Here is a 281965-nt window from a genome sequence, read left to right as displayed (position 1 = left end):
CACATCAGCTGCCATACAAACCTATTGTTCACATTTAACCACCTGAAGTTCTTCACACTTCCAGAACGAATTCTTGGTTTAACCTGTTGTAGTTCCTCTGCAGTGTTGACTGACACTGGACACTTCACAAGAAGATGTGATCTGAAATATGTAGAACACTTAAATAATATAGCAGAGGAAGGGAAATTGTGGCAAGGCCTGTACAGTTAGATTAGTGTCTGTGAATACAGTGAAGCTGCCTACATGTATAGAGTCAAGTACCCTGCAAAGGTTAAGTATATACAAGTTAAAGTGAAATTCTATATCCGCTAAAATTCAAGGGAACTTTGTTATGGACTGCAATAAAGTGAGTGTTTCCCATAGACAAGACAGAAAAATAATTTAAGAGTATTAAAGGAGAAAAAATAGTATGATTCAGGGTCTTTAGAGGGAAAAAACTTAGAAAATTTCTGTCCTGAGACAGAGTGGAGTAGAGCTCCACAAGCAACAGTAAATGGCTCAAAAAGCTGCTGTTGAAGGGAAGGAAAAGATGCTGGTTCTGACCATATGTTGTCCCAGTCAGTACTAGTTTATGATGTCCAGCTTTGCAGCTGTTCACTTGGAAAACAGCAGCCACAGTACCAGTAGGTGCCTAAGACTTCAGGTAATGACCTTCTTTGGACTCACAAAACAAAAAGCAGAAAAAAGTGGCTATATTGCCTTGCTTACTGGGTACTCTTAGCCTGCATATACTCTTCCTGCATCCTAATTTAATTGTGCTCTGTTGATCACCAGCTCTTAAATTTTTTTTCAATTTTTACTATATGGAAAAAGTGCTATGTCTCATTTTATATCACAAGTCAATTGATAATCTACTAATTCTTATGTTGTAGTAAAACAGAATAATGATTCTCTAATCAGGGTTCCAATAGGTTTTACATGAATTTAGGTCTTCTTTTGTGGAGTCAGGCCCAGAACATAGACATGGACAATTATCTGAATTAGTGAATCATGTAACTAAACCTAGAACCTGTTGGTCTAACTTCACTTTTCAGAGCATGTGCATGTTACTTCTGGAACACTGATGTATTTGGTATCAGGTCCAATAATGCAAATATTTGCACCAAAATACTAAGCACTAGTCGATCAAAAGGCCTATCTACAGCCAGTAAATTATATTTAGAAGAAACTTGCATATTAGCTAACAATTGCGTAACCAAATGTTAGCTTGACCTTGACCTTGTATTTTTCTCTAAACTAAGCAGGTTCTTCAAGCTGTGCTGCCTGATTGGTGGAATATTTAAAGCAATATCTGCATGCAAGGAACAGGGAATCTCCTGAGTTCCTTGAGGACCGTAAAGGGTGGTCATTCTCAAGAACTTGGCTTGCTTTGTTCTGTGGAATTGCAACTCTGATGCCTGAGTGTCACAGAGGCACCATTAGCTGAAGTTCCCTGGAGCATGGGACAATGCCTAATTTTCTTGAAAGGAAACTATGATAAATTACTTGAACAAGACAGAAATATTCAGAAACTTGGGGGGAAAGTACAGTATGGGCTAAACTCCTTGCAGACTCAGGTACTTTGGTGCGGAAAACAGTGAGAAAACATTTAATTCTGACTAAGAGTGACAGGGGAGTGCTAGTTCTGCCAACTGGGATAAAATATTGGCATGTGTTCCCTGGAGAGAGAGTGATGTAGAACAGACACGGGAGAAAGTCTTAGACGTTATCAAACTTCAGAAGAAAAGTTAAAATACAGATCAAAGAATTTGTTGTTTATAACTACCAACCAAAATTACACACAAAGCAGGTAGCACATATGTGTACTTTGCCTAAACCAACATGAGACCTCTTCTAATTACATTGACAGATGTTGTGAATTTCATTCTGATTTATATATATATATATTTTTATATACTTGCAATGCTGCCATGCCTGGGATGTTTAAGAGACATGAGTGTAAGGGCAACTTAGCATTTACTCACACTAGTGACTGCACAGATGTGTTAATTGCTGTTCCAAGCAATGGTTCAAGAGACAAGCTTTTCAATTCAAGTCAATTAGCTGAATGCAGCGTGCTTAATTTAAATTCATGAGAATTTGTTTAATTAAAAATCCACACTACAGTTTTTCTATTATGGGCCATGCATTCAATTATTCTCAGCAATTTAGTGAGAACCTGAAACATTACCTTAGTCAACACTTCATGAATTTAAGTCAAACTGAAATTTGGCTATCAAGCAGAGTTTAAGGTTAAATTTAATTTGTCTGGGGTGCAGGACCAGAGGATCAATTGTTACTAGTTTACCAGTTCTGAAAAAGAAGGAGTAGAAGATAGCAGTTTGATTTAAATCAGTTCTGTCAGTTTATTTTCAAATGTCTGGATTCTGATGATTTTTTTCACCACAATGTAAGTAAATAAATTCAGTCAAGGAAGATTCATTTTAGATGAAAGTACAAAGCCACTCAGATTCACACTGCCTGTGATGCTGAAAGTGTTGATGATCTGGGCACACTGTGTTACAAATGTGATTGTATTAGAAAGCAAATATCCCTTAAATTTCTGCATTCAGACCTCAACACAGCAGGGTTCTTGAAAGTAATCATAAAAGGAACAGAATTTGGGTCAGACAGGAAGACAAATATTTGTGTTTGGGGAACATATAAAGAGGAAAATAATCAGTTAATATACCAAACTATATCCAGGGAAAAAGTTAAATTGCCACAGCTCAGGGATCCCTTAATCATGTATAATAAGCTATAACATTTCCTTTAGAGTGTTTCAGGACAAGTACCAAGAAAATATGAAGTTGTGGAAGTGGTGGATATGGAAGTAATTGCAATTTTTTGGCTAGCATCATAGGCTTAAAACCAAAAAAACCCCAAAACTTTACCTTTAACCAAAATGACTTCTAAATTCCTCACTACAGAAAGACTTGGTTAAAATCTTCTTGCCCCAAAATTTTCTTTTTTCTCTGTTTTTTTCAAAGCATTGCACTGTGGTGTCTCTCACAAATTGTATCATCATTTACTCTTCCTCTTTCTGTCTGCAGGGTATATCTGAAAAAGGTCATGACTCTGTTCACCAACAACACATCTCCCCTTCATTTGGAGGAGACTAAGCTTCAGTCCATTATCCTTCACCCAATAACTCCTTATTTTTCCTGATATTTCTCATAGCACTGGCCAAAGAACAGGCAGTAAAAGATTAAAGTTAGAAGGAAAAGCTAAAAGTTTCCTTTTAAATTGGTGAACAGAGCTTCTTTCTTAAAGATGCGTGTGTGTGTGTGTGTGTGTGTGTGTGTGTGTGTGTGTGTTCACAGAACACTTTGTATTTTACCATTTTGCTGAAGCCTGTGATTCAGCAATTCCAGCATGTCATAAAAAAGAAATTGTGCTTTAAAAAAAAAAAAGATAAATTAAAAAGAGTTCCAAATTACAGACTCCTTCCTAGATTTAGCAGATTGGTTAGTTCAGTTATGCTGTATCTTACACTGATTAATGAAAATCCAGCTGTTGCCTGGAGAGGTAGTAACCCCACCTGATACCTGTCAGCTACTCCATGTAAAAATTCAGACATGCTTTTCTTGCATGGGCATTGTCATCCCAACCTAATTTGGGTTCAATGGAGTTTTGTTCTTGGACCGAAATTCCACAATCAGTTTTTTTGTTCTTAGGTTATAACACAGCATAAACATACAGTGTCTGCTTCCTTCAATCTACTGCCTTGTTTTTAATGGCACTTTTAAATTTTTTTTTTTTAAGTCCAGGGAAACTGTGGTTAGTTCTTCTTAAACGTAGAACTTCCCCTTCTTGAACAGCTGCAGCTGAAGTATTCAAACCATGTGCAGATGGAGGACTGGGCAGCTGCACGTTACAATCCAGAGTGCACTCACCTCTACAGACGGCAACGGCTGCTCGCTGTTAGGAAGTTAGCAATGCATTTTAAGTGGCTTCTGGTGGAAGCTTCCTTGGTTTGTTTCTGACACTGCTAAAAAAGAGCTTTGTTCATGATTGTCCTCTTGGTGCTCCCTTTTTAGCCCACAAGTGTGGTTTACCATTCTGTAGGGCTGTTCTAGAAACAAATCTAGAGGTCTATGATGAGTGCTCACAGTTTGTTGATTACCACTATGAAAAACTTACACAGCTGAGGGGAAATTCTGCCTTAAAAAAACCCAGCCCAAATACATTTATAAGAGTGCCTGGGGCAGAAATGCAAAGGAACAGACTCAGAACTGTGGAATAATATTTGACAAGCAGTAAGAAAGATTCAAATTAAATGATCTGTGTTAATGATGTTCAGTTTCCTCCTTTGGCCCCACTCAGTCATTCATACAAAGCATGTTTGACTAATGTTATGTACTTGTGAATACTCTTGATCACAGAGTTACAGAGTTTTCATCATTTGCAAAAATGTGTACTCAGAGAACTAGTGAAGAGTTCCAGAATTTTAAAGTTATTCTGAATGTTATTTTTATGAACAACTAATATGAAACAGTTTTGGAAACTAAGCCCTTAAAAAACAAAAAAATAAAAAATATTTTACTTTCTCTCAAATGAAAAACATATTTCTGTTCAAACTACTAAACCTTAAAAACATATTTTCAAATCTATTTCCAACATTTCTTGGGGAAATGCATCTTGGGTCACAGACTGCACATGAGAATCAAGAACAAGGGTAGAGTAGTCAGCATCAGGCTTGTAATGAAAAATAATTATTAATCTCCTCCAAGATGATTAATCTCCTCCAAGACTGCAGACTTTTCAGTGTGGCTGTGGACACCATGAAGCTGTGTTTTCCTTCTGGTTTTGTGAATGCCTGGCTTTAATCGTAATTGGTATTTTAAAAAAACAAAGGCAGAACCATAGAGATAGAAGCTGGCAATTAAGAATGGAAGTTCTTTGTTGAGGATTTTCCTGGGTTGTCTAAAGGCTCCTTCTTGATTCCTATTCTGCCACTGAAGTGCAGAGCCAGCACACAGGGACCTGGAGCAGCAGAGAGCTGCCAGAGGCAATGGCCATGGCTGTCACCAGCCTCTCCTTGAAGGATTGTTCAGAGCAGGACAAGCTCTTAAGCTAGGAGGGTTTGCATGGCCAGATTTTGGTAGTGGGGGAGATACAGGGATAATTTCTGTGAGAAGATGCTGGAAGCTTCCTCCACGTTTGGCAGAGCCAGTGCCAGCTGGCTCCGGGATGGACCCGTCACTGGTTAAGGCTCAACCCATCAGCAGTGTGATAAATTCTGTGATAACATATTTAAGAATAAGAAAAATAAAAGTTACTGTGCAGATGTATTGCAGCCAGAGAAGAGAGGGATGAGGGCACATGAGAGGAACTGCTCTGCAGACACCCAGGGCAGGGGAGAAGGAGGGGCAGGGCCGAGATTCCTCCGCAGCCCACGGTAAAGGCTGTGGTGAAACCCCCGTGCCCCTGCAGCCCCTGGAGGAGCCCAGGCCAGGGCAGGGGATGCCTGAGAGAGGGCTACCAACCTGTAGGAAACCTGTGCCAGAGTAGACCCCTGGCAGGGAGCTGCAGACCTGTGGAGAGAGGATTCCATGCTGGAGCAAGGTTTTCTGGTAGGACTTGTGATCCCCACGAGGGACCTAATCTGGAGCAGGCTGTGCCTGAAGGACTGCACCTTGTGGAAGGGTGACCCATGTGGCAGACAATTGCTGCCTGTGGCATGAACTCCTGCTGGACAAATTCATGGAGAGCTGTCTCCTGTGGAAGGAACCTCAGTTTGGTATCTCACCAATGTATATAAACACCTGCAGGGAGGGTGCAAGGATCTTTCCAGTGGCACCTAGTGACAGCACCACAAAGAGTGGGCACAGACAGAATCACAGGAGATTGCACCTGTGCTCCCAACACACCCATGTGTCCTTTTTCTTGGCCTAGAAGAAATTAAGTGCTCATCTGCCTTTGGTCATGTTTTATCTAAGGCAAGAAAGACATCCTTCAAAGCAAATTCCTTGCTCCTGGGGAAAAAAGAAATTAAAAAAATATTTTAAAAAAATTTAAAAGGACATTTAAAAGGCAAGGAAGTTAAAGAAAGAGAGAAAGGAGAAAAAAAAAAAATCAACCAAGCAGCAAAGTGCAATATTTAATTATAGGTTATGGAGGTCTTCAGTAGGTTACTCTTCTTGAATCTATCCAGACTATCATCTGACACAAGGTTAATCACTGTGTGTGAAAGACTTAGTTGATCAGCTTAGTTCATAATTGATATTATTTCACCCAGTGCTTGCACTCAGGGATAACTGGCATTCTCATTTCCTGACACAGTAACAAGGTGGTGGACTAAAAATCACTGCAGATAAATTGAGAATGTCCCTTCAGGTCAGTGCTGTGACATTGTCAGCTGTATGGAGGGACACGTAACCCTGTGCCTTTTGCTTTTGCATTATCTTTCAATATGTATCCTGTCTTGTTCCCCTTTTCTTTTTCACTACATATCATGAAATATTATATTATCACAATAAAGTGATTGGTTTCAAACTCTAAATTAAGCAGAGAATACATACTGTTGTATGTTTTCTAAATAAATGCTTTCTGTAACTGTCCAGATTCTAATGCTTGATTGTGTTGTAAAGGCATATCATACTCTCTTGGCCTGTAAATTGCTAATGGTGAAGTTCAGAATTTGTACTCCCACACAGCAGCAATTTAAAGAGCAAATTAAAGATAGACTGCATAAATTAAAATATCATTTTGTGTGTTTAACAACCATATTAAACATCTTCAGGATGACCAAGAGAAATAGCATGTTAAGTCACAGATTTATAAGGAACATTAAAACTTCAAACCTATTGCAATAGTAAAATTACAATTTATTTCATTTAGATCCCAAATTAAAAATGAGTTGCAATCCGTGTATTTTTTAAGACCAGCTTTAAAGTAATAACAGTATAGTTATTATTATTTCTATGAGAGACAAGTTCTTTTTAGGATTACTCAGAATTTCTGACTAATACTTTTAAAAGTTGCAAAATTGTACTTAAAAACACCAACCAAATAATAAAAAAAAAACCAAATGTCAATTTTTATTTGCAATATTGCACATCTGAAAAAAAAAAAAGAAGTAAAGAATATCTTAATAGTTTTCTTTTTAAAGAAATTAACTGAAATCAGATTTTCCATCTGATTTTTCTCCTTGCAGGTATAAGATAACACATGATATGAGCACACTGTTACCAAAGCACATCAAAGCTCATACAGACTGATTTATCACAGATGCATCCCTCGCATTCCTCATTTAATCTGCATTTAAATATATGGCTGTGAGAAAAGCATTGTGGGGTTTGTCCTACAGGGCTCTTCATTATAGTGACACCCATGATGCAGCTTGATTCAGCATCAGCTAAACTGAAAGCTGGAGCTTTTAATGAAGCCTTTAGCAAAATGGCCTCCAGCAAAACAATTTGAGGTGTCTGCCCCTCCAGCTGCCTGAGAACGGCAGGTGCTCAGCTGCAAATTCACACTGTTCACACATTTGCTTAGCTCAAATTCACACTATGTACAGTGCAAGTCCTGCAACCTGAAAGGTGGAGTGGTATCTCTGTGCCCAGCTAATGAATGGCTCATTATTCTTATCTCAGAGTGGCTTGAAGGATTTTACTACAAGATTAAAAGTACCTTGAATTTGAAGGTAACTGTGGTGGTTCTCAGTACTTCACAGTATTTATGAGCCAAGTGACTGCCTTATCCAGAAAGGGTCACCTTGGTGCATTTCTGCAGCTCTGGCTCATTGAGCTCCAATCTGTTTCACCATTTATTTGGTTTTGAAAAGACCTGAAGGCTTCAGACAGTGTTTACCAGAGCAGTTAACCTCTTGCCTGGAGTGAACTTCTGGCTTTCTCCACTCCTTCAATTTGGTGGTGTGTGTTTCTGCCTCCAAGTTATAACTCACAAGTCCAAGTTTCAACAAGGTCTGACTTTATGCAAGTTTTGATCTCTTCAAAACCCTGCCTTCATGTTTCTTGTCTGTAGAATGATGACCAAGGCATGCTTGTACTCACAAGGACATTGTGTGTCTGCTCATGACAGAATGTTCATGCCCTGAAAACTGCTTTCCTTCGTATTTGTATTGAACCTTCATAACGTGTCCATCAGGGCACGGTGGGAGGCACCTCCAATTAAACATTCATCTTGCCAGCCTGGCAGGGTGAGAGGATGTGTTTGCTGGTAGCAGATGACTCTTTTTCTATCTATGGAATTATGGCAACCTCTCTTACTGTTTTTGTATCTGATCATGTAAATGCCAAATTATTCAGCCTGGGAAGGACATCAGGAGATCTCTATTCCCTTCTTCTGCTGAAAGAATGGTCAGCATCTGAGGTCAGACAGGTTTGCAAAGGGCTTTTTACAGTCAAGGCTTGAAACTCTGCAAAGACAGATGCTACCCAGCCTTTGCATAAGTTCTGCCACTGACTGTCTTCATAGGGAAATTTTTTCTTTCATCCAGTCTGAACCCCACACTTCAACTCATGTCCATTGTCTTTGATCCTCTTCCCATATATCACTAAGTGTGCAGGAACTTCTTATTTGATTGTTTACTCAGCCCTAAGACATCATTTTACATTTTACAATGGGCAAATGAAACCAGCGGTGTTGGAATCATAATTCCAGTGTAGCAGCAGCAGGGGTACTCACACTTCTATCAACTGAAAGATGAAAAAAAATATTTTGTCAAGCAAGATTACAGCATGCCATAAATTTTATCACTCAGTTAATTCTAACTCATGTTATCTGCAAGCTGTGTGATTTGTAGACATTTTTAGTCAACTTGAGGACCTTCAGTTATTTGTGTTGTTCTAAGACTGTGGAGCTCAACAACAAAACCATCGCACTGCAGAAGAGTCTGACTCTGGTTTTAAAGTCAGAAGAGAGAACTGATCTTTCTGGACCTTGTCTAGATGAAGTATAAAAACTCAAATTGTGCTAAATGAGCAACAACAAATAGCTTTGGTCACCTTTAAAAAAGAGGAAGAGAAAGACAACTTTCAGAGCTGTTTGTACAAGGCTAAATATGTTTTTGGAAAAGCTCAGTGTTGTTACTCCAGAGAGTAAGTAGCTACAAGTGGGGCATACATTATGAAGTTACCTACCTGTGCTTTTACAGTTTAGTAGTAACACTAACAATATTTTATCTACATACTCCTGAAAAAAATGTCCTTAATTTCCCACTTTGCCTAACCATGCTGCAGTGCGTCTGAACAGGACAGCTGAGTCTCAGTTCTTTCTGCATATCCAGTTTTGAGATGTGGGCCAAAGCAGCAAGCCTTAGCCAGGTCATTTCCTTGGTAAGGAGCCCAGGAAAACACACCTCACCAGCAGTGCTATGGCAACAGAAGGGCTTCACACATTCAGCCATCTTCTTGCAGAAGTTCTTACAGGAATATTCCTTAGGAACCTGATTTAGGGCATGCTGTCAAAAATGCTGTCTGTGCTAACATCAGATACCCTACTTTCCACACAGCTCACTCTAATCTAATAAAAAGTAATCTCTAATGGAATCTTGGAATCATAAAATTATTAATGTTGGAAAAGCTCTCTAAGATCATCAAGTCAAACCATTAATTTACAAGGCTATTCACCCGAGTCAGCAGCCAAACATTAATGAAGCTAGATATGTGACTGAGAAAATAGTGGGGTTATATCCATTTTTACCAATCAGTATCTTCACTATTTTTGCTAATTTAAAATCTTTTAGCTAGAAAATATTTTTAGGAAATTATGAATAAATGGTCCAGCCCAGTCTGTTTGTCAGTCTGTTCCCTGAAGTTTTCAGATGATTTATAACCCCTGTTATTCGCCTTTTGAAGTGAGCCTTCTAGAATTTGTCAGTCTATTCACCTCCTTTTGAAGTAAACAAACAGCATTGCACTCAAGCAAACACCTCTGCAAGAAAAGTTTAAGACATCTGGGCTTCTGTGTGTATCTTTGCTCACAGAAATCTTTGAGCCCACATTTTCCTATCTTTGAAATAGAGAAAAGTTGCATTCTATGGATGAAAATTTTGGGACTGAGAAAAAAATGTGATAATTTAATATTTGTTTCAGCTTGTTCTATAAGGAAAACATTTTCTCCACATCTTGCAACTCACAGGCTTGTGTACATTAACACATACATTAAAATATATAGCTTAGCTGTATCTAATAGTCTGATATTAAAACTATGCAAAAGGGATAAGGGAAAAAGGACTCATGATTTTGCCATAATACCATCTGAAATGTCACTTCCTTGCTTTATTACCTCTGAGCACAATTCCGTTGCAATATTTTTCAATTAAACATATCCCAAGAACGTCAGAAGAAAATAAAACCATTTTTAAAGAGGAAACATGCCATGTGAGCATTGTTCTTGGCTTCCTCTGCAACAGAAAAGGGTTTATAATGGGCCCCATGCCACCATGCATGGAGCAGGAGGGGGTGTGGGCCATGGAGGGGCTGCAGCAGAGCAGCAGGGCTGTGTCCCACCGTGGCAGGGGCAGCTGGGGAGTGAGAGCTGTCATGATGTGCTGCTGATTTAAGGACATTTCCCTTTCCTCTTGGCAGCCCGCAAATGGAAACAGCAAAAGCTGTGCAGAAGGAGATCTGTGGTGGGGTAACTCAGGTGGTCAGAGTGCTGCAGGGGCTGGCTGCAAACCCTTCAGAGGGGACAGGCAAGGAGCAGAGGCAGTGGGGGGTGCTTTGACTGCCCAGAGCTTTATGGTGGTAATGATTAAGGTAATGAATTCTTATGGGTGAGGATTAGGGGAAAGGCCAAAGCAGATAACGCAGGGGGTCTGTTGTAGACTGCCCAGCCAGGATGAAGAGGTAGATGGAATACTCCACAAGCAGTTGAAGTGCACATGTAGGTGCTGGTCCTGGTTCTCTTTGGAAATAAGAGAGTCCCTGTAATCCAGGAGGAAACAGCCAGTGACCCGCTGCTCCCCTTCAGCACACCCAGTGGTACTGAGGGGTGGAAGTGCCTCTGAGCCACTTTCCAGTATTCTCCAGCAGTCCTGGCTAACCAGAGAAGTCCCTCCCAGGGGGCTGGAAGTGAGCACTGTCTCTGGAAGTGCTCAAGAATGTAGATGTGGTAATTAGAGATATGGTTTAACAGGGGATTTGGAGTGCTGGGTTAATGGTCAGAGCTGATGATCTTCAGTGTCTTTTCCAACCTTAATCACAGAATCACAGAACATTAAGGCTGGAAAAGACCTCCAAGATCATTGTGTCTAACCTCAGACCTAATATCACTATGCCCAGTAAATGAAGTGAGAAGTGGTTTTGACTTTGTGTTATGCAATACCGTGAAAAAGAGAAAGTTTTTTTCCATTGAATCTTTGTAGCAGTGAGAAAAATCTTGTGGTTTCTTCCTTAGCCTGCCTCAGCAATTCCCTGGCAATGCTGCTTCAGGGAGAAACGTTGCAAAGCTAGGAAAAATTGTCTGGGCCCCTCTAACACTGGAAAACTTCCACCTGTTGAGCTAAAACTTCAGTGTGACCTTCAAATGTTAAAGTTAAAGCACTGTAAGTTATAAAGTTATGCTTTATACCAAACAAAAACTGAAATACTGCAAGTGTTTGTGACCTTCATTGCATTCAGGAGCAATTTTGAGGCTACTTCAAAACCCAATTCTTCACTTTCATAATGAATAGAAGAATTAAGTCCTTAAGGAGCACATCACTTCCTGTTTATTAGTCTTTTGCTAATAGGTAGCACAGAGATGTTTTCTCATGCTGCAATTTTACTTATCAAAAATTTAATTTTTAAATTTTACTTTACTGACATTGCCACTGTATTGTGAAGAAAATATGAATCTCCTACCACCTCATTTTCAGCTACAAAACCATATTTGTTCATTGCTATGGCAACGGCTGCCCCAGCCCAGCCTAATAGGGTGCTTGTCTAGACAGCATTAAACATATCTGTGCTTATGTGTGTCTGGTTTTAGCAACCAGGTGTGCAGAAGGCAGGGTGAAATGAAGAGAGGCAAGAGAAAAGAAGTGAGTAAAAGAGTAAAAGCACCTCAGAAAGTTGTCACACTTTTCATGAGAATTCTTAGTTCTGGAGATCCTTCCTGGGACACCGAGTTAAAAAGTGTTCCTCGCTCAGAGCACACACATTTATGGGTGGGCATGAAGGAACTTCAAACTGATTTCTGGTTGAACTGAGTAAGGGGCCAGCACCACCTGTGGGCTGCTCAGGTGCAGAGGGATTTCTCAGGGGCAGAAATCAATGTCACAGTTCCTGTGGAGAACAGTGATGGGTCTGAGGCTGATCCAGGTCAGCAGGTCTTAGCAAGAAGCTGAGGAAGGCCTTAGCTGTGATTCAGACCTGCTGGTTGGATCCCGGGGAAACAGAAGAAAGCACCCCAGCAATGTACACCTCCCTGTCACAGGAGACCCCTTGGAGAGTTACTACAGGGACAGTGGAGCAACTGAGGCTGTGGAGATCAAGAGTGCCACAAGACTTCGTTTGTGCAATAAAAGGAATGAATATTTTCAGCATTTTTTATTCAAACTGGTAAATCCATATTTCACAGTGGAAGAGCATCTAGTCAGGGATCCTTTCCCTTTTTCTGCTCATGATACAAGCAGATACTCCCTAAGCCATTTCAAATTAGCGTTTAGATGTTCTTCTGGAAGAGAGGCATCAGCCTTCTAGCTGGCACTAAGTGACTAAGTAATACAGAGCTGTTCAGAATCAATTCAAGGACAAGGTCTGACGGCAAACAGGCTCCCAGCAGGTGTTGGGAAAAGCCAGAGAAGAGTTTTACAGCTGCTTGTGGTGACAACACTCTGCTTCTGTGTTGTGGGGCGGCCTTGCTGCCAGAACCGCTTGGGAACTGAATGTCTCTCACTGAAGACAGCTCAAATGTTGGTATAAATACATATTCAGCATATTCTCAGTGTCACCTTGTCTAGACGGTGAGTTACTGAATCCATGAGAAAAGACTGTCCCTATGGAAACACTACAGGTAGCTCCCACTGCTGAGTCTGTATTTTCTGTACAGGACAAGAGGTTGCAGTTTGCACTTTCTGACACATGGAGTAGGTTGAGAGCAAAGACTGAAAGGGACAGTTTTTATCAAAAAGTAGTATTAGGTGATCATACATCCACTGCCCATTTTACAGCCATCCCAAACTCATGCTCACAGATTATATATGGTATTCATATGTTGCATCCCAGTATCCCACCCCAGCATCAGCAGAATTATATTCCAAAAAGGGATATTCTTGTAGCACGTCCATTCATCCTATAAATATGAGGAAATGGTAAGCAAAATATATACATATTGTATTTTAGAGTTGAAAACTACAACTACATTCTCTGTAGTCTGGCAAACAATGTCCCAGTTTTCAAGCAGGACAAGAAGAAGGACCCTGGAAAATGCAGGCCTGCTAGCCTCACCTCAGTGCAAAATTATGGAGAATATTTGGGGAGGTATTAAAAAAACACTTGAAGGACAATGCAGACACTGGTCACAGCCAGCTCATCTTCATGACAGGGAATTCCTGCTTATCCAACCTTATTTCTTTTCATAACAAGGTAACCTACCTAGCTGATCAAGAGAAGGCAGTTGATGACATCTTTGTGGATTTCAGTAAAGCTTTTGACCCTGTCTAACAGGATCCTTCTGGACAAAAGGTCCAGCACACAGCTATTTACTTCATATCAACCTTTCCTACCCAGAAGATCCCCATTATTTTAATGCCCCATCAGGGCTATTCCAGTCTAGGTGCCAGTGAGGGTTGCACTTTGACCATCTGTTTGTGGTACTGTACTAATAATTATAATTGATTGGTCTTAGGAACCTCTTTTATATATTCACTACTCTCCCAAAATCTTAAAAGTGTCCACATGATATAAGTCACTCTCATGCAGCCAAACTAATTACTTGTAGCTGTTTGAAAATGCTTGAATTGTCTAAAGCACAGTGTTATTTGGGTTAGCAATTAAGCCCAAGACAAGCTTAATGAGAGCAGTAGCATATACGAGGGAACTGTTGCTAGGCTCCTGCTTAAACTCCTTGAGTTTCCTTTGTTTAAATGCTCTTGGGAGAACAAAATATCTTCCTGAGACATCAAGTGCCTAAGCTGAAGCATTACTTGTAAGAGCTTAATATTTTCCATCAGGAGGCCAGACTGCTGATGAATCCCAATAATTGATATAATGTAGAAGAGATTGTATATGAGTGAGGATTTTATCTCAGTGTTAGTATTGCCCCTAGGAAAATTACCATCTGTGTTCAATAAAGGATGAAACTCTCTGCTTGAATATGATTTTTGTGTTTAATGGTTAGAATCAGCTCTCTTTCTGAGGCAAACAACTATTCAGGAGACTCTTTGGCAAAAAGTCCAGATGAAGAGGCACATTTCAAATACCGGAAGAATGATGTCTGTTATACAGAGAGATGCTCCAGAAAGTTTATTGTTTTTCTAAACAGAAATGATGTCCAGATGTCCAAAGTCTTCTGTCAGCTACTTGTCTCATGAGGCTGCCAGACATGCAGGAGAGCTGCCTGTGGCTGCTGCTGCCTGTGCTCTGATCCTGATGGCACTCTGCACTGGAACTGCTGGATCCAAACTGGATAGAAGCATTTGCCTCAGAATATTAGGAGTACATAATTCTCAACTGGACTGATAAAGGAGTGTTAGAGAGTACTGGTGTTTAACATCAATGAATAAACATTTTTGTTTCATATGACATGAAATGTGAATTGTAATAACTGCTGTTCTCCATGAGTATTAACAGCCGCCACTATTATACATTTGATTGCACAGTAAGGTTGCAGCAATTGCAATCACTGCACTCATTAATGAGGACTTTTTTTTTTTTCTGAAAAGACAAATAGTTTACATATTTCAAATGGGAACATAAGATCATGTTAAAAAATTCTTATTATAAATCAGGGAGATCAAGCACATTGCAGAGGTCTACAGCAACATAGTGGAACTTATATTTTTCTTCAGTTCCCTGTCATAATGCCCAAAAAAAGTCAATGTTTTCAAAGCTTTACAAAAATTTTAAAAACCCCACCATGGTTTTTTTTAAAAAATTAACAGCCACTCTGCTTTAACACTTCTGTTTATAAAAGGTGATAATTTCTACTTCTGCAGAATCATTTTGGTTTCATGTTCCTTGCCTTAGTGGACAAAATTTTGTAATATTTGCAAAGAATTTTCAAGCTAGCATATTGTTTGGCTGCACAGCTTTTCTGGCAAGCTGTTGTACATTTGCTTTTATTATTCTTCTTGATGCACTTACTGCTACTTTCATCTTGCCAGATCTTATCTAGAAAGAATCACTAAAACAGCTGCTAGGTTAAGTGACTTCATGGAAGGAAGAAAGGAGTGTTGCATGCCTTGAAAATTTCTCCAATGTACAGCTTTATCAAGTAAATATTGATAAAGTTGTCTTAATAAAAGTCACAGGTGCTTTTTTATTAGCAAACCAGGAGTTTATTTCAGTGGGACAAGGATTTGACCCACCTGTATATTTTTACTGACAATCCTGAGCATAAAAGCGAAGTATTTAAAGTAATTTTTGGAGACTGACTTCTTTAGTCAAGTTTTTACAGTTTCTTATCTATGCCTCTGCTGTGCTTAGCTTGACAAAACAATTCTCAGTTGTAAACTCAGTAGTGAAAACTGTAAAAACACAACATGTCCTGCTTTTGCCAGCTGAAGTAGCACAACTGCACTTGGTATGAATGCCACTGGATTGTAACTAGCAAGTAACAGAAATAGTGTCTGCTCCTGTTCTAAGGTGGAAAACTTCCACAGAGCAAGTCTTGGGATCAGATTCTGGTTCCAGATACAGCCTGACAAATCCTGGGAAAGAGAGGAAGTTCTGTGCAAGTGCAGTTGAAAGTGGAAACTGGTTTTGTTCAGTATTTAGCTGCAGCTGGCCCTGTAGCATGTTTGGGGTTTTATGGTAAACTTTATCTTACACACATGAACACAGCAGCTGTAGCTGCCTGTACCCAGTCTGAGGGCTGCCACAGCCTGTGACAAACTTAGTTCCAGGCTGCGCTGCAATGCCACAAATGTCACATGCTGGAACTGGAATGTGTGGCATTCTCACCTGCAAGACAAATTCTGACTCAGCCCTAACTGTATTTAAATAAAGCAGATGAAATACATACATAAGAAAACTGCTACCTGAAGGCAAACAGCTACAAAAGCCATCTGCAGCCTCCAGCCCCCATGGTCTGTGGGAAAGACAAAATAGGCCCTCCCATCCTCATGCTGCCACTGCAATATTCTCTGTAGAAGAATGGGCTGAAGTTTAAATATTCCTCCATTGACCCCATAGGCTGAGAAGCCCTTCTGGTGTATTGCTTGCCAGGGCAAACTGAGCACTTGGGGTAGAATCTGGATTTTATACTTCTATTTTAGTTTCAGGAGCAACATTAATAAAGCATGGAAGCTTGTCCTCATTCCAATTCAGTGGCAGCCTTGTTATACAATGTACTTTGATGTACAGTAATCTCTATCTGCTATCAGATTGAGAGCCAAAATCACACTGCAACACAGAATCTGATCATTTATCTCACTCTGACTTAGGAGCATGAAGGTTGAATCTAAAATGTGGTATTTGGTCATTACATAATGGACATTTTACAGGGTTTTTTAAAAATTGCTATTTGAAATCTGTTGTGACAGGTCTTTTTGTGTTTGTATGGATTTGTCTTTGCAGCATTAGCAGCAATTTAGCCTTTTAGCACAGTATTTATGGAAGGAAGCGGGAACTGGCAAAGGGAAGAAACACTGAACCATGAGTAAAACATTAAAACAGGGTAAAATATAGAGTAGTGGCTGGTGGATCTGACTGGGTTTCAGAAATGGAATCATAAGCACTCCCAGTTTCTCCTGGGTCATTATGTTTACTGTCATGGGTTGTTATGGGGTAGGATTTTATTTTTAGTGTTCACAGAAAAATTAAAAACATTCCCCGAGAAAGGTGAAGATTGAGTTCCTGGTTCACTAAGCTAGTTTTTAATGGGGGAAAACTAAGTATGCTTAAAACAAAAAATGATAAAAACATATTCCTGAATAGTAAGATCTAATCAGTAGTGTTATTATGGACCATCAAGTAATTTACTACAAACTGGTTTTACTTTTAAAAGTGAAATATTTCACTCGTTAGTCTTTCTCTCTAGGAAGGGATTTGAATGTCTCTGTCAGATCTGAATCTCCTCAACAGACACAGAATAATGTGTATTAAAATTCAGACAGATTTATCATTTCAAGAGGATCTAAAATAATGTTAATGGGAAGAAATTAAAATAACAGAGACCTTCTTTCTCTACTGTATTAGCAGAATCAGTCAGAGATTAAACCAACAGGATCTCATTGTTCACAAAGGGATTAATACCAGTAGAATTAAACCACCTTCGTAATTGCATGAAAAAAAAAACAAACCAGTGCAGTGAATGCTTTGCCCTAGTATGATGCAAAGAGAGTTCTAAAAATTAAAATGCACTTTTTCTTATTAAGCTGCTCTGAAGGCACAAAGAATGTCATTTACACACTAGTTTTTTTCATGTATTTCTGCCATAGAGTCACAGAGCAGTTTGTGTTGGAAGAAACGTCTAAAGTCTAGTCTAATACCCCTTTCATGGGCAAGGACACCTTCATCCAGACCAGATTGCTTAACAGCCCATTCAGCCTTGCCTCACACTTCCCACGGATGGGGCATCCACAGCTTGTCTGGGAAACCTGTGGCAGTGCCTCATCAACCTCATAGTAAAAAAATTCTTCCTCATATCTAAAATAAATCTACCCTCTTTTAGACTAAAACCATCACCTTTGTCCTGTCCCTATCCCTTGGCACCCTGGTAAAACATTTTTCTGTCTTTCTTATATGCCCCTCAATGTTTACAAAAGGCACATTAGTGTCTTTCCAGCGTGTTCCCTTCTCCTGGCTGAACAAGCCACTGTCACAGCCTGTCTTCAAAGCAGAGTCTTTTCAGAGCTCTGATGATCTCTGTGTCCCTTCTCTGGAGCTGCTCAAACAGGTCTGTGTCCTCCTTGTACCAGGAACTGTGGAGCTGGGTGCAGAGGGGAGAAATGTAACTGAGAGAGGTGCTGCTCTGTAGTACACCCTCAGTACCCTGCACCTCTAATAATTTAATTTCACCAGCACTTAGGTCTGACTGCATGTTAGTATTAACTATTTAATATTTCACTAATATTAGTGAAAGGCACTGGTATTAAAAAAAGCTGAGATTAAACATATAGGGAATCTTGAATATATGAGTGTAGGGAGAGACAGAGAACAGATGACCTAGGAAAGGAGGGTCCTCATGCAAGGCTGATCAAGCAGCATCCTTCTCTTCCAGTCTGTTTTCCCTCTGCTACAAAAACTTCTGTGTATTTGATTTCCAGAAAGGGCACATGCCATATTACACTGACCTTTTTGTTAAAGCAACAGAGCCTTGAATCCAGCACAACAGCATGGCTGTCACGAATCATTGCTGGAGGATACCCTGTTAGGCTTTAAGTTTTCATGCACTGCAGAACTGCCAGCTCTTTCTTACTCAGCTTCAATCATCCCTTACTTTGTATGTGGAACTTTTTAAATCATGAATCTCAGTAAAGAATTTATGAGCAACTCCACACATCCATAAGAACATCCCTTATATTCTCATCTTGAAGCTAATTTTATAACCCTGTGTAAAAGAAGCTGACATCTGTAAGGGAGTTCTGGATCATTTCATTATTACTGGAACACAAACAAGGGAAGAAGAGACCATTTGGAGTATATTTTTGCTAATCTTCCATCATACAGTGACACACAGTTGCTGACATCTACATTCTTGCATAAATTCTGCTATTTCTGTCCTTCTTCTTTCCCTCTATTAAAAGGCATCAAAAATCAGTGTCTGAACTTCCGTGGAACAGTTATATTTAGTGTTAGTTTGTGGTACCATGACTATTGGGGGTTTCTCCCCTTTGAGAAAAATTTTACATAAGAAAAATGTGGCTTTCAGGAGCACAAGACTAGTGAGAAACAGCGAAGATATGAATGCTTGCCTCTTGCTGAATTAAAAAACAGTCTTCACTCCCTCAAACCAGGCCAGAAAGCTAGGCTTATCAGAAGTCATGCATTCTGAACAAAGCTTTTTTATCAATAATTTCACCTAATAAAGATATTTGTAGAGAGAGACTTTGTGCTTTGTTAGTTGGCAAACATAGGTCAGAACAGATCAGTTCAGCCAGTGTTTCAGATGGAGCCTCAGTAATCAAAATGTACATGGTGTTCAAGAAAATGGAGTGACAGGACCATGAAGGTCTCAGCTTGGCGTAAATTTAACAGAACTAGGGGGCAGAGCTAGCCTAAATATCTTGAAGACAGGTAAATGAGTGATTGTGAAATGTGCTGTCTAGCACCTATCCCCTAAGGAGAAGCAGCACACCTTTAAATCCCCAGGAAGAAATAGTTCCCCAGGCAGCAATAAGCTTCAGCTCTCATTTAGCCAAAGCATTCCCAGGTGTTCAGTTTTCTCTGTATTACTACTGATATTGTCAACAAGACTGTCCATTGCTGCTAAATCTTTGTTTAGTGTCAACTGGACTTGTGAGGAACTGGATCCTTACCAGAGGAATCCTAAGTGTGACACGGATACAGGCTTAGGGAACAATTTTGATTCAGCTTTACAGGGAGGGCAATTGCATTCAGGGAATTCAGATGCTGGTAGAAAGTCTTGTTTTGGGTCCTGCCCTAATGCAGATGTCCAAGAACACAACAACTGCAAATAATGAATCACATTTACAGTGACAACCATATGGGGCTTTTTTCACCTCTCAGATTTGTTTTGTTGTGGTTTCACCCCAGCCAGCAGCCAAGCCCCACAGAAATGCTCCCTCATGAGCAGGACTGGGAAGAGAATCAGAAAGGCAAAAGCTACAAAAATCATGGGTTGAGATACAGACAGTTTAATAGGGAAAGCAAAAGCCACACATACAAGCAAAAGAAAACAAGGAATGAATTCACTGCTTCCTGTGGCTGGGCAGTGTTTCAGCCATCCCCAGGAAAGCAGGGCCCCATCATACTTATGTCACTTCAGAAGACAAACCCCATCACTCCAAACGCCCCCCGCCACTTCCTCCTTCTTCTCCCCACTTTATACACTGAGCCTGATGCCACATGGGCTGGAATATCCCTTTGGTCAGTTTAGGGTCAGCTGTTCTGGCTGTGTCCCCTCCCAGGCACCCCCAGCCCTTTCCCCAGCATGGCAGTGTGAAAAGCAGGAAAGGCCTTGGCTCTGTGCAATCCGTGTTCAGCAATAACAAAAACATCTCTGAATCATCAGCCCTGTGTTCAGCACAAACACAAAACACAGCCCCACACCTGCCACTGGGAAGAAAACTAACTCTACACCAGCCAAAGCCATCACAGAACCTCAGAATCAAAGTTGAGAAAACTACAAAGAAAAGATCAAAAAAGAAAAAGCTCTTTCCAAAAGTGCAGCAGCTCAGAGGCCGCTATACAAGATTGCACTACCATGTGATGGCACTGCCATTGCACTGCAGCTGTTCACTGGGAGTAAAGCAGAGGTACAGAATCTAACTATGGGGATCATGGGTCTGTTCTTTCATCTCTGAGATACTCCTCACATTCCCAATTTAATATATGGTGCAATCACTGGTCTCTATCACACTGATTTCCCAGACATGCTTAAGAGATGGGGAATGCCAGATAAAGATAATATCACAGTAAAAGTTAATTGTTCAAACAGGATCAAAGTGAGAAATTTCCTGAGGATCCTTCAGATAGAAAGCATGAACTCATAGGGTATAGCTGTAAAGATTACTCCCTTAGTAAAACAGCCACAGAGTCCAGGCAAAGGTCCCTTAATTTTCTCCCAAAAGATCCAGATAAAAGTATGATGAAAAAAGAGTAATATAAAAGCAGAAAAATGAACTAAATTGAGCAGCCTTGTTCCAGGACTTCTTGTAACTTTTCACCCTAATACTAATGCTCTTGGTTGTCAGGGAGCCGGGGAAAAGCAGCCCTGTAAATGTATTGATTCCTCACAATATTATTACCAGCAGAACAAGCAGTACTAATATTTAGTCTCGCTTCTCTCCTTTCCACCAGAGAAGACAGAACAAGGAAAAACTTGAAAATACATTGCTGCCAGGTACATATCTGGAAAACAGGCATTCTGTCTTGGAGATGGGGGTGCATTCCCCTGGGAGAAAGCTCCAAGTGGTGGCAAACTTGAGGGTGAGCCAGTACATTGTGCTCCCTGACGTCTTGTGGCCTTTGTTGTGGCTATAGCTTTGACACAACTCTCAGTTATGCTCCATGTTTTGTAATCCCCCATGTTATCATCCATGTTACCTTCCATGTATTGTAAAAATTGTATAAGCTTATGCTTCTAAACAAAAAATGAGGGAAGTTTTTGCTGTTATGACCCTTCCTGCTTCTGTCCATAAAATAAAGGTCTCACCAAGGCAAGTTTACAAGGAATTTTCATAGACGTTCCTGTGTATGTCTATGGTACAATAGATGATGTATCCATTATGCAGAAGACCAGTGTGTATGCCCATTATAAAAAAGCTAAGCTTTTCAGGAGAGGAAGCAATGAAAGTATTAGCAAGCTGATACAGTCTGTAACAGTCAGGTAAGATCACACAGTCCCTTCATCAAGCCAGACAGAAGCACCAAGTCCCATGCCAAGCAGATGTTGGAAAAGATACCTGCCTGCACCACTCTCCCTATTGCCACAGGCAGTAATATGTCTTGCACTGGATTGTCAGTTGTTCCAAATAAAAAGTGACGTTTTATATACCACAGTAACTTTTTGGAATAAAGCAGTAGAGAAATTAACTGCATTAAGCATTCTCTTCTATACTGTTAGGAACTTCTAAACACAAAATATCTGAACCACAGACTACATATCAGACCATGGTTCAGTTTTTCCATACACACAACAAATAAAAGCAAATATTTAATTGAGAATAAAACTATGTCTTCAGAAAATGTGATATATTGCAGTGGCCACAGAATATGAGAACATATTCAGCACTTAGAAGGTTCAGTATTAAAAATATTACACCATGATTTTTATGATAAAGGAAGAAATCATTTTTTTTTCAAACTGGAATAAAATTGTACATATGTTTCTAGACTAAAATAACCTTAAACCCCTTAATAAGACAACACCTCATGAAAACACACAGGCATATTCTAGGAATGAATCTGTCTTCTGTCCCTTATAGTAGGCAGTAGAAAACTATGCAAAAGACAATCTCCTACTCAGTCTATCATTTCTAAAACAGGTTTTCAGTACAGATCACATATTCAGGCATCTCAGCCCCACCAACAGCAGATGAAGTGTCTATGCCCCCTTCCTATCCTTACTGAGGAGGCAGGCAGGCAGGCAAGGCATATTGAGGGAGACATGAAAGAACAGGGACAATGTTCTACCTGGAATAACCCTGCCCTGGACGTGCAATCTCCTCAGGTCCTGGGAGTGGTTCTTCACCACAAACCATCTGTAAGCAGCTGCTCTGTGCCTAGAGCAGTGGTTGTGCTTCCAGCTCCTGTTGTAACTTGTGTGAACTCCCCTGCAGAGCTCATTAAGGCACCTGGTCCAGACGGTAAAATGAAAGAAATTTCCATCATTTATTAGAAGATACAATTGTAAAAGTGGTATTAAGGACTTGGAGGGATTATAGAAGATCATCCAGGTGCTTGGAAAAAAAAATGTATTAAACCATTAGGAAGGGCTGGAAAGATTGCTATTTCAGCTAGTTTTCCTATATAACTCATAAAAATTGCCTGTCAAATCCCAAACCCTTTACCCAGACAAACTCCTGCTGAGAAAACGGAATTTTGCCCGAGGAAGGACTGAATAAGGTTTTCTGCAGTTAACTCTGAGCCTGGGACTGAAGGACTCATTGTCATGATAATGCAACCCATTATCACAGAATCTGACAGGATGTTATACATGTTTATGCACTGTCCACGTGTGTTTGTTTAGTCTGGAAATCCATTTGTCACCAAATAGACACAATGCATTGGTTAAATTTATGTTTGTCCCACACACACCTATACTTCATGCATAACTTTTGTGCCAGGTCAGGATACAAGTGCTTTTTTTGTAACTGTCAAGCTTTCATAAATCCGTGGTTCTCCTAAAGACAGAACAATATTCACAATAACTTTACTGTCCTTAACTGTCTTTTATGAATCCCTCAGAGATATTCCTTAAGAGTTGCTGTATCAGAAAGCTGAAAAGCATTGCCATCTGAAACCATTTCCTTTTCGGTACCAATACATATATACTCCACCAGCTAAGTAACTTTTAAAATTTTACAACAAAAGGCAGGATTCTGAGATTTTTACTTGCCCTTTGACAGAAAGATTTTCTGTGGGTCTACTCCTGCAATGAAGTACCATAAGATAAATAAGAGAATTGTCATGCAATTTTAAATTATTGGTCTTTATCAATATTGTGTGCAAAAGTATCTGCTGTAATATTTGAACGTTGCAGGACCTTGAAATTGTCCTGACCTGGATTTCGCTAATACTGGGTAACTTCTCATTATGATTCCTCATAAATGAATTACACAGATTGTGTTTACCCTCTGTTGGAGGCACAGCACTGTGTGTTATTGTTATGTCTAATGTCAGCATTTGCTCAGGGCAGAACCAGACAAAAATAAATTGGCTGAGATTAACCTAACACACTTGAATTTCACAGGCCCACGTGAATGTCAGAGGTAGCAAATTATGAAAGAAAGTAAATCTAAGCGTTTTGTATGCAAAAAGTTCAGCTTAAGTGCTCTGAGAGAACTCAGTTCCTGTTTCACCCATGAGATGTCTCGGTCAGATGCCAACTCAGTGAAATGCATGAAAATCCAATACTTCCATAAGATATGAATGAGCAGATACTACTTGGATGAACTAATATAATTTCATTGGGCTTTATATAAATCCTGAACAGACTGACACCTGAAGCCAAACATCTAGATCATGAGGTCTACTCCACTTTTCTGTGTATTTTGAAGGCACTGGGCTGTTTCCTGCACTGATCTAGCGCACTGAGGACTACAGTAAAACACCTACATCCATTAGAACACGCTCACACTATTCCCTTTCAGTGGCATTTGAAAGGAATTGTGTATATTTCAAAATAGAAGGTCTGAAATCATACTTAGCAACACAAATGGGTGACTTGATTTTCAAACTAATTGGACACTTGAAAGTTTTCATCCAGCTGTTGTAATTAAGCACCCTAGAAAACAAAGCCACTAATTTGTACAAGCTACACACATGACACACAGAGGAGCATGTGTGTGCAAATAGTCATCCTCTTATGTCTGTCATTACCCAGCAAAAGTGATGTGTCAGAGAAGATGCAAGAGAAAGCTTGAACTCAATAAATGGCAGATGGAAGGATGAGCTCCACTGAACACAGAGGACAGTCTGGATCCCTGGATGAGACATTTTATTCAGAGAATCATAGAAAAATCTGAGTTGGAAGGCACACATCAGGATCATTTGGTCCAACTCCTGGCCCCGTACAGGAGACCCCACAAGTCATATGATGTGCCTGAGAATGTTGTCCCAATGCTCCTTGTACTCTCTCAGGCTGGTGCTGTGACCACTACCTTTGAGAGCATGTTCCAGTGCCCAAACTCCCTCTGGGAGAAAAACCTTTTCCTGACACCCAGCCTAAAGCTCCCCTGGCAGTACTTTAAGCCATTCCCTTGGGTCCTGTCACTGATCACCCCAGAGGAGAGATCAGGGCCTGCCCCTCATCTTCCCTTTACAACAGAGAAGTTGCAGACCCCAGTGGGGTCTCCCCTCAGTCTCCTCCAGGCTGAACAGACAAAAAGCCCTCAGTCACTCCTCATATGGCTTCACCTCAAGGCCTTTCACCACCCTCATGGCCTCCTTTGGATACTCTCTGACAGTTTAATGCCTTTTTTATATTGTGGTGCCCAAAACTGCCCCTAAGACTTGAGGTAAGGCCATCCCAGTGCAGTGGACAGATGGACAGTAAAGAACTAAATGTATTCTAGTATGAGGAAATTCCAATGATCTGGCATATATTGCCTGTTCTTCTTTGCAGTGTGCATGACAAGGAGTTTGCAACATGCCTGTAGAAACTGATTTTATAACAGGATCTTCTTACATACACAAGGGTGGGGTTCATGGCTCTGTGTTTAGCCATAATTGATACAGGTCTGTGAGCTGGGTATGCACATACTTGCGCCATTGAGTGAAGTCCTGGTCTGTAGAAAGGCTGTGGAAAGCAATCAATATGACCACAGATGGGTGCTTTAGGATCAGATTAATCAGTTTCACATCTGCACTGCTTAGGCACTGCACACAAGTGCACACAAGGCATGCATCACTTTCAAGGTTTTCCTTGAAAGCTTACAGCCCATCTTCATTTAGTTGTCAGAAATCTTTGTGGAAAGTCAGCCATCTTCTTGAAATCTTGTTTTGTCTCAATGTTTCTTCTCCTATTTCACTTTGTGAGACCCTGATTTTCTTGCAGATCAATCCCCTTGTCTGACCTACATTTCTCACTGTTGGAATCCCATTCTAGTCTCCCTTGTTACCACATTTCTCAGTCGTCGTCTTGCTTGCAAATACAAGCCTGACAATCATCATACAAGTCATAGTGACAGCCCTTTAGTCTGCAGCTGTCTCACTCTGGCCAACCCAAAAGTTCAGAAAGTTTCTCCCAGGGAACATCACTTTCAGTCCAAGCTGTCTCTGGGCCCTCATGTTCGAGTCCTGATGAATGTCAAGGATATTCTTTTTAGAAGTATATAGTATAACTGGACCTGATCCACGACACATGTATCTATCATCATTTTTTACTACATATAGCAGCACACAGTGAGAGCTCAGTCCTAATCTCCATTTTTAAACTAAAGGATAGGCCTACACAAATAACAGAAGGCCGAATTTTCTTATCATGTCTTTTCCAGGAATGAACTTCATAGGGAGAAATGTCACTTTTCCAAATGGTTGCTGGCTACTCTACAGAATAATTATGCAGCCTGCAGAAGGATGCAGAGATTGTAAAAGTCTGCTGCACATACCAGTGCGTTTTTTTCTAAGTCACTTTTTCATTCAACGTTTTTTTGGATATAGACGAGAGAATTCACCCTCATTTTAATGTGGTATGCATCTGGTTTTCTTGTTTCAACAAGAACTTGGAAGATACCCATTTCCACATTATTTCTTGAGGTCTTTAGAAAAAATTGATACATACCCTACCAGATCTGAATATATTCTTCTCGCTGCTATTTCTGACTGAGTTCAGCATATTTTGAGGGATGCTTTAACAACAAAAACAGGTTGCTTTACATTTACAGCTGAGGGTGGAAAATGTGTTAAAATAATTCTTTTGGAATATCCTGTGGCCATTACTCTTAATTCTTCATTATTTATAATATTCTCCTTCTAAAGCCTGTCCTCATCAATAATGCTGTGGTGAAATGGCTATGAGCCAAACCTGGGAAACAGAGCATATTTCTCCAAGCCTTCTCCATTTCCCAGGTTTTATCACAGTGATGTATAACAGTGATGTAGATGATGTAGAACAGTGGTGGATGGGGAGGGGAAACGATTGGATGTGTAGATCTCCTGCTAAAAATATTCCTGTTAATACAGTGGGCAGTAAGAGCAGCTGTATCAGGATATTTTACCAAAGGACATACTGACATATCCATGAGCTCCTTCTCCTGTGGTGTCAGTACTTTAAGAGTGTACTTTCCATAAGTTCTGATGAAATGGTCAGATTTCTGTACAATAATTTATAAAATGTCCTTCCAAACAATATCACCCTCCCACTGGAAATTTTGCTGGAATCCTGTTAGCTTGCTGATTAGTGTGAGTCTTCACAAACATTCTTAACAATGCACCAAATCAAAACATTTGACATGGCAACTTCGCTGTGAAACCCACAGATTCTGCAAGGCTTCTCTCAACTACCCTTAGGACTTGGCATCTTTGTTACACGGTGTTTTTCATCTGTTTCATTGTCCTTGATGCAAAATGGAAAGCAAAGAATTACTGAAAAAGGAAGGTCATTGAAAAAGGTTTTATTATCTCTCTGCTAACAAAAGTCCACATTTTCCATACACCTCTATTACACATTTGTTATGCACACTGCTCTAATCATTGCTTCAGTAATTTACATCATTGTTCTATTACAAGTAAAGCAAATTATTTTTGTAGAAATGTTGTAAACACCTTTATTTTCACCAATGCTTACTTTCACTTCCATCTATTTTCACTTCAGAAATGTTAAATTACAAGACTGAACAGTCAATATGTAAGTTTTAAATATTAGAGAATCTTAATATGTATAATTTAATTAGTAGGTGTTGTGGCAATATTTTCCTTAAGAAATATTCACAAATCTAAAAGGAGATTAATTATTATTATTAATCTAAAAATTAATTCCTGATTTAGCTACTTCTGAGGACAGTAACTTAAACCAGTGAAATTCAATAGATGCAGACGTGGAGGACTCTGAGTGTTGTGGATCAAACTGTGTCCTTGCTCTAGTCTTGATGACTGGGAAAGGACAAATGCTGTCAACAGTGCCTTGCAGTGCCATCAGGCCATCTGCCTGCAAACCTCAGGTGCAGGATGATGCTGCAAGGCATCTCATTTGCTGGGCAGCAAGGTAACATATGGAGCCCTCACATCAACACCTGTCCAATATAAACCTGCAGCCACACCTCCCATGCCACCCAGTGCCTTTCCTACACTTTTTTTGGCAGGTGCAAGTGCAGGCACGGGTTTGAGATGCGCTAAAGCAGGTGCTTTTCAGAGTTCAGACCTCTCTGCATCAGAGAGTTTCTGCCAGGTCAAGTATCATCACCTTGTTGGGCATTCTCTCGCAGTTCCTACCCAGGAGTGTTAGGAACCACTACAGGTGTGGCAGGATCAGCTGCATGCTAAACTGCAATTGTCCACTAGCCTCTTCTCTTGATGACTTTTTGGGGTCAGAAGCCCAGAAAATAAGCCCTTATCTGTGGTGCCTGGCTCTGACACCCAAGAAAGCACCAAGTTTAGCATAACACCATGGAAACAGCTTTTAAACAGAAAAACTGGGAATGTGAGTGTGTAAGTAGATGGAGTGTTCTTAAGTCACTGGGTGAGAGAGTTAGAGTTTAGGGTTTAAGCTATATTAGAGAATGGGTGACAATATGGAGGGTTTAGTGCATGGTCCCTTTCTCCTTCTTCTTCCTTCTTCATCTTCTTCTTCTAAGGATTTTTGGGTAATAATGAGTGATTGGATAAAGAAATCCACAGTGCAGCATACAGGTGTTGGGTCATTGGGTCATTAAGAAAAATAACTTACTTGGAATTTGATTATTGGACAAATAGACATATAAAAGACCTTGGAGAGATTCTTTGTTCTCATTCTGCACCTTTCTATCTTTATATCTGCTAGTGTATGTAGCTCCTTGTGCTCTGTATATGTGTAATACAGATAAGGAAAAAATAAACAACTAAGCCTGAAGATGAGAAAACAGCTTCTCTCTCATCAGTCTCGGTCCTGGGGAAAAGGAGTCCAGCCACCAATGTCTCATCCTGACAATCACTTAGGGATATCATGAGCAAAGAAAGCGGATAGCAGCAATGGGTGCTGGCAGCACTTGGCAGCACTTTCTTAGATTCTCCAGGTCTCTTGTTTCAGTCACTGGACCCTTTGTACCAGGAAGAAACACCAGAGTGTTGTGAGAATACAAGGAGAGACAGGTGGGACAGAGAGTAACCTGCAGGAAAGTCTGATTACAAAATAACTGAAAGTAAATATTGGGTTAATGACTACATAAACATGTGTCTATCTCTTCTTTTCAGAGCCTTGAGGGAGAGACAGGGGAGTATGAAAGCAGTCTCCATGACAGTGCAGCTGTGACGCTGCCCTGGTGTCATTCAAGCCCCTCACTGTTAATCAATAGAAGAGATGGAAATGTTAACAGCAGAGAGACAGAGAAACAGAGCTCGAACCATAAACAGCACCCATTTCCAAGAACTATCTTGTGGCTGCATCTTAAATGTCAGGAAGGGATTGTCTAAATCCATTAAGGCACTTAGCATAAATATGTGTAGCAGACCTGTCATTTTGGGTTAGGGAGAGAAGAGAACAAGACACCCTACACGCTGAGAAAATATATGAAATTACAGAGAGTTGAAGTCAGACTGTGCAGTTCATGGTCTGTCAACTTCTCCATTTGACATCCAATTTCAAGACTCAACTGGTAAATTTGACCTAAGTCTTGCCACAGAAAGTTTTGGAAAAGGGCAGGCAGGCAATCTTCCATTATTCCTTTCTTCACAAGTATTTGAAAACAATTGTGAAGTCATTTTAAACTTCAACAGTGCAAAGGGCCATCTATTTTACAGTGACTGGGTAAGGATTAACAAAGGTAGGATGTGGACAGCAACACGAATACCTACAGCAATGAGGCATAATGAAATGCCAGTAATCATTTAGATTGGAGACTGCAGTTTAACAACCAAAATAAACATCTATATGCTGGAACGGGTAACAGTGAAGACAATAAAAAAGTGAGCATAGATTAAAAATGTCACCTGTTAACAGAGACACTGGTTTGTGGGGGGGTGTGCAGAGGGGGATTTTTTACCCTTAAAACAATTTCACTTTCAGTGCAGGTCTTCAGAAAACGTTGTACCTTGTTCAGGAATTAATTTGGTCACTTGATACACTGCTAAACTTGCTCAGATAAGTTGTTGCCCCTGTGAGTATTTGGGAAGTAATGAAAGCTTGAATTCAGTAAGTTTTGCTGTGCAACTCTGAAACAACTTGAAGTATTTTTTCAGATTGGCGTGCTAAGAATGGAGAAAATCCCTTCATGAATGTGATCAAAAATGGGTAGTATTTTTGCATGTGATCGTGAAAATTTATTAAATTACTATGGGTCATTTCCTGTGCTCTACTGTCACTCTCACATAGGTGACCAGAGATTGGCAATACATGCTCACATGACAGCAGCCAATGTAATACAAACTACCAGGCACAGAGAGAAAATGGAAATGTAATTGCTGTAGAAACATGTTTTCCTTGAAGAACTACTGGTGCATATCTGAGCTTTTGAGTGCTATGCCTGCAGGACCCCTGATTCCTCTGGGCTGAATCTATGAATACTTGATCCTTAAATGGATCCCTTGTGGATCCAGACTTTACACCCAAGGCTCTAACCTGATCTTACCACAGACCCATTTTTAAGGATTGTTTAGGTTGATGGGGATTGTATTTAGGCATAAACACCCAGGCTCTGGCATGGCTCTTTCCCAGGGGCTGCAGGTCAGTGCTGCCTGGTGCTGTTTGCAAGAGCAAAATAAACCCTCAAAAATCATAAAAAGTGTATTATCTGTCAAAGAGTAGTGACAGATAAATAATGCTTCTATTCCTATTGGACATCTTTGGAAACAGAGGTAAAACAACCTCACTGATGCTGCTCAGCTGGAAATAAAAGCCTTTCAAGTTTTAACATTAGGACATAAAACCAACATGGTTCAGAGGATGTGTGATTTAAACCAAAGAGAACATTCTTCATGTGTAAAGCTTGGTAGGAAAAACTGGAAAAGCTTAATGGGAAGTTATTGGTGTTCTAGAATGTAACCTGTACAGCTCCTGCTAGAAAACCAATACAGACTGTTCTCTGATGCACTTTCTGTTTCTTTTTTAGGGTTTGTTAGGGTTTCTCTACCTTCAGAGTTGTAATTCAGTTTTCAAGAGATACCTGTTCTCTCTAGCATATTTTTTTTCCAGTTTTCCTCTATGTTTCTTCAGCAAAGCCCCTGGCCAGCCTAGGGTTTGAATCCTTTCATTCTCTCATTTAGTAAGTCTCTCTTTCCCCCTACAATTCTTCTTTCCTGCTCTCTTTTCCTTCAAGCTATCACAATAGCACTAGTCCACAGACATCCATAGTTCCTATTTCTTGACTCTGTTGCCTCTCAGTCAGAACAGAGTCTCCTGTTCAGTAGAACTGACTTTCTTAGTGTTCCATCATATTTACTGGAATTTTGGCCCTCTCATGGAACTATGACTGGGCCATCCATAATGAACCCTGACAATTGCTGCTCTCTGGGTCTTTAAATAACAGGTCAAGCATTTTTCCTCCTTAGATTATTTGCTTTGAAATGATTTGAAGCCACTGGTGATCCACGAAAGAGGCCCAGCAGGGTGAGGGTGACTGCAGTTCTTCAGCACAGTCATTTGTAGAGTAGATTAAGAGCTGTACTTTATCTGCAGCATGATTAGCAGAATCAAAGGTACTGGCAGATGGCTCTGGAGGTTGACCTTGTATTTTGACAAAAGCTTTTTAGAGACCTGCTATCAAATTATCGCACAAATATGAAGTGGGTGGTACATATATCTACTTTTTTTTTTTTTTTTTTTTTTTGCCTGGTGAGCTGTGTGCAGGCTGAGAGCTTTTTCCTGCAGAGAAAAAATTATGCAGTCATAGAATGGTCTGGGTTGAAGGGACCTTAAGGTCCCTTCCACACCTTCCACTAGAACAGGTTACTCAGAGTTCCATCCAACATGGGCTTGAGCACCTCCAGAGATGGGGAGTTCATGATCTGTCTGAGCAGCCTGTTGCAGTGCCTGAACATCTTTATAGGAAAGAATTACTTTCCAATAATTAATCTAAACATCCAGTGCTCATGTAGTCCCACTTCATGTGCTAGAAGGGACTCTAAGTTCTTCCCAGAGCCTTCTACAGGCTGAACAGCCCCAATTCCCTCAGCCTGCCTTCATAGGAGACATTATAAAGTTGTAAGAAACAAATCACCATTCTCCCCCACAGTATAAGAGTGTCAACAAGTGGAACGATAGTGACACGGTCCCTAAAATACTCCACAACTCTCTGTTGACTACTGTGCTTTATGTTGCCAAAAGAAAAGCTGTTTCACAGTGCTGCCTTCCTATCCACATCTGACTTCTCCCAAGCATTGCTTCTCTGTGTGTCCCTGGTGTCTGGTGTGACATAAGGGGAGTAAATGGGAATGTAAACAAGCAATCTCTCTTTTTTTTCTTTCCTGTTATATGCCATACAGGAGCTGTACTCTGAGGGAAGTGAGTGGGAAGAAGTACACCAAGCCAGAGGGCAGCTGTAGTATGAACTATCACTTTTCCTCATAGAGTTTTTGCTTGGCTTGATCTTCCCAGCAGCAGCTCTTGAAATGCAGCAGCAATCCAATTTTATTATAGCAGAAGATGCTAATACTGTCTTTTTTTTGCAAAGGATAAGAATAACTTTTATTTCTACCTGAGGTCAGACATATTTCTAAACTCTTCAGAATGTTTGCACTAAAATATTTACATAGGTAACAATTATACAACGAAAGCTCATTCTGCTATGGCATATGTACATATACAGAATCAGATTCTTTATATGTATAAAATCACAAAAGCACTCATTTAACTGCTGTAACTGGGTGAAATTACTGCACATAATTTCTCTTTTTTTCCCAACTGTTTAGCTCTCAAAACTCTACCTCTTTATGGGGAAGCTCTGTACAAATTTAACAATTCCATATATGCAGCAGAATTTTTTAAAAAAAAACAACCAAAAAAAAAAAAAAAAACCAACAAAAAAAACAAACAAAAAATCCGAGAGAATTTGAATGCACTGAAAAGAAAAAAAAAGCATTATTTGTGATACATGTTTACTCAGACTGAAGGACTTCACTGCCTTAAGTTACAACGAAACATCCCCAGCACAGGAAGGACGTGGAGCTGCTGGAGAGAGTGCAGAGGAGGGACACCAAGGTGATCAGAGGGAGGGAGCTCCTCTCCTATGGGGAAAGACTGAGAAAATGGGGTTGTTCAGCCTGGAGAAGAGAAAGCTTTTAAGTGACCTAATTGTGGCCTTCCAGTTCTGAAGGGAACTCAGAAGAAAGATGGAGAGAGACTATATACAAGGGCATGGGGTGACAGGGCAAGGGGAAAGGCTTCAAACTGAAAGAGCAGGTTCTGATGAGATATTAGGGGGAGTGTGTTTTCTATGAGGATGGTGATGCACTGGCACAAGTTTCTCAGAGAAGCTGTGGCTGACCCATCCCTGAAAGTGTTCAAGGTCAAGCTGGATGGGACTTGGAGCAATCTGGGCTAGTGGAAGTTGTCCATGACAGGAGGGGTTGGATCCCCAGATGATCTTTCAGGTCCCTTCAACCCAGACCATTCTGTAACTCTGATTCTTTGGGAACTTCATGCCATAATGGACTGTACCAGGAGCTCAGCACTAGATTAGGGAAGCATCAGAATCATGGTTCTTAGCCAAAAACATCACCCCAGCATTGCACTGAGCTCGTGTACACACCAAGCAGCCACCTGAAACTGGGCTCAAACAGGCCAGAACTGGTGCTGGCATGAAGAGATGTCAGGGAGCTAATTAGGAAACAGAACGTGCTTTTTTTCCCATTAATGGGCCAATAGGGAGCATTTGTACGTCAGGCCAGCTAATGCACAGGAGCACATCAATAGGAACAGTGGCAAGAAATGCCTCCCTCCATCTTCAAGCCAAAAAATCTGTGTCATTTCCTCTTGGACCAGAGCCTTGCTACCATGATTCATGCTCTGCTTGGTCACCACAATCCACTGCATCTGGAGCTGCACAGATGCAGAATAAAAAGTCACAAAACCAGACACGCTCATGAGAATCCTGACTGAGAAATAACTTCCTCTACAAGACTGAGGTGAGATATCCTGGTACATTGAAAATGTAGTTCCAAATAAACCCTTGTCCACAGTCCAACCATTTTTTCTTGAGCAGATCATAAAGGAACCATGAAGAAGTAAGGGGGAAGGCTTTTATGTCAGCAGAAAAATCATTAACAGAATGGATGAACATATTTAATATTACTTTCATGTTTACCTCCACTGTCTAGATATACCAGTGAGAAAAGTGCAGGCATATGGAAAACAGAAATCTGTTTCTCTCATGCAAGGGAGTTTGCATTGCTTACACAGCCTCTTGAGCTTAAGGTGTACTTTTTCCCCATAAGCAATAAATTCAGTTAAGAAATAACATTTTGGACACAAGTGTCTGACTCATGTAGTGGATCTGAGTCCAGCTGGATTTTTTTGCAGACAGGGGAAATCTGAATATTCTCAGCTTCATGAATCACTACCAGCTTTCCTCGACTCCAGAGTCACCCAGTTTCCATTCTTTGGACATGAACCCATTCAGAAACAATGTGAAATAATGGGTGGAGGGTCCTTCTTATGCAGTGTCTGGCTGTGAAGAAGAGTTGGTCATATAGAACCTTACGAGAGAGCTGATGTCCAGTTATTCTGAGTACAGCATGTTCCAAGCCAAGCAGTGTCCAGGCAAACTGATCCCACTTCCTGTCAATTTTATATTGTAGCTACAATACCTTGAAAACACTTACGGCTTGAAGCTACACAAACCAGATATAAATGAACAAATTACCTTGGCAAATGGAAAAATAGCTACAGATGATGATGATGTAAAGTGGATGTATTTGTATGTACATAAGAAGTTCAACTTAGTAGCTTTTAAATATATGTTAGCATTCTGACAGGGTTTTGCCTAATGTTCTTATGCTAATATCAGGCCAGGCAGAACCATGCTGTAGAATGTTATTCATCAGTGTCAGTCAAACCAGTCATAATCAGAGTTTAGCATTTTCTTTAAAATATATTTTGCTGTTATCAAGCTCAAGCCTAATCAAATAGAATGAAACATCAGTCCCCAAACACTGCCACTGCACATTTAGGTGAGGTTTAACAAAGGATAGCCATTAAAATGAAGCAATTTGGTTTAATTTTCTCTAGTCATTCGACATGGAAAGCCTTATCAAAACATCTGACAGTGACTATCTTAATTTATTTCCTCAGTTTTGATATGATTCACACTACAACCAAAGTTGATTTTGTCAACTCTACTACACTACTAATGGGAGGAAAGGTAAAGAGTGAGAGAAAAAAAATAAAATTATTTTTATATATTTATATTTATGTTTTATTTTCCTGGGGTGACTTTATGATGCTTGTATCCCCAGTCACCTTGTTTATGTGACACATTAAGTTCTGCACCTCTAAGACCAGCTCTGAGAGTGAAAGGGGGAAGAAGAAGCCACAGTTTGTGTTCAGAAAGAGCCCTCACTGTCCCCCATCCTGCTCCTGGGCTGTGGTGTCTGCAGCATGGACAGACAGCAGGACAGAGCTCTCCTCTGCTCTTCGTTAGTTTTTAGCTCGCTGAGACAGGGAAGTTCCCTGGACTGGTTTTTTTTCCTTTTTCCTTGGATGTGTTCAAACCTGCTCTGGACTGAACACCCAGCCAAACCCCAGGAGCTCACGCCTGTGGCCCACCGGGGCCTGGGCCTCGGCACTTTCCAGCACCGGAGGGACTGATAAGAACCTGAGTGAGCCCAGCTACACCCCATGGAAAGGACTTTTCTGGATTTGCCATCTCATCAAACAGTGAGAGGTTTTACCGTTTAATATTATCCAGTTTCTGTTAAATAAGCAGGTTTTTTCCACTTTTCTCTAATGAAATATTCTCCTGAACCGGCTGGGCTGCTTGAATTTGCTTTCTGGAGGGACCCCATTTGGAGGTTCTCTCCCAGATTTCCCCTAAACCAGGACAAATACAGTTATTGGCATCCAATGTGGGGCCATGCACAGCATCTGCATATGCTCAGAGCTTCTTCACCATATCAAGAACAGTCTCCTCCCTGTCATTTTGCTTTATCTTTGCTAAAGCAGAAGCGTATTCTTGTGGCCCAAGTAATACAAGTTTTCTCCAGATCACGGATGTACACAGTACCAAGTCTGGATTTCTAGTGTTTAGGTCATCCACGAAGACAATCTCTACCACTGCCATTTCTCTCAAGCGTTGAATCCCTTGTTCAGTGGTTTTCCAACGAGTTTGCTGTACATAGAGATCGTCTGCACACAGATATCTTTGTGCTACACTTCTTAGGACCCGTTCCCAGAGACTATAAGGGTCAGCCCCCCTCATCATCTCCTGGTCAATAACTGGATCGTGTGACAGGGATCTCAGATGCCTCGCTTCAGTGCCATCCAGAACTGTAGCCTCACCTGCAACATCCCACAGACGGACTAACCAACTAATTATAGATTCATCAGGTCATCGAGTGTAATCTTTTCTCAGGCCACGAAGGTCCTTCAGGGAGAAAGGTTCACCAGTGCCTTCTGATTTTGTGTCAGTTGCTGGTCTTGAGGGTCTTTCCCCCACATCACCATTATCATCATCTACTGGCCGATCGGTTTTGGTTTTGAATTTCATGCCTCTTGTGGCAGGAGCAACAGACACTGGCTTAGGCTCACTGTCTGGTTTGGTGGCTGGCTTGGCTGCAGCCTGAGTGACTGGGGAGTGGCACTGCTGATTTGTCTCCCTGCCCTACAGTATCTAGCACTGTGTGATAAACATACACCAGGGTCCAGCATATTGCAATGATCTTTTTCTCCTTAGAATCATCATGGCACTTCTCTTTCAGGTATTTCCCCACCTCAGCTGAGTTCTGAATTTGTTCCTGAGGAAAGTCCCAGGGTAGGATCAGAAAATTCCTTCAGGGTCTGGCCCATTCTCTCCCATTCTCCACACCACTCAGGATTTTCCATACCTGGAAAATTTCCTGGGTCAGGGGTCTCATCAGCTCATCTAGATATCTCAGCCCTCACTCTAAAAGAGCTGCTGCAGACCACATAGATGAAGCTCAACAGAAGAAATACCAGGAAAGTGGTATCCTAAACTTTGCTCTTCTTGATGGCAAAACCAGCTTCCAGCAGAATCTGGATTATTTTCTTTCCTTTCTCAAAGACCTCTGCAGCTGTATTCCTTCACACAATGATGTCATCAATGTACTGCAGATGTTCTGGAGCCTCACCCTTTTCCAGGGCAGCCTGGATCAGTCCATGGCAGATGGTGGGGCTGTGCTTCCACCCCTGGGGCAGTCGGTTCCAGGTGTACTGCACTCCCCTCCAGGTGAAGGCAAACTGAGGCCTGCATTCTGCTGCCAGGGGAATGGAGAAAAATGCATTGGCAATGTCAATAGTGGCGTACCACTTCGCTGCCTTGGACTCCAGCTCGTCCTGGAGCTCCAGCATGTCTGGCATGGCAGTGCTCAGCAGTGGAGTCACTTCATTCAATGCACGATAGTCCACAGTCAGTCTCCATTCTCTGTCAGACTTGTGCACAAGCCAGATGGGGCTGTTGAAAGGTGAGTGAGTTTTGCTGACTACTCCTTGGCTCTCCAGTTCTCGGATCATCTTGTGGATGGGGATCACAGCATCTCGATTTGTCCTATACTGCCGGCGGTGCACTGTCGCGGTGGCAATTGGTACTCGCTGTTTTTCCACTTTCAGGAGTCTTACTACAGATGGGTTCTCTGACAGTTCAGGCAAAGTGTTCAATTGCTTAATGTCCTCTGCCTCCACAGCAGCTATTCCAAAAGCCCACCTGAATCCCTTTGGGTCCTTAAAATACCCGCTTTGGAGGAAGTCTATGCCCAAAATGCATGGGGCCTCTGGGCCTGTCACAATAGGATATTTCTTCCACTCGTTTCCAGTCAGGCTCACATCAGCTTCCACTAAAAAAAAGTCCTGTGATCCCCCCATCACTCCAGCAATAGAAACAGATTCTGTCCCCACATGTCTTGGTGGGATTAATGTGCACTGTGCACCAGTGTCAACCAAGGCCTCATATTTTCGTGGTTCTGATGTGCCAGGCCAACAAATCCACACAGTCCAAAAGACACGGTTTTCCCTAGCCTCTACCTGGCTAGAGGCAGGGCCCCTCTAAGCCTGGTTTTCTTTCCTTCCCTGGGTATATGTCTTGGAGGCTCCTTCAAGGGGATCAGACGTGGTGTCATCACCATCATCATATCTGGCAGTTTGGCTACAGGCTACTGGAGCTGCTTTCTTTTTGGTGGAACTTCCTCTCTGAGTCCTGCTGTCTTCCAATTCAAGCACCCGTTTTTCCAGAGCAGCAGCAGATTTCCCATCCCATCTCCTCATGTTTTCTTCACAGTCACTCAGGAAGAACCACAGCTCAGCTCATGGGGATGGCAGAAGAAATGGAAAAAGGCCAATTGGCAGAGCAGAGGAAAACCAATCTGGGCTGCTGATGAGTGGAAAGACATCGCCACCAGGGTAGAGAAACTGTCTGTGAGAGTCCGTCATGTAGATGCCCATGTCCCCAAGAGTAGGGCTAATGAAGAGCACCTAAACAATGAGCAGGTGGATCAGGCTGCAAAGATAGAGGTGTCAAAAATAGACTTAGATTGACAACACAAGAGAGAGTTGTTCCTAGCTCGATAAGCCCATGATGCCTCAGGCCATCAGGGTAGAGATGCCACCTATAAGTGAGCACAAGACCGAGGGGTAGACCTAACCATAGACAGTATTTCCCAAGTTATCCATGACTGTGAGACGTGTGCCACGATCAAGCAGGCCAAGCGGTTGAAGCCGCTATGGTACGGTGGGCGTTAGTCCAAATATAGATATGGGGAAGCCTGGCAGATTGACTACATCACACTGCCCCAAACCCGCCAAGGCAAGCGCTACGTGCTCACAATAGTAGAAGCCACCACTGGATGGTTGGAAACCTACCCTGTGCCTCATGCTACAGCCCGTAACACCATCCTGGGACTTGAAAAGCAAGTCCTCTGGAGGCATGGCACCCCTGAGAAGACTGAGTCAGACAATGGGACTCATTTCAAGAACAGCCTTATAAACACCTGGGTTAGGGAACATGGCATTGAGTGGGTGTACCATATCCCTTACCATGCACCTGCTGTGGGAAAAGTTGAACGGTGCAATGGCCTGCTTAAAACCAGCTTGAAGGCACTGGGTGGGGGAACTTTCAAGAACTGGGAGCAGCATCTAGCAAAGGCCACCTGGATAGTCAACACCTGAGGTTCCACCAACCAAGCAGGTCCTGCCCAGTCTGTCTTTGCATGTAGTAGACGGAGACAAAGTCCCAGTGGTAAATGTCAGAGGTCTGCTAGGGAAGATGGTTTGGATCAATTCTACCTTGAGTACAGACAAACCCATTTGTGGGGTTGTCTTTGCTCAAGGACCAGGTTGCACATGGTGGATAATGCAGAGAGATGGAACAACATGATGTGTACCTCAGGGAGACCTGATTGTTGGGTGAGAACCATGAGCAAATATCACTGTTTGCTGAATACCACTGCCCTTGTCTGTACATCTGTCTATATATGTGTATGTATATAATGTATGTGTTTGTAGAGTTAGACTGTGTAATAAAGAATTGGGTAAATAAAAATTCGGAATAAGAAGTTTAAATAAAGTATGTATAATTATAACTAAATGTAAGTATGGAATAAGGAATTCTCCTCCCGGTCGAGATAGAATTCCTTTTCCAAAAAAACCACGAATTGCAAAAGAACCCCCCCCCAGATAACAGGTTTCAGCAGACTCATCAACTCGGAGGAAAAGACAGGACACAGGCCATCACAGAAACAAAAGAACCAGCCTAAAAGTCTACCTCCAGAGAAAGGCAACGCCCGGCCGATTTCGGCCGGAGACCATCAAGCAAGACAAAAGGGACGGTCGTTGCCAGAATCGAACACCACACCTGCCAAACCCATACTACAGAAACTCAATCAAGAAAGACAAAGAAGAGACTACTCCTCTGAGATATCCATCGGCACCAGCCCGGATCTCTCAATCCCGCTGTGATGAAATATGTTAAAATACATACAGACTCACTTTACATTTGAGGAGACTCTGCCCGGATACTTACTGACTCAATGTTCTAGGCCAGGAAATCCATTCACCCGACAATCAGGGACATTTGGTGAATGGAAACTGGTTGGAATTCTAGCCTGGGGACATAAAATCCCTATAAAAACCCAGGCCAGGGGACCCTCAGACGTGGATTTGGGAACACCTATACCTTGCGTATAGACCCTGTCCACCCAGCGCTGCGCTGTCCATTTATTGTGGTTTTTTCCTCACTGTTTGTTGCTTTATTAATTTATAATAAATTAATCTTTGTTAATCTTTAATTTGCCGTTGCATTTATAACAGATTGGTGCCGTGACTCGGATCGGAAGAAACTGTGGGAGAATCTCGCTGTCCAGGGGGGTACCCCCGCTGATTTCAGCGGCCTGGGGAGCAGAGACCCTCCGCAGTTCGCTCCGATTGCCGAACCAAATTTAGGCTGAGGAAAAACCATAATAAAGAGGAACGGATCCAGAGAGCTCGGGAAGGCAGGAGCCTTCGGGAAAGCCGCGGCTTGGTAGCTCATAAAAAGTCATACGTGCACGAAGACGCCCTCGCAGGAAAATTGCTGTAAGTACTGTGAGGTTGAGCGGGTGATCGGGCGAGTTTGTGAGAGACGTGACCTGGTCATGAAGCGAGTGTGGACTTCAAGGCCGCGTTTCCATCCTCCCGCGAGGGAATTGGCCGGCCGCGAAGGAAGCGATTCTGTGTGAAAAAAGGGTCTCTCTTTCCTTACTCGTAAAGCCTGAGGCTAAAGGGAGTCTCAGGGGACCGATCAAAGGGGGCTGAGAGAGGAAGGGACGTCCAGTCGAGCTCTGGAACTGGTAAACTCTCTCAGCCAAAAGATTTAGAAAGTCGGAACATCGAGAAAACCCCGGTACAGCTAACCGAGAGGTAAGTATTGGTGCGATCTAGGACTTTCAGACGAAGAAAAAGACGAACACAACGCAGAGCAGGTAAGAATCGTAAGAAAATGGGACAGAGAAAAAGTAAAACGCAGAAACTAGATAACGAGAAAAGTCCATCAGAAGAATCAAAGCAAATGCTAGACATCCCACCAGAGAGTCCTTTAGGGTGGATGTTGAGAAATTGGGAAATTTGTCCCGAGAGACGAGAAAAATCAAAGGCAAAAATGATTTACTACTGTGCCGAGATCTGGGGAGGACAAGAATTGAGAAAATGTCTCACTTGGCCAGTATTGGGAACATTTGATAAATGGACGTGCAGGGAATTACTCGCACACGTAGAGAAAAAGGTCTCGCCAGACGGCGAGGAGAAAGAGTATGCCAAACTCTGGTTAAATACCAGAGTGCGGCTGTTTCCAGTGAAACAGAAAAACGAACATAAGACAGAGACCTGGGAACCCCTGGATCACTTACCCCCTCCGTACCGCGGGCCAGTAGAGCCTCCGGTGATGGACCAAGTAGTACCATCAGCACCCGAGGGTTCCATGGGGCAACTAGCAGAGGCACGCTCCCCTCAACCACCGGGAGTAGTGCCAGAAACCCTCACTACCCCCCCACCTGCAGAAAACCCAGCCACCGCACCCTCTTTGGAGTCGGTGTTGACGCAAGGATGGGGCTTACCCCCTCCACAAATCCCGGTCCGGCCACCACAGCTGGGACCACCGAAAGTATCCGAAGGGAACCCTCTGAGTCATTTAGCTGCGGCAGACATCCCGCCAGCAATAAGGGGAAACCCTCCCGCAAACTCCAGTTCCCCTCCTGCAAGCAGGACTCGGTGGAAATCAAAAATAGGGAATGGAGAATGGGGAGAGACAGAAAGTGGGCACCGAATGTTCCCTCTCAGGGAAGTGCCAACCGCCCCCGGAGTAATTGGATTTGTAAACGTGCCCCTTAACTCAGGGGATGTACGAGCATTCAAAAAAGAAATGGGGCGACTGCTAGATGACCCATTTGGAGTGGCCGAAAGATTAGACGATTTTCTAGGGAGTAGTATTTACACCTATGAAGATCTCATGGCCATCCTGAGATCCCTGTTTAGCCAGGAAGAGAGAGAGATGATTAAACAGGCGGGCATCAGGGATTGGGAAAGGCGGCACCCGCAGGGAACACCCGGTGACCAAAAGTGGCCGAGCGTAAGCCCGAGTTGGAGCGCCCAGACCGAAGAAGGGAGAAGAAGCATGATGGATTTGAGGAATATCATCGTGCAAGGAATAAGAGAGGCGGTCCCCAGAGGACAGAACATTAGCAAAGTATTTGGGGAATGTCAGGGAAAAGAGGAATCCCCTACCGAATGGGTAGAAAGGCTGCGGAGAAGTCTGCAAATTTATTCCGGGACTGATCCCAGTTCTCCGGTGGGGGAGGTCCTGCTGAAAACGCAGTTTGTGGCTAAATCATGGGAGGACATTAGGAAGAAATTGGAGAAAATTGATGGATGGCAGGAGAAGAGTCTCCAAGAGCTTCTAAGGGAAGCTCAGAAGGTTTATATGAGGAGAGAAGACGAAAAACAGAAACTTCAAGCCAAAATATTAGTGGCTGCAGTAAAAGAAGTTCAAAAACACGAACAGAAACAGGGAAAGCCGATACCTAAAAAACAAAAAGGATCCCAAAAGGAGGAAACTCCTCCTCGAAAGGATCCTCCTGAGTGCTTCTACTGTAAGAAAGTAGGACACATAAAAAAGGATTGCAGGAAACGAATAAAAGATGAACAAATATTTAAAGAAGATTAGGGGGGTCTTGGGCTCTTCCAAATGGGGACAGTAACAGCAAAGGAGCCCTTGATAAAATTGAAGGTAGGTCCCCACCGCCAGGAAATGAGTTTCCTGGTTGATACCGGGGCTGAGAGAAGCACCCTGCAGAAATTGCCTATAGGGTGTGAAACGAGTAAAGAAAAAGTAATTGTAATTGGCGCAAAAGGAGATCCATTCAAAGTCTCGGTAATCAAGGAGGTGGAAATCGAGTCAGAAAATAAGATATGTTTAGGAAATTTGTTGCTTGTAGAAGAAGCCGACTACAACCTATTGGGAAGAGATATGATTATAGCTTTAGGAATAAATATCATTGTGAAAAATTCAGAATTAGTAGTGAAGGTGTTGCATTTAACTTCAAAAGATGAAAAGGAAATTGACCCCCGAGTATGGCACTCAAAGGGGGAAGTGGGAAAATTAGATATTGCTCCCATCAAAATTGAAATTGAGAATCCAGAGAATCCGATAAGGATCCGACAATACCCCATCCCCGCCGAAGGGAGGAAGGGTTTGAAATTAATAATTGACGAGCTGCTTAAAGGAGGCACGCTCGAGCCCTGCATGTCCCCACATAACACCCCCATCCTGGCAGTAAAGAAAGCCGATGGGAACTTCCGATTGGTTCAGGACTTGAGAGCTGTAAATGCTAGAACCCGAACCAGGTTTCCGGTAGTAGCAAATCCTTACACTTTACTAAACAGACTCTCACCAGAGGATGTATGGTATAGTGTAATTGATTTAAAAGATGCTTTCTGGACATGTCCTCTAGATGAAGGGAGTAGGGATTTTTTCGCTTTCCAGTGGGAGGACCCAGATACCAATCGAAATCAGCAATTGCGGTGGACGGTCCTTCCACAAGGATTCGTTGAATCTCCGAACTTGTTCGGACAAGCCTTAGAGCAGCTACTCACCCAATTCACTCCAGAGGAAGGGACAAAACTGTTACAATATGTAGACGATTTGCTAATCGCCGGGATCACGGAAGAGCAGGTGAAGAAATGTACCATTTCCCTGCTGAATTTTCTGGGACAAAAGGGGTTGAAAGTGTCTAAATCCAAGCTGCAATTCACTGAGCCCGAAGTAAAATATCTTGGACATTGGATATCACAAGGGAAAAAGAAATTAGATCCCGAAAGGGTGATGGGAATCCTTGAACTTCCTGCCCCACAAACCAAGAGACAAATTAGGCAAGTTTTAGGGCTCATGGGATATTGCAGACAGTGGATTGAGGGATACAGTGAAAAGGTGAAATTTCTGTATGAAAGGCTAAATACAGATCGATTAAAATGGACAGGGCAAGACGAAATTAAATTTCAAGAACTAAAGAATGCCCTTGTCACTGCTCCAGTTTTAACATTACCAGACATCAGAAAAGAGTTTCAACTGTTTGTCGACATAAGTGGACAAACAGCACAAGGAGTTTTAACCCAGGAATGGGCAGAAAAGAAGAAACCTATAGGGTTTTTGTCCAAAATCCTAGATCCAGTCAGTCGGGGCTGGCCCACGTGTCTGCAAGCAATTGTGGCAGTAGCACTGTTGGTTGGGGAAGCCAAAAAGGTAACGTTTGGAGCTCCCCTGATAGTTTATACTCCACATGATGTAAGAAATATCTTACAACAAAAAGCGGAGAAATGGTTGACCGATTCAAGGCTTCTGAAATATGAAGCCATGTTAATCAGTTCGCCAGGATTGGAATTAAGGACAACCTCTGCACAAAACCCTGCGCAATTTTTGTACGGGGAACCAACGGGAAAGCTACTACATAATTGTATTGAAACAGTGGAATTACAAACTAAAGTAAGACCCGATCTGGAGGATCAGGAATTGGAAGGAGGAGAAAAATGGTTTATCGATGGTTCCTCGAGAATGATGGAGGGAAAACGTAAATCGGGTTATGCCATCATAAATGGTATAACAGGACAGACTGTAGAATCGGGTCCCCTAAAAGCAAATTGGTCAGCACAGGCTTGTGAACTTTTTGCTCTCCTAAAAGCCCTCAAAGGCTTGAAGGGAAAAAGGGGAACCATCTATACCGATTCAAGATATGCATTTGGGATAGTACATACCTTCGGGAAAATTTGGGAAGAAAGGGGTCTGATCAACACTAAAGGAAAAGGATTGGTACATGAGGAAATAATTAGACAAATTTTAGAAGCAGTCAGGGAGCCACTGGAGATATCTGTGGTTCATGTAAAAGGACACCAGACCGGACGACAATTCCATACAAGGGGAAACAATTTAGCGGATAAAGAGGCGAAAAGAGCGGCATTGTTAACCGTAAGTATTTCTGAGCTAGTCCCAAGGGAACCCCCAGAGGTTTCAGTGCTTCCTTCAGAAAAGGAGCAGGAAGACTTCAAAAAGGTAGGGGGACATTTCAAAGAGGGTAAATGGTGGTTACCTGACGGGAGGGAGTTGGTCCCGAAGGGAATAGCAAAAGGGATACTCAAAAGACTACATGCACAAACCCATTGGGGAACCAGGGCATTGGCTGAACAATTTTTAAAATTCTTCGGGTGTAAGGGAATCTTCGAGCTTGCAAAACAAGAGGTACAGGGATGTGTGATATGCCAGAAGGTAAACAGAGCGAATTTTCGGCAAACCAATTGGGGAGGTCGGCCAATCTCATATCGACCATTCGAAAGAATCCAAGTGGATTTCACGGAATTACCGAAAATTGGCAGAAATAAATATTTATTGGTTATAGTAGATAAATTGACACATTGGGTAGAGGCCTTTCCCAGAGCTAAGGCCACGGCTCAAACAGTGTCTAAAATTCTACTGGAGGAAATAATTCCTAGGTATGGTATTGTAGACCATATTGATTCGGATCAGGGTACACATTTCACCTCGAAAATTATCAAACAGTTGTCCGATGCGTTAGGGATCAGATGGCAATATCATACTCCTTGGCACCCTCAGAGCTCGGGGCAAGTGGAAAGAATGAATCAGACATTGAAGTCACAAATATCCAAATTGACAATTGAAACAAAAATGTCCTGGGTCAAATGTCTCCCCTTGGCATTGTTGAATATAAGAACCATGCCGAACTCAGAAACAGGACTATCCCCCTTTGAAATGTTGTATGGAATGCCGTACAAGCATGGTATGCCGGTTGAACATCCTCAAACAGAGGATGTTCAACTCCAACCTTATCTCATTTCTATAAATAAAAACTTACAGGAGTTAAGGAGAAGAGGATTGATTCCTCAAAGCAGCACGTTGGGATTTCCGATCCACCAAATTCAACCAGGGGACAAGGTACTGATCAAAGTGTGGAAAGAGCAACCCCTCAGTCCCCACTGGGAAGGACCATTCCTCGTCCTCCTGACTACAGACACCGCGGTTCGTACGGCTGAAAAGGGCTGGACACACTCTTCCCGAGTGAAGAAAGTTTCGGTTCGCGACTCCCCCGAGTGGAAAATTGTAACCCCTCCGGGAGATTTGAAAATCAGGCTTCAGCGGAACAACCAATGAGCAACGAAGACAGGATAAGTTGCACCAATTTTGAATGTTATTGTTTTCCTTTTGTACATTTTAAGTGTGCATATTGTAAACAAACGTGGGTGACTCATTGTTTGGGAGGGCAAAAACCGAAAGGGTTGTGTGCCGCGTGTTACAAAGAGGAATTAGAACAGACCAACCTTTTTCTAGCACTTGCTACCCGGGTGGGTATCTTGGAACTCGACTCTCCTGAGTGGTTCCGATTTTTTCAAAAAGGATTACGAGGCCATTTGGACTGTAAGGCGGAACCTCTAATAATAGAGTGCCGCCGGAACGTAAAAGTACCGTGCAGGAGCGGCACGATCAAGGCATCTCGGTGGGCAACCTTTAAAAGGAGGTTTGCCATCAGAACGTCAAGGGCCCCTGAAGACAGTCCTTGCTGCCGAGAAGATGGTTATCCCCGCCGTATGTTCCTATACGGGCGGAGGGAATGGCAGAGGGATGCGATTGTGGGGAATCCTGACGATCCTGAACCTAGCCATGTGCTGGACCGAGAGAACGGGCCCCGAGGCGTCTCCGGGGACGACCTCCCTGGGGAAGTGTGAGCAGTGCCCAACTGTCTCGCGAACCGAGCCATGGATTGCCTGCCCTCCGGAGTTGCACGCAGGAGAATGTTGGGCAAACGGTACCCAAATGGACCTGTGTAAGCGGGAAGGAAAAATTTGGTGCTCCACCCCGGGGATAGGTACTGGAAAAAGGCAACCCCATAACACAGGGGAAAAAGAGGTCCAAGCGACCCACCTACGAAATAAGAGAGATATAGGAGGGATTTCCCCAATCTCGGTCTGCGGGCAGTGTAATAAAACTGTCTGGATTGGAGGAAAGAAACAGTCAACGTTCATTGCGTACCACAGAGTCAACCCCTTGTGTTACAATAAAGCAAACTTAAAATATTGTGCCATGGGGGGGAAATTGTACTGGGAAGGGAAGAACCTGAAACATGAAACAAAAGTGTCATTCAGTAATGAACCGATAGTTTTAGATTTACTGAAAAATGACGATGATAGAGTGTGTCTGCAGTTTGATCAGGTGATCTGTTTCGCAAAAGACGAGGATGGTTCAGACCCCGAAAATAAAATAAAACAATTAACTCTTGAACTAAAAAGGCAGGAAATGGAAAATAAGAAAAAAAGACTCGAACAGGAGAGGTTAAACTCTCTCAGTGAACAATACGAACAACTAGAAAAACAATACGATAATTGGAAGCTACCTAGCCCTAATCAGAATCTATTCATAGATCTGATGCAGGAAATAGCTACCGAATTGGGATTGACTAACTGTTGGATATGTGGTGGCCTGAAATCAGCCGAAAGATGGCCATGGAAGGGAGAAGGATTAACCCCAGAACAATTACTTAAGTGGACAGGATTAAAATTATCCAAAACAACCCGGCGACCAGAGGGGTGGGTAATTGACAAGAGGATCATTGGAACTTTTTGTGTCAGTCGGGAAGGAAGGGAATTCACCGAGCTAGTTGGTTACACCCCGTGTGTAAAAACTCTCTCGGTAAATTCAGATAAAAAGACAAAAATTTGGCAGCCGGAATCACCCGAGGGCTATTGGAGCCAATCTCGGGAAAATAATTGCGAATGGATAGATCTAATTGGTCTATGTTGGAACAAACAGGACGGGGCAAATCCCTTCCATGCCTTTCTTGGCCTGAGGGAATATTGGGAGGACCCGGCAAAACTTAACAGAGATTGGAAGGCACCGGATGGGATTTACTGGATATGCGGGAAAAAAGCATACAGTGAATTGCCCAGAAATTGGAAAGGGTCATGCACACTCGGAATAATTCGGCCTTTCTTCTTTACACTACCTAAAGATGAAAGCAGGTCTTTAGGTGCTCCCCTCTTTGAAACCCTAGCCCGACAAAAGAGGGAATTGAAACGAGAACTACCAATAGCCGGAGGTAACCACCAGTGGAAGGGGGAGGAATGGCCCGCCGAAAGAATCATACAATATTATGGACCGGCAACATGGGCAAATGATGGCAGCTGGGGATACAGGACCCCAATCTACCTCCTTAATCGGCTCATTCGGTTACAGGCTGTGGTAGAAGTTGTTTCAAATCACACTTCAGAAGCCCTGGAACTCCTAGCAAAACAACATTCTCAGATGAGAGCTTTTGTCTACCAAAACAGACTCGCTCTCGACTATTTGCTAGCTGAGGAGGGAGGAGTGTGTGGCAGATATAACGAGTCAGAGTGTTGCATGGAGATAGATGACTTCGGAGAAACTATAAAGGGTCTAGCCGCTGAAATAAAGAAAGTAGCCCATGTACCCGTCCAGAAGTGGAATTCGATTCTCCAAGCCTCTTGGTGGGATCAAATTTTTGGGCAAGGGGCATGGTGGAAAAAGCTAGTATTCTTTATAGGATGTTCTATTGCCGGAGTCATCTTCCTACCCTGCCTAATTCCTTGTCTGATCAGACTGATACATTCTGTCGTTCAAGGAATGCAGATTGCCTCTCTCCCAATAGACCCAGAAAAGGCACAGGGAAACACTACCCTTCTTTCAAAAATCATGAAGTTAGAGGAAGAAAAAGAGAATAGAAATGCGGTTAAGGCATTGAGGGAATTTGAAAATAAACATATGTTGTCCACAGAAAATATAGAAGAATTAGACCAAGAGGAAAACGACATTATTTAACCTGATATTCCTCTGAAAAAAGTATGAAAACACGAATTTTTAATGTGTTCAAATTATTAGGTGGGGGACTGTAATAAAGAATTGGGTAAATAAAAATTCGGAATAAGAAGTTTAAATAAAGTATGTATAATTATAACTAAATGTAAGTATGGAATAAGGAATTCTCCTCCCGGTCGAGATAGAATTCCTTTTCCAAAAAAACCACGAATTGCAAAAGAACCCCCCCCCAGATAACAGGTTTCAGCAGACTCATCAACTCGGAGGAAAAGACAGGACACAGGCCATCACAGAAACAAAAGAACCAGCCTAAAAGTCTACCTCCAGAGAAAGGCAACGCCCGGCCGATTTCGGCCGGAGACCATCAAGCAAGACAAAAGGGACGGTCGTTGCCAGAATCGAACACCACACCTGCCAAACCCATACTACAGAAACTCAATCAAGAAAGACAAAGAAGAGACTACTCCTCTGAGATATCCATCGGCACCAGCCCGGATCTCTCAATCCCGCTGTGATGAAATATGTTAAAATACATACCGACTCACTTTACATTTGAGGAGACTCTGCCCGGACACTTACTGACTCAATGTTCTAGGCCAGGAAATCCATTCACCCGACAATCAGGGACATTTGGTGAATGGAAACTGGTTGGAATTCTAGCCTGGGGACATAAAATCCCTATAAAAACCCAGGCCAGGGGACCCTCAGACGTGGATTTGGGAACACCTATACCTTGCGTATAGACCCTGTCCACCCAGCGCTGCGCTGTCCATTTATTGTGGTTTTTTCCTCACTGTTTGTTGCTTTATTAATTTATAATAAATTAATCTTTGTTAATCTTTAATTTGCCGTTGCATTTATAACAGACTGCATGTCAGTTTTGGTAATAAGTTGATGATATGTGCATAAGGGGTGGATTTTTATTTTTTTTTAAATAAATTGGTGCAAATGCATGGCTCGAGAAAGTGGGTAACTGTATTTGTCCTGGTTTAGGGGAAATCTGGGAGAGAACCTTCAAATGGGGTCCCTCCAGAAAGCAAATTCAAGCAGCCTCTCCCCCAGCTGGTTTGGGAAAAGATTTCCGTGGAGAAAAGTGGGAAAAAACCTGCTTATTTAACAGAAACTGGATAATATTAAACAGTAAAACCTCTCGCTGTTTGATGAGATGGCAAATCCAGAAAAGTCCTTTTCATGGGGTGTAGCTGGGCTCACTCAGGTTCTCATCAGTCCCTCTGGTGCTGGAAAGTGCCGAGGCCCAGGCCCCGGTGGGCCACAGGCGTGAGCTCCTGGGGTTTGGCTGGGTGTTCAGTCCAGAGCAGGTTTGCACAGATCCAAGGAAAAAGGAAAAAAAAAACAGTCCAGGGAACTTCCCTGCCTCAGCAAGCTAAAAACTAACGAAGAGCAGAGGAGAGCTTTGTCCTGCTGTCTGTCCATGCTGCAGACACCACAGCCCAGGAGCAGGATGGGGGACAGTGAGGGCTCTTTCTGAACACAAACTGCGGCTTCTTCTTCCCCCTTTCACTCTCAGAGCTGGTCTTAGAGGTGCAGAACTTAATATGTCACATAAACAAGGTGACTGGGGATACAAGCTTCCCACAGAGCCACTCCAGGACATACATATATACACATATTTATGCATATAAATATATATCAACAGTCAAGGAATTTTTAATTAACTAAATATGTGCACAAACCATACTACTGGCAGAGTATAAAATCTTCAGAAATGTTGAAACGTCTTGATTCCCAAATGCCTAGGCATTCCTGTTTGGGAAAAAAACAGAATGTAGTCTCCCAGCTCACTTCACCAAGTGCCTTATACTTAATTTGTGTGTACTCTCCTTCCCACTCAACTCCCTGGCCACAGGGTAAATGACTTGAGAGAAATTCACAAAAGGATGAAGCATCCAATCTCAAACCTCTAATCACCGCTTTCTAATTTAAAGCAAAACACTGTGTATCTTTCAAAGTTCTCACTATTACTTATGCAGAAAGATATCTAAATACTAAGATACCTGCGTCGTGGTGTCTCTGGTAAGGTTTAAGCAAGAAGCAGCATCATCAGTGCAGCTCAGGGACAAGATCTAACAAGGTTTTTCTTTCCTCTGATTTCCCCGTTTTCTACTCCCATTCCTGTATCTGAGCACTCTCACAAAATTTTCAAACACCTAATCCTGAAACAAACTTCAGGTCAGAAGCTCCAGCACTGCTCTCTGACAGCCAGAGTCTGTCAGAGAGCAACTGCACTGCTGTTGGAATAAACTTTATGAAGGAAATCAATCTCCTTTAAATGGAGAAGAGCCATGACTCCTATACCTTCAGATCTTGCACTTCTTGTTTTTCTCTGGGCTAACCTGAATCCAGGGCTTCACTGTGTTTACTCCCCTGTTCCTACTGGCCAATGAGAAGGGGTAACATCAGCCACAAAAAAACAGAAAACCCTGTGATTGTGGCAAAACCTGGTGACACATGTCTATTGCTACGGTGAATTTCTCAGTTTTTAAAGATGAGTGTGTGGTAGTGGTTATGAACAAGCCAAGCACAGTGAGTATGAGATGACCACTTAGGCTATGTACAGTAAGCACCTTCACTTGCATACATTGAACAATGGCTACTGTACAAATTAATTAGCTGGTTGCTGCCCTGAAGCTGAGAATTCCTTCAGACTGGCTAGTTCTCATTCTGCAAAAAAAATGGTTTTAATCGGCACTTTCTTGATTCTCCAAGGAGTGTCCAGACAACAACATTAAAGCAAAGTGTCAACCAGTGACAATTTTTGGTGCAGTTGGTACTCCATTGCTCACCTTGCCAAACAAACCTGCCCAGAGTACTCATTTATCAACTGTCTGAACCTTATTTAACATCCAAAGGGGTCTAACACTGTGAATGAAACATGATGGAGGCAACACCTGGACAAAATCCAAACCTCCCCCCTGCCCCTGGCAGGCTGGAGAGCAGAGAGCTCTGTATACCATTGTTTGAGATTCACAATCTCAGTCTAAGGATGAAAACAATCCTATCAATCTAAATACAAAATTCATATTTAGAGAGGTTATCAGCTCTTGGCAGGTTGTACAGATGTATGTATGGTAGGTTTTCCCAGGGAATGATCTCTAAAAGCTACACCCCTGAAAAATTACTGTAAGAATTTTGCTTCCTTACCTTTATTTGTTCTCTCCAAAATCCAACTTTTACACAACTTCAGAGTTTTACATTTCGTGAAGAGAAGGTGTATCTCCCACAGACAGACTTTGGCATCCTTCTGAAAGCAAGCATGTGCCTTAGGAAAACCTTTGTCCAAATTCTCTGGTGCCTGTGGCTTATTTAGCTTTTTCTTTGCAGATTAAGAAAATAGGAACCAAAGATTTACATTAAATAGACACTAAATAAAAGGTTTACAAATTACAGTACATAACAACTATATATCTGGAAGAAATACTGATATTCCTTCTTTTTTTTATTCTTTCCCCTTCAATTTGCTCAAAAAGCTCCTCAAAAGCAGGGCTAGTCAAAGCATACAGTGATGGGAGCAGGGGGGTAGTCATTATTTCTTGAAGTTCTTTATTCCACTGAAACTATGGAGAATGAAAAAATTTGCTCAGGTTTTATGTGTTGAAAACTGGCTTTGTTCATTTCACTTTTTATGTTTAAATTATAAAACAGAAACCTTTCAGCAGAAAATATCTTGCCAAGAGCAAAATATTTTTGTGGAAAGTCAGTTTCCACAAGAGAATGACTGGCCATTTTTATCACTGATCTTTCTCTAACAGTGTGGAACATAATGTCAGTGAATTATTACATAGAAGAAAATTATTTTATTTTCTCACTGTAGTAATCGCTAGTCTAGCTTGTCTCCAACCATAGGAGTGACACCATTTGATTTAGACCTCAATTGGCTTAGTCCACCGACAGGGTAATGAATAAACTCTTGACAATTGGAACACTGAAACTGACCTAAAACTAAAGAACTTAACATACACTGAAAAAATTCAAGTCTGGAAATGTTGGACATTCAAGTTTGAGGAGGTTGTATGAATGTAGTTATGGTCATCTACTTAAAATCTGATTCAAAAGCTCATAATTAAAAGGAATTAGCACAATACTGATCATTTAGTCCCTTCAGCAAAACTCATTTTACCACTCCATGGCTCTGACAGGTTATGTCCCAGCCCTCTCACTTCAGGTCTTTCCAGTTAAATTAATATTTTATTGCTTATTAGAAGTGTCATTGACCCACCAATAGCACACACCTAAGGACCAGTCAGACCGTGCACACAATTAACTAATTAAACACAACAGGACTGCTTGCCAACAGAAGAAAAGAGCCACATTTAAACCCTTGAATAGCCAGGTTTAATAGATCTGAAAATAAATGCAAAATCTGAAAACAAAAGCCTACTTATCACTTATATTCCCCACTGAGGCAGTTGTGTAAGGTCAGAATGAAACCTTGGCTCTGCCTTCCCCACACACTGAGCAGTCCAACTGAACAGTCACAGTTGGGGTTTTTCTGCTGAGTTGCTGCAAAAACTCTCTCCTGTTGGATTGCAGCATGAAGGAATCTGACTCATATTCACAATGCTCCTGAGGTTCTCTGGGGTGATGGTCGTAATGTGACTCTGCTTCAAACACTCAAGAGAGGCAGAAGAAAAACACCACACTATGGTATGTGTGGTCATAAGCATTCTACAGCCACGGATAGACTGGAAACAAACAACAGAAAAATTGTGTCCATGTGTTATTTAGGTAAGAGGCAGTGAAGACTTGATGCTCACCTGCGTGCCTGTGACAGGCGATGGGCTCAGAGCCAGACATGCACACATCTGCCTTCCCTGCCTGAAAAACATGCCTGGTTAGTGGCTAGCTGCTAATCTCTTCAGCAGCATATTTACAGTCCTACTGTAGGCCTGGAAGAGTAGCTATGGAAGATTTTTAACAAATCTTCCTCATGTTTGCAATGAGGAGGTTAATGTATACATTTTACAATGATCTGAAGTTTCTACTCTGCACAAAACTTCTGTTTTTCTGAGCATCCTAACACCTTTTTTTAATACTAGAGAAAGAAAACAGAAATCACCTCTACTGACAGGCAATGTGAACCTTTGATTCCAGCAAAATTCACATTGAAGACAGGAGAAATTAGCCACAGGGGAACCACAAAACTTCAATTATCCATTCAAAGTATTAAAATATCAGGGGCAACACCAGCAGAGAGGCTACAGACCCATTGTAGACCAAAATGCTGGCCACAGAGCAGTCACTGAGTGACCCTCTGCTTTAACAAAGAGGGCTGGATATGTCACTTCAGCAGACATTCCACATTCTGCTTACCCACAGGCCCATCCCTCAGGCATGGTGTGGGAGAAGCTGATTTCCCCTGTACAAGGATGCCTGTCTTCACCTCAGCCACAGACTGGATGATCATTCCCTCTCAGTGTTATTCAACTATCTTGGCCCTCGTGTGCTACTTGGAAAAAAAAAAAGTCCTGCCTGGGGATAGGTCTAACATGAGAAAATACATCTGAGCATGGAAAAAGGTAAAGTAGCTGTCGTGCGATAATCAGCTAAATTTGTTGTTATTCTAAACTGTGTTTTTAATGGCTCAGAGTGGCAGAAAAAATGAGATCAAAAAAACATGTTTTACTTCTCTGGTAACAATCTGCACCTTAATTATAACATTCTGTTGTTAGCACCTTTTAATAAGGCTTAAATTCAAAAGGAAAGGATAATAAAAGAGATGAATGCAGAAGATACATCTGTGAAAGTTCATAGCGGAGGAAACTTTGGAAAAGTAAATGGATATGATGCTGATGGCTGAAGTAGGCTATGCCTGATGCAAGAAAACATACTTATAAAACTTAACTCCTAGCATTTATACTGAGAAAGAAAATGCACAAGGGGTTGCAGAAAAACCTCTGTCAAGCAGTGAGTGCTGCTTGGCAAGAAATAGTTTGAAGTTTAAAGCACATTCCTGAGAAAGGCAAAGCAGTAGGAGCTAAAGAATAGAAAGGGGCTTCCTGACTGCCTGCTCCCGTATCAGAAGACAGCCGAGGGTTGATTTTTTTCTGGACACACTGCAGTTTGATTTTTCTGACCTACTTTGGTGGAACAATTTTCCAAGAAGACTCTGTCTAACAAGCCATCATCTGTATCATGCGATGTAGCCAAACAAACCTTCAATTTTGCCAGAAGCAAGACTGATTCAGTAGCAGGGGACTTAGCACAAGCAGTCTGGGGTGGTGCTCTGATTCATCCACAACACTGGCTGGGACAGGGTGACTCTTCACTACTGTCTGAAAGAAGGCAAGGAACAAGTCTCATTAGTCTTGGCCACCATCCTAGGAGGCAAAGTGCTGCAAAACCTTAAAAATCATACAAATCCAGGAAAACAGGACCAAGAGGCACCTCAAGAAGCCATTTAATTCACATCCTACCATTAGCACTGCACTTCTTGCTGCCACCAGAAATGTGGCTGTGAAGAACTATTCACAGAAGAGAAAAATGTGGACCCAAGTCCATACATAGCCACCCACAGCAATGCTGAAGGAATGGGAAACTGAAACTCATTTACTACGTATTCATTTTTGCCTTAGACTCTGTAGCTTTTGTAAGTCCAGTCTAAAAATAAAGTCAGAATGTTGGCTGATATTACAAAGAACTTGATGAAAGTACTACAGAGCTCTTGAAGAAAGAGTGATAAAATTATCCTTTTTTCCCCCACTGAGATTTTCACTCTATTTTTAACTCAGTTTGTTTCCCCCCTCTGAAATGTTATAATTACTGGAGAAGCAGAACAAACTTTTGAAGGAGAAGCTGAAAATTTCATACCAAAAATTTCAAATTGTACTTCTGGCTTCTGGGCAGTTTCCTTTATCTCTGGGTATAGAAAAAACACAGATTGTTGTTGTTGTTGCTGTGAGGGACCACAGCAAAGGTTCCTCAGAAAATTAATACCTATTTTTGGTATTGTTTTTTTTTCTTTTTTTGTCCTCTCTTTTCAAAAGTACATGTTTCAAATACAACGTTGTAAATTCTTAACAGTATTCTCTTTCAATATCGCAGTACTTTCATGAACATCTTCAGCCTGAAAAAAAAGAAAGGATTGTTAGGAAGCTAAGACAGACTGTAGCAGAAGCCAGAAACAAATCTGGTTTGGGTAATCTTCAGTTACTAAAGGAAGCTCTGTTCATTTGCATCGTTTTTCTGGTGCTTGGGTCAAAGCCATGGCTGCATTTTTGTATTTGAAGAAGTTTCTTAGTGGTTGCATCTAGAGCAATGTGCTGGAGTAGCTGGAGGGTTTTCTAATATATTTGTTTTATTTATGAAATAGATACCTGCTGTTTACTTGAGGTTTCCCTGGAAGCCTTTCTAAGATTAAATAAGGCAGTATCATGTCATATATCTTCAAGATCTTTTTCCCTGGCTGTGTAGAACTGGGCTACTTGAAATACAAAACTTTTTCATTTGTGAGGAATTTGCTGCTAAAGCTCTCTCAGTTTTTCTCTGAAAGTAGATTTTCCAGAGCTGAGTCACAGATCATGCTCTGATGTAAACAGGGGACAGGCAGCACAGGCCAGCACACAGGGTTGCAAAAGAATAAAATGTTGCAGCAACACAGCATCAAAAAGATGCTCACAGTACAGCTCACAGAGTCACAAAGCTTTCAGGATTACTCCTTTATGTGACATCCAGCCACACAGAGCAGTCACAGTTCTGGCACATTCAGTCTGTCTCTGCAGGAGATGGTACCTCTATCATCTCAGGGCTATTTCACATGGCTCATGGGTGCTCCAGCAGCCAGAAGACTTAGATATTTTTTTCAGAAACAAGTGAGAAAATATTAGCCTTTTCATCAATGATCTCAAGATGCCTTCAGTGAAGAAAACTTTGTAGGAAAGTGGGTGTTTTTCAACTTAAGACCAATGATGGCTTAGTGTTTTATAGCTGCTGCCCAACCCATCTCACTTTGGAATCCAAACTGTGTTGCATTAGTCATTGGTTGCATCAGTCAGCTTCTTCTTATAAAGGGCACCCTTATCACCTTCTCTAAAGGCATGACTGCAGAGCAGAGGGGATCTGGGCTCCCACACATGGCCTGACCATCCACTGCCCCCTCAGACACAAGGGCTGGACACAGGACAAGGCAGCCACACGCTGTGTCCCCAGGTGCACAGCGCTGCCAAGCCCTCATTTCACAGGCACAAGCATTATTGTAGCCAATGTAGCCAGTCCCCTGGAGGCAGAGTGAGGAGGAGATCATACTCTCTCGGATCTGAATCTGGGAAGAATAGCTGAAAAACTTACGTACTAAAAACTCATTCTGGTGTTTAAGTGCTAAGATGAGCAAAGAAGGGAAGTGACTCCTTCAGAAATGGTTTGTTTCTGCTTTCCAAAGCCGGGCAGCCCAAATAAGTGCATGCCTTTTGCTTTGAAATGTCAACTGCTAGTGCTAGCAGTGTTCTACTCAACAATGGTGAGCATTAATAACCACTAATTAGTAACTATTAATGTTTGAGATGGAAAATGGCTCAAGACAATGGCTCTTTCAGGCAGCTGTGGACCACTGGGGGCATCAATGGTCATACCTGTATTCTCCTTGTCACAAGAAATGCAGGAACCACAAGGGAAACAAGTCCAAAATCCTTGATTACAGAGCCAGACAAATAAATGCAGGTACCAAAGTATCAAGATGGGATACACATTTTCCATTTACCTCTTTAGAGAGGCAGAGCTTTTATTTACTTAAGACATTTTCCACTTTAATACCTGCCCTCTCCTACTTTTTAGAAAACCTCATTTACCTTTTAATAATAGATTATTTTACCAACAAATAAGACTACCTGGCAGAAGTGTAATAGCATGGTTAGGACTGGCAGGCTGGCTGCTAGACTTGAACTTGTAGGCTGAAGAACAGTGCTTTTCTTCTATGAAATGAATGTATTTACTTACTAAGTGCCAGAGTGACCAAAAGCAGGGTGGCACAACCATATAAAAAAAAGATAAGGGTTTCCATTCCCACGGTGTCCATATATTGTCCTACAAAGGCTATTCAAGAAAGTTTGCTTCTTTTCTGATCCTTTTTTCATTCCAAATGCCTGTGCTGACATACAGGCTGATTGAACTACCACAGTTATTATAAAATAATCAGGGGAATTTTGGAAAGCAATGTTATTGCTTTCAGTGTTCAATGTACCAGCTGCCTCTGCACAAATAATCCTTGCAAATATAAAAGGAGAAAATGCATGTCAAACTTTGCCATAGGCCAAAGGACAAGTTGAAGAACCATCCATGGCTGCGCAGTTGTGCACAACATCAGGAAGGTTTGACAGTCCTGTGTTCTTTCAGAAGACCTCTTGTCCCAGCTCTACATCACATGAATTATTACAATTATCATGAGACACTTGACAGGCTATCAAGGTAATTCATGACATTAAGCCCTTCTTTAGTCAACTCTGTCACCAAGGAAACAGAAGTGCACTGTCAAAGTGACATATTCCATGTTCAGGTGTTAGCCATCCTAAATGTGATCTTGTCAGGAGTGGATGAACTGAGATGATTAAACTTTTGGGTGAGTGTGATTAACTGATTAATCTACAATCTAAACAGTTGTTTTCAAAATTAGACTCCAAGTCTTTAAGGGGACAAAAAACATATCGCTTGAATTATGAGGTATGCATTTCTTCTCACCGTGAATTGGTTTTTTTATGAATTTTCATCAAAGCCCCATTAGTATGGTGCTCAATGAAATTTAGAAGCCAGCAATTTCAGATATATTATCAGAATATAGGAAAAGGACTCACAGAGAGATTTTCATAAGGTTGTCTTGAAGTTATAAAAAGAAAAAATATCATACCAAGCTTCTTCTGATTTGTGGTTATGAGTGCTTAGTCATGTATGTATGTATAGCTTTAGCACCATGTGGCTATGAGTGCAGAAAATGGCATTTACATTGATATCACTGGTTAAGAAAATCAAGTCCACAATTAAGACAGAAATAGATTTTAATTACAAATGAAGGTTATGTAAGTGTAAGTGCAGATGGAATAATTAGAGCCTTTATGGTGAAATTCTGAATCCTTGTTCATGAAGCCATAAGAAGTTATAGCAACATCTGGTTCAGTAAGAGAATAGAATACTCTTTTAATTTTTTAAGTACCTGCTAATGTGAAAAGAAAATGTCTCTGAACTGAAACACATGCAAAGTGCACACACTGCACTTTGAAAGACATAGTGGCACGTTGTTTATTGATGCATGTTGTATGTTTCAAAGTAAGGCATGACAAGCAGTGCATAAAGAAGTAAATCAACTAATTTAATCTTTTCCACTGTGACTCATGTTATTCAAGCTGCACAGTGGAAAACAAAGTGGCATCTTGCTGAAAACCAGCAGACAGCACAAACATAGAGACCACCACTTAACATAAACTTCACTGAAGGATGTCCTTTACAAGCTGGGGGTTTTTGCAGTCTTTGACAACATTGTACTGAGATTAACTGTAATCCTTTTTAGTCTCTGTTTATGACTACAGCAATCTGCCCAAATTGTTTTTTAAATAAAAAAGGGCACATCACTTCAGATCACAGTTTACTGTGATGCTTCGATTACAAGACAAAATCCTGATGCTTCACAGTTTTCACAGTCCATGACTGTGAAATAAATTCATGTGGCTTTTGCTGTTAGATGAAGAAATGCCCTGAAACAGAAAAACAGTAGCACTTAGGGCATCATTACACTGTCATCAGTTGGGAATACCCCCAAGGATGACTGTGCCTCAGCAGTGCTCACTAAATATCTCACAGAAGAAATAAGGAAATACAAACTGAAATGAAATTCCTCTATACAGATCTTTCGGTGGTAAAAGTAATTTGGCATGTGGTTGCACTTCCTGTGTGAATAAAATTTTCACAGGAAGTCTAGGAAGTTAAGATGTCTTTGGAGCCTACTTCAGTAAAAAGAACTCAAAGGAAAAGTGTTTTCCATTACTCCCTCTAGCTGACACTTTCTAAGTGGTTCCCTAAATACAGATGGCAAAGCTTTATCTTGAAAAAATAAAAAATAAATGCTTTATCTCAGTTTTGACTTGTAATCTGAAGACTTGGATTCCCTGAGAACATAAAATCCTATTGTGCAGAATGATTTTTCTTTTCAGGCTGCAAAGGTATTAGCTGACAATTCCTAAACCTCACATACACGCTTCATTCATGCACCTTCTACACCTACTTCCTTAAAAAAAGCCTTATGAAAAAAAGTGTTGCACTGACTTCAGCAACTTGCTCCATAAGAAAAATATGATGCAAGACTAATGTTTAAAATCACAAGAGACAGCAAGAAGCAACACTTTCTTTCTGGAATACTACCATTCCAAACAAAGGCCTTTTTAATAATGATTTTATCTTCTTTAGTTTTTTGGTGTTTTTTTATTCTCGCATTTTTTTCTACTTCTAAAGTAATTTGAGAGCTATTACTTAATAACTGAATATACTTCTTACCGCTCTTTTTCTGTAACTCAGAGACCTTGAGGTTTTCTGCAGGTGGAAGTGATGCCACCTAAAGACAGATACAGATATTTAGTACTTCGTTCTACCTCAGCTTCGTTAAGGGAGAGCAGATAGATCCTCCTATATCTCCTGTGCTCTTGTACACAAATTCTGACTTGCATAAAAACAAAGCCACCATAAAACCTCTCAACAAGGAAGATAAAACCGAATTTTTCCAACTCAGTGTGGGGCAAAGCAGGGCTGTGTCCCACCCCAGACACAGAGTGGGGGTGGGAGAGCCAAGCACTGTCTGATTGCTTTGTCTCACAGAGGATGGGTATGGGGTTATCACAGGGGCCTCAGCATCACTGCTGCACTTCAGACAGTCTAGCAAGGCTCTGAGGTTTCAGCTTCCCCACACAAACTTTCCCTTTTCCTGCATGTGCCTGTAGCAGGCTCTGAAACAGCAATTCCTATGTAAGCACAGCATATCCCTAGGCATGGCACTCTGTGGATTGATCTGCTAGATTTAAATCCAGAACCTGCTCTAAGTCACAGGCAAAATGCATTTCAGACAAAATGGTCCCAGTGCCACCGTAAAAAGATGATGAGGAATTTGTGAATGGGCGAGGTTTAGGATACAATCTTCAGACAGAATAATTTTATTTTGTTGTTCTGGGGCAGGGGGTATTATTTTCTTCTGAGCAGCAGGTTATCTGCATTTGGGATCCACTTGGAAACATCAGAATAGAGAAAAGCATCCACTTTTCCTTCACACTGGAACTTCATTATCTAAATATTGTTTTCATGAGTTGCATGTTCAAATATAATAGCAAGAAAGAGTGAACTGAGGTATGATTAATTTAGTCTGATACTTGGTAAGTTTGTTTCAGTGAAGAAAAACAGTCCCAGCTTTGAATATAGGATTCCTTGTTCCCTTTAATTAATTATTAAAGGGCAGTAATTATTAACTTTTATACAGACATACGTTAACTTCATGCACATGCACACAAAAAATCCAACAGCAACAATGAAAAAAAGGAAAAAGCACAAAGAAGTCTTAGAAGTTTTTGCAGAAGAGACTAAGAAATACTTAAAAAATTTAATCTAACCAAGTCCAACTGAAGTAGTTGCATTCTGTGGCATACCTGATCTGAAAGGGTTTCATTCATTTTAGTGACTAACAATGTGTTTATTATTTTGCACTATGTAATAACAGATTGACAGTGGTATCTCTGAAGTATTAAAAATGTGAATTACCAAAACAGTTTCTGTCTCAGTCTCTCTCCTGTTTTTCTTGGGCTGACTAAGGACTAGCTTCACTATTTAACTCCATGCTAAGCATATAGTCTGTGCTTATCTATTCTGGTTATGAATCTGAAAAGTTATTTTGAGGAAAAGGTAAATAAATACTTTAGCATTGATCTGTATGAGAAAACCTGAGCAATTTTTGCTTCAGAATTAAATTATTTAGTACCTGTTCAGCTGCTAGGAAAGTTCTGCCTTTGTCTCTTTTAAGCCTACTCCTGTTTTATTGATTAAACATATTGAAGTTTTAAAACCTCTTTATCAAGGTCTACTTCTGATTACTAATCCTATGAAACAGGCAGAAACACTACTATACAGAACTCTTGTTTTCAAAGGGAAGTGAGCAGAAGATAACCATCAGAAAACAAAATAACCAGTTAGTGTTAAAATAATCATAGTGATTTTTGCTGAAAAAAAAAGTGGCTGATTTCATCCATTTCATCCTTGATGGATCTTTATCAATGTCTATAACATTTTTTTTACTGGAAATTATGGCTAACTGGCTTGTCTCTTTCACCAGTTTTGCATTTTTTTGCATTATGTCTATTGGAATATGCCTGCAATTCACTGTGGTCTGGGCCCACAGCCATGGTCAATGAGTGCCCTAGAGATAACAAACACATCCTGTGATAACAAGTCTGCCTCTGAGTGAATAGAAGCTGGGCCTTGTTTTCTTTTTGTCAAGTAACCAGAGGGTATATATGACTGATAATGTGAGAAATTACTGGTGCCACAAGTTCAAAAGTACCTTCTGACACCAGTGCCTTTGTCTGGACTGAGCTGAAAGAACCTTGCTAGGGCCACATATTCCTTTATGAACCTCTCAGTCATATAGAGAATCTCCTGACACAAAAATAGTGACCATGGTTTTTGTGACAGAGAAGACTGAGTGGCAGAGGACTCAGCTTTCACAGCTGGAGGGAATTAGCCAGTTTTGCATGGCTGTTCGTGGTTTCCCCCACTTTGAGTGCAAAGACCTGTGCTATCCTAGCATTTCCACTGTGTCCCACAGTTTGTTGTAACTGGAAAAGAACGGATGAAAAGGTTCGCCATTGTAAGGGAGGCACTTACAGACAAAGAACGAACACAGTTCCTTACTTTTTTTCTTTTTTTTTAATCAAAATGGCAAAATTATCTATAAGGGATGTTTATAGCTGTTTCTGTCTTTGTCTTGTTTGTAATCTGGATGCTGGCAACCCAAAATGTAAGCAGCTCTGCAGTAGTACCAGACTGCTCTTCTTAGCCTCTCCTTATCTTGCTTACAAAACTCAAAATTGGAGCACTTGTATCCAGTGTTATTTTAAGAGAAAAGATAAATCCTCTTCATGACAATGGATTTCTAGTTTCCACATGAATACTAGATGACAACTGCTTTTCTTAATAATCTGTAAAGGAAAGTATTTGGGAGTGAAAATAGTTCCCCTGTTGCTATCAGGATGTTTGTTCTGTCTAGGCCTGCTTCTTGGAGATGAATATTTAACCTCTGGATTTCAGTTTTCTGATTGTATCAGTGGTACACAGTGCTATTTTGCAGCTGAAACTATTCCACCACAGATTCTCAAATCGATTTATGTTTATGGAAAAAAAATCTTATTTGGAGAAGTTAAAAAGGAAGGTGAACAGTTACTGACAATGTAACCCCCACTCACTTCAAACAGTTCATCCCAGTGCTATGCTAAAATAAGACTAGATTTGCTTGCAGATAAGCCTCTTGTGTGTTGATCAAAGACTTATAGAACAAACTAAATGGTATTATTTTAATTTGTTGTGATTACTTCTACTGTCTCCAATCTTGATAATGCTGACCATGAACACACTACATATGTCAAACTTTAGTACCATTTTGACAGCATTGTGCCATCTTTCTCTGGAAGGATTATTGCATTTTTGCTCAAAACACAAGGCTGACAATATGGGTTTAATTTTCCAAAAAGAACTCCCTTTACTCATACTAGAAACTTATTCTGGAGCTGTCGAAAGAAAATTTTCTGTTCACCCACTCCACAGATAGTGAATACTTACAGAAAAGAGAAGTTGTAACTGAGATTTCAAAAGTCTTCTGAAGTCCCCAAAATGGATTGAATCTTCCACAATCCACATATCAGGGATGGCACAGAGATCTGTGGGCTCTATTTAATCCCATAGAAAAAGCATGTAAGCTTTGAACATTTACTTTCAAAAAAACATTGCAATATTTTTTCTTTCAGAACCATGAGAGGTTTTCATAATCATAGATAGGTGGAAAAGAAAGAAAGTCAAATAGCAAAACACATGTCAAATAGCAATGTGTTAGAGAGAATTAATTGCTCTGGCAAATCAACTACAAAAGGGATGGTTTTTTGATCAGTAAGAATGCAAATCTATGCAGTGAAAACTCAGAAATTAAATATGAATTTTAAAGGGACAAGCTGATGGTCATTAATAGAGTTTTCATACTACATCTCCTCCCTCAAAGAAGTTGGTTGGCAAAATCAAAAGAATATTAGATACATTTGTAAGACAACTGATCCTTGGAGAAATGAGGCTTGATAAACAGAAATTAAAATAGAAGATTTAATGAAAATGCCGCTATAGCAAAATAACTCTTCCGGCTGCTATGAGATAGATACTCATGAAAGCTGTAATGAGTTGGATGAGTAACTTGCTTTTAATCAGCCAGCTTTTGCATGATGACTTTTTAAAATATGCAGTATGGTAATAACACAAGAAAATTCTTGAAGTAGCAGCTGGAGAATATGGCAGGAAACCTGAGGTAACAACGACTAAAAAAAATACTACTTCTTTACTTATTAGTCAGTGATTAGGTGGTTTGGTTTATCCATATCTTGATTACAAATTAGTCGATTTGTTAAACACCACATTTTTTTTGAGATCAAAAGTTGATGAGCATTTTTCAAATAATACAGGACTTTAAAGTAAACAAACAAAACAGCCTAACAGCCTGCTAGGATGCAGTTCCTCCTGCATCCAGAGGTCCAGTACTCATGACATTGAATATCTTCCCAATCCATTCTTCCTTTGCTGTTCGAGACATCAGAATCAAAACTAATGTTCTTATGCAGTCTTTCCATGCAGAGTGGCCAATTTCTCATCAGTGCATGAAGCATCTCAGTCAAGAAGTGTCCATGTCTGTCTCTGTCAGCACTGAATTTCTGGCTGGCTCTGGTTTGAAACAGGACAGTTCTCATGTGTGTGGCCATCTGTGGTAAAGAGCTTTGGGCAGTGATCTGTGCAGAAATTGTGTTCAGGTATCTCTGGGACCACGATCTCAGGAGGTTTAGGCATACTGGTTCATTCAAAAATCTAAACCAGAGCTATACATGAGTAGGTATGAGCTGGGCATCGAGCTCCTCTGCCATGAAAATCTAGGGTTCCTGTGTATCTGTAAAGAGGCAAACTCTTAGAGGAGGAGAACAAGAAAGAGACCAACGAGGAGGGTGTATAGGAGTGTGGTTTTGAATGTGGCTACCACCAACTTCCTACAGCTGCACTACAGTCATCTTAACCTTTGCAAGAGTTTCAGACTGAAGAATCACATTCAAATGTTCATTACAAGTTCTGGATGAGCAAAGGAACTGAACAGTCACCTTATGTTCCATCTGTTCCTCCCACCAAGAATATCTATCAAGCAGCTCTTCTGGTCCCAAACCTAAGGCTCAGAAGCAGCCCTCAACCTTCCTTAGTCTGACCAGTTCCTTATTCAACCACTCTTGCCTCTTCTGAGAGTGTTTTATAATGTCCTTCTACGTTCCTCTCTCCAGTCTTGGCTTCTAGACTGACCAGCCTATCCCCTCTGACAGGTGATATCTAACCTGATACATCTCTCTTAAGATGAACTCTGGAAATCCAGATTTGGAGACTTAGTCATGTTCACTGCAGCCAGCCCAAGGCTGTGCTGTCTTTCCAAAGGAATGAGAGACCACCAGAGCTGAAAAGGCATGATGGAATTCCTGCTTAACCCTTAAATTGCACAAGTGCTTTTCCTGCTGGTTTCTCCCTCCTGCTCAAGAAGAAAGATGTAGTGATAAAATAAGTTCATTCTGGACTTGTCCTAATGTTTTAGAGGAAATAAAATACAAGCTATAAAGGCATATACAAATCACCAGAGATATTTGCAGGTGTCTATTAATCCCTGACCAGTCCCTTAGCCAAATCATACTTTCCAATGGAGCTGTTAATTACTTTACTAGCTCCTAACCCAGACAACATGTTCTGAAGTCTTATGCAGTCGTGTTGACAGTGGCATATCCTTTTGACAGATTTCTTACATGGAAGATCCCTCCTTTGTAATTAGTGCTCTCTTTTTAGTTTACTAGTAGCATCACAGTGCTTACCAGCCTCCCAAATGAAGACTGAATCATATTGCTTTAGTTAATGAAATAGCCAGAGCAGACAGTCTTGCCCAGAGGTACTTGTTATATACTTCAAACAAGTCACAAGCAGGAAGAACAGGGAGGGAATACAGGTGGGTAGGATGGTGCAGATGCAGTGACTCAACCTGTGCAATTAGCATTAGATGGTGGCTTTTATGTCATTATTCTGTGCAAGGTGAAATGCAGTTTACCTCAAGATGCTACAGTCTTCCAAGGGAATCTTTGTGCCCCTGGTAATGAGTAATTCACTCATGCACTGTGTCCACTTCATTCCTCAACACACAGCTTTCAGAACCCTTCCCACAGTAAGGCCTCAAAACAAGGAGGGCTGGCATTCCTGCACTACAGAGATTGCTGGGCTGCATGAGGAGGAAAGAATTGCCATTCTAAATTCTGGCTAGAAATCTATTTTTTATATATACAATTTAATTGCTTCAGTAAACGAATGGGTAAATGTGTGTTGGTGTGTATGTGATAATTACAATGCAATACTTCCTTCAAGGGTAAATAGAGGTGAAAGGAGTTTATCTCTTTGTAATTTCAGCAAAAAACAAGTTTATTTTGTTCTTATAAGTATAAAAAATTCATTAGTCCCATTTTTGTAATTTATTAAAATTTTCAACACCGATATAATGGTAGCTACATAAATCTAGCACAATAACAAAATAAATTCACAAAGACATCTGGCAGTATAACCAAATTTTTGGCAAATGTGGTTTTGAAAGTTCAATATAAAAATATATTCTTTTCCAACAAACTCTAAAAAGAAACCTATTGCTTTGTCAATAACAATTTGCTTAATATTATCTTACTCTGAGTAGATCTTAAACAGAATTCTTTCCAATATTTTAAAGAATTTAAGTTACTCTTTAACACCAGATCACTATGTAGGGCTTCTTTTTGTAACCTTGTATTTGACAGAATCACAAATAGCTAGTAAGTGATAAGTCAAAATAAATCCTGGCCCTTTAAATCCTGAGACACATCTGGTTAAATACAACGTTTTCTGCAAAGAAGAGGTGTTCATTCACGAACAAGACAACAAATCCAGTTTGCATTCAGAAACCTAAGTAAATCCTACTAAAGAAGATACAATATTTGGTAATATTTGGATTTGGTAAGTGGGTAACCAGCAGTAACTGGTTCATCTTTACTTTCCATAGTGATGTTAGCAATATTTGTTCTTTGAAATGACTGCATGAAAAGGAATCAAAGAATACAAGTATTAGAAAAAAATCAAACAGTAGAATAATTTCATACATTAGGAATTAAATGATAAACCATTAAGAGTTCCAAAAGCACCGAGTACGCTTCCCTACATGCCATCTCTACTGGAGTAGCATAAACATCCCTAGTTCAGTAATAAAAGGTTTCTTTATGACACCATAGATGATTTTCCAGTGACCTCAGTTCTTAAGCCATGATCTTAAAGAGCAGCTTTGATACTGACAGCAAGGAGCCTAATAAATGCAAATGCATATTGCTTTATGACTGGCCTAGGAAGGTTCAATGCAGTGAAAGTTACTTCAATATTGTAATTCACAACGTTGTCCATAATAGCTGGCAGCCTTTTAGCCTCTTACTGGAGGAAAATCCCTGGAGGCAAAACTAGCTTTCTCTTTTAAAGCAAAAAGTAATGTTTGTATTTCCTTCATCTCACCTAGGTCAAGAGAATATTTGTTTATGTAGTTTGATAAAATCTTGATTTTTATCAAAACCTAGAATTACTATTAAATATAATACTGAAATGGCCATTAATACGAGAAGGGTTAGATGGTATTTTTTTGTTGACATTCCTCATGCTGTGTTCACAGTTAGTGAAATGACAGCAGACATGATTCCTATTACTATATACAAATCAGTCATCCTGAATACCTCACTGTACTTCATAGTTCCTAATAAAAGAACACAGACCTAAATTTGTTAACATATACTATTGGCTGCTGTGGAAAGGAAGTGGAGGACAAACTGGGAAGATGTGCATCTAGGAGATGGGTAAGACAGGGAGCTGCCTGTGGGTAGAAAGGTGTTCAGGAGAGCATGGGACAGGAGGTGACAAATGGGAATTGAGCTGCTTTAGGGTCCAGTCCGGCAAAAAAAGGTCTGTAAAAGTAGGACTGAAAAGCCACGTGCTTATATCCATAGGATACAGAAATACATGCCTTTCTACCCCTTATCATACACCCAGTTCTGCAGGGACCACACAACAGGTGTTGTAGTATGTTTATTCAGTTCTGTGAAAATTGTTGGTGTTTTGTCTGTTTGGTATGTTCCTGGTTTCCCCCCATTTACTGCTTTGGTTGGTTCCAGTTGTCATGTAAACCCCTCCCAGTTTTCTTGACTGTTCCTCGTCAATCACCTTTACCCTGCCCCATCTCCGCATCCATCATTGTAAACCCCACCTCTCCTTCCAGCTCCTTCCATGTATATCATCCCTTCCTTGACATGTTATTGGTTGTTATGTTATGTTCCCGCCTTCTTTGTATCCCCATTGATCCCTGACATTGTAAACTCCTCCCCTTACCCCTCCCTCTGCGAGCTCCCATTCGACCCTGGGCTGTGCCCGCCCCTGAGATAAAACCCTCTGCACAGAGGTGCTTGGGGCTCTCTTTGGTCCTGATTTCTCCCAGCCCAAACCTTTGTGCTCATCCCCTCTCCCGAATAAACCTGTTCCTGGGAAGTACAGCTGAGTGAGTCTCCTCCTTCCTTTTGCCATCACCCATGACACCTGATCTGGCAGAGCCCAGCAGGATTTGGTGCTCTGAAGGTTCTGCAGTGGGATCGCCTTTCCCCTGCAGTTCCCCACTCCCGGCGACTGCCCGTGCCAGAGTGGCACCGTAGAGCGAGCCCGGAGCTCCGGTGCGGCCAAGAGCAGCGTCAGACAGGGAGTCTTGTACTCCTTCCTATGCCTCGTGTTCTACTGTTCTCCTGGACTGCTCTCACCTCTTCTCCCTGGTTTGGACATACCCTTCTTCCTCTTTTTGGCTCTATTTTTATACTTCTTTCCTCTCCTGCTTCCCTGGTGTTGGCTTTGTGCCAGCACCAGGAAGGGTGCCCCATGTCCTCAGGGAAGCGGGGCTCTGCCTTTTGGGGGCTTCTCAGCCCAGTACCAGGGCAGAGAGCTGGCACAGTCACAATCCCCTCATCCCACAGCAGCCACAGCTGGACAGAGCACAAAAGCCAGCAGCCAGGCTCTGACAAATTCCCACCACACTCCTGAGAGATGACTTCTTTTTTTGAGCTCATCATTTGTTTGAAATACGTTTTTCAGTGATGTCAAGAGACTAATTTTGGTTGCAAGCAGCCACCATTCCTACCAAATCTCCCAACCCTGCTTCAAAACATGGGCGTGCAGAGCTTCAAGTGAATGACTATATTGCTTATATTAACAAGGAAGGGAGAATGGGTATTTTTGCCTCATACAGTCTCCAGATACAGCTGAACTTTCCAAAATATTTAAGTCTGAAGGTTAAATTACACATTAATGTACAGAGGGTTTTATAAGGCAACTTTCCAGGCAAAAATAAAGATAGGCTTCAACAACTTGCCCTGTTTAAAATGCCATGATCTGATAGGAGCAAAGATATAGATGAAGAACTCAAATATGAAAAATGAGAGGAAGTGTTTAGACAAGATAAGTAAGTGTAAAAAATAAAAATTAACAATTTTAAAATCTATTGCAGAAAAAGAATCTTCCCAGCATTGAAATTTGTTTAGACATAGAATACTGGTCCTTTGGGGATGCTGTAAACCCCACGATTCATCACCCAGCCTATAAAAACAGGTTGGACAAAATATTAAAAACATATGTCCTGCTGAATTACCCTGTGCTCTGAGATGGATGAACCAGATGACTGAATATGACTTCTCCAAGTGTACCATCCATGAATCAATGAGAATTTCTGCATCATTCTGTGGATGAACAAACCAGAAATATCACTGAAAGACCTAGCCCTGTCATCAATGCCCCTGCCAATTAGCACCTGGCTCCACAGCAGCTCTCTCTCCACTAAATTCCACTCAAAATTATATTCCAAGGGCAAAAGCTGAAAGAAGAGAAAAAAATAAATATGCAAGTCCTTGCATAGCAATCCAGGAAATGTCAGAATTTCTTCCCCGAACAAAGGGGATGGAAACGTAGAAAATGGAGGAAAGGAGAAAGCACAGGATTTGCTAGGAATGTGATCTGAAAATTATGTCAAATCACCAAGGTCAACACCTCATCCTGCAACACTGCTTCTCCTTCCCATGAGCAGCATGAGTGCCTCAGAGACTTTATCATTCTGCTTACTCACTAACAAATGTACACCCCCTCTCTCATCAGTGCAGGAATCTTTGTGAGGTGCTTTAGTGATGATTCAAGAAGCAAAATTAATTTACAGCTTGAACAGCCAGACAAAGTGCCATCCACAGAAGAATCCCTAGTTGGCATGGGTAACCTGTGCTGTAAGGTCAAAGACACAGCTGACACAAGGGAGCTCCTTGCAGCAGGAGCAGGCTGCTCAGCAAGACAAGAAGAAAACAGGCAAAACAGAGAGTGAAAACAATTTTCAGATTCAGTTATAAAATTGCAAATTCTTCACTTCCTCCAAAGAGAGCCACATGTTTAACTGCAATAGAACTGAAAGGGGAGAAGTTTGAAGCCATAATCTGCATGGCATTCAATAAAAAGAGTGCAAAAATTTCTGTTGCTTGAAAGCTGGAATGCAGTTTAACAGTTAATAGAATTATGGAATAATAGAAAAAGCTGAGTTTAAAGGGACCCACCAGCATCATTGAGTCCAAATCCTGGCCCTGTGCAGGACACCCTCAGTGGTGCTGTGACCATTGTCCTGCTCCAATGCTGCTACTCTTAAGCAGCTGTAGAACTGATCAATTGAAACAAATCATGCAGCTGACCTCTAACACTTAACAGGAAAAAATAGCTACTTTACCTGCCTTCTAAGGGTGGTTATTTTGGATTACCTGGTGTAAAATTTAGAACCAGAATTATGAGAACTGACACCTGGAATTATCATTTTGAAGTTGCTTTCAAATCACAGTGACTGTGTGAAACTCTGGGCCTTTGGGTTTCATCAAACCAGACATTATTTCTGAATCACCAATTTCTGTCTGGCTTAGTACACAACCTCTTTTCATCCAGATTAAATGAGGACAAAGTAATATTCTGTCACTGGGAGCTATGACTGGCTGTCAGATTCTGAGTATCAATGAGCATCCCCAAAAATCTGGACTTCTTTTTTGGTAGTTAAAGGGCAGAAACTGGAAATTCCTGAAAACTGTAGACTTTCCTGCTCATTCTCTTCTAAGTCTTGATGTTTTGATGGTTACATGTGTTTGTGTTTGACAGCATTTAGATATTGCTGATGACAAAACCTGCTGTTTCTCAAAAAGTCTTTCTAATTCCAATGGTAATTTCCTGAGTAGAGGAACATTTCCCTAGCAGGGGAGTTGCATTAATCAGTACTACTACCTCTGGATCTTTCTGAATCCATCCTTCTCCTTTTGTTCCCCTACAATACAGCATTGAAGCAGATGCTAGTAACTGACTTTTCCATATAATCCCATACACTTGCTTTTAATTTTGCAAAGATTGCCAACAAATGATACAGCTTGAGTTTCCATAGTTAACACCAACAAATTTCCCATTTAATGCAGGAATGTAGCCGCTTTTGTTATGCAGGAGGAAAGAAACCTAAGTTTCATTACTGCGACATTCATCCTCCATTTTATGAAGTTGGGTTTGTGTGGTCATGTTTTGGTAGTGCTGGGTTATTGGGTGCTTTCTGTGAGAAGCTGCATGCAGAAGGTCCCTGCATGGCCAGCACAGCCAGTGCCAGCTGGCTCCAGGACAGATCCACCACTGGCCAAGGCTGATCAGCAATGGTAGTAACACCTCTGTGATAACCAAGATAAGAAGGAGGAAGAGTTAACTGTGCTCAGAGAAGAGAGGGATGAGAATGTGAGAAGAACAGCTCTGCAGACACCTGGACCAGTGGAGAAGGAGGGGCAGGAGGTGCTCCAGGTGCTAGAGCTGAGATTTCCCTGCAGCCCATGGTGCAGCATGTGATGAAGCCCCTGTGCCCCTGCAGCCCATGGAGATCCCCCTGCAGTCTGTGCAGGACCCCGACTGGAGCAGGACAATGCCCAAGAAAGCTGTGATGCCGTGGGAGGCCCATGCTGGAAGAAGCTTCTGGCAGGACCTGAGGCCTGTGGAGAGAGGGGCCCACACTGGAGCAGGTTTCCTGGAAGGACTTGTGGCTGTGGGGAACCCAAACTGGAGCAGGCTGTTCCTGAAGCACTGCACCCTGTGCTGGAGCAGTTCATGAAGCACTGGAGCCTATGGGAAGGACTCGTGCTGGAGAGGTTCATGGGGGACTGTGTCTTTTGAGAGGGAATCCACACTGGAGAGGGGATGAACTCCTCTCCATGAGCTGCACCAGGAACAAAGTGCGATGAACTGACCATAACCTCCATTCCCAGTCTCCATGGGCCTCTAGGAGAGAAGGCAGAGTACAGAAAGGGGGCAAGGGTGGCGGGAAGCTGTTCTAAATTTTTCTTTACTTCTTATTATCCTGCTTTGATTTTTGTTGGTAATAAATTCAACTAATTTCCCCAAGTCAGGTCTGTTTTGCCTCTGATGGTAATCTTTGAGTGATCTCTCCCTGTTGTAATCTCAACTCAAAAGCCTTTCATGATATTTTCTCTCCCCTGTCCAGCTGTGGAGGGGAGTGACAGAGTGGCTTTGATGGGTGCCTGGCATCCAATCTCAGGGTCAACCCACCACACTAGTAAAGCAAAGACCATAACACACAAGTTGAGAGATACTGTTCTTTTTTAAGGCCAGTGAAATGGAAAATGTTGTCAGTGATAAAGCACAGAGAGAGGCAGCTGGAAATTACTGAAGGCTTGGCATGACATAAATGAGAAGGTGCAAAGGCAGAGGAGTGTCTCTCTGCAGAGGACTACCTGGCACAAACAGTTGTTGGGGAAGGTTTGGCCTGACAAAGGCAACAAATGATGAGACCTCAGACTTACATGCAGCTGTAGAGAATAACAGAGTTTGACAGAGATTCATCATTGTGGTGGAGCAGAAATAGGTAGGTAACCCAAGACTGAGAGGTACCTCAGAGAGAAAAGTAGAATACCCTGGTTTAGATGGGTTGCATGTGGAAGAATATTATGACAGAAGGAGGAAGAAAGCTCCTAGAGCAAAGATTTCCAAGGGAGGGTATGGTTGCACTAAGAGAAAACGTAAAATAAGAACTATGAAACAGCTCTTCCCAAAAAAGGGTGGAGAAGAAGAAATAACAAAAATAGAAGGTGGAATAAGGATGATAGAGAGAATAAATATGAAAACAGGTCAAATCATAGAACGATAGGCAGACAGGAGAAAAATGCAGGATAGAAATTCCATATGAACAGCAAAAGAGGTGGATTTGCATGACTCCTTTAGAAGAATTTTATGGGCCATTCACAGAATGGGAGAGTGGGCTGCCTGCCAGGATGAAAAATGTAGGCATGTGTCTGAAGGGATCATCACAGGAGTGGAGAATAGGGCAACAGGCTGCATGATACAGCCAGAGTCCAACTGGGATGACTCAAAGACACTTATGTGCAGCTGGAGAGGACAGGGAGAAAGATGGAGGGACTTAGTCTCCAGTGCAGTGTTTCTAGTATGAGAAGAGAATAAAACATGGACAAGATGTCAAAAAAAGAGAAACAAACTTCTAAGAAGGAATGCTACTTAATGGAAGAAATTTTACAGAAAATTCTTTACAGAATTTTTTACAGAAATTTTCCTGTTTCTTCTGTGTCCAGACATATAAAATATTAACATCTTGTTCTAATTTAAAAAAAATTATGCAGCTCACCCTCTTGCTCCCAGTAGTCCTCAGGATTCCACACACCAGCTCAACACCTGGGCTGAAAACAGCAAACTATCACTAGCTATGGAGACTCCTCAAAAGTGCTTTACTCCTCCTGGGCAGTTCTCACAGATTAATGCTGCCATGAGTGCAAATGAAATAATGGCTGGTGACAAAACACAGGCTTTTCAGATCACTCTCCTAAGCCTCTTTATTGAGACAGCCATTCTTCTCAAATATGCTGCATTTTGGTGTTCTTCAAAGTAGATGATAAAAGTACTGTATTTAAAAGATGGATGGATGGATGGATGGATGGATGGATGGATGGATGGATGGATGGAAGGGATCATTGTGTGCTTCTCTATTGTGTTTTCCAGGTTCCTTCTTCATCTTTAGAAAATGCAAGATCTATTCTAAATTTTCAGAACAGAGGAATTAGTATAATGTGTCTGATTAACACTTCTGGTTAATTTCTAATTGGCTAATTTCATCTTGTGATAAATTTAAACACTTACCATTTTCAATCAGTATTAAATGCTACCACCAGGCACTAAACTGACCTTACCTGAGGGGAATACAAGCTTTTTTTTTGAAATTCAAAGTATTTTTATGTGATCCTACATAAAATATATTCGATTTGGCAGTGGGATAAAGGGATTATTTGCAATGCTAAGGATAAATTGAAAAAGACAGCTAATTTATAAAAGCAGTATATTTTGTGTTGTTGAAATAGAAGTAATCTTCTCCAATAATCTAATAATCAATACCCTTTCAACCTTTGAAAGCTCTCCTGTCTGCAATAGACATCAAGAGTAAATCTACTTATTTTAATGTGTATATTTTCCAGCATTCACTTCCCCTGATCCTGTTATTGTGGCCCACATTTTGTAAAACCTAGGTTTTCATGGAAAAATGAGAAGCTTTTGTCCACAGGTCAAGTCATGTTCCTCTATGGATAGCAAAACAAAAACGATAAGGAACTTTTCTTTTGACTATCATACACATTCATAGGCCCTTAGTATTTACTCCAGTCAGGCACAAAAAGATTGTTAATCTTTTCAAGATTACAAACTTTTATCTAATTAAGCCAACTATTAACTTTCCTTGGAATGACAAGATATGTTTGTATGTTGTTAATATTACGTATGCAGAGCAGGAGACACACAGAGATTTCCATTCTGAAATGTTTAGCCTCAGATACCAACATCTGTTACCATGATGTTCTAGGTCTTACTAATTTAAAACAGAAGTGCAATGTGTGAAAAAAAATCACTTCAGATGTTCCCTCTTTGACTGTTTCAGTCCATCTGTAATTGCTGGTTTCCAACATCCAAGAAAATATCTGGCCAAAACACAGGAACCACTGGGAAAACATCCTAATATCCTGCTAATTCAAGTATGTACTTTCCTTGGAGACTGTATTTTTAAACCATATTATTTTTTGTTTATAAATGTCAGTCATGCTCTTGTCAGACATTTTTAGTTTCCTGGGATAAAGAATTAAGGATTTACAGAAGAATTTAGAGTGTAAACCAAGTCAAAATGTTAATTTCAATTTCAGAATCATAAAATCAATTTAGTTGGGAGATTAATTATTTCAGTGTTTTTCCTTCAATCCTTTGTGACCTCCATGAACACAATTACATAATCAAGGAATGAAAATGTCAGCTTTTCTGAGATGCATCTCATGTTTTTACAAATTTAAAAAAAAAAAAATTTACAAAAAAGATCTATTTACATGGAATTTTTCGTTTTGACATTCATATTCTACAGCAATTCCTTTTTCATGAAAAATTACTGCAAACTCTTAGAATATTGCAGTGTTGAGATATAGTCTTGTAACCCCAATAAAAGCAGCAGGTACTGGAGATCACTGACAGGAATACCATTAGGAGCTACCACATGTAAAAGTGCAAAGTGAGTCATGTATATCAAAATTTCTTCTCAGCATCACTGTTTACCTCTCACTGCTGGAGGTTTTCATGGGATGGTTACACTGCTAACAAAATCCATGCCATTAAATGGGATGAAACTATGTCATCCTTTGCATTGCTCTCTTTGCTTCTTTCTACTAGAATGTAGCAGTGAATTCCCCTTGGTGTGACCACTCACTCCCTTCCTCTCTTGCCTGTATTTCCCCCTTCTTCCATCTTTCTGCCAGACTAAAATAACCTTTAGAAAAGCATAAGGCTGTCACAACCTTCCTCAGTAAATAGTGAATCAAGGAGGTAAGTCCAGATATGACAAATAGCCTTTCCTTTCTGTTGCTTTTCTTTCGAAGAGTGAGTACAGAGCTATGTAAGAAAAACAGATTCCCAAATTCTTCACATGCTAGTGGTTCAACACACGGCATTCATTCCAGCCATGTATTTTCCATAGGGAAACCACACAACACAGTATGTAATAAGATGCCTTGCAGGCAGACTGCCTTGGCTTCCTGTAGGTTTTGCAAAGAAAATGCTGAACAAAGCAGACAGTTCCTAGACCTGCCCCATTCCTGCCCGAATATGGAGATCTTGCTGAGCTCCACCAGAGTGAAAAATGGAGCTGGAAATAGAAAAAAGGTGCACAGTCATTTTCTACAGCATAGTATTAGCTTAAAATAATAATTCAGTCTCTTCAAAGAGGCGACAACACTACCGGAGCAATGGAACTGTATTTGCCTTATAGAAATATTCAATATGTGCCATTCAGAGTCACAGGCTGAATTAAGATCAGCTTGTATGAGCTAGAGACAGCACAAGCTAAGCTGAATTCTTCTGAGCTCTGATTTTGTCATCCATTCTATTGCAGAAGCTGTAGGAAAACCACAGCCACTGTGGGCAGTTGTACTGTTGGAGATACCTCACTCCCAACCCTCATCCTGGGAACAACTAGACTAAACTAGAGTAGCCATGTACAGAGAATATTCATCACTAAAATAGAAAGGATTATAAGAAATATAAAGACAGACTTTCCTCTGATGCACAGTGAGGAGAAAAGATCCAGCTGTCCCAGCTTGCAGAAAAACCAATTCTGACTAGATTTCTGGAGAAAATGTTTTCTGTGGGAGAGGTTAAGCACCAGCATAGGTGCCCCAAGAAGGTACTCCATCCTTGGAGGAGATCTCCTCAGCCAGATCAGGCCCTGAGAGACCTGATCCAGCTTGGGTATGAGATGGGACTAGATGATCTCCAGGGAACCTGCCAAAATGGACTTTTAAATTTTTTTATTATTTTATTTTTAAATGATGTTAGCATTTTCTACACAAATATCCTCCAACCATGTTTAAACTGACTTTTCCACATAATTTTTCCTTGTAATACCTGTCTTCACCAAAATGCTGCCAGAAAGCACAAGTAAATCTGTTGATAAACTTCCTCAGGTCTGCACTACCCTCCAGGCCCAGCCTCTCTCCTGACCAAAGCCTGTTCACATGCTTTTTTAGCAGATTAGGCAAAACAAAATTTTTTGCAGACCAGCTCAGCATTGCAGAGCTCATAATTCAGGCCAGGAGAACCAGGAGCAGACAGCTGATTTGGCTACCTCCACCCAAAACATGCTGCACACAGCTGCTCAGCGAGTTGCGTGGCATGTTCTAGCAGCACGTGTATCCAGGATGTCATCACTGAACAAAAAGTGGGAGGCCCAAGTGCCATTTTGACCAGGGCCTGCTCTACCAGCACAGCCACGCTGGGCCTGCAAGTGAGCCAACACAAATGCCTTCCTCAGGAGAGAGGAAACACTGCTAGCAATCAGAACCAAGGCAATGAAAATCTGTGCTCCTGTCTTGCCTAGGCAGTCCTCAGAACCTTTATACTGCGGAACAAATTAATACAGAGCTCTTCATCTACCTCTATCTACATCTACTTCTCCTCCTCCTCCTCCTCACCTTTAAAAGGCCACGCTGTGCACTTGGAATAATTCCTAGACTTACAAACTGCTTCCAGAACTTGTCAAGGAAAGCCAGTGTTTACCAAAGTTCTGTTGAGGAGTCTTCTAAAAGGCTGCATGGGGAACTTCAGCTTGAGACAAAAAAAATGGGCTGGTTCAGAACCTGAAAATGAGCCTTGTGTGTGATGTGCTTGGCAAAAACTTCTCACTCCAATCATTCTTCAGAAGTTTATCAAAGGGTTTTATTCCATCTCCCACCATGGATTTCCATGCTATGGTGCTGACCTCAGCACACAGACAAAGTGCCATGGCTAGCAAGCGATGAGACAGACTATTGGAAACAGACAAGAATTCATTCTAGCAGGCAATTGTATAGCAACCAGTGTGATATCAAGCAAATTATGAGTCATATTATATTAATAAAATATTTTAGGCAGGTTTTCTTCACAATATGATATTATCTGTGGCAGGATAGAAAATTTGTAATTGACTAGATGAAGAGGCTAAGGAGAGGAATCAGTTTGAATAAAACATTTCAGCAGGCAGTTTGAGCCAAAAGGTCATGCTGAGTATTTGCTAGGAAACTAGGAGGAAGAACATCTCAGATGTCGAGGAATATATTTAGTGCAGGTAGCTCCCTGTGAAGATTGAGGTCTGGGTGGCAGAGCCCGAGGCAAGTGTCCATGAACTGCCAACCTTTTGCATAACAAATGCCTCTGGCAAAGGAGCACTCAGCAGGGAGATCCCAGAGGTCCCCGTGTTGACTGTCAAGAGTATAAAAACCAAGGTGTCCTTTTTTGGGGGCCCCAACTCCTCCTTGGCACCAGCTTGAGCTGTTATTCTGTTGTTGCACATTATTTCAGGACCCAGAGGTCTGAGACTCTGCTGTGGGAAACCTGAAGTCAAGGCAGTAAGGAAAGTGGTCTGACTGTGTGGGGTGTGCAGGGAGCCAAGCAGGGCATCCATCACTTCCCTGGGGCTGCCACTGCAGAGCAGCTTCAGACCCAAGCAGGTGGTGCCAGGGTGGCTGACAGAGCAGCTCCTGGATGTCAGACAGCAAAGTTTCCTTAATGCACTCAAATCTGACACAATAAAATTGACTCAAGTGCAGGCATTACAAATAAAAACACAGTGCTCATCCAGGTTTACTCTACAAGGAATTTGTTTGAGAGGACTGTGAATCTAAGAGGAATATGGAGCCCAACACAGCTGTACTGACAAAAGACCTTACTGGAAAAACAACATTTTTTCTGAATAATAGCTTGTTTCCCTCGGGGGCAGGTGAGTGGGAGGCCACAGTGGCTTTGCTATATGTGTAACCTGCAAATCTTTGCCTTCATAGCTCTACTGCTAATATACAACATCTAGGTATCTACATTCCAGGAAAGTGCTCCATATGTAAACAAACACAGGTTAAAGTTCAACCTTTTCTTGATAAATTCCCTAGACTTCTGTGTTTTGAAAGTCACCTTTCAGACAAAATTGGATAGACTCTGTGCATTTCTGAAGTTGTCATCCAGGCAAAATTCTTTTGGCATGGCCAGAGCATTACCTTTTGAAGGCAGTACTTTAGAAAAAGCATATTCAAATGTGAATAGGATATGTATTAATTACTGCATGGAAAATACATAAGCAACCTGAGCATGCTGTTGATTCAGATTTTTAAGCTTCAGAGTAGAAAGCTTATAATAAATCAAAACAATAAGCTTACAATAAATCAAAACTATAAGAAAGCAATTGACTATGTTCTCTGATAGTTAACAAGACTGATTCACATCTCTTGGAGAAGTTTGATAGCTTCCATACATCTGTCTCTAAAAATAGTGCCAGTGCTGGAATACACAATGCTGGCAATGCCTGCAACTGCTGCTTCAGCATTTTCCTCCTCTGGTAAGCATGCTAGCCTACCTGCATGAGCTTGCCATTTGGCCTTAAACAAATTACTCCCCAGATTTTCTTGGCTGGGGTAGTTTGAGTGTGTTATTTAAAATGTAAAAAGCTTTTTTTTTTTTTTTTCCCCAACTGACTTACCAAAAATGTTCCACATAAAAGATTGGGCTTAATGGGAACACAATTTATTCTGGCCACGTTCTTGTCTTGACATCATGCAAAAGGCTGGGTAGCTATTGGTCTTCTAGGCCCCCAGAGTGGTGACCAAATTAATTTAGAAATCGTCCTCAGTCTTGTGCCAAACATGAAAGCAGGCAAAAATGTCTTCACAGTCTTGAAACAAAACCATAGTGGGGGAGTGTTGAAGGAGGACTGCAATGAGGAAGCAATTAGTCAGAACTGCAAGGATTGTGCATTTCAGCCAGGCATGTGTTCTTTTATTTATCTGGGTTTATAAGTGAAGCCTACAAGGGAAGCCAAATTTTAAAGAACAAATTGTACATCTTTAGTACTTAAGTTCCATAAATATGTAAATCTTCATGTCCTAAAAACACTGATCCTGGGCCAAGATAAAGTGTTAAGAACACTATAACAAAAAAGGAAAAAACCAAAAAGAAGTAAAAATAGTGTCTTTTCATACCACAAAAGATCTGTAGATCATCTTAAGCAAAAAAATCTTGTGGGCTTTTCATATTAAATTCTGATTTCTTCCACCATATTACTTATGGAACAGAAAAAATTGGTACAGGATTTTAAGTATCCTTCACAAAGAATATGCTAGTCTCAAATGAAAATATTTATACATGGGATTATTTATTTATACATTTTTATAAAATGCAGCTGTCCAAAGTGCAGACCTCTGCTGCTCTGTGGCAATAGCCCTTATCTTCCCCCTGCTGGCCCAAAAGTTATATACCCTGCATATGTAAGAGGTAACGCAAGGCAAGGTTCAAGATCAAATGCACAATTCATACAGACAGAAAGTACAGCCAGAGGCCACTTTATGAAACACACCACATGCCCAGGTGTGTCCAAAACCTTGGCTGGTTGCTGGAGACCTTAACACGCACCTTAGAGCTGGCAGGCTCCCTGTGGCCTGCCTGTGGGCAGTCAGTACAGCACTGGTGTGGATTAGGAAGAGAAGTCAATCCTAATGCTGCTCACAGTTTTTCCTGGCACCACTCACAAAGCATGACATAGATAAAGCCAGAGGATCCAAGCTGCATGTGACTGCAATTCCACTGAGCAAGGAAGACCAAAGTGTAGAAAGCTCCACCTTTTCTTCTGCTTCAGCCCTTTCCACCCAAAGCTCACTAGCTCAGGGCCATGAGCTACACAAAGAGTGGGTCTTGAAGACCACCACAGAGATGAAGGGAAGCTGCTGGGTTGTGCTCACAAGTGTGATCACAGGCAGAATACTGCAGACATGCCAAATGCCACTGCTGTAGGAGACAGTGAATAATGAAGCCTTGTCTTCCTGACCAACCCCGAGGATCTTGCAAACATCCTGTCTTATACAGACTGTACAAGATTTGTGTACAAGAGCTTTCCCTCTTTCTCCTGTTTCATTCTATCACATGTTTTTCACAAAATGAGAAACATGTTGTAGTCTGACCTTCAGCCCTCTGGTTAGGTGTTTGGTTTTACATAGCAATTAAAAAAGAGCACGTATTTATGAAGTGTGTTTATTATGTGCGTTTGTTCTTGTGCATATTTCCTCATATTTGCTTAATTAGGTTCTGCATTATCACTTTTCCTGTTATTACTTGCTCAAAGACCACTGAAGCCATCTAGCTTGGCTAGTGCCTTTTCTTATTTTAAGATTGGTGTTGATAAGAATTAAATTTGCATTCCCAGTACCATACTAAGATCAGTAACTCGTGAATACCATGTATTCATTTAGTATAAGCTTGTGAGTAAATGTTACTGATTAAACTAAGTGTGGATGACAAGTCCCTCACTAATTTCTCAGTATTTGTTGTCTGGAAGGTATAAAATGTTTGCCTTTCTTTACATGATTATTTACTTTGTTTATACCCATGGCATTTAATTCATTCTCTGATTCACTTGAAATAGCTTTCTTTCCTTGTGTAACACAGGAGAGATGTTGGTCTTAGCTCACACGAGAAAATGAGTAATACCATTGCTGTTTCTCAGTGAGCTCCCAATCCCCGTGGGTGAAATTCATCCTCATGGATGGGGAAGGGGGGGAGGAGGATCTGCTCCTGTGCAACATTTTAGTCGACAGAACAGGGAGTTAACACTAAGCTGATATTTAACCCTTCCCATCAGGGAGTGACAAGCCATGAATCTGACAATGAGCATCAGAACCTTGTCCCCATAAAGACATAGCAGTCTTCTCTCAGCTTTCATGTTAAAGATCCAAGCTTATTATTCACACCCATGAAAGGATTTAGATCTCTGAAATAAATCACCAGTAGGACTTCAGTCAAAACATTCAAGCCTTGTGACTTCAGTCTAACCACAGTGCTGAGTAAATCTTGGAGACACCTCAGGTCTGAGGCAGGCAGTTTGATGGGAGCATCTTGTCCAGCTGTGCAGATGTGACTTGGAAAAGCCTGTGCTGAATTCACTACCAGTGAGTAGTATCAAGGCCCATGGATGCTTTCCACCTCAGTCCCCAGGAGCTGAGTGTAGAAAGCATCCACAAATCACCCCCAACATACCCCAGCCCCTCATTGAAAACTGTGGCCAGCCAAGAGAAAGCTGATAACAGCATGTGTACCTAACAGCAGCACACCCAGTAGATGTCTACTGGCATGTACCAAGATTAGAATACACAGGTCCTAAAATAAGTAGTTTTCAACAATCTTTCATGATACACTAAATATTTCTTTTGGCTCCAGAAAGGATAAAAAGCACCATACTAGCACCATGAGGTCTGGACAGAAGTTTTGTCTTTCAAAATTAAATCCTGAAAGAAATGACAGATCTGGATCTCCAAAAATGAAAACTTGGTTTTCCAATGTGTATTACAACTATTTCCAATGGCTATTACAACTATCCACCAATTGAATTCTTACTCCCTGTTTCTCAAATTTACTTCAATCATTGGAGCTTTTTATGGAAAAATCATGTCTTCCCTCAGCTCTGCCAACAAATCACACACATAAATAAGTGAACTAAAAAAAAGAGCTGAGGAATATTCACTGATCATCAGTGACAGTAATGACTTACAAATATTTCAAGACTCTGCCATGAAGAGGATCAGAAAATATCAGGCTGTGACATATTTACATCACACAGCATTCAATACCATCATACAGATTGTACGTGAAATCATCCACATTTCATGGCAATGATGAATAGTGAGATCAGCATTTCAAATATCACACAAATCATCCCTGTAATTAGTCACTAAGGAATGACTATTACACATAACAGAGTATGCTGAATAAATAAAGTTCTATAGTGCTAATGAAAAGCAAATCTATAGTTGTCTTATTACTAATACAATAATTAATTCAGACATAGATCTTTCACTTACTCTAAAACTGGGACTTGAAATCAGAAACTAAAGGTAAGTTCTGCTCTCCATCAGAGAACATCAGCTGCTCTGAGGAGCTGTACAATTATAATCAGGAAATGCATAATTATAACTCATGGGATCATTTAACCCAATGAATCAAAATATTTTTTGTATTCAATTAATTTGTATGCTACCAAGAAAAAAATAAAACATGAGGTCATTTACCTGCTATTAGTCCTTTCCAAGAACTCCAGTAGGTTTATGTACCAACCTAGGACCCCAGCTTAGTCACTCATTTAATATACTGTGAGACCTGTATCTTTGCAAAACTATTTTTTTTCTTGGTTTCAGAATATCACAATAACATTCCTACATCACAATCACATTTTAATGGCTATATCATCTGGATTGTAATTTTTTTTAAAATTATTAGTACAACTAGTACAATTTAGAATTGTTTAACTCTTTAATGAAATTGGCCCAGATTGTTTCAATATTTTGCCATTTCATGAGCATTGTGTACATTTCTTGCCTTATTAACGGGTAGATATTTTCAAATTTGACTACATTTTTTGCATATCAGTTTAGATGCATTAAGAAGACTTCACTGTCTAAAAATTTCTCTTTAAAATTATCAAGAGTAAGGGACGCGAGGTTTGAACCCACAACTCAGATTCACCAGTTTCTTTTGGAAATCAAATAAACTTCTTTTTATAACCATGTTCAATAACATCAAATAAATCAAATGATGTTTCTTAAAATCAAATTGTCTCTCACCAGTTTTCCACGTGAAGACATGAACAGGCTGTGCAGCACTGAGGAGGATGAGGGTGACAGTGGTGGCATCTTCTCAAGAGACCCTGCAGGCTCACGTGTCTCATCCCACCGAGGGCAGCAGAGGCACCTGTGGACTCTGCCATTTCAATCAGTAAGTCAAGAGTCTGTTGAATTTGAAGGCTGGAAGCAGGTCACTGCCCACTTGAGAAACAGAGCTCCTGCTCCTGCTGAGGACGAGCAGTTAGCAGATAGATCTGGTGCCTCACACAATGAGTGTGAGGGTCTGGAACTGGGTGGAGTGATCATAAATTCATAGAATGGTTTGGGTTGAAAGGGATCTTAAAGATCTTCCAGTTCCAACCCCTCCTGCCAACAACAGCAATACCTTCCACAAGACCAGTTTGCTCAGGGCCCCTTCCAACCCAGACCTGAGCACCTCCAGAGATGGGGCAGCCACAATATCTCTGGGCAACCTGTGCCAGTTCCTCACCACTCTCACAGCAAAGAGCTTCCTCCTAATATATGATCTAAACCTACTCTCAGTTTGAAGCCATTCCCCCCTTGTCCTGTCACTCCATGCACTTGTAAATACTCTCCATCCTTTTTGTAGGTTCTCCTCAGGTGCTGGAAGGCTGGAGCATTCTCTTCTCCAGGCTGAACAATCCCAGTTCCATCAGCCTTTTCTCACAGGAGAGGTGTTCCCTTCCTCTGATCACCTTGGTGGTCTCCTTATGACTTGCCTATATTTTTAAAGAAATATGTGGCTCTTTTATTACTCCATGCTCAATCATGAGATAAGTTTAACAACTGAAAAAATGGACAGACTTTCAGACTTTCAAAACTTTTTAGTTTCTATAAATGAGGCCAGATTTTCAGAACAGACAGATATACCAAGCACAAAGTTCTCGGGTGTCCAGTCAGTAGGGTTACAATGGGAAATGCTAAACAATGTGCATTAAAAAAAAGGCCCTAAACTGGTAATTGTAAAGAGAATTTAAAGCATTTAGTATTGCACACTTTTCACTTCTTCAAAAGATTAAGCACACAATACTCAGTAGCCAGTTGTTTCTCTTGTTTTAGCAAGGCTCACAATCCCATGATTCACAGTTCTTCATGTTACAAATCAGGAATCGGGTGGAAATGAATTAGTATTAAATTTCAAGGATCAGGATGATGTGTGAATCACTTCCCCAAATCTTTAGTGTTCAGATGATGGATGGTGTGGAGAAGAGTATATTTCTCATCAATTCTATTATATATTTGCTTCATGTCCATTAATTCCACATTTATTCTACTTAAACAAGTCCACAGATGCAGCTACACTGTAAATTATTAGTTTGATTAAAAATTGTACTTAAAACTGTTATTTTAAAACTGTTTTTCCTCTAAAACTTCCCAGTGGTCTCTGAGAACTGCTATATACAGTTCTGGCAAGCACTGACTTCACAGCTGCTATGAGTTAGTTATTTATTTATGCACCATCCTACTACCTACGGAGCAAAATAGGTTTGATTTTGTTAAAGGCTGAGTGAATGGATACAAATCAGAATTTTCAAATTAACTCCTGGCTATCAACTGTTAATGTTAGAGGTTGAGAGTCATTGTTCAGACATCTTTCATCCTCCAGAAGTGTGAAAGCCACAGAGGTTGTTCAGCTTTCCTCTCTCAAGTGTAACTTGGCCCTCAAGCTGAAAGGAAAATCTCTGTCATCACAGGCTCTGGGCCCATGCATACCTGACTGGAAAAAAAAAACCTCACAGAAATTACCTGAGTGGGAATTTTGGATTATGAAACATTTTCAGAGCCCATGCCTTAACTGATTTCTCATCTACCATTTCCAAGCAGGCAGCTGAAAAAGCACTATGGGTGAATCATACTGCATGAAAACACTTCTCACTTGGAAGGTGCTGAAATTCAGTTTTCTCCAGGTCACCCAGCAGCTGCCAGATTCTGTGAGGCTTTCTGTCACCAGTGATGAAGCCAGAATTTCAAAACAGCGAGGTCCTGGGATGTGCTGGGGAGGATGTGGTGTCCTTCAGTGGTCAGTGACAGGGGAGATGCATGAAGCCCTGGCATGCCATGTCAGTAGAACATCCCAAAAGTGCCTGACATGGCATTGTGACACCACCCTGTGCTTTGCATCCATCAGCAGACTGGGACTCAGGAGTCACTATCAGAAAAATTTACCCAGTGGATGATATCCCTTTGCAGCCCATCTTGATGGCAAATCCAGACTGTGCCTGAGGGCTCTTGGGGTGAGTGCCTGGAAGGGGAGGCAGGACATTTCCTGCTGGAACTAGCTTTTCCTGTGAAAAGCAGTATGAAATATCCTTGCATGCATGCTGTAATCTATCTGGCATGTTGTCCAACACTGATCATCACTATAGTTACAGGGCTTGATTTATTTTGGGTCCAAAATGACAAAGAAATGTAGAGTATCATCCACTCGTAGGCTGGCGAGATACTACAGTCATGCAAGCATTAAAAATATGTGTGGTAAATCAAGTAACTAAGCAGAGGTAGGCAAACAGAAATGTGGATTTTGAGATGCAAAACATTATGCCTATATCTGTTTTGGTGAAATTACACATCCTTCACCCATGTGTTTCTGTAGTACTGTGTAAGTAATATACTTCAGGCAATAACCACTGAAACAAGTGAAAGAAAAATAACAAGAATTATAGTACAAGTACAATCTTACTCTTTTTCTTAAAAAAAAAAATTAAACCTGGGAACTAGAATATCTTGGGTAAATTGTAGAATGACACCTCTGTTTTTGTTGGTTACCAATAAGCACCATACTACAGTAAACTGTTCAGAGTTCTTAACAAATGCACTCATTTGATCACATTAAATGGGAAGGTTCCTGTAAAAACTGTTTTGCCTGTGAAGTGGAAAATTATGTTTTTAATAATTTAAACATCATCTACCAACTGTCCCAATGAAGAATTCTGAAGTATATTAGGTTGATGTTATGACAGTTCAAATCTAATGTTTGCATTTTTCAGTCACCCTTTCTAATCAAGTCTCCATAAATAATCTGATTAAGATATACTAATCCCTGATTTGATGCCTTGTGCTGATAAGCAAGTGCAGATAGTGTGCAGGCTAGTTTAAAGTCGGGGCTATGTCTAAACAACCACTGCTTCAGTCAAATCTTTTGAATCAGTTCCTCACATTACACTGCTACTGAAAGCTAAACCACTTTTGTACCAGAAAATGTGGTATCCACCTTGGGCTCTTCATTTTCAACTTTAGAGACTTGGTAAAGGATTAAAAGAGAGCATAACTGGATGCTGATATCTTCTAGGGATTTTGAATAGCAGAATAGTGCTCTGCTACCTACCTACCTACCTACCCCACACACCAGGAACTTCTATGGTTCCATGGAATCAGGTGAAAAGACAGTTCTGCATTCTTCTTCACTGGTTTTCCCCGGAGTGTGGATAAGCCCAGACTCCTGGCCCACACATAACCCATCCCTAACATCAAAATCAGATCAGTTTAGCCCTCTCCCTTTAAAGTATTTACACACAGCTGCATTCCGTCCTTGTTCATACAAGCATGGATGAGAGGTTTGCCAATAGCCCACTTCAGACTCACAGGGTCAGCCACAGGCACAGCAGCCAGCAATTCTTCTACTCTAAATTGTTCATGGACCTGACGCTTAGTACCTCACTGGCTCACTCAAGAGCTGTATGCCCAGGCATACTTTTGGCAGGCAGTTCACCTCTTGTTTTCAGTGGTTACTCTCTGTGCTATTTTCTTCTTCTCCAAATGATTCAATGCTTGTTGGGCACCACTTCACTGTTCCACCATGCTTTCTCAACTTTGCCTCTTCCTTCTTCTTCCTAGTGGCTTGCACTATCTCTTGCCTTCTTTATTGTATCTTCTGTCTCCTCACCTCATGCCTGTTAGAGTTCCTTGTTCTCTTTCTCACAGCACTGTTCCCACCATCCTCCTGCTCTTTCTGTCTATTCCAAGCAAGATTTTATTTCCTCCTGGCCACCTGTCTTACTCAACCTTTGGCACACTTTCCTGCCTTATTCTGTTCCTTATTCCATGTTCTTCCATACCTCTGTTCCTCCATGGTTTGCTGCTTGATCCTTTCTTCTGTACTCATGCTTCTCCTCCTTCTCCACATCTTCACACATTCCCAGAAGTCACCTACAGTATCTGGCTGTCCTGCTTGGTGTAGACCCCTGCAATTAACACAACCCCATTTCTGTGTTGGCCTTTCCTCTTCTTCTTCATGCTGACTGTTAACATGCCTAGGAAAAAGTAGCTGGAAAATCAGATTTCTCTTTTCCTGTTCAGCTCACTTCAGAGTATCTCTTCATGCTATTATACATCATATGTGAGTCATTTTCTCCTCAAATCTGGCTCCTCTAAGTCAAAAACTTTTCGCTGTGTTTCTCAAAGTTATTAAAACATTTCTACTGTGAATACTTTCCCTGTTCCCTCGAACATTATTTTTCCTTTTTGGATGTGTCTGATGTAAGTTTGCTTTTAAAGTCCTGAGGGATGTTCCTGACATGCTCTAGGTTTATTTACTGGCTTGTGTACTTAGGTTGCAGTACTGCTTGGGACTTATTTGCACTCCCAAATCACAAATACAGCTGATAAAATTCAGGTCCACTGCAATCTGCAACAATATTTCTGGTTTTTATAATGCTGATTAGCAACTAAAAGTGAAATTTAATTGCAGATAGCCCTCTTCTACTCTCTCTCTGTCATTCTAAATTCCTCTTGCAATAGTGAGCCTGAGAAATGCCAAAACCAGGATAACAGGAAGAATGCAAAGAGAGAGGTGGGGAATCCTAAAGGAAAAAGTTAACAAACTAAAAAACAAAAACCAAAAAACAAATAAAACCCAGCCAAACAACAACAAAAACAAACCAAATCAAACCAAACCAAACAAAAACCCCAAAAACATAACAAACAAAACAAATAAACCAAACAAAAATCCCCAAATCAATCAATCAATCAAACAAAAGACAACAACAAATAAACAAACAAAATAAAGACAAAAAAATCCCAAACTCAGAAAAGAAAGCTTACACTCAGCAATTGCTGTCTACATCTAAGATCTAAAACCCAGGCTTATTGCATTTTCTGAAGCTCAAAGCAAAACCCTGGGCCTATTATGTAGGCCCAGGTGTTGACATGTTACCTGATTTTTGAAAATTCGTCCTCTCTGTCAAAGTGAAAATATTTGACTCAGTGAGGCTCGTAGAAGCCTCTTTTCTAGTTAAAGTACAAAAACACTTACATAAGTCACCCTTATGGCAATATACTTCTATCCATCTCCTCAGACTTTGACACAAATTTAAAAAAAACCAAAAAAAACAAAACACCAAGGACTGTTTCTCCTAAGTTTTTTTGAATTATAAAACTGTATCTTATTTTTTTTCCCTATTATGTGTTAGCTGAATCTGGGGTAAGAGTATCATGTTTGCGAGAGCACTTAATTTGGAAAAAAGGGAGCATATATTTGAAAAAATGTTCTAAAAAATTAGAGCAGTACCTGCAAATTTTATTTAACAAGGTTTCCTAAAAGCTGTGGGTCATAGATCTCCTCCTCATCTGCTTTTTTTCTGATTTGCAACCCACAAATGTACTGAGGACAGAGCATGAGATGCTGTTATGATGTGTACTGCCTGTCTTTGAACCTTATGGCACATAGCAAATCTACAGCTGTGTCAGGTGACCTTGATGGAGGATAATAATTTAAATAGCCAGAATAGAAAGGAACAAAATTTAATCTAGGGTGGAAATTATTGTCAGGGAAGGACATGAAGATTTCCTTTCCTTACTTATCCTGGCAGCCAATATATATTGGAATGTGTCTGGGTGGTTTGAACCTTAGTGTGGCCCCACCTGCATACTCAGCGAGCTTCAATCTCAGGCCATGGGAAACAGAATGTTAGGATGGGAAACATCTGTTTAAATTATGGTGAGAAAAAAGTGTTTACAGGTGTGGCTCTGCAAATGCTATGTTTATGTTACTAGAATGTTCCCCAGTTCTTTCCCCCTCATTGGTTGCACTTTGCTGCAGTAATTTACATACTCTTAATCCCAGTTTATGGTTGGACCCTTACCCTCAAACTCCACTCCATACCTAACCTATATATTTTCCAGGTCTTGGAGGCTTTCTCCTATACAATGCATGTGTTCTGCCCCATTGATCTTTTCTTCATTATTAAAGTTCTTTGTTTTTCAGAGATCCTCATCATTCCTGTCCCTACTTTACTTGGCCACATCCCAGATTGATCCAGTTCCAGGCTCGCAGACGCCGAACCGCAACAAATATAAAATCATTGGTTTCTACCTTACTATTTGTGGCTTTTCTGATGCCACCTAGATTGTCAGAGGTATTGCTTCAACAGAGTCTCTGATCTGCATCTGCATTATTCATTTGTTCTTGTTGACTTACAGAATTTTATTTCACATATACTTTTAAAAGTGTGCCTGCATTACAATTGTAATATCGATTGAAAGGCATTTTAAGAACCACTCAGCAGGTACTCCACTAAGTTGGAGAGCAGCAATCTCTACACAAAATGCCTCTTGCAGCCTAATTTCAACAATCCCACTCATAGCAACAGCTTTCCTAGTGGGTTGCAAACATCTGTAGATGTATTTGAGTACCTCCTATACAACTGTAACCACAGGCTTGAATAAATCTGTCTTTCTTCCTCTTACAAAGGTAGCCAATAGTGATTACTACTTATGGCAAATTGCTACACTTAAATTTTACTCTATTTTTATGACATGCTGCTACAATCCTTGCCACAGTCTGAGTGTAAAAACAGGGGAATGACTGTGTTTGTGTCTGCCACAGAAGTATCAGGACGGCCCACATATTGGCCCCAGGACAATCCCACCTGCAGCTTTCTATAATGCACAAAGATTTTACTAGGCCACCAATAAGAAAATTAATTTTGAATTTTTCTCTCTCTTCATTGCATCTCAGTTCTTTTTGTCTGTGTTTTGTGTGCAGTATGTACAATGCCACATACAAAGAGGAAAGTTATTTACCGTCAGGTAAGGAAATGTTTGTGTGTTTTGGGCACATTGAAGTATGTGGTTAGGTGCAAAGGAGGTATGTATGCTTCAGTGTTGCTTGAGATGGAAGCAGGTAGAATTACAGGAAGTACAGGGCAAAAAGGCTGGTGTGACCTTTTGAGAACCATGTGTAATGTTACACTATCAGACAGGAATATAATGTGAACAGACAAATGGAAGAAGAATTTTAACATGTCCTGTTCCTGAGACAGTTGCCAAACAGGCTGAGTAAAATCTGCCCACAAAAAAAAGCATGAGAAAATGCAGCCACAAGTTAGCCTGGATGACTGTATCACAATTAAATCATAATTATTTGAGAAGCATTATAGCAAAAGCAATATACCAAGATCTGTCTCAGTACAGCATGAGCTTCTTGCTAATACAGATCACATTCCAAATCCACTTCAGTCTGTGGCACACAGCCAAGTGGAAGAGTATCTGCTATGAGCTCATCGTCCTGGGGGAAAGGGGATGGGCTTCTGGAAGCCACCTACACTGAACAGCCAGTGCTGGCTGGGTGAGCCTCCTCACTCAGCCAGTGGCTCCCAGCAGCTTAAGGCCAGCTGCCATCTCTACACAGAGATGATTGTACAAAGGGGTGTTAATCAAAGGGTTTGCAACCACTTTCTGCCTCCAGCCTTCCTTGTCTCTTTTTCTTTTTGGAATTAACTCACCTGAGGCTACTTAAGTCACCCTTCACCCTACTCTTCTGCAATGGTAATGATTATGGATTGTTTATTACTCTCAAAATTTCTAGAAGTGCTTCTAGAAATTAGGGGCACTTAATTCTTAACTTCCCAAGGTTTTCCTCTTTCCATGTTTCTCAGTGCCTTCTGAACCTGAGAAATATATATCCCTCTACATCTCAGCACATAAACTGCATTGAGAAAAATGAGATACCTATTTTTTTATCCTAGCTGCAAAGGAGTCTGTGGTTCAGTTTTCAGGGAGTAGCAAATGAGGAAGCCTTGCCATTTGTACAGTTGTCTACCGTTTTCTTCCACTTTCAACTCATCTGTCACTGACTATGTAGGTAAACATAACTAATTTCTTCCAGTTTACAGTGAAATCCATTTCAAAGCCTGGTTGTTTTTTTTTTGTTTGTGATGTGCTGCAGAATATTGCACCATCACATACTGCAGTATTAATAATTCTTGTCCCCAGGCAGCATATCCTGAAAGATCTCTCCCACACCACATGGTTGCTGAGGCAATTGCAGTTATTTCAATGTGCAAAGCCTGTCATTTGGGTCCAGGAGCCTAATAATCAGAGGGTTAGCTCCTGCTGAATCCCCTGTGAGTCTTGAATAAACCTTGAATAAATCTTTTAAGAGTTCAGACTATGGAATCAGTGAGTTGATACCTTGTGATTAGCTGAAAAATACTTGTACCACCTGAAATTTAGACAAATTCTCACACAAGACCTGTGAGTTTACATTTCATGGTTTTCACTAAAATTTTTTAATTTGGACAAGTTCTTACTTTGTCTGGTTTTATGACACTGATTGTGCTTTCAGCTCCTGTCTGAACCTGTGTGAGTGACACCCTGTTTTATCAACCGGAAAAATTCCTCCTTTGCTGTGGCATTTTTTGCTGTTAGGTCCTTATGTGAAACACCTGCATGTGTCACCCTGCTTCTCCCACTCATGCACAGATCTGTGATAAAAGGAGCAGCTAAAAACACCACGGCCTCACATTTCTTGCTAGGGTATAAAAGCTGGTTTAATCACTAGATACCAAAAAGATGTAACTATAATCCTCAAACAGCTCCTGTTGTTTCTGGATCCTTGGGATTACTCGTGTTCTTTATCTCACAGAACTTGAGCTAGAGGGGTGTCAGCCAGCCCTGGAGCCATTCTAGCTCTTTGCCCAAGGTGGATCAGTGTTACTGCTGATGCTAAATTATACTGAGTTTCAACAGCTGCTGTGCAGCTCTCCAAGCAGCAGGGAGCTGCTGTAATGCTGCAGTCTTTTCCCATGATATGCCTTCCATCCAGAAGCAGTGGAGAGAAAAGACCCAGGTGAAATTACCTGTTACCAGCCATGCAGCAACCTGAGTACTCAGGGACAGGACTGGTACCTGAAATTTAGTTTGTACAGTACTACCTACAAAAAATTTCTGGTCTATTAAGCTATATCATTTCCTGAGCTCTGCCACCATTACTCACAAGTGACCTCACTGACCATCTGGGTGAGATGTAATTCTGTCCTATTATTATATTTTATGCATCATTACTTTCTCTTGGTTTTGTAATGTTGGTTGGAGATTTTTTACCAACATGAATCCCCATGAGAAGCAGCAAAAAGAAAGACAATACCAAACTGTGTTAGGGCAGATCTTGTCAACATCATAATCCATTCCTGAGAAGTGCAACACCCGCCTGCAGCACAGCACAGAAATACTTTTCTTTCATTATAGCTGACTGTGTTTGCTCAATTAAATTAATGCGCACAATAGTTCTGTCTAAATCAGAGCTTTCAGCTTTGTTTGCACAGGCAAAAGGAAACCTCAGCCCTTTCAACACATCCAAAAACTACCCATTCAAGCAGAATGTCCCAAAAGCAAACATTCTCAAAGGGGAAACCAGAATTTAAAACCTGTTAAAAACTTCAAGTTTCAATGCAATCTGTTTTGTGATCCCATTGTTTCAGCAGAAATTGCTCCAATATGCAGTCTAGATCATAGCCTTGAGAGATTTATCTTTTATTCATGGAAGAAACTGAGAGAGAAGGAAAAAGAGATGATCTGGCTGTTGCAGATTTCATTGTACACCTACTCACTCCTTGCTGCTGTTTCACTGACATAAGTGTGTTTTGTCCTTTTGCATCCATCACCATATGTCCTCTGTTCACAAACATGATCCTCAGGGAATCAAACAGCAAAGTACTCTAAATATCAGATATCCAGATTTGCAAGTGATCTGTCCCTTGCAGCATACACACACTCACTGTGTGCATGGCCCCACCACTGGCCAGAAGCAGGTTTTCATTCAAGCTCTAGACCTCTTTTCCACAGACCATGGGGATATAGGGCTTTAGATCAGTCTACCTTTGTTTAATTTGAGCATTATGATGTCAGTCCTGCTCAGTGCTGATGCAGGCAGCACCCAGACTGCACAAAGCCTTCCACAGCTCTCACCTGATTGCAAGGGTGAGAAGGGGAGCATCTTTTGTGCCCTACCGACCACAAGAGGAAACTGAGGCCAAGCCATGTGCCCCAAAATCCTTCTGTCCTCTCCTTCACTCCTCCACTGGCCAAGGACTAACTTCTCTGCAGAGGAAAGCTGAGGAGCAGCAAGGATTTGGTCTGAGCTGAGCAGGGGGAATACACCTTGGCAATGCACCAGCAGCCTGCAGTTGTCTGAGTGCCACATCCCCCTATTTACTGCAAGCCACCCTTGAACAGAGCAGGAGGAATGGAGGAAAAGCATAGAGATGCATTCTTCTGTGACTGTGGGCACCCTTTCTACCTTAACAGGGTAGGAAGCTTGGAGCTGTTTCAAGCTTCCCTTGCTTTAACTGGATGCATCATGTACCCAGAACCTTCTCATTGGTCTGGTTCCTAGGCTTAAAAAATCCCAGCCCTGCTGGGCAGCCCTGACTTCTAGCAGAGAAGTGATATTTTTGAAACAGAAGGCAAGGAGATTCCAAGGGAAAAACAGGATGCCTGATTGTGCACCTCAGGGAGAGACTGAGTAATGCCCAGTGGCAGTAAACCTCCGCTCACTGCTGAGAGAGACAACTGTGGACAAGGGAGGAAGGTAGAGAAATGACTGGAAACATCAAAGACAGTGGAAAATAAATAATTTTGTATTCTTCCACTGTATGCCACGCTAGAAAATTATTTTCCAGTTGCTACGTTCACTGGCATTAGACAATGAGTAAATTCAACCTTCTCTCCCTTTTAACATCTTACACTTTTGGCAGCTCACAGCAGTTCATTTGGCAGGCGTGTGCACCAAATGTGCCTTTCAGTCTTGTAACAGATGGAGTACATTACACACAGGACTGCATGCCTCACGTACAATATCTAACACTTAAACCAGGAAAGGACATCCAACAGATCCCACTGACCACAAAATTACTTCCATATTGCTGAAGGGAAGAATTTTATAAATGAGTTAGAAGCAAATATTCTCTCTCCTCATGGTAAAGAAGTGTGTTTTGCCTGACTCCAAAGCCTTTGTTTTCAAAGATGCAAACAATTTATTCTTGCACTCACATTTTACTTTGGATATGTCCTACCTGAAATCTAAACCTAAATAATTAAATATCCTGTGATCTGTTTACATTTGTGGTATCATTCTTTCAGAAAGAATGAGTTCAGGAAGAACAATAATTTTACTAGCTGTTTGGTTTTAGTGGCTTCTTTGCTATATGTTTATAAATCCCAGAATAAAATATTATCCACACAGAGTAGTCAGGGACCATAGGCTTTTGATTGATTTACAGAGTAAAATGTTTTACTCAATTCATATGTCAAATCTAAAGGTACTTAAGGTAATTTCAAGTACAACTTGCAGAAGATTTTCAAAAATACTCAGAAATTTGTTTCCTAAGTGCCCACAGCAGATAGGTTGATGAACCTAAAGAAGGCACCTTTTAAAACATGGCAGATACCAGGTGCACTTAAAGAACAGAGTGCAGAATAGAAAAATAACTGAAGGACAAAATATTAAAATATAAGCACTGATGGGTTTACTATTTGTATATTCAGAAACTGAAGGAGGCCTGAAATACAGTTGTGAATCACACAGCAAGTTAGAAACCACCACTGAATGTTTTATATATACTAAATGCATATGCTAAATTATACGGAACATTATATAGCATATATTATACACTCATGGGTGCTTTCTAACTTGCAGTGTGACTTGAGGTAAGATAGTCACTCCCTTCTTTGATTTCAGAATCTGTCAGGTGAGCATAAAAATATTTGTTGATATCAGTGGTCTAGCCTGAGGACATCCTGGTATTTGAACAGCAGTCATTCATGAGTCCAGTGTTACAGCTTTTATCACTGAATTATAGATAGTGCTGTCAGTACTTCAGCAACTCAAACACCAACATAAACCATGGACAAAATCCTGTTCTTTTCTCTGCAGAGCTGTAGTTAAGAAAGAGATTGGGGACCCATTTTCTCATCTGTGATCAATATTGTCTCATCTAGGGCAGGGTCAACTGTACAGACAAAGAAATTAAGTGTACAATGGATGCTGCGAGACTTCATCCCCTTGTAAATGTGGGAAAGTATTTAATTTCTGCCATTTTTATACATGTATATGTGACATGGGTCACATATACAAATACCATCTTTATTGGTATACATCCTGATATGAAATAAGTTTGGTATAAAGCAAAACATAACACTTCATTTGTGGATGTAGAAATGCATAGTTTGATCTGTCTGAAACCAGCTATCTGGTGGACAACTGCATATCTGATTAGACAGTAACTATACATACATGAACAGAATTGCAGTACAGAAAGGTTCAACAAAACATATTTGTTCTCATTTTATGGAAGATAACAATAGATCTTCAAGAAAACCTCCAGAGCCAAATACTATTCATCAAAAAATTCATTTCCTGCTGTCACAGAAACAGTCTTAAACTGAGCAAAGCAGAGGAACAAAGTTAATGTTGACTGAATTTTTACATTCCAAAAACTTACCCAGACCATGGAGACAAGATAAGAGACAGAGGTAAAGAACAACTCTTAATTCATGGAAAGAGAGTAAGAACTTAAAAGGAGGAATAGTCCTGTGTTCAGCCAAGCCTTATCTCTTTGCTCCAAGTACAGATGGATTTTATTATGCCAGAGACTAGAGCCAATAAAACAAGTTCACAAATTTCTGTACGACACAAAACAATGCTGTTTACAACAGCAGTATGCAGATGCATTACTTCAGTATAAATGTATAACAAACAATTTCAGGCATAAAAATTCAATCTTGCTTGAGAATTCAGTTGCACCTGTAAAACAAGTTAAATCAGAGAGGCAAATAAGAGTAGAGAGCACATCAGACGGGCTGTGATGAGTCCAAGCCTTCTCTCACACATGTGAATCTTCTTGGTTCTGCTGTGCTGTTGAATCTAGACAAGGAAATATTGCACCCCACAGACCCAGACTGCCTTCCAGGGGAGGGCTCTTGACTGTAGAGTGGCATTGGTAAGCTACTGAGGACTGGGGTGTTGTGGGGCTTTTCTAATGTTGATAATGTATATTGTTAATGTACAGTGTTAATAATGATTAATAATAATGTTAATAATTGTATGGACAAAGGGAATGATGACAACCCACTCAGCAGAGACAGAGCTGTGCTACTAGCAAAAATACTGCTCTAGATAAATTAGCAAGCCTGGGTTGCCTCAGATGTTTGCTTCAACAGGGGCATTGCATTCATGCATTAGGTTTATCTGACTTTCATTCACTATTAACACACAAGCCATCAGTCAGTTTAAGCAATGCCCCTCTGTGCTCTGAGGTGAGCTAAGCATACTGATTTCTTTATATCTAATTCCAGAAATAAAAGGATAAATATGTGCAATATCTAGAAAGGGGTGTAGGACTTGTGTGCATAGTTCAGGACTTGCTCTGCCTACCACCATGACTTGCCAAGCCACAGGGCAGGCCCTCTCAAGAGCCCATGGACTCTGTGTTGTGCATGTGCTACACTAAACACTCTGACCCATGGATATTGTCAGTGTTAGATGGAAAATGTCACAGTTTAAAAGCTGATGACTCTGCTGTCACCAAGCAATAGTGGCAAAAAAGGCAGCACATCCTCCCGTTTAGCAACAGCAGTTCACAACAAGAACTTTGATTTGATCTAGTAAGAATTTGGAGTATTAACAGCTGGGGTACAGGACAATCTCTTAAAAGATTTCTGATGAAAACTGCTGTATCTAGACCACCTAAAACCAAAAGGGAGCCTGAGTAAGAGCTCAGATAGCCATATTCCTACTGTTGGACCTATCTTGGAATACTGCAGGGGCCAGTTTGCAGGGAAATAGCTAAATATCCCCTTAAATTATCTCAAATAAATGTACACATAATAAAGGACACCTTTCCAACATCTGTGCTCTTGACTTTAGTTTCTAGTACACTGAACACAAACCTACAGTGTGGATTTGCTATGGGATTATTACTGGGATATAGACTGAAATATGACACCTTAAACAGAAAGCATCTTTAAAAAAACCCCACCATACCAAAATCAAATCAAAACAACAACAGCACAATCAAACATAACATCAACAAAACAGCATTGGTTTTAGTCAATTTTTATTCATAGTCACCAAAGCACTGTAAAAATAGTAATTACATAGCTATACAGCAGGCACGAGCACAGTAAAAATATTTTGGTTTATGTATTCTGAGGGTCTTAACCATCACCCAGAAAGAAGATTATTAAGACTTATTATTAAGCCTTAAGTCTTAAATTAAGACTATTATTAATAAAAATATCTCAGCATTTGGGTTTGTATTAATCCTGAAGGCCTCTGCTAAAGCTTTGTACAGGAGTGAAGCAACTACAAGCTTGAACTAGATCATATCAAATTACACTTGCTTTCTTTACAATCTATATTTCATTAATTTTTCTCTCCCTTCAATTTGATTTAAAGCACGTTTTTTAATACAGGCTCCATCAGTGCCACACTCTCAAAGAACATTTCCCATGATATAGAAGGTTTCCACATAGATGAGGGCAATGAAAAAAACATCTATTTCCAGTTTTGGTGAAATTCACTGTGTAGTAGTTACGCAGGTTTGTAAAAACAAATCATTTGAATTCTCCAGGCCCTAGACAGGTTACATTTTAGCAGGCTTCCATTTCATCTTTCCAGATATTTGACAGAATTCATATGACTTTCTGACAGCTAAACTCAGTGTTGTTTTGAACTATTATTCCATTGCAACCCTGCCTCATCCTCCTCTATCTGCTTAGCCATCCTCCATCTGGTGTGGGTAGGGATTTCAAGACCAAGTGCAGCTGCTTCAAAGGGTGATCACTGCAGCTGACAAACTGGAATAGGAGCTGGATGTGGACCGAGTTTTATATTGTTGCTGTGATGGGCTGCAAACAGCAGTGGCTAAAGTGGCTTCACTGGTCCTCATCCAGATGTTTGCCATAAAGTTGGTGATCTCCAGGAGGGGAAAGCTGGGAGAAAGGGGTTGACAATATGACTTCAACACTGAGACTCACACTTGCTGCTCCAGCCCTGTTATATAAAACTTACCTATTCAATTCAATTCCACTCCCACTTAATAATGTCTTCTCACATTTTTATCCTTCTTTATCATGTTAAAAATACCTTTGGACACAGATTTTAAGAGTTTAGATCTCTCTGTTGTTATTCACACCTTACTCACCTTATTGTACTGCAGTGTGATCTTAATGAGTTTCCTCTTCCAGACTTGAAAAGGTGATGATGGATTTGATTTTCAATCATACCACTTCCTGAGAGTGTGTGGTTACTAACAGTCTTTGACCTTAATGAGTTGTCTGTTGGATTCCAGGTGGCATTTAACAGCATAAACTCTGATCTGAATAGTGTGAAAGCTGTCCATTTGGAAAAATTACTCTTTCCTTATGGGATAGTGTTAATGCATCTGCCAAAGGTTCTGGTCCTTCTGGAACTCTGAAAAAATAAAAGAAAGGGAGTGATGGCAGGTATTTTCTTCTGTGGCCTAGCTCCAGGACTTCTTCATCTTTCAATAAAACCTGTCTGGAATTTCTTAGACCAGTACAATGGGTATTGTTAGACACTGAATTAAATCTCATTGAACCTAGTTCAGACATCTCCCCTCGCTGAACGGGCAAAGGAATTTTGTTGCTATAGGTGAAAGGGTTTTTTCTTATGCTTTTAATTGAAGTTTGAATGGATGCTGGGTGTGGAAAGTCTCTGGGTTCTTTTCCTCAAGAGTGGGATTAATGAGCAGAAGAGAGATGGTTTTGGTGTTCAGACTCAGTTGTTTATTTTCTCTTATCTATATTACATTCTCACAGAATTCATTCTCAATCTCACAGAGAGTGAGTTCACCTGCACACTATGCTAACAGCCTAGACCATGGAACCCTAGGTATCTCTTCCTAAGGCTTTTTAAGTGTCAGCTACCCAATGCCAACTAATTTATTTTTACTTTTAACCTAATAACCAAACACCCGTGTTCCACATTGCAGATTTTTCTATCCAATCACACAATATTACTAAAATCCATGAAGGAGAAGGAGAAAGAGCAAGGCAAGTTAACACTGTAAAACCTCCCTCTTGTTGCATACATATTACTATATTCTAAAACCTTAAAGTCTAAATTTTCCTCCAAATGATATGACACACTTCTATTCAAATGACACACTCGTGGTTTCATTGATAGCAATTTTGGAAGCTTTTTCCATGGCCTCATGTCAAACACAGTGTTCTCTTGTGGTTCTGTGCCTCTCAGCATAGAAAGCATGAAATTCTCTGTGCCCAGGGTTCCAACAGCTGGACACTCAAGTCAGAAAAAAAAGGATATGGAATAGAACAAAATAGCACAAAAAAAATCACATTGTCTTGGGCATAGAAAGAGGTACAAAACCAGGGTTGGTCCTAACCTAAAAGATTATGAAGAGGATATTATTTGATTATTCTTCTGCTTAAAAAAAAAAAAAAAAATCAAAAAAAAAATCAAAATCCAGATTTTCTGTATTACTGCAAACAAACCAGAACAAAGTAACTCAGCTCACTGCTTGGTCTCTTTCCCTCCCTGGAATATCCTTAAAAGCCCCAAATGTTTTCTAGTCACTTGGACCAAAAGGAAGGCAATTATGTGTGCTACGTCTTTTGGGAAGAGAGAGAATTTGTGTGGGTAGATCTATTCCCTGCTGTTCTACATTTGTTCGTGTTTCTGATGGGTGTATTATGGTTAATTAAGCTTTACATAATTTGTTATTTAAATAATTGCTAAATTATTTAATTGTCATGTAATTGTAGGGTCTAGATCTGGAAACGGATGGAAAAAGAAACAGAACAGTTGCTCATGGAACAATTTTAGTCAGGTGTTTTATTTTTCTCCCATTTTCTTTCTCTTTTTTCCCCACTTCTCAGGACATGGGTGACATTCCATAACGTGACCCCGACTATACCTTTTCTTGAATTATGTGAGTTTTCCATCTCTCTTACTACAACCAACACCTAATTATTACTTGGAAACAGCTGGAAGCCTTTTACAAAAGAAAAGCAGGGAGGAAATGAACAAGACAGCATGTTTTATACTCCACCCAAAAGACCAAAAGCTTTCTCTCTTCAACACACCTGCACATGAGCCTCTGTTGTAAATAAATTCATGGTCCAAATTCAAAGAAAAAATAAATCAAACATAATTAAAAGAACTTTACAGATAAAGCTTGAAAGTTATTTTAGCTTTCTACATTTCCCGTTATTGACTCCTACCTGACCTGTTTGAAACTAAACATCTTTATTTAAAAATAAATACAATTGTCATTATCAAAATGATACTTTGATTCCCCTCCATGGATCTTATCTCCACACATGGTGGCTTGGACACCTGTTTAGTGTCAGCAAAAGAGCCTCTTCCTTTCTAAAAAGAGGGGAGAGCCAAGGATATAATTACTATAAATGTTGCATGGAACACAATTGTCTTACACTTTCCAGCTTTTATTTTTCATGATAAACTTTCTTCTCTGTATCTTACTCGTCTGGGTAATTTCATGGTTTCTACACTTGAAGGGGGAAATGAAACTAGAATTCCGTCACAGGTGTTGACTGATAAAGATAGAAATAAAGTCTATTTTTAGACCTAGCTAACTAATAAGTTTAATTATCACTAATGTTCTCAGACTCAGATGTTGTGATAATTGCAATGGATGGTCTGAAATGCAATAAACAGATGACAAGACATAAAATGTTACATTGATGTACTCAAAGTTTTACTTCAATATATTCTATCAACTTACAGGAAAAAAAGAGAAAACTTCAAATCTCACAAATTAAGCTTTTTGAAGAAAATTGATGGAATTAGGTTTTATCCAAACTACCACTTGAATCACTTGATCTTTTACACTAACAAATACAAGAAAAGGACTTTAATAACACAAAACCCATAGAAAGTGATTAGCACTTGGGATATTTTTGATATGTCCAGCTTCTCATCTTGTTCACATTTATCCTTTCTTCAAGTGGAAATCACTGAAGTTGTCCCTGCATATGGTTTAGTCCAAGCTCTTACCCAAAGCAAGTCTCCAGAGAGCCTCCAAGTTGGATTAGGTTGTTTAAAGTCTGGCCTACAGTGAGAAATCTCTAGGGATCAACATTAAACATCTTCATAAGACACCTTTGCTAGTGTTTAATCACTCCCACAATTAACAGTTTTTGCCTTACACCTACTTAGACTTTTTCTGAAAGCTAGGCCTGTCGTCTTTTTGTCCTTCAAGCTCAGACCCCTGGGAGCAGTGGGGTTTCATCCTGTAAACAGCCCTCATTCTGCAGCTGAAGAATCAAGTCTTTTGAAAATTGAGCCAAACAAACCGACTACCCTCAGTTTGAGAACATGTTATGTTCTCAAAGCACCTGCTGCTGACCTTACATGAGTTCTGGCAAGAACTTTCCTGTACTGGGGTCCCAAAATGCGATATACTACTCCAGTTGTGGCCTCATAAGTGTATAAAGTGAATACTCACTTTATGAAGGCAAATGAATTCTGGCTAATGAAGCCCATCTTTCATACACAATGTTCATCTTACCATGCTGCTTGTACTTAATATTTGTCACTACAGGCACACAGGTTCCAAACAGGCCAAAACCTTGGTTTTGTGTACAGCCCAGCTGAAATAAAACCTATGCTATCACTCCTTTAAAAATATTATTAAACAAATGTTAAATATAATACCTCTACAGAGGTCATCTGATGAGCAGAATAAATGCAGATGTCCAAATCTAATATCACAAACACTTAAGCCATGAAAGTATTGTTATTTCAAAAGGCTGTTCTAACCTGAAACCTCCAACCCCTCATAGCACACATAAAAGAATGGTTATTTCCAAAATAGCCTCAAGTTAGAAACTAGATCAAGCATTGGACTTTAAACTAGTTTAAGGATGATGTTTTACTACCATTAGTCTGAAATGCTACTTTTCTCTGAACAAACACAAGTAAATTGGACACTGCTTTTTGCTAGCAGTTTGAAAGGTGTAGTACACCATGGAACATTTATTTTGGTCTGCTCAGGTAATTGTAGATAGCTCACTATGGTAATTTATTTTTATTATATGAAAAGCTAGTGTCTTATTGAGTACAACTTCCATCTACACAAAATTTGTTTCAAGGTATTTCAAAAAGTTGTTCTCTTCTCTTCAAATTCTTCCTTTCTTCCTTACAAGTGCACTGTATTCTTCTTACTAAACAGAGTTTTTATGTGATCTATTTAAACATGTTGTTGCTAGTCTTCTAAACAACTAAAGCAAAGCCTCTGGAGAAGACAATTTTCTTTAACTCCCTTTACACTATCTTTTCTTAAGCATAAGCTACTTGTCTTCTGAGCAAGGTCTCTCAAACACCAAGTTCTGAAAAAGGAAAATTGTTTATTTTGTTTGTGCTATGACCATTTTCAGGATCTGCAGTGCTGTCTGTATGAGATCTCTTTCAGACAATGTTTTTTCAAAGTCTGTTTAAGAACAAACAATGATTTTGAGAAAGGTTACAGTAAGGTAGGGATTGAACTAGTAGTTTGACAGATCACCTGCCAAAAGATTACAGAGAATCAATAAGTGATTACTTGTATGATTCTGAAGTCAAGCCACATCTTGCTGTGGTAAGAGAGCACAGCCACAAAATGAAAGATAGACAAGATTTTTACATAAGGCAAGTTCTGTTCATGCTTACATCAGCTGAAGCTGCACAGTTTTTTGTCTCAATCTAGGAGCAGGAAAAAAAAGTGAGCAAACAGTGGTTCATCTATGCAGAAAAAGCCTGCATCACTGAGAAAGGCACATCAGGGAGGGAAAAGACAATCCTTGTCATTAATTTTTGCTTATCAATCAGCATCTTAATTTCCATCTCTTGAAGTTCAGCTCTTCAAGCCTGTTGCTGTTAGCCCTGCAACTACATGTCCAGAAAGGCTGGTCAGTGTCATAGAGTCAAAAATTGTTAGAGACATTCTCCATCGAGGGAAAAAACAAAAAAAAACCAAAACATCAACAAAATCACAAGGCTTTTTCCCTGTACATTAATAAATTTGCATATAAAGTTGCAGCTATGTTAGGAAAACCTTTTGACTCAGCTAAACTCATTAACATTATACTGGCAAAATCTTTCTATTGGTCCTATTTATAGAATAGCTCATACAGGAATGGGAGCTAGTAAAACAAACTCATCTTCCAGGAGTTTGAAAGGTGGCTTTTCAGAGCCACCAGCTACTCATCAGCCACACTTCAGCAGGGCAACATTAATTTACACCACACCTAACACCAGTGACTTGGTACACCCAATCTCACCAGCAAGGAACAGCCCTAGTGGAAAAACACTTCAAAAATTCAGGTAAATTAGAACAACAGATATGGGGGAAGAAAAAGCAGCATGAATAGGGGGGTAAATGATCACAAAGTCACAAGAGAAATCAGAGACAAAAGGTTTTTTTCCAGTTTTTTGTCAGACAAAAGGCATTTTTCACTCTTAAATGAAACTTGTTCAGGTAACTTGCCCATGAGAACCGTTCAGTTTGAAGAAATTCACTTGGAGAAGTGAATCTGCATTCTAGATTAAAACTGTGAATTCACAGAAAATTTACCTTCCGTGACTTCAGTCCAGTATATTTAATACTTACTAACTCTTAAGAAAAAAAAATGTTGACAATTTTTAATATAATATGAAGCAAATTACTATGGTCCTCATGAAAACAGACTACAAAACCAAGCAGCCTGAATTATTCACATTTCATCAATTTATTTAAAATACCTGGCTGTATTTCATCTTCAGTCTTAATAGAAGCAGCCATTTATATACTAACTTGTTCATAGATCAATTTTTACACCTATCTGAAAACAAAAAAGATAAACAAAATATACTGTAAAAATTTCTTACAATTTTTAAATTGACTAGAGAAAAAATAAACCCTAACTTAATGACTATTCCCAAATGTACCATATTCTACTCATGACAGAAAAGTATTTCACTGCATAGATCATGTTTGAAGCATTAAGGTCATATATTGTCAGATAAACTGCTTCCTAATTATGCCCAAGTGACTAATTCAGTCCTTTTGTTTTTTATATTCAACAACTATTATAATAAATGGATGCACAGACAGGAATGTCTCCCTGAAGATGGTCTGTTAAGTGAACATCCAAAAATTAGAAGTATTCAGATCAAAAACATGAACTTAAGAAAAAAAGGGTATTTTTTAAGAGAAACCTACCTGATGCATAGGGAAAAGCAACACACCCTTTCATGTGACTACTTTCCTCAGCCAAAATTAATAAACCTTTTCATTGCCATATATTAAATATGTGAAGGACTCAGAAATTCCATTAATAGAAATTGCTCACCAACTTATTTCAAATAATAGAAAAATACAAGGAAACCATAAGTAATTCACACTTTATTACAGCAAGAGAACATATGCATTGGATAAAGAATTTGAATAGAATTATTGTCTTGCATCTCACAGTTCAAGTTTCCATGACAACTTTTCTTTACTCATGAATAGCAGGTTTGAAGTAGTACCAAAGTATGATTAAAATGTACTCTACATTTTATTTGAGCTTATCAAGAAAGATCCCTAGTAAAGAGAAGAGAAAATACATGCTTATTACATTCATTTTACAAAATACCTGAGTGTGCACTACAAAAGACTCCACAAGGGTGATGTGATGGTAATTATTTCAATTTAAACTCCTGACTGCTAGCAGTAGTGGCACATACTAAAAACCTATGCCTACAAAACATTTAATTACCATAACTGAGGCTAGTCAAATTTATTTCAAATATGACAAGATTTTCTTGCAACTGCAGTGTCTCCACATTTACCAGGTTTAATCATGAAAACTGCACAGGAACTCACACTCCTGGTAACTTCAAATAGCCAGCAGTAGAAACAGCAAGTTTCTCATGTGAGTGGAGTGCTAAATGGAAGGAAAAAAATGACAGTGAAGTATCTTTTGGTGACTGTGATGTCACTGATGATTAAACTAGTTCAAAAAATATTATGGTTTCGGGGAACCTTTGTATTCAAAAATGCCCCAGCTTTTGAGGATGACAAGATTAAAAGAAATGAAGCAAGGAGCATTACCACATAAATAAATGAGTTGGACTTCTTTTTCAGGATAAATTCTTCTTACACAAGCCCCGTTCTCTGGGTTCACCAATTTCAAAACCTCCTATTAGAATTAATAGGGCAGGTTTAAAAGACAGAATTTGCAATTATCGCAAAAGAAATATTCAGCTTTTCCCAGAGGATACATATCCTTTTCTACAACCTTAAGGAGCCCTGGAGACAGGTGCAAAGACACATGAGCTTTCTCAGCACAGCGTATTAACTCAGGCTCAGAGTCATGGTAATGAAGCCATATGATCTGCAGGCCAAAGCTGGCCCAGTTCCAGGCAACTTTAAGTGTCCTCATGGAAAATGTATTCACCTTTTGTGTCTGTCCATAAAAATGGCACTCACAGACAGTATTTCAGCTTCAGGTGTTCGTTCTGCTCATCACAAATTTTTGAAGCTCAGCATGAACTTCAGAGCTGCCCACATTTAAGCATCAGCTACATCGAATCGTGGGAGCAGAGCTCTTCATCCGAGTTTGCTGAGTTCACATTTGAAAAGACTGGCCACGGTCACTGGTTTTCAATCTGAGGTTTGCACTATTTCTAACTATGAAAACCAGACCTAGACTCAACAGGCCAAGGCTGAGAATAAAAGGCATGTCTACCAGAGTGCTTTTTAGAGGATCTGCAAGGTGGAGAACACTGGCAACTCTTCCCAGAAAAGTACTCTGTTCACTGCCCTGGAGCATCACTCCACATCTCCCACCAGCTGTACTGAGACTTCTCATTCCACTAAGTTACTGAAAATACAGCTCGTGTGCAAATATTTCTGCCCTCTATTTGTCAGTAACATCTTCCTCTGTGACAAAGATCTTGTGCATAGCCCTGCTCCTTTGCTTTCTGTACCTGCATAGGCAAGGTGTTCTCTGTCACCTCGTGCTAATAATATTTACTCACAAAAGATTGTCACCAGGAACTACTTCAATCTGTTGCAAGAAATGCTAATTTCGAGTGTTTCAGAGTGTTTGCCTGAGGAATACATTTGACCAGTGCATGTCACTTACTTGTGAAAGAACACATCTTTAAGTGCACTTAACCACCTTCTGTTGTTATCTTTTGTCCTTCTCCCAGAGACATTAAGATGCTAAAATCTAAGATAAAAAGTATGTTTGTCACATCACATTTGTACCACAAAAGGACTGTGCTTGACAGTCTGTGTACAGGATTCCTCAAGTGATGTTTAGAATGGCTGATTCACTCACATGAGTCAAAGTCACAAGAGTGAGATGAAATCCCAATTCAGAACTGTGTTGACTGATGTCAACAAAAGAAAACAGTATGAACAAAACACAGAGCACAGTTGAGTCCTGAATAGCCAGCTCTAGTATTTTAAAGACAAGCTCAGTTGTCAGTTGTTCTTCTATCACATACACAGTTGTATCAATGGTAATTTCTGGGGAAAAAAAAAAAAGAAAAGAAAAACAGTATTAATAAATTTTAGTATTACTAAAAACCAGCCAAGGTCTTATGTAATTCCTCATGTCATCTTACTTCTATATACTACACACACCATATGTATAAAAATAGGATTTGTGAGCACTAAAATATGACAATGTTTCATAGCATCTGCAATTCTTTCCTCTTACAGTGTTTTTTCTTGTGTATCTTGTGTTCAAATTACTGTACTAGAGAAATTTTTAAGTCATCAATAAGTTATACAAGCTACCTTTTCTAAAAAAGTTATGGATTTGATGTTTTCAGTCTTTTAAAATATTAGAGTTGTCAAAAATACTAAACATTGCAATTTTAGGGCAAATATTTGCTTAAAGAATCCAAAGCTAGAGCAAATACTGGATTAAATTACTTTAATAATGGCTCATGAACATAGACTATTTTTGAGAAAAAAGATTTCTGTATAACTAATTTTTAGAAAAGTGAAGAAAATGTTTTCTTGTCATGCTCTCTTCTTCCTGTAATCATTTGTTGTGTTTAGAGATTTCAAAATTTTGAGTAAACCTCATAGGTGATAAATTAATAGAAACTGCACATTATCACGATCACAGTCACTGGATAAATTGTAGGGGGTCAGACAGATTACTAATCTTGTATTCATATTTTTATGTATGTAGAAGGCATAGAATGGATCATGGGCCAGTCTCTCTGTTTAGGTTTTACCTGAAAAATACTTCAGTACTGCAGCACCATACAAGAATGACTGGTCTAAACAGGAATTATATTCTTTTTTCCACAACATAATTTGTATTTTATGGAATTACACATCTTTATAAAACAAAATTCCAAGGGTGTGCTTATCAATATTAAAAATCCAGAGAGTTACATTTGTAATATTCATTACCTGTATGTGCCACCTTTTCAAACAGACCTAAACATACTTCCTGCAAGTGACCTTTTCTATCAAGACTTTAGTGAGATAAACACATGGTGACTATCTTCCTTTAAACAAAGGCTTGATTTTGGTGTCTTATCTGTACAGGAAAGCACACAAACAAATAAACTTCAGTCAACAGTCCCACTAACTCCATTTTGTGAAAATAATTCCACGAATCATAATGTACTGTTGCAAAAAAGTCAGTAAACCTTGGCATCATTACTGTTTGGAAATCCTGTCTAAATAGAGGCTGTCTTCAGCATGGAAGTGAAGAGATCTGGCTCTGCATGTTTTTAATTTTATTTTCTTCCACACTGAATACAGTAAATCTTGCATTAAAACAAAACAAAATAAAACCATTTTACAAGCTCCTTTAAAATTATATTCAAAGCTGTACGTATTTGCTTAGAGATAAAAACAAAAAGAATGAAGAATCTGTTTTAAGGATTCCACCACTTATGGGAAAAACTCCATTACTCCATCACTCCCCCACACTATGAACCTTCCCAAATATATATTTGTATTTAAATTTATATTTAGATTTTTTTTTTATTTATTTTACTTATTTATTAATACCAAGCCCTACATATCATCTTCAGCATCTCCACCATCTGTTAGCATATATCACCAAGAAGGTACTTGTCCAGTAAAATTAATTTCAGGGAGTTGTGTCTTTTCCTTCTTCTCAGCTCACAGTTCCATTTGTGAAGTTGTGCAGTGCTTCACTTAAATCAAAACACACCATGATGGAATGATGTTGCATAAAAAGGCGCATCCAAGGACACCATTTTATGATGCAAAAATACAGTTTGGTTTATGATACAGCATAGCAAGTGTTTCTGAAGTTCTCCCAGATAATTTCAGAGCAAGCAAAAAGGTGTGTCCAAATTTTCAATTCACTTAAACCAATACATAAAGGTCCTTCTCATATATTCATTCTCATCTTATTATGGTATATATGAGCTTCTGTTTAGTATTACAATCAAGATGATTTTCCATTCTGATGTAGTATGCTACTGCCAAGAATGAGTCATCTTAATCACATGGAATTTTAAGTGGCTAGTCCTTGCTTTTTGGGCTGAATAAATTAAGTTTTCTGCAATCCTCACCTGCCATGACCCCTATTTAGCATAACTGTTTATCTTTCTAGTCTCAGATAATTATAATAAACAAATGCACAGTTTCTGATGTGACTTAACATTTATGCAAATCTGCAGTTTGAAACTGAGTTCAGTAAAGTAATCCCATAGGCAGAGTGACATAAGTTTAAAAATATTCCCTGACTAGAAACAGTGCTTTCTCTGACTTTATTTTAACTTAATCCTAAAATAATACAGCTATCCCTCTAAAACTCCTTGAGTTAGGGTTTCAGTGTTAGCTCTGATGCATTGTTCTACATAAACAAACCAAACCAACCAAAGCAATAAAAACAACACTCAGAGAGAGAGGGGAAAGATGCTTAAGAACTAATAGAATGATGCCCTGTCCCTATCTGTTTTCAAGTGCATTTTTTCTGGAGATGGTCAGAAAACAGCATTTTTGCCTGCATTATGAAATCTTTCTAGCAGTCACATAGCTTATATTGCTCCTTTAGAAGCTACTTTATTCTCTACTTTAAAACCCATATTTGAGCATTTAGTTTTTCTTTCAGTAACAAGCTTGTCTTCTGTCTAAGTGCTTTTCACTCCCAGGCAAACTGAAATCTGCTTTTGCTTTCAATTTTTAAACATATATGTAACAATATACAAAAGCAAGTATGTAACTATGTAACAAAAGCAATTTAAAGGATGCAAAAGTATGTGGACATGTTTTCAGTTTACCTTTAAATGCAGAATTAATTGTATCTCTCTATTTTCAAATTGCTTACTTTCTTAGGCACAGATCTTGCATTTATATGCATTTAACCTTTAGCATATAATTAATGGCACTGTTGCCCTGCAGGAATTCAGGTAATCTGATAACATTGTTTTCACTAACTCTTCACTAACTCTTCACTACAGATCAGGTTTTCAGAAAACAATATCTCAAAGTTGGAAATGATAATTTTAAGGATTTTATTCACATCTAGGACAGTAGGGCTACATTTTTTTCTGTGTCTACTGAGTGGTCTTCTGAGCACTACTGGAAACAAAGAGGTATATCTGGGATATGTGAAAAAAGCCCAGACTTAACAAGTAACTGTAATTTGGACCCTGCATGTTACTTGGCTTATCTGTAAACAATGAAAAAGGAGTTTAGATTCAAAAATAGGAAAGCCTTTCCATGAGCAATTTAGGATTTGGAAAAGCATCTCCAGCATGAGCATTAGGCTGTGCCAGAGAACATGTTTGGCTAGGCTTCAGCATCGACGCTTATCAATTTGCAGGGCTCACTCTGATGCTGCCATTTCAAGGGCAAGTGAATTACCTAATAACCATGTTTGGGGCTGTGTGCAGTGGGCACTGGCATCTCTACCCTGCTGTAAAAGTTCTCCTGGAGATGACCAAGGCAAGCTTTGCAGGGGTAAATACAATTGCAGCAGCATGGGGTTCTGCTCAATCTGCCCCACAAATAAACCCTTGTGGAGCTGTGTTCTGCAGTGCTGCATGCTGCTAAAGCTACCTCATTCCTCCATAGCAGTAAAGAATGTTTTAGTTTGTTATGATTGAATATCATTAACTCTTCTGTCTTAATGTTCTCTAATGTTCCCCATGTAGATCTGACCAGTCCCATAAGCCAGCAGTTCTGAGGAAAGATCCTGTTTTACATTTCTCATTGGATCAATTTCTGTTTTGAAAATACTGATTTTCTCATTACCTGAAAGTGCAACTATTACAAGGTGTTCTGTGGGTAGCAAAACTAAGAAGCAGGCTTCTTAGGGTTATGTCCTTTATTCTCAACCTTCAGACAACACCCTCACAAAGGCAAGAAATAGAGCATGGAGCAGCTAACATCCAGCTGCCAGCTGGTTAATGTGCTGCCAAACACAACATCTAACACCTGAGTTGTCTGTATTATTTCTTTCAGTGACACCTTTTGCTTGTAAAAAGTCAGCTGTTTTCTATAGGAGAAAATCTATAGGAGAAAAGTTTCTTTAAAACAATTATTTTAAGTGTAAAATCTGCAATACAAACCAGGAATGAAGAAAACATTCTGCTACAGACACTATAATATCCATTCTCTGTTAGCTATGCCTGTGTTCCAGCTGTTTGATTGCTCAAGCACCAGTTACCTATTGTCTGCTTCTGGGTTGTAGACACTTCCTGGAATACATTTCTACTAGCTAGTGTTTACCACATATTAGCACACACAGAGATTTCAAGCCTTGCTGCCCTTAGATCTCTTCTTCACATAAACAGAGAAAACCTGAAATTTTTTTGTTATCTTCAAACATTCTGCTTTCTGTTCATTAGAGAGAGGAACACAGCACATTATATTTGATAATTTGTGGGGTTTTTAAGTAATTAAGTAATAACAGACTATCTGACTTATAGCCAAACACCGAGGAAGCTCCCTATGAAGAGCTACAGCGATAGCTTTCTGAGAGCCAGACCATTACACATTTGAGAGGTACACAGATCTATTCTCCTGGCTACTTATGTTCCTGCCCATCTGTTGCAGTGGCAAGGTGCCTGCTTATAGGCAGACATGTCCATTTCAATAAAGCAAAAATAACAATTGTCAAGAACAAAAGAGCTTCCAGGTGACGTAAAACTTCCAGCACTTGTACTTCCACAAGGAATCCCTCCTCAGTTGCAGCAAAACCATATGCTCCTCTCACACCACTCCCAGTGTGCCAAACTCTGTTGGTAGGAAGAAAGGACACCATGAGTTCACAATTGCCAGGATGACAGACTGAATACAGCAGGAGGAACCTGAGAAGTACGCTAAGACAACATGTGCTGTTCAAACACGCCACAAAGAAGCACAACTGCCATCTGTGGCTCGTAAAAGCATTCACAGCTGAAGTGTCTCAGTTGTAACTAAGACACTCCAGTTGATATTCTCTACCTTCACATTCAAACAAAAACTTTTTCTTTTTTTTTTCTTTTAGTGATATACTGATGTCTCTTAGGCAGGTCTTTTGGGCATTCTGCATGTATCATTCTTCTGGAACCATCATATCATTACGTTCTAATTAAAATGAAGTAATTTCTGACAAGCCCAAATTTAGCATGGGATTTGAAAGTCAAGATGAGTTAATTTCTGTTTGCATATGATCGTGAGAACATTCAGCAGGAACAGGGAAACCCATTGTTTTTAAAGGACATACAAAAGCTGGCATTCAGTAAGCAACTTCATAAAGAGAATATGCAAAAAAAAGGACTTAGTGTATTCCCTTTAGATGAGTGAACACTGAAGGTTAAGAGGAGGAAAAGCTGGTTAATGCTAGTTTATCCTGTCCTCCTGAGTCTAATGATCTGTAGAGAAATAAAAGCCTTTCCTGTAGTCACTTCCTGACACAGACCAGTTTTTAAGTTATAAGTAAATGAAATTTTAGACAAAATTGTATCTAGTTGCCAGTCCAAAGGCAAACTTGCGGAGAAGCTGCATGTATTCTGGATTTTAACTAGTTGAGATGTTAAAGCCTAGGGAATTACATGTTGAATTTGAGAATCTGCATTTATTCCAGGCACCTAAATGACAAATTTGAACTTGTCCAGGTAGCAGCAGGGTTATCCATTTAGAGGTCTGAGTGAAACAGCCAGCACTACACAGCTATAAACAGACAATTAGCACAGCGAAATAGTGACATCTATGTTTGAAAACTGTTTTCAAAAGGATACCAGGGTGCTCTGAAAGGCTTCCACCTCCATGCCCATATTGACTCATATGTACAGGTGTATTGCAGTGCAGAACCAGGACTTGGCTGTTCTGGGATCAGATCCATAGCATAATCCTGAGTGTACTGTGGTGATCACATGTTGCCTTGGCTTTGAAATCTATCTCTCTCTACTCTGCACAGGGAGGGTTCAGTATTTCAGAACTAGCATGAGAAAAAACCCAGTATTTTGAGCAAGTGCTACCTATAAGGGTCAATAGAAAGCCTGCTACCAAAACCTTCCTCTGTCCTTTCCAGAGCAATTTCCAAAGCAGTTTGGCAATTTGGCATTGCATTAACCCCAGCAAGCAGGTAAATCTGCAAGAAGGAACAGGTACATGAGGTATCCAGTGCCTCAGCTGGCTCAGCCTGGTCTACAATCAATGTGCATCCCTGCCATTGCAGCTGGGTATGTCTTCAGTGGGCACAAACTTCTCCTATGGAATGGACACTTGTGACCAGCAGCTGTTCTAGACTAAGTTAAAGCCAATAGCTCTTGAGGAGAATTGAAAACTTGTATCCCATTTCCATATTGAATAAAGCTATGGGGGTTTTCTTATGCATGGGATAAGAATTGCAATCCTATTCTTGTTGCAGCAAAAATGAATACCACAGTGTATAATCTATCATTTATAGTTCATCACTCATAATTGCTCATAGTGAATGGGACAAATATTGCAGATTAATACTGATATTTTTCATATTGCAGCCTGAAAGGATCTTCTACTCTGCAATTTCCTAATTAAAGAGGATGTGTGCAATCACAGAGTGAAAGAAAAACTCCGATTATCTTAGCCTATGTCAAACACATTGTCCAGTGAAACTACAATGTTGAGGGTTAATGAGGAGCATCAGTGCAAAATAACATTAATTCTGCATATTAGCACCAGCAGATAGCATTAGTTCTCAACTATGAGCAAGTTTCACAACTGAGTACTCATTCTCTGAATCACACTGTGCTGTCATTTCAAAAGAAAAATCTCCTGGAATTTTATGTCCTACTCTGAAAGGATATATTAAAATACACTGAACCACACAGAAGAATAATGGTCATCATATAATAATATAGAGGTGCATGCCAGAAGAAGCAGATGGGGAAAGAAGGCACAAAAGTGCATGGATTGAACTGACTTCCACCTCTGGTCAGTTTGCAGCAAGCCAAGGCAATTTTTCCAGCCTGCAGTTTCCTTCCAGATGCCCTTTTTTCCTGAGGACTATGTGGAAACAAGTCATAAGGTGCACAGATTGCCACATCATCTTCAACTAGCTTGCACCTAGCTGCCTCCCTTCAAAGGATCCCTGATCCTTTGATTTGTCACTGATTATTCCATGTTTCTAGGAAGCCTCAGGTTTACCATTTAAGCAAAAGAGAACTGTACTATATTAATAACTTCTTTTCTGGTTAGGGCATAAGTGGGGCCCACAGCCACAATTAGATGAAACAACACTGCTCACTGACTAAAAAGACTGGTCAACAGGCAAACATAGATATGTGTCAAAATGCTCTGGATTTAACAGGGCACCACTTTTTCTTTGTTAGTCCAAATTATGTAATTCCTAAGCACATCAGGACTAGAACTTCTAGCAGGGACACAGAAATATCAAAACAATACAGAAAAGGCCAGATGAAAGATGTCAGTTGTTAACTTTTTCAAAGGTGGTAATTTTTAAACACTCACCAGAAACTCTGTGTGTTTTGTCAGCATATCTCTCTCTCCTTCCAGTTCCCCTGTCTCCCACTGACCCAGAGACATGGTGATTTTCAACATACATCATTTGTATACAGACAGCAGCACTTAGAGCAACGATATGCCAGCACCCTTTTCAGAGTGAGAAATTCTGCAAACAGTCAGTGCACAGGGAATTGTTACAACTTCTTAAACCTATACAGAACCAAAAGCCAGAACAGTGATGCATCACTCCACAACACAGACATTGGCGCCACTCTTACAAAGCCAGAGGAGTTGCAGCTACAGAACATTTTGCAAAGAAAATGTTCTGGTAATTTGAGTACCTAGGTGACAGCTCCTGAGTATCTGGACAAGAATAAACAAGTCCTTTTCTGTACAACAAATATTGTTGAATCTCTTCCACTCCTTTCCACTAGAATTTAAAGAAGAGGGAACAAGGAGAGAGTCTGGAACCTATCCAAGGGACTCAGCAAAGAGAACACACCCTGAAGAAAAGCAAGGATACTGTAATCTTTCTCACTCTTGTTGTGCCCATTTCCACAGGACTAAGAGAACCTTGCTCCGAGAAACTGAAAAAATGATTCAAACTGAACTTAGAAGCCATACTCAAAAGTGCCCAGTGTCAAATTAACTGGACACACTACTCCTGGCTAATGTGCAGAGTGCCATAGTAAAACTGAACTTCTAGTGGAAAGGAGAAAACTGCTTTCACAAAACATCCTAAAAAACTACCAGCACTACCACTACTACATGATGGTGATTTAGACAAACAAGTAGTCACTGTTTTTATTCCGTGACTGCTTTGACTGAGCTTCTCAACAGCAAATAAACAGTTCAAAGCCTTAACAATGACAGTAAGAAGGGAGGGGCGGTGTTTGGTATGTTTACATTAAGTAATGTTTTGAAAAGAAAAGCTATAGAAATTCTCACAATCTGAATCTGGGGCAAGTTCATCCACCATCCTCACAGAGCAGCTGAGCAGCTCATACCTGCTGAGCAGAACTGTGGACACTAGGCCAAGGACCAATGTGTCATTTTCCTGTACCAGTTTCAAGTTTTCTTCTTAATTCAAGAGTAAACAGATACATGCTGCTGGGCAGATCTCTGCACCAAGCAATTCCCATACTGATTTTCTGTGGCTTTTTCAATAACCGTGAGAATTATTTATACAATAATGGAAATACATTATCCTAAAAGTATATGTAAGGGAGCAGTCTGTTATTTGCCACTGATGTCTAGATCCACACATTAGTAAATGAGTCCTCTTTTGGGGATGCTCAGGTGCATGAAAATCTGCTTTACTAACTGATTTACCTGAGCCTGAGTATTTATTCCTACCAAATACTTAGCCCTAGAACTACCACAAAATAAAGAGTCAATTGCTGGATTCATATCACAGGGAGAAAAGACACTTGCCCAGAACATTTTTTATGTCCAGGATAGCCTAGCTTATTGTCTTGTTAGTAGTGATAAAAATCACAGAACAGGTAGGAAAAGCCCTTCACTCTGGCAAACCAGCTTCAAATGCAGTGCACTGGATGAAGAGACCCATGATACAGAGTGGTTATAAAAAAATTCTTGAATCGAAAAAATTCTTACACATTTATCAAAATTCCTAGTGTGCCAGTATTTTACTGGGTTCTGTAATTTAACACACTTAGCAAGTGAGGCTACCAACAGAAGCTGAGAGGAACTTGCAAATGGCCTGCACAAATCAGCTGATTAGGGAAATACAGCGGCAAACAGTCAGTAACAACAAATAAAAGTAAAGGAGAAAAAAAAATTGCACTAGGAGTCCCAAAATGTTTCCCATTAATATTATAACTTTTATAGGAAACTGACATGCCATTGTAGTCCAGTGAGGAGCTTTATTCAATGAGCAAGTGTTGCTAGAAAATGAAGGGAATGAGCCGTTGCCACAAGAGCTTAGTAAGATTAGGCCATTCTTTGGCTCTCCAGAATACCTGAAAAGCTGCTATTTGACATTAATTATTAACTATTAACTGCTATTATCTTTGAAAGATATAGCCAGCTTCATGCTTCTGGAGGCTTGTCAGCCTCTGACAAGCTCACCATCTGCAGGTGACTTGACGCTGCCAGCTTCATACCCTTTCCCTAGCTCAGCTTGTGCTGACAAAAGGAAAAGTCCGCTGTTGACATTGGCTGTGCTCCTACAAACCCAGCGAACCGCAGGAACTTGGCACTGCTGTCCTGGGATTCTCTCCATTCTCGGGATTACACTGACCTCTGGTGGGCTGCAGGAAAACAAGACACCGAGAAATAAAGCGGATAAAAAGGAAATGGTATCCTGCAGCTTCGCTGGGAGCTCAGCGAGGGCACGCAGGGAAGTCTGACTCTGGAAGTGCCTCAAGACAGGAACAAAGCCACACTGATGCCCCCCTGCTCACAAATCGCTTTAGAGATATTTCAGCTTTTACTGATGCTCTCTCCAAATACTCTACTGTCTTGTGTTGGGATTGCCACTAAAACACAGCAGCCCCTTAATCTTTATGAAGCCAAGGAAGACAAGAACAGGTGGATCTGCAAGCTTTCTTTGCAACATACATCTCAAACTGAAGTGCGTATGTTCAACCTTTCTTGACTCTTCTCAGGCTGTATTTAACTATTTTTGTTTATTTTATTATCTTCTGTTGCACATTTTAGTGTGCCTGAAGGCAAACTGCTTGTTTTTAGGAATCTGACCATTTCAGTGACCGGTTTTGTGGCATGCCGCCACAAATACCAGCACTGACAAACCTCATGGAGCAGTTAATTGATGTTGGGAACAGAAATGAGGCCACAAGGCAGGAAGGGCAGGAACTGGTTTTCTTGCTGAAGAAAGCACAACAGGGAATTTTAGCCTTAAAAGTGAGTGTTAGAATTCACTCAGGAAAACTAAGGACACACCCAGAGAGAGCGGAGCAAAACAATATGTTTATTGCAGATTCAGATTTTAAATTTTGCTTATTAGTGTTCACAGGAAATCAGTGACTACTGAAAAGGATGAAGAACCAGAACTGTCCTTACTGCACTTGTAGAGTAAGACTGAATATTCACTATCCCTTGCACATAGTGATAAATTTATAAAATACTAACTTAGTTTGACATTTTATTTTCTGGAGAGTGGTGGTGCAGGGAGCCACCTTCTCACTATGTCAATTGCCAGCTGTTGAAATCTACTTTGAAAATAAGAAGTAAGAGTGAATGAAGAGATAATTTTTGATATACAGTACTTTTTAGTACTAAAGTTAATGTCATTTAAATCCTAAATAGCTTCTTTCAGTGCTAACTTGTCAGAAATATTCTCAGGTCTGACAAAATACATTAGTGATAAGAAAAGGCCTTTTGTGCATGCTCAGGAAGTGCCCAAGAATATATTAACAGGAAGAAAAAAAAACCTCAGTTTATGTAGCTGTTAATAGCAGACTCACTTCCGTGCTGAGTTTGAAGCAGCTCAGTGGAGCTTGAAAACACAAATTCTGTCCACAAGCACTCAAAGACACAGAACCATGTTGCTGGAAGACTGTAGTGCCACTTGCAAGGTGGTTTAATAGATTGAAAAGAAAATTGTGGAAAAGAAGGTGTACATTAGCAAGTGTAGACATTATCACTGCTCCCTCCCATGCTTTCTCCATTTGGCAGAATGACAAGAAGTGCACACAGCACTTCCAGCCAGCCAAATGACAACTTTTCAGAAAACCTTTAAAGAAAAACTTTAGACCTTTTAAAATTTGACTTTAAAAATATTTCCAGCTGACACTGAAATAATTCCAGTGATTAAACAATTGATCACGTTTTTAGGAAACAAAAGTGAAAGTAGTATCTCACCATTAACTTCAAAGACAAAAACGCTGAGTATATTATGCCTTTCACTTGGTAGGTTCAGCTTTTCTTCCTTAATCACTGCAGGGTCAAAGTTGTCCTGTGGCTGAGCTGACAAACTGGAATGCATCAACCAGTGCATGCCACTGGACAGTGGTTTAGCTTGGGAGTCCCCATAAGAGGCCACAAACCAACAACAGGGCTTTGTATCAGAACAGCTAATTCACAGCTGCTAACCATGCAAAATATACAGTAAATAGCCTGAAGAACACAGCCAGCTGCTGGGACAGAAGTGTCCTGGCCTGGCAAAGCAGGACTCACACTTCAACCTTGTTAAACCTCCCCCATATTTAAGTGTGGTATCTGTTTCCACCTCAAGAGTTTTGCCTGATCTACTAGATAACTAAGAATTATTGTTAGTTATGCCTTCAATTTATCATGTCCTCGTTTTGTGGGACATATAAAATGATAGCAGATTCAGAGATTAGGAATTCAGATTCACTGTGGTCATCTAGAAGAGATATCACATTAAGCCATTCCAATTATGTTGCCACTTTCCAGAAAATTCTAACCCTGATAGGACTAAATGAATCAGTTTGATAAAAATAAATAAATCCAGCTGTGCAGTATCATCTCCATCCCTTGTAAACTGTGCCACTGGTTATTTTTTACTGTCTGGAAAGTCGTTTAGTAAGCAAAGAAATACAGGATGTGCAACCAATGTCCCTAACCTATGCTTATGATCTGAAAAGCTTTGATTACTGTTTTCTCATGTGGTGCAGCATTAGTTTGCTTTACAGAAATTAATATTTTATATTTTATAATAATATAAATAATTTACATATATATAAAATTTCTTTTAATTTTACATTGCTTCAGCAAGTTTTCAGATGACACCAAACTGAAAGGCTTGAGAGAAGGGATTGTCTTCGAAGAGACCTCAATGGGCTTGATGGGTGGGTTCACAAGACTTGAATTTGTTCAGCCAGGACAAGAGAAGGCTACAGGCAGACGTTAAAGCAGCCTTTCAATACTTACAGGGGTCTCATAAGAAAGATATAGACAGGCTTTTTACCTGGGTCTATAGTGACAGAACAATGAACAACAGACTGAAACTGAAAGAGGATAGATTTAGATTGGACATGAGGACAAGATTTGACAATTCTTTACTCTGAGGATGGTGACACTCTGAGTTGCCCAGAGAAGCTGTGGGTGCCCCCATTACTGGAAGTCTTCAAAGCCAGGTTGGTGGGGTAGCTTTGTGCAGCCTGGTCTAGTGAAAGATGCCCTCGCCAATGGCAGAGAGTTTGGACTAGCAGGTCCCTTCTAACCCAGACCATTCTGTGAATCTGTGACTCAGCAACAACTTCTGGGTCACCTTAAGTGACCACGTTTTTCATACACTCCATTAGTGTTCCATAGATGGAATATTTTCTCATTCATCTCATTCAAGTTCTCCTGTATCCTTTAAATGTCACAGACATTTAAAGCTTTTTCTTCACTATACTGTTCACTTAGATAGTCAAAATCTAGTTACATTTCACTTAAACTTCTGTCCAGGCAGCAGTCCCTGAGCTGCAAATCAACACAGTCAAGCGTATGTATCAGCAGCACAGAGTAACAGATCTCCACTGATTTAATAGCTTGGCTGTCAGCAACAATCTCATCAGTGTCCCTCCAAGACCACTATTTGTGAATTATAAGTATCACTTTACTCAACATCCTGACCTTTATGCATGCATAAATTTGGCTTGAAGCAATGACTAAGACAATCTTCCTCATGCGGAAAACGGAGCTTCAAATGACAAACCAAAGCTATTGCAGGTGAATCTGATTAAAATTAATGTTGATGCTATTTTAGTTTGTGCTATAAATGGAACAGTAATATACCCCATCCATTTTAGACATGTCTAAAAGCATAATGACACAAAAAATAATTTCTGTAAAGCAAACTAATGCTGCACCCTTGTAAGTATGCAGACTTTCCCAGAAGCTCTAAGTGGTGACACCTGCTTGCCCCTTAATTTTTTGTTATATTTACCTTTATTCCTCCTGTCTTGGCTGCAACGAATCATGCCTCTTTGCCTGGGCAGTAGGCAGCCTTTTCATTATCTCCTGTGATGTAGCCAAGACATCACGCTCCAGGCTGTTCTGCAGAAGTGACTAGGCAACTCTGCCTTCCAGACACTGCATAAGTGCTTCCTCTGAAATTCCCAGCTAAGGAGGAGCAAAAAGTAACAAGCTGACCACAGCAGCCCCAAGCAGAGCAAGGTGGGTAGGAGAGCTGTACAGGTTTCTCTACAGCTGGCACCAGCCTCATCCTGCTCTTCCCTAGACTAGACACCGCTTTATCCTCCAGGTGTTCCTGCCTGCTCACAGGATTTCAAATGTGTGAACGTCACCACTTGTAGGGTCAGGAAATATGGAAACTGCACTCATAGCTGGGCCTCTGCCAGCGTACAAGCCTTAAATATCAAGGCTTAAATATCAAGGACTATCACAACTTTCAGTGTGAACTAAGGCCAGTTCCTCTCTCCATGTGCTCCCAGGGAAGCAAACAGCCAGACAATGCTGGGATGGGTGTGGCCCATTTTGGCTCTCACAGATACAGAGAGAGATTTAGAAAAGAAACATTGCTTATTCTGCAAGAGAGCAAAATGGAGGTTTCCACAAATCAAGTACACCAAAGGGCAAAAGGTCACAGCTTTTACATAACAAAATATTCTTGGCCCACCTAATGCATGTTTGTATCTGTGATGTAACCTTGTACAATTCTTGAAACACGGCCCTTTTCTTTATTAAGCAACTTCTACTGTGTAAATTATCTGACAGCACTGGTTATGCCAGCAAAAGGCGAGGGGAATTCAGCCCTGGGAACAGACAATTCAACCTGAAGGCATCGCGACCATGAGCGAGCGGTACACACGAGATGGACGTGTTTATGTGCAGTCACCTCACCATCACCTGCCCCCATAAAGACAAAGGGAACCCCAGGGACTTGCCCGCTGCAGCATCCCCTCCACAAGGGCACAGCGAGCACCAGGAACCCCCACATAAACCTGGGGAACACCAGAAGCTTCCACAAGGAGCAGGAAACATCAGCCACTTCCTCTCTACAGCCCTCACACACCTCGGTGGGCGCAGCACTGCGCATGCACACCTAGCGGGATGTGACACCTTGTCTGCCTCTCTGAGGTGCCTGCATCACCGTGTTGGGAAAGGGGTGAGAGCCTGTCAGGGTCAGAGATGCACGATATATGCCTTATATATCTGTGATGCCTGACTCTGACACCCAAGAGAGCACTGAATTCCACAGTCCATGGAGACAGCTGTTAAGTAGAGAAACTGGGAATGTGAGTGTGTAGGTTAGATAGAATTTTCTTAAGTCACTGGGTGGAAAAGTTAAAGTTTAAGGTTTAAGCTAGTTTAGAAAATAAAAGGCAAGATGGAAGTCTAAGGGCGTTGTCCCTTTCTCTTTCTTCTACCTTCATCTTCTAGAGGTTTTTGGGTAGTAGTAGGTGATTGGATAAAAGATGCCGCAGTGCATCACACAGGTGTTGGGTCATTGGGTCACTAAGAAAAATAATTTACTTGGCATTTGTTAATTGGATACATATAAAAGACCTTGAAGAGATTCTCTGTTAACTATTTTGCACCTCTCTATCTTAGTGTATGTAGCTCCTTGTACCCTGTCTACACATAATACAGATAAGAGAAGAATAAACAACCAAGAGAAAACAAGAGAAAACTGCCTCTCTCTCAAACTCAGTCCAAGGGAAAAGAACCCAGCCACCAGTGTCACATCCCGACACTGAGCCGATGTTGGTCTGCAGCCCAGCACCTCTCCCAGGCGGAGTTGCCTGCACAGGACTCCTCTACGTGGATGACCACGTCTGTAGCCTCACATCTGCAGCAGACTCAGTTCGCGGCCGCTGTGCCACGGGAGGAGGAGGTGGCACATGGCCTCCCTTTCGGGAGGGATGTTTCACCTCGTGGGAGGCATGCCAGGAGGAGTGGGGTGGCTGGGGCTGGACAGGGAGCTGTGGTGTGAGGTTGTGGTGATTGGGGCTGCCTGTCCTCAAAACTGAGCACTTACCTTTAGGATGTCTTCTTAGACTCTTTGTACTGCTTGTGTGTCTCTGTCACTCTTCCAGATGTGTCTTCTCCCTTTTTTTTTAACAGATGAAAACTGATTAAATTGGTCTGCAGCCAGAGCATGCACCAACATGACCAAAAGATGTCCCAGGAGCGTGATATTCTTGGCTTTTCTTACTAAAACTGATTATTTCTCTTTTTCATAAACTGTGAATTTAATTTTTCATAGGTAAAGAGTTCCCGTACTTAAGTTTTGGCCTCTGTGTTGCCCATTCATTCCTGTCCAGAACTGATGTGGTATCAAAAAAGGCAAACAGGAATTCTTGCTCAAACTGGTTTAAGAAGCTGGTTATGTACCTTCCCCCTCTGTTTTCGAAAGGACAAAAAACCCAAACAACCTGTAGAATCAGTACATTTGAGCAGCTACATCGTAGACTTTATTCTTCAGTCTTTTAATATGGGGAATCTGACAGTTACTAAAAGAGGAAAAGCTAAAGTTATAATTGGCTCTTTTAGCATTGTTTAGCTGTCCTGTCTATCATGATCTTTACATCTGCAAGTAATTAGTACATAACCTTCTGGGTTTTCACCTGTGGTCTGTAGTTTTTTGTATTGTAAAAATATATTTACAGCATAATACTCCCATATAGAAAAGAGTAAAATCATCTTAAAAGGGAAAAATGTTTTGTTTTTGTAGATTTGTAGATCTGTTACTCAGTATTGAATAATACGTTGTCTACTCTTTTGCTGGACTTTCCTTGATCCCTTTTTGAAAGTGTAAAATGTACTTTGATATTGTCAGATTCCTGACAGTATGCTTAATGCTAGGAATGGCTTACAGGTTTCTAGTGTGTTTTGCTGGAAGTTTAGGATCTCCCAGAGATAGCTCTGTGTGGTGAAAGCCTCTGAGCATGAGAAGGGCATGTGAGAAGAAGCCACCAAGTGCTGATGGCACAGCTGTGTGTAACAACACTTCCTTGCACAGCTCTGTCCTGTAGCTTGCTCTTAGAATGAAGCATGCTTTCTGCTGCGAAGGAGCTTTGGCACAATGACTTCAGAGCAGAAATTAGAACTGAAACAGTGAGAGTGAGATCAGCCTGATGGCTGTATTCTTATCAACAAGAGCAAAGTGGAAGCTATAAAATAAAAAGTTTGGTGTGGACAGCCTATTAAATCAGTATGTGGCTATGGAGGCTCCAGAGCCAAGGGCAGTAATGGTGCAGAAAGAGGTCTCTAATGTGTGAAATTAAAGCATAAAGAGATGGTTTTCCCCCATATAAGAATAGAAAATCTCTTCCCATAGTTCTTTGCAGCACAATGTCACTGCACCCCAGTTATATGTACCCAGTGGGCCTCTGGGCTGTCCCTCTCCTTTTTACCTTATGTCCTTTCCCCTAGAAAGTTCTCCCTTCCCTGTTTCCCCATTGGCCCCAGTTTGCTGCAATCCTCCACCCCTGTTATCCCATTGGCTCTCCCTCTCCCTGACCCTGTCCATGTACCACTTTACCCTGTTCCTATTGGATCCTGACCCCTGGATCCACCCCCTCAAACCCATATATATCCCTGGACCCACCAGTGTTCCTTGTCTTTGTTCCTGGGCCCCTTCAGTGTGTGGCTGCAATAAACCCTGCTGGAACTCCATACTAAGACCCTTCCTGGCTCTCCACCGTTGATCATCATCCCTGGCATGTTTGTGAGTGTGAGTGTGATTGCAGCCTGCCCAGACACCTTCCTCCCTGGGGGTGCTTTTGGGAAGGTAGCGTCACCTGACCATCGCACCTGATACTACATGAGGCTGAGTGTGTCCAAGACAAGGACATGCTTTCTCATATTTGTTTTTAGGGGTATGATATTGTTGAGTAGTTCAGAATGCAAGTATTGAAAATGTTAGAGAGACTGGAAAAACCTGAAAGGTTGGAATCTCATATGCCAGATACTGCTTCACTGTAAAGTCTTGGAAAAGCCAGCAGTATTGAAAAGCTGGGTATTGCAAGTTAGCCCATTAATACGAACAAGGTATTAATAAAAGTTGCATGCACTATCAAATCTTTCTTTGTTGCTGATACTGTGATTTGTGTAACCTACATACCCAAGGCTGTGACAAGTAATCCAAGTCTCTCCAGACAGGAACTTCAAGGTCAAGATTGGAAATCTGGTGTAAGAATGATCCAGTACTACATCACTGTGATTTTTGTTTGGGTATTTTTATTTTTTTTTCAGGAGAAAATACAACTAATCTTCAGTGAAGTGATAAAACTCCTTCAGGTTGGCCATAATGCTCTTGAAAACAGCATCATAAAGTTTCATCGCTGAAATGTGAAAATCTGCTTCAGCAACACAGATGTACTGAATTCTTTACTACTGCTGTTGGTAGGAAATGAGCCTGTGAAATCCATCCCCACCTTTTGCACCACAGTCACTGGAGACACTTGCAGGGCTGAAGAGTAAGGTGGGCACTCTTAGTATGAACCGGTTGGACACTGGGAAGAGAAATATTTGTGTAATCCGTTTTTAGAAACGTGTCCAGTAACAGGGCTGCTGCTTGTTCCCCAACATAAAACTATTAAATCATGTGTATTACTGGTTTACTGTTCCCAGAGTGTTTTCTAATGCAGTCATATGCATGAGTTAGTACTGCAGAAATTTCTGTTGATTCCTACTAGCCAGAAAGTGTTATTACTGCCGCCAGCTTGTAGTTACCATCTGCATTCTTGCTTAGGTGGACAAAAGGCCTCTCTTTCAGGCAGGCTCCTTAAAAATTAGATTTGCAAATTTTACCTTTTTTCTTTTTTCACAAGGGATAAAAGGTGAAGCTCAGCTTTGTAGTTTTGTATTAGGGTTGGGGATTTAAAGGATGTTACTGAAAAAAGCTGTGTGCTACATGTGTCCAGTCTCACACTGTGTGTTCATTTCTTTCCTTAGAAAGAATTGTTAGAACCAGGCTGAGAGCAGTGCCTGTCTATGCAAACATTCCTCCCTAAGAAACAAAGAACTGTTTAAAAGATGGACTATTAGGCTTCCATGTAAGACAAACTGCATTTAAACACATTGTGGCAGTGTCTAGTAATGTTTATATAGACAAAAAATAAAGTGTGTCCTCAGAATTTCTGAGAATTTCTGTCTTTCCCAAGCTGTTTCAGAGTTTGGACTTCCTGTGTGTTATTGTTGGGATACCAGTGCACCCCTTTGGACGAAACAAAGCCTAGGAGCTGCTGAGTGGTTGGGGTGTGATGACTTAAATGTCTCCTGCAGTATTTGCAGATAAAGTTGGCTGAGATTTGTATTGAGGTGAGAAAAAGTTGAAATTTAAAAAGGAAAAATTCAGCAAACCTGGGTTTAAAAATAGCAAGAAAGGTTTATCCAACATGGAGAACAGCAAGCTTGGTATATTATCACCTTGACCAGCTACATCATGTGGTATTTCAGCATAACGCAGAATGAAATACTCTTGAGATAATTTGGATTGCTGCTGATTGCTGCTTATTTTTCTAGGAAGACTTAACATGATTTATCAGAAGAACAAATGCTTAAATTGTGTATTTTGCAATGTCTGATTTTTCAGTACTGAATATAAGCATGTATTGGAATGGGTCTGGTTGGGTTGGACACCAAAGTGGCTCCAACTGCGTATGCAGACAGGATCAGTCTCTGGTCTTGGGAAACACTGTGCTAGGAGGGAGAATATCTTGTTAGGTTAGGGCAAGAGCAGAGAAAGAGAAGTTTCCTCATGGAGTTAGTATGTTAATCAGTTTTTTACAAATACAGTTATGTTTCTCATCCTTGTTACTGATTGGATCCTGCACCCTTAACCCCATATATATAACCTACATATAACCTACATACTGTTCTACCCTCCTTATTCCCAGGTCTTTGAGGATTGATCTCTGAGGTTGCCTTTGAGGTTTCAACCTTTGTACTGTGCATGGTTTCTTCCTTTTTTATTTTAACCATGACTAAAGTTCCTTTGTTTCCCGCATCATTCTTCTTGTTCCTGACCCTCTATTTTCGCCACGCTGCTCCCCAGCTGGACCAGACTTGGTGTCACATTGCCGCCTGCTGTGACAAGCATCACTAATTCTTCGTTCTTCATTTGTCAAAAGAGAAGGAGGTTTAGACAAGAGCACGGGAAATAAAACAGCACAGTGGAACTGATAAAGGAGCTTAGGATCTTAGGGCTAATCAAACAGAAACCATGGCAGAGGCAGACACAGGTAACTACTCCTGGGGGTAGAAGTGACCAAGAGATATGTTGTGAAACTTTGTAATGATTACCAGGTAACTGATGTCATGATCAATGTGTAGCCAATGGGAATCTGTCACTGAAAATAGAATCCTCTAAAAACGCCCTGCAAGTAAAACCCTATATAAACACCTTGTATACTCAATAAAATTGGCTTCTGATCTCAATTCTGACGTCTCCATCTGTCAATCACTGATACAAGAGTAATTAATTTTTAGTGATCCAGCATGTAATTATGGGATATACTTGAAAGTTTAGGATATTTATTAGGGATTACATTCCCTGAAGATACCATCTGTTCAGGATTTCTGCTCATGGGCCTTCATTCTTGAAGTGAAAAACCAACAGGAGTAGCTTTTTAAAACTTTGGAAAAAATCTCAAGAGCAACAGCTACTGCCAGGATTTGATGATTAGTATCTAAAATATTAATTAAATTTTGTCTAGAAAAAATTTAGAACCCCAAGCTTTAATGTGTAATACATGTGTTATAGTGGGGTAGAATAAGGGAAAAGTGAGGTAGAGTGAGCAATAGGTGGGTGCAAGGGTCACAGATTACTTAAATAATAATGCTGGTAAATGTGAAGGACAATGTTAAACATTAGGACTGCCTATTACTTTGTATGACTGAATTGCACCCTTGGAAAAAAAACAGACTATAAGAATCTGCTCTGCTTCAGCTTATAAAAACTGAAGAAAAAGGCTAAGGAATTCGCATTCTGGAACCTACTGCATGTACTGAGGCCCTACTTTGCAGCAACTGGGGGGACACCAGGTGCTCCTGGGAAGTAGAAGAGTAAATATTTTGGAATTTGGATTTTTTTGCTTTTGCTTCTGCTTTATTAAACTCTTTTATCTTGACCTACAAGGATTTGTTCCATTTAATTCCCTCCCCCATCCTGTTAAGGAGGGGAGTGATAGAACAGCTTGGTGGGCACCTGGTGTCCAGCCAAGGTCAACACACCACAGCTCTAACTCAGGAAAACAAACACAGGAATAAAAACAGACACATTGAGGAGAGAGTGTCTGCCACACTGGCTCTGTGTTTGTGTGTTTGGTTTGACAGCTTACATAGTCTATGTTGCTCTCTGGTGATTTTTAGGTAAGAAAGGAAACTGGCATAGATGTACGCTGGAAATGTAAAGCTTACACTGACAACTTCCTGCTACAAGATAAAATACTTAATCTGGAGAAGCTGTATCCTCAAGTGGATTTTAATTGGTACTACACCTGTTTTTACCAGATGGTGGTGTCAAATGAATTTGTGTTTCTGAGGGCTTTGCTCTTCTGTGTAATGTAAATAAGACACAGGCAACCATGCAACACCCTAAAAATTCAAATTTTACTTGACTTTTAAATAACCTGGACACAAGTATTGACACAGCCATCTATCAATCTCATTTTAAAATAGACCACACAGTTGTTTCATGAATACCTAAAGCACATGGAACAAATATATCACATTGGTATGTTCATGTATGTTGTCTTCAAACACCTTTCTAGGCAATTTTGAAGTAAACAAATCTTCCCAAAAGAAAACATGCTATCTCTTCAATTCAATATCCACCTATATAAAGGGAATGAATTTGGCAACTTAAGTGGTAATGACTTTTCAACAAACACCATCAGTATCATGAGCTTGATTAGAATACAAGTTGCAGTGCTAGTGATACTGGCAAGAGACGCAGTGTAGAAAACAGCAGGTCAAGGCTAGTCCCTAATGAAAGAAACCAGACAACTAAGCAAGGGAACTAGTACAGGATATACAAGAATGTGTTTGTGCTATGGTTAGTAAGCCCTCTTGATTGTACAAAATACATGTCTTGCAAAAGGTTGTACAACTCTGTTGTAATTGTTGCTAATTAGTGAGAGTTCTAGAACTTACCAATGCTTAGCACTTGTGGAAGTCTCAGAAGAGGTAAAGGCAGAGGCACAAAGTCAAAATCATTGGCCTGAGATCAATTCCGGAGAATTATGATGAGGATGCCTCAAATACCAGTCCTTTGTCCAAGTGAGCACCAGTCTGTATGGCATTCAGCCCCAGGGTAAACTTCCTGACACTCTTATGCATCTCATGTCTTTTGCCTGACTCATTAGGATGTACAGGTATTTTAGACTGACATCCAGACTCCAGATCTGAAAATGCAACTGCCTCTAGGCAGTGAATGCCCCAGGAGAGCTGGAGAAGGGTAGCAACAGTGGAGAGGGCAAGCTGTAGCTCAGACTGTAAGAGGCGGGTCACTTAGACATGTAGGGCTGGTTTAGGTCTAGAAGGCATAGCTGTGACACAGTAAGTGCTTTCAGTGATTAATCACTTGTGTGTATCTCTTACAAAAATAAAAAGTTCATAAAAAAATGTGCTTTTCCTCAAATGATTGAGGAGAAGAAGCTTGAAGGGAAAGTAGTATCACATATATGAAAGGAATTTGCTTTTCTGTACTATTAGCTGACAGTGACATCCTTGTTGCCCGTTTTGCCTTGTTTGGCACAGCAAAACATTTGGAAAATTTGTAATGGAGGCATTATATCTTTAGCCTTTTGTGGACACAAAACTGGATTGCAGTGGCCCAGGCTAACACCAGACTTGCTAAAATCCTGCTTCCTGCATAGACCCATCAAGGAGAAGACCACTAACTCAAATCTAGGGCTTGCTCCATAAATTTCTCATTTAAATGCAAAAAAGTTGGCTAAATTATGAAACAACTTGCCAGTGACTTGAGAATTGAAACGTTTCACTATTAGACTAGGCAGAAGCCTATTTTCTGATGTAGTGCAATAAGTAAAATACCACACACTTGGTTGATGGTATCCAGCAATAACACACAAAGGCCACAGGAAGATGAAAGCATACAGGATAGCATGAGGCCGGATATAAACCTTCTTGATCAATATTTAAAGATTGGCAAGATAGGTATACTATGTACAGATAATTCTCAAATAATAACACAAATCCTCCTGTAATAGTAGATTTGTGCTACTTACCTGTGCCTGGGTAAGGATAGCAAACTAATGGTAATGATTTAGAAAGCAGCAAACCACCAGCAAGTGTGTAATACTCCAAGTTGGAACACCTCAAAGGAACAAGGAGTAGCTTTCATTGCAGACACTGTAACCAGTTCTGTACTATAACCACTGTACAGTTTGGCATTTTTCAAATGTCTTCCAAAAGATTGTGATGCTCTCCATTAAGCCATTTTGCCACAGGAGATTTTTTTTCTTCCTAGGGGTTAGTTGGGTTTTTTTGCTGTACTTTGGGTTTGGATTTTTTTTGTTTTTGGCTTTTTCTTTGGCTTTTTAAAATGTTGTTTATGACAGAACTACACGAGGTCATAGATAGATCCTAAAGAATCACTTTAAATTGGAGTAATCACAATGAAACCATTTAACAAACTTACAAAATCGAGCAAATACTTTAAGCCAAGCCCAACAATGTCCTAGGAAAAAATCCATAGTAAATTCAAAAAATTCTGAAGAACCTCCATGAAAATTGAATTTTTACTACAGAGGGGTTCTTACTCTTTCCTTCCCTTAGATTTGTTCACTGAAACTGTAGAAGCAGAGCTGTCCTAAGTAAATGACCAAAGAAAAGTATTTTGTAAGTGAATCTGCCTTCCCTGGAAGGATGCAGCACTTCCCAACCTAGAGACCACGCCATACTGTGATATACAAACCATACAAACTGTATGGCTGCTGCCCTGGCTAAAACATCCACCTGACCAACTCAGATCATGAAGCAATGAAGAATCAAAAAATTAAGTGGAAAATAAAACACATCATACAACATTTCGCTTACCAGTTTAGTCAGTTAAAATGTGTATTGGTAATCCCATGCCTCCTGTAAAGTGTAACTTAGACACCTTATGCTAACTGCAGTTCTCAAGCAGCGTTTCTTTTCTGACAAGGCTGCAGTTCCCTGGTGCTGCTCGGACAGGATCACTGCAAATCTCTGTGGGTTGTGGGGGTTGAGTGTTGAGGGGATAGATGTAGAAAGGCACATGAGCTGCTACAGGTGTTTACTACACTGTTTGACAAATCCAATATTTAGTTAAATGATTACACTTAGCAAAAATTACTTCCACAACACAAAGACTTTGCTGAGCTCCCTAGCGAGTCAACAACACTTGAAGGCTCATCCATGTGCTGCCTGTGGACAAATGGGAGGCAGAGAAGTGACTTTCAGATATTTGTAGGTGATAGGAGAGCAAGGCATTACTTCAGATATATATTAGAAGATAACCCACTCAATGTGCAGCATCATTGAAACTTAGTATTCCTACCATGACAATAAAAAGAAATTATAGTTACCATTCCTGAAATACTGCCTTTGTCATTTTAACATACTAAAAATGGCTCAGAGAAAAGTGTCAGATTATTTTATATGAGATACTAAGACTGATTTTGCTAATCTAGTTTAAAAAATAATAATAATAAAAAGCTATTTTCTAGCTGTCTTAAATACTACTCCACAAGTTTCATTTAACCAGCACTGATGTGCCTTGCTAAGCAGTCTTAACACAGTGGGTTAAGTGGATTAACTTAAGTAATGTAAGACTCAGTAGGCCTTAACACAGTGGGTTCCCCAGTCTCCAGTGTGTTTTACTACAGCTTGGTAAATGTGTTTCTGTGATATGGAATGTTCATTTAAATAGTCCCTCTACATAAAAGGACATTCAAAATTTAGAGCACTTAAACCTGCCTAAGGCAAAGTAAGTCTGTATCACCTCTGGAACTCACTGCTACAGTATGTTATGGAGTCTATTATTTTTGAGCTAAAGTGGGTTGAGTCAGAATTTGTATAAACAACACCAGTGTGTGTTATTGTGCTAGGCTAAAATAACCCTTGTAAGAGCTATCTGTCCTTATGTCTCAGGACATAAGTTGATCCCCATATAAATTGTAAAGATAATTTCCCCATGTCACACTGTATTGCACAATTGACAAAAAATATGACTATTTTACTTATCTCAAAGCATCTGGTCCTGATCATGTCAGTTAACAGTCACTTCTGGGAAGAAGGCTATTCAGTTACAGGGTAGACCATGAAGCCTGTTTTGTTTCAGCGATTTTTTTTTTTTTTTGGTCATTGTTTTTGGAAATGTAACTGCTGATCTTTCAGTTTTGCAAAGACTTTTGTTTTTGGTTGTCTATCAGGCAGCTTGTCCTTAATCAGTCACACCACTAGTGGTGATAAAACCATTGCTTGGTCTTCCCAGCAAGCAGGCTGCACTGCCAGGTGTCCTGAAGGAAAGACCACCATGTCGACTTCAGTTCCTTCCCCTGCACACACAAACAAATTCTCACTTTCCAAAGACCAAAATCCATTCACCACCTTCAATTCATCATTCAAGTCTCCACCTTGAAGCATGACACCTGTACAGTTTTTACAATCTTAGTGGCGGATTTTCCATCAACATTATTAGTGGATAGCAGAGATGATTCTTCTATTAGGCTGTCTTTAGATCCATTCTGCCTCTGAAGAGAATAAATTAAACATATTGTTAAAAAGATACAGCAGAATTTAAACACTGAATTTTGCTAACTATTACTATGAAAGCCATAGGCTATGGGTATGGAAATTTATGTATACATATATATATATGTGTGTGTATATATATATATATGTATATATATATATGCCCCTTTATGCTATTGTCTATTCAGGAAATGTCATGATTAACTATTTAATATTTAGCAAAACACTGCAAGCAAACACTCACAAGGAATTAATGGCCACTGTTGTGAGGGAGCCTGGGGCAGAAGGAAAAGAGAGGTGTTTGTAGACACTGAACATTTTTACATGACTGGTATGGTAAGTTAGGTATCTGGAATTCTCCCTTCTATGTTTTGGCTCTCCTTTTGTGTGTTTGTACAAAAGACCTGTGAGTGCTTTTGAATAGAATTTGCTTCTCAAATTTTGAGTTCAATAAAACTGTAGAAATGGAGAGATATGGTAGTATATCATGAAAGACAGTGATTCAGTTAGATTAGCAAAAGGCAAGTTCTGTCCTTTTTAGATGTCAATAGCCTAAAAAAATATTCAGTATTTGTGGGGGGAAAAATAAAAGAAAAAGGAAAATATAAGAAGCACTGTTTCAAGCGCAAGCAACAAACCCCTTCAGACTATCTCTAAAAGAGGTGAATAAATGATATGATTGCAGCTGCATCACAACCACATCTGTATAATTCAAGAAGTTGTAAAAGTCAGTTTGCTTTCCATGAGGAGCAGAGATGCATCTTAGGGATGCATCAGATTGGGAAAGAGTTCTCAAGCAGCAGAAGCAGATGTTCAGAGGGGCATATGCTACAGAACCACATGTATTTTGGAATACAAAGTTTAAGTGTAAGTAAAATACAAAAATTCAATTCACACTGCTGCTGAAAATTTTTTTTTTTTTTTCTCCAGTAAAAAGGAAAATTGCAAAGGATGTACAATCACTAACCTGTTGAGTCAGCTGGATGCTGGGACCTTTCCCATCTGAAGATCGTGTAACAGGCAGTGGAGGGACCAGATCAGTTTTGACACTGGAATTATAATATCAAAAAATGGATATGGCTTTAATGAGATAAACTATAACTGTGCAGAGGAAGAACAATGAAAAACAATGAGACTGTCACAGACTGCTCTATAGATATGACAAGCTTTTATCACCTTACTTGGGATATCTGAAAGCTGTCATGATGATCCTCTGTGGGCACCTTCAGGGCATTGACTTCAGGGCAGCCCTGTCTTTTCCTGGTCTTTGGAAGCAGCCCAAATTGATACAACATCACTGAAGCACAGAATGGTTTTGGTTTGGGAGGGACCTTAAAGATCATCCAGTTCCACCTCTTGCCATGGGCAGGGACACCTTCCACTATCCCAGATTGCTCAGAGCACAATCCAGCCTGGCCTTGAACTCTTCTAGGGATGGGGCAACCACAACTTCCCTGGGAAGCTTCTGCTGGGGCCCTGCCACTCTCATGGCAAAGACAAGTCTCACCTGAAATCACTGGTGTGCCAAACCTCCTTCAGGATGCTATCCAGCTAAAACTAGTCTTCCAGGTGGGGACTGCTTTTCATATTTTATGGCCTTGCTGCAACTGAGAATGGGGCTGTTGCTTTTCCATGCCTGAGTACTCTTCAGTCTTCTAGGAAAGACTGATCCACCCATTGAAGAGGGATGTACTAGAGTTCTCATGAAACAAAATACAGAGCTAACACAGATAACATCTTAAATCTGTGAAGGATGAAGTTACTTGGAAAGCAACTCATGATTTCTCATCCCCTAAGCAACTTTATGGCCTGTCACTGAAGACCAGTACAGGTTTGTTTCAGCCTTTTCAGTTTTTTCTCCTTCCAAATGGATCAAGAAAGCCACTGTGGCTGAGAACAGACTATAAAGGGTTTTGGAGTTGTTTCATTCATGTTTAGCTCTGAAGACATAATATTTAGGGGATTGCCTGAATCCTGAACAAGCCACATTTACACTGTTTCTTACCACCATGATCTCTAAACAGCTTTTGGGCTGCACTAGACTAGTTAAATGCTAATAACCATGTTCACATACTTCACTTCAGACAGGACAGATCTCTCCCCATCGGAGCACTGGGACCGCCGGTACTGCCGGTAGCTACGAGGGGAGTGCGAGTGCCGGATGCGGATGGGGTCACCTTGAGTCCTAAGAGAGACACAGAATTCACAACAGGAGGTTGGTAAACCAGTTCTTTGGCACAAAATATAAATTCAGCTGCAGACAGAGAGGTCCTCCCATTTCTTAATAAAGTGTAACAGATGGCTTTTTGCACTGGCTGAATTTAAAGGGCTGATACTTCTTTTTAGATGTCTGTACTTAGAATTCAATGCTTTAGGAGAGCAGAGGTCACAAACTGGCATACTTATATTTGAGAATGAAACTTTAATAAACAATGCATTAATTTATACCTCCTTAACATCAGCCTTTTCTGCCTAGTGGTGTTTGGAAGCACATTATGCAACCCAGGATCCCATCTGTGCCACATTCAGCTGCTTGCACTGACACATGGAATCCCAAATGGGCAATTATCGCAGTGAAATGGATGTTGGTTCTTAAGAAAATAGCTATACCCTGCCAGCTGCCCATGACTAGCCAGGGAAAGGATTGCAGAGGTCAAAGAGTGCCTTGGATGATCAGAATATTAAAAAAAAAAAATAAAATGTTAAGAAAAAATTTCTTGTTTGCATTCACTTCTTTCTGATTCTGTAGTTTATAACATAAGAAAGATTCTTGGCTAGCATAGGGAGGAATACAGAACACACAGACAGGTTCATAAGAGTGTGGGAGAGATTAGGACAGATTAAGATGATTTTTCTTCTTATTTTGTAAAGGGAAAATACTCGATTTTAAGATTATTAAGTATCCCCACCCAGTCCATCCTAGGGGAATATTTGGAACAGATATGAGTTTATAGATTATGTGTAAACCCATTCCTTTTTCAGTAGGACAGAGTTCACAGTAAAGTAAGAAAAGTGGACTTTTGTATTCCCAAAAAAAAGTCTGACATAAACTCACTCTACTTTAGTGTATGGAATTTCTTTCAGTTGCTCCTCAGACAGGCCAGATGGATCCACAAGCTCCTTCCTATAAAGGATTAGGAAAAGTACAAAAATGTAACAGTAATTGTGAAATGCAAAAATTTTTATTATATTGGACTAAAAAGTTTTACTAAAACAAGCTGTTTTCAGCTTTGAAGCTTTCTTGACGTGAAAATAGGACACCTATTTTGAAATAAGTGTAACTTCACCTTGATCACTTCAACTGCATGTCACATCCCGTTCCACCTTCCTCTCACCTCCCTGCAAATCTGATCTTGTTGCTTCACAATATCATGAACATGATGTGTGCTTTGGAATTGCTAAATATCTTCCTAAGGGGTAATGGTGTGTCATGCTAAAAGTATTAATATTGACATTCTGGAAGCTACAGAGGAATAAACCTCTAAAATGATGTACTGTTCTTTAATAATTAATTTATACACAATGGTCATCTTTACTCAGTGCACTCAGTGACCTGCAGTATCTTCTACACACAGGAGGTCATTAACATGTACATAATTTACTGAAACTAAATCAGTGTAGTGCCACACTGGAGGGGATTTTATAACTACATTAAAGGCAAACCAAGCATCTCTCAGACCCTACAAAGATCATACTTACTGGATATGTTTCCATAGTTCTTCTTTAGCTTGTACATCTGGGCTTCTCCTATAAATAGCAACAAAGACAGTAAAGGCTCAGCTGTGAAAGCCATCATCTGACATGTTGCTGTTCAAATAACTTTTAACACACAGACCCTGCACAGGAATCTTGATAAATGTAATCCAACAGTGACTTCAATTTTAAGGTTTGTTATCTCAGAAAATGCATTAAACCTCATCGCTTCATTTCAACTGAAAATTCATTTCTTGAACGACAGGCTCTCAATCACAATTCCAGTTCCACCAGCCTTCAGCAAGACTCTGCATAAAATATAAACAACAGCTGAATTCCCCAAGCCAAATCACTGCCCAGTTGCTGCCAACACTTATCCCTGCAAGGACAACACATTTTGGAATAACACTTGAAAAAGGCCCTCAGGAATGTCCTGTGGCCCATAGAGCTCTTGGTGGGCAGAAGGAGGGACAGCCCACAGGCCACTGATCAGTAATCCCAGCTATTCCCAGTGGACTCCAGTAAAGACCTGTGGCTCCACTGCAAGCGCAGTGCAGCCTCTCTCCTTCTGGTCATCTCCAAAAAGGGTTTCTGCTCAATTTATTTCTTTTTGGTGTGCAGCACAAAACAAAAAAAAACAAAAAAACAAAAAAAAGCCACCAACAAATTAATCAAACCAGCACCTACGCCTAATTATGTACCTAAACATTTTAGCAAGTATTTAATTCACGTGCAAAGAATGTACCAAAAGTTGTAACCTCCCTCTTGCAGACACAGAGATGCAGCAAAACAAGCCTGAGGGGCAGCTCTCACCTTTTCTACTGAACCATAGAATAGATATTTCTAAGTGGAACCCCTTTATTTTTACTTTTCCTTCTCTATTGCAAGGTTAGTGCAAAACTGCCACTGTTGTTTAAGCTGCACCTGGACTTCAGCCAAACCCATTCAGAGTAATAGACAAGTAAAGATTTTAGACAGTGTCACAGACTACATTTGCATGGAGAGATTAGGTAACACTTTTTATTGTCATTATATAAGGTCAGTGTCAACAGCTAGACTGTTCCACACCATCTAATATGCAAGGGATGCAACTTTAGACACATACAGCACACATAAATACACCCAAAGTTTCTCAAAGTCTTACACTTTAGGTCATACAGCCTGATCTTTTTTTTCTCTTAGACAAAAAGGCCAGTCATATTCAAAGATGCTTTAGGAGAGATATAATCCAAATATAGCTGCAGATGAAGGACAGCAGAGATCTGCATTTTCGCACCTCTAAATCTCTGTCCAGAGACAGAGATGTATCAGAAATAATTCCAAACTGCTCTCTATCATTAACAGTTTAACTGTTTTCTTACTTCACCATTACCATGTCTGGCTTATTTCCAGACTTCACCCTAGGAATAACGTTCAGAGAAATCTATATTGCAGTAAACACTATACAGCTGATGTAAAGGCAGAATATTTTGGGATGGTAATGTTTTGGGGTGCTTTTTAGACTTTCGTTGGAGCAGAAATACTAGGAGATACTATTTGACTACTTTATAAAACATCAGAGAAAGACTAAAGGGTGAAAAACAACCTAGCATTTGTGCTTTCCTAGTAGGGCTAAAATTAATTACTCCATAACCACCTCAGGCTCCAATGCCTTCCAGGTAGTAAGATTCCCATCCTTGACAAACTGCTGTCCTTCCAGCTCCTCAGGTTCCCATGATGGCTACAGCACAGGTGCTTTACAGTCCATTTGTTCTCTGTGTTCAGAGCTTTTTAAAGCCGAATGTGTTTATTGTAATGCATTTAGTTTTCTCTGCTTTTCACTTCTATCTGTGCCTCCTGCTCTCTGTGACCAGCTCCAGGTATTTTGCTCTGTGATCTCTGCCTCTTTCCATCCCTGCAATGACACTAATAACAAAGATTTTGCTGTACAATACCAATTTAGCAGTATGGCACCCCATGGAGTAAAAAAAAAAAAAAGAGAGAGAGAGGGAGAGAGAGAGAAAAAGGGCTAAATGCAATCCTCCTAACACTCCTCCCTTCTTGCATTTACTTCTCTCTATTACATCTGTCCATGCTGCTTTTAACTACCTGATGCAGTAAATGCAGTGGCATTGAACAGCCTTTTTCACCCCTCAGTTTTGAACTGATTTCTGCCCCCATGAAGCTTCCTGCTCACAAAATAGCAGCTGCAAGCCCTGCATTCACCCTGGGGCTGGAAAGATAGGCATCCTCTTCTGAGGCTGAATAATCAGACAGTGGGGGATGTGAAAGACATCATAAAAAGCTGGAAAATGCCAGCTTCTTCAGGGAGGCTTTGTCATGCTTACAAGCCTCAGTTTGTCTGAGGAGGCAAAGGCCCAAGATCATTCCCCAAACCAAGACCCACACAAAGCAGGGTACAGTGCACACCACTGACCCATTAGATCATGGCTTTTACTTGTTCATGAAAATACAGCAGTTCATAACCTGGCCTTAAGTCTCAAGTATCACAGAGCATCCTGTGAAGCCTCACCGAGAGTAAGAAATATTCATTTGTGGGGCAGCATGGAAATACAGTGGTTAAATACGAAGACATCTTAATTTCTCCACTTTCTAGGAACTGTGCCTCCTGCTTTCTGTGACCAGTTCCAGGTATTTTGCTCTGTGGTCTCTGCCATTTTCTTTCCATCCCTGCAATTACACTAATAATAAAGACTTCACTGTACAATACCAATTTAGCAGTATGGCATCCCATGTGGAAAAAAAGAAAGAAAAAAGAAAAAAAGAAAAAAGGGCAAAATACAATGATTCCTCAGAGCAAATAGACTTCACATCCTGCAATTAGTTATTTTCCATCTGTTTAAGAAGTATTACCATACTGAGATAACCTTACAGCATTTATTCAGGTTAGCTCCCTGTCAAAGAATTTAAATAAATATGAAGCAGATAAAGTAACTTAATTAAGGCATTTTCTTTCCAAAGGCCTGTTCCTGCTTCCTTTGAAAGCAAAATGATGGAAAGCTTACAAAAATGAAAGTGAAATGTAATACTGAATGTAGGTATTGCATATACTGCATAAGAAATTAATGTTTGTATGGTTCTTAAGAGCCTGCAACAAAGCAATTCTTCTGTTAAATCTTTAAAGCCAGATCACAATACCCCTTTTACTTTTTTTTTATTTTTTTACTGTGAATTTTTTTAGAACTCACAGTTTTGATATATAGGACTCAGTTTGTCCTGTCTCAGTATCTGAATCAGTACCTTCTGGACAATTTGCATGCTAATCAGTTTCTCTAATGTACAGGAAATCTAATGGGAATTCCCAGTAAGTGATGAATCTCACTGGGGTTTATTTTTTATTTTGTTTGCACAAGATGGAACAGCTCTACACATTAATAAGGTCTACATTATTTTTTGTGCCTGCATCTGCACCCTTATTAATATTTCAGTTTGAGTCACAAATGGTAAATTAAATAGCCATGGAATTTTATGGCTATTCTTCTTAATTAGAAAAAGCCCTTTGGCTACACAGATGTTTTACTTGAGCTCTTGAAAATAAACCCTGTGGAACTAGAACTGGGAGCTCTCTGCATTTGCTGATACCTTGAGGAGAAAGAAAAAGGTCAAATTCCTGTCAAATACTTTTATTCTCAAGACCAAGGAGACACCACTTGCCACCACAAATGATTAATATTACTCATTATCAAACAAATAAAATGCACTGTGCCAGGCGCAGTAAGAAACATTTCAGCCACTGCTTCACAAATCCAAAGGGAAGCTCTAGTTACAAATGCAATAATGGCCTTACTGTGAAAGAATTACCTGTTCTACTAAATTTAAGATTTTGTACCAATTTTTAAATGGGCAAGTTGAAATGACCATTTGACAACATTTAAAACCAAAACAACCATAACCTACAGAATTATGTTTCCTTTTCTTCTTTTCTTCTTCTTTCCTTTTTTCTTGACCTGTATCCAGTCAAGTAAACCAACAGCTGAGCCAAACTAAATGAAATACATTCTCTTATAATGTACAACATGTTAACAGTTAAATACCTTTTACTAATTTTTTTCAAAAATTAATTTGGTCTTATTTCATTGTGGGTTTGCTTGTTTTTGTGTTGTTTTTTTTTTTTTTTAACTGGGGAGCTTATTATAAAGAAGAAACACATGAATAACTAAAAGAATAGCAAAAGGAAATGAGAAGTCTTTCAAAATCTTCAGGACATCCTCATTTCTTTGCTTCCTCTAGGACCTTTGCTTTTTAAGTTAGATGCCTAACATCTATGGTTTTTTGCTAAAACTAGTTTAAATGAAATATAACTCAGGATGTCACTGTGCTGGAAAATCAAAGTTACGTTTTAACATTTTATAAGTTACATTAACCACAAGAGGGAACCCGTGCTGTCCAAACAAAGATTTACCTGGCCCGTGGGTAAAAAAGAAAAGTTGGCTACAGATTAAATCTAACTATTACTGACTGAGTACATTTCCTAGTTTACAGTTTATTGTGTACTTTCTGTATATAATTAAACAAACAGTAATCAAATTTAATCAGCTGTATTTTCTGGATTCCATGCAAGTGAGCTTTAATATTCCTAATTTTTATTAATATATCATTGCACAGTAATACCTAATAACACATGACTTTTGTGCAGCTGAAAGTGAACAAGTCTGTACAAAGCCTGTTAAAGTAAAAACTCCAATATTTAGACTCTTAAGGTAAATTGTATTCCTCATAAAGAAATAAAACTCTGCACTATAAAACTGGAGACAGCAATGAGTTCCAGCAACACAGACAACAGAAAACAGATCCTCAAGTGGATTTTAATGCTGGAAACTTCAATGCTGACTATGGTTTCAGTGATACCAAATACTGTGTCTATGCCCCAAAACCAGGCCATTTTAGAAGGGAAACATAATTTAAAGGGAACCAGTATTTCCATTAGCTTGAGAAAATTAATTTCAAAAGCCGGTGACTTCACCGTGTCAGAACAGGCTCATGTAAGCAGGAACAGCAGTGCCTGGCAGTATGATTCCATCATGGAAATCCTGACATCAGGATGCAATATATCCCTGACTGCTGCTTGTCAGGGATAATTTGACATGGAAACATGAGCAGCTGCTTTCATCTGGAACACCACTGCAGGTATTATATGATTAAACAGGTGCACATTATTTCTTAAAAATGTTCACAGCTATCAAGTAAGCTTCCACAGCCTTGCTGCCCAGAAAAGAGAAATCACTGTACTAATTAGAGAGCTATTGTTGAATGAGCCACAGAACCATCCAGGACTTCTTCCCAGGTGATGGACAGAGTTTCTCAGCAGCTTCATTACCCTCTCTGCATTATTTTTGCCCTGTAATTCAAATCAATAAAAAAGGCAGTTTGACCACAAGACAAATCTGCTAATGTGGGAGTATGCCATGTGAAAATCTCTGCTCCTCAGCAGCTGAGAGCCACCACCGCACTGAAGATACTCCTCCTGCTCTTTAACATGATTCAACAGCCTTAATTTACACATCAAAGGGTGCAAGGGTTACATACGATCGAGATCTGTGCCTGGATCGCCGGTGGTTTGGATCCGCCTGGGTTTTCCCCTTCTGCCGCCGCAGCACAGCTTCCCACTGAGGAGCCGAGTCAACCATGTCATTCTCCTGCCGTAATCTGAGAAAGACGTACCCAGAGTTTAGTCTGAGGGTGCTGAGGGCAGGATGCTCTGAGAAGCAATGGGGTATTCCCCTGACCACAAATAAATAAATAATCTAGCTCCTGCAATGCTGTACTTTACCTATCATCTTGTTAAATTTTAACTAATGCTCCCAAAAACTACATTAAATTGTAAGAACCATATAAAAGAAAACTTGCTTGTTGCAATCCTCACTGGCTGATTTGTTATTTAGAAACAGCATGAGCCAAAAATGTAACAATCCATGCTTTTTAAGGACAAACCCACAACTTGAATTCTTTTCCCAGCCCAAGTCAGGGAATTTTTTCCCTGCTTACATCTTCCACTGTAACTCATCTGCACCAAATGGGAGACCCATATCGTGATGGGTTCTACTATTACAACTTTCAAAAGTACTTCACTGCAGTATGCACTTTCCTAGGATCCAGGGAAAGATCCCCTTGGTAAATCCCTGCTCAGAAGAATCATCCTTTCATCTTAATCTGCAACAAAGCTCAGGATGCATGCAGATCTCCATGGCACTCCTTCTGCACTGTCCCCTGAGGCTTTGGTCCCTGTCATGGCTGATGTGGATATAAATGACATGCTACGCCTTTTATTTCTACTTTTTTTAATTTGGTTCTTTAAAATCCATGAATTCATTAACTGTAGGTATTACAGACTGAGACAAATATCAAATTCTGTCAGTTCAGTGCATTGGTAAGCAGGCTGCAGCAATTCCACAATGCCACAGCCCTCCAGGCAGCCAGGCAGTGTTTGACCAAAGTTCCACAGATGCTTCCCATGGTTTCAAGGTTGCACATATGAGTGCTAAGGTGGTGGAGCAAATGGACATGCTTGGTCAGAGCAGTGAATTTAAAATTCAGCAGGGATTTCAAAACACCCCTGGAAAATATCACCCAAATGTGGATTGTCTGATCGGATGGTAGGACTGGCATACTGGAGAAACCAAAGGGGAAGACTGACAGGTAAAACAAACAAAGAAGCCAACAGAGATTAAAGGATTACACAGGAGATGTAGGCAATGCAAAGTATGTTGTTGCTGTTCTTCACTTCAGATGTTCTTTTCTCTTTGAGTTTTGAATTGTATCAGGCTAAACCAGCTACGCAGGCTTCTGCTTTTCCTTTAATCAGATCTTCTCTCACATGCATAGTGAATTTTGAGCTCAATCCCCAACTACTGTAAACAGCCACAACTCTACCAAACGCTATGAAGCATCTGGAGAAGAATGCAACCTCTAGTTTTGATTTCTAAGAAAATCTTTTTAAATCTATAATCTGCTGACAGGCATTAACATAAACTTCTACCTAAGGATTTAGAAGAAGTACTCACACAGCAAGAAGTAATGAGTTGTGATTTTCATCCCAAATAATCCAATTTGGGCAAACAGCAATCATCCCATATTGTACAGACACCACCAACTGCCTCCCACACACGGCAGTCACTTGCACACAAATACCAAAAATCTAAATATATAGTTTGCATCACAGCAAACAAGCCGTGTCAGCACTCAAAGTACTGTCACACCACAGCAGAACTCTACTAGATGGAGACATGAAGAAGCAAAACATACATTTTGCAGCTGCAAAGAAAGGTAGTATGCTGACACTTAACAAGGTTAAAGATGGCCAAGGTACCACAATCTCTACATGAAATACATTATTTGAATCCAATGTTCAAATTCAAATAATTTTGGGTCAATTTTTTTAGCTTTTTGGTGACAGAAATGACAAAATAATAATAATTTTAAAAAAGCTGCAAGAAGTTTAGCTCAAATCCTGAATTTCTATTTAAAGATACTTTTGAATAAAAACTTGCCCTGGTACTGAAAGCTCATTATAGCTTTCCTTTCATTCTTTTCACTGAGCTGCCGAGAGAGGTGGTGGCAGTGTCTCCATCCTTGGAGATACTGAAAAGCTGCATGGGAATAGTCCTGGACACCTGGACCTTGGTGGCCCTGCTGGAGCAGTGGCTGGACCAGGTGGCACCCAGAAGTCCCTGCCAGCCTCTTCAGTCCTTCTCTGATTCTAATCAGATGCATCTTCCAAGTGTAGTCAGGAAGGAAATTATGCCTCAGTACACATTGTCTACTCCTTTAATATATGTTTATCTACACAATAAATTTTGGCCACAGGATTGAAAATGCAAATGCATTTCTGTGATTGAAATATGCTCATCACAGTTCTTCTTCATTTTCATATGAACATCTGCCTTGGAAAAGACATTCATATAATGGAGTGAAACCTCAAAGATCGAAATCAGGTAAACAGGTTTTCCCTAAGATTTTTCTAGTGTTCTACCTTCAGAAGCTCTCATCTACATTTCTGGTTTTCTCTGATAATTTGTTTTCTTCTAGAAAATAGTTCATAGTGATCTCTTGTCATGTGAACAATATATTCTACTCTACTATGACCAGAAACAGGTTTCTTTGGTTAATGTGAATATTCACATATTTTATTTCAATAAAATAAAACAATTTTGTTTCTGCTTGTGTCAAGTATCTAATTATTGTACTGAAAAATAAGTTGTATTAGTCTATGCAACAGCAACAACTTGAGTAATAGCAGTTGCAAGCCTCATTATAATGTCCTATTTAATCCTGCTAGGGCTGGCTCATCTCTGAAAACAGGAAAGCTGCTCAGTGCCTCTCACCTTTCAGCTTGTTATGTTCCTGCTGTGGCTGCTAACAAAATGCAGAAATTCATTATGACTGGTTGTTTTCCTTCACCTGCTCACAAAGAACAAGTCTTAGACTTCCAGCATATTTATTTTTTGTTTAATCTAACTGGTAATGTTTTTTTATCTGGTTAGATTTCAAGTGATCACCCAAGAACAAGAGATACTGAAACATTAACATTTTTGCTGTATCTTATATTTCTGAAAACATGGGAAAACTTAGAAACAGCCCCCCAGAATTGTTTTTTTTTTACTTTTATCTTTAATTTTTTTTCACATGAAGTCAGGAAGGGTTGGTAATGGCCCTCTCATTCTTCAAAAAATGATAAGCAGTACTTAATCCTTCTTACAATTCAGTCTCTATATTGCCAGGAGTTCTTAAAAACATTCTTGTGGTCAGTCTCTAATTTCTTTCACTTGCTTGTGGAGCTCCCTGCACAAGGAGTTTCAGAGGCAGAAAAGAACCTGGCAAGAGTGTTCTGGGAGAAAGGGATACAAAATACCATTTACTGTTGATCACTGAAACTACACTCAGCATGTCATTTAAACTTCAGCTGGAAAACAAGCCTTCCATGCACACTAGGTTATTGTTAGCCAAGTACCTTACAAGACTGTGCTTTAATTTAGGTAAGCTTCAAAGAAATCTTATGTCTCAGATGTGCTTTATGCCATCCCATGTGGCACAATGACTTTTTAACATTTCTTTAACTAATGCAAGTCATGCTGAAAATGTAATTATACTGCATACTCCTGCAGCACTATCTAGCATGCAATTATTTCTAAGAGCTTCCAGAGATCTGGAAATCATTTTTCACTGCCTATAAGACATGACGAAATGATGCAGCTCATTCAGACAGTAACTTAGAAACTTTGCCTTTAAACAGTTCCTCTTTTATCTAGTTACATTTCTCTTGCACCGTGTTTATGCAATATGAGAAAATTCTATGTGCTTTTAAAAAGCGTATTTTCAGAAATACCTCTAGGATGTTGTTATCCCTAGAGAAACATAAAATAAAGAGCTTTGAAGGGAATTTATAGGAAATCAGTAGTTATGCTATCTTTTTCATACCTGCAATAAGAAAGATATAATATATAATACAGAACTCGTTAGCATCACTTGGTATGAACTATTGCTGTCCTATTAAAACTTGATGCTGTACATATTTTGGGTTTGGGCCCATGCCTGATATTTTGGAAAACAAAATCTTTGTACAGTTCAATACATTATTTTTAAAACAACATTGAGATTCATATCCAATAAAAATATTTTCACTTCTCAACAGCTTATTTTCTGCTTGAAAAAATCTGTACTTTGTGAGGTAAAAGTATATGCTGGGAATATCATTATCAAGATATTATCCACTTTATTTGCATTTATACTGCAAGTCTTTTGTAAGTGTGCCCTGTACTTGATCTTGTAGCTCATTGCTGAGCTCTTCCCAAGCAACAGGAGGGCAGGCATTCATTGCATCCAACTATAATGATGTATTCTGGCAATTACCTCTTCTTATTCAGAAAAGGGTCTTAAGCTGCCTCAGGAGGACTCTACACACATAAAATATGTTAGATCCCTTTATGGATGCTGAAAGCAGGCAAGAGGCACAATGACTGTGTGAAACTAAGTCACTCTGGCCTGAGAAAGCACAAGGAGGATTGCAAACAATCCTTGGAGAAGGAAAACCTTTTGCAGGTGTTGTTTAAATCCCTGTTTTTTACGTGCAAGAAGCAGTCAAGGGGTGGTGTTCCAGTTGACCAATGATGGTGATGTGTTGGTTTAATGACCAATAAGAGTTTTACCTCTCAGGCCTTTTCAGACCTGTCTATAAAAGAGATCTGGAATAATAAACCTCGCTCTCTTGTACAGCACACAAGAGAGTCTGTGTTGTACTTCTTGCCATTCCTAATATAGTGATACATCCCTTCTTACTAGGTTCATCTGAAAAATCTCCATCTCCATTTGTCTGTGTTTCATGTTCCCCTGTCTAAAATATGTAATTTATTGTCACCTGTTTCTCTTCTTCCGATGCTCTCTGTGGGAATTTTCGGATTCGCTGCCACTGCTGGTGTTACAGCGGGACCGTGACCTGGAAAAGAGAAAAGCCACATCTCTGGACAAATTTATCTACTAACACCAAAATTATTTCAGTGTTAAATGAGGAAAGAACAACACTGCAAAGACATTACCTGGAAAATCAAAATTAAAAAACTTTGGAGAGCTTGTCTCCACCTGCAACTTATATTAACTTTTTCTCATTAATTGATTGGAAGAACTGCTTCAAAAGTAGTGCACCCAGAGTGTAGTATCAAGTGCTATTTTCATTTTGAATAATTGACATTTGTTTCTTTTATTTTTTAAATATGTATTATTGTATCATTCAGCATTCTTTTTGTATATGCCACATCAATGTATTTCTTGGAGGTGTGAAATGTTTCATCTCTATCTGTGTGGCTCTTTTGTTCTTGAACACTGTGGTACATTTAACAGAAATGATACAGAATTCTGGGTTTGCAGTCAAAACAAAATGCTCAGAGATCTATGTTTTCTATTCCTCTCAACTTCTATCCTGTAAGTTCCTCAATCTATGGAGTCTGTTCTCCTCTCTCTCCTAAATTAGAAGGTCATTAGTTCAAATATCTCCCACTCAAACAAAAATGTGTTAGAAGAATAGGGCAGTGAAAGCCTAGGAAAATCAGCTCAACCCAGCTTGTCTGAAGGGAATGTTAGGCAGCATGGAAGAGACACCAGTAACACTAGGATTCTGCTGCTCTTTATGGAAAAAAGAAAGCTACACTTCCTACAGGCAAACTTCTCTTAAATCCATGACTGACTTTTGGAGCAGACAGACTAACTGTCAGGACTTTGGTCCTAGAAACCAGGACTCCGCCACTGTACCACTGGCTAGGTTCTAAGGACTAGCACTCTCAACAAAATCCAGTTTGGACCATTCATTCTTTAGTGTGAGGATGGTCTTAGAATGGCTGGATTTGATGATCTGAAAAAGGTCCTTCCCAACATGAACATTTTTGTGATTCTATTAATGGCCCAAAGACAGTTATGTTTTTCTGCTATACTGACAGCCCAGATGATTAATGAGGAAAGCTGACTGATATTAGCAGGAGCTGGTCTACAAGGATTTAGACTGTCTGGAGTTGGAATTTGTGATGGTTTTGCTGCAATGGAGAACAGAATTTTTCTTCTGAGGTATCTGGCCACGAAATAGGAGGTATAAGGAGATAACTCCTGATGATGCTGGTAGAGATACGTATTTTCTTATGCCTCCTGGCTTTTCTTTTGCTCTTTGATAGCTGACATTTGTAAGAGGACAGGTTTGTTAAACTTCACCTCAAACAAGCCAAGGAGAGAAAGCAGTTCCTTAGGTGTAAATAAAAGATAAGGGGGAGCATTTCATGACAAGGTAGGAAGCTTCTGCTCACTGCTTGTTCTAATGGTTTAGGAAGAAGAGCCCAAACAGGGTGAGAGATTATTCCCAGGGAACAGCAGAGATGCAGCATGGAGCTGTTCTCAGGCACACACCACTCTGCTTTCTAGAGGACTAGGACTAAATAACCAGGACACTGTTACAGATGTCATTCTGACACACCTGAGAGCCCCATGAAATTCACCATAATACCAGTGATTTATGGTTGCCTTCATCACATTGCTGAGCCTTTAAATGCCTTGGTCTTTGGAATTTGTTCTCCCCTCTCACCTAAATCAGGAAATCATTAGTTGAAATAGCTCCCATTCAAACAAAAATGTCTTACAATAATGTGACAGCTAAAGTCTAGGAAAATCATCTCAACCCAGCTTGGCTGATGGGAATAAATTTGGCAAAGAGAAATTTCTCCCAGAGGAGAAGTTTCTCCCTGTTGGAAAAGATACTAAGCTGAATTTCTATTTTATTTGATAGCTTTAGTCAGGTTTGTTCGCCTTTGCCCCAGGGGAAGGGAACTGAAGTTTTTTTCAGGACATTGGTCCCTTAGGCAAGGCCTGATGAACTTGACATCTCAACAGACTGGGAGTAGTACAGAAGATACACAATGACCATTAAAAATCAGCCCTTACAGGATCAGACACACCTAGTCTGGGAAAGAAGATACAAGAATGAGGACAAATCGGAGGTGAACAAATTCATACCCAATGGAAAATCAAGTATTAATTCCAAGTACATAACTTGGAACCAAAGAACATTGAACCAATTAATCTCTATGGGTTTTGACTGTATAAAGTTAGTGAAAAATCTGGTAAAAAGTGTCATGGAATTATTTCCTCTGCATGGCCAGGCTACATATGGATGAAATTATTTCTGTTGCATATCCTGGTCAGAACAACATCCTGGCCAGAATAAAGTAATGCCTTGATTCTCTAATACTAAAAATGTTGTTGGTGTGTTTTTGCTTTTCCCACAGTTTCAGTGACATCCCCCTCCCCCAACCTCATGTTCATAATTTAAAGCCAGGTTATCCATGTTGCCAGCTAAAAATACACTTTTCTGGGTGAAGCTCAAAGTGGAGATAAAACATACGTGTGTTGCTATAGAAAATTGCAACTCCAAAGGAAGAAGGAAGATTAAAAGATGGTGTCAAAAGGAGTCACTCAAGCACAATGGAAGAGTTAAGAGCAATAAATGTTCTAGAACTGCAGCAGACCTTACACAGCCAAAAGTATACCTTTCCCTAACCCTCATCAGATGTTAATAAATAATAATAAATACACCAGTAACATCAACATTAATATGTCATTTGAGCAACACTGTTCTTTCACCCTTCCAGGTCATTAGCATGACTCTTCTAAATTTTTAAGTATGACAAGAAGTAACTTGATTTACTGTGATTTAAGTCATTTATCTCATGAGGTACCAAAACAGCCAAAAATCACAGCATGGCAGGCAAAGTACAAGATAAAATATCCAATTTGAACAAGTCAAGGTAAGCCTTTCTCTAACTTTTCAGGAATGGAAATGCAATCCACCTTTGGATATTGCACATTGAATTAACTTGTGTTCCCTGTCAGGAAAGTACTTGTGGGCTTCTGTGAACACAGAAGGGTTCCTGAGCTGTCAGCTGAGTGGCAGCTGCTCATGCTTGTTGCCAGGATATTATCTTTTACTGAATATTAAGTATCATCTTTTACTGAGCAAAATACCAAAAATGGGTGGAAAAAAAGATAGTTTCCTAAATCAGGTGCAAGAACACATGAGATTATCCTGATCTCTGACAATTTTAAGGTACCTTTTGTCCTTTATTTCCCTGTTCTCCTTGTTATGCAATATATTTCATATCTTGTAGGTAGAATACCTATATACCCTATCATAAGAAGCAGGAAAAAAGTCATAGTCTGTTTTACAAGAGACACAACAAATACTGCCTAGAAGAGGGCTTGGAGGGTTGGGGAAAGCTCACATTCTGGCAGAGTCTTTTTTCTAATTAAAATGAGAGAATAGCCAAATTGTGAGGAAGTGGAGGTCTTTTGCAATGTACAATAACAAATCTGTGGGAAGAGTTGTTCTGAGCACTGAGGCTTTCCATCTGATATGCTTAACTAAATTTTCTCAGTTTTGTGTGCCGGATATCTACCACAAGACTACCACCAGCAGCTTGTAATGGCAACATCCTTCCAAAAAACATTCTGTTATCTTATAGTAAGTAGGAAGTAGGTGAGCGCTTTCTCTGGCTTCCTGTGATTGTCCCGAGATGTTTGTATCTCTGCCAGAGCTCCTTCCCCGTGCTGCAGCAATGATTCAGATCCTGGGAGTGCCTCCTCTCCTTCCCAAGCTCCAGGAGCCTCTGACATCGAAAAGCCCTCCACTGTCTCCTTATTCCAGCAGTGCAAACAGGAGCACAGATGTGAGAAGCAATACACAGAGTCATGACAAGCAGATGTGGCAAAAATCTGTAGATTCACAACGTAGCTGAAGTTGTTGAAGGGCATACCCAAATTCACACCTGCATTTTATTTGAAATGTGTCAACTAGTCAAGTCTGAAATAGGAGATGGGGGCAGGGACAAGAAGCATTTTCAAAAAATGTGCAAGACAGCAAGAGGACCATCAGGAGTTATATATGCCTTTGCACTTACCTCTGTCAGGACAATTCATCTCAGATGATGGCACATTTGTTTGCAAAACAGATTAATTAGAAGTGGGTAGGGAGGCTGGAGAAGTAAAAACAAATCTGCAGATTCAAACTCCAAAAGCTGAAACTTCTGGAACTGACTTTCAAGTTGCAGATAAGCCCTCAGGAAACTTTCACAAGCTGCTTATAACATGGAATAGCAGCAATGTGCTGAAAGACTGCTTTGATGAGGCCATGCACCAGAGCATTTTAGTAAAAGACAAGAAATAAAAAATTGAAAGGTCATAACACAACAATCCTTTTATACATTTAGGAAGATGAGGGAGAAGGAAGGAAAGAAGCGTATGCAGTGAAACAAAATACAACCCATACCTTCACTATCATTTCATAGCTGCTATAGATCATGTATTTACCTTCTCCTTTGCTTTAAATCTGAATCTTCACCACTATTATGATTTTTCCTGTGACATTAAGGAAGTTTTAATGAAATGTCATAGAGTTACTTAATATAAATACACAAAACTACCAATAAAAAAAAAACAACAAAGTGTTTTGGTTTTTTGATGGATTTTTTTTTTTCCCCAGTATGATGTCAGGTAGAGAAAATAGGGCATGTGCTTGTTTTAAACCTTTCAGGACACCTTTACAATAAGTTTTGAAGGCATGATTCCCTTCAAGCTCTCATTGCAAGCCCCTGACTTGCAAAATTAAGCAGAGCATGCTGGCCTTTAGAGTCTACTACTGTTTCCAGCATAGCAGAACCTGTTGGTTTCCTCTTAACTCCACTAAAGAGTGTATAAACAGCACAGCTACTAACAGCTGGAAAAGGAAAGTGCATGAATAAAACCAAGCTCAAGAAGGCATAAATGAGTTAAAATCTACCTACTACTGTCAGTATTTACAGTCTCACATATGAGAAAATACTTTTAAAAACATTTTGTTCATGTGGCTGCCCAAGAGAAAACTTGCTATTGGCATGACTGTCCATCTGATTACTAGATCAGCCCAATGCAAATCCCCAGTGATAAAAACAATTTCATGCTGCACAGTGCAGAAGCACTCTTCCTGATATAAGAGAGCTTTGCATTGCTTAATCTCTACTCTTTTGCTTTTAAAAAGCCAAATGAATCTTTCTGACAACTAGCAATGCATCAGAAAACCTGTGCTGGTTTTATCTGCAGTATTTTTCCTCACAGTGGGGCTGTGTTTTGGGGTTGTGCTGAACACAGGATTGATAATAAAGACATGCTTTCATTATTGCTGAGCAGAGATTGCACAGAGCCAAGGCTACACTGCGGGGGAGACCAGGGGTACGTGGGATCCTGGGAGAGGACGCAGCCAGGACACAGAAGTGACCGAAACTGACCAAAGGGATAGTCCAGCCCATGTGGCATTACAGTCAGTGTATAAAGTGGGGGGAAGAGGAAGGAAGGAGGGGATGTTTGGACTGATGATCTTGTCCTCCCAAGTCACCATTAGTGGATGGGGCCCTGCTCTGCCAGAAATGGCTGAACACCTGCTCAGCCACTGGAAGAAGGGAATTCATTCCCTGGTTTGCTTTGCTTGTGTGCACAGCTTTTGCTTACCCTATTAAACTGCTTCTCAACTGACAAGGTTTCTAACTCCTACCCTTCTGATTCTCTCCATAATCCTGCTGGTGGGGGAGTGAGTGAGGGGCTGCCTGGGGCCTGGCTGAAGTTAAAACATGAAAAAACCCATTCAGGAAACACATTGTTGTTAACACCTACAAGGGCACTATCCAACAGAGCAAATAAACATAACTCTATTGCTGAAGAGTTACACTTCACATTTATTTGAGGTCACTAAGCATGCACTATTAGGTGAGTTTCTTCTCTCCTGTCCCAGACAGCGAGTGGCAGGTAAAAGGTCTGAAACAGTTCAGAAACCTGACACAGATAAAAGCTCCACATCAAATTAGATTTCCTCATCAATATGCTGCCATTTCAAAGACCCCAGAGCTCTGGCTTTGAAGGCCAAGCAGGTACTGATTTCAGAGCTGTCAAGAAAGAGATGTAACTCTCATGTGCTAGCTCCCATGGCATAGAAGACTGAAGTGAATATGGCACAGTATCTGTGTTCGTTTATACTTCATAACAGATCACCAGGCAGGGTTCACTAGTGATAAAGGCAGCTTCTCAGCAGGACAAATCATCCCAGGTAACACACATCTCTCAATACTCCATTGCTTCAGAACTGCCCCTGTAATTTGCTTTTTGGACATGTTTGAGGACACACAGCACAGAATCTCCATCCATTCTATTTTACTCCTCTAAGTCATTCAATTCAGCTTGTACCAATTGAAAGTGTCACACAGTTGTATTTTTGCTGGTGTCCTCTCTAATGCAAAGTGGTTCATGTATGGGACTGCTGAAGACAGCTTTATGGCTCATTTGTGTAATCCTTCAGGCAGTTAAAGTAAAGAAATGCTATAACACTGCTTTGGAAGCTGTCAAGCAAACAAATCCATCAGTTCTTAATCATTCACCAGGCAATAAGTGCTCCAGTATCTAAAGGAATCTTGCACGTGTCAATACTGCAACTTTCCACATTTTTAACATCATTTTCCCACAACAGCACACAGGCAAACAACCAGACCAAAGCTTCCGTTACAAAAACAGCTGTGGTATTTCTTACTTGGGTTGTTTTTTTTGACTAACAATTGGCCCCTGGAATATCCCCTTTCCCAGGGCCCAGCTGTGCCTACACGAGCTGAACACCAGCCTCAAGTTTCTACACAGAGAAGCTGACAGTAATTAATCCTGAGGCTCTTACCTCCTCCGAACTGGCTGCCCAGATTCATTCTCACTGCCACCAGATGGGTTCCTTCGGCGAGAGTAAGGAAACTTTGGTGATTTATTGCGATCACTGGCAGAATTATACAGTCCACTAAGGTTAAAAAGAGAGAGAAAATACTCAGCTTTAACATTTCCCGGGCAGTTAGGCCAGCTAACTGAGATTCAGCTTACAAAAATTAAAATATTCATGCACGCACAGGGGAGTATTTGGCTATACATGCTTTTCTGGGTGTTAGTGTGATTTCTATGTAAATGCAGATAGTACTGCTTTCTAGCAATACATTTTTCGCAGTAAACCTTGAAATGTAGGAGAGAGACCTCTTATCATTGCCGAGTCATCAACTCTAAGCCTACAAAATATAGATTTTTAGTCTATTAGTATTCTTTTACCATACTAAAATTTCTGTGCTTTAGTATCGCATGTCCAACCCAGAGCTAGGCATTCTTCTTGTTTTCCATGGATGTAAGTATGAAAACTTGCCATGTTCTATCATGGCATACATCTTTATCACAGAGCTGATGTTTGGGAACATGAAACAATTACATTCCCATTTCTCTTCTGTTCACCCACAAACAAACCTCTTCCATTGGTGTGGAGGTGTTCCAACCTCCAGATTTCTTTCTGCTTTCCTAAAAGCCTCTGCCTTTCAAACTGAATCCTTTCTTTGTCATCTGCTTCTGCAGACAGCTGTTTACAGCACTGCTCTGCACAGGTGAAAAGTTCCCACAGCTCATCTCAATGAGAATTATTATTAAGAGCTGTGAAAGCTGCTGTGCAACATCCAGCCTGCTTATGTGTCTAAACCTGCACAGTGCTTTAGAATTAACAGATTTGCAAAAACTCAATTCTAGCATTGTTTGGCTCCTGCAAGATCAAACCTCCTGCTGTCCTGAAAGCAACTGAAACACTGGAGACATAAAGTGACAAGATGACATTACTTTTCTAAAAACAACTAAAGAAAGGCCTGTCCTAGCAAAAGACTATTTGCTTGCTGCTTTGTTCCTTACTCTACAATCTACTGCTGATTACAGGAGCACAAGGGGTGCATCAGGTATAGATCTGAATTGTCACAGAAAAGCAGGACCATTCTGGATTACACTTTACATCCTGTCTGGTTTAGTAGCCTGTTTCCAACAGCAGCTGTAAACAGCCATCTCCAGGCAGCAGAAGCCTGAAGACAGCTTCCCCAGTGCTCCCTGCATCCCACACCATTCCCAGTCCAGGGGACTTACTGAGCCAGCTGCTGCTTCTCTGTCTTCAGAAGCACTTCAGGATTTTGTTCCATGACTCACCCAGCTCCCCCAGGAATTCACCTCCTTGCAAAGGAGGACCACAGATCTCCCACTTACGGTGAGTCACTACTGACTGCCTTTATCAACACTTTTATACCACCTTCAATAGCTTCACCTGAAGATCCTTAGTTCTTTTGCTGGAAAAAAAGTCCTGATCACTTTCTCTTTTCTCAGTCCAACTTGTGATTTTCTAGATGTTATCCCCTGAAATTGCCTCTTTTGCAGGAAGATTCCTGTCTGCCTCTGCCTTTGCTCCTTGTACAGATTTACTGCAGAGCCTTTCACATTTTTGATCCCCTTTGCTGCCCCACTCAAAGCCTATTCTTTTTCCTGAGATAAGGATATCAGAACTGCTTCCAAAATTCACTGAGTACATATGTGATCCACCAATTTATATAATGGCATAAAGCTGCTCTCTTGATTTACTAATAATTGCTAATTGTTTTTCTAACTGCTACACAGCTGATGTTTTCTTTGTTATCCATCATAATTCCACATAATTCCACAGCACTTCATATTAAACAGAAATCTAGGATTATTTTTTTTTTGTCCTCACACACCTCTCTTTACATTTTTGACTCAACAGAATCTATCCATCAGTCACACTTCAGGAGCCTTTCTGCCACTCTCCACAGACAAGTTTCTCACTATCCTAAACAATTTCATATCATCACCAAAGTTTATTTTTCAAGTTCTTTGACAAATATACTAAACATCAGAGGTCCATGAACAGATCTCTAAAGAAAGCCACTGCTGACATTTATTCACTGGCTACCTCCTCCCACACATACTTTCCTAATTTTTAACTATTTATTTATCCATGAAAGAACCTATCTGCTTACATGCAATACACATCTATTATGAATCAAATAACACATTAATATATTGTATTAATAACCTTCAACTTTCTGCTGTTGTATGATATTTACCATTGCACAATACCTAAGTCATCAAATCTTGTCTTACCTCTGTGGGCCATTTTCCTCCCATGGAGCACTTGTTTTACTTCTTTGTGTTTCTGGGCTGTTTTCATTTTTCATCTTCTTAAAGCTAAACAAAAGTACAGGTATATATATATGTATATGTTTATTTTTTAAAAAAACAAACAACATTGTACACAGATCACATTTTCTTTTGTGCTGACCACTTAAAATTTAATTTTAAAGGCATACACTCATTAAAGAGACCCACCCTGGCATATAGTTACTTATTTGTTATGTGAAAGGGGCAAAGAGTTGCTACGTTGAAAAATCTCTCCTAAAAAGAGGAATTATAAAGGGAAGGAGAAAGAAGGGGGGAAAAAAAAAGAAGGAAAAAAAAAATCTCTGAAAGCTCATAATTGTGGGAGCACTGAGTCAGAAAAACAGGCAATCCTGTCTCCAAATAAACAAGAACAAATACCTGGGCAAGAAGTCTAACAGTAGGGCAAACATACAATATGATCTCATAGCCTTCCATAATATACAGTTAAGAGATTATTGAATCAGAGGCTTTACCTTCTTTTTTATTTTACAAAGCTCTTAATGAAACTTTTTTCCATGGATTTACTTAAATACCTTTCAAATATTTTTTTTTTAATTTTTGTCATAAATAGTGTCTGGTAGGAGTATGTGCCAGTATCTGTCTATGACATAAACAATTATTTAACATTATTTCAAAACTTCTACCTGGTTCAAAACTTCCATCTCTTGTTCCTGACTGTTTCTGTGTTTATAGAAAGAAATGAAGAAAAACAAACAGCTATGAACGATGGCTGCCTAATCAAAAACTCCACCCCTTGATGTTTTTTTTACACATTTTTAACTGTCTTATCTCTTTTCCTAGTGAAAGAACCACAGACTACTTAACCTCTCCCAGTACAGGAGTCACCACATACCTCAGATTACCCTTATCATATTTCTCTACCATTTTTCCAGGTGCACAGTACCTACTTTAAAATGGGAGCAACAAAGGCAGGGGTGATGAAAACTATTCAAAGCATGACAGATCACAGGTTCATAGGTTCGCAGGGCAGCATATCCTTCTCATACCCTCCCCAGCAAAGCCTTGGGTTTTGTTTTTGCCAGAAAGATGTTTTTGTGGAAGAGCTGACTTCACTGACTGCTGCAAGACAAGGTACCAGGACTGTCACCTGGCTTGAGAGATACATTAGCATTTGTAACCAGCTTCTGACAGCTGGTTACAGATATATCAGCATTGTTACAGCTTCTGACCCATTAAAACTCTCAGATAATTGCCACTTCAAATACTGGGAAGTGGCTTTTAGCTGAAGCATGCCCCTGTCCTTGCCAATGGCTCAGCAGAGCTTTTCCATCTCTAGAGCTCTTTTCCTGTATGGACAAGCAGTTTACCTGAGACAGAAAGAGGCAGCCACATTGATTTCCACCAAGGTCATCAAGAAATATTACTGAGAGCAACTCCATACAATCATCATATAGTTATAAAATGCAACTCAAGCAGAAAAAATAAAAGCTTTACTGTTGCTTACAGAGAGGAGGATATAAGCTGGGAGTTCTTTCCCCAGAGCAGGAAATGACAGACTCAGCTTTATGAAGGAATCGTGGCTACTTAACTCACTAATCCACTTCTAACCCCAGCCTTTGGTTACTACAGGTCAGAGTTAATCATTTAATTCTCACAGAGTGAACAAAATACAAAGCTACAGTAAGTCAGCAGGAAAAGAAATTAAATTACACCTTATCAGGTAAATCATTTTCTTAATACTGCACCCATTAATTATTGACTCATAGGTGCATGCAATCTATTCCCAGGCTTAAAAATATGTTCTTACTGCATACTGAGCAAGTAATCCAGATAAATACATTTCTAACCCATACTGCAAAAAGGAATTCATTTGCACAGCATGAACTACTGAACAGTACCTAGGTTGAACTTAAACAATGGTGAATACTGTTTTCAAGTCTTAAAAAGAGAAGGAAAAAGTACCTGGGAGGTAAATTTACTGCATTAAATTCCCAAGTCATTATTCATTTGAAGCAGTCACACACTTTACAGACAGAAAATTAGAGCATGGCAGCTCTTCAAATACCAGCAGTATCTCCAGGAATGCAGTTGCAAAAGGTAGTGAGTTCATTCAAAGTATCTGAAAGATACCTTCAGATACTTTTCATATTCAAAGATCTGAATTTCATGTGAGATTTCATTGGGGGGTTTTTATTATTTGAGTTGATACCACTTACATAGAAGTGATTAACTATAGATATCAACAGTGAATAAGATGTTAAATATGAAAACTCAGCTTCTGAACACTACTGAAAGATGTTCTGCAAACATCACTGACAACTAGTGCAAGAATTACACAGCATGGAGCAAACTTCCAAACTCTAAGTGCTACACAATTTTTGTGTGCTGCCTCCCACATATGTGAAGCCAGGCAGACACAAAAGGTTTTCTTCATGTGCAGAGACACAGAGAAAAACAAAACAAATCCTAAACAGAAAAATAACTTCCAAAACCATTTTTTTTCTGGAAGTGACTAACGCTGTCTAAAATATGACTCACTAAGAATCTGCCTGTGAGATGCTTTTAAACTGTCAAGATAAGAAATTAAACTCAGAAACCTTGAAGCTGTCATATTGAGAGCCACTTATTCTGGCTCTTCCTCTAAAACCTGCCTATCAATTTTTTTTTAACAGCTCATTGTTACAAATTCTGTAGTGAAGGAGTCCCATGCCTCCCAAAAAAAAAAAATCTCTGCACTAAGGGATAATGGTACCTTTTGCTTTCTATCTTTCTTTCTCCTAACAAATCACAGAACAACACAATAGTGGGCTAGTCAGGTTCTTCTGGATGTCATCTGGTCCAGCTGCCTGCTCCAGCAGGATGATCCAGATTCAGTTGCCCAGAACTATTCCCAGACAACTGTGGAATTATCTCCAAGGATGGAGACTCCACCACTTTCCTGGACAACCTTTGCCAGTACTCAGTCATCTGCACAGGGAAAAATTGTATCCTGACTTTCAGAGGGAATCTCCTGTCTTTCAGTGTGTTTCCACCTAGACCTGTCACTGGGCACCACTAGAAAGAGCTTGGATCCATCCTCTTTGTGCCTTCCCTCCATGTATTTTTTTACCTCTGTATTGTTTTCCACTTAATGGTTTAGCTTTAGAGTGACCAAGTGGCAAAATCATAAACTTTCTTTTAACACACAATTAGCATTGTTTTCTAAGGGCTAGAATAGTGGATTTGATTTCCCTCAAAATGAGAAAGCAATTTAACTCAGCTTTTCTTTTGGAGGTCAACTGTTCTAAATATTAGGCAATAGAGAACACTATCCACTAAGTACTTCCAGCAAATCAGTAAATCTTTTAGATCCTTTTTTAGAGGTCTGTCCAGACACCTAGCTTGTGAAGCCAACAGCTTCAATGCACAGGTAAGCCCAGTTAAGGGTTACTCACTCAAGAAGAAACACAACTGTCAGGATTGCCAAGCATGCAGAGACAGATATCCAGGCAACTAAACAAAAGTTAAGTGCTGTGTTTTTTGACTCATTCTTTTGTCAGACAATTTTTTTTTTTTTTTTCTGATTCAGGCACATAAATTCCTCCTAAAATTAGGGGTGGGGATATAAACCCATTTCTGAATCTGTGTCTTACTTCTTCCTTTCAAATATACTTAAAAACCAGAGAGGTGCACTTCAGCACTGATAAATGAGACACACAAGTCCAGAGGAGCCCTGGCAGTTCACTACTCGTACAGATCAGGAACATTCCTGATTTTTATTACAATTTCAACAGTGTAATGGGCAATCACTGCAAGATTAACAAACCTGTTGGGAGAAAGCCCGTGCCCAGCTCCTCCCTGCCCACACACCCCTAGCTTGCCCTGTTGAGAGACAGAAGGCCCATGCCCTGAGGGCTCTGACAGCCAGCCCACAGCTTCCAGGGGAGAGACTAACAGGACTTCACAGGACTATCCTGACCAGTGCCCTTTGGGTCATTATCCAAATTTTCCTATTTAAACCTGAGACTATACGCCTTCCCATTAACTTGTGCTCATTTATGGGTTTTCAAACCATGTGTCACCTGAAATCCCTATTCTGCATTGATTGCAAGATCAGGATTTTATAAAATTAGTTACTTGGCAACACTCTCTGACCTTTGTCAGCAGATGATCAGATGGTCCTGAACTCAAGTGCAGGATAAACATGTTCCTCTATCCAATGTGTTATACAACCTATTTAAAGCTGTATGGAAACTTAAGGTCTACATACCCTTTCACTGGAGAAGGTGCAATAATTTTAGTAGTTCCTTCATTTTCTCCATTTGTTGTAATCTGGCTCGTGTTCTTAGAACCTAGAAAACAAAACAAAACAAAACAGGTAAGTCCTGTAGCATTAATGTTTGCACACCTATTCAGCATAATCACCTATAGGGCAGCATGAGAGATAAAATGACACACAAGATACCTGGTGCGTGCTCCTCTTGTTAAAGGTGTGTAAGAATCACATCTTTGTGTCTTATCCTTATTTCTAGTTGCACCAGAGCTCAATAAAGTTTAACATTAAGCACATTCATTACTCTTCCACATAAGACAGGGAATTCTGAACCTGTTGTTCTCAAAGGGATACCCTACCACTGTCAACAGAAGAAAATTCCCTGCTCAGTCAACAATGAGAATAAAGGTGTAAGGAGAATATACTTTGGTTGCTGCTGGTGCTACGATTTCAGTTTTCCTTTAGTTTACACATGTAAATTTTCCTTTAGTTTTCTAATTTTCCTGTAATTTTCCTTTAGTTTACACATTCTGTTTCTACCTAATTGGCAAATTCAGACATTTCTTACAAAACAGTTATTATCTATAGATGTCAAGTAGAACAACAAAACAGTATCATCATTGATGTAGACCTCCTCTGGAGAGAATTCTAAGCATGTCCATTGAAGATAATAAAGTAGATTGAGATTATAATACAGGATCTTCTGGACACGAGCAACAGCATCACAGTGTTGTTAATACAGCGGTACAAACCCCAAGTCATTTTGACTGGATAAAACAAAAATATGACATCTTAATTTAAGCTGGGAAAAGATTTTGCATGGTAAGTTTTCTCCTCAGCCTCAGAGAAAGGATTTCTTCACAATCTCCTTCAACTTCCCATACCACCCCTTTGGCAAACAGAGTCTCTGGACCCTACTTCAACACAAATACTTGAGATTTTCTAAGGCATTTTGTGGGCTCATTAATTGGTTCTCTTACAGGTGAGATCTGCCAGTCTTCTGCAGAAATCAGCAAATATATAACTTTTCAAACAAAGGAACTGATCTCAGTACTTCACATATTCCTCTGTGAGGAAATTTTCAGTTAAGTCACAGAACATCCTTTTATTACTTAAAGGAGTAACAAAAACTTGTTCTCCAAAATGTATCATAGCAGTGAAACAACTGCCAGAAAAACAGCCAAGGGTCAGATGATAAGGTAATAGACACCTCCAGAAGTGCTGGTTTGATATGTGTGGCAACATCCTTACCATTCTGCAGGCACCCACTCACCTCTGGGTGTCAGGTCATGGTGGGTAATCAGAAGCTGTAATGATTGTCTCCAAGTGTGTTCCACCTGGTGTATCTTTTACTGACTACACTGCTGTTCTACCAGCTTATACCTCTGTATGATATAATCACCTAATATAAAAGAGCAGTCTGCAAAAACACTGTCCAAACACTAAGCCCATTGCAAAAATGTAGGTGTATCACTGTTTCTTGCTTGCTGAGGCAATAGGCCTCTCAAAAATACCTTCAGCAGAAATCTTGAATATCTCATTAGCGGATGGTTTCCCTGGTTGTTTAAATATAAATATAAATATAAATATAAATATAAATATAAATATAAATATAAATATAAATATAAATATAAATATTTATAATAAATTACTTTTAAATTACTTTTTTATTTATATTATTTACTTTATTTATAATAATAAAGAGTACTTTATCCTTCCTTACCTGGATAAGGTACTCTCAGGATTGACTGCACTGCACTGAATTTTTCCAGTGAGGTAAATGCACACACTTAATTCCCTTTTACAGCCATCTTGACGCTGATTTGTCCATTCAATTCATGCCAACTATTACATTTTTAAAAACGCAAGTGTCCAAAACCTACATCAGCCAACCAGGTATTTGTCCAAAGTATCAGCCTGGTACTTTGCTTGTCATGCCTGTTTCTTATCAGGTGAAGCCACTTATCTGACATTATCTGGAAGTAGTGTTTGTGTTTAAACCAAGTCATGAGAGCAGCAGATAGTGTGACCAAATGGAAAGCATGCAGTAAGTGCTCATGCTTTGCACCCTGAGCCCAAAAAACCGAATGGACTTCCATATGCCTACACCAGCACAGCCTACTCTGGCATAATGGCTTTTTTTATTATTAGTTTCTAAGCCTGTAGCCTTAAGAGTTTGTTCATCTCATGTTCCATGACTGCAATGCAGAAGCAGTCACATCCATCCTTTTACCAGACACTGGATTTTAAGTAAACTTGAAAATATAAAGCTCTAAGTATATAAATTAGGAAATAGCTAAAATCACCCCAAGATCTATTTTCTCAAACATCTAACTTTCAAACCCAATCTTACAATTTTCTGGGAAAACACTTTGACTGGGCCAGACCAACAGTTCTACCTACCATGGCTACTAATACGGCAGTAACAGGGATCTGTGGCAAAATGTGATTGCTTAAGGATTTTCACAATACAGACAGTACTGTAATTGTAACACCTACACCTAGCTCTCCACCTGGCTTCTAAATCAGAATGGCAGCACTTATTTTACACTGGTTTACACAACTACCCCGCATACAAAGGCAGGAACAAACCAAGTCCTCAGCTACCAAACAATAACAAACCCTAAGCAATGTGTTTTCCACCACTGAATAAACTCAGACCCACAGCAACAGGTCTGGTCACATCAATGTTTGTCCTGAGAGGATGTTCCCAAGGAGCTTTTCATGTTCAGCATTCAGCCAAAAGAATAACACTTCCACTCTACATCATAAAAGCTTAGCATTATCAGCCTGGCCCTAAGACAGCAAGACAGAGAAGCAAGAGATCCTGTTCCATGTTTGAGTTCATTATTTGCAAGCAGAGCAAAATGCAACTGTAATTCTCTCTCAGCTGAAAGGGGAAAAATAAGCAAATTAAAAAAGTTGCGCTTATCTCACTCATAAGGCTTGACAGAACAAAACAAAAACCTCTTTCTCTAAATGAACACCAACTTGAATACCAGCCTAAACATACAGTAAAAAAAACCCTCATGCACTAATATAAAAACACAGTCTAAATCTAATATAAAATCATAGCCATTAAAGTTTCCTGATACCATTTTTCAACTACCCCTAGACCAACTGAGATATGAAATGTATTAAACAAGTGACAAAATGGAGGTTACTGCATTTTAAACCACTGGAATCTGTATTCTAGGAAAATAATCTGCCATGCTAACGCCAAAAGGTCTGCACTGTTCATCCTATCAGGGGAAGCAATCAATGGCAGTGGCTTTTATACACAAAAGATAGTTTCTCTCTGTTGACAGTATCATCTCGTTCAATCTCACTATTAAACCACAAATATTTTTACTGAAAACAGAAATAATATTTTCTGTCATTGTTTTGGCTGGCACCTGCTCCAGCTCTTAACCAAGACTTCATCAAGTGTCTGCAGTCCTACCTCAGTGTACTTTAGTGGACCAATGAGACAAAGAAACATTATTGTTCATCTCTGATAGAGATAACTAATTTCTACCTTCAGGTAACAGAAAAAAATATAAAAAGCACATACTGTGTTTATAACACCAGAACATGTACACAAAAAGAAGCAATAAGGGAAAGGGTTTTAATTAGATGTCAGAGGTTAGAGGTTTTAGCACTTCACAGACGTTTATCTGATGGAGGCAATGCCAATTTTATATGCTTCAGTCATGCTCTTGTTCTAACTGTCCCCAAAACCACTGCTGTGGCACCATCAGTGGTGCCAATAGATTAAAAAAAAAGAAAGATTAAACAAAATCAAAATGGCTAACTGCACTGGCTGCAAAAAATGAAGCCTAGAACACATTTCATTTTGCAGTTTAGAAAAAGATAAAAAGGGACAGAAGAGATGAGGAAACATGCTGAATTCAGAGTAGGTAGAAGGAAGTTATTTCATATGGGTTATTTGTGAGCTGCTGTTGGATTTGGGGAAGTAAATGGAAACCTGACTTTCATTCCAAAAAATTAAATTATGAGACTTTTTCCAGCTGCATCCTAACTAAAGTGGTATTTGACAGGAAATACTGTAAGGTAGATTTAATACATACAAACTAATATCACTCTGTTTAAAATGTTGGGTAAGTCATATTTAACTTCAATACACCATAGTACAAATAGAAAATAAAGAACAAAGGACTAGCCATCAATGATGACTATCTGCATAATGTCATTGTGCAAAAGGAATGTAGTCAGGGAAACTTTTACATAACTCGTAAAACTTATTAGACTACCAGGTTAATTTCCAGGATGAAAAATAGTCTACAAAATAAAATCTACATTGTGATAACATATTTAAGCAAATGATGCTTAAAATGTGCCAAATAGTCTTGATTTATTGTGTAAAATGGACTTCGTTATATCTAAGAACAACTTTAGGTGAAAAGAGGTAGATTTATTTTATGCAATAGGTCACGTATCTGACACAGTGAGGAGAAGCAGCATTAGCATTCATTCAGCTTCTGAAAGCCTGTTTAAATGGAGGAAGAGTATTCAATGTTTATCACTGTGAATGACAAAGACAAAATTCATTATTTTTTTTTTAGAAAGGATATGCTTATTCATAGGGAAAGATGGCATTTGAAAGACATAGCTCTCTTCCCTCAGCTCATATTTTGAGCGGGAAATGAAACAAATTCATTTAGTATTAATATAATCTAAGTTAATACATTTTCCCCAGTGGAATATGACTTGGAATACATGGGTAATCAATTAAAGCTTTAACTTAAAAAGAAAACAGATGGAGGACAGAGATTGCACAATGATATGCAAGCAAAATAGTGAAAAAGCAGACATTTTATTTTTAAGTGTGAGAAAGTGTTTAAAGCCACCAAAATAGCAAACACATGTTGCCCAGAGAATTCTGCATCACATTACATCAGCAGAAGAGGCTACAGGAAGGTTTCAGGTTTTCCTCACATTTCCAGCCAAAGAGACCAAAAACAAAATGAACAGAACACATGCACAGCCTTGCAGCAGCGCAGACCCACCTTCACTGCCTGCACTAAGGCAAACATTATTTTAAAACAAGAGCTGAGTTTTAGCTGACAAAAAGCCACGCAAATTTCCTGAAACAGAACCAGGGACTAACGAGGTAGGAAATGCTGTTTGGCTTGAACTACTGCCCTAAGAACAGGAGAGTCCAGCTGAACAATAAGTTTAAGTCATTAGGTTCAAGGGTGAACAGCTTCTTGTCCTCTCAGACATGCAGTTAAAACTGTACACAATGAAACATCACAATCAGAAAGCAAAGTAATTCTTCTCTTTTTACACTAAGTAAAATAAAATAAAATAATAAAATAAAATAATTAAAATTTTAAAAAATGTTATAAACTGGCTCTATTTTCTAAGGCTATTCTTTCACCTATGTTACATTTCAAGAGCAATCTCAGCTAAAAGGTAGAGCACACCAGTTTTGTTTCTAAATCAAAAGACAAAAGACTGCACTCTGGAGGTTTCCAGAGGTATGTATCTGCTCTCTTTTTAAAAACAGGTTCTCAAATTCTATACTGGCATATTAAACTACAATAAAAAAGAGATACTGTTTTTTCTCAAATAGCAAACACATAGGTGCTTAATTCCATGCACAAGTTTGACTGAACTGTGTGTGCCTTCTGTCATAGATGAAGCTAAGCAAAATCCATGTAATCATATGTGCACCAGGAGTTTGACGTCTCTATTACCGAATTTCAGGAAGCATCCGTTATTTAGGGCATGACGTCTGTGATCCAAACTTAATCCTATCTCCTCTGTAAAAAATTCCAGCTTGCTATGACAGCTTCCACATACAGAACAGATTTCCAGCTCACACACCTGAAGCATGTTAAAATCGCATGGCACTAACTTCTTTTCCACTTAAATTCAAAATAAAGGGATACTGTCCTTGACATGGGAAGAGGATGCACAAAAGTGGTACCTTGGGTCAAACAGGCCAAACAATGGGATACAAACTAAGACACATGGGTGTAAAACTTATTTGCGAGAGACAGGACTCCTGAGAAAAAAACATGTTCTCACTGCCTGTTTTCAAACCTCCCTCTCAACCTTTACATTAGACCTATTCACATGGGGTTTTATCCACTCTAATCCACAGCAACTCTTATTTTATATGGAAAACTGGAGGTTTCATATCCTGTTAAGCTTAGATACAAATACTGACCTAAGGCAAAACACAAAATCCATTCCAAGAGGTCCTCCAGGACACTGCAGCAGTTCTGAGTCACCTCATGATGACAAAATGAACCAAAAAAAGAAGGCATCTGCCCCTAGACTGACCCACCTGTCTGTTGTGTTCTTTTGGGGTAAGTCTTGCTGCGACTTCTTTCAATGCTCTGGTCAGGCCGCGGTAGCTGCACAGAAGGGTCTCTGGTCATCCGCAATGATGTTTTGCCACTTCAAAACACAATAAAATCATGAGAAAGCACTTGAAAAAGTTATCAAAGAGGATCCTTAGACTGAAAAAAAAAAAGTTATTAAATTGTCATCTTATCTCTGGTTCTCCTGTTGAGTAGCACTACCCTGAATTTCGTTTTGAATCAGTCACTGGCAAAATCATCGACAGATTGTGCCAACCACTCCTATACTTGTGATTTTCAAGTGGAGATAATCCACTAAAACAAAATATTGTTTTTTTAGGAATGGCTTAAACTAGCACAATGATATATATGGATACACAACACTGTCACTGCTTTTGGTGCAACAATAGGGACCAAACACAAAAAGGGAAGACAACCAAAGTTGTCAGTTCATGACTGTCACCCAACATGGTAAACCAAATCACAGATCATCCATGACATTTATTAAAACAGGAAGATGAACCGAACTGCACCACCAACAGCAATAGCTCAAACTTTAGTTAACTGCTTCATGGCATGTTGTTTTTTTAATTGATTAGAAAATTCTTGCCCATACAAAGCTTTCTCCTCCCCAGCACCAGTGCCCTGCCCCAATCTGCTGAAGTGGTCCAACAGAAAAAAACTCATCTGCAGTACTCTGGCAGGAATCCAGTAAACTCCCACCCATTATCCTGGATGGGGTAATGCAGGCCAGGATCCACTACAAACACAGAAGCAGGACAATCATTGCCCTGTTATCCACAGCAAGGAGAATCTGGATAATGCCAGAGAATGATAACTCACATAATCTGGATTATGAAGTAGGCAAAATGACAAAGATTTGCCTAACTAACAATTATCAACTTTACTCATTATGATCCATTTATATCTTGCAAGACAGTGAAAAGAGTGCTCCTTATCCACCTTTAATTTCAAGTTCACAGCATCTTTCAAGGTTTAGAGCCTTGAACATTCATCCAGTGTTGTCACCTATTCAAGTCAGAAAAGATATAGCCTCATTTTGGTATTCTCCAGTTGTCAGAAAAACCTCTCTAGGACATTAAAGTAATTTCAGAACTTATAAGGAGATAAGGATTTAAAGAACTGTCAAATCTGCTCCCACTTTACCTATAGAATATAGCAGGCCTCAACCTATTCTGGGGATCTGGAGAAGAAACTTTTATTTGTCTCAAAACTGCTAGACTCCCAAGGAGAATCTGTTAAAATGGTCCTGATTCATCCTTTGTCTTCAGAACGATACTGGGTCGTATTCTGGTTGGGGGTTTTCTCTCATTGGAAGAGGAGAAAAGAAATGAAGAAGGAGCAAACTGAAGTTTAAACAATCAAAAAAATTCACCAGTACCGATGTTTATAACCTATGGATCCAAACTTGCTGACTTTTCTTGACAGAGAGTTTGATTCATTCTCTGGCACCCTGTGTAGTTTGAAAAACAAAATAACAGAGTAAGTTGCAGAGATAGGTCTGAATTACACTCCCCATCCCAATTCAAGAATATAAATCTGGGCTCAAAACAATTTTTTTTCTTCAACCTCCTCTTCATCCCTACCTCTAGATAGGCTCTTATGGGGTTGAAAGTCTCCCTTTTGTCCCCTCTTTTGTCCCTGTTTGTCCCCCCCAATTTTGACTACACAGCTCTTTATTTCAGAGTCAAGTGTAAATTGATAGCACCAGCAGACTTTCACCTAATTTTGGGAGAAGGCAAACCCACCCTGCCGGAGTAGTGAGACTACAGGAGGGATTCTCAGTTCACTCATTTACAGGACTGTTAAAGGCAGCCCAGAAGATTCTATCTACCAGTTCCCAATTAGACATCTTAGCAAATTTCTCTTGGTGTTTTTTGCAACTGTAAAATCAGTTGCTTTGAAATGTGCAGTATTTTGAAATATATTGAAATTCAGTGAATTTCTATTAAATTAAATTTCTATTAAATTAAAATTTCTATTAAAACATACATATATATATATCTTTATTTGTGCACTTTAGAAAATATTCATGTCTGAATTCCAAAAGCCTCCCTCAAGCCAATGCTGCTATAGAAAATCTGATGGTCAAATACATCAAAATCTACATGGCAACTTAAATCCTGCCATATACATTTGTGAATATTTCTGATAAAGCCTACTATATGCAACCTGAAGCACTGTTTAGAAAAGAATGCTAAGACAAAAGAAACCATCAAACTACCCAATTTTAAAAACACTGCTTCACATCACTGTAAACAAAAGGTGTAGGCTTTTAAAAGCATTCTATAACCAAGAGGACAAATGTGTTTCCAGGCAGGAAACCTCTGTAACACCACTCTGCATGTATAACACAAGGTTCCCACTCAGTGTAGGCTCTATGGAAAACACAACCTAACTTCTGTATCACTCACCTGAAAAATGTGTGATGCTCTACACAGCATTTCCAGAGATGTTTGCATGTGACCTTGTTACGAGCTTCAAAAAAGAAGGAAGTTTCATTGCACTGAAGATAAAACAAAACAAATTAATTTTCTTAGGGGGGATCCTGCCATTGAAGTGAATCTCATTTATTGAACACAAAATCCAACCATCGCATGTCTGTCCATGCAAGAAAAGAAATCAGCATGAAGAAAAGCAGGTTCTACAATTTTGTAGAATTCTTCATTTAAAAGCAGTTTTCTTTTTGAAAATCAGAGAAAAGAAATTATTGAAACACTTCTGTTCCTTCATTCTTGTTCATACACATCAACTTTTTTCCTAAATAAAACACACAAGTGTTTTTTTTCAAAAATTATCTTTCTGATATTTTCTGAAACTGCAGGTCAGAAATATTCTGGTTAACAGCATAAAAAAGGACAAGAATAAGTTAAAGAAAGGAACTCAAGACCTGTTATAAACTAATATGAAGCAATGTCACAGGAAACACACAAAACATACATGTAGAAAAGGACCAAGGTAAACCTGAGGGAAAAAAACCCCAAAAAACAGAAGAAGGGAAGAGTTTTCTTTTTTAAAAAAGCTAACTTCAGAATAAAACACTCAGATGTGTTCACAAAAAATACCCTCCCATCTGTTTTTCACTTGGTGAATTCAAGTGCTTGGTGTTTCAGCTAAGATTTGCACAAAGAATAAACAGTCCCAGAGATGTCAGTGTGAGAGCTCAGCATATCACAGCCCCTGTAGCAAAACTGAGTCTAAAACCATTTCACCAAGGTGAGGGTTGCAAAGGAGGTGTGATTCACACCACCCTCAGCAGCTGATTTTGGACAATCTATGCCCTTGCCTTAGTTACATTCTGCAGTCCCATCCACACACAAGTAAAGAGCTTGGCCAAGTTTCCACCCCTCCTCATTTATTATTGTTTATTATTATCTGCAAGCACCTTGCAAACTGTCAATTAATTATGTTCTCTAGAATTCAAAATTTCACCTATAACAAAAAAAGCAGTTATATCTCTATTAATAGTTGTCAAGCAGCTTCACAAAACCACAAATTACCTCCTCAAGCAGCTTTCCCTTCACCTTGAAACAAGTAACAGTAAAAATTACAGAATTTTGCACCTGTGGTTAGAAGAATAGAGATTTCATTCCCTGACAAGAAAAAAATAATTATACTGAAAATACACACATGAGCTTATTTTCTCCCATGTCTTATTTTAGTTATATATCTGGTTGGAACAGCCCCATGGAATAGGCAAGGAATTAAAATAATTCTCTGGTCTTCCATCAAAAACACATTTTACTCTCTATCACAAGAAAGAATACAGGTAGTACAGTAAGACAAAAACCACCAAGGATGCTGAAACTTAGAATTCATCTGATACTGCTGGGGATATTGTAGAATGACTTTGGTGTACATTGGTCCCATAAATATATTCCCAAAGTCCCTTAGGTTTGATAGGGATCACCATCTCTCTGCAGGATTCACAAGCAAAAATAAGTTTAATTCATGAAAAGTAAAGGCTTCCTCAAAAATCTTGAAAATAGTCAAGGAGAAAAATCAATTTATCTTGGAGTCTTCCAGAGTAATAACATTGCTCTTTCTCCTCTGATGGCTAGAAACAAGAGTCTATACCCACTTAGAAATCATAATGCCTTTTTACATTTTAAAACTTTTAAAGAAAATATGTAAAGTGGTACTTTGCATTTGCTTATTTTGCACATAGCAGAAAAGCAGCTTTGGATTTCATTATTTGATTTAAATTACAATTTCTATATCAGACTATCATCTAATGATTTCATATAAACCTACACAACTATACTCATCTTCAAAAGGTTAATATCTGACTGGACTTTAGTATTGCAAGTTTGACGCAATATGATGAGTCAGCTTAGCTTCTGTTAGGAAAAAACTCAGTGATTCACTTTTAATATGCAGGGTCTTCCTTCTTTGTTCACTCCTACTTTTGGCAAAGAATCCTCTGTTGCACTTAAATTTATTTAAATATGTAATCACAAAGGAAGGAGTTCCTGGGATGTGGGAAGGGAGGGGCAGAAAGAAGCCAGGTATGATTTTTTTTTTTTTTTATTTTAAGAAAATCTTTAAAATAAGGTGTTTCTGCCATATTTTACTGTTAGACTAGTTTGAATGCCACTGGCATTCAGTGACAGATTTCTGTTGGGAAAAAAGTTCTATCTGTCCATTTTGCCTTCTTTAAGTTACAGTTTTAGAGCTTTCCCATACACAGAGCAAAAAGCATGAAAACACATGAAAATCAGTGAGTGACAATAAAGGGAGCACATAGTTACACTGTCATATCATAGAAAGATATGACCAGCAAAAATTACTGATTCCATCATATGAAGGCATAATTTTCTAACACAGAAGAAAGTTTGCCTTAGCTGGTAAGAAAAATGTTGATGACGCTGAAAACATCTAAACTTAGTATTCAGCAATCAAGGGCACTCAGGCAGGGTAAAAAAAAGGGGGGTCAGGGAGTGAATAACCTTATAGATCCAATTTACCAAAACGTTATGGAACTCAGATCTGGGAAGTGAAACAATTGCCTAAAAATCATGGGACAGACGAATAAGCCTTCTGATAACACACCCAGGCTAATTTATTTGAATTTGAAAAAAAAACATGTCTGAAAACTAATGGCCTTAAAACTGATGCTTGCAATAACTCAATAACACAATTAAATTTTATTAGAGAGGAAAAAAGGCTTAAAACACTCATTACAAGGGAAACAATCTATAATTTTTTTCACCATTTCTTAGCTTATGTAGGAAGGATTCTGTACCTTACTGCAACCAAGTCCAGTGTGACACTGCTTACAGCACAGACAGGTTTAGGACTTCCTCCATCCTTTTAGGACTATTTAAAGCTTGTAAGAGTAGGGATTACCCTGGCAATTTATAAATGCTTATATAAAAAGTAAGCAGTACTGAGAACAGCAATGCCTTTCTGGTTTAACATTTCTCCCCCAAGGGAATGAATTGATTTATATAGGTAAAGTAAGGATGGCCTTACCTGTTAAAACCATGAGCTTTTCTTTCCAATAGAAGACAACGTTTTTAGCATTTTGAACACTGCAATTTCCTACATGTAGTTACACCAGTGTTACCTGGGTGTTTTGCTTATTATTCTCATATAGCTGAACCAAACAAAACAAAGACCAATTGTAATTTTACTAATGATTTATAGGGAATGTCACTTCCAAAGTCATTCAGTGCTGTTTGGTGCCTCACAAGCTTCTCCTGGCTACTCATCCTTCTGCTTTCAGAGTGCCCAGTGTACTAAAGATGAGGCACTGTAAATCATGAACTGTTTCCAGAGCAGTCCTGGCTGTCTGCTCATTTTAGAGATCTCTCTCCTTTGAACCATCTTGGTGCTTGTCTATTCTTTCAGGAAGCCCATTTTGCTAATCAAACAAGTAGAAAACCACTAATTTTTGTATGGTTATTTTCAATCCTGTCTGTGAATTGCAGGAGCAAGGGAGGGCTGGGATGGTGAGACTGGAGGCTGTGAAAGGACCCTTGCAGCAAAAACCCAGCTGTGGGACTGCCTCCTCCTAACCCTGACAAAGGCACACACTGAAAAACAACGTGAGGATGAGCATTACATACCCCTCTCCTTTTAGGTGCTCTGAAAACCCGCAGTCTCCAAAACATGCTACAGCTCATACTGATAGAGCCTCACCACCATTCTTACCCACAGGAGGAGAGAGACTAGCACAGTGCATGCAGATAGCTGCCTACACTACAAGCTTACACACTGATAGACACTGAAGTCCTTCCCTGTTTTATGCTGGCTTCCAGACCAGCCAGAAGACTGATCTGGCAGGGCCTTTAAGACCTCCACTAGAAAGCTGGGATTCAGAACAGCACTACACCCTGAGACCCACACCTCTCAAGTGAAAGATTTGAAAGCATGTTACTAAATCCTTCCAAGGAGGAACGTCAGAAGCCACATTGCTCTACCTAGGCACAGAGCACCCCTGGAACAGCACACAAGTTCAAGAGTGCTTGGCAAACAGCTTCCTGCTTGCTTTGCCACACCAGCCTGATTACACAGCTTTCAGACTGAGAGCTGCTTTGTGCCCAGCTAGCTCAGTTCCCAGGCAGGGCAAGCTCAGCTCCACCTGGAAGTCACACACTAAATGAGAGCTATTCCATTTGGGAACAAGAAGACCCCCTGTTCTTGGAGTTCATGGATTATTCCCAGGATAAGAGGCACTGTCAGTAGATTTACACCCATTCCAGGGAGCACTGAACCCATGCACACAGCAAAAATTATTTGAGAACCGCTGATCCAGAGCAGGCTTTGCTACCCTAATTTACGAGACATTTATGGGCTCCCAGCAATGCAGGCACAGAAAATGAAGAAGAATACCCCAAAACCACAGTAGGAACTGTGCCAGCACACACCCCACTCCTCCCAGTCACAATGGGTGCTAATGGTACGTAAGGAGGGACCTTGCTCCATTGCAGGGAGCAAGGTCCCTCTGCATGTACATTATGCTGCATGTACACATGCTACACCTGCACATGTAAGAATTATTAACACTGGCTCTAAAGCTAGTGCTTCAGAACATTATTCTTTGCCAGGTTAGGCACATACCTGGGTACCATCAGCTGGTAATTCCAATAGAAAGTATTCTGTCTTTAGATACTGACATATGCAGACAAATCACAATTTGTATAACAAGCAATGTACTATTACCGGTTACTCAAGGTCAATCTTTAGGAACATTATACCAAGCTGGGAATTAAAATTGATAAAGCTGCACTGGTTGCGTGTCAACATTGAAACAAACATATCTCAGCTGTATATTACAGCAATTCAAAAATACTAAAGAAAAATTAGAAAACAAGAAAGCTGAAGTATCACCTTAGTGTCAGTGAATTTCATTTTATGCCGGCCTTAAACCAGTCTTACAGTCCTTCTATGATGGCTCAGGAAGTGAGTAAGAAAAGACAAAAAAACCCCCAAGCAACCAAAACAAGCAAAAACTGTTTAATATGACATATTAATATCACCGTGCTTGCTCACCTCCACCCTTTACTATCACTGAGTTAAGTGGGTGCAAATGCAAATGATACAAAAGTCATTAGTAATTCTTAAACCCTAAGAAAAATCAAAATGCTATTTTTGTCTGGAAACTACTCATAAAACACATTGGACCTAAGACTGAGAGTAATATATCTTCAATTCCTGTTCAGTCATCCCAAGAAACTACAGGAACAATAAATCAAATTAGAAGTTCCTGGCTGGAACTTGTAACTCAGGATGGAATACAGCATTTGATAGGAAAAGAAGGGGTACAGCTGAACCACCTTAGTAACATAATTTATTTTTCAGACTTATCACACTTATGAAAAGCAGACTAAAAAGACAACGCACATTTATAGTGTTTTCTAGACTATTTAAAAGAACCAAAAAAAAATTGTATTTAGACAAGTTTCAACCACACAAAATGGGGAGGATTATGTACTTCAGAATTGCATCAGTGGTTGGTACTGCTCCTGAAGAGTCATTACTAATTTCTCCTTGTGCATTCAGCTGAGGGAGGCCTCTTCATCTGAATATGGAAGACTGCAGAGGAAAAATGTGTAAATAATTTTTAACTGCACAGATTGGGAGACTGTTCTGACTTGAAAATACCGAAATTTCAAGATGTCTTGAAATAAAAATTTCAGAACTCAAAAGGACCTTTCTCTTACAGCAAAAACGATGAAAGCAAGTGTTTTGCACATTGAATTCTTCCTGTTTTGTGAAACAGGAGAAGTAAGAACAGAAGTTTTGCATAAACCCTGCTAAGGAGTGAAATCATTCATGTGCATGTTCAGACACAGAGCAGCTAAAGTAAAAGGTGCAGTTACACAGAAGGGCACTGGGGTGCAGGGAACAGAACAAAAGTAGTTGGTACCTACAGGCAAAAAGGCTCCACATCTCTCATTCCTGCCTATTATTACATTTACATTCCCAGCCTACACAGTCTATCAAAGCATGTTTTTTTCTGTTTCCTTTCATGTCTCTAGCTGAGAGAGAAAACTAGAGATCAGGCCATGCTTCTCACATGGGGAAACACAGGAGCTATACTGGGCACCCCTTCCACTACTCACTCCCACATAGAGCATCCATTGTGATCAAGTTCTGTTTTGCTGGTGGAGAGGAAAAAGCTTTGGCAGCCACCTGTGTTTCTGGATTGTTTCCAGCAAGGTCGCTCAACAGACATGCTGCCAGAAACTGTGCACATGCATTAGATGAATTTCTCAGTTTTCTGAGAAAGAAACTTCCTTAATCTTCAAAAATTCTTGGCAATTTTTTGTCACGTTCAGGGAATGTGAACATGAGCGGTCCTTGGAGGAGAAGGGTTCCTAATTTCATGCTGGTACTTAGAGGTGCCAGGGAAGACCTAACACATTTATAGCTCTGAATTCATAGCATGGGTTAATGCAGGGGACAAATGAAATACTGATTCAATGATTAACACATGATTAAAAAAGCTTCAGTCTCACATGTCCATGGATGGCCAAATATTAAAGGCAGTATTTTGTTTATGGAGGGGCAACAGCAATGGCCTTGGAGAGAAAACATGTAATACAAGCAAAGTAGTGAAACATAGAACCAGAATACTGAAGGCCATGCTTGTACACAGTAGCAACTGGTGTGCAGGAAAAAAACATGAGGTAGCTAAATATACAGAAATTATTCCCATGGAAGAGACATGAAGGAGTACAAAAGGTTACACTGCAAAACAGAAAAGCCAAAGCAACTTACTTATTTATAAGACACTAAGCAATAACAACTTCTGCTCAGTAAACATCAAGTTCATGAAAAGTGAAGTAATGTAACAAGAAAACGAGCAGTCACAGTCACATCTGGTTGACACAGACACCCAAGAGTGTGGAGTTGAGGTAGTCTGAAGACATGGAGTTGTACATTTAGACAGTTGTCTGTCAAGATCAGGATGTCCATTTCCACCCCTCTAGTGGGAAATACACAGATCCTTCTGGCATGGCTGAAAAATTTCACACCAATCTCAGCGAGCAACAATAAAGTTATCACAAGTAACTCTGTTGAGAGGAAGAGCAACACTTTGCTGGTACTAAAGGCACCAACAGGTTCCCCTTCATGTGCAGTGAAAGGTGACAGTGTGAATAAGGGCAGCTGGTATGTGTGGGAACATGGATCAAAACCCACCCTGCAGAGAGTTTTTACAACGTATGGAAAACATGATTCACACAAAGCACTTGGTTCACTCAGAAATAATCTGCCCCATTAAATGGTGTTAGCTCCTTCACTTTATGCCATAAAGTTTAATTTAAAAACTTGGAAAGTCCCTGTTATTTCTACTCCTCCTGAATCTCTTCTGGAGCTCTCTACAACCAACCAGCAACACACAAAACATTCCAGAGTTGGTATACCACATCTGATACAAGGAAAGTATTAATTCCCTGAGCTGTGAAGTGATATTCCAGGAGGCAGGATGGAGTGAAAATGGCGTATTTACTCTCCTATAATATATTCATGTGTCATATGAGAGGAAAAAGTGATAGCACTTATTCAAAAAGAACAAGAGGAATAAAATTTGTGAATCAGATTTTTTAAGATTATTGGAACATATATTCATACAAATGCACTGATGAACTTTTCCTCCTCTGCATAGAACAGTATAAATTTTTATGATAACTCTAATCCAGAGACTGGGGTTACAGTCTGCTTATTTCAATATATAGTTTTGTCCAAAGCACCCTCAGACTGTTAAAAAAGGGAAAAAGAAGATTTTTCTGGGCCATTTTGGCCTCTCCTGATCTTGTTAGGATACAAAGTGCTGTGGAAATACTTCAGATTAGTATTAGTTGCAAAGGCAAATTTAATGAAGGTACACACCCCTGTACTTACTGTTCTCTTCAACAATTTCCTAGAAATACCTGTTGAGGCTTGAAACTACCAAGTTCTTTAAAAATGTCTGCCTTATGATCACAATGGTAAGAGTTCACCAGTCATCAATATTCACAGCCTCAATTTTTCCAAAACCTTCCAGGTTTTCTACTCAGCATGTTAAACCTTTGCAATTCCACACGTTTGAAACAAAAACTGTGGAAATGTGGCATCAAACAGAAGCTACAGCATCACTCCAAGTCGAGCTTGGACTTGCTTATACTGATATATGTATCAATGAACTATCACTGACCCTTTACATGAAACACCATGAGAAGTTTTCCTGATCTTCCCCCAGCCTTTAAACAACTCTCCTATTTCAACTAACACACCTTCAGAAATAAAATTCCCATAGATTGCCACACCAAATATAAATAAGCCATTTGGGATTAACAAAAGCAGGATTTGTCAAGACATCTGCAAAGACACAAGAAATGCTGTCCACAACAGGAGCAAGACAAATGTCCTCATGGAAGAACCATGGATGAGACTGACAACCATTACAAAGATGAACAAAGACACAAAGATAAACAGTACAGGGTATGTTTGCCAACAGGTTAATACTATTTAAAACTATAAACTTTCATGTTCCAAAAAGGCATACAAAATATTTTTAAAAAATAATTCAACCAACTAAACTTATAATTAAACCAGACAGCAAAAACCACAAACTGACTCCAACTATGTTTATTATTACATTTTATTATTTTTTCCTACATTCTCAACAGTCTCCTCCTGACCCTACTCCACATGCTTTATAGGGGATAATTTATAGAGATTTTTTTAAATTTTTTTTTTTTTAAATTTACTGTATCTTAAAACCTCCTCTCTTGCTGACAATCTGCTGTCCTTGCCCCACTGGAACCAACATTACTTTCTCTCAAATGATCTAAGAGCAAACCGATGTTAAACTCTGACAAATGGGTTTCATGCTATATAATGTGGCTGCCTGACAGCTTTGTGAGAGTCCCTTCGCCTACATTTGGTTTCATACAGTAAATTTCAATAAAGTAAATTAGACTTTGACAGACACACTAAATTTCCACCTTCATTAGACCTAAAATTGTTTTTTGATCTTTTCAGGCCTAAATAAAAACTTACATCTTTTCCCAGGACTCGAAGTTCAAACTGTGTTTCCTTGAAGTGAACTTTTGTAATTCTAGGCCTGTAATATTGAGAAAAAAAGACAGCCAGAACTCCATGAGCTTTTCATTTCATGCATAATAAAATAAAAAGCTGTATGCATTTCCATACAAAGACAAAAAAAAAATCACAGGTAGATTTATTTTTCAGTTATGCCCCAGATGCCAGCAGACAATTAATGATATGTAAACATTTCAGCATGAGTATGGTAAAGGTGATCTACTGTTTTCAATACCTGGATTATCAAAGAATTAGAAATCTACATAATCCAGAGAAATATTAAGAATTCTGTGTATACTTTTTTCATATTGCTATGATTAACCTTTCAAGTAGATACCACGAATCACAGACTTCCATGCAACATTGTCATTGTTTGAGTGCAGACTACACATTTAAATAATACATACCAGAAATACTTTCCTACTTGTTTTTTATTCTTGTAGACAACAACTCCTATGGGTGTTAATCCTAGAAAGTATTCAGATTTGTTTTCACCCTAGGAAATAAAAATCTATGTCATTCATGCAGTTGTAAGCAGAATAACAGTATTAGTACAATGCAGTGATAAATTTATCCTGGTGACTTGAATATACTCCTGTAGATCACTTGAATATCACTCTGTAGAAATGGGGAAATTGTACTTGATGTACTGATGAAAACTGCTATATGAAAATTTGTAGTTCTGAGGGAAAAGAGGCGAGAAAGTATGGCAGTGAGGGAAAGAATGGGAATTTCATGCCATGCTGAAAAAAAAACCCAACAAACCTTTGTTTTGTTGGTTTCCTACTGAATTAAATTTTGCTATTGGCAAAGGGCCAAAACTCACAAACTGAACTCCTTATTCAGGCATGAATGACACAGATATCACAACTTTCAGCTGCAAGTAAATAGTGATTTTCTGACTTATACAACCACGCAGCTGCCTTCCCACTCCTAAAATAGTGTCAGCTGCTGCTGCCGCCAAGTGAACTAGCTCCTTTGGGAGAGCCAAGCTTCTTTTTTGTTGTTCAGAAAGAGCAATGGCATGCAGGGAACAGCCATATTCATCAGCTCCCCCAAAGGAAAGGACGTCAGGATTCCTGAAGTCTGGATACAAATCTCAAATTGCACTGGGAGAGAACAGGGTGAAAGTCCTGCTGCTGAGTGGAAGAAGGTACCTACCTCCCCAGTTTACAGTCAATAACCAAAACCAGAAGCAGCTCACAGCTGAAGGAGTGAAAACCCTAGTGCAGGAGGTTAAAAGAAAGTCAGCTTGAAAAGAAAGTGAACTTTCAAATTCATCTGCCTACTTGAGGCAGCGAGGAAGAGCAAATGAGCAAAAGAGGAAAATAACTGCATCTTGTCAAGTGTGCAGCTTCAGTCTCAAATGAGGGCTTCTGCAGCTGCTGTAATGCAAGTAGGAACAACGAGGTTCACAGGTTACCCAGGCAGGGATTTCATTGCACAACAAAAACAAGTTATGAGGCAAAAAAAATTCCAGACTGTACTAATATAACATGGTTTTGTTGGTTCATGTTGGATCTTGTTGCAGTAACTCCCCAGCTTTCTGTGGGTGGGAGGGGAACAAAGCCTGGGATATGAACACAATTAAGCCATAGGGTGCGTTAAAAGGTACTTTATATTGCAGGCTATACATTTTTCAGAGGAAATACATATTTAATCTTCAGTAGTATCTTGATTTCTTTCTTTTCTTTCAAGTACTTTTACAAAGTACTGACATCTAACTCAGTGAGCTATCTATACTACACTCCCCATTTGAACTCCTGATCTTCTTTTATTAAAAAAAAAACCCGCCACAAGCAGAATAATTCAAACAAGATAGAATGATGTTTCCTCCAGGAGTACATAGCCTCCAGGTGATGACTTGGATCTAATCCCAACATACATGCTGACAGACAAAAGAAATGGAGGGGTTTTCTGAGGCAATACAGACAACTTGCAATGCTGCATGATACAGCATAGAAAAAATTGGAAACATACTCTGGATCTTTAGTAAAACCTTGATAACAAATATTTTAAAAAGCCAGACATGTTACTGCTACTTCACCCTAATTTTTTCAATGGTATTGAAAAAGTTTCAGGACACACTTGTTCTTATTTAAACGAAAATAATGTGCAAATTCTTGTGTCAAATACAAAGGTGATAACCCTCACTCATGCCTCCTGACACTTGCACAAATTATTTCCTTTCTATCTGAATTGATTTTCCAGAGTACAACTGATTGTTTTTTATAGGCATAACACAATCACAGCATTTAATGTGAAAATCATTAGGCTTTTGTATGTATGAATAACTGAATCCTCTCCATCTGTACTATATGTGCTGTTTTGCATTTCTTGAGTAGCATTCTATGTTCTTTCCAGTTATCCTGTGGCAACAAAACCATGGTAAGTACTGTTTCACACATTAGTGCAGTAATTATTTTTCACAGTTAACACTTACATAAACAGGATGGAGATCCACTCCATACATTTCCAGAGACTTGGCCACACCTAAGTAGTTCACTTCTGCCTCAGCAGGAACTTGACCCCTGTAGACACAATTACTTGTAAGCCTCTTGCAATTCCAATCAATATATCAAAATAGATCATATTAATAAATATAGTTTTCTGGACATATATGCAGACCTTCTTACCAGTTTTTTAGACTGTCATCTTCTTTTCAACACTGAGGTTCTTACTCCAAGTAAGACTAGATCTCTGGTGGTCTCCTACCACAGACATAAATGCTATCTATACATACAGAGTTTGCTTAGTGCAGTAATAACCTTTTCCTTGCTATCACAGACACACTTCACACATTTCATTTTTAGGCTTCAATATGCAAAATAATTGTTTTTTCCCAAAAACTGCATTATTATTAATAAAGCAGAAATAGTATGACTATTACTCTTACTATAGTACTTGGGGTACTATTTCTCCATAGCAGTATTGAAGCTCCTGAAAGCAAGGTTCACAACTTCAGATAAATTATTACTTTCTCCATAAAAACTTACCTATTGTAAGTCACACCTGCTGGTAGTACCCAGGTCTGCTACACTGAAAACAAGATTTGGAGTCTGCCTCATGAGATTAGCCATTTCAAAGATCCTGCCTGCCTTTGTAGCTACAGATATCAATCCATCAGTTTAAAAGTACCACTAGCAGGAAGCAACTGGGAAAACTGGTGAGGGAAAACTCCTGGCTAGTAGGAACATATTTGACATTGCTGACAATGGATTTCTTTTCAAAAAGAACAAAACAACTAAATAAATTCAAAGCCTTGTCCTCAGACTTTAATTTGCTCCTCCCTTAATATCTGTCATAGACAAAAGAACAAAATTCCCTTTTGTAAGCTTGAAATAGTTGAAGCCATATTTTAATTTTCACTTCTTTTCAATAATTCTCTGAAAGCAACTGGACTGTTATTGGGAAACTACAGCACATCTTTTAAAAATATCAGCTCAAAAAGATGGATATCCTGCTTCATCCTGTTCATTTCCTTGGGAAAATACTTTACTGGATTTGCTACCTTTCAAACTCAAGGTGTGAAGTAGAGCATTCTACATTCAACAACTTGACCAAAGATCTGGAGAAGTCCTGCAATATACACGTTCTTGCTTCTTGTGTCACCATTCTCTCTAGCCTAGAAGCTACCATCCAAGTTTTCTCAACTTTGTGTTACGGCTGATAAAGAAAAGAGAACTTCCAAGGTCAAAGAAGTGAAACTGCAGTGCTGGCATGAGTGCAATGGATATTTAAAGGTATTCAGAGGCATTTAAAATTCCTTCTTTGTATCTGCTCGATGGACTGCTTCAGCTCATCTTATCCGTGTAGCAGCACTGCCACTTTTCCAGGTGCTCTTCTCTCCAAGGACTCCTGGAAAAGCAGCAGACCTGAAGCTTGTAAGAGAAATCCCTTTCTTCAAATGATGTGTCATTCATTATCTGCATTCAGAACATGCAGAAAACTGGATATTTGACACATCAGTAATGTCACATCTTTTATATATTTTTACTGTAAAAATTTACTCTGCAGCTTGCTTTTTTAATTCAAAGTCTTGCAAGTAGCTCTCAGAAATGTAAGTGAAATGTTCACAGGGGCTGTACTGTTTCATTAAGTTTACAAGCAGGCTAAATATCAGTCCTGAGCAAAGTGGATTACCCTATTACTGAATTAGTGCTAGAATACAACACCAATTTAAATCCTGCTGTTAATCTTCCCTTACTGACCAGGCTTAGAAAAATGCTGATGAACTTACTTCTCTATTCTCACCTGCTTCTGAAAGCCCCAAAAGGCTCAAATGTCAAATAAATGTTTGAGTATGTTTTTATAAATACTTTCACAGTAATGCATCATGTATTAAAAACTGCATTTGCAAAAATACTGAAAGAAGCAAAGATGTGAGCTAGAGCTTCTGAAGGAAGCAGATGGAAGCCAGAGGTAGAAGTCCTCCCAAAAACAGATGGAGAAGCCAGAACATGAAGGGATGAAGGACTGTCAGGAATGGAAAGAAATTCTGTTAGCACAAAGGGTGTTTCACTTTTATCATGTCTGAAAACACAAACTCTCCTCAGCATCACACATCTCAAAACTAAATCAGTCTTTGCCAGTGGGAATGACAGAGCTGGCAAAGTGACAGCACACACTCCTTAGAATGGACAAAGGGCACCTGCGTGCCACTTGAGGCCCTAAACAACATCAAAAGCTACTTCTAAAGCTAAATATCAGGGCATTTTTGCTATGCTTGTGCCCCACTGGCAGCATGAAATGTTGATTCAAAACACAGCAGCAGCTGACTTGCCAAGCACCAGTGAGTGAAAGATCTTCCACAGTCTGAAATGAGCACTGTCAGCAGTGCAACACCAGCTCTCCTGTCCACATTGAGGGATTCTCCCTCTCCTCCAGCACCAAGTGTTTGCTCCCTCATGTGTGAGCCCCAAAGTCACTGCTTGATCTTCCAGATGTGCCTGACAATATCATGTCACCTCACACTGCTCTCTGACCTTGGAGCTGTCATGCTGGTTTATGGATGGAGCACACTAGGCAGTATGCAGAGCCAGAAACATCCTCTGACTTCTTTCTTCACCTTCCTTGCTTTAGAAACTTTCTCAAAAAACTGCATCCTTACCAAATCTCCAAATAGCTGTTGTGCTGTGCAAAAAAAAAAAAAACAAACCAACAAAAAACCAAAAACTGAGAGGAAACATGCAACCAAAACTAGCTTTTCTCTATACAACCAAGAGAAGGAAGGCATATGCAGTGCCACAGCAATGCTGAAGAACAAAAAAACAGAAAAAAACAGCAACAACAAAAACACACACATATCAAAAAAAAGCTCCCATGTCTCCAAACTGGGATCCAGAAAGAGTACAGTTCTTCAATACCATATCACAAACCTGTCCCTAAAATGTCTCTGAGACAATTTGGGATTCCCTCAGCCATTGCAGCTTCTAATTTCTTAGCTGTGTCACCAGTGCAGATGGTAAGAATTGGGCTGAAGTAGCAATGAGTACACCTTGACTTTCCTCTCTTCTGATGCTGCTAAATCCCTGACACCCAACTGCAGCCAAGCAGCAGAACAGTACCAGAGCTCCAGACCAGTAAGTGCTATTACAGTGATCACTTCCCTTCACAGCCACTGGCATCTCAACATAATGACTACAGAAACTTATGAGAGGGAAATGGAGGCTGCTTAGTTCACAGTAATTCATCTCAAGTCTCATTTATCACAAACCACTTCTGTGGTGTTGAACTGAACAAACTAGCTGTGACTCAGTTTCCTGTCTCTGTAACAGAACACTCACAGAACTACATGTAGTAAGTTCTCTGAAATGTAACAATTAGTATAAGGCTGTCATGTGACCACACAGAAATAATTACTGACAACAGACTCTCTTCCCTGGAAGAGAAAGCTCAGGTCAACATGGCAACTGGCTCAGACCCCAGTTACTAGAAAACTTTTCAGAGAACAGCTGTGACCCTGAGTTAATACCTATTCTCATTAAACAAGATACATATAACATTAACACACAATGCTACAGGCAAAAATTACTCAACCTTTACCCAGACTGTGGTTTCATTATAGCACGAAAATCAAGAAATTTAGATCTACCACAAGATGGGTAACTGATTCTCTTTGCATTACTTCAACAAAGGCTATGATGAACACCATCATGAAAGGGTCCTTACGGCTCTCACCTTCATAAATGGTTTTATCTCAATTGCACCCAACATGGATTTCTTAGAACAAGCTTCTCTACACTTACCAGGGACATGAACTTGGAGATAAGCAAGTGAATGTTTATTTTGGCTCTACGTATGGTTGAATTTCTGGCATATGTTTTATTAAAACTGCTGGCTCTGAAACACCCATACCTACGTCTGACACACCTCACATTTCCAGTTATTGTCCTACTCAGTTCCTAAAAGAACAGCTTCAATATGTAAAATCTTTTCTGCTTCTGAGAGGTATAATTGGATTCCCTGTGTCCTTTCCTCAAGCCTAGAAACCTTCACTCTGCACACAGGCTATTCCTCCCCACCTACCTAGCATCCCTGAGACTGCTGTTACCTGCCAAGCTCCCAACAGAATTGAATTCTTACATCAGAGTCTTGTGTATCCGCTCTATGGCATCCTCCAGCTCTTCCTTCTGGTCAGGAACGAAGCGGTACTCGGAAACGTAACCTGCCGTGTGCTTGTATGGGTCATAGTCCCCCAGCTCAGCTACAGGACACAAGGAGAAAACAAAGGTCACCTGTGCTGTTTCTCAGACAAAAAATATGTTATATAATCCACCTACTGGTGCCCAGCCACCCCTTTCCAGCTGATGACCAATTTAGTGAGCAGTCAGATAAGGAAAAAAGGAAAGGAAGAGAATACAGAACTATTCACATCAGCACACATAAAACCAAGAGAAAATTGTCTTCACTCATTTTAAAAGATACATAGAAGGTTAGAGCAAGAAAGAGGTAGAAGCCTTGACTGGAAACCTACTGCTTCTATAGGCCAGACAAAATTCTGACCAAGCCAGAAAAGTTTAAATTCCATGACATTACTTGGCAGCATATGCAAAACAAGTGTAGAAGAAAAGTCTAGTTTTGTAGTATCTTGCTTTCATGATAAACTGCAATATTACTGGCAGAACCAATCCATATTATTGCTGGGACTTTAACTTAAGCTGGGGATACAAATGGAGGTAAATATCCTGAGAGTTCTAGAGGGAAGGACTTCTGATGGTAACTGCTTCTTGTGAAGAAACACAAACTTTCCTTTTTCAATAAAATATCAGTGTGTTTCCTGGATATCAAATTCACTTTTAAAATAAAAATAGCTTTCAAAGGACTTCTCCTAAAGAAAAATTATGACAAATAGACAATTTTCTGAAATTTTCTTTAAAGCAACCCTGAATTTGTACACATTAGTCATGTCTGTTCATATGTAGTAATACAATTATAAAACAAATATGCACCTTGGCCAGAACTCGCATCTAATGATCTTAACTATAATTGCATCTATCTGAGAAACTCTCCAGAAGTTAGTATTTAAATTTTTTTATAGCCCTGGGTAATATCGCTCCACTGGGCTTCCCTGAGAAAGACTTCACAGGAGCTTTCTATCCAATGCCCACTATGCCAAAAACATAGTAAAAATGAGGCTTCAAGAGTCAAGGTGTAAAGGACTTACCTAATTACTGCTATTTCTTTCCAAAATGTTGAAATTACATTGCTAGAAACAGACAGTGATCTGCACTGTGATCAGTAATCAGGGATGTTGAAAGTCTCACTGGAAAATCTCCCTTAAAATTATGTGTTCATTGTCTGAGGCAGACATTTCTCAGGTGTCTTTACATATTTGGAATAACTGCAAGCCCTAAATATAAATTTTTTATAGAGCCCATGGGAATGCATGCCTCCTAGTGCCTGGACTAACTTTAACTTACTGTATGTAACCTTGGCCATGCTTTAACTCTTCTTTCTCCCATAAACTTCCTCATTGTTTTCCAACAGAATATATGAGATTAGAAATAGAGGAACAGGACACTCTAACAAAACAACAGCCCTCACCACCTTACAAAATTACTAAAGGGCATGAATTTACTCTTTTTACTCATTTCTCATAATAAAATGAAGATGCTAAATGAAGATGCATCATTGCATCTGTTCCTGCTTCACACTTGCAGTATTTTTTCTGGGAATGTATGTCTGCCAGTAAAATGAAACATGCATTACAAACAATTTTTCAGAGGACAACATGTCATGTTTCTTAGATGGCAAAATTAAGTCAAAAATAACTGTACACAAATAAATACTGCCTGAAATTTTAGCTTTTCAGATACACATATAATCCACCATGACATCCTAAATTATGCCCATTCCCATTTCACACACATTGTGAATTGTGTGCCTTGTCATTCTAAAAGGGATATAAAAGGAGGACTATTTTTTATGTTATATTAAATAATAATATTATAATTAATATTATAATATTTATATAATACATAAAATTTTTATATATATGTTGCTGAGTCACACTTGTAACACCAATAATACAAACAATCTTTCCTTAATACATATCACTTTGGACAAATCTAAATTTAACACAGGAGGAATTACAGATAGAGGTTCCAGCATGGTTCTTCACACAGTTTTTGGTCACTGATTGTGTTTGAATATAGATCTTGAGCTTTAATAGAAAAAGAATAGCAGCTCCAGTAGACAGACAGCTCCTTTCTAATTGATTACTAGTTCTATTAAGCATGCAGGATGTAACATCCACTTTTGAAAAGATCTCTGCTGATGGATGAATGTAGATAAATACTAAATAAAATGAAAATTCTTCACCTCAGGTTGAATCATATCCTCCCTGTAAGTAAACACGCATTCATATTGACATCATGTATTTTTGAGATAATATTTTATTTCCCAAATTTTGTGATTTGAGGCTGCCAGTAGCCTTTGAAATCTGTAAATCTCCTGATGAAGGTTTTGTCATACTCTACATGTAATCCAAAATCATGAAGTCTTGAGTACTTGATGAAATACTCCCCAGCAAAGAAAATGTTTAGCAGTCTTCAGACTGACTTTAAAGTTTCTTCTTTACATTAACTTCCATATTGCTCATGCATTATCGATTCAGAATGGTCATTTATTTACAGCTCTTGAAGTGAAATCAGTCATGCTATTTCTGTTTGGAAATGAATCCATAAAGTGTTAATGATGTCTTCAGTCATCACTTAAAATTAATCACAATGCAGGATTGAAAGAAAGAAGCTCTCAGTGGGCCAGGAAAACTTACACTGAATTATATACGCTCCCAGCTGTGCTGCAGTGTTGATTGGACAAGGCAAACGGCCCTGTAGAACATCTTGCTTTACCTGCAAGAAAAACTGATACCTAAAACACAGAGACAGAACAAAGTTGTTACTTCAAGTCCAATTAATATTTCAAAATTACGATGCACATAGCATGTACCATAATTATGTGACAGTAAATGCCTGAATTCATCTCTAAATGATTTCCCCTATTGACCATGAAGTAACAGATAAGATTAATCCAGTGAAAGAGCAGAGGAAAGGGAGCATTCCCCTACTTTTCTAATATGCTTATGTTGTGCAGATGAAATTAATTATCTCCCTAGAATGTCATTTCCCTCTTTTGACTTTCACAGAGCAGTCAGGAAGCGGGAAAGAGGACAAGAATCAGAAAAATTGAACAAGAAACCTATCAAAGGGCAAAAGTATAACCTCATCACTGGATCAGTGCAAAATAGGACTGGGTATTGGATCCTTCCTTACTCAAATATTTCCTCCCCACATACCAGAGTATCAACTACAATGCAGCAGGTAGGTTTGATGGAGCCCATGAAAAAGACAGATGGGTGTGCCATCAGCAACTAACTGAATCTGTCATAGCACAGGGTACTCTCCTGCCTGGAATAGGGATAGCAGGGGTAAAAATGTAATTTTCAAAGTCATCACCTGTTTCTACACTTAATAAAGCTGAGACCACTTAGAATGAATCAATATGCACAAAGCAGATGGAACAGACAACATAGCAAGGCATTATACAATGGCAGTTGCAATTTTGCAACTTCCCATAATGATTTATAAGAAATCCTTGAAACGCTATTTGGATATTTTCTGGTTCTATTAAAACAGATTCATGCAGTGTTTCACATCATTGTAAATTTCTTGAACTGATTTCCTACAACATGTAAAAATACAATTAAGGTAATTTTTTACAGAAAAAAAAAGGTCTTCCATACAACCACATAGCTTTTCCATTATTCACTGGTTCAATGTTATCTACATAGAGCTATTCAGCTACTCTGCAAATAATTTATGCTGTGTTAGTACAAGTAATTTATGAAAGCACCTTGGAATGATCTGTAAGTTCAAAGTGCATCTACACTGATTTCAGGAAGTTTAAAAACTGCAGGTTACATGATAGCTGACTCAGAAAACTTAACGTCCAACCAAATTTTCTAGACTTTATTAGATGAGCCTCTGAATAAAGACATCCATGTCTTTCTGATTAATGATTTCCCCCAGAATGTGTGCTGTGACAGATGTTATAGTAGGAATGTCCATCCTCTAAAAAATGGTTAATGTTCTCTACCTTAGAGGAGCAGGGCATTTGCATAAGAATTTCCTGGGAATATCACTGGGCAACACAAAGCACAGACACTCAGTGTGTCCTCACTCTAAGCAATACCTCAGTTCTGCTTCTAGTTTATGCTCACAGTCCTACCTAGACAAATCTTCCCTGTATGAACTATGATAATGACCAAGATGATTTGACATCCTCCATGGAATACACATCATCATCTTTCCAACACAAAATGCATTTCTGATGCATACCCATATTCTGTTAGCATTTCTCCACCTCTACAAAGCAGAGCTTGGCAGGAGAGTATGCTAGAAATATATTTTCCTTGGAGCAGGTACCTATATTTCTGCAGTCGCAAACTAAAGTAGCATCAGAACCTTCAAAATGCACCTGCATCCTGCACCGCTAATTGCTTAAGTGACTCCTGTAAGGTGAACAATCTCAATTCCCACTGAAGCCGCTGAGCTCCTCACAAAAACAGGCCTTTTGTCCATACCTACAGCTAAAGCAGTCTCATCTTGTATGCTGTCATGTTTGTCATGCATATATTAGAGTGCCTAATTGCAAGTTTTCTCTAACAAGCACATCCAGCAAACACCGCAGTGTTAGCTTTTGCCAACAAGCCAGATTCTCCTGCAAAGCCATTACAAATTTGACAGGTTATCATTATTTGCAGAGAGTAATGATGTAATGACACAGATCATCAGAATTTAATAACAACAGAGTTAGTTCTCACAGCCATTAAAGTAATAAATACGTGCTCCAAAGAAACACATTGATTAACACAAAGCACTTAACACATCACTGGAATTACACAGTTAGGCAGAACATTATTGTTATAAGGAAAAGAGGGCCTTTAATGACTCTTAAGTGGAAGCACCTTTAAAAGTCCCTTCCAACCCAAATTATTCTAAGGAGACAGTGGTGGTGGTGGTGGTGGTGGTGGTGGTGGTGGTGGTGGTATTATTATTACTACCACTACTACTACTACTGTTACTACTACTACTGTTATTTTTCTGAACCAAAAAAAACCAGCCTTCCTTCCAAGATTTACGAGCCAATGGTAATAAGTGTTCACAGATGTTGAAGGCAGCTAACTATTCAATATGTTTCACAGAAGACTAACAATACCATCAAATCATTTTCCTAGGCTGTCCCTCTGTACCACCCAAGGTGCCAGTTCTGCATGGCCATCCACTGTCAAGTCATGACCAGAGGCTTCCTAATGCCACTGCAACCTTTCTTGACAGGATTTGCATGCCTAATCAGCAGTGCAGATCACTGGCTGGCCTTGCTACAGGGCAAAGGATGAACTTGTGAAAATTTAGCCCCCTGCCTGCACTCTGCTTCCAAAGAGGGAACCATGATAGGTTTTGTGGTCAAAGTTCCCTTTCCCAGGGACACTTGTGGGCAGGATTTAAAGCTCTGCTGGGAAAGTACAAGAAAACAGTAGCAAATTTCCATAGTACAGGGGCATCCCATTTCTGCCAGCTTATGCTTTTTTACCTGTCAAGTTACAGTATTTGTTATTTTTACCGGGCCAGCCCAGGTCTTGTTATGCCGGACATTTCTATTCCTGTTGTGCCAATATGGAAACAAAAGAATTTCGTCACCCTGGAATAAGAAAAATATTCTACCTGTGCTGCAGGTATTCTACCTGTGAGTTAGGAAAATTGAAAACCCTGAATGCACTCTAATGAATCTGCATGTGTCACATTCTTAGGACATCAAAAATATTTTGACATTTATTAGTGCAAGCCAGCATGCTAAGTTTGTCCACCTACCTACCCAAATTCTCAAATTTCCTTTAGAACCCAAAACTAATTGTCCAAGACATTAAATATATAAAACAAACAGAAAACCCCAAAACTGTGAGAGAGTTCAGATAATGATATGTGTGTCTGTGTGCAAGCATATGCACATGTTACTGTGTGCATCCTCATACCTTGCAGAGGACAAGCTTAGGTAAAAGAATCAGAAGCATGCAACTCCTCAATTTCCTTCACATATTTTTAGTAAGACCAAAAGAAATCCCCTTGAAAAACAGTTCTGGAATTTAAGCTATGACCAATAAAGAAGAAAATTCCCTGTATTTATATCTGATATCCAAGGAAACTCTAAACTCGGTTATAGCATAGTATAAATACAGCTGTAGCAATGCATTACTGAAAATAAGAAAAAAAACAAATACTCCAAAAAACACAGATCAAGGCACTTTGATTTTTCATGTGCCATAGAACATCTTTTCTTCTTGGGCTAACAGTTGTCACTATGAACCACTGTGAAGTTAATGACAATTTTCTTCCTGCACACCAATGTTCAAGCAAAAACATTCAGATGTTCAAGCAAAATAACAACCCAGGCACGCCACAACAATATGCACCTGGCTGAAATATATTCCTAGCCTGAGATCAACAAACTATGCTTTTATTAAATACTGTACCTTGTTATTTCTTCCTTTAGTTTACATGGATCCTCTGCATAAAATTTAATGCCAAAATACAGAGTGTATGGTGGTCCAGCTGCAGGAAAAAAAATTTAGTGTAAAAGTGAGTTGTCATGAATTGCTAATTGGTATGAATTTGTTGACTACAAAACAGCTACTAAGAAGCCTATCTTAACATTTTATGAAACTTGAAATTTTCAAAAAAAATGTTGCATTTACACAGCAAATCCATACATCTATACTCATTGCACATGAGGGGGTAAAAAAGGATTTTATTATTTTTTTTTAATCTTTTAATTATTCACATCTTGTCTATCTACTTGAAATTCTTGCTTATTTTAAATACTTCAATTTAGCTTTCATTGCTAAATTACTATTTCTCCAAGATATTTTTTGCTGCTTGATTTTGATGTTTAAGTATTTTTCTCCACTGAAGCTTTTTGGAAAATGTAATCATGCATGAAATGCGACTCCCTTTAATAACTAATAATGCTGAATACTAATCCCTTCCACACTTCCAAGTATCTCATGGAGCATTTTTAATTATGCACCAATTAGATTTGGAAATATTTAGAAAAATTTCTTCTAATGTATCTTTTAAAAACATTACTCTCCAGTTATTCAGGTAACTCAGTAGCAAAATTTTTACAGCTATATTTATTTCATGCATTCTCCACATCTACATCTTTTTTTTTAAATGTCTCTAAATACCATTCTTTAATTGTAATAAATATAACAGATCTACCATCTGCAAAATCTGAAGACTGACAGTAATAGAAGAAAATCTATTATCTAATCTATTATTAGTAGAAGGTACCACTTTTACTTTAAGAAGCAGAAGGGAATCTAAATTGATTATGGTATGCTAAGCATGATAGAGGCATCACAGCTACTATAAAATTAATTATACAAATTAAGAATAACACCACTTCTTAGCCTAAAACAAAATTTAAGCACACAGAAGTCTCTGGACAATAATGACACTGTTAAACAATACCATGTGCCATCCATGTGTGAAATTTTGATACAGAAAAGAACTGCAATAACAAACTTGTTAAGAACTATAAATCTGTTGTGCCTAGAATAGAGATATTGTGCAGACTCAGTAGATGGAACACTTCATCCTTGCCCTTTAAGTTCAAATTAAATACATACTGTTTATCAATTCTTTATGTTCAGCGAGGGTCTTTGCAGGATCCAGCCAGTACTGCGAGACACATAATTATGGAAATTAGTTACTTAACTTTGAAAGGTAACACAGAACAATTGGTTATTCATATCACTTAACCTTTTCTTCTCCTTTCCTCATACTGAGCTGACTGGAGGAACTGCACTCTTATCCCTGGAAGAGAGAGCGCTGCTACTTGTGCTTGTGAAAATGAGTATCAGCTGGCATGAGAAAATACATTTTTCTGTTAGTTCTGTGAGTACCACAGGTCTTGAGATCAGCACAAGTGAGATTAAACACTTCAGTGTGGGGGAGAAGAGACAAGAATCTCATCTGCCTTTTCATTTCTCCAGTATTTAGCACTGTGGCCATGGCAAAAACTCACGCTTAAAATCACCGCACAGCTATTTATTATTTCAAAGGCTGCCAAAATTTTCCTGAGGAATGCAAGTGGTGGGGGTGGGGAGTGGGATATTTCTAACATTTTATTTGCAAGCCAAAGATGAGTGGAATTTAATGGGTAACGCTAAAGCATTTTTCAAGCCGAAGTCAGACAGTAAAGATGAGATCATTTAGAGATCCAAGAACGCCGACACCGTGGCCCTGTGAGCACACCTGGGCACAGCCACACAGAAATGTGTGTGAGACACTTGTTAAATGCTTGTACAGATGGATAAACAGTGTCAGGTAGAGTTACACTACCGAAGCTGACAGGCTGAAGTGCCAAGAGAAATGGAACAAAAAACCAGTGTCTCATTAATCCAATGCACTTGCACAGCACAGTTGCTGACAACAAACCCCAGAGTGGTGAACGCCCAGACAGCTCCAGCACGCTGCCCTCACCCTTTTCATCTCCTGGCAAACAGTGTGACACTGCCCAGCACTCTCCCACTTCTGCCCCCCTGGCACAGGCTTGCAAACAGCTCACCACTGCTGCAGAGAGCTGGAGGACCCAGCACCTCCCCACCCAACTGCAAGAGACCAGTGCTGTGAATCTAAAAGATGTATTTAACATTTACAGAAGAAATAATAATTTTTAATAGTCCTAACCAATCCAGTTACTAAAGGGGCTAGTTTACCAATTGTTCTTTACAAACACATATAGTAATTTTTTTAATATTTTTTTTTATTTAATAAGACTGATTAAAAGGGTACAATGTTAGTGAAGAAAATAACTCCCTTTTAAATTTTAGGTAGAAATTACACACAAAAAAAAAGTTGAAAAAAAGAAGTTTTAAAGTACAGCATAAAGAATAAATGGGATCTTTTGTCTTTTGTAATTTACAAGTCTGGCTCCCATTCAAGCCAGATATTTAAGTAGCATCCATCCATGTTCCATGCAGTATTTAATACTTAGCCCTTTTAAGTGCCTGCAAGAACTTTACCACAAATCTGGGATCTTAATTTTTTTGTATCTGCCTAGGGTTAAACTTGGGTCAAATTCCATGAACCTGCTTGAAACAAAATATTAACTAGGTTGAAATGTTTGCTGTAGTATCAATCAATGAAGTGCCTGGTGCAGAAAGATCTATCAGCTTCAAACTAAACGCTGGACCATCTTAATTAGATTCTTACAAATCTTTACATGTCCTGCCACACATGTCAGTTTTTGAACACATTTACAACAGGAAGAAACACAATTTGGAAAAAAAAATATGTCACTTTTCAATTATAATATGAAATTATGGAGATTTTCCCACAACCTAAGACAACACTGAGAACTGGAATTGCTATGTCAGATTTTTTCCTGCAAATGTTCAGCGCAAAGAACCTGTCTGCTGGGTACAGCATGTCCTTATTATATGAGGAATGTAACAATTTTCAGGCATTTCCTAAATACAAATATGTATTTAATGCCACTATTTTCTTTTTTAGAATCTGAATTATATAGATCACAGTTAGCATCATATTATCAGTGAACTGATCCTGCTGCACTTTCAAAGTTTATTCTTACTACCTGTAATGCACCTGACCATCAGCTTTGTGTTTGTTTTAATCCATTAATATTCTTCTAAAATGTCTTGCTTCTACTGAACATTATCAGGCTCCATTTTCTTTCCACTGGTTATGACATCTAACTTAACACACACAACAAGTCTCTTTCCTCCTAGATAATTTAGTATACCATGCTTGGGAATAAGTGTAAAAATCCATAAAAAGAAAAAAATCTGTTTAACAAAATACAAGCTAAGTACAGTTTGACATTTTTACTAAGATTGTAAGGACAAAATATGATCTACATTATATGATATTAATTCCCTGTATTGCCATGGGTTGCCTCCTACCTGCTCTGCTCTTGGGGTTGTATGCTCAAACAGAGCTTCCTCCTAGCAGGGGAGAAAAACATACCTACATTACAGGGTGGGGGCATGGTGCAATATGAATTAATATCATGATGTCTTTCTTGTATTTCTCCTCTTAGAGCCCTAGGACGGTATCAGTATGTGGTACATTCTGATTATAACAGCCCAGATTCACAATATCGGGTAAGAGAATAAGAATATTTACATCACAGCCTATTTTTTGTATTTTTGTATTTTGTGTATGTAGCATGATTCTTTTGGCATTTTACAAGCGAACTTCAGAAGTACCCTTTCCCTCATCAAATTCTGCTCAGATTTTCCTGACCTATCATGTATTTAAATTGCTATCTCTGCTCTTTCTGTACCTTGAGAAAACACTGACTCTTCCAGACCAGTAACCAGCTTGGCTATCCTACACACCCCTAGCAAAGCCATAAAGGCAGTAGCAAAGGGACCGTAGTGAGTGTGGCCGGCAAGCTGAGGGAGCTGATCCTGCTCAGCCCTAGTGAGGCCCCATCTGGAAAACTTTGTCCAGTTCTGGACTCCTTAGTGCAAGAGAGACAAGGAGCTACTGGATAGGGTCACAGAGATGATGAGGGGTCTGGAGCATTTCTTTCATGAGGATGGTGAGAGCTGGACCTGTTAAGTCTGGAGAAGAGAAGACTGAGAGATGATCTCATTAATGCAAATAAATATCTCCAAGGTAGGTGCCAAGAGGATGGTGCCAGACTGTTTTTAGTGATGCAAAGTGACAGGACAATGAGCAATGGCCATAAACTAAAATACAAGAAGTTTCACCTCAATTTGAGTAAGAACTTCTTTCCATAGAGGGTGGTAGAGCACGGGAACAGCTGGCCAGGGAGAGAGTGCAGTTTCCCACTCTGGAGGCATCCCAAGCCCACCTGGATGTGTTTCTGTGTCACTTGCTCCAGGTGACTCTGCCTTGGCAGGGGGGTTGCCCTGGGTGATTTCCAGAGATCCCTTACAACCCTAATGAGTCTGTGATTCTGGACAGAGTTTCCTACGTCACCCTCAGCTTCTGCTACACATATTCTGGTGATTGTGTCTCACCTGAAAATAGTAGATGGGGGGCAAAGTCCTGGGAGATGAGACAGAAGACACAAATACCCTCTCCAGGAAGACCCAGCTGTCTATCCAACATTGAGAACCATGAGGACAGTATCTGCTATCAATTTACACTGTGCCAGCACTCCCTGCAGTAATGCAAAAGGCTCAGGTGAAGGTTACATGATGAAGAACAGTATGGGATTTGAGGACACTCAAATAAAATTGGTCTTTCTTTTAAAGAATTTGTACCACAAAGAAAGGTACTCAAAGACCACATGAGAAGAAGCACCATGTAGTTTGTCAACAGAGGCACCAAGGGAGAGATTAGGAAGCACTCCTGACAACACACTGCATTAGCTGAACTCATCTGTTCACTGGGGTGTGGTTTTATATCTTGGAATTTTTAATTCATTATTGAATCTTGTATTTTAACTAATTATTAGAAGATTAATTTTGTTGCTCCTTTGGAGACCTGCCTTGCTCAGAGCACTAAGTAGATATAAGTAATGCTACTCTGACAACAACTTGTAATCTTCCAGAGCTTGGTTTTTCCATTTGAATAGTGTTCTTTTCCTGTGTAGAGTTTAGGGAAAGCTACAATGTCAGTAAAGCAAAATCCGTGTAATGTGACCAAATTACCACTCTAGAGACAGGGTCATCCAATTTATGCTTTATCCTGCTGCTCATGTCCCTGCCAGTGCTACTCAGTTCTGTCAATCTGTTTGCTGCATCCTGCGCTTCTCACAGGCTAATTAATTTCCTGGCTGTTCAGGAAGAGACCATTTTAATGCTACACATTCATATACACTACATAGCACAGTGAAACCTTGTTTACTCATTAGAGCCCTCCTAGCAGTACTAAAATAATTATGATACCACCCACATAAGAGGTAGCTTACCAACACAACCCTTAAAAGACCACCTGGAAGTGCTGAGGCATGCAAGAGTGATGGGAAAAATAAATAAATAAGCCCTTTCAAACCCTTAATAAGAAAAATGTTTCTTTTGTGACTGGTTTAAGTTCTTTAAAATATATTGCCTTGTCTACTTTGCTACTTTATTCATCATTCAGTTAAATATACAGTGTGACAAAAAGACCCTGACAGTACAAAAAATAAAACTTTCCCCACAACAAGCAATATATTAATAGGTAGCCCAACCCCCAAAACCACTTTTCTCCTTCTGAGACTAACTCAGGACCATGATTTTAAAACTAGTAGCAAGGTAACTTTTTTTCCTCTTCCCTTAGGAAATCTACTGTGGTCGACCCAAAAAATATCCAATCCAAAATTCAGATCTAGGCTTCTTGCCAGCCATTACAGGACTAATTCCCACAACAGCCCAGAGAGTTTTAGCCACAGACAGCCTGCAACTAAATATATGCTTACAGCTAAAACACAAGGTGTTTGTTGTGTGAAAACTTTCCATTATACTGACCATTCTTAAGAGCTTACAAAATTTCACTAAAAATAGCAAGCTAGCAGCATAAAACCACACATCATAAAACACACAAAACTACACACAGTAGCACTGTTTGGCTCATTTATGAACTTTCTAGGTAAAGGAACTTCAACTTTTCATTATCTTTACACAGACAAACAACGCAAGCAGGCTTTTTCACAATTGTTTGTCACAAAAGGGCCCAGGTGCAAAGGCAGCAGCACACACGAGGCCAGTCACTGTGGCAGCACCTACATGGCAGGGCAGGAGCACCTCATGGGCTTGCACACAGCTGAGGTCCCATACCCACCTGACAAAGGCCAGTGCTGGTGCAAAGCAGGCAAATGGCAGAAGTGGGATAAACACCTTCCTAATCCATGGGAAAATCAAGAATCACGGTGGCTTCCTGACATTGGGCTGGCCAGAGGATAAAGCCTAAAGCCATCATTAAACTTGCACCACTGGAGCATGACATGAGAGAAAAAGCAGAACAAAAGGATATGCCCTAAAAAGTGCTTTTATGTGTCCCTTTCACAATAGAGGTGCAATCGCCTTTAATATTAATATTTTCATATACACCACTAAATATACCCTGTGAAATATTCCCAGGAATAGCCATTTCTATTTTATTTGCAACCACAGCAAAAAAGAAAACTCTTCTGAGAGCAAAAAATACCTACCTGCTCTTCATTCACACCTCAAATTCCTCAGGGAATCAAAACAACTGTTTTTAATAGTCTACCTTTAGTTCACAGCTGAATCTGGCTTTCATCTTCATGGAATTAAATGGTTAGAAGCTTATCAAGAAACTAAATTCATCAATTTCTGGACTACAGCACAGAAGTTAAAATACAGGGAATGGGGCAGTCTGTAGCTCTCAGTAGCAATCAGTAATCTTCTGCTTAATACAGGTCTAAATTCAGTCTTTATACGATCAACTACTGGTTAACAGAAGAAATTGGCAAATATTTAGCCAATTCAGTATGTTATTTCTATATATAAATGAAACAGGATCTACATTATCATCACAAACACTGGCTTCCAAACTGTAATGGTTTGACTTAATTTAACCATAGGCAAGGCACTATTCCCTTCATAATTTCAAGGTAGTATGAAGACCATCCTGTCAATACAGCACTGGTTCCTGTTGCTGGGCACTCCCTGCTCCTCACCTCTGCCTGCAGCAATCCTGCACCAGCCTTTGACGGGGCAGACAGTGCTGCTCCAAGACACTGCCTGCTTTGGCTGAAACATCTCAGCCTGGCTGAAACATCTCCTTATCTGCTTAAGACAGTAATGTCCCAGCAGAAAAAGCCTCAGATGTGGGGTGAGTCCCTGTCAAGGAGGCTCTGGAGACCATGGGCCCGGGGGCACAGAGATGGTTCAGGCAGAGTGAAAATGGCACTGCCCAACACACCCTGAGACAAGTGTTCAGCCAGCGTGGCAGTAAGTGAGGCAGGCTTTGATGCACCCAGGGATGCTGCTTCCCAGGCACTGAAGGGCCAAGTGAGGCTGAGCAGCACAGAGCACCAGGCACTGGCTTCAGGGCACAGTGTTAAAGAGGAAAAAAAAATATCAGTCCTACTATCATAAGGTAAGTGTTTACTATTTGTACTTTCTTGATTTAGTTTCCAACATCATTCAACATTTGATTCCATTCCTATCTAAGATGTGAACGGCTATTCCAAGACTTTATTGCAAACAAAAGAAATTATTACTGGAAACTTGAGCCAGGAAACAGTGAAAGTTAGGGGAAGTATGACAATCTAATGCTTTACAGGCAAACAGCACAACAGGGTAAAATTTATACGTGGCAAATCCAATCTGCTGTGTTTTTACTCACCGTTTGATGACTTCGGTCACAGTAACGCAGTCCAAAGTAATCTATTTCCACCAGGTTTAAGTGGCGAAATACGTAGCCCAGGACAACCGACCCTTTCGTTGACTTCTGTGGGAAAGAATTTACAGAGCCTATTCACAAAGATGCTCTGCTTTTGTCAGCTATGTGCAGTGGCATTCATGCATTCAACCAGCTTTGTCTATTAAAAAAAAAAAGAAATTGGGCAGTTCCCAGTGCCTTTTAACAAAAATTTCAGCAGTACAGATGAAAATATTTTACATGTTTAAGAAATAACTGTGTGAAATACTGTTAGGAAGGTAGTAGTTACACAATACCAAAAGAAAAACAAACAAAAAACCCCCCACAGTTCTGGTGAACACAGCATTTTTCAAATCCCATTCACCCTTCCAGGACAGACCTGTCACTCAAACTCTGACAATGGAGATCAAGAAGCAAAACTGCCCTTAAGACCTAAATTGTACATCATTAACTTCTCTGTTACTAATCTTTGTAAAGAAGGTTAGGTTTTATTTGTTTTCTTGTAAAAAAATTTTTGATAGCAGAAGGGGGAGCAGTCCAACACCCTGAATTTAAATAGCACTTCATTAAGTGTGTACAGCAGTATATGCAAACAATGCTGGGGACAATATTGCAACAACATTGTGCTGTTGAGAATGGTCTATAAAAAGCTCACTTCTACCTGAATGCCTTGTATTTGTTGGTTTGCCTGGCAGCCAACAACAAACGAGGAAGATGGAGAATAATTTACACAGAATGATCCCCCAGCTCAGAATCAATTAGAGCCTTTGATGATTACAGTCCTAAATTCCATAAGAAAATATGGTCATATGTCATAATTAGGTTTTGCTTAACTGCTTCATATTTTATAAACTACTAGAATGTAGTAAAATCACCACAGAGAAAAGAAACAGAAAGTAGAAGCTGTGAGATATTGTTTGTGGAATTTCACTTTCTAACCTATGAACAGATAATTTCAAAATTAAAATAATACTGATTAAAAAGTTCTTTAACTTAGTTCTGCTAGTGTAGTATCAATCACACCACAACAGTTAAGATCTATTTTTTTCAGCAGGTGCATTTGATCAGGATTAATATCTAATCCCATGAGCAGAGGCAATACAACAATTTCAGGAGGCCACTCACACGCTAAGCAAGCCATGACAAGGTAAACATCTCTGGTAGGTTGGAAATTGCATATCCATGCTATTCACCAGATTTACTATATATTTGCTTAAAGCAGGAGATGTACTTGAAAGGTTCTCTTTTGTCTAAATCCATCAGGCTGGTTGTTTACATCAAGCAACTTCAATTACATACTCCTTCAATGTGTACAGTGAGCCTTAATGATCAGCCACAAAACAGAGGGAAATCTGGGGACAAACATAATTAAGGTAGGCAGAAATTCACTGAATCTCAATTCATCAAGTTGGATAAACCAGAGCAATACAGTGATTTTATCATCTGTTTCATCAACAAGAAGCTGAACTCAGGTTGTGAGAACAAAGCAAGACAAGCTGTAGAGTGACTACCAGGAGCAGTGCAGAAAAAAGATGGAACAAAACAAAACACACCTTAAGAAAATACTAAAAATAAAGGTTTGAATACTAGACAATAGGGGTTTAAGACTGAAGTAGTAATTGTCCTTATTAGTTTTATTTTTAAATCAGTTGTCATCCAAAAGAAGCACAGGAGACATCCCACTAAAATGGACATTGTTATCTCATCATTCATATACTGGACTCAGTGACCCTGATGAGCCCCTTCTAACTGGAATGTTGAATGATTCTGTGTCATATAAGGAAAATTACCTTCAGCATTGTTAGCTATTTCCATCATCATTTAAACAGTACAAAAATGTCTTGGGAACCTAGGACTGGACAAGCATTTCTAGAAACAGACACAAGAAAAGTTCAAAATAAACAAGCAGCCCTGACTGGCCCATGCAGATAAATTATTGCAACACTTCCAGCTGTGCACTAAACATTCAGAGAACAGTTCAGACTAAAGGATTTGCCACTCAGAGTCGATGGTTTTTGACACCGTTAACCACAGTGGGGTCAGTAAACCCTTGCAGAAGGTATAAAGAGGGTTGCCTGCACCATGGCTCACAGGACACATCGAGTGGTGCTCACCCAAGCCTTGCTCAATTTCTATGATTGTGTGAAGTTCAAATCTGTTTGCTTTCAGTGAGCTTTCCACTCCCTGTCTGATCAGCACCATTATTCACAGCATCGGCTGGTTTTCTAAGCAGCACTGAGAAATACTGATTGAGGCTCCAAGATGAAGCTGTCAGTTTCCCATTTCACCTTACAATAATAGAACACAACCCTGGGAGTAATCAAAGAAGCTTAAGCCTTACTGAAGCTCAACTTAGATGACTCTGCACCAGTTTAGAATACAACTGCCCTTCTTGGCTGTAAGTCTGCTTCATTCAGTTGAGGACTGCACATGGAGTTTTTGGGACAGCTTTCCTTCCATGGACCCTAAAGCTGGCACGCTACCCCCAGGAAACACACAGATTTCAGACATGGTTTGCTTAAAATTAAAGCCTCTTTCCTTTCAGAGATAAAATGCTTTTTAACTGTGTTTTACTTAGAGAAAACATAAATGCCTGTTAATTTTTTCTCTTTTGATGCACCTCTATTAAAACTTCAGTAATTGCAGGTCCTGCAGAAACAGGTGGTCTGGCTGTGAGGAAAGGTTGAGCAAACCCATCCAGCTTACAATGGCTGGGGGCTCTCCACCTCTACAGCAGCTCAGTGCTTTGGTCACCCTCAATCAAAACAGACTGCACATTGTAGTCTCCACAGCCCTCTTTGCCAGTTCTTTTCACATCTTTCAGCAAAGCCTGCCCAAAACAAAGAAGTGCTTTGCAAGGGAACAGCCAGGATGTGCGCCAGGACCTATCCTCACACACTTCAAACCTCACCTTCCTTAACCTCGTATTTTCCCAGCACTGGTGAGTACTGTCCAGGTAAAACACTGACCCTTGGAGAAACCACTGCAGACTCATTTTCAATTGAGGTTCTCATTTTTAGCCACATGATTTCAGGGTTTTATGCAAGTAATTTACATCTTCAAGTCGAGTCAAGAAAGTAGTTTTGCTGATGAATCCCTTAGTAAGTACTTCTCAGTCCTGAAAGATATTTTTACCTCATTTGCTCAAAGTTTTGCAAACTAAGATAAACCAGCTTATTTCCCCTGATAAAATTACAGCAAAATTCAGCAAAGCTGGAAACCAAAACTATCAAAGACATTAACAGGATTACATTCACATCACATGGCATTGCAAAAATTACATAATCTGCCTTGCATTAAGCTCAGACTTGCAAAAGGCTTGCATTCTTAGGGGTAAACCCAAGTACATTTGAAAATACCATCAGCAACTCTTTCAAGAGAGAACAAAGAATTGTTTCAATGAGTCATAACATCTTGCTTTACATGTTAGCACTGTGGCTTCATAAACCAGAAAGGCAGGTTTATACTGGCTGAAGAAAATGACAGCCAGAACATTCAGGAGAAGGCTGATTTAAGTGTAGTTTTCTTAATCAAATTGAAATTATTCTTTTAAAAGCAGTACATACAGTACTGTGTTTTAATATATTCCTATTACTTTATATTTAGACACTAAAAATTCCTATCTTTCACACAACTCACTGCTTTTTAGCTCCAGTGAAGTTTTTCTTGTTGGGTATTTTTTAATCTTCTCTCTCATGTTGTACAGAGCAGTGGAGGCCATATGAAAATTATTACTGTCATTAACTGAATTTAAAGACAAAATCTCTGCCCCAGTAGGATCCTAGTCCCTCTATTGAAAGAAAAGAGCTATAGGTAGTGAAGCCTCTTGTTATTAAGATAGAGTAAAACACTGTCTCTTTTAGACCAAGCAGACATTATCACGCTTTTCTCCTGAAAACAATGCAATCCACACACTCTACCTCTCACAACCCAAAAAAAGCTAAGAAAGCTGCAGAAGAATCCATGAGACTTTGCTCAGAAAAAGGGCTTAGAACTTAGGTTAAACATAACCTTTGCCTTTTGAGATGCCCATCAGAGAATCCTCCCTTATGCAGCACACTTGGAGACCAAATTGCAGTATTTGCCCTGGGTAAAGGTTACTAAGGAGAGACCAGAATTATGCATAGACAGCATATAAACATGCGTGAGGGTGAGCAGACACAGAGTAGAAACAGGTGTCTACAAACAGCATTTTCTCACTTTTCTTTCTGGCCTATTGTTCCTCCTTACCTCAAGTTCAGAAAAGACTAGACACCACTGCAGTTTTCCATCCCCTTCCCCTGACAAAAGCAGCAAGGCATGAAGCTCTGAAATCAAATTCTTGGTTTTTAATAGTGAAGACTAAGGACCCCTTTTCCCCAAGGCAGTGTGCCACCCAAGCTTCAATTTGCACACCACATGTTCAAGCAGAGAAAAGTGTTTAAATTAAAAACGTTTACCATTTACAAATATTCACCCAGACAAAACAGTTTAATCTTAATTTCCAGAATGCATGTCCAAACAGAGAAGAATATACATTAGTGTTACTTTATATGTGCAAGGCATTCCCCAGCACAATCACGTAACAGAAGTAAATACTTTCAGAAACTGAGAATTTAACAAATACAAATGAAACATCACAGGCTGCCCTAAGTATATATCATTAAAATGAACCATCCAAAATGTACTAATCCATCCCTGCCTGTCTGCCTGTATTTCACTGGCAGCAGACATGCCAACATGTTTTCAGATGTTTCTGTTTGAGAACTCCTTGGATTTATGGACACAGGGACTCCCTACCACTGTTCCCAAGAACTTGACACAGTGTCTGACCTGCCTGGATGTAACAGATGACGCTGAATTCTCAGTGCTGTATATTAAGATACTTGTAGACCAATTTAGCTCTCACTATGGTCAATCCATTAGAAAAACTATCTGAAGATGCACCATGTTTTTCTTGGTTTGCAATTATTGTATCTGTCACAAATTTATCTGCTCAGGGGCAAACTCCTTGAAAGAGGGATACATTCCTAGGAGCATGGGCTCCAGCCAGTTAAACATCCCCCCTTGTAACTACTGCAGTACACTTTGAGGCACAGTCACAGATAGATGTAAATTAATTTACTTGACTCTAAAACACAGAAGAAAAAAAGTTAAAGCAATGATACTTTAAAAATGTTTGGCTTATGGGAAATTACTTCAGTTCAGTGGCGTCCTTATTGAGAAAAAGATGTAAGCAAGTATATTTATATTTATATACATGTATTTATATACCTGGTATAGTAATGCAATTTAGACCTGCACACACATTAAAAGGAATGCTCCAAGCAAGCAGCAAAGCCCAATGAAAAAAAAAAGACAAGTAGACAAAGCAAATAAGTAATGAGAAGACTACTAAATTTTGGAAACTTAACTAACCATTTACTAGTACTTTAAAATTGATCTCTCTTCTGCAATGAATGATATTTTAAAAAATGGCAGCAGCTGGTTCTGTTTAGGGGAATTCTAGACATATAAAGTGTATTTTAAAATCTATTCACTAATCTATCCCCTGATATTAACATTATCCAGTTCATTAGCATCTACATTCACCATATGACAGCTGAATTAAGCTACCAACAATAATGCATTTCAAGTTCTCACAGAAAAGAGCTTTTCTGAAGAACTGAATACCAATGAACATTTCCGTCATCCTCATATACTCTGAATAATTCTACACCTAAGAGAGGAACTATGACAATAATAATGAAATTTAAAAATAGAGAATGCAACCATTCATTGGGAATGGTGAACATGTAGGTTACTATTTTTTTTTATTTTTTTTTTACTTTTTGAAACTGCTTTTCACTCACAGCTGTGTGACCTGGTGTACCTTCTTGTCAGGTGAGGACCATTTACTCTGGGAAGTGAGCAGCTCCAGAGTACAGCAGTTGGTGGAAGCGTTACCCTGGCAGAGAAAGGATGCTGTACTTACTCTCAACACATTCATTCTAAATAAAGTAGGCATCCCCTATTTTCTAGATGATTTTCATTACATGGTTTCTGCATTTTTTTTCCATTGAAGTATTTCTTAAAACCTTTTTCATATAAACTTGTTGCAATTTTAAAAGTCTGGTTTTGCTGCTGCTTATTTTGGCATTCTTGATTTGCATTTTGTCCTCTTTTCAGTTATTTTGCCTTATTTCTTTTTTCTTTCATCTCCCTTTACTTCTTATTTTTTATTATGGCAATATTTCTCATGTTAGTTCTGTCAATGCACATAAAAAATATCAATTAAGGAATAAATGCATAGGTATAATCTTATTTGTATCAGTTATTCTAGTCCTAGTATGTTTGGTTCTATTCCTCCTATTTGTGATTTTGTGATTTCTGCCTTTATGCCAAATGGAGGCATTTGAGGTACCAAAGCCTCACCCTGTTTTCTTTTCCTATGGTCATCCACTTAAACACCTATTTTAAATTAGTTGTTGCATACATTTTCATGGAGCATATTAAACTGATTATGCACAGCAGTTTCAGAGCACAGGCACTTAAAATTTAAATATGTCACTTGCTTTGCTTAACTGCTTTAAGTGCAAGACTGACAAGGGAGAGTGTCAGTAAAGAGTTGAACTCTAAAAGGCTTTCAGAAAGAGAAATATAAAAATTAAAGATTAGACACTCTGTCAAACTGCTCAGGGATTTTACTATAACTTCAACTGTTAAAGAAGTAAGAAAGTTATATTCTTGTTATAAGAAGTTAGCTCAAACTATTAACTGGCAGAATGGTTAGAAGGTTTTTGGTGTTAGTTTGGGAAGTTTTTTAGGAGCAAGAAGAATGGTAAGGAGAAAAGGTCAGTGTACATCTTGCCGATCCTTTATTCTGCTATTTTTTCATTCAGAATTAATAACTGTACTCTCAGAGCTGAGCATACCTGCAGAAGCTTTTTTATACAGAGCTCCACTAGACTGAGCAAAAAAACTGTCACGGTATTGTGACAGTACAGCTGGCCTGGACTGGAAAGGTAAATCTGACCACAACACAAATCCAACTCAGCTAGCCTAGTTCATGTCTGAAAATGTCCCCAAATAAATTACAGGGGAGCCCCAACCATCCCTATTCCAGATTAGCAGGAAGTACATCACTGGCCAGAGATCTGGGCAGAAAGAGATGCCAACCAATTAACTAAGCCCGGGAATTTCCAATCGAGTACATAAATGAGCTCTGAACAGTAAATGAGGATGTTTTGTCTGACGAGCATCTGGATCTTCAGTCGTGGATTTCATCTCCCCACCCATGGGGAGCACATAACACAAAACAAACGACCTTCTCATGCTTTCTCTCCCTCAACAAAGCCCAAATTTGGTGCCCTGCTTACCACCTGCTCTCAGGCTTGCTAACCTCTTTGCCTTCAAGTCGCCTCTGTTCTTAGGATAATTATTTCTGCTGCTCTCTGACTTTTACCTGTCATCCCCCCGTTTTTCTTCCCCCTCCTTTAGTCTCTATTTCTCGAAGTCTTGTTAATGCTCTGCTCATGAAGCCAGCAACTTATGACAGTAATTCCCAAGTAAATTCTCCTGGTTTTTTTAAACCCTTTCTTTCTGAATCCCCATGTTCAAGAGTAAGGGCTACAACATACAGCACATATAGGGGCTTAAATCTTCAAGTCAATTCACAGCTTAGAAACTTCTATCAAGCTCAGTTATTTTTTTTAATAATTTCTTATATTCTCCTTCTTCCAAAACAATGGTGCTAGCATGTTTTTATCATCTGATTCCATTAATTGAACTGTGTCGTGATCAGTCAAGAAATATTACAAGAGAAAAAGTTACAAGAAAAACAGTGGAACCTCCTCAGATTCAAAACTAATGGAAAAGACAAAGAGGATGTAATTCTTGAAAGGACAGAGACACCTTTTCTCTGGCATGGGTGAGTCAGGGAAGAAAGAGAGGGAGAAGTACAAAACAAAAATAGTATCTTTCTCAATTCAACAAGCCTTTCAAAGCACACAGATGTTTGGAACTTTCCTCTTCCACCCCAAACCCCAGGGAGTCCTACCCCACCAGAGAGCTGCTCACATCCCAAAAAGCTTTTCCCAAACACCTCATAATTTTTAATATTTAGAAGTTTTATTTCCAGTTTGATGAAGGTCAATTTCTCATTTGGACTGACACCACCAAGTTACTTACTTCTGCAGTGGTGACAGACAGTAGGTAAAGGCATACGTATATTATCCTGGAAAATGTACATACAGTTTCTGTGCATCTTTGATAATTTCATTGCCATGGTGCTTCTGAGAAAACTGATTTCATTCTACTGGAAACTTAATTCTCATTTATATTTCTCATAATAAAACTCTCAACTTTCATATTTTTTAAAAAATTGAAGATTGACATTTTTTAAAACGCATTCATTTTTTGTTTAATAGACATTTCTTATTAGAGCAATGGAGGCTACACTATAAGTATTTTTGTTCTAAAAATAGTTTTCCAGATATTCTCATTAACAAACACACACACAAAAAGAGCAGTCAACATGTTTGCACCAGGACAAGAATAAGTTACCCATTAGCAGGCCATAATGGCTGTTAATGGGGAACTCTATACACCTGCATTCTCTCCTTCCCCTTCTAGAATTTCTGTCTGTCCTGAAGAGATGCTATCCTGTGCCACACACTGCATGGGCTCATGTTACCATTTTACTGGTGCTGGGCTGCATTCAACTTCTCCGGGCTTGACTGGGGAAAAAAAAAAACCAACAAAACAAAACCAACATAAAAGCCCCTGCATGGGAAAGGAAGGACACTCACGGAGCCGCGGCAGCAGAGGGACATGAAAAGGAGGTATCCATCACAGCTCCCAGCTCTTGTATCCCTCTGCTAGTGCTGCCTGGCCCCTCACACCCACACTCACGGTCAGACTGCCTCATTCAGCTGCCAATCAATTCCCGAATCGCTGCAGATTCCAGCCCTGCATATTCAGCAGATACAACAAAATAACAAAATCCAAACCAGCTTTTCTTTTTTTTTTTTTTTTTTGGCTTTTTTTTTTTTTCTCTTGTAGAATGATACACCTGCACATAAATAAACACAGAACGCAAGTGTTAAGTTGAAATAGCAACACACATAGTAATTTAAATTTAAGGCATCGACAGAAGCTGCAAACCATTAATTCACTCTTTTGTGCGTGTGTGGCCGTGTCACCAGCAGTTGTTTCCCCTCCCCCCGCAGCTCACACAGGACTATCGCTGTCTCCTGCCTGGCATCACTGCTCATCCCTGCCTGCCACTGCTCTGCTCCTTAATTAGATATACCCATGGCGTAACCTAGGGGCTTTTGTGTGCTTTCCCGAGCCACTTCCCAGCTCCCTGCCCTTTCCCACACGCTGCCTCATTCCACAGAGCATCCTCTGACAGCATCCTCCATGCTCACACCCCCTTGTCACAGACACTGCTGCTTCCCCCAGCCATACATCCTAAGTGTCTCCTGTGAACTGCACTCAATCCTCCCTCCACTACCCTGACCCACCTCCAATCTGTTTCTTCATTCTCCCCTGCCGACTTTGCCCTTGTTCCCAAGTGAATCAAGACAGGAAATTTCTCCATACTCCCGTGTTGTGGGACAGGTAAAAGCAGAGACACCTTTGACAGCTCCAAATGCAAGAAAATTGTTTTCGGTTTTGGTGTCCAGACTCAGGCATCAGAAACACGGGACCTGATAGGGCCAGTGTGAGACAGCGTTCTAACAGGACTTCACTGATAAAGTCTAAGGAAATCTCTCATCAGAGAGAGATCCCAGCATCTTAAATGGTCTTATATTAGGCATATCTTAAAAAACCCCTGAGAACAACATATTTCTGGCATGGTGACCATGCTGACAGCAACAGTAGTCTTTGCTCCAAGAGTTTCTCAGGAAGAAGTTCCCTCATTTTCTTTTTATTTGACAGCTGTTTTTTCCTTGTTTTACTCTTGGAAATAGCTACACTGATTTTAACAAAACTTTGTGAAATAATTCATTGTAGAGTTTGAAAGCTGGTGAGTAGAAAACCTACAAAGAGAACAACCAACTCCAGTAGGGCTAACAAACCTCTCCTTTGCACCTTCCCATCGGGAAAGTCCTACAAGCTTCTCACACTGAATTTACACCTATTTACTCAGAGACTTCATTAAAAGGTCAGTATTACTCTGAACAAATTCTTGGGTAAGGAACTGTAGTAATAACACATCTATCTCCCGATAAAAAGGTAATGCACAAAATATTCTGTGTGGTTCTAAGGGAAACTGTGACATATTTTAGTGAGATATTCTTTTTCTGTGACCTCCATTCTTTTTCCCTTTTAGTAATTAAACCTCTCAAGTAGTGACTTGACGTTAATTACAGCCATTCAGGCAAAGTCCCTGCTTTATCACTGCTTAGTCTTCACTGGATCCTTAAAATGGGTAGTATATTTTGAAGTGCGTTTATATGATATGGGAAAACTGCACAAACCAGCAAACACAATCTGCATGTTCACGTACTCATCAATAAGATTGCCACAATCTCTTTATTTTTGAGACGTGTTTAACATACCAAATTTGTTGGGGAAAGATGTTTTTAACATGAGGCTACAAACCAATTAACTGCTATACCTTGATTTGAACGCTATTCCTGCAGAAGGTTTTTATTCTTTGATATGGAACATTCAAGAAACTGAAGATCTTATACATGGTATAATATGATATGTTATACATGGTATAATATGATATGTATGATATATACTTATATATTTGAGAGTTGTATTTTTACACATGGTGGCAGCTTACCTATGTAAGTTAAAAAGAATATTCCATACAATGAGAAAAACAAACAAACAAAAATAAAAAGACAACCTAACCTTAATTAGCATCTCTACAATACATCTCCATGAAGGAGAATATAAAACAATTATATACATGTGCAAATCTAGATTAATTTCTTTATTGCCAGCTGATAGGCAGATTAGTGATAAGCATAGCATAAAGATCCGTACACAAACAAGACACACAGACTTTTTCAGAACCAGATCCTTCTTTCTTTACATTTAGAACAAAACTAACAAATATGTCTGTGCATTAATAAAAGTTGCAGAAATGTAAGCAGTTAACCCCTTAATGCTCACAGTCTCATTATTGTGACTCCACTGAAAAAAGGCATCCTTGCAGCATCTCCATCATCAGACTCAAGAGGTTAGTTAATGAAATGCCCCAGGCATACCGCCCTTTCCTATCTGTTATATTCTATGAGTCCACTTATACATCTCAAGCAAGAATTGAAACAGTTTTTTAAACAGCTTGCTGACTATAGACATGAAATCTCAAACATATTTCACATTAGGAAAAAAAGGAGTTGATTATTACCAGAAGACAACAAAAATCTGTTCAGATTTTTCACTGGTGATGTGAAAATAACTCGCTCAGATTTAAGTAAACATGAAACTCATTACTGACTTTTAAGGCAGAGAATTTTAGATTAATGTTTGAAATAAGATTTTAAGCCTTCAGCCTAAAATTTGCTCACAGTGGAGCTACCAGGCTCATGAGCTTAATCACCTTTCTTTGGACCCAAACAGCACCCAGCTACCTCCGAATAATTGGAGTAAAAAATTGATAACTGCAATAAAAGCAAAATAAACCATGAAACTGAAGGCTGATTGTAAAAACTCTTCTGTTTAAATCCCAAGATTGAAGGGAAGCCACTGGTGTATTGTCAAGAGTCTCCAGCAGAGAATCTCCAGTTCTGTTACAGCTGTACCCTGTCACAGAGCATTAGATGAACCTCAAACAATCATGTTTTAAAGGAATTATTTTAAATACTGCATATGCCCAACAAAATTCTTTCACTGCAGGCAAGTTATGACATGTTCTTCAGACCAGACCATTACATTTCAAATAGAAGATCACTACTTTCATTTTTAACTTGCTCAAAATGTACTTGGTTATGTCCAAATCTTAAAGGTAAAATTACTCATCTCTGATCTGTATTGAATACAAGACTTCTGGCAGCATTACTTTTGTTTACAGTAAATTTAACTTACGGGGTGATTTAGACAAAATCCTATTCACACTGAAATCCAAAGGTAAAAAAGAAAACAAACATAAAAACCCCCACACAACCTTTTACTTAAAGACAGGAGGTTCACACCCTTCAGTTCTGATTGCTTGAGGATAAAATAATGTGCTTTGCTTAGAGTAAAACCAGCAGCATATTAGCAGAACTAAATAAAGTAATAGCCTCTAGGCTTCCACTAGTATTTTAGTTAAGAGGCACCATTTCTGTAAATTTTTAAGGTCTAGCACTTAATGTGGTCCTCAGCCATGCCCATACTCATCCCTTTGTTAGTGAGCTGCTAAATGAGATATACCAAAGTTGTGCTTCTTGAAGTTCTACTGCAAAGTCAGTGACTCTCATTTTCCAGAATCAATTGTGACTAAACACCCTTCCTTGTAAAATATAATATTTTAATTTTTGCATCTTTTTTCTTTCTGGTGATATGAACTCCTGCCAACAAAAGTTCTCTGCTGACAATAACCACATCTGGACTGTTACATAAGACAACACCCAAAACCATATTAGAACCTAAAGCTCTTTCTATGTACATATTTGTAAAATTATTTTAAAATAACTGAAGAAGTGGAGGAGGCTGTTTTATTTTTTAGGACACCCCCCAAAATACTGATGTTTCCCAGCCAAAGTGAGATTTGAAACTTCATCCCATGTAACTAATAAAAGGAAGACAGACACTAAAATTGCAAGATTTTCTCGTTCCACTGAAAGGTGCAGTTCTGTATGAGTCAAAGTAGGTTTCAGTAAATCTTTTCCAGTGTAAAAGTCTAAACCAAACACCATGTTAAAGATTCATCCCAGCACTATTTCTCCCAAGCTCTGCTCCTCAGACACCACATTGTACTACGATGTCTCAGCCATGACTAAGGATCAATTTCATTCATTTATTTATTTCATTCATTTGTTTTCCCTATTAGCTCTAGCTGAACTACCCACATAACAAATGTTCTCAATGACAGTCTCATCCAACTTCCCAGTTGTAACAAATCTAGCAGCTCTCACCAAGATGCCAAAGGTGCTTGACATCCCCATCCCTCTGCTAAATAGAGTGGATGCCAGCCCACACAGCTGCTCCTGGGAGCATAACTCATCTGGTTTCAATGAAAATGAACCAGGATAGCAGCGATCTCTCAGTTAAACTTCACAAATCTAATGGATTTTGACTTGCCATAGCCTGCTGATGTCTCAGTCAGAAACCTGCTGGGAATTTTAGGCAGGTATCCAATCAGCATGAAAATGAACAAGTCCCCCAGGTTGCAGAAGTTGCACTGGAGTAGTGATCAATTATCCCAGCCACAGCACAGAGCTAAAGGTCATTTGGTATATCCAGTTATGCAAAATGTATGACATTTTAGCTGGAAATTGGCCATCTCCCAGGCAGAGTTATGCTGTCGAAATACACAACTTACATCTAGATTGGGCCTGGGAGGACGACAGCACTATACCAGTGACGTACGTAGCATTCATACAGCTAATGAAGGAGGTGTATTGCCAGCGGCTTTACACCCGAGGCCCAGCCTGGACCTGCTGCCATGCAGCACTCCACCAAAGTCAGTGACTCAGGTCATTCATGGATGAGTGGGCAGCACTACCCCAGTATCTTCCCTACATTCTAATATAAATTTTAATAAAAAGTAAAACCACAGAACAGGCAAAAAAATTCTCACTGATAGAAGGATGATCACAGATTATCCCGGCTAACTAAGAAAATATGGAAAATACTGAATTTGAACGCTGAAAGTTTGCCTGGTCCCACACACCCTCACTTCCTCCCAGAGTAAAGTAGTTCTCACTTCTTTGCAGTCAAACAGTTCACTCTTTTACAGTTGTCTGACAGCTTCTATAAACTCAGCTATTACCTAGCTGTCCCTCCCTGCTCCACGAGCAAAAACTTCTGGGAGCACTGAGAAGAAAGGTGACACTGACTCCATTAGAGAATCATAGAAAAGTCAAGCTGGAAAAGCCCTTTAGGATCATTGAGACCTATCACTGACCCAGCACTGCCAGATCTGTAACACTAAACCATGTCCCCAAGTGCCACATGACCTCATCTTTTAGATATTTCCAGGGTGGTGACTTACCCACTTCCCTGGGCAGCCTGTTCCAGTATTTGATAATCCCTCCATAGAGAATGTTTTCCTATTATCCAATATAAAATTCCCCAGCACTACTTGAGGCCATTTCTTCTTGTCCTATCACCTGTTCATGGGACAAGTAACCAAGATTCTCCTTCCAGGTGGTTGTAGAACAATAACGTCTTCCTTGAAACTCCTTTTACCCAGACTAAACAACCCCTCTCATCAAACAAATATTCCAGACCCTTTCCCAGCTCCCAGAGAAGTTTCCCTTCTCTGGACATGCTCCAGCATCTCACTGACATTCTTGTTGTGAGAGACTCAAAGCTGAACACAGGATTTGAGTATTATCATAGTCTGAAATAAGCTGCTGACGTTTCCTCAGGAAAGGCAGTTGATGGATTTGAGGATGTCACATTTTGACACAGAAGCAGCACAGTATGAAAATCAAGTGCAAGCAAGTTAAATAAAATTTACTGAAGACAAGTTAAGTAAGAGAAACCATCACCCCCACTTGCAAAGCTAGATTGAGAATGGCCCATGAAGGCTGCCAAGAAACACATTTTGCTCAGTTCAGAGCTGTTGGTTGAAGCAGAAATAACATTACTGTTTTGCTAAATGAGGGGAACCCATCTGTTATCCCATTCAGAGCTGTAATAACCCAAACAACACTGGAACTTCCATCTTGGGTAGGGGACAGTTATCACTTAGGCCAAATTATTTGGATAATAACTTTTGGAGAGGAGAGGGGCAGTTTCTTATTACTGTAGCCCTGAGGTAATGCTTCATGTATGTCCTCTGTATCACTCTATTTTAGTCCATCATTACAGGTTTAAATCTTGGTTTAAAGAAAGACCTAGCAATTAGCAAGAACAAAATCAGTGCATGTTTTTACAGAAACTAGACTACACCTAGCACTAAATGTAAGAAGATAAAAGTATGTTAATATTCAAGAACTGAGATGTTTGCACATTTGTATTGACTTAGTTTTGTCCACAAGTATCATAAGTACTATTAAAGCTCTTCCTGTTCTGATAGGAAAGGAAAGTCTTCTCTGTACCTATTCCCCCAGTAAGAATCTATTTTTTTCCATTTTTCACCTTCACATTTGCAAGCATGCTCATGCATCCTTTCTGTAACAAGAAACTAAATGCTACTTAATGCTTATTTGCATATTTATCTGCCTCTTCTTACTTTTTTGTATAAATCTGCCAAAATCAATACAGCTGAGATATGGCCAAGGAAACTTCAGTGTTTTATTCCTAAACCTAATATCATCACACAATACCAAGTTCCAAGCAGCTAAAACAGGTTAATTACCAAAATCCTGTTGAAGAAGCCTACACTTCAAATATACACCAGTGAACTTTACATTCATTGGGCAACTCCTTCTTTCAAATTAGAAGAAAAAAAAATTACAATCCTAGTAATGAAACCCAGTTTTAAGTTCTTTCTCTGGAGATTATAAATGCATTGCACAATTGACAATGACAAAAAAAAATTAGATCTCCATCTGGTTAATTTTATGAGTGCAACGAGTCTTAGAGACTCAAGACTTTTCAGGATTTCCAGCTGATACAAGTAGAAGAGCCTCAGCTGGGTTCACAGGGCAAAGACCTCTAAACGCACGGTGTTCAAACAGCTGTTACAAAGCAGATGGCTGCACTGTTCCTGGTGACAAAACTGAAGAAAATGTTTGAATAAGTTAGATGCACAGCTGTTGAAAGTCAAAGACATTGTTGGTTCACCAAACAGCAGAATATTGTAGGCCTTACTACATTCCTCTATACAATGTTTGCTCTCAGATCTGTCACAAAGGAGCAAAGGTGTGCAACTCTATGGTCAAAACCAAGTGGCACAAGTAGGCTCCAAATACTTTAGTGTTTGAACAGTCAGCCAGAGACATGGTTGTTTTGACAGCACTCAACTCATTGTGCCCTGATCCTGCATTCACTGTATAAGCAAGATACTATTCAGGAAAACTGTATTTCGTAGAAGGACTTATATACATAACATTTACCAAAATAAGCAAACATTTAAGACCTAGCAAACAAACTGGGAAGTTTAAGACTTCTATTTTATGGAAAAGGCAATATTTGGAGTCCAATCTTTTAGTAGCTTACTTGAGAAATAGATGCTCACTTAAAATAGCAAGAAGAATACATTGCCACTAAGACTATGAAGAGGGAAAATATTTCCTTTTAAGTCATTTTATAGACATTATAATATCTATTTTTGCCTGCTTTCAGAAGCCATACCCAAAGAAGCTAAGATCAGTTGCAGTTAATCTGGTATATTCACACTCCTACCATCCTGGGAAGGTTCTGGGTTAATTAGGATCAGAAGTTACACATCAAAAGTCTTGGTAATTTATAGTCACCGTATCTAGACAGGGATGAAGTACAACTTTTTTTTATATTGTTTATGGACCAACATGAGAAAATTCATGTTTATTCCTCACTCTCTCCTGGTTGCTTGACTTACATCACATTGATTAAGCCTCCTTTCTGTAGAAATGTGAGTTTATCCAAGTCCTACACAAAGATAAACCAGGATAAAGTTCTGCAGATGGCCACACAGGTGGCTAGTGGGTTGGAGCACACGGACATAACACACTGGGAGAACTTAACTACATTGTAGAGAATTCAAGGGAGGATGTAGTTACAGCAAGAAACAACAGACTCTCATCACAGATGCAGAGTAAGAAAATAAAATGATCACAAGATGTAGCAAAGGAAATCCCACACTGGAGAGGAAGTGCAAAAACAGGCTGCCCACAGTCACAGGTTACAGAGCTTCTGCCATTAGAGAGACTAAAAACTTACCTGGGAAAGTCCCTGCTCTAACTTGGAAGGAAGATTAACTCCATGACCTCGTTCCAGCTTTATATGATCCTATCACACAACTTAACACAGCCCTCAAAAGAGAGACAATTAATGCTGTATCATTTTATCTGCATTTGTGTGAAATTAGACTAGTATGTGAATAAGTGGAAATAGTAGTCTGGGGTAAGGATGCCCGTATCCCCGGCTGCCAAGGATGTAAGAAACCTTTCTCATACAGACTTTTTTAAAATAAATGTATATAATTGATAGAACTATAAAAATAGGGTGGAAAATGGGAGGTAGTCTGTAAAACTCTCCACTCCTAACAGAGCTTGTACAGACCTCTAGTAAACAAACATTATCCGTACTTTTCTATTGAAATGGTTATGAACAGTACACTTACTGTTCCAAGACATCAGAGTATTGTTTTGCCAAATTCTGCTCACTTTAACTTTGAAAATATTTTGAAAATATAAATACACAAACTGAAAAATATTTTTATGCAATTGTGACAGCATATGATTAACTCGTAGTGGACACTCATAGTGACTATTCCTACAAAAATACTTTATGTTCCTTTTTATACTGTTTATATTTATACAAAAGGAAAGCAGGAGTTAAAATAAGTTACACAAATCTCTTAGATGTTAACTACAACTCTTAATTGCAGTGAGATATTCCAATGCTAACCATCAAGTCAGCTTAACATTAAAAGTAAACCCACCAGAAGATAGGTTATACACCAAGTCAATTACACAACTCAGCTCTGTTTACCTATAGCAAAATTTCCAGAAATGCTGCCTCTGAGGAATTTCTAAAGAGAACTGTTAGAAACTCGAGGTCAGCAGCACTTGTCATGTGTTCTTTTCAGTAATTATTAACAGAAGACTCTTAGTTCAAGCAGACTATTTTCAATAAATTACTGTGCTGCTAACAGAGCCACTTTGAAAAAATGTCACAAGCATCTCAGTGACCCACTTAAAGCTATTTCAATCACAGCATGATCTGATAACTTAGTATTAATTATAACATAAGATGACTGACTTTGCAATTCTTACATTTACTTTTGTCTTTCATAGCTCTATTCAACCAACTTAGCTCTATGTACTAGTATGAGTTATTACTGTTGAAAAGAGAAAATTATGGACAGCTTAAACAGGGTCAGCTATAATCGCCTCTACTGTAACAGGAAAATGCTTTGACTTTCCTCTAGGAAATGCAATACCAAACTGAATTTGCTTACATTTATCAACTAGATGAGGAAAGAAGCCCAGTCCCAACAGAAAATGGAAATCAATCTTTCACTCTTCAGTAATTACTGCTGGCAAAAATGAAAACAGAGCTTTGCCATTACATAGAGCTGATTATCTCAGAACTTAGCACCAAACTTATGGATGTAATTTCTGCCATCTATGTCACAGAGTGAAAACTGCTATGTTTTTGAAACATTACGTTGAGAGAGAAAAACATTTCTAATGCACAACTTATAATTGAAAGACATAGACAGTTTTCTTACTAGAGCTTTGTAACTCAAGCAGTTCACAGCAAAATCTGTAGCTACAATTTGTTTCTCTTAAAGATTAAACTTCATTCTTCATTTATATATGGAAATGAGAAAGACAGTGTCTGAAAAAATGCAGCATTGAATACCAAATTCCAAGGATCTTCATCTGAATTTTTTTCTATTCCTTTTCTTCTATCATGGAAGAAACAAATTCTGCCTATAAAACTCAGGCAGACTATGTAGTACCTCACAGTTCAAAGTTATCTCCAAAACAACAGTTGCAAGTAATTTAATGATTAAAAAAAATAAAGAACAAATTCATTAAAAGCTGCTTGTTCCAAAGGCAAGATGTTTTTTAGTTGCAATGAGCAAAGCCCTGGCTCATAATGGGCTAGGCACCATCAGAACTGTGTAAGTTTAGCATTTAAAAGCAAAGTTCCTTTCCTGCCAGCATACTCCTTAAAACTTTATACTGAAATACCTTTCAGGGAACATTTCTTACACTTCTTTTGCTGTTTTATACAGAAAAATGAAAAAAAACATTCTGAGCTTATTTCATTAGTCAAGACACTAAGATAGTCTCCCAGGGCAAAATTATTAGCCTATTTCATAACCTCCACTATATAGGCAGCTAGATAACTGATGGCTTCTTCAGATTACACCTGTATACTGGTTTAAATAGGTGCAATCAATTAGCATGCAAGACATTTGTGTTAGTAATTCACAAGTGAAGATATTTATCCTACTGGTCCCTCATTTTCATATCTTTATAAAGCTGTTGGAAAGAAAATAAATGAATTCAAAATTTCACCCCAAATCTGTGGTACTGAAGCCCCAGGCTCTGTTTTGGAAAGGAATATTGTGATTTTTTGGACCCCACACAGATATGCCAGAAAATCTTGATTTAAAGCTTTTGCATTAGGAATTGGTCCAATTCCTCTGTAAAACAGGAGAACTGAATCAGGTCTCAAACAAGAAATTATGCTGTGGATGAGAAGGTCACCTGTTAGTTACACCATTTTCCATAGGCAGGTTCCACAAGAGCAACACATTTTAAATACAAAACCTTATTTCCAAGTGTTTCAAACAAACTCAGTTGAAGAATACAGAAGACTGTCATTAACATGGATTATTAACATTGCTGGTTTATTCTTCCATGTGGTGACACAATGCTACTGTCTACTTCAGACCTCCCAAACTCTTTGGAATCCAGTCCACATGGTCTTATCTCAGTGGCACCTCAGGATGCGGCAGTCCCCCATGTCCTCACATCCAGATCCTGCAGTATCACAGAGCTACCCTGAGGCTGAGGAATTTGCAGCAACCTGCTGCCAGCTTGAGAAGGCCGTGGCCATGCACCTGTGCCTGCCAGTAGCTTCTGGCATGGAAAGTTCTGAGGCATCCCAGCAGACAAGTTTGTTGCAAGCACAGAAGAAATTCTAAATGTATTCTAATGCATTAATATGCAACATCTGGTTTAATATCAGCCAGTACTCACATTATCCACCCAGAAAGACAGGTGAATTGATCCATTTAATTCCTTTGAAATTAAAAAAACCAAAACACTACTGAGGTTCCAGGATCCAGTAATGTGTTTTTCCATTAAAAACATTCCGTTTCTTAGAGAAATAAGTAAACATTATGTAAAAGCCAATTTAATTCCTAACTTGCTGGCCTTCAACCAGCACAACAGTACTGTGTTGGTTGGTGTTATCATAAAATTGGTGTATTTTCTTGCTATAAATGATCTTGACCTTTGCAGCTGTTAGAATGCACATTCTCAGAGAGCCTGTCTTACCTAGAGGCTCAGGTTATTTTCACAACATTGGGGTGCAGCACATGCACATAAATACCTGGGAGAACTTAACTACACTGCAGAGAATTCAAGGGAGGACGTAGTTAAAGCAAGATACAACAGAGACGGACTCTCATCACAGATACACAGTAAGAAAATAAAACGATCACAAGATGTAGCAAAGGAAATCCCACACTGGAGAGGAAGTGCATTTTCATTACAGGAAGAATAGTATTAATACGCACCAGTAGTAAAAACCATTAAAAAGTAGGTGTTTTACACCAAGGCTAAAGTGCCTTATAAATCCTAAAAACTTAAATTATCAAAAGTGTCAAAAATCTACTCCTTCTAAAGCCAAACTAACATGACATGTATTTGAAAAATCATTAAAAGCCACAAAACAAATTAAAACTAAAACAAGCATAAATAGCTTTTATAACTAGTACCTTTTTAAAATACAGCTAAATATTTTTGAACTACATTAAGTGGTAGAATAGAACTGAATACATCAACTCAGTGCTAACACTGGGGAGGGAGAGCAATCATCCACCATGACTATGGCCAAACACATGTATAACTTAGTATTTTCTTAATATTTCAATTTATCCAGTACCCTTCTTCATTAACATAAGCAGCATTATAATAACCCTTTACAATAATATATTCTTGTTCTAATTCAAGGAAACCAGGCTGCTAACATTTTGTGTCCAAAATCTTTATGGTTATCAGGACTAGACTTGGCTGGCTTCCAGATGCCCACCCAGTTACCCCCTCACTTCCCCACCTCAGCTGGACAAAGGTAGAAAACAAAAGCTCATGGGTCACGATATGGACAGAGAAATTGCTTCATCAATTACTGTCACAGGCAAAACAGACTCAGCTTAGGAAAAGGTGATTTAATTTGCTGACAATTACAAGGATGGTGAGAAACAGCAGCAAAATTTAAAATGCTTTTCATTTCTTCTTCCCAGGCTCAATTATACTTAATTTCTGAGTCCTGCTTCCCTTCCCCAGGCAGTGCAGAGGGATGGGAACGGGGGTTTTGCTCAATCCACGACTGCCCCTCACTGCCACTCCATCCTTTCTACTTCTCTCCTGTTCCCCTCAAAGAGACCACCCCTGCAGACCCCACCACAAAAACCTCGCCATGTAACATAATGCAATTGTGTAAACAGACTGCAGAATAAGCCTCTGAGAGCCTGATTATAGTGTTCCATAATTATGTTATTTCAGAGGGTGGGAAAAGCTCTGTTTATACGTTTCATAACATTTCAGCTTCAGCACCAGAAATATCATATGCAAAAATTTCCTTACCCAAAATAATTAACCACAGTCAAGGAAAAAAAAATAAAATAAAATCAACAATTCCCTTTGTGTAAAATAAATGTGTATTATGACAGGGGTCTGTTTTTCACACACACACACACACACACAAATTTTGGAGCCTGCTATAGCTGCAACACTTTACTGGAGATGTCTGGCAGTTATAAGTAAATCTACCCTAAATAATGTTTAAAAGTAATAATATAAAAATACCAGTGAACCATTAATTAAATTAAATAAACGTGGTGAGTTATAGATCCTAAAATACAATTTTTAGTAGAGAAATGTCTTCCAAGTTCAAAGGAAGGTTTTGCAGAAGTTTTTCTATGACCTGCAATATAAGACCACCCCCCTTAGAAAAATCACAAAAATGACAAGTAATGTGATGAAAATAACCTGAGCCCCTAGGTAAGACAAGCCCTCTGAAAACATGCATTCTAACAACTGCAAAGAGCAAGATCACCCATAGCAAGAAAATACATCAATTTTATGAAGCAAGGTTTGTGTCCTGCCAAGCTGTAGCTCTGAATGGAATTTGGGCATCACCAGGAATAAACAAGTGAAGCTCAGATCACAGTGATGAAGTCATTAAGCAATGGCAGGGAGAGAATACAACAACCCCATGAACTTCTGTTCAGGCACCCGTGTAAGAAAGTGGCAATACTTTCACATAATTGAAGAAATGTAACTAGTTCTTTGGTTCTGTACTTCAAGAAAGAAAAACTCATTCATATGGGGATTTTTAAAAAATTAACAGATAAAATCTGGAAATCATGTCATTTGGGAGGGGTCTAAGAAATATTCCATGTATCAGAAAGAGATTAAAGGTGATTTGGTTTGTGCCTCCCAGTATCAACACAAGGAGGGCCTCTGACAGAGGGTTTTTAAGAACAAAAGACAGAGTAAGCTGAAATGGATGAAAGATATCTACACAAATTCACGTTAAACATTAAAAAAATTAACAATGACAATAACAAAAATAATACATAATGCAACCTAACAAGTGATACAGTAACACCTCATTTTAAACTTTCCATTCTCATCATTGCCTTTTAAAAAATAGAGCACAAATTTCTGGAGAAGCAATACTGAATACATCTAAATTATCATCAGCTAAGGAAGACAGACTGATTTCTGCATCACTGCATACACTGACCAATCACAGCTCCAGTGAAGGATGTGTGGCTGTCTCTGAACAGATCAGAAGAATGTGTATTTCAAAGCCTGAACACTTGACTCACATGTTCATCTTTCCAGTTCAGTGCACTGCTAGCAGTGCCATTGAAGGTCTTTATAATTCTCCTTTAAGAACAGCCATGCTAAGGATCCAAATTACCATGTTGGAGGGGGATGGCTCAGGGCAGTGCAATTCTGAAGCCAAATATATCCTCCTGTGGTGGAGGAGTTTGTTGATGTTTTTGTTTTTAGTTTCTTTTCAGTGGGGTGAAAAGACACTACTGGTTGGTAAACCCGACTCTCCCTGAATTCAACTATTGCCTCTGGTGGCACTCAGATTTTCTTATTGTATCAGGCAGCAGAAAAACCTACAGAAACCTCCATGGTTCTTTCGTGAGAAAGCTACGTTTTACATGAAACATGTAATACCTGTTGGGCTGTATCTTACGGTATACTGCATAATAACAGACAAAATAGGGATGATTACACAGTAAATACACTAGGCCCCTTTTTCCCCCTCTGCCACTTCAATACCAGATACTATTCTCTATTTCCAAGAAGACACATCCCTTCATTAGTCTTTTTGTTTACATCAAGAAAGCAGGACTGTATTCAAACACTGATGGATAAGAAGTGCTCTCAAACAAGCAAGTACAATGTGAAAGGATTGGAAAAATTACTTCTATATTCAACTGCAATCTCTGTGTCAATAGCAGTCCTGAAGCTCTGGGATTCATTAAGTGAAGGGCAAAATAATAGAACAAACAAGACAGCAGCTCAAAAAAGCAGTAATTTCATTTCAGGTATAAAGGAATATTCTAACGTATTTTGTCTAAAAGAAGATGAATGCAAATTTTTAAGCACTTAGCTTTCTTGCTGTGCTTTTGCCAGACAGCCTGCTCTGTCATATCTGTCTCTGCAGGTTTATGAAACTGTATAAGCCAGTAAAAATGAGCTAAAGTATGGGCAGTTTTACATAATGATTGTTCCAAATTTGAAACTGCATTGAAATTAGCACTTGTATTAGAAACAAAATCCTTTTCCTTCACAGATGATGGGTAGGTTTTGCTTCAATTGGCACAATCTGCCAAAAAAAGGCAGTGCCTTTTCTTCTTATGGATGCTGCTTTTTAAAGGATAAAAAGAAATTACTGAATTACCTAGATGAAATAAGCAGGTGTAATTTCTGAACTGATATTCTCAGCCTTTATCCTCTCTGACAAGATTTAGTGTCTGTGTTGCACTTGTCTGTATACAACCTGAAATCAAAAATTCCTTGTTTATGGTAATTTTTGTAAGTCAGACACAAAGCACTCAGATCTCCATTGTCACACTTTGACTTCCATATGCAAGCCACATATGCAACTGAATTTGTCACAGCTGATATGATATATACCAGAAATAGATAATGAGTACTTAAAAACTTGTTTCAGTTCTTCCTTTCAAGAAGCAAGAGAAAGAACTCCCAGGAAGAGAATGAATTTTGTTTAAAGCTGGATGAAAACCAACTGTACTCTAGTACAAATTACTATCTCGATTCATTTGCGGGGGTAACTTTGTCAACAGTCATCAGCTCTAAATTTGCTTCCAAATTTTGAAATTACTCAGATGAAGAATGCCCTTCTTCTGGATCTCTCTGACTGAGTGAGAGAGAAAATGAGCTCTTGCTTCAAAGGCATGTGCCTGAGACCAAAACATCCCTAGCTGTACTGAAAGCAGTTGTGCATTAGGCTTCATGTACTGATAAGCAACATAAGACACAACAGTAAAGGTCTGCTTTCAACACAGTTGAGCAACAAAACAAACAAATTTCAATCCTATTGTCTGCTTTCTTAAAGTAAGCCTTTTTTTTTTTTCCTGCTGCAAAACAGAAAGAAGGTAGGTAGCAAATGGAAGGATGTTCCTGCAGTTCCAATCAGGAAGGAGACAGCCAAAAATGTATTAAATGGAGGCATAGCAAAAGAGCAGAAATAGGTAATAAGAGAGAGAATGCACAGCTCCTTTCTTCCTTGCACTGCCAACACTGTGCCCTGTGTGAAGGAAACCCTCTCCAGCTCTGCCTTCTCCTGCCTAACAGGGAGGGCAGTACAAACATCTGCCTTCAGGGAACAGCACGTGAGCTTTTCATGTCCCCTGTGCCCCGTCCACCCCTCTCAACCTCCTGTGAGAGCCCAGTTGTGATCTGTTGGTTCTGCAGAACCATCACCTGATCATGCACGACGTGGTGACAAAGAGCCTGCCTAACAAGCTGTCTCAGTTTTGGAAGACAGGTGTCTGCTAGGGAGGGCAGGAGCCTCCACTGGAATGAAAAAATGTAAAGCCCCTCCCTCTGAATTATTATAAATTTGAAATCAAGAGGCTCTCAGGCAGAGATCTGGGGATAGGAATAACAGTTCTTTACTAGTATTTATAACAAGGCAAACAAACAACAATAACTACAGCATTAGCAAGAAAACAGAACCAGGGGCCCCGTGACAGCTTTCTCGGCTGAGACAGGAAGAGATGGAGGAGAGGCTTTGTTTCACAAACCCCTTGGGCAGTCAGTCCCGGTGCTCCTGCAGGGCTCTGAGGAACAGTCGCTGGAACAGCAGGGATGAGCTGAGATCCTGGGCCGGTGGCTGAGGTGGATCAGCAGCTTTGTGGTGGTGCCTGGCACTGCAGGATGTCCCAGCAGGACAGGGGGTACCAGGCCCACAGATAAAAAGGGAAGAAGGAGAAGAAGAAGCAGCAGCTCCATCTGAGTGATGGTGAATTCCCTTCCCCAAACCGGAACAACTCCCAGCAAAGTGTCCTTCTCTGAAGCCGAAGAAACCAGCAAAACTGCCCTTGCCCTCCCTTTTTCCTGCCTCCCTTCCACCCCGGGCTCAGTTGAACACTTTGTGTTTCACAACCGCCCACTCAGTACCAGCAGTCAGGTTTCTGTGCAACAAATGGGTAAAAATTCCATAGGTGAGCCAGAACTAAAGGAAGGACACCTAACCCCCAAAACAAGACTGTACAAGCAACCACAGAGAGAGGACAAAAAAAAAAGCAACCTACACTCACAACACCTCATAAAAACAGAATAAAAGAGAAAAGGTAAAAAGAGAGCAAGGATGAAATAGCAACCAAAAGGCAATCAAAGCATGCTGGTAAAAAGCTCAGAGAATTGCCTGTCAGGCATCAATTTATTGTGCAGGTTTATCCATATCTGGTTTTAAAATGTAATTTTTACCTCCCCTTGCGTACTGTGTGTAAGGCTAATTACATAACACTCACAGGCAGGTGAAGTATACAGAACACAGCCTGGATTTGCTTTATATTCCCATCATACTATTTATCACCTACAAGGCAAAAATCCCATGCCTTCTGCAGTCCCTGCCTACTCCAAGGCTTTCTGCTGTTACACAGGTGAAAGGATAAGATGTCTTAGTATTTCACAAACAGAATACAGGGCAGAGTAATTTGTGGGAAGTGATTTAGAAGCAGAGGCATTTCAGCAGTCCCAGTTGACCCAAGCAGGGAAAAAGGAAACAATTTAATTGCTCTGCCAAAAAGTTACTAACATGCTGGTAACCACACATAACGTCCCAAATTCTCTGAAACAGACCCAGGCCCAGACATGCTGTTGAGATTTGTTGTTTATTCACTTCTAAAAACTAGCTAATGCTGTGTTCATTTGTGGCACTGTGAGAAGCATACCTGGCTTTTTGAGACCATGACTGGCACCCCACAGTCATGTCAAGACAGATTATTTCCACAGGGATGCTCCACAAAATCTGTCATGAACCAGAACTGTAATACTGCTATTTTCTTCACAAGCCCACAAGCTACTTAGAAGTCCAGACAACAGCTATAAACCCACTTCTAAACACAGTACTAGTGGAAACTTTGGGAATATTCAGATCATTCAAAGATTTGCTAGTCTGGCCTCAATTCAGCTCAGAACACAGCACCATACACAAATAAAGCATAAAGCCACACCTAGCCTACTCAGACAATGCACTGCAAACATCCTTATGAAAACCAAAATAAAACGAGCTCTTTGCTTCCAGGGAGATTTCCTACCCCCTGATATTGTGACACTGGGACAACCAACTCCGTCTCCTCTGACCTGACTTCCCTGATACTTTGCTGTCTATCCTGAGATGACTTTATGATGCTTGTATCCCCAGTCACCTTGTTTATGTGACACATTAAGTTCTGCACCTCTAAGACCAGCTCTGAGAGTGAAGGGGGGAAGAAGAAGCCACAGTTTGTGTTCAGAAAGAGCCCTCACTGTCCCCCATCCTGCTCCTGGGCTGTGGTGTCTGCAGCATGGACAGACAGCAGGACAGAGCTCTCCTCTGCTCGTAGTTTTTAGCTTGCTGAGGCAGGGAAGTTCCCTGGACTGATTTTTTTTTCCTTTTTTCTTGGATGTGTTCAAACCTGCTCTGGACTGAACACCCAGCCAAACCCCAGGAGCTCACGCCTGTGGCCCACCGGGGCCTGGGCCTCGGCACTTTCCAGCACCGGAGGGACTGATGAGAACCTGAGAGAGCCCAGCTACACCCCATGGAAAGGACTTTTCTGGATTTGCCATCTCATCGAACAGCGAGAGGTTTTATTGTTTAACTGTTCATTTTTTTATGCTTGTTGCTTGCTTATTTGATTGTTAAACATTTTTTTCCACTTTTCTCCAAGGAAATCTTTTTCCCGAACCAATTGGGGGAGGGGCCGCTTGAATTTGTTTTCAAGGGACTCCATTTGGAGGTTTTCTCCCAAATTTGCCCTAAACAGGACACTGTCCCATATTACAGGCAGAAACCCCTGGAAATGCAGGTGAACATTAACAATGCACAGCTGGGATCACAAAATCACAAAAGGGTGAGGTTGGAAGGAGCCACTGTGGGGCCATCTGGGCCAGCTGCCCTGTTCAAACAGGGTCATTCCAGGATTGTGCCCAGGCTCTGGAATATCCACGGTGAGGCAGACTCCACAGCCTCTCCGGGCATTCTGTTCAGTGCTTGGCCACTGCACAGGGAAGTTCTTCCTCATGTTCAGGTGAAACTTCCTAGAACAAACTCCCTAAGTCTAATACACAGCCAATGGAAACCTAAAAAGCCGTGTAAAATAGGAAATACGCCACCAGGAAACCATACCTGAAAATCCTGGCCTTACATTTTCAGGAAAATATACCTGAAAATCTGAAAAAATATACTGCTTATAGGATTTTAAAATGTAGGCTAAAAATGTGAGTTCATATGATCACGTAATATATTAAATTGTGGGATTTTATGTTACTACTGTCTTTACATGTTAAATTAGTCTCTTGAAGAAAATTATTAAGACATGAAGCAAACATTATGGTATCTGTGTGTGCAAAATATCCCGTAAAATGAAAATATTCCACTGCACACCGATGTTTTGTAAACTTTATCACCAATTCCAGTTTTGCTAGAACATTCATGTTGTTTTTTAAATTGTCAAAATATCTTGACAAAATTACACACACACACACATGTTTTTTCCAGGCCCTTGTCAAGGTCTTTTTCAACAGAAGAGAAAGTAATAAAAGCTGACCTTTAGTCTTCTTAAATCAGTGGAAAATGTGACATTTAACTAAGCTGTGTGCACAAAGATTCAATTCTAATTCTTTAAATTTGCATCATCTCGGTTAGCAGAGGTGACTGATATTGCACATCACATGGATAACACATCCTTAAATTTCTTCCCATTACCAACCAACTCACAAAAATTCTGAGCACCTTCTGCTCTTTCACAAGGGGTTCAAAACCCTCTTGCAGACTTTTATGAATGGCAACTCAGTAGTTCTTCAGCACACTCGCACTTTTCAGCTACCAATCTCCTGGAAAAAGGCTCTGATCTTTCAATTACTTTTTTAGGTAGACAGATAGAGCGATTCCAGCATAAATTATGTTTATATTTTTATGTACTGTATACTCTTTTATATAAAGGACATAAAATTTTTTTGAAAGGCATTTTTACACCATGTATTTTTTTTATTCTATTTAAAACTAATCTTTTCAGTAACTACTCAGTAAAACCATATAGTTACAAAACTATTCAGATGATTTGCACAGAATATATCCACATGCTTAAAAATACTGAAATTTCATTTTCACAATCAATATTTACTCAAGGTTTTAGATTTCCAGTTACACAATTTAATACATTATACACTAGTTCACTATAGTCTCAAACCTGCTCAGGTTCCGTAAAACAGAGAGATAATGAATTTTTTCTTGCAGCTAATTAGTCTGCTGAACTTTAAAGTGAAACTTGTTCCTCCTGACTACAGGCCACTGCAACATGAAGGTGAAGTTAAAGGTTAATATGGGAAAAAGAAAAAAACAAACTTTCTTCTACTGTCTAACATCATTATGTCAAAACAATATTACACATTTTAGGATGCATCTTCTATGATAGATGATAAGCCTATACAGAAGGCTGCAGAGAATAATTCCCCATGTAATAAAAAACAGTGCTCTTAAACAAACACAGTGCATTGGAGCAACACTTTTTATTTGTAAACATTTGCAATGACATCCCAGTTCCTAATGTAAGTGTGGTTGCATTAAATCTGCCATCAACAAAGATGAAAATCAGGCCTGATCAGTAGAGCCTGATTATAAATCACAAAGTTAAATAAATGCATGAAGCAGGCCAGTAACACTAGAAATGTATTGGTGATAGCAGATAATCCATGGATGCACCTTTTTATTTAAAGAAACAACATCTCTACTGTGAACAAGGAATCAATTCCTACACTTTAGCACAAACATTTTTAGTAAGAACTGACAAAACATGGCTTATATTAAGGGAGTGAGGCAAGAAGGGTAGATTTAAAAGCAATTATTAAAGTATTTCTGATGCAGAGGAGTGGGAAAAGAAAAAATTAACAAGTTGAATGAATTATGACCTCAATTTATCATGTTACACTGTATTCTGTAATTATTTATTGCATTTACTATTCATATACATTCTGTTAAGTGAAACAGGATGATAAAATCCTTTCCAGCAAGATGAAAAATAAACTCATCTTTCCTAAATTAACCGAAGGCAACTAAATTGTCTTTGAAATATTCCTATTTTGCTCATCCAAGTAATGTTTTTGCAAAAGATGCAGAGACATTAGTATCTCTGACTAACAAACTGCAGAGTTGTTCTGAGAGGGCTTTTAGAGAAGATCCTTGATAAAACCCACTGACTTCAGCCAGAGGCCCTTGTGCCTGTCTTTCAAATTACAGGGCATTGCATTGCAGCATTCAAACTTGTTGCTGCGGGGATGAGGAAGGAAGTCAGCAGGTTCATTCCTTCTCTGCACCCCACACAGCTTGAACAGGAAAGTCAGCAACTTCCCCACTTAGAGGGGGCTCCTCACTTGGAAGGAACCTAGTGGGCTTTGATCCAAGAGAACCTGCTCCCACATCCTCCTGCCCACAGAACCTTGGCAGAGCAGGGAAAGGGAGTGGCTGGGACCAGCCCTGTTCTAGCCACGGGCAGGTGGCACACAACTCCTCAGGGACCACTGCCAACTGGTGTAAACTAAAATAGACCTCAGGCTACCTTACATAGGGCTGGGACAAGTCAGGAGAGAAGAAACATGCAGCTGTAATCAGCAAATCAGACTTCAAGAAGCACTCTCTTATTCAAGGACATTTTTCCTCTTAATTTTGTTGACCATTAAGAATTTTACAAAGGCCTGCTTAGCCTATCTCTGTCCTACCTGTCTCCACAGCCACACTTAAAAATGCCAACAATTCTAGGCTGGAAGAAGCATGAATGGGAAAGGGACATCAGCTTTGCTGTATCATTCCTGTTTCTACTGTACTCAGGATTTCTGTATTTTAAGAAAAGGTGCCAGGGTTAAAAATTCAACTGCAATACCAGTGCTGCTATCGCATTCCTCCAGCCCAGAAGGTGCATCAGGTGTGTAACTCAAAACGGGCTGTTCCTCACACCATGAATCTCAGCAAGCTGAGTGCCAAATTGGAGACAAACACCAACTGCTACCTTGAAGTTCTACAGGGCTTCAGTTAAACTGAGCTCAGAAACAGTGGAAAATATTGATTCAATGCATTTTTTCTGTTTCTGTGATTTTACTGCCTGCATAGCAGTTGGCAAGAGAGCAGGTTAATACCATTTACAATTTCAGTCTCATGCTTCATTGTCAGAAGGACAACATGACCATGAAGACTCCGGAGCACTTTTCAAATATGAAAGATCGGAACTATTCTAATAAGAAGCCATTATAAATGGTTTCTTTAAACCCTGAGACCAGAATGCGAATAGCAATGAGTTCATGTCAATGAACTTCTCAGAACCACAGAATCTTTTAGGCTGGAAAAGATCTCCAAGATTATCAAGTCCAAACTCCGACCAATCTAGATCATATCACTTAGTTCCCTGTCCATTCTTTTCTTGAACACCTCCAGGGATGGTAACTCCACCACATCCCTGGACAGTCCATTCCAATGCTTGAACAGCATTTCCATGAAGAAATTCTTCCTCATGCCCAGCCCTGAGACAGCTTGAGGCTATGTCGTCTTGTCCTGCTTCTAGACGCCTGGAAGCAGAGGGCTCTTGCAGAAACCATGAGTTTTCTAAAATTTTTCAAAAATTGTGGGGTTTGCCTCTGGGAAGTAAATGCATAAACATTTAAAATGGGAAGGGACATTGGATGCAACAGTGAAGTGGAAATTATACATATTGGATGCATAAGCCATCAATGATATATTTCAAAATTAATTCTGCAGAGACAAATCTGCTCACAGCTGTAGGCATTTTTTAAGCGGAGAGGGACAAGAAGTTGGCAGAACTGGAGGGTGAGGTTTTTTGCATATTTTTTTGCCCTGCTACTGTTTTGTGCATTTAAGTCAAATCTTTTTCTTTCCATTTAAATAAAATTCCAGATTTTGGCTTCAACAGATTTCCAGTCTTCAGGGTCCTCTCAGATCTTCTAACAAAGAACTTTATGAGAACTTGTATCTGGTAGAAGGACCTATATCTGGTAAGATCAATTTTAATTAAAATATGTATTTCACACTGCAATGCTTATATCCCCTCATGTCACCAAGCTTTATTACTGTCACCATGATTTAGAGATGAAGCACAAAAAGGAATGATAAAATACTGTATTTCCCTGTGGCATGGATTGTAAAAAATAAAATCCCTGACTAATCCCTGACTCCCAAAACATGAAGTCAAAATGATGGAACAACCCAACCAAAAAAAAAACTATTTCCCCATTCCCACTTTTTAAAATGCAGAGATATGAAGCCCAGATTCCTCCAAGAACTGGTAGAAACAAGAACTGCACTCTGTTCATTTACATGCCATCTCAAGCCTTTGGCCAGCAGACCAATGCTACCAGCAAGGAAATAATAGAACAAGAAGAACTATTCAAGAAAGGCAAGAGAAAACTGCAAAACAGTGAGGACATACTGCAGGAACAACAATGAAGGCTCCTAGCGGTACTCAGAAACACTGAGCATAAGAGAAACAGCTGAAGTAAAACCAACCCAAATCCTGATATTTTCCTTAGGTACATGCGTAGGAGAAGTGGAGATGGAAGAGGACTGCGCAAAACTTAATGCCCCATATTCAGGTAACGTCCCGCATCCTGGCTTGTCAGACAATTACCTGGGTGCTGCCTCTGCTCAAAGTCAAACCTTCCAGCACCAGTCTCCTAACATTTTATAAAAAAGCATGTGAAAAAAGGTTAAGGACCAAATGTACTCTGTGCACAGACCCACCAAAGTTAGGAGAACATGAAAGTAGCTTAACTGAAGAAAAACGTGACCCTGGCGAGATGTCAGGGAAAGCTTTCTTCTACAAGAGTAACAAAGGACTGCTCCTGAGCTCCTGGGAGCCTCCTTTAGGTGGGGTTTTCAAACAGAAATTACACTGAAAGAACCTATAAAGAATGAGCCACATACTTGTGACTATGCCCTCGTGTACTGTAATTCACTTTACACTGACTATATGTCCTACTCATCTAATTCCCTCCTTTCCCCACTGTTCTGCAGAAGCAATCCTGGCCATTGAGAAATGACAACTTTACCTTCAAGGGAAAAAAAAAACCAAAAACACAGCACTTGCTTTAGTTCCAAACTTCCTTACAGAAATATGCAGGCTTACTGGTTTTAGGAGTCAGCAGGGTTCATGCTTTTGAGTTCCTCTCTGCAACCATGACAACAGAAAGTTTATTTCAAATGAAAGCAAGAGAGAAATTCAAGACTTTGCATTGACAAAAACACCAAAGTGAAATTTACTATGAGAATCAGACTGAAGTGTTGCAGATTTGAACCTCAGAGAGAAATCAGAGCCCTTCAAAATACGAAAGCTGAACCATCACCACCACAATAAGTGAAGGCTCTTAGCCAACAACAAATAAAAGGTAATGCAACTGAATCCTTATTGCAATCTAAAATAAACTGATTTACTAAATAGTTGTATATATATACTAAATATATATACATATATTCATGTATATGGACAGCTACCTGACTGAACATTTACCAGCTTGATCACATGTCCAAACTTTTCCACAGAAACTTGTAAGGATCAGCATGGCCAGAAATACTACACACAAGCAAAATGTTTAGATACTGTAGCCCCTCTGGAAAACTGAAGTTCAGATAGGGTAACACACTGACCTGAATCACAGAATTTTCAGTTCAATGTCAACACCTAAATGGTTCTATGACAGCTAAACCTTCCTTTTGAAATACAGTTAATATCTTCCTGTGTGAAGAATTGCTACAGGACAAGCATTTCTTCATCTCAGCAGCAACTGTTCCTTAAAACTGTTAAGTCCACAGGCTCAACCGCATAAAATTCTCTATCTTCTGTTTCTAGCATTGAGTAAGAAAATGCCAGCTCATAAGGCTGAGATGCTGCTTTCCAATCTCAGCTCCTGAGTCAAGCTCTCATACACCAGGTACCTCAATGTAAGTGATACTGTTGTCCTGATATTTACTCTGTAACTGGTAATTCAGTCTTAAGTGGTTTTCAGACTTGCCTGACTGCCCAGTAAAACCTTTAGAAAATACTTTAGAACAACTTTTACTCAAGCACCTTAACAGTTCTGAAAATAAGTTCCAATGCCTGTGTCTTCTGTGCACAATTGCATTCCTGCCTATGATTGTGTGACATATGATTATTCCAACTGAAACTGACAGGCTTCTCTTTACCAAGGTCAGATCCTTCCAATTTCTTCATTTTATTATGCATAATTTTCTTCTGTTTGATCTGCACTTTATTTGCACTGATATATTATTATTTAAATGAAATTTGAGATGATTCAACACAGGAGAGTATTCTTTCCTCCTCTTGTAGCAGAACATGTGTGAGATGACTAAACTCCAGCAACTGACTTATTTTGGCCTAAACAAATGCCATTAGAAGATATAATTCCCCCTTGAAACAAGAGCCAAAAACCAAAACAGATCCTTGTTTAAAATAACATGTCCTTTTAAGCAGATCCAGCCTTCTATCTAAATGAGGTAGATCACTGAAAAAAAAATCACAACAACCATGTTATGACATGGTTCAATAAGTCTGTTATTTCACCAAAATACTTTTTCTGCTAATTTTTAGCATAATTATATATATATATATATATATATATATATATATATAAATATATTTAAAAGTGTTTTAACCTTCTCCAACATATTCCTTTGTCCACAAGTGAATAATCTATGTTACATGAGCACTATCATAACGCATACTCAAACAGACTACAAGTGGATTGTATTTTATTTTTCCCCATGAAAGCAGATCCAGTTAGTCAGAAATACCATTTCTGCATGCAGAGAAAGTCTTTTGAGGTTTGGGGACCCAACAGTCTGGCAGGGGTGATGGGATGACCAAAAGGGTTCAATAGATTTTGGGTAGATTTTGATAAGGTCAATACCTACTGTGAGATTACCTGTTAGGCCTTTGTCAGATGAGCTACCCTTGCAACTTTGAGTTAGAGATGCTTAAAATTTTCAGGCCTAGAAACCTATTTCCATTCAGTCTGCTCCTGGAATCACAGTATACCTCCCTCCCAAATGTTATGCAGGTGGAAACAGCTGTACATTTGAAAAATAACCTAAAACTATATATATACTAAGAATGCTGGAGTATAAACTAATTGAGTCAAAGGCATTGTTTAATTAAATGTTCAGTTCCTCCTTCCAGACTGAAAATGGTGCAAGGCTTCCTTTGTGTATACTTACAACAACCACATTGCAATTTCCTTTAAATTGTACTTCTGGTTCTCCCCTCCTGCTTCAGACTTTAAACAGACGTGCAAACAAAACCCAGCTTTTCCCTGCATTATTATATTTTCCCCCTTTTTTTCAATCCTGTACAGAATAGAAAAAGCCTGTATTAGGCCAGTCACATTTCCTGTTCCTCTGTAACTGTTCCTAACCAACTTCAAAATCTGAGCACATTTGTATGCACAGTGAACTCCACAGAAAACACCTGCTTCTTAAAGGCACTGTACACTGTCTACCTCCTGTAATTTGCTGCTCGAGCATATTATTTACTTAATTTTCTGTTTACTCAAAAATCAATGTTCAAAATTCAATTACATTGCAATTTCTTCAGTTCAAATGATTTTTCTTACCCCATATTCCTTCTGTATGCAAGAAAAGGAACATGAATCACAGCAAGCTTGAAACAAAATAAGCAGCATCCTGTTAGATACTCTTCATCTTATAGATAATAATACCAAGTCCATCTTCTCTGTGTGGTTAGATTATGTAGGAAAAATGCATATTAAGATGAATAACCTTTAATCCACTGTAGGCAAAGAAACTCCACCACTTCCAATAGGATTGCATGAATCAACTGGTGGATTAGATACAAACACAGTATAATCACCTCAAGCTGGATATGGAGATGGGAAGAGCACACATTGGTGTAACTTTCAAAGAGAGGTGAACGCTGTAATGAACACTGACTTGCACTTTTGTAACTTTTCAAGTGAATGCTTATACCTTAGTACAGCAGGCACACAAAAATCTGTCTGGTTTGAATTATCTTCGAGGTAAGACACACTGTAGGATTAACTAATACTGAAGAAAAATTACTTACACGTTCAATTTTGAAGTTTTTTGGCTATAAACTATTAGTTTATGAAAAGTAGTGGGTTAATATTCTTGGAGGGAGGGTTCTATAAGCACACTATATGTCTGTGTCCCACAAAGCAGAAGAAATATTTCTGTATGCTGCTGTACTGCAAATCTTCAACCTTGATCTTTTTAAAACTCATGAACAACACAAAAATTAGAATGAATGAATAGATAGATAGATAGATAGATAGATAGATAGATAGATAGATGTCAAGAGAATTGAAACTGTCATGATCCCAGATACAGACTAAGAAACAGGAAAAAGAAAATGTATCTATAACACAAAACTGAGTTTTATTATTTTTTCAGCCAGCTCAGAGGAAATGGCTTAACTCCCTCCCAATCAAACCTTTCTCTTAACAAAGAAGCTGGAGTCAAGTTTCCTGCAGGACTTCTGCCTGCTTCTGGAGCTTCTCCACGCCACAGGAAAAATTTTCAGCTTTCACAAAACTACAAACACCACAAAGAAAGATTTAAAACACCAACAGTACCAAGGACTATTTGCTTTTGACATCTTATAGATTCTCCTCCCCAAACATATTCATTTCACCAAGACCCCTCCAATTTTCATACAGACACATACATAATACCAAGACTAAACCTACTATTTTTTTCTGATCATCTGTTCTGACTTCTGTTCACCTGTTCACAAAGCAGCAGATATCATAAACAAGCATGGTTTGCATTGCAGTTTTCCTTTAAACAAAGATTTCAGGAGACAGTTCATGAAACCTATCTCTGTAGAAGATTTTTTTTCATGAAAGTGGGAAAAAATAAACAAAATAATAAAGATACTGTCCTTAAAACAGCAAAAACAGCTTTCATGCTCGAAACAGTCAGAATCAAGATCTGAATACTGATGAAAAGCCAAGGATGATTGAGAAAAAGATCTGACTTTTGTTTAAAAAGTAGAAATTTTTTGTGTTTATTTTACATTAATAACATCTTTACCTTCATCCGATAAATAACACTCTTTCCTTCCAGTAAATTTACATTTATTAATTGAACCTGCCCACAGAAAAACTGGGTTCAATTTGGCTCCTGTTAAAGCTGGTGCAAAAGTACTCCAAAACATGCATCATCACCATTGGAATTTAAACCAGGTACACAATTTCAAGTATTCTCCAATCCAGAAAAGACCCTGGTAACTCGCTATTGCCTTCACAGGAAAGAAAAAAGAAAAAAAAAAAAAAAGAAAAAAAAAAACCACCAAAAACCCCCACATTATTACTAAATGGTTGCCTGAGAAAGAGAACTGGGTTTTGCAGAAACTGCTTTGAAACACTGAAGACACAGATAAAGGAATCTCAAGGCTAAGAACATTTGCTTAATAAATGTCATCCATCCCAATCAGGAGCATTGAGAGAGCTCCAGAATACTCCCCATTTTTGGAGAGAGATGGTTCAATCAGAGGTGATTTTAAAGGCATTATAATTTGTAACCAGAAATACATTTGTAAAGAACAAAATACTTCTCAAAATAACCCAGAATAAATGTGGTAGATACCCTTTAAAGGATACCAGAAGCTTTTGTCTCCCACAGCTTTAGAGTTTGCTATGTCCCCAAAGAAGAATGCACACCCTGAAAAGAGAACTGAAGTGTTCAGCCAACTTATGTGTTGTACACAAAAAGAAGAGATGGGACTTTTAGAGATTAAAAAATAATAAAGGGAAAAATATGGCTGAAGAATCTGACATCACTTTAAAAACAGAGGAAAAATACCCAATCTTTTGAATTTAAGGGCTTTATTCCATCCTGAAAATATTATTAAAATGACATTTTTAAGCCCAGTCCCCCCTTCCCCTACCCAAAGTAGCCAATGGAAATTAAACCTAAAACACTGAGGGCAAGTCAGGATATTCACACATCTCATCAAAATGTTCCTCTACAAAGTCTGGTGGCCTTCTCCCCTTTTTCACAAAGCAAATGGCAATACAAAAATGTTTGTTTGCAAGTATAACCATTCTGTCCATTTGCATCTCTCCTTTATTTGCCTGGGAACTTTTTCTCTCAATCACCACTACTGAACTTGAGCTCCCTCTCACCTGTGATCCCTCCTGAGGTGTCCTAATTTGCTGTCCTCCAAGGCACACCTTTCAGGACTATTTGCTGCCCTCCGAGGCACCCCAATACATATCACCCACCCCTTACAGTCATGGTATGATAATCAGAATTACGAGAGTCTGACACTCAGCTTTCTTCTGCTCTGGCATATTAAATAAACAAACCAACCACGCAGACAAAAGATTGTTTGTCAGATTGTTTGAAAGGACACCTGTTGCGGGGGTCTGGGCTCTGTGGGACACTGTGGAAGTGTAAGGCTGCAACAAGCTCCTTGCACTCCATCTCACTTCCCATCGCCACAGGAACCACAGGGAATGAGGATCAGATGGTTCCTTAGTGGGAACAAATACTAAAGAAGTACTGGTAGTCATGGCCTTCCAGTCCCACTTTGTTCTGACAAGTGACATCCTTTCCCTTTGACAGCCGTGAGATTACACCACTTCATAAATTACAGCCACCTTCTACAGCACAGCGCATTCCACCAACACAGAATCAGAGCAGAGGCAGGGCCTAGGGCAGCATTCTTCTGTATCTGGTGCTGGCATGACAAACCAAGCAAAACTCATTTCAAAATAGCAAGTTTTGCAGATAGTTTGAGACACCCCCAAGAGAGAGATGTGGAGAATCTGCTTCCATGTTACCTGTCACACCAGCATTGTTGGATTACCTCTTTTCATAAGGAGTATCCAATCATTTGCTTCAAGTACCAAGTCTGTGCTGAACTCACTCCTCATTAGTCTCCTATGCATTCCTCCTCATTTTTAAAATTCTGAACTGCTAGTTCCACCGGTTTCCTGTGGTAGTCACAAACAGCATAAAAAGAAAATTTACTTTCCTTTATGGTTCTCAATTTCTCTTACGAAGAAAATTCTCAGGGGAGAAAAGAACAAAACCCCTTCCAGCTACTATTCATCCACCAAATAGATTTATCCATTCATCCACAACTCTTTTACACTGTGATGCTGAGATTCTGATGAATCAAAACAAGAACTGTAATTTTTTTCCCAGATCTAACGTATTTAAATGTGCAATAATAAAATAAACTAGATATCCAAGATAATACACAAATGGGTATTACTACAGATAGAAAATATTTTCCAAAACACTACAAATAACCTCTTCTCAGACATAAATAAGAACTTTCAGAGAAATATATAGTATATGGAAAACAAAAACCAGATCCAGTGGGTTTTGACTGATTGAACTTTCTTCTGGCTGAATTCTACACAGAACTTCTGCAAAGTGTTAAATAATGTGCTTACCTACATTAGTAGTCATGCCAAATTTTTCCGCTAATTGTATAGGGAAACTGCCATTTTCTGCCTTCTTAATTCTTTTAATGGAATTGAGATACAGAAGATCTTCCTTTCCATTACTAAGAGGCATTCTATCTCTCACACGGACAAGAGAATTTGTTCTTTAGTGCATTCAGTTCTTACTTTCCTGAGAACACAGGAAAAATATTGAAGTGCTGAGGCATTTATTATCAAACTGGCTCACTCAACCACAGATTTTACCCACCTACCCAAAACTTTAAGAACTGCAGGAACATAGCTTGTCTTCTTCTCTGCTTTATGGACAGTCAGTTGTAACCCTGCAGAGTTTAAAATATAACTACTGATAAATAAATAAGCACATCTCCCATACAAATTAGATACACTTTTCCTTCATATTAATTACTACCCATTATTGTAATGTTTTCATTATTTATTTTAAATGTAAGCAGGAGCAGTTGAATTTCACTGAATATAAATGATTCCTCTTACTAAGTATAACTAATGTGAACACCTTAAAGGAGTGAGAGTTTGCCAATTGCATGCACTCCCCCCAAACCAAGACAGAATTAAGAAGAAATCATTATGGGCAAGAAGAAAGAAAGGTTTCCTAAATAATAATCTTTACAGACCTCTGTGACTTTTAACAACCAAGCTTTGACATAACATCCCTAGTACCATAGGTTACTGGTTCATTCAGCCCTATAGGGACTTCCATGCAAGAAAGATAAAAATGCCTATGTGGGTACGTAGTGGGTTTCATGCTGGCTAAAACCGCCAGTTTTAGCATCACTAGCATTAATTTCAAGCTAACATTATTTACTCATTTCCTGATGTGAGATATGAATTGGGAGGAAGGTAAAGTAGGCTTAAAAGGCATAAAGAAAACCTCATTAACAGAACTAAAAGAATAATAAGAATCAGAATAAAACTTTCACAACACTTTTCCTCCCCTCCCCACAACTCCTTTTCTTTCCCACTGACAATGCAGAGAAAAAACTTGGGATTTGCAATCAGTTACCACCTCTACAATAGTCTTTCATCAGTTCTTGTAGGAAGAGAAGTTTCTCTCACCATGCCATGGAGAAGTCTCTACAAGGAACAGTTCTCTCATGTTTTTTTAACTTTTACAGCTAGCAGCTGCCCAGAAAATTTGCAGTTGTGAAGTTCTTCCTGTTTTTCACAGCCTTCCCACAGTTGTGTTCATGGGCGGTATCAACTTACAGGGTACTATTTTAAGGATGAATTTTTCAAAAGCAAAGGTTCTCTTCATCTATCTTCAAGATTATCTTCATCTTTGGGAACAGAGGTTTTCTTCTTCTCTCCCTGGGGGCAAAGGGTCTTCACCACTCTCATCTCTCTCTCTCTGTTCAAGCTTCTCATGGAATCACAGCTACTTCAACATTTGTTTGGCTTCATTATGGATGCCTCTGCCCATGTCTACAGTTTGAACACTCTATTCCCCCATACTTTTTTATGAATTAAAGGGGGTATTCTAGGGCATATTCTGTATCATAGTTTATCTCTGTGGCCTTACCACAGGAATTCTAGTCCAAGACTATGGTATCTCTTAATTCTCCTTCCATTTAGGACTTGACTCCTTCTTTATTTACCTTGGTGTCTTCGTGTTGTCCTCTATGTGTCTTTTTCTCAAACTTGAGAGAGGATAGAGGTCTGTAGGCCTCATCTGTGCAGTGAAAGAGTCAACACCTTGCCCAGGGCCTGCGGATGGTCATGATGGTTTCTGTCAGGATGGCCGAAGCAGTCACAGTGATGGATTTCAGGCCATGCTGGGGCTGTGCCAGGATCCCAGGAGACCCAGCCAGAATGGTGGTGGCTGCTCTGGCCACATGGCTGGTCTCTGGCCCCTGCTTCCTTCGGTTTCAGCTGAGGGCTGATGGCTTGCCCTTTGCAGCTGCTGGGAGCCAGGCCATGCAGGCCGCAGCAGAGCGGGGCCAGTCTGATTGGGCCCAGTTACCTCCTCAAAGTCAGAAGCAAGAGAGATTTTCCCAAGCTTGCCCATGTTTAAAATGTGAACCTCACAAAGGCAGATCTAGCTTCTTAGTGGTTTAATGAGTTGTCAATTCTCAGAGCTAGCCAGCTATTGGTTTTTGCCAAGCACAAAGGAAGCTCTTAGCGGCTTCTCTCAGAAAAATTATTTCCATAGGTGGCTTCTTCAGAAGCCAGAGGTCAATTAATGCAAAACCAACACAGAGGATATTAAATTTTGGTTATTACTTTCAATAACCAAACAAAGATGATTTGTATATCAATTCAAAGGAAGTTCTCAGGTGTCTTTTTCCTGACTCTGGAAAGGTACTACTAGAATTACCGTTCACAAAAGGTCTCTTCCCTTTAAAGAAATCAATGTTTGTGGTCACTGTGAAAATAAAAGTTCACTCTTTAAGATTTTTAGAAGTTTAATAAGGGATAAAAGGGATGAAATCCTGTGCTGTGGTGCTTGGCTATCTGCCAAAAGCATACCCTTAGCTTAAAACACTGTTCTTTATATACTATTACATTACAGGGGGTTCATGCATATTCATAAGAGTTTATACATATTCACACATTCCTTCGAGTTTAGATGTTCTTTTACTTGATTTTAACCTTTGACTTATCTTCACACCATCTTGTAGTTATACCAACATATTTCATTTCTTCTCATGGTTCCATCCTGTTGTTTTTAGACTCCCTGATAACGAGGAGTCAGTAAATTGGGTTGTGGTTTTTGTCACTGTTATCACTCAGTCTACAAATGTGAGGAACTACCTAATTATCTTACACCATTCTCTGAGTTAGTTACATAAAAGCATTTTAACATTATATCCTGTTTTAGGGCAAATCTGGGAGAGAATCTCCAAATGGGGTCCCTCCAGAAAGCAAATTCAAGCAGCCCCTCCCCCAGCTGCTTCAGGAAAATATTTCCTTGGAGAAAAGCGGAAAAAACTGTTTATTTAACAGAAATTGAATAATACTAAACAATAAAACCTCTCGCTGTTCGATGAGATGGCAAATCCAGAAAAGTCCTTTCCATGGGGTATAGCTGGGCTCTCTCAGGTTCTCATCAGTCCCTCCAGTGCTGGAAAGTGCCGAGGCCCAGGCCCCGGTGGGCCACAGGCGTGAGCTCCTGGGGTTTGGCTGGGTGTTCAGTCCAGAGCAGGTTTGAACACATCCAAGGAAAAAGGGGAAAAAAAACCAGTCCAGGGAACTTCCCTGTCTCAGCAAGCTAAAAACTAACGAAGAGCAGAGGAGAGCTCTGTCCTGCTGTCTGTCCATGCTGCAGACACCACAGCCCAGGAGCAGGATGGGGGACAGTGAGGGCTCTTTCTGAACACAAACTGCAGCTCATTCTTCCATCCCTTTGCTCTCAGAGCTGGTCTTAGAGGTGCAGAACTTAATATGTCACATAAACAAGGTGACTGGGGATACAAGCATCATAAAGTCACCCCAGGACACATCACATAGTCTCTATTTTAATATAATGCTATGGCCTAAGATATATTTATCAACTGACTATTTACTATTTATATAAGCTATACTGTGCATACATAAACTCTCAGATTATGCTATACCAAAAAGCAGTTAAAAGGAAATATGAATTGTACTATATCAACATATTTGTGATTAATAATAATATGTAAAAGTAAATATATAAATGTGACAGCCAATACTGTATTGTCATTTATAACAGTCACAAGCCAAGGAGAGCAGATGAAGCATGTTTCCCACTTGGTAAAACAGGCAGGTTCTCCTTTTTGTGCTGCAGCAAAACCGAAAGAGCAGAGCTCTCATTCTGCAATGTTTCTATTGGTTTTCCACTTCTGAATAATATCACAGGTTGACCTCGAGCACATCCTCTTGACCTTAGTGCCTACAGTGTTCAACCATCCTCAACTCAGGTTGGAATGAAAGGAGTGGGAACAAAAGTTCAATCAATATTGAAATTTTACCTTACTGAATTTTTACCTTAATTTTAAACTGCAATTAAATTGTTACGCAGCAAGCACAAGATGTGATCAAAAAAGCAGCATCTAAAATGTGCACTTAAAAACGTGGTTTTGCAAAATTGTAACCAGAGACTGAAATGTGATTATTCACTATTCACTATCTCAGTTGTGGAAAAAGTGAAGGTAATATAGCTGATTTATCATTACAAAATTAAATCTCCTTTAAGAAAATAAATCTGAAAAAAAAACCCCAAAAAACTGGCAAGTCATCTCTCATGTTTCTACCAAAAATACAGATATTAGTACTGATGCAATATGACCAATACCTAATTTCTCTTTTTTTTCATGTGTTCAATATCATCTTGAAAATAGATACCTTTACAGCATGAAGTGACATAAAATTTTACCTTTTAAAAACATTCTCTTTCTGAAGCACCTTATCAATTCAGTCTCTTCAAGATTTATCATGTGATAATTTTCAGCAGTTTTCTTTTTTCAGGGAAAGGATTGCAATTCTGCAGCTGAATTTTAGTTCAGAATTTTTGTGTACTAAAATGAATAACATATCAAGAGATGATATTTAACTATACTAAATACTTTAATATAAGAAATGGATAATCCAGGTTACATAAATCCAAAACTCTACAATAAAAAAGCAGCCTCACACAGCTTAACTTGCCCTGGTCATATTATGAAATTACTGCTCAATGAGAACAGAAGAACAGACACCTCTGACAGTATTATTGCTCAAATCTCAGACTGACTAAGATGTAACTTCATTTAGAAGTTAATGGATTTCCTTCTTGTTCTCACACTGGTTTCATTAATTTAGTTAAGTCCACATAGGGAAAATAAAGTGTCAAATTGCTCATTCATCTTATGGTTATTTCATGGGGTATACAAAATCACTGGCTTCATCTGCAAAGATACTGGTGAAATTAGTAATCTGTTTCAAATTTTTGACAGTAATTTTTGCAGAGCAGTTAATAGCAATGTCCATGAGCTTTTTTGTTCCTTTCACTCTCCGTAAACTAGAAGTGTGCACTATTTCCGTCCATTTTTACAAGACTGAAATACTGTAAAATTTCACATAAACAACCTGGTCCTTAGTGTGCAATCTCATGACCATTTTAGACCCATAACAGAAACTTAAGAAACACCAGCACCTTTCTGATATGGAAGGGATTATCAATAACTCACTTTTTTGTTAACATTTTTTTTGTTGCTTTGGCTACAGATAATGTAGATTGTATATAGCCATGTAGATGTATGATGTCTACAACACTAAAGAAGAAGAAGAGTATTTATTCACACTTGGAACTTGATGATATTGTCTGTATAGTTTTCCTGCTGCTATGCAAAATATGTACACATAACAGAAAACTGTTGCTTCATAAAGAAAATAAATTACAAGGTTGAAACAAGACTGATATTGTGTCCTTTTAATCAATTCACTTTTTATTAACTATTCTTTTCAAATCAATATGCTGAATATCTATAAGAATCTGCCGTGAAAGCCTTTATTAATCAATACCAAAGAGGGCAGAGGAAATTATGATTAAATATGCTTGAACTTTGATATTACAGTTTAATAATTATTGTACGTGGTGAACTACCATAGGTGGAAAGCAAGTGCAATTTACCTTTAAAGAGATTTTTCAGATTTCTGAAGTAGTGTAACTAGAAAGTTTAAAAACATTCTCCCAAAAAGATCCTTTCCTTTCCTTTACCTATTCCTAGAAGAATAAACAGCAGAAATCACTTTCATAAAGAATACTTTCCATATTCACAGCAAATTACTACCAATTTGACTTTTAATGCTAACTCTCAATTAAAATAATTAATACAGTGTAAATTCTTTCTATTCATAGGACTCTATTTCCTGCTATCAAATACATTCATTAAGCATTTTCACTGGGAAAAAAATAGCTTGACTGCTTGGTGTACCTAGAGCTAAAATATGCTTGATGCAAAAGTGCATCCCACAATTTCTGTATACACTATATTTTAAAGGCATGATGTCTGGAACTGCTTAGCTTCACTGGGACCTGAAAAAAACCAAAAAAATAAAAACAAAGACAAAGCAAACAAAAACCCAAATGAAAAATAAAACAAAACAAATGAAAAAAACAAACAAAAAACCTACCAAACAATATAGAACCACCCCCCAAAAAAAAGGGAAGGAAGGAAAAATACCAGAATAATCCACAGGAAACTTTCTAAGAAATTATGTGTTTAATTCCTTCTATAGCTCATACTGAATCATTTTATCAATTATTCCATAAGTATCTCAACAATATGTGTCATATTCTGATGAACCCACTATTTGAGGTTTGGGGTTTTTTTTAGTCACAGGTTTGGGTGTTTTTTTAAACCATCCTTTTAATAAATTCTCAGTAAATCATCAGGTGTTATGGTAGCCAGAATATCATTATTAAAATTACCTAATAAATTAATATTATGGAACATATTCTCCCAGGAAGACCTTGTGTATCTTTCCTGTTCATCATTTCTCTTCTAATGAAATACTGTTGGCCCATCACATGTCAATCTAAAGAGAACATAAAAACTGTGCTCAGAGAGGAATTTCAAGGAGTACTTCAAAAGTGCAATGACCAGATGGCTTAAAACTAATTAGAGAGCTTCTTCACTGCAGAAGTAGCTAATATTTTTTTAAGATCCTTATTCCAACCAAAGAGTTGTAAACATGAAATACAGATGCTTCATATATTTTCATATATATTCATATTTTTAGCTTCTTCAGGAAAAAAGGGAAAAAAAGGGGTTCTTAGATTCCTGTAACATACACATGACAAAATGAGCACTCTTTCTGAAACAGCTGATCACAAATAGGTTTCAAAGCATTATTTTTTAAGGGCCCACAGAGGTTTTCCTTAACCTCCAAAAACAAGTTTTTGCAATAAGGCCCACCGCTGTTTACAAGGACAGTTAGCTCAGTTCTTAACAGAGCCAAAATATGTAATGCTCACAACCCCTCAGCCCGGTATCATGTCAAAAGACCACAGACATACTTTGTGACATCAGATTTACCACAATTACTACTGTACCATCAAAACACATAAGGTTATTGTTTAGTCTGTGTGAAGACAAAGGAGCAGTCCTAGAATTGTTTTTTATCTGGCAGCTGATTCTTACCATATCTTTAGCAAAAACCCATTTCCTAACTGGAAACTTGAACATCCCTTTAAAAGGAAAATCTGTCCCCATCTGAGGACATATACCTTGACTAGACAAACTATACCAGAACCCGGTGAACAGCCTCTTCCATCCCAAAACTGTTGGGACTAACAACTGCCATCACTTTATTATCTCAATGCATGTACACTCCAGAATATCCGTTAATGTACTATAAGGAAACATAAAAATTATGAGACACCTTTCCATACAGCAGTGCTCTAACCTTGAACCACAACAACAGAAAGGGAGAACAGTAATGCTGCACTGATAATGGTAAAAAACAAAACAAAAAAACCACTGAATCTGAGAAGCAAAAATCAGTTTGAGGAACTACAAGGAAAAGATCCTCACAAACCCCTCCAGACAGCATGGCCCATGGCAGAATGGTCAGTTGCTGTCAGCCTAATAGCAAAAGGAAGTTGTTTCTTTGTCATATGGCCTTGAAAATACCACTTGACCTCTTTCCATCTCAGCTTCCCCACTTGGGAGCCAGAAGAAAACAGATCCTTTCCTTTCCCTAAAAATCTCTTGAAAATACACAGAGAAAAGCATCCCTAAATTGCACTCAAAGTCTCAGTCTTGTAACCTCTGCTCAATGTGAAGTACAATTTGAAGCCCACTGTAGTATGAAGAATGTGTCAATGAAACTGTAATTTAAAAATGATGTCTTGATGAGTAGAGTTGCTGCCAAGTATAACAAGCCAGAAATAACCACTATACAAACTAAGCAATGCATCTTCAAAACTTTCTGGACACAAGTATCTACTTCATATCCAATTCCCTGAAGAAACAAACTTGCCTCAGACTCCTACAGGGCACTGCCTTCTACCCTTCAAAGCAAGATTATATCCACTAACATCAAACAAGTATATAGACAGCAAAAGCTATTGAGCTGTAGTTTTTATTTCTAATAGACATGTATCTGCTTAGGGAAAAAGAAGGGAACAAAGTTGCTTGTACAACCATTTAAAAACCCTGCTCCTGTAACAACTCAGGATCTGAGAGAGTACCAAAAGCTTGTTTCCCATGCAGATCTAAACCAAATTAAAAGTGAAGGTAAGAAAAGGAAGATCCATCCAGAATCTGTAGTTCTAAGGAAATGTTTGTTTTAAAATAAAACACATATGAACTTTTACAAACTATACCTAGGTGCCAATGCTGAAACACCAATAAAAAAAACCAAAAAAACAAAAAAACAAGTCTATGCATTTACATGAGTACATTTAAAAGATTTAAAATAAAACATTTGTATTTCAAGGTTAGAGTGTCAAATGCCAAAGCATGACAGAACATGAAGTATTTCATGTTCTGTTTCATTAAAAATTAATAATATAACATCCTTGGAAAGCTGTAGAATAGTCACAACGTGAATGTCCCTTGAGCAGTTTAAAATGACAGAAGCCAGGACTGAGTTGACAAAGCCATTTCTGCCATCCTCCAGCTGTGAAGTGGACCAGGACAAAGAGGTCCAGCTGAAGGCTCACCCAGCAAAAGGCTGGACAGGAGCTGCTCTTCATGCACACAAACACTTGTGCAGGCACAAAGGCAAGGGAGGGCACCATGGTGGAAACCACTGGCTAGGAGAGAGCTCTGCAGTTCCTCGTTATGCACTTTCAAAGGCTTATGGAGCTACAGCACTGGGGTGTGGCTTCACTGTGTACAAACTTAAAGGAAAAAAAAAAAACCCACAGAAATCAGGCTGCTACAAAAAGGGAGATTCTCCCTTCCCTAAGGTTTTCTGCTATGCAGTGTGAGTGCCTATGCAAAAATGTTAACTGCTACTTTTCTTGTCAGATCCACACACTGTTCCCACTGATTCCATGACTGCTCTGTGGTTAGGTTCAAGACAGAGAAGGAGAAGGTGGAAGGGATTAAATATTCAGCATTATACCACATTCAGATCACATAAGAAATGGCAGGGAGCCACACCCTCATGTTAAACTAGACAGTTCCCAACACTGAATGTCATGCATTCTTGGAAAGAAGTTACATCTTCAGACTCTTTCTTTCCCATAGGACATTTATTTTTATTAGACACTGCACAAACCTGTCACTTTCAGGCTTTAGATTCATTAGACTAACTTTGGGACTACCTTTGCAGATTACTCTTAACGTACTCTGTGACTGCACACTTACTTCACAAAAGCATATATGCATGCATGATATACACACCCACACCTGCACATTGAAAGTTAGGGTTTTTCAGAAGTGTCTAAACTTAGACTTCAAAGACACAGGTACTACACAGGTACTGAATTCCAGCGTCACCATGATTTGCTTACTCTTCTGGGCTAAGCATGGATTTATAAGCCTATCTGCAGGCAGTTGATTCAGCAAAGCTTGACAATTCTGGATATGTGTAGACCTGGTAATACCACTGATTACAGCTGAAAATATATTGTTAAATGGAAACTCCCTCTCTCTCCACTACACTCTTTCAGGTTCTCCTTTCCCCAGTTGCTTCACCAAGCTTCAATCATTCAAGCTAAAACAGGCAAAGGCATACAGATTTTTATTCTTTGGATGTCTTAGGTAAAATTGGTCAGCCCTTACCAACTATAAATTTTAGAAGGACTAATTTCTTTCTTTCATTGTGTTTTCTCTCTCTTTTTTTTTTTTTTTTTTTTTTTTCCGTGATCCAACACTGAAAGCACGTTCTTACATTGCTAAAAAATTCATGTTCCCGGCTCTTCTAACAAGGACTTCAAGCGTCTGCGACATGCCATCCGCTGTCGTCAGGCTTAACCAAACAGGACCAAGTTAAGGGCCTTTAGAAAAATCTCAGTTTCCACATGCTCTGTCAGGGCTCATTAGCGCTTGGCAGATGACCACTTTGAAGAGTTCATCCGCGCCGAGCCTGCTTTAGTGGCGCGGGAGCTGTTCCCACCGGCCGGGCGACGGGACACCGCGCTGGGGACGCGCTCGGCAGCTGCTGCAGGCCCGCCCCGCTCCGCTGCCGCCGGCCTTTTCCCGGGAGAACGCGTCCCAGGGCAGACACGGCCCAAGGCAGAGGGAGAGGGGAGTGACTCAACAAGGGTGCGCAGCACCCCGTGGACACGGCCGCCGCCTTCTCTTTTTCTGCTGTGGCAGGTACAGAACAATACCTCTGCGCCGAGCGTCCCGAGTGCCACGGGGTGGTCGGCACCTGCTCGCTTTAAGTCACTATCCCGATGTGAAGCCTCCCAGAGCCACGTCTGCCCCACGGGCGCGCGTCACCCTGATCCATCTGTCCTTTGCGCGACCATAAGCAAAGTTACTACCTTATTCCTTCTCCTTTTTCCTGCCGCCGCTCCCTTCCCGGCTACCGCAGTCGGGAGGCGGCCGCCGCCGGGCAGCCCCGCGGGCTCTCCAGCATCGCATTCCGCAGCCCCACCGGCGTCCTTACCTTGATGCCTTGCTGCTGTGTGGTCAGGGTCAGCTTGGACTCGTCCAGGAGCAAGACTTCGCAGTAAAATTCCTCCGGGACAGCGCAGAAACAGCCCATGCCTGCTGCGATGGCCGAGGGACGAGGCGGGGAGGCGAGAAGAGCCCCGGGCGGCGGCGGAGAGGGGCTGAGGCGCAGCCGGCTCTGGGCCGCGCCCGGCTCCGCGCCCCGGCTGCGCGGATGGAGCCCGGCGGCTGCTAGGGCGCACGGCCCAGCCCCGCGGGGCGGCCCGCCGCCATCCCGCCGAACAGCCTGGACGGGGCTGCCGGGCTCTCTCTGTGGGAAAAGGGGGGAAAAAGGCGGCTTCTTTAGGAAGGATCCCAGGGCGCAGCCCTCGCCCGCGCCCGGCTGTCACGGCGGCTTCCCCGCCGCTGCCGCCCCGGGGAGGTACTGAACCGCCCACCCGCCTCGTCCTCCGCCCCGTCCGCGGAGGACGATTCCGCGCCTCCCCTTTGTGTGCAGGAGCGGGGCTGGGGGAGTCCTCTCCTCCGCCGCTGCCGGGGCGTGGGGGTGGTCCCCGCCCGGCCAGCGCGTTACCTCCAGCCGCGGAGCCCGCGGGCGGAGCGGGGCGGTGACAGTGCCCTGCCGGCGCCGGGCTGCCTCCCTCGGCTGCCCGCGGCCCTGCGGGGGGGCGCCGGCAACGCTCGCCTCCTCCACGTCGGGGGCGGAGGGATGGAGGGAAAAGAGACCCATCGGCCGGGCAGCGCCGGCCGCTTCCTGCCGGCCGCCGAGCAGGGCTTCCCGGAGGCGCCTTTGGGGCGGAGAGAAGCGGACGGCACCTGCCCGGCACCGGCACCTCGCCGCATCATCGCAGGGGTCCCCACTGGCGTCCCAGGTCCGGGTCCGGGCCCTCGCTGCCCTCTGCCGTGGAGGGGGGCGATGATCCCTGCCCCGGCGTGTGCCCCTTGGTTGTCCCCGTGGCCGCCGGGCACCGCTGCCCGTGCCGGCGGCCGCGGCCCCGGTCTCCGCGGCAGCAGTGACCCCTGCGGGCTGCGCCGGCTCCGCTCTGCCGGGCGTCAGCTTGGGGAGCGGGTTTTACCTCTGCACGTGCCAAAGAAGTGCTTCAGGAGACACCACGAGTGAAGGGTCCAGCAGAAGTTGAATTTTTGAAAGTGCCCTAGGTCGGAAGTCTATTCTTCATCATGCTGTTAAATACTGAGCTTGCTACAGGTATACTCAGTTTACAAAGCAACGGCTCTGTAGTATTAAAAACAAACAAATAAATTTTTAAAAATCAATTTTAAAAATTGAAACCAAAACCCAATCATTAAAGAAAAGGAGGAGCATGAGAGAACCTCCAGCTGCCTTTGCAGTTGCTGTCTATAATTCCTGGAGCACGCAACAATCTGCCTCTGAACTTTCATTGCTGCACATACCTATAATCCAGGATTTTTCCCTCTCAGGTACAAAAGGTATCCCACAAGTGCCTGTGCATGTACGTAAATCTGTATGAGTAAGTCGTCCTATTGAAGAAGTTTGCATGTGTAAATTTAAGAAAATGCAGAAGTATTTTTCTTATGGTCATCAACTTCCTCATGCAGCATAAGACAGGGGCACAAGGAAATTACATTGACAAACTCTGCTGGGTACGTTGGTTAAGTCTGCTTTTAAACACTTGTCCTAAATATAACCCTGCTGCTCCCAAGAAATGTCACTCTCATTTTCATGTTTGAACTTGGACCTTGGGGTGTTGGGATCTCCATATCTATCCTGTAGCTGCAGAAACAATATTGCATGAGCACTGGGAAGATCAGGACAAAATTCACTATATACATTAATAAAAGTAATAGATATTTTGAAAGATCTAGAAAAACTTACATAGCTGAAGTTAAAAAATTCAAGTTCCTACCCTTTTTTCCTGGGCAATATGTACCCAATGACAATGCCATCCAGAAAGCACCAAAAAACTAGGAAATTTACTAATGGCTTTCTAAACACATTTTTCAAACAGTTCTTGAGCCCCTCTGACAGCAGACAATTTTCCAGAGAACAGATGGTTCCTTTTCCCCTCTCTTTAGTCTCTTTAGATCCATATATCATGCGCATTGTGACATAAATTACCCCCTAAGTCAGTTAAAGTCATTATATATGTGTAAATCACTGGTTAATCAAGAGAATCAAAAGAGGGAGGGCTCCGTGAACTCAAAACTGCTTCAAAATCTTTAATTATAATTTTAAGCATTCATATAGCTACAACCACAATCCCAAAGCTGAGCAGTTTTATCAAAACTACTCTGGGTTAAATATTGCTTATAAACTGTCCAAGTGAACTATTTAATGTCTTCACTTTTTGAAGATACATTTTGCGCTGCTGCACATTAGCTGATTGGTCCATGGGGAAAATACAAAAGTCATGTTGAGCTGATACCAGTGTTTAGAGCACAGAGAAGTTAACTCATTGAATTTGTCTCCTAGCCAGCTACTGCCAACAGCTAAGCACTTGATAAAGCAGCAGTACCAGAACCTGCTACTTGTGGTGAAAACCTGGGAGGGGATTCTGAACCTAAAACCTGAGAAAATCTGCCAGGGGAGCAGAGGAAGAGGGGATGGAATAGGTAGGATCTATACTATGAACCACTATGAGTCCTGAGAGGCTCAGGAAATCAACCAGGGGGGCAAAAATGTAGGTGCCAGTCTTTCCTTGGATCTCCATGTTACAGAAGACCAGCCCTGCCTCAGTATCAAGACCAGCTCACAACTCATGAAGATCCTGAGATAGTCATCTGTTTTCCAAATCCAATAGGAAACTGAGCTCCTTCTTACTTCTCTCTACAAGAAAAAACACAGGTCAAGCACTGCAGAGAGAAACTTGTTGACATTAGCTCTCATCACACAAACACATATATGGACATGTTTAACTCAGGCATGTAAGTACAGGACCAGGGCATAAAGGCATTTTTGTCCATTGCCTGTGTGATGAAGCAGTCAGCAAACTCACTGCACCCTCTGTGACTTGGCATACCCTCATTAAAATGTTCAGTTTTAGCTGTAATGCAGTTACATACATACTTAATGAGGTTGTACTAACAAGGCACCACGATGGCACCACAAGGACTCCTATACACGAAGTAACCTATGTCCAAATCCTAACATACCAGCAATTAGACTGCCCGGAGGATACAGGGTGGCCTATCTGCTTTCTCCCTCATTTTTTACAGTTTTTCTCATAAACGTTTTTTGGCAGAAAGTTGATCATGTAGTAAGAGTTATGATGACTTATTTTAGTTGCTACCTATCACTATTATCCCTTGATATGTAGGGATGCCAATTCCTGCATCTTATCCACATGGGCTTCCAGGGAATGAGTGAAAAGTTTAAGAGAAGCATAAAGCAAGTTCTTCATTTTTCTTTACATGTAAAAACAAGTCTCCTGGACTCAGTTCCCTACTGAAACAATTAGCAGAGAAAAAGCACTGAGGTCTAATGCAAGAATATTAAAATGAAAACAGAAACAGCACATAATCTGGGCTACACATACAACCCTGAATGCATCTTCCATTGAAGAAAAAATTCTTACTGAGACAACTGTTCAACAGTTATTGTCCAGTAGGGTCTCTGGTCTTTACAGGAAAAATAAGGTACAACTCCCTCAGCAGCACTGAATTGCTCTGGCTTGGAACTGTCCACCTGCCCAGACACACCAGACCTCAGGGGTTCTCCAGAGCTTCAACATGCTATTAAGTACTCTACTTATTTGTGGTTCTTCCACTCAAAAAGAGGAGCAAAACAGGCAGTGGAAAAAAGAACACTTTCCACATAGCATTTTACAGTATTCAGAGGCAAAAGTTTTACAATGGTGCATGAATTGACATTTCTCATTTCACTAATGAAAGGCTTTACCTAAAACACGTTCAAGGATGCTGTCAACTACTGATTTGTCTGTATTCTGTGTTACAACTACACATTAGACATGTAAGCACCCACAGCACCATTAGAATCTATGGCCAAAAACGCTGTGAAAATAAATTTATTCAGATATTCATCAGTTTTATATTTCCTGCAAAAATGTTAACATTATGCTCTACACAAAACATTTAGAGTCCTTAAAGTAAGACATGCCACTTAAGACCACTTAATTACAAGAAATGTTACAGAAAGGTCAAAGTTTAGATATACAGTGCAAGGATAACATAAAAAAAACACACAGGCACAAAACAAAACAAAAATCTTAGAAGGCCACAAAATAAACTGTAACTGATTGCACTTATTAGTAATTCTGTAGCAATAAATACCTTGAGGTCCTCTGAACTGACATGGGACTGAGTGTCAATCAATTATTTATTTTCTTTAACAAGACCCCAAAAGATAGCAACACTGCAACACACACTTAACAATCAAGGAAATAAGCATCTCTCACTTGCTGATTTTTTAATAAGAAAACATGATATTAACTACATCTCATCCACTCCAAAAAAAAATATAAAATAAAGCTTTCACAATATTTATTGTTTATACATCTAAAATTAGAAACTGGAAAATCTGTACACTTTTATCAAAGCAAGAAAAAAAATCTGGTTTTAGCTACTGTTTATTGAACCTAATTTGGTGTGTGATGTGGTTTCACAAAGTATCTGTCAAGACTTTGACAAGTTACCCCTATGCAAAGAAGAACCAGATGATCCTGTTTTATTTTGCTTATGCTTAGCTTCCTTGGCAGAACTTAAATTAGTTTTAATAGTAAAAGTAATTGGGCGGCAAGATATAACAATCTAACTTACCAAGAGGAAAACAAAACCAAGCACTCTCTTCATGACTTCAAGTCATGCTCTTGCAATTCAAATGGTACCTTGTAGCCCCAATCTGCAGAAAAAAACAGAGGCTGTGAAGGATTGTGGATGTTAGGGAGGTGATCTTCTTGCAGAGAGGAGTTTTTCAAAGAATACTGCTTAGTGGATAAACTGTCACTTTTCTTAAAAAAGCACAACTGAGTAGATCCATGCTTAAACACAAAAAGGAGATTATTGTCTCCAAACAACTGCACTTTTCCCTATCCCTTTAGAATAGCTCCAGATGTGCATTTTTGGGGTAAGACAATAAACAATGGTAAGCCAAAACCTGTATCTCAGGGAAATGGTGCTATGCTTATTTCAAGGTACCAGCTATACTCTGACATTCTTGTAGAAAACAGTTTCTCTGATTACACTTAGTGAAGCCTTTTTTATCTCAAAGACAGGCTGGCCATGCTGGCCGGCAAATGACAGGGGACTCAGGTAACCAGTCTGCTTCCTTTTGTGTGCCACATTGTCCAGACACAACAGAAACCACGTTTGTAACCATCACCTCTTCTTTTCCTCTCTGCCACTTTCTGGATTTCATGTTTTAGAGATCCTCAATTCTGTTCCACTAGATTAATTAGACAGAGGTCTACAAATGCCATGGCAATAAACCCAGGGACACAATAAACATAAGCAATGACCTAGGCAAAGGAAACACAGGCTGAGAGGACTTCCCCCAGCCAGAACTCCAAGCCAGGTCAGGGAGGCAACCAGTTAAGACCTTGTTAAGAGTGATATACTTGTCAATTAAGACCAACATTTTATACAGGGAGCATAAAAGAAAATATTTATATATACAAGGCATCAGTAGGAAGTTCTGATGGAGAAAACAGCTGACTACTTTTATGTTCAATAAACTCACTACTGTCAACCTTAATTTTTAAAAATTCAGGTCCAATTTTTTATTTTTCCTTTTAACAGGTATTTCATTTCATCTCTCTTCTGATGCTTGGTATTACAGATACATTCTCAATTGAGATCTTCAATGCTAATCCTAAACACAGTTTCTAATTTAAACTTGCCTTTCTCATGTAGCTAATATCACTTTATATTGTTGCGAGATGTATACTAAAATAGTATCAGCTGTAGTATGCAGCAACACTTCAAGTTTTGGACATTCTGAAAATCTAGAGATTTTTCTAATACAATTTGTGTGAAAGATAAGCAGTGCTCTTTAGCTGAACTTTGAAAGCAGAAAAGCAGCAATTGTCTGGAGAACATCACCTGTTGCTAACTATGATGAGATGGTGTGGTGATGAGATGCTGCAGGAAATTGGAAGAAACAAAGATTTTCTTCAGTGACTACACTTATCTATGTTGATTTTGAAAGCAAACAGATTTAAATAGCTCTCTGCAACTGATTAAGGAGCTAGCCAGGTTGCCATATATCTTGTAGACTCAGATAATTAATATGAGAAGATACAACCTAAAGCATGAGAAATGTAGCCTGGTATGTCTTCCTTCCAAATTTCATTTTGGCAGATGGATGAGAAGAATTCCCTCAAGCTCCTACACAGACCTCTGATTCTGAGTGGTGCTGAGCCTTCAGAGCAATTGCTCCATTTCAAAGTCAGTCAGGGCCACTAAACTGCCTAATTGATTTTGTGTTTATCACATTCCCTTCAATATGGGGGATGTATATTGCAGAAGACAGAAATTAATTCTGATAAAGCATATTTTCTGTAATCATTAAGTCAGGCTGAACAAGAGGGCAATATGGAAAGTTTTCCCTTCTTCTGGGAGTTTCTAAGCATTGTTACACCTGACTGACATGCTTCTGTGTGTATCTTTTTTTAGTCTTTGATTCTCTCCTTAAGACTTGAAAAAAAAAAAACTTAAATGGGACCTGCATGGGACAGCAAGTCCCTTAATAAAGCAAGGAATTTACAGAAGTCATCATGCATTCAGAAAAAAAATTATCAGCACACAGTGTTTTTCAAATAAATGGATGAGGTAAATAAGAGCATTTTTAAAGTCCTTGTACTGAGGCCTTTCATATTCTCATATGTATGTATGACATAAGCTTCAACAGTACAACTATACCTACTGCTCTTCATCAGTCTATGTAACAGTCTAATATTCTACCACCCCACTTCTAAGTTCAAATTACTTGGCCATGCAGGCTGAAACAAAAGAGGAAAAACTTAATTTCCAGCATAAGGGACGAGAGGGGAGTATACAAGAAGAGTGTAGGATGAAAAGAACTGAAATGTAAGTATACTGCACAGAGGTGAAAGCTCTGGAAAATAAAAGCAACCATGAGAGGCACATCAGAAGTGAGAGAAGGAAAAGACCATATGAACTGAAAAAGAGAAAGAGGATGAAAGTATTATAAAAATGCTCTAAGCAGGAGTTGCCTCTGTAAGAGCTGGGCCTGCCAAGCAGGGACAGAGATTATCAGATGAGGTCATGAAAATGTAAACAGCTTTGATGGAACTGAAGTGCAAATGCTTCTTGCACAGGTCTTATCCTCCGATGCAACACTTTGCCTTGAAGGCAACAGGAATGTGGTCTAAGCACCATGGGTGTTCCTCCCCTTCATCTGCTCCCACAGACCTCCTGTGCTCCTCAAAAACCAAGCTGCACTCCTAGTCTGGCTTCCTACCTTGCTGCACAGTAAAACACAATTTTTAAAGGTATATTTCTGGTGCTTCCAGCAGGGAACTGGTAACCTGTCTCACTGTAACTCCTACTAAGCACATGGGTTAAACAGCAAGCCATGCTCTAGGTTGCTCATATAATATTAGTTTGGGGTTTTTCAGTGTTTGGAGATTCTTTTCCCACAGACCTGAACATAAAAAATTAAGCAATTGCTCATGAAGCCAGTGCATTTCTATACTTTGAAAATAAAAATGGTATTTTGCCAGCCTTGTAGAAAAGTGTGTCCCACTTTAGATGCTCATAGGCAATCCTGAATAAATCAAAGTGTACGCCCCTTTTTAGCATGCTAAATATTATGTACAAATTGATAACACCATGGACATTAATTTATTTTTAAGGAATAATACCATTTACACAGCATGTAAAATGCAGTACTATTCTAACACATGCATATTCTCAAACCCACCACATTATAGAATAGCACAGATTGTCAGGGACTGATACAGCAGTGCTCCAAGGATACAAAGATTTCTATATTTACAGAAATGCTTTTTCATTACAAACTGATAGTGTTTCATATTCAAAATACCAAGTTCACCAATAATTTCCATTGCTGCTAGCATTGAATGATCACAACAAACTTTTAATTTGCTTGTACATGTATTTTATATCATATTCATGCTGTTTTGATAGGCTCTGCATTCCTAGGATCTTAATTCATTGCCAGAACAGCATACCTGAAATACCATTTTGAATGTCTGTGTATTCATACCTTGAAGTCTATTAACCCAACTGGTGCTTGAAGCCAAGTTCTGTACCATTCCTTGAATGTTTATAAAAGGATGTTTGTACAGGTTATAATGCTACTAAGTTTACCAGTTAATGTTGTATTTCTGTTTGCTGCTGTCTGTACCATCAAAAAAATAAGTAAAAAAGTGTTTTATTTATGCTGCTCTCACAGTAGAGGTATGAAGAAAACCAAGAAGGCAATATTGAGTGTATACTAATCATTACTAGTGACCCAAGGCTTTTTGTAAAAGATGTAAGGACTGCCAGAAGAGGCAGACAGCTGACTGAAAAAATTTTGACCTTTTCAGAAGAACACTTGGGTCTTCTAAATTGATTGTTTCATCTACTTACTCTGAAGCTTTCAAAGAAAGCATGGAATCAGCATGACGTTACAGGACAAGGGTCCCATTTTGGGAAATAAAGTAAAAAATTCACCCACTTCTTGTTCCTTCCTGTATGATCCCTCTGCCCTTGGAGCAACCAAATTTAGAATGCTGTTGAGCAGAACTTCTACCAGGTACAAGTGTCCAGGTCTTGGCAGGATGTGCTGCAGGAATGACCACTGGAGAGGGAGGAGGGTCAGCCCCACACATGGACCCACAGTGGACCCACTGTAAGGCATAGGAAATACCAGCCAAGATAGTGGTGACTCTGTAATAACACATTTAGCAACATGGAAAAATGCTGCACAGTAACAGGGAGGACTGAGAAGAATCTGAGGAACAGTCCTGCAGACCCCAAGGTCAGTGCACAAGGGGCAGCACTCCAGTGCCAGAGCTGAGATTCTCCTGCTCACCTTGGAGGAGACCATGGTGCAGCAGCCCTGCCCCTGCAGCCCAGAGAGGGCACGGGGGAGAAGAGATCAGCACTACACCCATGGAGGAACCCACACAGATGATGCAGAAGGTCCAGGAAGGAAACTACAGCCCATGGAAAGCCATTCCAGAGGAGCTGTTGCCAGTGTAGGGTAGCTCACACAGAAACAGGTTTGGTGGCAGGATTGTGACTCTGTGGGGGACCCACACCAGAGCAGCCTGTTCCCGAAGGACTGACCCATGGAAACAGCTGGAGTAATAGTGAAGATCGGCATCCTGCGGCAAGGACCCACACTGGAGCAATTCATGAAGGTCTGTATCCCACAGGAGGGACATGCTGGAGCAATGGAAAAGTGAGCTGGAAGGAGAAGCACGAAAGAACTGCTATGGACTGGTCCCAGCTCCTATTCCTCATATCCCTGCACTGCTGCAGGCAGAAGGAAGTAGAACTTGTTGTGGCGTGTTTTTGTTCATAGTAGTTTGTTTTATTCCCCCCTGTAATGTTAAGCTGTATCACCCCCGCAGCAGTCCCGCTTCCCTAAGACCTACCCCTTGTGGAGTCCAGAATGGTTTGTTCTGTTCTCCCCCTGTGCTCTTGCTTTAGTCCGAGTTGCACCTACCCCCGAAATTGTCAATCTCTCCCTGTCCCTGCCTTGAGTTCTAGAACCTTCCCTGTCGTCTTTGTATTCCTCAATGCCCCTTTGGATGATGTTCACTGTTCCCTCCCCCTGTATCTCTCTGTATTGGTTTCTATACTGGGCCTTATGTTCCTCCCCTGTATTCCCCTGATTGGTAGAAGTGCTGCACCTTCCCCCCTGAACCGCCCCCTATATAAAACCCCTTGTGTAGCCTTTCGTACCTGGGCTTTCTGGGTGACAAAATCCTTGGAAGTCCACACAGAAGGCCCGTCTCGTCTATGTTTCTGAGTTGATCTGTGTTGACTGGGTAGGGATTGCAGGGCCCCAGGGGAGTGTCACCCCTTGTTACTGAGCACAGAAGAGAGTGCCACACTGTGACAGAAATGAAGGAGAGCAGTCCAGCCTGGGAAGAAGCTGGAGAGGGCTTTCAGGTTTTGTCTTTGTCTCTTATCATGCTACTCTATTTTTAATTGGCAAAAAATTAAATCAATATGCCCCAAGTCAAGTCAGTTTTGCCTATGACACTAACTGCTAAAGGTTCCCTGATCGTACCTTGACCTATTAGATTGACATTATATTTTCTGCCCCTGTCCAGTTGAGGAAGGTGAGTGAAAAAGAATGGGCAGACACCTGGCATTCAGTTGAGGTTGCCTCACCAGAAAACTAATGATAATTCACTAATGAATTATTATTGGTGGTGGTACCAACAGGTATCTTAGGATGTTGGTATCAAAAGATAAGCTTGGAAGGGGTTTCAGGGTATTTCTAGGTCAAACTCCAGCTTAATCAGCTGTGAGGCCAGACAGTTTCCTCAGAACAGAATTCAGCCCTGCTTTTAAAACCTCAGATGTTGGAGACCACACAGCGTTATACTCACAAAGGTAAATGAAAGCCTTCAAGGCAGATCATTGTTTGCATTTATATGAATATGCACAAGACAGCCAACAAACCAGACACCATGTTAGTCTGAATGAGGTTTTTAATATACCATGGTTCTCCAGCCACAGAGCACTCTAAACACCTAACTTCATGAGCTTCTTTAACACAGGGTATTCTGGTGCCTTTTACACAGGACTCATACAAGATTAATCATTTGACCATAATCATGGAGAAAACTCATTAACACGTTGATGTTTATTTGGCCTTATGCAAGAGCACGACCTTTAAGTTCATGAAGGAAATCTGAACAACTGAACAGTTGCTGGGTTTTGAGATTATTCAAATACCTACAGAACAAGCCAATATCTGCATTTATCAGGGATCGTCCTGTATAGTTCTTCATAGGCAGAGACATACCCAGTTAAAGAATACTGAAAAGCTATTCAGTTATAATGAAATTCCTAATCTTGTCAAGAATTTGATTGCTGGTTAGTTGAGACATCCAGCTTACTGGGGACAGCACTTAGGAAAGTTCTCCCATGTAAGCTATTTCCAGGATGTCCCTCTTGGTTTCATTTGCTCAGAACAACTTGCTTTAATGAAGAATCATTTTGGGGTTGCTCTTCATCAAGAGGGACTGCACTGTCACTGCTCTGGAGAAAAGATGGCCAGAAGACACAATCCTTGAAGGCAGTGTAGTGCCAGAATCCTTCCTGTGAAGGCTGGCTGTAAATAAGCCAATACCCACTCAAACAGGCCCATGCATACTTGCATTGCTTTAAGCTTAGGGCTTAAACTGGTGGCTAGAGAAGTTGGTGATTCTTTATTTGGATAGTAATCTCATTTCTTGACAATTACTGGAGTGAATACAAGGGCTACAATGACTCATGGGTCATCCCTAAGAAGTCTGGTAGCACTGAATTGAAAGAGAGATCACTGAAGTCATTGACAAATTAAGAAATGTCTTCAACTGCACAGAGAATAAGGCCAGAGCTCCTCACTGATTCTGAAAGAACTGATTGTTAAAGTATAACAATGTGTGATCTGTAGTTATACTGAGGAGACAAAATCCTATTTTAAGAAGTATGGTTTGGAATATGAAATAGTTGCAACATCTCATAATGAACTTATTTCCGTTCACAATCTATTAGAACTATTTATGTATGAAATTGGCAAAAGTGACTATATATAAACTGAAAATGGTGATCACTGTCTTCATTTTAGCAATGCCTATGTTTATTCACCAGCTGCTCCAAATTTGAACAAAACATTATATTGAAGAATCCAGAATTAAAATCCTGTATTTTCTAAGTAACATCTGCAGTTTGACATTTATCTAAAGTGACCAGACCTTATGTCAAGATTCTGTAAATCAAATTCTTAAATGCTACTTATTTCATTAGCTGAAGGCATTCTAAAGGCTCCTGGAATTACACCACTATTTCTACTGATTTGGCATTAAATTTGCCCATTAAAAAGTTTAATTTAACCAAAAGTATCTTTCAGTAATCAGAAAGTTAATGTTACATTTATTGAAGAGTTGGAACATGATGCTCTATTTCTTTTTAAATTTCTTTCTTGGGTTTACTTTCTACATATTACAGGTGATTTATGAATATTTACACTGGATGATGTCAATGTATTTCTTTTTAATATGCCAGCTAAATTTTGAAATTATTTATCTTGTTGCTTTTTCCGATTTGTAAAATATTCTTCTCTTTTGTCAGCTTCATTTACATTTTTCTTTTTCTTGGTTTGCTTAGGATATTCTTATTCCACTAAGTAATACAAATGTTACTGCTTTTAAACCCACCTCTTTTGATCTTGTTCAGAGAGGCTCCTTGTGACATGCTGAGAAAGGTTTTTCCATGTATTTTCTTATTGCAATCCATCCATGTTCCAAGAAATACCTACTTTATGATCATCATTGCCATGTACTTGTCAGTATGTAATGATTCTTAATCTACAGCTAATGTAGTATGCTAAGAGTAGATGGTGTCCTAAACATAATTCTATCTTTTAAACCACTGTTTCCATAATTTTCCCTATTGAATAATTTACTAACAACTTAATCAGCTGTTTGAATGAAAAATGAAAAGTTCCTTTAACATTGATGAACTGGATGCTCAGTTGTTTGTGTTTTTTGTCTGGAATGAAAAGTAACTCTTTCATATAGCATTTACTACAGAACATCACTACTTAATATTTTATGAATTTTGAAATAAAATAAGTGAAGTCTTACATACTTTTTAGTGTTGTTTTAAGATAAGAAAACAACTGTGGTGTAATCCCCAAAGATAGAACTACAACACATAAAGTTAAATGCCTCTTGTACCAGTCATATTTTTCATGTGAATTTGAAGATTTCATCACAAGGCAAAAAAAAAGTACAAGAGATGATATGGTTCTGCTGGACCCTGGCCTAGCTCTGAAACGCTCCAGCTCCGCGCCAGAAGTGGGGAACAGCCCGAGTAGGGTTTGATCCCAGAGCTGAACCTTCTGAGCCACAAACTCAACAAGGGCAGGGTAGTGACCACAGTCAGGATCAGGTAAAGGAGAAGGAGGGTCTGTGTTTGAGGTTACAGGAACAGGTTTATGGCCAAAGGGGATAAGGGACAGAAGAGCCCTGAGCACTGCTGTGCTCGGGATTTTATACAACAGCAACTCAATGGGAGGGTACAAACGGACAAACGAGGAATCCAAAAGGGAGGAGTAAAGGGAGGGGACACCTTTTCCAGAGCCAATAGGAGAATTGCAGGTCGTGTGGGCCAATGGGACCTTGAGGGTCAGGGGATTGACAGGGAAGGGTCCAGAACAAAGGGCAGGGTTTACAATGATGGACACAGAAGGGTCTGGAATAAGGGGCAGGGTTGTGGTGACAAGCAGGGAAGATTCAGGAATAAAGGGTTGGGTTTAAAATGAAGGGTATGTCAGGGGAGGACACAACTCTTAGGGGTAAACCAACTTGGGAGGAACAGGAGGGAGTGCAAGAATGAACCATATAACTGACAAACGAACACCTACAAATAAACTTAAACACCCGTCGCAACATCTCCCCCTTTCTTTTTTAATAAGAGCTAGGTTGGCATTCAGGATTGGTGAATTCATCGGAAACCCAAGAAGGGGGGAGCTGGGACTCGAGAGGATTTTCAACATTTTGGGGAGAACCTGGAACATTAACTTCGGGGGAGGAGAATGTAACACGGGTCACAGTGGTCAAACAACATTGTTTCAAAATTGGAAACAGAAAAATAACAACAATTGAAATAAACCAAAGAACTGTTTTTATGATAGAAGAGAGCCACCCCATGAGTACCCATCCTGAAAAGATGTTACTGAGTGTCACCGCTCCTGAGTTTGCTCAGCCCAGGCTCACCCCTGGCATGGCAGCAGGTGTGTGGGCCGTCCCCAGAAAGCCTCGCAATCAGGGGTACATCTGGCGAGTTGCGTGGGTCCGAGTAGCACACTCTATGGCTTTTGACATCAAAGGAAATGCTAAGGACTGAGATAAAGGATGGAGAGGAGCCTTTGGTGTAAGTCCCAGAGAGCTTTATTCCCAAAGAGAATCAGACACCAACGACCCCAAGAACTGCCGTGCTCAGGATTTTATACAGCAGCAACATAATGGGAGGGAACAAACAATCTGCCAATGGGGAACCCAGGAGGGAGGAGCAATGGGAGGAGATTACAATGCAGGGACCAACAGGGATGAGAGGGTGGAGAGGATCGGTCATGTAGGCCAATAGTGCCTTGAGGGTTAGGGGATGGACAGGGAAGGGTCTAGAACAAAGGGCAGAGTTTACAATGATGGACAGAGAAGGGTCTGGAATAAGGGGCAGGGCACACAATGATGGGCAGTCCGGAACTTAGGGTGATTGGTAAAAGGAGAGATTGACAGACTATTCTGGAACAAGGGGAAGGGTATCAGGGTAAATGGCACAGGAGAAGGGTGGGGAGAACTTAGGGAGAAACCACTCCATTTCAGAGGAAAGAAATTTGGGGTCAACCATTAGAATAAACAATTAAACAATTAATAATAAAAACCACACCACCACAATTTCCCCTTTTTTGTTTTGTTGAGGGAAAAGGGTGTGCCAGAAATCAAACTTCAGTGCCAGTTTGGGCTCCCTCCCACTGTGTCTCAGACACTGAAATGGTGACCCAGGAAGAGAGGGTTCCCTTAACTAATATGCGCTTAAAAACTCCTAAGGCAAATACAATTAAATAAACTATAACAATAAACCATAAAATGTCCTTTTAAACTGAAGACATCCAACTAGACAAACCCCAGTCTCTGAAAACTTTCCCCAGCCAGTCCTCTGTTTCTTGTCTTGTATCTCCTATCATCCTCCTCATCTCCTGGATTGCTTAGTGTATGTTCTTGCTTTTGGTGGATAAGTTGAAACAACACAGCCCTTCAAAATCTTCACAGCCATGCCCATGCACTAGCAATAAAAAGTCTATGGCTGCGCAGTTTTGGAGAGTCGCTTTCCTGGTCATTTCCTCGTCTTCCAGGAGGTTCGCTATAGCAGGTGAGGTAAGGTTTGCCTGCCTCGTGACCCAACATTCAAGGTGGCCCAATTCTCCTAAGGCCTTGGCTGCCATTACCCAAGGGAGAATACAGAGATGGCAAACTTCTTTGATTTAGACCAATGGTAAATTTCACTATCACAATGTTCATCAAGATTTATTGCACCCCTTCTTCTAATTCTTGTCTTTTCTTTTGCCACCGAATTGGAAGTTTGGGTCATGTTGGGCGAGGACAGGGACAACTGCCCCAGGGTGCATGGACTTCCTAATAGACGAGAGGCCCCAGGCACGGTCTCCACAGATAAGGAAACCCCCTTTTGAGAGGGGTTTCCACTTTCTGTAGAAGACCAGCTGGTTTTAGCGAGGGAGGGACACCAGAAGGAAGCATTAAAATTCTTTTTGTATTGGGTAATGGTATCATACCTTTCTTTATAATAGGCGGACATAATCGAAATGAACACAAAGAGATGCAAGGGACGAACCTAAAAGTTCAAATTCTTGAAGTTCTTTATCATGGCGGGGGAGGGTTTTGACCCAATTGCTCCAAAGAATTAAAGGGTTGGTGACAGGGATGCATAACTTACAAGTGGAATTACCTTGATAAACCATTTTGTACAATTCTGACGCTACATTAGTTTTTCTCTGGATCTCCAACAGACTAGGGGGGAATTCTTGGGGTTTAAAAGGAATCCCCACCAGGCAAGTTGACAGGGGGTTGTCCACCGCAACCATAGACAAACAGAGATGGTCCTGATTGAGCACATGGGCTAAGGTGACCCAAGTATTTTTCCAGGGTGGTGGGATGATCCAGGCTTGGAGGGACTGGACTAGGACCAGCAGGAGAAGTGGGCGTGGAAACTTCATCTCCAGAGGGGTCTGGAGGATGTTCTTAAAATAAACAGAAATAACATATAGTAAATTAAACTCATACAGACAACTCTACAATATCTTGGGAGGCAAAGGGTAAATGGGGATCGGGTTCTCCCACCCCCTTGCGTCATTGGCGGAAAGAGGCAATTGCTAAATCTTTCAATTGTGGTGGGATTGCCTTATTGTTTTTTGTGAAAGGTAAGGTTTGACCCACTTCTGGGGTGCCCGTTTTGGTCCAGAGGGAGTGGACACACAAGCATACCCTCTTCCCCAGGTAATCAAGTCATAAGGCCCCTGAACCCCCCAGGTCTCAGGATCCCTCACCAGAACTGGCAGCCGCTCCTTGAGTTCCTGTTTTTTATTATTAAAGTACCGCAGCACTGGGGGATGTAGGTTTTCAAAGGATCAATTCAGGAAGTTGACAACAAACAGCGACTTTCACAATCTCAGCTGGGGAGATTGGCACCAGGTGTCTCCTTGCTGACTTTTGAGGACCCTTTTGATGGTGCCGTGGGTCATCTCTATCACTGCCTGACCAGTGGGGGAATGTGGTATTCCCCTTTTGTATTCAACCCTGCAGCGCTGTAAAAACTGACTGAACTCCCTGGAGGTGTAAGTTGGTCCATTGTCAGTTTTTACCAAAGGCCCAGGAAAGTTGTATTTCTGCATCCTTGGACTTTCCCCCTGTGTGGGCAGAGCCATAGACAGCTCCCAAGAAAGTGTCAACCAACACATGGACACACTTAAACTTCCCAAAAGATGATATATGGGTGATGTCAGTTTGCCACACCTCACAACTGCCAAGTTCTGTAGGATTTACCCCAGCCCCCAAAGATGGTAGGGAAATCTTCTGGCAGTTGGGGCATGTGGCCATGATAGCTCTGGCCTGGTCCCGCCTAAGGTGGAATTGGTGGACCAGCACAGGCACACTTTGATGAAACTGCTGATGGCTTAGTTTGGCCTGCAAAAAGATGTCAGGCAGGCCAGCCAGCTGCACAGGGGTGGCTAGAGCATCTTCCCACTGCTTTCATTCAGCAATAAACCCAGGAAGATCAGTGTGAGACCTTACAGGCACAATAAAGTATGGATGCTCCCGGTGGCAGACTAGATGGATAAGCTTTACAAGCACGCTAAAAATCACCATATTTGAGATTTCTTTCAAGACTGAATTTTCTATTCTGGATACTTCTCCAGCTGCATAGGCCAAATCAGTAATTAAATGTATTTGGCCTAGAAACCTTTCAAAAGCCCTGCTGACTGCAGCTAACTCAGCAACTTGAGGGTTCCCCTCAACAATCTCAGTGTCAGTCTCCCACTGCTGAGTTTGGGGATCCTTCCAAGTCATTACTGACTTTTGGGATCTCCCAGGCGCATCTGTGAACACGGTCAAGGCCTTGTGTGGCTTCCGGCTTTGAATTTCTTTGGGAACCAAATTAAACTCTTCATTGAATAATTTACGGCCAGGGCAGTGAATAGAATTTTTTCCTGTGTAGCTATCCAGAGCAAATTGTAACATTTCATTTTCTTGGAGAAAGGACTCCAAAGCTTGTTTCTTAATTTTCCAGGGGATAACCTTAAGGGCAGATGGATGCATGTAAAGTCACACCCTGCCAGCAGGCGCACCCTGGCCCTAGCCTTTGTGATTAGCTGTGCTATCAGCTCTTGTGGCTGGGTGATACTTTTGGACAAATAATGACCAAGGAAAATCCACTCTATGATTGAGAGACGGTCTCCCTGGCCCTTGTCCCATTGAAAGATGAGCCCATGGAGGTGTGGCAATTTCCTTAAAATGATAAAGTTGAATGGGAGGTCCAGTCAGTACCGATGGGCTTGCCAACTTTCCAGTGCTGATTGTACCTTCTCTAAAGCTCGAGCTTCCTAAGTCAGTACCCTCACTGAACCCAGCTCCTCTCCCTCTTTTAAAAAGTCAGAAAGAAGAGCTAGATCCCCTGTGGCGATCCCCAGCCAGGGTCTGACCTAGTTCAATGTCCCAGACAACTGCTGGAGATCCTTCAAAGTCCTAGGACTATCACTGACTGCCAACTTTTGGGGCCTGATTTTTCAGTTGCCAATCTCAAGCCCTAGATATCTCCAAGGAGGCAGTCTTTGCACTTTTTCTTGTTGAGGTTCGAAACCTGCACTGGTCAGAGCAGTGATAGCGTTGCTAAGTAGTTGTGCAAGTATGGTTGGGGGCACACACCACACATCATCCATATAATGGAGGATGATGGCTTTCCCTGCTTTAGCACGCACAGGGGCCAAGATTTTGGCCACGTACCACTGGCAGATTGTTGGCGAGTTCTTCATCCCTTCAGGGTGATCTCTCCAGTGGTACCTTCTCATGGGAGCTTCTCTATTGATAGATGGCATAGAGAAAGCAAACTGCAGGGCATCGGCCGGGTCTAGCGGAATTTGAAAGAAACAATCCTTGGTATCAATCACTGTCCTGGTGTCCCTTATGGTGTGACCATTCTGCCCACCCAGGCAAGCCAGCCACCACTGATATGCGGGGGGACACTCCTCCAAATCCTGAGAATCAGGGGAGCAGCAAAGGGATTTCTCCCCTGTTGGAAGAGACTGTGAGACACCGGCAGAGAAAGGAGTCAGGCTTGATTAGAGGGAGAAATTCAAGGCTTTCTTCCGTCCCCACCAGGACTCCAAACCTCAGAGGCACTGCTCCAACAGAGCCCCCAAGTCAGGGGTGTCAGCAGCTTAAATGCAGGGGTGGAACAGAGGGAGGGGACAGACTGTCTTCCAATAGGAAGTAAGGGGGGAGTGGAACAGGGTTGGAGGGACATTAAGGAGGGCAAATGAGGATGTTCAGGGAGGGACCCTCTCTGTCCCTGCCCTATCACTCAACGACCCTCTCTGAGCTTTCTAGAAGCTGGGAGGAGTAGCTGGGTGACAGACAAGGCCCAGAGGAGGGGGGCTAGGGGAAACTCAGGAGGCGTGACAACGGGGGCATAACATTGTAACAAAAGCAGAGGGGAGAAGGGAACAAACCATCAACATAATACAGTGGGGAGCAAAACCAGTAACACAATACAAGAAGTAATCATGGATTCACTTTGCAGACACACAGTGGCACTGCCAGTTCCTGTGAGGGCACCCATAGGTGAAACCAAATTCCAATCACTCAGCCAAAACATATGAGAAATCACAGTGACATTGGTGCCAGTGTCCAGCATGCCTGTGATGTAAACTGTTCTTCCAAGGTGAGTCAGGCTGCAAGTCAGCTCTGGTCACTCACCTCCTGGTACACAGCTTGCTTAATTAAAGGTGGAGTCTCCAGGTAAACATTCTGTTTGGCTATATTCATTGGCAAAACAATGGCAGTAGCTATTGGTGTTTTTGATTGAATGACAATAGGGACACTGTATGCGAGAGCTAAAATTATTAGCTCTTCATTACAGTTTACTGAGACAGCTGGAAGAACTGAAAGTCCAAAATTTCTGTTGCTGTCCTTGCCTATAATTGAAAAGTCTTGTCTGTGTTGTGAAGTACCTGTGGATTCCTGTGGATATGCATTCATTACAAAAGTCCTTTAAAAGTATATTAATTTGGAGGCTGCCAGTTCACACCATGCCCCTGGGGGTATTAAGGTTTGGTCGCTTGAGAAATGACTGGCGAAGTCACAAATAACATTTGGTTCAGGTCCTTTCCAGGTAATATCAAAATGTTTGGATTTCCTGGTAATTGAGATCCCACCATTTGTTTCACCCCACGGTGGCACTGCTGCAAGCTCTTTTTTAATGGAGTTTAATGGCAAAGGATTGCCCTTGATATCAAACTGAGAACAACATCGGTTTGCATAATGTTTTCCTTTTCTGCATTGAGGGCAAATGCCAGGCTGTTTAGCCTTTTTTGTTGCTTCAGAAGAGTGTTTTTTAATGTGGCTGGGCTTCCCACAGTTAAAACGAAGTCCTTTTGCAAAATCAAACTGGAGGGCTGCAAGAGTTTTCTCAAGGGTTTTTGTATGTCTCTCAAGGGCTTTTTCAAATTTATCTCCCATAGAACCTTGGAATTTTACAAGCAGCTCTCCTAAAGTGTTATCTTGGACTTTAGCAATACGTTGTTGGGTGTTAAGTTTGGTACAAGCTGAAAGCATTTGGGGTACAGTCGGTGGTTCATTAGGCAGAGCTAAGATAACTCTTGCATTCCTCGTTCGCATTAGAAAAAGCAAGGCTTTTCATAAGATATGGGTGGGCTTGTTCATCTGGGCATCGTCTTTCAATAGCTTGTGCTAATCAATCTAAAAAAGCACCGTAAGTCTCGGTCTCACCTTGCATTATTGTGGAGTAAGCATTCCCGTGACTGCCTGCTGGCTCCACAGCACGCAAAGCTTTTCTTGCAGCATTCTTAGTATCTTCCAGAACAGCCCTAGGCACTACTGCTGCCTGATCTTGCACTTTATCAAATGGCATATCTCCAGCTAATTGAGCAGCATTTAAATGAGCATTGGGGCTGCCAGAATCATTTTCTATTAATTCATTAAGAAGCTTTCTCCACTCTAAGTCCTACAAAGTATATTGGGAATTACTTAAAATCATGGAAGCCATGTTACAAGAATCTGAGGGCGGGAGGTAATAAGAATTCAAAATGCTTTTTACCACGTTGTTAAAATAAGGAGTGGTCAGCCCACTATCTTTTATCACTTGTCTGAGTTCTTCGATATCATAATGTGATAGACCCGTACTGAGGATTATGGTTGTTCCTCCCATATCTCACAAACATAGCTAGGAATTGTCCATTTAATGAATCAAAATCCTTATCTTGCCTGAAATTCCATCTGATCTCAGACCAATCAGGTAAACATAGTGAATTGCTTTCCTGTTTGGCATTTTGAGGCTCCCCAGCTTTTGCAAAAAACAAGGGAGCCTTTGGATCAGACAGGAATTAGTCAGGATCTCGTTTTGTATTTTTGAGGCCAGATGTAGGCAAAGCAAAATCATCATCTGAGCCAGATTCAATATCTGACTTTTGTACAGTAAACACAGGCTCTCCCAGCTTCACCTGATTTGGGAATATTTTCCAGCATTCAAGCTGTAAACAAAGGCTGCTTGTCATAGCTTAAGAACAATGGGTAAAGCTTCATTCTTAAGCTTACATTTTTCTATTATCTTGCTTACCATATTCTCTAAAGCCTATCTCTACACAGCTCAAAAACTCAGCCTTATTGTTTCCTGTCCTTGCATGTCTGTATTCTTCCATTCTTCTGTTCTGAGATCTGCTTTCACACAGCTTCTGGGAGTTTTCTACCTTTTCTATTTTCCACACCTCTGAATGCCAGGCTGTGTGCAGCAGAACAACCTTGCACTAGCCAGGTCATAATAATTATGATGATGAACTTTTTAGGGTATCATCTAGTATCTCTGGATTTCCCGTGCAGATCTTGTGTGCAGATATACAGAATGCTGAGCCTGAAACAGCATCCACCACACAGTATCCACCAGAATTCACTCTCCAGTTTCCCCAGTGCATCAAATGGCATCCTTAAGTGCAGTACAACAGACAACTGTTGTAGACAGCACCTAAATTGTCCTTGATTACAAGCCCTGTCTTTGGGGTAACAGGCTTATGTCTACGCCAGGAAAATATTGGGGAAAATATATAAGGATTTGTTCCTTAAGGAACCAGTCAAGGACCTACCCCTGCCTTTCCTCTTGATTTGACAGTCACCATATATATTAGCAGCGAATAACACCAATCATACAGGCTGGCACATTTGTTCTCGTTGTTTTGTTGTTCTTGTTTGGGGGATTTAATTTTTAATGTTAATCTTTTAATTTTCTATTATGCTCCCTCCCCTCTTTGGCTGGCTGTCTTGGTCCACTCCTACTTCTGACATCAAAGATGTCCCATCCCAGAGTGAGGCTGGAGGGAGGGAAACTTATCAGATTCCTAAAAAGAAATTAGATACAAACAAGATCAATACTACATCTGTGAACCATTTCTTGGTAACAACAACAACAAAAAGCCCCTAGGAGAGACAACAGAAAAGACAGAAGCAAAGGAAGGAAAAGGAGGAAAGAGTTGGAGAGAAAGACGCAGGGAACTACTCCCATGGCTCTGGTGATGCCCCATTGATGTTTGGTTGACAGGTGGTGTGCAGGCACTGCAAGCATGGATAAGGACATGACCCTGATGCTCAGTCACAAGTGGGGCTCCCATGCTTGATGAGCACAGAAAACTGAGGAGACTCAGTTCAGAGAGGGAAATGGAACAGTAGCAAGGCTTCCTCCTCAAGGCAATTTACAGTCACAGTGCAAAGACTCCTATCTGTGTTTGGCTGAAGAAAGTTCCTGCAGACTTCAGAACATTCAGAAAACATGCATTTATTGCTCTAGTTTTGCTACACGGGTGTAGTGGTTTAGGTTCGCCAATTTGAGCTTCCCGGCCAACACACCAAATAATGTAGTGGGTTTAGCGCTGGCTAAAATCACCACTGCACCTACTAGAATTATTTCCTGTTGTGAGATATGGATTAGGAGAAAAGCATAGCAGGCTCAAAACTTAAAAGGTATAAAGAAAACTTTATTAATAGAATTAAAATAATAAGAAGAATCAGAAGAAAACCTTCAGAACACTTTTCCTTCCCCAGCCTGACTTTTCTTTCCCAGCTGACAATTTGGAATTTTCAATCAGTTACTACCTCTAAAATTTGTACAATAGTACTCCTACTACTCTTTCATCAGTTCTTGTAGGGAGAGGGGTTTCTCTCACCATGCCATGGAGAAGTCTCTACAAGAAAGAGTTCTCTTGTGGCTTTTCATTTCCACGAATAGCAGCTGCCGGGAAAATCCGCAATTGTGAAGTTCCTCCCATTTTCACAGCCTTCCCACAGCTGTGTTCAGGGGCTACATCAGCTTATGGGGTACTATTTTAAAGATGAACTGTTCAAAAGCAAATGTTTTCTTCATCTGTCTTCAAGATCATCTTCATCTTTGGGAACAGAGGTTTTCTTCTTCTCTCCCTGGGGACAAAGGGTCTTCACCACTCTCATCTCTCTCTCTCTGTTCAGGCTTCTCATGGAATCACAGCTCCTCCAACATCTGCTTGGCTTCATTATGGATGCCTCTGCCCATGTCTACAGTATGAACACTCCATAGCCCCATTCTGTCTCATGAATTAAAGGGGACGTTTCAGTGTATTATTGTCAATCTCCATGGCCTTACCAAAAGAACTTTTCAGCCCAATACTAAGGCATCTCCTCATTCTCCTTCCATATGGAAAAACAATCTTTAAATAATCTATGTGCTGTAAATAACTAACTCCTATGGGGGCATTATACATGTGTACATAGATATAGATAATGAAATATATGTGTACATATCTATTAATATATATGTACATGTACATATATGTATATATATATAAATAAATATATAGGTGTAAGACATAGGTGTATATATATATAGAGAGAGAGAGAGAGAGAGAGAGGAGAGAGAGAGAGAGAGAGAGAGAGAGGGAGAGAGAGAGAGAGAGATTTTTATTTGTTAAAACCCTATGAAATAGGAAACAGAAAAGAGGGGAAATTCACTCAAGTCATTGCTGTTTTCAGCAGAGATGGGTCATGGATTGTGCATGTGCCAGGCTCTTTGTCTCTGCTGCCCTTCCCTTGTCCACGCTCCTGCACTTTCTCTGGGCATTCAAATAGTTCCTGTACCATAAGCACAGCCTTCTTAACCATCTCAGTCCAGAGGAATACACAGTAGTCCAGGAATACCAAAGTATCAGGTCTTTGTTCACAGTAGTCCTGGGCCTCTGTCCCTTCTGCTGAGTCTGCCATATACTGGCCTGTGCCCAGAACCAGGCCATCAGCTCTGGGACTACATGGGACATAGGCTGGACTCTCTGCCTCTGCTGCTCTGGTTTTTGCTCCAATCTCTTCATCTACACTTTGCTCATGATCCCACAATTCTTCTGGCTTGTCAAAGGGTCTCTGGACCACAAGCACAGTCTTCCTAATCACCTCGATATGCATGTAGTCAGCTGCATTCAATAAGAAGAGGGACTGTGGGCCTGGTGTGCTCGTCTCTCTGCCCCTGCTGCAGTGAGTGTCACTGCTGATGACACATCCCCACTGTGTTCCACATCCTGCTGTTCCATGAGCTGCTGGCTGGATCCCTGGATCTCAAGTGTAGCCTTGTCCAGGAAATCTCTGCTAATACACTCTGCTGTGTATCACCTCTCAGCTGCTTTTTCTCCTCCTCTCCTGTGCTGAAGGTGGTGAGGGAGGTTAAAGTGCAGAGCCTTCAGTATTCTCCAGACCCCCAGTGCTTATGAGACAAGCCTCAGCCATCTCAGCTGAGCCAGTGAGTTGATGACTGCAGGTGCAGGAAGACTTTGGGCACAGTCTGCAGGTCCTTCTGCTCCTGTTGACTCCTCTGTTCTGAGTTCCTGCTCCTGCTTGTCCTCTGGGTCTTTGAATGGTTCCTGGACCATAAGCACAACCTTCTTAACCACCTCTATCCAGATGTAGTCATTGTAGTCCAGGACTACCAGACCATCAGCTGTGTGAGTGTGCACGGTATGTCCTGGGCTCTCTGTCAATTCTGCTGGAGCTGTTACTCTCATCTCCTCACCAGTGCCTTGTTCCCAGTCCCTCTGCTCTTCCATGTGCTTCTGTAGTGGTTTAGGGCAAATCTGGGAGAGAACCTCCAAATGGGGTCCCTCCAGAAAGCAAATTCAAGCAGCCCCTCCCCCAGCTGCTTCAGGAAAATATTTCCTTGGAGAAAAGCAGAAAAAACTGTTTATTTAACAGAAATTGAATAATATTAAACAATAAAATCTCTCGCTGTTCGATGAGATGGCAAATCCAGAAAAGTCCTTTTCATGGGGTATAGCTGGGCTCACTTAGGTTCTTATCAGTCCCTCCGGTGCTGGAAAGTGCCGAGGCCCAGGCCCCGGTGGGCCACAGGCGTGAGCTCCTGGGGTTTGGCTGGGTGTTCAGTCCAGAGCAGGTTTGAACACATCCAAGGAAAAAGGGGAAAAAAAACCAGTCCAGGGAACTTCCCTGTCTCAGCGAGCTAAAAACTAACGAAGAGCAGAGGAGAGCTCTGTCCTGCTGTCTGTCCATGCTGCAGACACCACAGCCCAGGAGCAGGATGGGGGACAGTGAGGGCTCTTTCTGAACACAAACTGTGGCTCATTCTTCCATCCCTTTGCTCTCAGAGCTGGTCTTAGAGGTGCAGAACTTAATATGTCACATAAACAAGGTGACTGGGGATACAAGCATCATAAAGTCACCCCAGGACAGCTCCTGAGATCCCTGGATCATAATTACAGCTCTTCTCAGGAGCTTGTCTCTCATGTACTGGTCTATGTCCAGGAGAGACAGGCCATCAGCTGTGGGGCTGTGTGGGGCATGTTCCATTCCTGACAGAAATTATTTGTGTTGGTGCATGAACCAAACAAAACACACAGCTCCTCCACATTTGACTGAAAACTGGGTTGGACTTAGCTGCATTTTCAACTCTCAGTCCAGGTTCTAGGGTCACACGAGTGACATGCTCAAGAGATGCTCTTTAAGCTCAGGGACAGTAGAATGAGAAGTTTCTCTCTTCCCGTTCAGCACAAGGCACGCACCACTAGATGGCATTCAAAGCATGAGCAATGAATTTCACCGACCTCTTGCCAGGATTCCCTTGACCTCGCTAGTAATAAATTAAGGGAAGCCATTATGTGCCCAGAAGATCATGATGTTTTATTCAGTGAATCCTTAAATAATGATTCTGATGCCTCAAGGAATCTCAAAACAGATACAGGACATTTCTCTCTCTATGGCACAGTGAAAAGCAGAAACTGTGGATGAAGTGAAATGCAAAATAACCCAGATATGTTCCAATGAGATAAAATAAATAATGAAAATGGGGGGAAATGTAGAAGTTTGTGGAGATGCAAGCTACAAAGCTACTTACACATGCATAGCGAGTATACATATTTCATCCCTACACCTATGCCTCTTTACAGTGCCAAGAACAGAAAGCCTGGATTCCAAACAAAACCAAGCCTGGAGAGACATTGTGAACTCAGATTTTTTTCCATCTGTCTACGTTATTGATTGATACAGAAAATCATTTTTATTTAAAAGTGCAGGCTCCACAGTTTAAAAACAGGAAGAATGAGTACCTAATTGCAGTGCAATGAAGAAGGACACCCTCAAATTTCTGCTTTCTCTCTCTTTTCACAACTTGCTTCTGCTTCTCTTCTTCAGGATCAAACAAATACAAATACATGCACCCACAATTAGTTTCTAAGAGAATATATATGCAAGAAGCAGCCTGGTATGTTCAAATGTATTTTTATGCTACCTTGGTGCATTTCTTTAAAGACTTAGCAGAACCCCTGGGAAAACCAGTGGGGACACCACTCCTGATTCCAGCTTCACAAGAGTATTCTCAATTCAGCCTGTGCCAAGAGAACATGGAAAAATAACTTCAAGTCAACTCTTATAGTGCTTGTAAAGATGAGTTATTAGATTTCTAATGCAATCAGTTACAGCTCTTCTGCTGTAATAGTGAAATCGCGGACCAGTAAAGTATTAAAAGTATCTATAATCAAAATAGGGAACTTGGTCTGTTATCCAAGAACAGAATAAAATAATATCTCAGAAACAGAAACAAGACAGGGCACAAATAAGGGCAAATAAGGGCATAAGCACATGTTTCTGAAGGAGGATGGCATGGCAGTGGTCATTATGTCCAGTTTTTAGATCATTCAATTTGGTCTTGATTCATCATGGAGCAAAAACCAGATTGTTAGGAGCTGAAGAGAAAAGGCTGAAGTTCTAGGTTGGTGGAACACCCTCTGGAGTACAGAGAAGAATCAGAGACCAGGATAAGTAAGGAACTGGTCACTAAGGAAGCCAGAATTTCTGTTTAAATTTTTCAAAGGCTTAAATTCCTTTGCCACGTGAAGTAATTCAAAGGTAGGCAGCAAATGCTTTCAATGACAGTGAACTCTCTGGTATTTTCTATAAAAGTCTGACTTCAACCCTTGCCACAAAAATCAGCATTCACAATTTATATTTTATGACCTACTTAAAAGACTTCAAAAATTTTGTTACGTTGAAACTCATAGAGGCCAAAATACGTAAATAATTCAGGTACTTCATGTGCAGCTGATTCTCTGAGCAAAGCACAACAAAAAATTCATTATGCTAATATTTTTACAAATGCTACAGACATACAGATAAGTGAATTCCCCACTGAACTGTATTGACACTTCCTCAGCATGGAAACCTTCAGACACATTTTGAAATTATGTATAGTGGAAAAGAAAAGATGAAACTTTCAACACTCAAGCTCAGTGTAGCACTGTGGTCTTTGTAATACACTGTTTATACTACTTTCCTCCTTAGCTCCAGGGGCATATGAAATTATATTGGATTGTTGCATTTACTTCAATGAAATGAATACAAGCGCTAGATTGTGATGTTTTCCCTTCAAGTGGACTAGAAGGAGTAGAACATGTATAGGAAACCACAGTGTTGGTAAAGGAAAATCCATTTGGTTGTTTTATTTAAGCACCATACAGAGAAACCTAACCCTGTCTCTTTTTTTAAAAACTAAGGTTAAAATATTTATTGTTTCTTTACAAGTAGATTTAAAGTGCAAGGGTAGATTAGTTACCTGGAATAGATCTGATAGGATGTGCCTATCTGATTTTAACCCATTCATGAGGAATCCTATTACAGATTGAGAAATGAAGAGAAATTGAGAAATAAAAGTAGTTTATATCCAGATAAAGTTAGTCCAGATGCTAGTTGGTTTTTTTCTGTTTTAATTATTAAGTGATCCTATAAAGCTGCCCAAAGTTGATGGAACAGCAACAGCTTCCATGCTTTTTGTGTGATTTAAAGTAACACCTTGAAAACCCTCAGTCCTCACTAACTCTTGCTGTTTACAACCAGGTGTGTCAAGCACAATCCACAGAGCAGGTTCTGTGGTGCAGTGTGCACTGCATCCAAGTGGCAGAGGTGTTACCATTCAAGATGTATGGCATAAAGAAACCTAGAGCTGAGTTAATGAGTTAAGTGAATCAGAAGAGGCTGCTGAATATGTGTATTTATGAGATTGATTTTTACTTCATAACTCAGTAGCTGGTTTTTTATCTCCTGTCCTGTACCCCCTTCCAAGCTGAACATCTCATTGTTCAGCTTTCCTCTTCGCTCTGAGAGTCTCCCTCACTCCACCCTTTCCCCTTGCCACTTGTACTCCCTCTCTCTGTCTCTCTCTCTCACTGTATATTTCCTGACTTTTCTAGAAGACTTTTCACCAGGGATCAAACAAGCCTGAACAGTCAAATCCCCTATTAACTGGCAGGGGTGGGGGAAAGCAGCTGCACAGCTAAGCCCTGAGCCATGGCAGCAGTTGCAGGCAGGTACTTCTGGGTGTAGTGTAGGCCAAAGAGTTTGCTCTTCTCAGCCTCTACACATTTCAGGTATTATTGTGCCCTGATACTGAATGTGACTGGGTTTTGCTTGTTTGTCAGGCCAGGCTTGCAGTTCCCCTGTTGCCAAGGAAAGGGGCTGGTGGGTGCTTTGAGCTGAGTAGGTAATGCCACCCAGAAGCAAGACATGGAGTATTTGGCTTTCCTGGCCTGCAGCAAAGGCTGAAAAGGTAAGGCAGTTTTGCTTCCCCCAGCAGCTGGTGGTCCTTGATGGATGCCTCGAGTTAGCCCTGTCTCTGTACTACTGAGTCTTCAAATTTTTAGTGTCAAGAAAATGTCAGAATTAAGGTTAGCTTGTGTACACATTCTGAGACAGCCTTTAGTTACATTTGCCTTGTGTTTGGAAACCATGCCTGAGTCAACTGTATAGTACTGGTAACAATCAATAAATCACTATTTTTTCTACTCACTGACAGTATCTAAGTAATAGACCCTAGGGTGGTATTTATGCAGATTGTAAAGCCCTTCCTTCTTTCAAAGGAATTATTATTCTCTTCTTGTTGGAGGTTTTTTCTCACAAATTATGCCGGATGATATGTCACAAGCTTTTATTTCAGGCACCAGTCTCAGCTACAGATACAGGAGATGGCACAAGATCACCTCTACCATAAGCAGGTTCAAATTCTCTTTGTTACAGAACATTTCATAAGGTTTTCAGCCAATAGCATATTGCTAAATCTTACAGACAATTGTTTTATCCAATCACTCGAAACACACATACACCTTCTTCAAACAATGCTTGCTTGTTTGCTTTCTATTAACAGTACACAGTACTCTGTTATTAAACTTAAAATTTTCTACTAATTTGGTAAGCATATTTTTCTGCAGTCTTTAGGTCTATCTTGGCCAAGCCTAAAAATGATGACGTAAAAACTCAACTATTGTTTTATGTCCTTGCATGTTATATTATTGTATCTTCTTCCATTTCAGGCCTTATAGCTGCAGCTAGCTCTAAGTTTTCTGCTTTTTGTTTTCTGAGGCCCTTTTTCACAGCTTCTGAAAGCCTTCTTACCTTCATTGCTTCCCACAATCTTATGAGGTTTTCTTGAAACAGTATCCAGGCTCCTCACAACACAAATAAACTAATGAACTTGCAAGGTAAGTGGTATCCTGCCTGTAATACTCAGAACTCAGTCTGAGCTGCACAACCTGCTGCCCCTGAGCCAAGCTGAGAAACTGGGTCTATATTAGGATGCTTTGCTTTCTGCAGAAGGTGAGGAAGGATATGATCATGGAATGAACAAGATGCTTTTCCTCTGAATTTCACAGACATTTTTTGTCGGTAAAGGAATAGTGAAATTCAGAGTACCAGATGTCCAGCCTGGTACACAAGCTCTGTATGAACCAGTTCCAGGTCTAGCTGCATCAGTGCAGGACTTTACAGTCTGGGAGCAGCACCACACCAAGGTGGCTGCTGTTTTGGAGTCCAAGCCTAGTCTTCTACTGAGAGGTCCATGACATCTCATTGGCATCTGTCAAAGCTCCTGGGTGTCTGGAACTATGCAGCACCAGGCAGAGACATGGACTTGGACACACATATTTTTCTGCTCTCCATCCCTCACATTTAACACCTTCTCTGCTTTTTCCACTGTGTCCATCCCTGCTTTGTTCCTATCTTTGCTCTTTGTCCTGCTCCTGTTCCCTTCTCAGTATCTCAGCATCTTCCCTACTCAGACTGCTGCTCCTTGTCCCAGCCAAGAAGCTCTGTAAGAAGCTTTGAACACCAGGTGTCATTCTTGCTTCTGTTTGATCCAGATGGCTTCAGGCCAACATCATTCTCTCTACTTAAATGAAGGTTCAACTGCAGCACACATACATATTTTAATGTTTTTTCACGGTCGTGCATGTGTAAAACATCACCCATTCTCTCTTCCTACAAGAAAGGCTCATTGAGGGTGGGTACTTTCCTTGTGAAAATGTGTCACAGTGACCACAAGAAAGAAACTTACCTTTGGATCTTCCTAAGTGTGATGTTAAAAATAGTCCTCCAAAGCTTTAAGGTATTAGAACATATGTTTCTATTCCAAAAGGTAACAGAGTAAGGAGAGAAACAGAAACAGTAGTTGCAGAATCATAGTAAGCACAACTGGGAGGACTCTTGAGAGATTATCTCATTTTTAGTAATTCTTGCAACAAATTCCTGTCCAAGATTGCTCCTATCTCCTTTGGCAATCCCTCTCCCAGTGTTTCTATTTCCATTTGAACATATTTAGCTAAAATTTATCCTGCTTGGATTTAAGCCCATTAACTTTCATCATCCCCATTTTGCACAGGTAGCAAAATGCTTGGGCATATAGCAACTATTTATTTAGTTTCAAATTATTATCATGTGCCCTGTAAGTCCTCTTTGGGCCATAGAACACAAGATCCTCTGGTCTTTCCTTACTGGTCATATTTGATTACATTAAATTCTTGAGACTCTTAAATTACATCTTTCCTAAGGGCAATACCCAAGCCTGGGACAGACTCCAGCTGAGCCTTACCAGAGCTCTGTTGAGCAGAGAGATTAATGCTCTGTTGTATCCCAAATATCCTGTTGTTACCATGGGCAGTGGCAAAAAGGAATAACCAGTGGTTGAGCCCCCTCCCATTAATGAGAAGAGTATTTACCATCTACGCAGATTTGAAAGAGATAAGGAAGGCTGTGGAAAGTGGACACAGGAAATAAAAACACCAGTTGAGTCCAGATAAATGAGTAACTGAGGCCAAGTGAAGGCAATACCACATGCAAATGAATTGCAAAGTGGCTGAGCAAATTAAAGGTGAACCTTTCACAGATTGCTTAGCTTTGGGAAGACTGCAGTTGTGCACAGATCCTTCTCCAGGTTGCCAGGGGTCCAGGTTGTTTGGCCAACAGCCAACTGTTTCCAATTATGCAACTCTGTGCTCCATATTCACATCTCTGTCCATAATATCTGTGTGTGGGGGGACTGCTGCCCCAGGAACAGCTGCCCGTGTCTTTCACCTTACACAGCTTGGAATACTGTGTCCCTCACAACAGCACTAATTTTTGGTTTTTTAACTGAAGTTTATCTTGTAGTCTAGTGATCTTTAATTTCCTTTCTGAAGGTCTGCTGCCTCAAAACATTTCCTCATTTTTTATTAGTGATGACAATTACTTATATTGCCCTTGCTCATTCTGAATGCCATCCTAGTTAGTTTATTTGTCAAAATCATTTTGATTTTCAAACATACCCTCCAGTATACTCACTGTCCTTTCCATCTTCATTTCAATGCAGAATGAGCTTCTGACTGTCTATGCAACTCACTCATTTTCTTTCTTTAGCGTCCCAGTTTGGAACTGGTACCCTTCAAAACAGTATTTCAGACCAGCTTTATTCCTTGTTGCTTTAGGTCATATTTTGTTTCCTCTAGAAGCTAAGGCTGAGGAAGACAGCTTTTCAACATCAACATTTAAATTTTTGCCCCTGCTCAGTTTTTACATTAGATTAAATTTGTAAGCAGCTTCTGATAATCCTAACTCAAATTGTGTTCAATATTTTTTTATCTAAAAATCTTTTTATAAAAGGTGTGCAGGTCCCAAGTAATGCTGATACCTTTTAAAATTTTGCTGTTGAAGAACCACTCATCAGATGGGAGGAATGTAAATTATTAATTAGGCCACATAAAGTTTTTTTATCTCCGTTTTTTAATCCCGTCTCGGGTGTTCTTAAGCATGGCATTCGGATACATCCCACGCTGTAAAAGAAATAGTGGAAGTGGGTGTTACAAAAGAGAACTTATAAACTTAATTCTCTTTTGGAATTTGACAGGATGGAAGTGTGTGGTGTTCAACACATATCACTGTAAGGAATAGCTGATCTTATTACCTGACTTTATTTACCAGCACTTTTAGCGCAAGAAAAACTCTCTAGTCCTCTCCAGACCAGTTGGTTGGCTCACCTCCCTGCCTTTTCAGAAAATGCTGCATTTAGACACAGTTAGAATATTGCTATAGACACAGTATTATGATGAGTGGTTTTGTTGCATTGACGGATTAAATAATGAAGCATAAAGATTAATGTCACAAAGAGCCTCTGTAACCCACTGCTCAGTCACAGCGAATTACAAGCTTTCAACACCTTTAAAGATTGGGGCACACTAAAGGACATCTCCTTTACTAGCTCAGTCTTGAAAACATAGTGATAAACTTAGAAAGAGCAGTAGTAAAATATTTCCTGTTGGTTGGATCCATGCAATAAAAGTTTCAAGTCCACAGGCAGAACCAATTAGCATCATCTCTGCTCAACTTTTTCAGAACACTTCCTTTCTAAAAATATAACACTTGATTTTCTCAAACTGACATTACTTTTCATTTCTCCATTCTCTTGTAAAATGCTGTTGAGTTGCATTACCTTTCACTTGATTTTGAAAATTCAAAGTGATTTTCATTACAGAAGTCTCTTCCTTTATTGTTTTCATTAAAAGGCTCACTAGATTCAGAAATAAGCACTTTTTTTGAAAAATCTAATTCACTTCTGTTTTCTTGACTTGACTTGCATAGACTAAAGCTCAATTATTGCCAACCAGTCTATTCTAGGCTTCCTTTTTAGATTTTATTAAGAAATTAATTTGAAAGATTGTTGTTTCTGCCCTTGAAGTGCTGTTTACCATGTCAAACTTTCTCTGTTATGCCTGAGGTTTCTACTAAAAACCTTTTAAAAATCCATAAACAATCAGAGAGTACAGTAAATGCCAGTGTTTTTGTAAGTACACTGTGGTCATAATAGTGCTCTTCCACTCCAGATGAGAGAAAATCAAAAGGATTTTTGTAAAAAAAAAAAAAGCTATTTGGACTGCGTTGCATTAATTTGCATCTGACTTAGGAAGTGAAGAACAAATTCCCTCCTCTGAGCTGATTCTCCTCTAGCTAACATGGAAAATAGCTGCAAATCCATAAAGAAGAGTGGCATTGCTGCAATGCCATTCATTGTTGCAGCGTGCAACAACAAATCCCTGAGAAGCAACCTGCACTTCAGGGCCTGGAACATGCTGCTAAAAAAGGCTGATGAGTGTGGGAGAAGGCATGAATCTTTGTGTGGAAACCCAGGGGTTTTACTAACCCTCGAACGGGCTCCAGGGATGAAGACAAAACTGGGTGGAGGGGCAAGGATTAAATACGGGTAAAAGGGGGCAGCTCGGAGGG

At 39.9% G+C, this 281965-nt stretch overlaps 1 protein-coding gene and 2 long non-coding RNA genes across 6 annotated transcripts; all 3 read right to left on the bottom strand.

Annotated features, from left to right (window-relative positions):
* Positions 1-50298: 50298 nt before the first annotated feature.
* Positions 50299-56178, bottom strand: LOC111940596 (uncharacterized). The gene is made up of 7 exons (XR_002869554.2): positions 55933-56178; positions 55553-55682; positions 55427-55474; positions 54773-54891; positions 53374-53434; positions 51761-51860; positions 50299-50362 (listed from the first exon to the last, which is right to left on the bottom strand). It is a non-coding gene; the product is annotated as an uncharacterized LOC111940596 (long non-coding RNA).
* Positions 56179-128344: 72166 nt separating this feature from the next.
* Positions 128345-248803, bottom strand: EPB41L4A (erythrocyte membrane protein band 4.1 like 4A). Of its 4 annotated transcripts, none has more exons than XM_086868088.1 (23): positions 248431-248803; positions 198680-198784; positions 192013-192064; positions 190855-190933; positions 187099-187196; positions 184407-184527; positions 180265-180352; positions 178229-178317; positions 177780-177843; positions 168701-168792; positions 167662-167739; positions 166250-166362; positions 159949-160030; positions 155682-155765; positions 153400-153513; positions 151020-151067; positions 146539-146616; positions 141714-141833; positions 136194-136241; positions 135550-135618; positions 134569-134679; positions 133462-133543; positions 128345-132493 (listed from the first exon to the last, which is right to left on the bottom strand). In XM_086868088.1, the coding sequence occupies exons 1-23, from the start codon at positions 248527-248529 to the stop codon at positions 132365-132367; spliced, it is 2043 nt and encodes a 680-aa protein (XP_086724214.1). In that variant the 5' UTR covers positions 248530-248803; the 3' UTR covers positions 128345-132364. The 4 variants fall into 4 exon arrangements, with proteins under 4 accessions (XP_086724214.1, XP_086724215.1, XP_086724216.1 ...); XM_086868089.1 differs by having other exon boundaries at positions 167668-167739; XM_086868090.1 differs by lacking the exon at positions 151020-151067.
* Positions 248804-262498: 13695 nt separating this feature from the next.
* On the bottom strand, positions 262499-270545 carry LOC147648081 (uncharacterized). Its single transcript, XR_015280576.1, has 2 exons — positions 266645-270545; positions 262499-264384 (listed from the first exon to the last, which is right to left on the bottom strand). It is a non-coding gene; the product is annotated as an uncharacterized LOC147648081 (long non-coding RNA).
* Positions 270546-281965: the final 11420 nt, after the last annotated feature.

This window comes from Cyanistes caeruleus, chromosome Z (assembly GCF_971803275.1).
Source record: "Cyanistes caeruleus chromosome Z, bCyaCae1.hap1.1, whole genome shotgun sequence".
In the NCBI taxonomy this organism is placed as follows: domain Eukaryota; kingdom Metazoa; phylum Chordata; class Aves; order Passeriformes; family Paridae; genus Cyanistes; species Cyanistes caeruleus.
This window is presented reverse-complemented; position numbering and strand designations above follow the sequence as displayed.

Excerpts from the sequence above, each read along its gene's own strand:
- EPB41L4A (XM_086868088.1), bottom strand. The coding sequence starts at position 248,529 with ATGGGCTGTTTCTGCGCTGTCCCGGAGGAATTTTACTGCGAAGTCTTG. Across the intron at positions 166,363-167,661 it reads GGTTATAAACATCGGTACTG|TGGCAAAACATCATTGCGGA; the intron begins GTGAATTTTTTT and ends TGTGTTTTGAAG. Across the intron at positions 155,766-159,948 it reads GCACCTTCTCCAGTGAAAGG|CTTTAAGAAGATGAAAAATG; the intron begins GTATGTAGACCT and ends ACTTTTGTTTAG.